Source organism: Sinohyriopsis cumingii, unplaced genomic scaffold (genome assembly GCF_028554795.1).
Source record: "Sinohyriopsis cumingii isolate HCF-2022 unplaced genomic scaffold, ASM2855479v2 utg000160l, whole genome shotgun sequence".
In the NCBI taxonomy this organism is placed as follows: Eukaryota; Metazoa; Mollusca; class Bivalvia; order Unionida; family Unionidae; genus Sinohyriopsis; species Sinohyriopsis cumingii.
In genome coordinates this window covers 4,500,302-4,788,659 of record NW_028315873.1, presented here as the reverse complement: position 1 = coordinate 4,788,659, position 288,358 = coordinate 4,500,302, and the positions used below count along the sequence as shown (strand labels likewise).

Here is a 288,358-nt window from a genome sequence, read left to right as displayed (position 1 = left end):
TTCTTGCTTGACTGCATTGCGCTTGGTACGTTACTCATTTTCTTAAAAATTGGTGAACCATGTATAAACTGAAAACACACACACACACACACACACACACACACACACACATATATATATATATATATATATATATATATATATATATATATATATATATATATATATATATATCTGTGTGTGTGTGCATGTGTGTGTGTGCTTGCTTGACAGCAAATTCCTACGCATCGGTGTCATAATCCTACACGAGGATGAGCATTTCAGTCAGACACAAAATATTTGATCCTGATTGTAATATTGTATAACGAAGTATTTTTCTCACATTTGTGATCTAAAATAGACGTTCTAAGTCAAAATGGTACATATTGAAAACTGATACGAATTTAATGGAGTATGTGTGTACTGTTTACAATCACGGTGTCTTCTACTAGTAACTGGACAACAAAATCGGTTTAATAGCTAAATCAATCAATACAAAAAGTGCTGTTTTACGTCATACATCCGCTGAAACCAGACCACAAAATCAATGCCAGCAGCAAAATCGATAATTACAAAACGACTGATTGCCTGTATTTCAAAATGGATCTCATCCTACAAATGATTTTCCTAACAAGGAGAATTTAATTATCGACGTTAAATTATATTTCAAAATCGATCTCACCCTACAAATGTTTTCATCACAATGGGATTTTTATTCACAGCGTGAAAATGTATTTCAAAATCGATCTACCATAGATTTTGTTTGGGCCATCTAGTTGACGATATTTTTATTTCTAAGCTCCACTGAATCAGATGTATACTTTTAGTAATGAGTGAAATAATGCGTACCTCGATTTCATTAATAAATTCCAAGGTTGATGAATCTAGTAAAATCACGAGGTCGAAACAGGCCATGAGTATCGCGAGTGAAGGTCAAAGGAACATCACGTCATTCAACGAGGACATTTGTAGTGATCGAAAATGTCAGACTGTACTAGTTCATATATTGTTGAAAAGGGAAAAGTTGACTTTGTTTACTTGTTAGTATTTCGAAATAATAATGATTCAATGAATGCCTGGAGTCAAATACAAGATTATATGCAACCAAAGAAATTGATGTAAATAATCATTAAAAATTGACATTGGTAGAAATAAATAAAAATCATTTTCCTTCATATGTACAGACTTTAAGTAGTTTGTGGAAATCACTTTTCATTCTTTCAGTCCCTGTGACCTTGACAGTTACTATTTTGACCATACTTATGATCTGTTTCTAGCTTGACCCAAATGCAAGTAAGTTCAAGAGTTTACAAACGGTGTTTATTGGAGAACTAAAGCTATTGTCCGGAAGTAACATATGGAACAGACAGATTGACTTTCGTCCATACAGATGGAAACATTATAAGATGATACAATAAGCCTTATAGTGCTGGTGTGGTGTGGATTAGACAGCTAAAATGCTTTTTGATTATGATTAGACGTTACTGTACAAAATTATAAGTTCATTAAGAGTTTTATTTTTATTAACTAAATAAGTTTTTAAACTTTCCATTTGCTAACCGGTTTATTCATAAAATTTCTATCCTTTAAGGCACAAACCTATTTTAATGGTTCTTCGCCCTCTTCGATACATTGGAATCTACCCCTAATCGGACCGCTCCACTGGCCAAGTGGTTAGAGCGTCTGCCTCGGATGCGGGAGGTCGTGGGTTTGATCCCCGGCCGAGTGATACAGAAGACTTACAAAAACGGTACTAACAGCTACCTCGCTTGGCACTCAGCATTAAGAGGTTAGTGTTAGGACTGGTCGGCCCGGTGTCAGGATAATGTGACTGGGTGGGACATCATGCTACATGTCTGCAGCATGATGCCCCAGTGCTAGAAATCACTATAAACTGCCTCAATGCAGACATCGTAGCGAAATGACTGAAAAATTGTTGAAGCTACGTTAAAAATCCAAATCACATCACATCACATCACCCCTAATCGAATACCCTCTAAGATTATCCTTTGTTACATGTTTGGAGCATATTATTTTGTCTTCGATTTGTCTTTTAGATGTATGAAATTATTTTTGTAGCTATCAATTTCATTAACGATATTTTTTAACATCCATTTTAACCTTTCTTTTTTTATTTGTAGCACAGAGATAGTTTTTGAATTAATACAACTTCTAACAATAGGCACTCCTCAATTGTATACAGGATGTTATCAAATATCGGCGTTACCGAATTGTATACTTGATGTAATCTAATTTAGGCATTACTCAGTTGTATACTGGATGTTATCTAATTTAGGCACTACTCAATTGTATATTGATATCATTTGATTTAGACCCTTATCAAATGTATAATGAATACAAAACGATGGATTGACTGTATTTCAAACTGGATCTCACCCTACAAGTGTTTTTCGTAACAAGGGGAGATTAAATAACGACTACAAATTAAATTTCAAAATCGATCTCAACCTACAAATGTTTTCGTCACAAAGGGATTTTTATTCAGACTGTATTTCAAAATCGATCTTACCCTAGTTTTTGTAAGGGTCATCTAGTTGATGATATTATTAATTCTAAAATCCATTGAATGAGTTGTATACTTTAAGGAATGAGTCATATAATCCGTATCTCGATTTCATTAATAAATTCCAACGTTGATAAATGTAGTAAAATAAAGGGTCCATATAGGCAATTGAGTATGTCAAATGAAGGTCAAAATAACATCAGGTCATCCAACGAGGATATTTGTACTGATCGAAAAGGTCGACTGTACTAGTTCATATTTTGTTAAAGGGGAACAGCTGATTCTGTTTACTTGTTAGTATTTTGAAATAATAATGATTCACTGAACGCCTGGAGTCAAATACAACATTATTTGCAACTGAAGAATTTTATGTAAATAATGCAAAACAAATTAATATTGGTACAAATACGGAAATATAATTTTCCTTTATATTTACAGAATTTAAGTAGTTTGTGGAAACCGTTTTTCATTCTTGCAGTCCCTGTCACCTTGACATTTGATCTTTTGACCATTCCCCTGATATTTTGCCCCCGAAGTTAATATGTTTCTAGCTTGCCCCAAATGCAAGCAATTTTCAGAGTTTAGAAACGGGTGTAGTGGAGAACTCAAGCTATATAGTACGGAAGCAACATATGGGACAGACAGATTAACTTTCGTCCATACAGACGGAAACATTATAAGATGATACAATACGCGTTATAGTGCGGGTGTGGTGTGGATTAGACAACTAAAATACTTTTCGATTATGATTAGATGTTACTGCACAAAATTATAAGTTCATTAAGATTGAATTAAATATTTTTTTTAAGTGTCCATTCGGCTAATCAGTTTATTCATAATATTCTATTCTCTAAGGCACAAACCTATTTTAATGGTTCTTCCTTCCCCCTTCTATTGACTGGATCTACCCCTAATCGAATACCCTTTAAGATTATCCTTTGTTAAATGTTTGGAGCATATTATGTTTTCTTCGAATTGTCTTCTAGATGTATGAAATTCTTTTTGTAGCTTATTAATTTCATTAACTACATTTTATTTTTTCATTTTATCATGTCCTTTGTTTCCTCTTTTGTAGCAACGGGGATAGTTGCTGTCTCTTATTTAATTAATGAAACTTCTAAAAATAGACAATTCTCAATTGTATACTGGATATCAATTGTATACTGGATATATCAATTGTACACTGGATATCAATTGTATACTGGATATCAATTTATACTGTATATCGATTGTATACTGGATATCAATTGTATACTGGATATCAATTGTACACTGGATATCAATTGTATACTGGATATCAATTGTACACTGGATATCAATTGTATACTGGATATAAATTTTATACTGTATATCAATTGTATACTGGATATTAATTGTATACTGGATATCAATTGTATACTGGATATCAATTATATGCTGGATATCAAGTGTATACTGGATGTCGCTTAATTAATCACATACTCCAGATCCTTTAGAAGAGTTCTATCAAATTTCAAGAATTCTATTCCGTGTGTCAAGTTATTATGTTGAAGTTCGATGGTAGTAATCGAGAGACCGGTCCGGTAGCCTGATTTCATTTTCATGTCATCTACTAAATCCATTAAACATTCAGCTATAAGTCGAACATCTAACCAAACTTGTCTGGATTTTTTTTTCCTGCATCGTGTGTATTTTTTTAGATGTGGAATATGTACTACATAACAGGCATAGTATGATCATCCATCCGTTTATTTAGTCTTTTTCTAGATTTAGGGTTATTAAAATTTACATACTCAAATCGAATATAGACGCTAATACTAAATGGAATTCAAAACAAAACTGACCAAATTATTTGATTATTTCTTCCACAGTGTCAAAAAGTAAGGTCATTAGGTACTTGTAAGAGTTTTCTTGATATGTAAATCGCAGTAAGTACTTCTTGTAAGGTGCAAGCTAATATTCACATAACATGAAATGCACAACTAACCAAGTGTATTGGAAATATTTATATGACAAGTGCTTGTAAAGGAAACCGACAGTATATGCCACGTCATAACGGCACGATCATAAAATAATCACTCTCTGTCGCGTATGCGCACAATAGCCAGGTGCTGAGTAACCATGTAGTCCTTGATTTGAATGGAGAAAAAAATTATGCTGGTGTAAGTCAGGTCTATTTTACTATTTACATTCATAATTTGAGTATGCATGATATGAGCAGGTGTCCACTGTAAACATGTATGTTACTAGCAGGCGTTCACTATAAGGACTTATCCATAGCATGTATTAACTCAGCCTCCTTTTCATTATAAGTATGCTAATATAGGCATGACTTGAGATAGTATGAATCCTGAAATCCGAACCAGCGAAATTAGAATTATATCAATTGAATGTAAATTAAATTCAAAACTATACCAGCAACATTGAAATATTTAAATTCAAAAATGCATCTTCTAAAACTATACGAGCAACACTGAAATATTTAGATAGAAAATCCATTTCCACAACTATAACCAAAGTATTTACCAAAAAATCACACAGACGCAGAGATAGACACACATACAGACACACACAGACGTTCACACAGACACACATACATACAGACACAGACAGACACAGACAGACACACAGACACACACAGAGACAGACAGACACACACACACTTCTATTTAAAATTTGACAATTTTCTATTTTAATGTACCACTCCGGTGGGCGAGTGGTTAGAGCGTCCGCCTCAGATGCGGGAGGTCGTGGGTTCGATCAAGAGTCATACCAAAGACTTATAGAAATGGTACCAATAGCTGCCTCGATTGGCGCTCAGCATTAAGAGGTTAGTGTTAGGACTGGTCGGTCTGCTGTCAGGATAATGTGATTGGGTGGCATGCTACATGTCTGCGGCAGGATGCCACAGTGACAGACATCACTATAAACTGCCAAACTGCAGACATCGTAGCGATATGACTGAAAAAATTGTTAATGCTTACGTTAAACATCCAAATCACACACACACACACACACACACACACACACACACACACACACTATTTTAATGTACACATGAAACGTCCCAAACTGGTTGCGGAGTTTTTTTGCTGACTGTACCGCCCGCAAAAATTTTGTTTCAGAACCTGTTTAAACTTGTGGAAAATTGATCACATAGTTTAATTATTAGTTATAATTATTGCAGTAAATAACGCAAGGAGCCATATTACGAATTTAAATTATTTTCCTTAAAATAGATGTGGTTGTGTTAAAAATCCTCCATAACACAAACGTGGGTATTTTACAAATATTAGTTGAATTGCAGAAACAAAGTGTTCGCGTCAAAACCAAATGTAGCGCTCACTCATTCCGTATCTTATACATACGTGCATTCATGCATATATTTGTTTAAATTTGTTTAATAGATAAATATAATAATTCTGGGTCTTTTTATTTTGGTCAATTTTGCATATATATATATATATATATATATATATATATATATATATATATATATATATATATATGGTTCCAGTTTGGTTTCTTCATTATGGTTTAGATCTCGTAGACAGCTTTGCTGATTTATAAAGTCAAAATTATGGTATGGATCCTTAGTTGATATTCATGATATGGCAAGAATCTTTAAAACATTATACACAATCATAGCGAAGAAGTAACAAGTATCAAGGAATGTGAGGCCGAGAAGACAAAATCTTTGATGCTTCTAAACATTTGGGGTACCTTTCTATGTATGTATGTATGTATGTATGTATTTATGTATGTGGTAATAAATAATGATGGATGAATGCTTCATTTCGCTAAAGTACACATGTCCTCAGTGCATTATAAAATTAATTTTATATTGACCTACCAAATAACAGCATTGTGTCTCTGGCATGCTGACAACGTTAAAAATATAACAATATGATGGTGAATTTATCCCTGCATACATTAGCAAATTGTTTCATACTGATGATACCAAAATATATCAATCTGGTGATGAAAGCTGTACAAATTGTTAGAGAGTTGATGTCTCTAGTGAACAAGCAAGCGAAACCCACAAAAATCTAAACAAAAGTCAAAGGAAGGTAAAACTTCTGACAAAGAATTATATTTGAGATGGTAGAATCAAGCAACAAAAACATTATCACATCATCCAGAAATCGCTTAAAAGCAGAAACTTTGCAAAGACTGATGGCTATGATATTGTAGGAGCATAAACCGTAGAATCTAATGGATGGAGGCATCAACGAATAGACTATTCAAGTATAGAAAATTATTTAATTGATTTTTCAGACAAAAAACATGTACAGTATGACATATAACGGCTATTTAATTTAATCATCGGCATCGCTGAGTTTCAGAAGGTTATCGATCAGTGATATTTCATTAAAGTTATGTCACTAGTTTGTTATATAAATTACATACTGAATATACTATGCAGATGATATCTCATTTTATCACACCGTTAATGTCATATGATGATTGGCTTATTTTTCAGATAAGGTTGCCAATGGATCCCTTTTTTATCAGACCTAATACACTAATGATATGTGTAGACGTATTGCAAGCATGACAAAAAATCTCAAACTGAGGATAAATTGTATGAATAATCTAACTGATACTGAAGCCAGATTATCATTTTACTCTACCAATCATCACTGTGATTATCAGTCTACTTATCACTGTCAATATCAGTCTACTCAGACTACCAGTCTATCACTGTCAATATCAGTTTACTCAGACTACCAATCTATCACTGTCAATATCAGTCTACTCAGACTACCAGTCGATCACTCTGATCGTCATTCTACTCAGACTACGAATCTATCACTGTCGATATCAGTCGACCAGTCCATCACTGTCAATATCAGACTACTCAGACTACCAGTCTATTACTCTGATTGTCATTCTACTCAGACTACGAATCTATCACTGTCGATATCAGTCGACCAGTCCATCACTGTCAATATCAGACTACTCAGACTACCAGTCTATCACTCGGATTATTAGTCTACTCAGACTACGAATCTATCACTGTCGATATCAATCTACTCAGACTACCAATATATCACTGTCGATATCAATCTACTCAGACTACGAATCTATCACTGTCGATATCAATCTACTCAGACTACGAATATATCACTGTCGATATCAATCTACTCAGACTACGAATCTATCACTGTTGATATCAGTCTACTCAGACTACGAATCTATCACTGTCGATATCAGTCTATTCAGACTACCAATATATCACTGTCAATATCAGACTACTCAGACTACGAATCTATCACTGTCGATATCAGTCTACTCAGACTACGAATCTATCACTGTCGATATCAGTCTACTCAGACTACCAATATATCACTGTCAATATCAGACTACTCAGACTACCAGTCTATCACTCTGATTGTTAGTCTGCTCAGACTATTAATCTATCTCTGTCGATGTCAGTCTACGCAGACTATCAGTTATAACGCTGATTATTAGTCTACTCAGACTACCAATCTATCCTGTGCCTATAAGGCTACTTAGACTTCCAAACTATCACAATGATTACTATTCCACTTAGAGTACAAATCTATCACAATAATTATCGGTCTACTCCGACTATCCATCAATCATTTTGATTATTTTCTCTACTCAGACTACAGGGGCCCCGAGTGGCCGAGTGGTCTAAAGCGCTCTCCGTTACGGATCACTGCCATCTCACCTCTGTCTGCGTGGGTTCGAGTCTCGGATTCGGCTAATGTGGGTATGTGAGAAAACTTGCCAGTAGCTTCTCGTGGGTCGGTGGTTCTTTCCGGGGTTTTCCCGGGTTCTTCCTCCACCATTAATACTGGCCGCCGTGTACAGCCTATCGCGTGCTGAAAAATGGCGTTAAACCCTACAACAACAACAACTACTCAGACTATCAATCTATTACCGTAGTTATTATTCTATTACAACGATTCACTTTGGGTTTTGAAATTTGAGCCATCATATGTGTTTTGTGGATTTTTAACTTAGCTTTAGCAATTTTAGTCATGTCGTTCCGATGTCTGCAGTATCACAGTTTATAGTTCACGATGTCCCACCCAGTCACATTATACTGACACCAGGCCGACCAGTCCAAACAATAACCTCTTAATACTGAGCTCTAAGCGAGTCAGGTGCTAGTACCCTTTTGTATTACACTCTGGTATGACTCGGCCAGCTATCACATGTAAAAATGAGTTGAAAATGTCATTCAGGAACATGTGCACTTTCTAGTGATAGTATGTATTTACGTACGTATTTGTCCACCCAACTATTCATCGAACTAACCACCCATCTTTCTCTACTTTACTTCTACCAATAACACTGTCTCTAATTATGTCTTTTAACATACATTGATAATCACACTTGCTTTACACCTGTGTACTAAGTTATATCAAGGGCAGTTATTGCTGTATTTGTCTATACCAACACCTTGCACTAAGGTTTCATTCTAAATACCTTCTTTATCTTCAGGAAATGAATGCCTAAAAAAACCACAGGGATGGTTGAAACTCCACTCTCTTCTCAGAATTATGGCCAAGCATGCAGATAAAGCTTACATTACAGAGGGTGTGTTTTCTCGTGTAGAAGAAGTTGAAGATGAGGACAATATATAATCTGAACATTTTGTCTCCAAGCTGCATTCCTAAAATGTGTAGATGTACCGTCTGAAGAACCAGGTTGCATAATGCTCATTTTGTCTGCAAGTTGCATTCCTAAAATGTGTAGATGTACCGTCTGAACAACCAGGTTGCATAATACTCATTTTGTCTCCATATCACATTTCAAGTTTTAGTAACTATAATAAGTTCAAAGATATTGAAAGATAATGGAAGTGTTTTATCCAATACTTGACATCTACAAAAGGAGTGTTATCCAAGACGTTGATATATTATCAACTGAAGGAACACTACCAACAACTCCTCTTTTACGAACATCGAAGGACAGGCGGTTGAAATAAAATCTCGGGCCTATGGATGATTATAATTCACTGCTATTATAACAAATTGTATCTTAATCATATCGTGTTTGAAGTGTTTACATCCATACATACATACATACATACATACTGTGGTGTGTCGGGTTGTTATGCCACCACTGTGGTAGGTGTTATGATTGGGGTGGGGTGCTCCCAATATTTTATTTAAATTATTATAAAAGTCCAACCCAGGCTGGATTTTGGTTGGAAGATAAATTAGTGAAAGATGGATGTAAAGCCCTCAGTCAGCAATGCCGACGGTTAAATGATTGAATATACAAAAAGTGAAATTCAATGAATAACAATTTAATAACAATTCAATAGTCAAGTGCTTCAAATTTCCCAATTACTCATTTGATTAGGAGTGTGAGAGAGCTTTCCACCTGTCTATGTATTCTACTCATCTGTGTATTCTTCTCTCCTATTCCTCCAATTTCTTCTTCTCTTTCTCCGGACTTTCTTCAAATCCCTTCTCCTCGACTTCTCTATACTCCTCCTCTCCAATTTCTCTTCCTTGACTCCTTTTTCTCCTCCTCCTCGACTCTCTCCACCGACTAGACTCGTCAACTCCGACTGCTCTGCTAGTCTCACTTCCGTCTCCCCTCTTAGAGACTCGGGACTTAACTGAACCGGAAGTTCTGTTCCCCAAAACGCTTCCTTCCTGTGAAAACACAAGGACGGTACAATATTTTCCTTAGCCCTCTCATCTCACACTACACCCAGCCTATCATCAGATAACGGCTGTTAAATTTCTTCGGTCAAGCATTCATTCATATCGAAATACTCATACGTTCTTGTATGGTAAAACAACGTCGTAATAAAAGCACGGCATCAATTACTTCTCATAGATGCAACAATAAATTGTCACATCAGTACATATTCCTAATCCCATTATACTAGACAATATCCCAACGCATTTCTTTACATTACAACTCATACAAGGTACACAAATATTCAAATATCCATGCTCTGATATATCCATACATCCATATTAACTAACCTTACACACTTCAACAATTTTCCAAATTCACAATTCAAGCATGTGTAAATTCTAACATATCACATGAATAAATGCACTAGTTTACTACGAAGTAACCTATTAGCGAATGACAAAATTAATTCCGACCACAAGCTAACAATCTACATAATTCTCTACATAATGCTCAAATACGCCTGTAAATGAACACTACAAGGTAATTCTACGTAATAAACGATCCTAGTAATTAAGTATACATACTACACATAATTACAATTACAATGCCGCAATAGTCTGAAAAAATAGAACAAATAACTTACTGACCTTTACGAAGCTTTGTCTTTCCTTAGAATCTCTTCTCTAAGTTTCACCGGCAAATTACGAGTGGCTTCCTCGGAGTAACCCTATATTGCTCATCAATCTACCTAGGCGAGACTAAATTTTTGCTTGCTAGCTAGAAGTTATAATTCGGATCGAAATTGTCACCACATCCTCTATCTCAATTCCGATTTGATGTCGCTGTGATCTGATCCAATCAAACTTGACGGACAATGTCCTCTCGCTGTCTGTCCACGTGGGGAAGGATTTAGAACACTCTCCGTTTCCCCCTCGCGGGTTCCTCTGATCTTACGACAAAGATATAACACATAGGTGGGAAGTTGCGCTATCTAACGCCTGTGCTGATTCAGGATGCCGGATCTTCTCCTGGTCACGGTAACCTTTCGTAAGAGGTTAACTCTAGCCTGCGGCAACGTTTATAAATCAAACCATAGCTTGTAATAATACCTTAGTTTATACACAACTTACGAACTGGGGCTGAGCAAACGTGACACATAAATACATACATACATGCATGCATACATACATACATGTATACATACATACACCAACTTGACCATACATTTGAAGTCTAAGCTATACATTTGATCTCCTGTGCAAATCTATGTGGCAATGGTAGTCGCAAAACAAACGAATTCATTATCAAGTCAAACTTAAAGTAAATGTTAGGGAAATGACAGATTTTGTTTAGTGCGGATTTATAAACACAAGGAATGTTTCTTAAGATCAGATTGTGTCACTGAATATGCGGAGGAATGGGGGACTGATGTCAGCAGATTAAAATTTAGTCAAATGTTTCAAATTGTTTGTTTTCCAAAATGTAATGCATTCTCCACTCACCTTGATGTCATCATTTGAAGCAACAGCTATTACATGACCAATTAATTTTGTTTTTTACCCTACCCTCTTAAACAAAAAGAAGTATATGTCTTATGTGTCAATTTCATTACTTTTGATTGTTTATAATCCCTGGTGTTAGTACCCAGTACTATGAGTTACGTGCTGCAAGACAAGTAGCAAACCTATTTGTGCAATCACAAACTGTATTGAATAAAACATGTCAAGCTAGAAATTGTGCAATTGCAGCTAGAAGTATCACTTCGACTGGTGTGTTATCCATCACATTGAAATCTACAAGGCGTGTGTTATACAGCACATTGAAATCTACAAAGGGTGTGATATCCAAAACATTGAAATCTACAAGGAGTGTGTTATCCAAGACATTGAAATCTACAAGGGGTGTGTTATCCAAAACATTGAAATCTACAAAGGGTATGTTATCCATCACATTGAAATCTACAAGGGGTGTATTATCCAGCACATTGAAATCTACAAAAGGTGTGTTATCCAAAGCATCCAAATCTGCAAGTGGTTTTCCAATATCTGGAAATCTTCAACATGTTTGTAATCCATTACCTTGAAATCTACCAGAGGTTTATTATCAAAGACATTGAAATCGAATGGAGGCGTGTTATCCAAGACCTTGAAATCTACAAGAGGCGTATTGTCCAAGATATATATATATATATATATATATATATATATATATATATATATATATATATATATATATATATATATATATATATATATATAAGATATTACGACCTACATTTTTGACAATGCCATGAAACCTACGCATTTAAATATTGAAGTCTGTGTAGATAAGGATATAATGGTATGAATATAATTAATCATGACTAAATCAGGGAAAATACAAAAGTATGTACTGTAGATATTAAGAAACTGTATAGCGAAATAAAATAATTCAATTAAAACACAGTATGTAATGTAAATATTGAAAAACTGTGTAACCAAATAAAACAATTCAATTAATGAACAGCATGCAACGTAAATATTGAGACAAGTTAAATATTTTAAAAATCACTTGTTATGAAACTTAAAGGTTTAAAATGTTATTTAGTATTTTGGATTAGAAGTGACCCAAATTAACTCTGACTTTGTTGAGTTACCTCCCTTCGACTACTGTGTGTTATCACTAGGAAATCGAGTGCGTGTTTAGCAGAGCGTAATATGACATATTCAGGCTAGAGAGGTAAGGAGGAAATTATTTTTAGCACAGTGTGTGTGTGGATGATTTGAATTTTTAACGTAGCTTTAACAATTTTTCAGTCATATCGCTACGATGTCTGCAGTGTGGCAGTTTATAGTGATGTCTAGCACTGGGGTATCATGCTGAGCGCTTAGCGAGGCAGCTGTTTGTACCATTTTTGTAAGTCTTTCGTATGACTCGGCCGGGGATTGAACCCACGATCTCCCTCATTCGAGGCGGACGCTCTAACCACTAGAACTAGATTTGGGAAGATTGAAAAAAATCATTCTAAGTGTCTCATTGGACAGTGTTTCTTTTTCTTCTTATGTGGGGTTTTGGTAAATTTTCATTTGTCAACCCAAAAATACATTCTTGAAAGTTTAAATCAACGGGTGTCGCATGATTGCCACTTTCTACCGATATGATGTTCTTTTAAGTTTCTGTGTACAAGAGTATTGTCTGTGCCTAAAAAGTCGGTGGAGGTGAGGTGTGTATCAAATTATTAACTATCCTTTAATGTATAATTAATTTCATTTATATTTGATTTAATTTAATTGTTTGTTTTAATGTTTAATTTTTTTTATATATTCCATTACATGCTATTGTAATGGAACTTTGTTTACTGGATTTAACATTGTCCAGAAATTCAGTTCAGTTCTGTTTGACCTGACTGTTTTTCGTAAACAATTAATAATCAAAACATTGTATCTAATGCTGACCTAATTCTTGACCTTGATTCAGAATCAGTAAGAGTTGAAGAAAACAACTTTTTAATTTTTTTAAAAAAATCTTTCCCAGAGTAAAACACGTTGGTTTTAGTCAAGACCATGTACGTGATGTTAGGCATGTATGTTTTTCTAGAAGGGTGATCTTCCGACCCTCATACGCGAATTTGTTATGCGTCTTAAATTAGTGTATACCTGTTTTCTATAGAGAATTTGGGCATTCGGGCTGTAAACCATTGACACTTATTTCCTGTGATTCAACAAAGACGTCATCGCCATCCATTTTGGATTTCATCATAATTCGAACTCAGTTTGATTTGAACTTTTTATTGCTAGGACTTTTTTTTTTAATTCTTGGATTATTCTTGGATTATATTTGGATATGATTCGTAATACCGAAAGTTATTTTTCTCATTTTTGCCTTGTTTTTCTAGTGAAAAAATGTATTTGTTAAATTTTACAAGGCTTGTTGTCTTCACTCTTTTCTTGAAACTGTTTGAAAGAGCCTAAACACGTAACAAAGAAATTTGGTTTGCTAAAATATTTCAGAACACTTTGTTTTTGAAATTTTAGTCCCCATAGGTTTTGAAAATTTTTAAATCCCAAGAATTATTTTTCATTTGGAAATCTTTAGTGAAATCAGCAAGCTATTTTACAATGTCATCAAAAGTGCAAATATTTCTTTCAAATTCTACCCAGGAACAGTTAGACCTTTTGAAAAAAAGATGAAATAATTTAACTTGCTAGAAAATATGATCTTTCTTAGGCAAATGCTTCCTTAACGAAGCAAGAAATAAAACATATTTTGGTCCAGAATTTGGTGGAAAAGAATGTTTTGGATGAAAGTGTTTGGGTTTCGATCAGTAAGTCTGTATCAGACTCTGATATAAAAGAAATGGAATTAAAATTAAAATACAAGATGGAATTAGAGTTAAGGAAGTTAGAACTTCAGAAAGATAAAGAAGAAAAACAAATGCAGTTGCAATTACAGAAAGAAGAAAAATAAATGCAATTAGATAAGGAAAAAAGTGAGAGATAAAGACAAATGCAGTTACAAATAGAACAAGTGCAGTTATAGAAAGAAGACAAACACATGCAGTTGCAATTGGAGAAAGAGAAGAGAGAGAAATAAAATACAGATACAATCGCAGAAAGAGGAGAGAGAGAGACATATGCAAGTGCAAAGAGAGAAGGAAGAGAGGGAATTTCAATGTAGAATAAAAGAAATGGAGCTGGCAAGTGAAAAGCACATTCCCACTTTGGATACAAATTCAAGTTTTGATGTTACTACGAATATTAGGTTAGTTCCCCCTTTCAGAGAAAAAGAAGTAGACAATTATGTCCCTTGTTTTGAAAAGATTGCGGAAAATTTGAAATAGCCAAGACAGCACAGGACTCTACTGTTACAATGTGTACTTACTGGTAAAGCTAATGATATGTACCATTCACTGTCACAAAAACAAAGTGCTGACTATGATGTGGTTAAGGAATGCATCTTAAAAGGTTATGATTTAGTCGCTGAGGCTTTGCGGCGAAAATTCTTGAAAGTATAAAAAAGAAGCTGGACAAACTCATGTCGAATTTGCAAGAGAAAAAGAGCATTTATTTGATAGTTGTAAAGACTGATGGCTATGACAAAAAGTTGATCAAGATTATGAAAGTCTCAAACAAATCGTATTACTTGAAGAATTTAAGTACTGTGTCCATAGTGACATTATTCTGATGAGCATAAGGTCCAAACCTTGGAAAATGCTGCTCGTGCCGCTGACGATTATTGTTTAGCTTATTAAGTTCCTTGTTAGGCAATTCTTTCACTAAGCAGTCTTCTGACAGAACGGTCTTTCAGGCTAATACAAGCCTTACTAAATCTCAATCTGGCACAACTTTAAAAAAAAAAACAAGCTTCTGATAAGCTTGATCAACAATCCTTGCCTCTTCCTACGTGTACCTACTGCAAGAAGAAAGGACACGTTATTTATGATTGCTACAAATTGAAAAATAAGCACCAGAATCAAGACAGGTATATTCCAATTGCTCTTATTTCTGGAAGGTTAAGGTCACGGTCATGTATTGAAAGCAACACATTTACAGGGTATAATTAACTTCAGTCTGATTTTAGTATGGACAATTACGCAACATTCATGTCGAAGGGTTTGATATCACTTTTCGGTGATTAGGCCAATCATATCCCTATTAATCTTTAAACGGACACAGGAGCTTTTCAGAGTCTTTTATTATCATGCACTTTGTCTTGTTCTGAGAAGGATTCTTATAATGAGAATTTTCTTATTCATGGAGTAGAGTGAGGTTTTGTTCATCTTCATTGTGTAACTTTGTCATCAGACTTACTATCAGAACCCGTGATGGTCGGGATAGTATCTGTTTTACCCATTGTGTGCATTCATTTAGTACTAGGCAACAACCTAGCTGGAGATAAGATTGTGGTTAGTCGACTTGTAACTGACAAGCCTTGTTAGGATCAGAAAGTCGATCGTATTGAAAAAGAATTCCCTGATTTATACCCAACTTGTGCAGTTACTACAGCAACGGCAAATAAAGCTCTTGAGAATGATGTTGATCAGGAAAGTATTCCTATCGCTGATATATGTATTGACCAGTCTTTTGAGGAGGTCACTTTCACTCCTTTTTTGATCAATCAAAAGGTATTGATCGCAGTGATCCTCTTTTAACTTCTTATTCTCTTTATTCTAATCAGGGTGAGAAACGTTAATCACTTGTCGATCGTGAAAAGATCATGAGATCTCATGTTTGTTTCAAAAGGCCATTAGTGAAACTGAAGCCACTAAAGCACCTATCTGTTATTTTCTTAAAATTGAATTTTTATGAGAAAATGGAGACCTTCCAAAGTACCTCTGATGTCGAATGGTCAATGAACTATCTTAGTCTGACCCATGAAACTCCTTTGGCTGGTCGTCTAGGGATTAATAAGACTTATCACAAGATCTTGACTCACTTCTATTGGCCAAAAATCAAAGTGATGTTTGTAAATACTGTAGATCTTGTCATTCTTGTCAAATGGTAGGAAAACCCAATCAAAAGATACATAAGGCTCAACTACAAACTATTCCTGCATTTGATGAGCCATTTAGCAGAATTATGGTAGATTGTGTTTGTCCCTTACCTAAGACCAAGTCAGATAACCAATACTTGTTACCATAATGTCTGCGAGGCAATTCCTTAAAGGAATATTCAATCTAAAAATGTGATAAACATCCGGTGTAACAGGTTGATCCATGGGGAATAGCAATATCATAGACCTAGAGTCAAATAAAAATGTCTACCTCTATTGATAGTGATCAAATATTTACCCAACATTCATAGTGAAATATTAACTATGTATTATTTATAAAAATAAAGCTGCTGGTCAGGCACATAATGAACGTAATTTTGGACAAGGTAAAATCCATAATACAATTCGACATAACATATAATCATGGCGAAAGAAATCCAAGAAACAATACAGATTAAATATACATAACAGTTGCTACTTGTATAACTTTCCCATTTCCTTCTCTTTAATATTTCAAAGTTAATGTTGGTCGTATAAAAATACAGACGTATTGACATCCATTGCACCATTAGCATCATCAACCAAATGTTTAAGGAAGATTCGTGTCATGCTAAGCTAAATACCATTTAGATCGGATGACATATTTACATGATTCCATGTATTGAGATATTTCGTTTTGTCAATACATGCTGACAGGGTATTGCTATTTTTGTCACTTTGATTCTCTGTTATGTTTCACAATCTTGTCTTATCCTGAATTTGTTTAATTTCTGTTCAAGAGGAAATATTGACACACACACACACACACACACACACACACACACACACACATGCATACATTAGTTTCCATTCATTTGATGTCCAAGTTACAAATTCGATTGCTGTACTAGTTTTCCAATGGTAATCACAACAAAAGCCAATCCATTGTCAGGTCAAAGTAAATATAAGCCATATTACAGATTTAGTTAAGTGTGAACTCATAAACAGAAGGCTTATGTTTATTAGGGTGATAGAATATGCCTTATAACTGTGAAGGAACGGAGGAGCGGCGTCACAATATGAACCATCAAAGTGAGCCCTTATGAATTTAGATACAAGTCTGCATGATGATGAAATACTAAGTTCTAAAACTTTGGGCAATCATGATTTCAACATCATTCTCAATATTTAAATATTCCCAGTGGTGTGGTTGCTTTGATTTCCAATCATACAGAAGTCATCGCTTTGGAACAACAACTGTAAGTCACTATCAAATTTCATCTTTTATTATTTCCACATAAACCAAAATTTACGTTTCTCACATGTTGGTTTGATTAGTTTTCATATTTTACAGTGGTATTGCCTGGTGTTATTAATTACATACTACAAGACAATTAGCAAATGTCTTTGAGCAGTCTCAAAATGTACTGAATCCTATCTCTCAAAGGAGAAATTGTACAACATGTGCAGGATGAGTTTAAATAGTACACATGATGCATGCACTCCATTCATTGATATTCAATCATGGACTGGATTCATTAACATAATGTAAAATGGTACATTCATCGTACCAATACCCTTGCTATCTGAAACGATGTTGTGATGTGATTTGGATTTTTAACGTAGCTTTAACAATTTTTCAGTCATATCGCTACGATGTCTGCAATGTGGCAGTTTATAGTGATGTCTAGCACTGGGGCATCATGCCGCAGACATGTAGCATGATGTCCTACCCAGTCACATTATCCTGACACCGGGCCGACCAGTCCTAACACTAACCTCTTAATGCTGAGCGCCAAGCGAGGCAGCTGTTAGTACGTTTTTGTAAGTCTTTGGTATGACTCGGCCAGGGATCGAACCCACGACCTCCCGCATCCGAGGCGGACGCTCTAACCACTAGGCCACCCGAGCTATCTTAAACACAATCTAACAATGGACACTCATCATACCGGTTACCTTACTGTCTAAAATGCAATCTCTTGGCATCCGTCCGTCTACGAGAGACGATGGCATAGCTCCAAAGTACGCTTTTGCTTATCCTTCTTTTTAGCTCTCTTTTCAGCTTGCTTTATTCTTCTCTTTTCCTCTGCATTTTGAACTCCCTGCCTGACAGCTAGACGCCAGCTGGAACGGTTGTTTGCACAGCTCTCCCAGTCGTTGACATTGATGTTTGCTGTCTTCATATCCTTCTTGCAAACATCTTTGTAGCGCAGATGTGGTCGTCCAGTTGGTCGTGCACCTTCTGCTAACTCCCCATATAACAGGTCCTTGGGAATGCGACCTAGGTCCATTCTCTTGACATGGCCGAGCCAGCGAAGGCGCCTCTCGCTGAGTATGGAGAACATGCTGTTTATGTTGGCGCGTTCTAGAACCTCTGTGTTGGGTACTTTGTCCTGCCACTGGATGTGCAGAATGCGCCGCAGACATCTCAGGTGGAAGCTGTTGCGTTTCCTCTCGTGTCTTGCATAGGTGGTCCATGTTTCGCTGCTGTAGAGAAGTGAGCTGAGCACGCACGCTTGGTAGACACGCAGTTTGGTCTTCTCTGTGAGGTTGGGGTTGTTCCAGACCCTCTGGTTAAGTCTGGCCATCACTGCTGCTGCCTTGGCAATCCTGCCGCCCACCTCAGAATCAATGGAGAGTGAGCTGGAGATGTTAGACCCGAGATATGTGAAGTTCTCGACAACTTCCAAATTGTACCCTTCGATGGAGACAGAGGGAGGGGAGTCTGTGTCCTGTGCCATGACATTTGTTTTCTTCAAACTGATGGTCAGTCCAAATTCCTTACATGCATGGGAGAGGCAGCATACCAGCTGCTGAAGTCCATCTTCCGTGTGTGATGTCAAGGCTGCATCGTCGGCAAAGAGCAATTCACGGATGAGTACCTCTGTGACTTTAGTCTTAGCACGGAGACGGGCGATGTTGAACAGCTTGCCATCAGCCCTGGTATGGACGTACACTCCCTCGCTGCAGTCCTTGAATGCGTACTGGAGAAGCATGGAGAAGAAGATGGCAAAGAGAGTCGGTGCAAGGACACAGCCTTGTTTGACTCCGCTAACGACTGGGAATGCTTCAGATGTTGCGCCATTGAAACACACTGTGCTGTGCATGTTCTCGTGGAACGACATAATGACAGCAAGAAGACGTGGGGGGCAGCCGATCTTCTGCAGGAGTCTGAAGAGTCCACTCCGACTAACCATGTCAAACGCCTTCGTCAGGTCTATGAAGGCAATGTAGAGGGGCATCCGCTGCTCGCGACACTTCTCCTGCAGCTGACGTAGTGAGAAGATCATGTCTACAGTTGACCTGCCGGCTCGAAATCCACACTGGGATTCTGGGTAGACGCGGGAAGCTAGGATCTGCAAGCGTGCCAAGGCAACACGGGCGAAGGCCTTTCCGACGATGCTGAGGACGGAGATGCCCCGATAGCTGTTGCAGTCGCTACGGTCTCCTTTGTTTTTGTACAAAGTGACGATGTTGGCATCACGCATGTCCTGTGGGATGTATCCCTGTTCCCAGCAAAGGCAGAGGAGTGTGTGTAGGGGCTGGAGCAGTGCTGGTTTTCCGCTCTTGAGGACTTCAGGCGGAATGCCGTCGCTTCCAGGAGCCTTCCCACAGGCAAGGCAATCGATGGCTTTTCCGAGCTCTTCCAGGGTGGGCTGTGTGTCTAGCTCCTCCATGACAGGCAGGTCTGGAATGGTGTCCAGGGCAGTTCCAGTGACATTGTTTTGGGTTGCATATAGCTCAAGATAGTGCTCAACCCATCGCTGCATTTGTTTCCCCTGGTCTGTGATGACTTCGCCCGTCTTGGACTTGAGGGGGGCGGTCTTGTAGCTGGGGGGCCTGTCGCTTTTTTGATACCCTCATACATTCCTCTTGTATCCCCGGTGTCAGCAGCTGTCTGTATACTGTTGCAAAGGTTCAGCCAGTAGGTGTTGGCACAGCGGCGGGCGGTCTTCTGGGCGTTATTCCTTGCAATCCTGAGGGCTTGTAGTGTTCTGGGGCTAGGTGCAGCCTTGTATGCCAGAAGGGCTTTCCTCTTTGCCTCAGTCACGGGCTCCATCTCCTCCCAGTTTGCCTCATACCAGTCGACATTCTTTCGCTCCCTCTTCCCGTAAGCTGTGATGGCTGATTTGTACACAGAGTCACGGATATGGGACCACTTGGAATCAATGGTGTCATCAGGTGTCACTTTGGTCAGGGCTTCCTTCAGTTTGCTGATGAACTGCTGTGTTTTCTCTGGGTTGCTTGCACAGTAGGTGTTGATACGTGGGTGACCCTTCTTCTTGGCGTGGTGCAGCTTCTTGGGTAATATTCGCACCTTGCTGGCCACGAGGGAATGGTCCGTGTCACAATCGGCACTGTGGTAGCTGCGGGTAAGGAGGACACTGGCCAGTTCTGCACGCCTGGTGATGACGAGGTCTAGCTGGTGCCAGTGGCGTGAACGTGGGTGTCTCCACGACACCTGGTGGATCTCCTTGCATTTGAAGAAAGTGTTTGTCACACATAGGCTGTGGGAGCAGCACATCTCCAGCAGTCGCTGACCATTCTCGTTGATCTTGCCCCTTCCGTAAAAGCCGAGACAGGTGGACCAGGCCTCATGGTCAGCTCCCACTCTAGCATTGAAGTCTCCTAGTAAGTAAAGGCTTTCATTGTTGGGGATACTGGATATTGCCTGATCCAGAGCCTCATAAAACTTGTCTTTCTCCTCGTAGGTGGAGCAGAGGGTTGGGGCGTACACACTGAAGATGTTGACCGGGCCTAAGGATGTTGACAGCCGGAGGGCAAGGATTCTCTCAGTACCTGATGATGGAGGTTCAATGAAGGCGATTAGCGTGTTCTTGACGGCAAAGCCTACACCATGCTGCCTAGGTTCATCCAAGGGCTTCCCCTGCCAAAAGAATGTGTAATTGGCTTCCCTGATGGTGCCGCTGTCAGCCAGTCGGGTCTCCTGGAGGCAGGCAATGTCGATGTTCAGTCGGGAGAGTTCTCTGTCAATGACGGCAGTCTTCCGTGCATCGTCGATCTGCTGTAGGTCAGTGGTCAATCCAGGACACATGGTCCTGATGTTCCAGGTTGCAAAACGAAGAGTTGGAGTCTTTTTATTTCTTCTTTTAGTCTTTCCTGGTGCAGAGTTTTGTGGCCCACTTGTCGAGATGGTTCTCTAAGCTCCACGCACCCAGTGAAGCAGGCAGGCCATGGCGGGCAGCACCTTACTGACTGGGGGCTGCCCAGCTTGAGGCGGGCGGTAGCTGTCCAGTGAGACCTGATGATCTCTCCCACCGTCAGAAGTAACCCCTGGCGCCAAGCTCTACGCCAATCGAGCTTTGACTTAGAACCGGTAAACTGCTACTTCTCGTGTTGTGCCGACGCCGTACGACGACGCTGGAGTGTCCTCTCCAGTGGAGCTATGAAGCCTGGGCAGGGTGGTATGGAGAATCAGCTGTTGCCCATGCAGCAGATCCCCCCTCTCCACGCAGCTGGTGTGCCCAAGGGAACGACGAATGCCGATACAACTTGGCACCAACGGCGTCGCAGGAGTTGCCGGAATGACGTTGAAGTCAATGTCATACCGCCTTAGGGACTCCATCTCCGGATTTTCTGTCGGGGTTTACTCCCTTAGCCTTTCCCATGAGTGGGTATAGCCACAAGGCAGCAGAGGTTTGGAATCGGAGTTTTCCTTCTCCTAGATGAGCTACCATCCAAGGTTTACGAGTCCCATCTACCCGAAGCAACTGGTTTTAAGGCGCCAGTGGGCCGCCTTCACCCCTTCTCCTGTTAGTAGAAAACATGGTCTGCCGGGCTTCAAATCTAAGCCACTCGTGACGGCCAGGAGCTGGATTTTAGTTGACAGAGGCAGTAAGAGACGCAGGCCGTATGGGGCATTTTGGAGGATTGGGGCGCTTGTCTCCCACTCCCACCCCGGGCAATGTCAACCTTAGACCACTAAAATGCAATCTAACAATGGACGTTCAATATACCGGGTACCTTGCTGTCTAAAATACAATATAACAATCGACAGTCATCATACCGGGTACCTTACTGTCTAAAACACAATCTAACAATGGACATTCATCATACCGGGGACCTTGATGTTTAAAACACAATGTAACAAGGGATCGCCATCGTACCGGGAACATTGCTGTCTAAAACTCATTGTAACAAAGTACGTTCATTATACCGAGTACCTTGGTGTCTTAAGCTCAAAGTTGAAGCAGTTATTTGTCTGTTAAAGCTCCTAGCAACCCACGTGACTGAAACTTGAAGATATCTATGTTGTTATTGCATCTAGGAGTACCATCACGACAGAGGTGTTTCAAAGGCATTTAATTTGACAAGAGGTGTAGTAGGCAATACCTTGAAATCTACAACAGTCTTGTTACCCAATACCTTGAAATCTACAACAGTCTTGTTACCCAATACCTTGAAATCTACAACAGTCTTGTTACCCAATACCTTGAAATCTACAGGAGATATGTTATCGAATACATTAAAATCTACAGGAGATGTGTTATCTAAGACCTTGAAATCTACAAGAGGAAATGAAAAACAAAAGAACAATGAGATCTTCAAGAAAAATGAAACTTGACAGTAGAAAATTAGTGATGTTAGCATTATTTAAAAAATATAACATTTGTTTGTGGCTTTTCAACTCCACTCGTGTGACGCATCAATCCCATTTAATATTAGCCATAAATGAATGGGACTGTGCACATTTGATTGTGGATAATAAGTCAAGTTATTATATTGTAAGTTTTATTCATTTCCTTCTGAATCAACCCGTAACCTACTGACGTTTATGGGTCTGATGCAATCTGTTCACGTGATTAATTGGACAGTTTCTCACTTGAAAGTCATGAAGTTCATGATTAAATTTTTGAAAACACAAAATTGTGTAATGTAAATAGTGAGAAACTATATAACCAAATAAAATAATTCAATTAAAACATTTATTTTAGATGGATGAGTTACCTCCCTTCTCTACCAATTGTGTGTTTAGAACAGCTAAATATGTCACTTAAGACACAGAGGTAATGAGGTGATGACGTTTGGAAGAGGAAATGAGATTTGGGAAGATGAAAACAATGACGGCTTCTTCGATTTTAGAAGTATCATTGGTACAGGCTTCATTATGAATGAAATAAATTGTATCTTCTTGGTACAGTTTAAACGGTCATTGAATTTGCTAGATCATTGGTAAGTAAAATGTGTATAAATAAGTATGAATAACTACAACTTCCTTTATGAATGACTTCCAAATGTGCTATACAAGATCAATAGATGATGAAATTGCCCTTATTTTGTCAACCTTACATATGCAAAATATTTTAAATATATGTATTTCTCTCGCATTCTATCATTTTTAAATTTCATACTTTGAAAGACGATGGATAATGTTACAAAAATGAATGATGCAACGGAGTACATGAAATATAGACGAAATTAGTTAACGCAAGTTGGGATATTGTGTGTAGAAAGAAAAGTTTAGGTTTAGTTTGCATGTACAATTTTTCTTATTGCCATAGTAAATACGTTTAGGAAATTTACATTTGCAGGTTGTCACAATATAATTCAGTTTGTTACGTAGTTGACATCTTGGAAAACCCTAATCCTATTATGTTAAATATTAGGTCAAGCTAAGAGGACGGACCCCTTTAATCTAATACTTACTCAATATGTTAAGACAGGTGATAGAATACAAGAATCTTGAGAAGTACGTACACTGTGTATTTTCATGACGTGATTCGAAGTCAGAAGCTCGTAAATTCGCTAGCTGAATTAGTGTCGGAATGGGTCGGTGTCCTCTAAACATTTCCGATGCAAACTTCTCGACTTAGGAGGAAAGTATTTCCTAATATTTAGAATATGTATCCTGCATCGAGGAGACATTAAATTGAAGATACAAAAGGAATTTTTTTGAAAACAATATTTGACAATAAAACCTAAAGAGAAGTAGAGAAAACAACCGACATTCTGCCAAATTATATCTTCTTTGTCTATTACTCGTTGCATATAAAGTGTCCAAGATGGAAAAGGAGAGATGGGGATGATTTATTCGTCAGATTAATTGACGCTTCGCTTATTTGTTATGCACTTATTGATTGATTTTATTATTATTTGTCCGCTCCTGGGAGAGAGAGAGTCTTAAAACGTTCGTTTAAACAATTTTGCTATCGACTTCTAAATTAAAATGCTGATCATGTGCAAGGTAACCATTAAGGTAGACCTGTATGTAAAGTAAGGAAGTGTACTTGGCAAAACCATAGCACTGGACAGTCAGCTGTATTGACCCCGTAATGATGAGATTCAGGATTTCCTGGTCATTGTTTATTTCATTTTTGAGGCGCCTCATTCATTGCTATAGACGATATATTCAAAAACATGAACACATCCATATGCACATTCTGTATATACCTGTTTATGCGTTGTTAAGAATTCCATCTGGGAGAGGTTTCTTAACTGCCTAAGGAATCAAGTAACAGACATTATTATGTCAATATAGTTCCCATGACGTATGTCGTAGTCCCGATTTTGTGCGAAGATAAGCTTTTGGCGACGAATGTTCAACAGAGTGAAGAGTGTCTTTGTTCAGCTCATTTATGGCAATGTGATGAAATCTAAATGTTAAAATACTGAAGTCAGTCAACAGTGTCCTTCTTAATGGCAATGTGGTGAAATCTAAATATTAAAATACTGAAGTCAGTACAGATAAGAATATAAAGGCATGAACACAAGGAATCATGATTAAAGTAGGAATGTACAAAATGCATGTCCTGTAAATATTTGTAAACTGTATAGTCAAATAAAATAATTCAATTAAAACACAGTATGTAAATTAAATATTGAGAAACTGTATAGTCAAATAAAATAATTAAATTAAAACAGTAGGCAACATTAACATTGAAAAACTGTATAGTCAAATAAAATAATTCAATCAAAAGACAGTTTGTAACTTAAATATTGAGAAACTGTATAGTCAAATAAAATAATTCAATTAAAACACCGTTTGTAACATAAATATTGAGAAACTGTATAGTCAAATAAAATAATTCAATTAAAACACAGAATGTAACATAAACATTGAGAAACTGTATAGTCAAATAAAATAATTCAATTAAAACACAGTTTGTAACATAAATATTGAGAAATTGTATAATGAAATAAAATAATTGAATTAAAACAGTTTGTAACATAAATATCTATAAACTGTATAGTCAAATAAAATAATTCAATTAAAACACAGTATGCAACTTAAATATTGATAAACTGTATAATCAAATAAAATAATTCAATTAAAACAGTTTGTAACTTAAATATTGAGAAACTGTATAATGAAATAAAATAATTGAATTAAAACAGTTTGTACCATAAATATTTATAAACTGTATAGTCAAATAAAATAATTCAATTAAAACAAAGTATGTGACCTAAATGTTGAGAAACTATATAGCAAAATAAAATAATTAAAATAAATCCCTTTGTATGAAACTTAAAAGTTTATATAAAGTGAAAAGTGACAGAACTTTCGACATTGTTTACTCACCTCCTTTTCTCTACTATGTGTTATTATTATGAAAGGTATAGGAAGTGTGTGTTATTACTATGAAAGCTATATGAACTGTGTGTTCTTATTATGAAAGCTATAGGAAGTGCGTGTCATTACTATGAAAGCTAGAGGATGTGTGTGTTATTACTATGAAAACTATAGGAAGTGTGTGTTATTACTATGAAAGCTAGAGGAAGTGTGGAAGTGTGTGATATTACTATGAAAGCTATAGGAAGTGTGTGTTATTACTATGAAAGCTATAGGAACTGTATGTTATTACTATGAAAGCTAGAGGAAGTGTGTGTTATTACTATGAAAGCTATAGGAAGTGTATTGTTGTTGTTCTGGGGTTTAACGCCATTTTTCAGCACAAGATAGGCTGTACATGGCGGCTAGTATAACTGGTGGTGCAAGAACCCTGGAAAACACAGGGAAGAACCACCGACCCACGAGAAGCTACCGGCAGGCTTCCCCACGTACCAACGTTAGGTGAGATGGCAGTGATCCGTAACGGAGAGCGCTTTAGCTCACTCGGCAACTTGGGGCCTCCATAGGAAGTGTGTGTTATTACTATGAAAGCTATAGGAAGTGTGTGTCATCACTATGAAAGCTAGAGGAAATGTGTGGTATTACTACGAAAGCTATAGGAAGTGTGTTATTAATATGAAAGCTGTAGGAAATGTGTGTTATTACTATGAAAGCTATAAAAAGTGTGTGTTATTACTATGAAAGCTATAGGAACTGTGAAAGCCATAGGGAATGTATGTTTAGAAGAGCGTAATATGTCATATTCAAGTACGGAGGTAATAAAGGAAATTAATTTTTGGAACAGTGAATGAGATTTAGGAAGATTTTTAAAAAATCTCAGAATTACTTAAGGTCTCAATGGACAGTGTTTATTATTCTTCTTGTCGGTGGTTTGATACATTCTCCTTGGTCAAACAAAAAATACTGACATCTTTAATCTATTACGTAATCAATATGAACTTTTGTCATTATTTGCAGTCATTCTGTCGGCTAAATTGTTGCCCTGGATATGCATGGATATGGAAGTCCTCATTAGAAGGTAAAGTTCAAACAGTCCGTTTGAGGGCTTAGTAAGACATACCTTACATTTGAAGTCTCAAGGTGATTCAAAATTACTGGGGTTGCATCTTCTCCCTGCCCCCTCTTTCTCTCTCTCTCCTGATGCCCAAATGCATTACAGTTGATAATTTTTAATCTTTATTACAAATCGCGTTAGAAACTAGGTAGAGATTTTGCTTTTGACACACACACTTAAAATTACTTCTAGCCGACAACAATAATGCTTATTTTAAGTCAACACAATATATTCATTTTATCGTTTTCTTTATTCACTTTTTTATTAAGTCAAGCGAGCTCAATAAACTTGTTTCTTTCTTGTACGAATGCGACATGGTGAATTCTCTCACTTTGTTTGAAGTTTTCACATACCACGCAGTCATTATAATTCTATTGTTTAATGAAACAGTATGAAAAACCCAAATTTTTCAGTGCTAATACATTAGCCGTATGTATGTTAATATAGAATGGGTCATATATTTCCAAACATATGTCATTCTAACTTAGAAACCACAACCATTACACAGTTAAGGCGTGATATTTTTCAAACAAATACTTATTCAATTCTTCCAGTAGAGTTTACAGTAATGCAGCATACACCGGGGTTTACTCTCAGCAATTATCGTCGATTCGTACTGAGATAGGATTGCGACTGGTGCCATACCTCTACATTTGTGATCAAAACCAACGAACCTTTATCCAGTTCAAACTACTTGTTTTAATTTCAAAATGTCTGGCAACGCGTGACAAAACATCCTAGGGTCAAATTCCAATGTCACCGTTTTGAACGATACACTAACAATCACGTGTACGCCATATCATATTACAGATTTATAGTGAGGGACAAAACTGTAATCATTTCTACGTCTGACAAATATCAGCAAACGCAAACTGTAAATCGAAAATATACCAAATTATGGATATTAATAGATTTTTTAAAAATAGATAGAGCGAAATAATTATAGAACAATTCTCATTAAAAAAATAGATGGCAACATGTGGGAAGTAAAACAAAAGATGGCGTGACTTTAAACCACATGATATGTAACTTGCATATCTATTTCAATTAAATAAATGTATAATTCGAATTCTTTGAATTATGCAGAATGTTTCTCGGGGGGAAGGGTCAAACAAAAAGTACAGACTCACATAAACCGATACTTAAACAAGTGATTATTTTCGTGACACATGATACAATACAAGGGTCATATACATTATGTATATTCTGTGCAGTCTAGACACCTGTACCTTACCTCTTAAATATCTGCTATACAGTAACAATTTTGTTTTGAAATATCACTATTCCCATTGCAAATTAGCCAGTTATTGCACCAATTATATACGTGTGGACATAGCACGTGACCATTGGTAACTAGTGTATCATTCACCAAAATACCCAAAATACCCACAGCTCGCCTAACCAAGTCAGAAAACACGTGCATTGGTATATGCTTACATTTGATATCACAAATATTCGCAACCAAAAGCTGGTAAATTCGCTGCCTCTGTTAATGTTTGACTGTGCTTGTTTCTTCTGCCCTTTTTTGATGACAATTTATCGAAGTACGGGAAGAATATTTCCTAACAGTTAACACAACTTTGAGTAAACACTAAAATTCATATAAAATGTTTTTATTTTGTTTCAGACAATAATTTACAAATAAATTAGAGAAAGCAACCGACGTCATGGGAAATGTAACTCTTCTTTCTATATTACCCACTGCATAGTAAGTATCCAAGATCGAAAAGGACAGATTGACATGATGCAGGCAGGAGATTGAGCAGCTTTTCTTCGATCCGTTCATCGTTCGATCCATCGATCGATCGAGAGAGAGTCTCAAAACTTTGGTTTAATGGTTAGAAATCAAGGTGCTGATCTTGTACAAGGTGGAAATTTAGGTAAAGATGTGCAAAGAGAAGATATTGTATATCTGGCGAAAACCGTAGAGCGAGTGCATGTACAAACATAAATCATTGCATATAAAACTGAGATTCACGTGTCAGTTCAGGAGGTGTACCGTTTATGGATATTGGCAGTGTATCCAGAAACGTGATCAAAGATCTATGCACATTCTGTATATATCTGTTTATATGTTGTCAAGTATGAAATCTTACCTTCTCGTGGGAAATAATTACACCCAATGTCATTCCAATATAAGTTCCCATTATGTATTCTGTGGTCCCGATCTGGTGCCAATATTCGGTTAGATATACATCACGAACACAATTATTTGATAGCGGGATGGTGTCATTGTTAGATCATTGTTAGATCATTGTTAGCTCATTGTTAGATCATTGTTAGATCATTGTTAGATCATTGTTAGCTCATTGTTAGATCATTGTTAGCTCAAATCCATATAAAGGAGATTTTAGCTGCGGGTCCGGCTCCGTTTGAAAATCTATGTTCCTTGATTACAGAAAACAACCGGAATAAAGACAGTTGGTTATATATTTGTATACACATATGCAGGAACCGCTGAAAGGTGCGTGGATTGACATTTTGAAAATTTGTTGCATTAACAGTACCATTGACTGGAAACAAGGACTAAAGCCTCAAAACACTGAAACTTTGATGTATCTCCATATTCAATTTTAAAAACAAAATTTTAAACTCTACACCGTGTTTAAATGTCAACAAATATATGTCATGACCTTAAGTCATTTTGACGGCTAAATTGTTGCCATTGATACTTTTGCATATCAAACTCCAGATTATAATGGCAAGTTGAGATAGACTGGCATCGTTATAGGTTGGATAAAAGAAATTACCTTTCAGCATCTTTTCATGGAGTCAGTCTTATCGTTTAGTTTAAGTCAGAAAAATATTACCTATTTGTTTAAACTTGAAAGCTAATTAAACTCAAACACACTCTCTCTCTCTCTCTCTCTCTCTCTCTCTCTCTCTCTCTCTCTCTCTCTCTTATAACCCAGATGCATTACATTTGAATTGATATTAAAAATCTCTTCAAGCATTCAGAGGACATGTCACTTTTACACACCCACACTCACCCCATATATATAGCTGCGGGTCCGAGTACGAGAGAGAGAGAGAGAGAGAGAGAGAGAGAGAGAAAACAAAACTGAAAGTGATATCTACAGAAGAATACTTGATCATATTATGCAGAATTCACATTTATCACAAATAATACTATAAAACATGTTACATAATTTATAAATCGTGCTCTTTTCTGCTTGCTTTGTATTTGTAATGCTCTTTAATTAATTCTATGTACCTAGACTAAATTATATGCGACCGGTGTTATCACTCTTATTTTCTTGGTTGATGCCAATATACCTGTTTCGCATACAAAATACTTGTACAAACAAATTATAAAATCACCTTTCGGAGAGGTAAATATGCAACCAGGTGTGAAAGACTTATAGTTGTACACAACTTTTGTGACCGCAGAAGAAATATCTGACATAAAAGTATGATAATCAATGTGTGAGAATAACTGCAAATATCAAGTACATTGTACTAAATTCAGGGTAAGACAACATCATGAATATATCCTATGTTTGTAATTGAGAGAGAGAGAGAGAGAGAGAGAGAGAGAGAGAGAGAGAGAGAATAACTGATTATACTGATTTATTCCATGTGATGGCTATTAACATTACACATCCTCCAAATATTTCACCCTAACAATTTGCACCTTATTGAAAGTTAAGCGAACGTTATTTCATTTCCCTGTCATTATTATGCAAACTTGAAAATCTGATTCCATAGAGTGGAGAAAGTTTATAGGTAAAGAGGTGTGAAGACATACAATGTGTATAAACATGCATTGGGTGTAGACGTACAATGTGTGTAGATACACTGTTATGTATATTTAATTTGCATTGTTTGTTAGTTAGATCTTTTTATTTTGCTAGTTTATTATATGCTGACCGCTCCGGTGGCCTAGTGGTTAGAGCGTCCGCCTCGGATGCGGGAGGTCGTGGATTCGATCCCTGGCCGAGTCATACCAAAGACTTACAAAAACGGTACTAACAGCTGCCTCGCTTGGCGCTCAGCATTAAGAGGTTAGTGTTAGGACTGGTCGGCCCGGTGTCAGGATAATGTGACTGGGTGGGACATCATGCTACATGTCTGCGGCATGGTGCCCCAGTGCTAGACATCACTATAAACTGCCACATTGCAGACATCGTAGCGATATGACTGAAAAATTGTTAAAGCTACGTTAAAAATCCAAATCACAACAACAACATCATTATATGCTATTGTAATGTAACATTGTATGCTGGGCTTGACCATGTCCAAAATCAAGTTTATTTTCTACATGACCTGAATATAAGCTTTTTTAAATTTTATTCTGTAAACACCTAATACATACCTAAAATATGTTCTATGTTTATGCGTTCAATATCAGGTTCATTATTAATAGAAACAAATCTGTTTATTTGGGTCTGGGTCTAGGTTATTAAAATTCCCCTACAACGTACCTGGTATACCTGACAATATCCAGGTTATATATTATAATTTAGTAACAGACTTTCTAATAGGAACAAAAATTTTATTTTGTAAGCATGAAGAACTTTCTAGGTTATTTTCCATTACATAATTATTTTAAATAGAAAATGTTAATTGGAACCTGACGACCCGACTGGCTGACAGCGGCACCATCAGGGAAGCCAATTACACATTCTTTTGGCAGGGTAAGCCCTTGGATGAACCTAGGCAGCATGGTGTAGGCTTTGCCGTCAAGAACACGCTAATCGCCTTCATTGAACCTCCATCATCAGGTACTGAGAGAATCCTTGCCCTCCGGCTGTCAACATCCTTAGGCCCGGTCAACATCTTCAGTGTGTACGCCCCAACCCTCTGCTCCACCTACGAGGAGAAAGACAAGTTTTATGAGGCTCTGGATCAGGCAATATCCAGTATCCCCAACAATGAAAGCCTTTACTTACTAGGAGACTTCAATGCTAGAGTGGGAGCTGACCATGAGGTCTGGTCCACCTGTCTCGGCTTTTACGGAAGGGGCAAGATCAACGAGAATGGTCAGCGACTGCTGAAGATGTGCTGCTCCCACAGCCTATGTGTGACCAACACTTTCTTCAAATGCAAGGAGATCCACCAGGTGTCGTGGAGACACCCATGTTCACGCCACTGGCACCAGGTAGACCTCGTCATCACCAGGCGTGCAGAACTGGCCAGTGTCCTCCTTACCCGCAGCTACCACAGTACCGATTGTGACACGGACCATTCCGTCGTGGCCAGCAAGGCGCGAATATTACCCAAGAAGCTGCACCACGCCAAGCAGAAGGGTCACCCACGCATCAACACCTGCTGTGCAAGCAACCCAGAGAAAACACAGCAGTTCATCAGCAAACTGAAGGAAGCCCTCACCAAAGTGACACCTGATGACACCATTGACTCCAAGTGGTCCCATATCCGTGACTCTGTGTACAATTTAGCTATCACAGCTTACGGGAAGAGGGAGCGAAAGAATGTCGACTGGTATGATGCAAACTGGGAGGAGATGGAGCCCGTGACTGAGGCAAAGAGGAAAGCCCTCCTGGCATACAAGGCTGTACCTAGCCCCAGAACACTACAAGCCCTCAGGATTGCAAGGAATAACGCCCAGAAGACCGCCCGCCGCTGTGCCAACACCTACTGGCTGAACCTTTGCAACAGTATACAGACAGCTGCTGACACCGGGGATACAAGAGGAATGTATGAGGGCATCAAAAGGTGACAGGCCCCCCCCCCCAGCTACAAGACCGCCCCCCTCAAGTCCAAGACGGGTGAAGTCATCACAGACCAGGGGAAACAACTGCAGCGATGGGTTGAGCACTATCTCGAACTATATGCAACCCAAAACAATGTCACTGGTACTGCCCTGGACGCCATTCCAGACCTGCCTGTCATGGAGGAGCTAGACACACAGCCCACCCTGGAAGAACTCGGAAAAGCCATCGATTGCCTTGCCTGTGGGAAGGCTTCTGGAAGCGACGGCATTCCGCCTGAAGTCCTCAAGAGCGGAAAACCAGCACTGCTCCAGCCCCTACACACACTCCTCTGCCTTTGCTGGGAACAGGGATACATCCCACAGGACATGCGTGACGCCAACATCGTCACTTTGTACGAAAACAAAGGAGACCGTAGCGACTGCAACAACTATCGGGGCATCTCCCTCCTCAGCATCGTCGGAAAGGCTTTCGCCCGTGTTGCCTTGGCGCGCTTGCAGATCCTAGCCTCCCGCGTCTGCCCAGAGACCCAGTGTGGATTTCGAGCCGGCAGGTCAACTGTAGACATGATCTTCTTGCTACGTCAGCTGCAGGAGAAGTGTCGCGAGCAGCAGATGCCCCTCTACATTGCCTTCATTGACCTGACGAAGGCGTTTGACATGGCTAGTCGGAGTGGACTCTTCAGACTCCTGCAGAAGATCGGCTGCCCCCCCACGTCTGCTTGCTGTCATTATGTCGTTCCACGAGAACATGCACAGCACAGTGTGCTTCAATGGCGCAACATCTGAAGCATTCCCAGTCATTAGCGGAGTCAAACAAGGCTGTGTCCTTGCACCGACACTCTTTGCCATCTTCTTCTCCATGCTTCTCCAGTACGCATTCAAGGACTGCAGCGAGGGAGTGTACATCCATACCAGGGCTGACGGCAAGCTGTTCAACATCGCCCGTCTCCGTGCTAAGACTAAAGTCACAGAGGTACTCATCCGTGAATTGCTCTTTGCCGACGATGCAGCCTTGACATCACACACGGAAGATGGACTTCAGCAGCTGTAATGCCACCTCTCCCATGCATGTAAGGAATTTGGACTGACCATCAGTTTGAAGAAAACGAATGTCATGGCACAGGACACAGACTCCCCTCCCTCTGTCTCCATCGATGGGTACAATTTGGAAGTTGTCGAGAACTTCACATACCTCGGGTCTAACATCTCCAGCTCACTCTCCATTGATTCTGAGGTGGGCGGCAGGATTGCCAAGGCAGCAGCAGTGATGGCCAGACTTAACCAGAGGGTCTGGAACAACCCCAACCTCACAGAGAAGACCAAACTGCGTGTCTACCAAGCCTGTGTGCTCAGCTCACTTCTCTACAGCAGCGAAACATGGACCACCTATGCAAGACACGAGAGGAAACTCAACAGCTTCCACCTGAGATGTCTGAGGCGCATTTTGCACATCCAGTGGCAGGACAAAGTACCCAACACAGAGGTTCTAGAACGCGCCAACATGAACAGCATGTTCTCCATACTCAGCGAGAGGCGCCTTCGCTGGCTCGGCCATGTCAAGAGAATGGACCTAGGTCGCATTCCCAAGGACCTGTTATATTGGGAGTTAGCAGAAGGTGCACGACCAACTGGACGACCACATCTGCGCTACAAAGATGTTTGCAAGAAGGATATGAAGACAGCAAACATCAATGTCAACGACTGGGAGAGCTGTGCAAACAACCGTTCCAGATGGCGTCTAGCTGTCAGGCAGGGAGTTCAAAATGCAGAGGAAAAGAGAAGAATAAAACAAGCTGAAAAGAGAGCTAAAGAGAAGGATAAGCAAAAGCGTACTTTGGAGCTACGCCATCGTCTCCCGTAGACAGACGGATGCCAAGAGCTTTAAAATCCAAGCAGAATCAAGTTATTGTTGTGTATAGTACTTCATTTGGAATTATTCCAATTATTTCTTCTCTGGAAATACAAAAGTGCTTTGATAAATCTTGGAAATAGATATTATAATTTATACTGAAAATTCAAATAAGGATTACTTCTTGAATATTCCTATGTTTCAACAAAAGACTGTTGTTACAACAACATAATACAGGTCACTACAGGCACATCATGACCTTCATCGTTGGACTTAATTTGCATTTCTTCTAAAAAAAACTTTTAAATATTAGGATTGTGTCTGTAATACTAGGATTTTGGGGGATTTTGACTCGTAATACTTTAAGCTGAATTTTACAAAGGTTGTTGCGTTACACTCTTTTCTGTTACTTATATTTTACATCGTAGACTCGTGGCAATACAACGTGTGAAGGCATAGAAAATGATTCAAGAATTTCGTAACTTTTAATGGGCCGACGTTTCGGGTGGGGACACCCCTACGTGTTTGTTTCTGTGTAGTGTGAGTGTGATGGTTATGGTGATTATGTGGAGGAGGGTGATTGTAAAGAATAAGGTGGGTGGGTGGGTAGGTTGGATACTCGGCGTAAAGTGGGTTAGTATAACAGGGTGGATGTTCTGGATAGAGTGAGAGCGTGGGGTTGGGTGAGTATTATGGGTCAGGGGAGTATGTGGTGTAGGGTGGGTGTGTGGAGAAGAGAATGTGTGAGGAGTTGGGTGGGTGTGAGGGTAAAATAACTGACAAAAGTGTGTTACTAATAATGCTCTGCTTAGTTAAACAGAGGAATAACCCTAATCCAAATTTTTTGCATAGTTGAGGATGTATATAAAGTTTAAATTGTATATACTGAGCTCTTTTCTCACTAAAGACAACTTATTACAACACTAAGACATTAAAATGTCTCCGACATACAAAGATATTGATTGACATCTAGTGGGCGGTAATTTGTAGTAGCCCAGTTATGATACCGTGAGAAGGTTTAGCGTGGAAATGGCGACAGGTTTCTTAATGAAATATTTCGATTGTGTGACCCTAAATGGAACAAGCGAAAAGTCAACGGTATGGAAAAAATGACTGCTTAATTTCCGATAATTATAAATTCTTAGTATTTACTGCATGAAACAGGTCAAGGTTATTTTTGCATATATGCCCCATAATTCGGTAATCTCCATCACGAATAAATCCATTGTCAAAGACTGAAAACGTCTATTCTCGGGTATTCAGGTGTGAACAGCAATATTAACGCTAAGCATATCATATGAGTGGGGACGAGAGTCTAATCTGTAAATACAAACATTTTCAATACAACTGATCTGATAGAGCAAATCTTACATTTAACCAGCCATAGGAAATGTTTATTTTTATGATAGAGACATGTCTTTGTCAAAGGTTAAATCGGAGGACGAGATTTTAATGGAGTAATGATGGTCATATAATATCACGCTTCGTCCATCTTTTTAGTCAAGACTAAAGCACTTATAGGCTTATATCAATGATAAAACACATATAGACTTATATCAATGATAAAACACACCTATAGGATTATATCAATGCTAAAATACAGAGACCTATATAAACATCATTTATTGAAAGTGTTGAATTAGATAAGTAGAAGTTGTACGTTCTTGTATTTCATGTATATGTAATACAAAAATTCAGACAATGCAGTTTCGTTTGGAATTTTTAGTTATTTCGGACTCTTCGGTTGTGTAATATTTAGGAGCAAGTGCGTGAAATAATGAATTGACATATTGTACACTCTTCTACCAATTATGTATCAGGGTATGTAATTGTTAAATAGAAAAATATATGAACAATACACTATGCACAGTTATACACATTTCAACATATCAGGTGTCATATCTACATACGAATACACTATGCACAGTTATACACATTTCAACATATCAGATGTCATATCTACATACGAATACACTATGCACAGTTATACACATTTCAACATATCAGATGTCATATCTACATACGAATACACTATGCACAGTTATACACATTTCAACATATCAGATGTCATATCTACATACGAATACACTATGCACAGTTATACACATTTCAACATATCAGATGTCATATCTACATACGAATACACTATGCACAGTTATACACATTTCAACATATCAGATGTCATATCTATATACGAATACACTATGCACAGTTATACACATTTCAACATATCAGGTGTCATATCTACATACTTCGAATAAAAATGTACACACTAGGAGGTATACTTCGTCATCCCAGTAAGCTAAATACTTTTATAACACCAAGCATAAATGTCAAACATATATAATTTAAATCACACTCATTTACTCGAAAAGTATATAAGGTATCAATTAGAGTAGCTGGAGTAAAAGTGAGACGAGTATCCAGAGTGATAGTGAGACGAGACTATAATAACAGTGAGACAAGTATCTAGAGTAACGGTTAGACAAGTATCAAGAGTAACTCTGAGACAAGTACATAAAGTAATAGTGAGACAAATATGTAGAGTCAAAGTGGGATAAGTATCTAGAGTATCAGGGACACCAGTATCTAAAGTAATAATGAGGCAAGGCATCTAGAGTAACAATGACACGAGTATCTAGAGTGAGAGTGAGACAAGTATCTAGAACAACAGTGAGACAAGTATTTAGAGGAACAGTGAGAAAAGTATAATACCAAAGAGACGAGCATATAAAATAACAACAAGTGACTAGAGTAACAGTGCGACAAGTATGAAGAGTAATAATGAGACTATGTATCTAGAGTAACAATGCGACGGGTTTCTAACATATCAATGACACAAGTATCTAGAACAACAGTGAGACAAGTATCTAGAGTAACAGTGAGAAAAGTATATAGAATATCAAAGAGACGAGTATCTAAAATAACAATGAGAAAAGTATATAGAGTGACAATGATACAAATATATAGAACAACAGTGAGACAAGTATATAGAGTAACAATATATACAGGTATCTAGAGTACTAACGTGCCAAGGTATCTAGAGTACCAGTGAGATGAATATCAAAATAACAGAGACAAGTCCCTAGAGGAACAATGAGACAAGTAACTAGAGTAATAATGAGGCGAGTATCCAGAGTAACAATGAGACAGTTGATTAAATTAACAAAAAGACAAGTACTTAGAGTAACAATGAGACAAGGTATCTAGATTGACGAGACAAGTATCAAAAATGAAAACGAGAAATGTGTTTAAAGTTGCAATGAGACCATGTATTTAGAATTATGAGACAAGTATCAAGAATGACAACGAGAAAAGTATTTAGAGTAACAATGAGACAATCATCTGGAGTTGTTGTTATTGTTGTTGTAGGGTTTAACGCCATTTTTCAGCACACGATAGGCTATACATGGCGGCCAGTATTAATGGTGGAGGAAAAACCCGGAAAAAACCCGGAAAGAACCACCGACCCACGAGAAGCTACTGGCAAGCTTTCTCACATACCCACATTGACCGAATCCGAGACTCGAACCCACGCAGACAGAGGTGAGATGGTAGTGATCCATAACGGAGAGCGCTTTTCATCTAGAGTAAAAAAGAGTATAATAACAATGAGACAAGTATATATAATAACAATGAGACAAGTATATATAATAACAATGAGACAAGTATATATAATAACAATGAGACAAGTATCTAGAGTAAGAATGAGACAATTAAAAAGAAACAAAGAAAATAAATTGATATCCGTTTATCTTTATTCTAAAATCTGACCTCTATAGTTTATTTTCATATATCATAAAACTGACACTATGGAGATCACTACACTAGACGTACTGTAAGCAAAGCAAATTAGCTGAATTATATACTATAGTCTTGTGACAACTGTGAAAAAATAAATGTCCACCGACTTTTGAAATGATTGAAGTCTTCCGTGCCGTAGGGGTTATCATACCCAGATTCAAAGATTAGACATACGAATCTCAAGATCTACTGTTTTGTTTAATTTTATATTACTATTTCATTCAGGTAATGACGTATTCTCAAATTACAGATCTCGTGCCATGTTGAAACAGAAGGAAATAATAACTTGCGTGATCTTCTACAATTGTTTGAAAAAAATCTATAGAACCCATACTTAATAAAGTGTGTGATCGTCTATAACTTAAAAATAATATCAATAGAACGGACGCCTTGTAATACCTGGCCAAACCTCACCTGCTGATGGAATAGATTTTTCTTTATGATCGAAGCGTTGTCATTGATTTCTGCTAAATAATGTGTTGTTTCTGATTTACAATTAGCTTGGAAATAAATTGACCAATATCATAGTGATTCACATATATCCGATCAACTCATTGTGACTGGTAACTGGAATTGCAGTTCATTTTTCCATCATACAATTAAGAAAATTCTCTTTATGGATAAAAGATGAAAATGAATTTCTGTTATCTGAAATTGATTTAAAAAAAGAAGAAAGTGTCATATAAAAAGGAAGAAGGATAACACATCAATATATACTCATGTATAGAGATATAGAGGCGAACATACATACATGCATACATACATACATACATACATACATAAGTACGTACGTACGTACGTGCGTGAGTGAGTGCGTGCTTGTGTGCATGCACGTATTCATGCATACATACATACATACATACATACATAAGTACGTACGTACGTACGTACGTACGTACGTGCGTGAGTGAGTGCGTGCTTGTGTGCATGCACGTATTCATGCATACATACATATATACATACATACATACATAAGTACGTACGTACGTACGTACGTGCGTGAGTGAGTGCGTGCTTGTGTGCATGCACGTATTCATGCATGCATACATACATACGTGCATACAGACATGCATACATAAGTAGAAACGTTGCATAAAGCATGCTTATCCGCGCGACAGCCACACTGAAGAATCTTGTTGTCACGCGAATAATATGGTTGTCCATATAATTTCACGATTAAAAAATAATAGTCAAGCGTGATTGTTAGACTGGCCTTAACCTCTAGTCAGTTTGATGCATAGCTTAGAATTTAGTTGTCCCATGCAACTGGGCAATGAATTGTGCTGTCCATGCCCACCCCCACCCCAGAGTCGTATTGAGGAAGTGACAAATAACAAGAGTTGAATAATGATCTGAGCTTTATTCAGGGTAAGTAGTCTGGATGTTAGTTACTCTGCAGCCATTATTGTTCTTATTAGACAGACTATGATAGTTATATATGACCGTTGGACCCAAGAAATTTACAGGTTTCTTTATTATTCTAAGTGTATACCACAAGGATTGGTCAATTTTCTTTAGAACCAAAGTTATTCTTCAAAATCTTCTTTCTTTGAGTCTTTAATCCTTTGAATGAAAATCGATGTCCTGTGAATGTCTACAATGGTACAATTTTATGTATGAAAATGGATATTCTATTTATGTCTACAATGGTACAATTTTATGTATGTTTTACGAAAAGAATTTCTCTTCACCAGCTTTTATGTGAAGATTTGTTTCGTAAACTCTAAGTCAATCCGTTTCATAATCCGACAGAGAGAGAGAGAGAGAGAGAAGAAGGGAAGTTCAATCCTCTTGAAAGAGGTGTCACTTGATGATGTTGTAAATACAACTACATGTTTGAAAATCTTGGCTTGCGAGGGTAGGGATTGAGCTGTAAAGACAAAAGTCTGTTTGAGCTTCTGGCCAGCAAAACTTTATTGAAATACTCAACATATAAACTTACATTTCAATATCAAACTACAACAAGCTCAATTTACGGATATCAGAAATACATATAAAACTACGATATTCTTTCACTTACCAACATCATACTTGTATAATAACTGCCGTTTAGAATGTAATACAGATAATTAAATATCGAGTAAATTCACGATAGTAAAAGAATCTAAAATTCAATATTTCAGACTAATATCGTAATTGAAATATATGTTACTGAATTAATTCTATAATGTAAACATATTAAACTATTATTTAACGAGTATTTTATTTCTAAATTAACTATTACTGAGTATGAAGTTGGTAGCGAACGTTGCTTTTACTATAATCAATAATATAGTTATAAGTAAATATAAGTTCTTCAAACAATTAAACTTTCTAATACATTATGTTAAATAATAGTAAAGAAATATTAAAATAATCTAAACATACTGATGTTAGGTTAACATCTTAACACTAAAAATTCTTATAACACTAAAAAGTCTTACACTATGAAAAATTGTACATAGATCATAATCTTACCTGTAAAGACAAAAGTCTGTTTGAGCTTCTGGCCAGCAAAACTGGTGTCGGCCCGTGGCTGGGGCTTTTATACCAGTTTCTTAAGACAACGCCAAATATGGCGCGCTCCTAGCTCTTGCGAAGGCCAGAATCTCAAAGTGAGGCTTCGTAGTCTCTTACAGATTATTGTCTAGGTCTATGTACATTATTACGTAGGTACTTCTGCAAGATCAGCACATTTGCCCTCTATAGGAATCTTTGGAATCTGTCTAGTTCACTATTTACGTAACCTAATGAATGTGCTCTTTTTGTGCTGAGTCTGAGATACAAGTAATGTTTTGGATAAGACGGTTCGTACTTGATCATAATAGCGTAATCATTGTTGAATAGTAGCATATAATTGTAACACGAATAAATGGATTCAATCTCAATATATTTTAGTAGAAAATTGCTTCCAATATGATTTATCAATTTACTTCTAATACAATTTAATCAAAACTTACTCTTAATACAATTTAGAGGAATTTTCAATCTTGTTAATTGTACTAAAGATTTCTGTCCTAATAAATGCAAATAAATATTCTGTTTACGTCTACAATGGTACACTTATCTGTTTGAATGAATATGCTGTGCATGTCTACAAACATTACCGAGTAAACCACATACAGAAAACTGACCCTTATTATCCGACCAGAGAGGAGCCATGCAGTGATATAACTAATTTTCCATGGGAAATTTAATGACTATACAATCTGAAATACGCCAGAGAGTGTTAGTGCTGTTGATCTTAATATTGTCTTCAAATTAGCTAATGTGCAGCAGCTGTCATCTTCTTATTGGACTTGCCATGACCATAATCTCTGATTATTACACTTTATAATCTACATGACTATTTATTACATTAAGTGCAAGACATTTTGTGGTCAAAGTTCTTGCCCTAAAACAAAAGTTATTGTGCAAAACCCATTTTTCTTTGAGCAATTATGACCCCAAAATAGGCCTCCTTGACACCTAACATGCAAGCCCTCCACAACTATGGTCATGGTATGTAGTCTAGAACCAAAGTTATGCAACAGCTGTTTTTCATCTTTCAATCAGAGTGACCTGGCAGATTGATCAAGAAATCAATTAACTCTTTCCTAACCCACGATATTAGTCATCCACAATCAACTGACTCCTTCCTGACCCAAAGTGTAAGTAATCCACAAATCAATTGACTCCTTCCTGAACCAATATACAAGTCATCTACAAATCAATTGACTCCTTCCTGACCCAACATATAAGCCACCCACAAATCAATTGACCTCTTCCTAACCCAAAATGTAAGTCATCCACAAATCAATTGACTCCTTCCTGACCTTAAAAAGTAAATAATACACAGATCAATTGACTCCCTCTTCACCCAAGATGTCATTTATCCACAAATCAATGGACTCCTTCCTGACCTAAGATTTAAGTCATCCACAAATCAATTGACTCCATCCTGACTCAAGTTGTAAGTCATCCACAAATCAACTTATTCCATCCTGACCCAAGATTTAAGCTATCCACAAACTCTGGCTAAGGCATGTTTGTTGATAGCTGAAATATTTGTGCAGAAATACATTTTCTTTGTTCAGTCAGTGACATTGACTTTTAACATACTAACTACAGAATCAAAAGAATTCTTCTTCCTCAGGAAAAGTGCAAGCCATCTATAATGTTTTTTTCCAGGTCTGTGACTTAGATTCCATTAATTGTGTTGAAACCATTGTATTCTTTCATTGTAACCTTGGCATTTGACCTCAAAATCAAAAGGTGTTTTTTTCCTTTGTCATGTTTATAAGTCATCCAGAAAGTTTGGTAACTATAGGTGGTGAACAAATCTGGTTACTTTGCTGAAACAAAATTAATAACAAATAGATGGACTGACAAACGAACATATAACTTAACAATGTGTCCAATGACAGGCATATAAAAACAACAATATTTCTATCATCTTGAATGACATTATGTCTTTTATTTGAAAAGGTTAGAATGAAAACAAAAATTCATGTGGACAGGAGTTTATTCTTAACTCATTGTGCTATGATGGACAAAAAGCTCATACGAAAAATATCATAAGCTATTCCATCAAAATATGTATTAAGGTTAAGAAAATATCATATTTGGCTTTAAGTTAAACATGTAATAACACTGACTTTGAGCATGCATATTATACTGAGACACTCCATCAAAACATTTCTTACAATGAAGAAAATATTTAGTCGGCTTTAAGTTAAACATGCAATAAAACTCACTTCGAGGCTGTATATTATTCCGAAAGTAATTATATCCAAATGATGAAAGATATTCATCATAATAAAGAAAATATTGTCAAGTCTATACAGTTGTAAGATATCCATGAAAAACGTTAACTTTGATAATGACCATTAAGACTGATGGAATCAAACTGTCTGTCCCAATACAGTCATGTTAATCAAGAAATATGTGTGTTCAATGAAATGCATTTAAGGAACATGGATGTTGATGCACACACAGCCTGAAATGTGTTCAAAGAACATGGATGTCCATGCACACACTGCTTGAAATGTGCTCAAAGAACACGAATGTCCAAACAAATTCAATAAAATGTATTAATGGAAAACAGACATCCACACACGTTGCTTGAAATGTGTTCTTGAAATACAATGTCCACAAACACTGACTAAAATGTGTTCATATAATATAGATGTCCGCACACACTGCCATAAATGAATGAAACACAAAATCTAACAAGGAAACTTTTGTTCATTTCCCTGTCATTATTATGTGAAAGTGAAAATGTTACCCTATAGAGTGAAGAAAGTGTGTAGACAAAAATGTGTAGATATGCAAGGTATGTGTACATGCAATGTGTATATATATACTGTTGTGTATATTTAATTTGCATTGTTTGTTAGTTAGACTTTTTGAAATTTAATTATATGCTATAGTGATGTAACATTATGTCCTGGATTTGACCTTGTACAAAATCAAGTTTATTTTCTACTTGACAGGCATTATGTTTTTTGTTGAAATTTTATTCTGTAAACAACTAATACATAGGTAAAATATTCTCTATGTGTTTAATATCAGGATCATTATTAATAGAAACAAATCTGTTTATTTGGGTCTGGGTCTAGGTTATTAAAATTCCCCTACAATGTATCTGGTAAACCTAATAATGTCCAGGTGATATATTATAATTTTAGTTACAGACTTTCTGATAATAACAAAAGAATCGTAAATATTAAGAACTTACTAGAAGGTTATCTTCCAATAGGTATTTTTTGTAGAAAATGTTAATTATAACCAGAGGTCAAGTAGGGGACTATGTAATCTAGTCACTGTAATGACAAACATCCTAGCAGTATCAAGTTATTGTTGCGTACGGTACTTGATTTGGAATTATTCAAATTATATCTTCTCAGGAAATACAATAGTGCTCTGATAATATACATGGAAATAGAGACTTTAATTTTTACTGAAAATTCAAATAATGATTTCTTTTTGAATTATATTACTCTATTTCAACAACACAATACAGGCTGCCACAGCTGCATCGCAACATTCAGCGTTGGACTTAATTTGGAGTTTTATTAAAGATTATTTAGAACTTTAACATATTAGGACTTGTGTATGGAATTCAATTATTATTTTGGGATTTAATTCGCAATACCGTAAATTCACCTATTCACATACACTTTGAATTTTAGAGAAATAAATTATTTGTTAAATTGTTTTTTAAAAGAAAGCTTGTTGCATTACACTCATTTCTGTTACGTATTCTATCAGCAAACAATTGTAACAATACAATGTGTGAAGACACAGAAAATGATTCAGGAATTTCGTCCTTTTAATGGGCCGACGTTTGTGGTGGGGGCACCCCTACGTGTTTGGTTCTGATCAGTGTGAGTGAAGTATGCTGATTATATAGAATAAGGTGGGTGGGCGGGTAGGTTGGATGTTCGGCGTAAAGTGGGTTAGTGTGGTAGGCTGTATGTTCTGGGTAGAGTGAGTTTGTGGGGTCTGGTGAGTGTGGGATTCGGGTGAATATATGTGGTAGGGTGCTTAAGCGCGTAGGGTGGATATGCCGAGAAGAGAATGTTTGCGGAGTTGGATGGCTATGAGGGTAGACATATCTGACAAAAGTGTTACTAATATTGCTCTGCTTAGTTAAGCAGATGAATAACCCTACCCCAAATTATTTGCATAGTTGAGGATTCATATAAAGTTTAAATTGTATATACTGAACGCTCTTTGCACTAAGACAAACTATTACAAAAAGTCTCTGACGCACAAAGAAAAATGATGGCAACTCTTGGACATTAAAAAGTCTCTGACATTCAAAGATAGTGATTGATGTCTAGTGGGTGGTTTTCGCAGTAGCCCAATTTTGATACCAGAAAAGAGTTTATCGTGGAAATGGCGACAGGTTCCTTGTTTTCAGTCACTACGATATGTAATACTTTGATTATGTGAACCTAGATGGAACACACAAAGAGTCAACGGTATGGAAAAATGGCTGCTTTATTTTCTAAAATTTATTAAAATTTATGTTTACTGAGCGAAAAGGTCAAGGTTACTTTAACATATATATCATCTGAATTAGGTGGTCTCCAATACAAAATTATATATTGTCAAAGACTGAAAACGTCTGTACTCAGGTATTTAAATGTGACCAATATTAACGCTAAGCATATCATATGAATGGGGACGACAGTCTAATTTGTAAATACATACGTTTTCAATACAATTGACCTGATAGCGTATGTCTTGCATTTAACCAACTATAGAGAATGCTTTTGTTCACTGTACATACATGCCTTTGTCAAAGATTAAAACGGAGGACGATATTTTAATGGAGTAATGATGAGCATCTAATATCACGCTTCGTCCATCTTTTGAGTCAAGACTAAAACACCTGCAGACTTGTGTCAATGATTAAACACCTATAGGCTTATATCAATGATAAAACACCTATAGGCTTATATCAATGATAAAACACCTATTGACTTTTATCAATGACAGAACATCTATATAATTATATAAACGACAACATACAGAGACCTGTATAAACGCTATGTATTGAAAGGTTTTAACTAATACGTACAACTTGTAAGTTCTTTTATTTCATGCATATCTAATACATAAATTCCGACAATGCACTTCCGTTTTGAACTTTTAGTTATATATGTCATTTCGGACTCGTCGCTCGTGTAATATTTAGGAGCAAGTGCGTGAAAAAATGAAGTGACATATTGTACACTCTTCTACCACATGATGATAATAGCGTGCAATTTCTGTTAGTTTTGCTGGGCAATAATACCACCACCACCACCATAATTACTACTACTACTACTACTACTGCTGGTTATTTAAAAAGGATGACAAACTTGGTTATGAAAGGCCATGTGGTCCTCAATTTTTGTAACAGATTATGTAATATTTTTCTTTCTCTAAAAAGGTAACTAATTCGCACTCAAGAATGCTCAAACACATACTCACACATTTAAAATGAATTAATGTGTAAGTATGCTGGTCAATAGATACAGATACGAACAATACACTATACACAGGTATGCACATTTCAATATACCATATATCATATCTACATACTGTGACTACAAATGCCCCTACCATATATAGGAAGTACACGTCGTTATCCCAGTAAGTTAAATACTTTTATAACACCAAGCATTATGTAAACATATATAATTTAAATCATACACTCATTTAATGAGTAATAATGAGACAAGTGTTTATAGTCACAATGATTGAAGTATCTAGAGTAACAATGCCACAAGTATCCAGAGTGATAATGGAACATGGAAAAAGAAAGAAAGAGAAAATAATTTGATGTCCGTTTTTCTTTATACTAAAATGTGAATTGTCCTATATCATAATACTGACAATGTGGAGATCACTACACTAGACGTACTATAAGCAAAGCAAATTAACTGAATTATGTAGTATAGTATTGTAAAAACCGTGAGAAAAATACAAGTCCACCCACTTTTGTAAAGATTGGAATCTTCAATGTCTATGGGGCTACCTTTCCTAGATTTAAAGACTAGGATCTCAAGATCAATTGTTTTGTTTTATTTTACATTAATATTTCATCCATTTAATGACGTGTTCTCATATTACAGATCTTGTGTCATGTTAAAAATAAAGCACACAATAAATTATTTGATCTATAGCACCAATATTTAATAAAGTGCGTGATCGTCTATAGTTTAAATTTAATATTAAATAGAAACAACGCTTTGTTTTAACACTGATCACTTGAAAAAAATGGCTAAATGCCACCTGTTGGTTGAATATTTTTGTCTTATTAAAAAAGCAGAGCTGTCATTGATTGCTTCAAAATGAAGTGTTAATTCTTATTTACAATTAGCTTGGAAATAAATTAAATTAATATCATATGAAGCAAAAATCAACTCAGTGTGAGAGGCAGCTGGAACTGCACTTCATTTTTCTTTCTTAAAATTAGGGAAATTCCCTATAATGATATAATTTGTAAAAGAATGTATGTTTATTTTAAATACACTTAAAGAAAAGAAGACAGTGGGAAATAAAATGGTAGAATGATAACACATAAATAAATAAACGTGCATAGAGAAATACAGGCAATGATCCATACATACATACATATATATATAGATACATACATACATACATACATACATACATAGTCAAATATCCCATCTGGTCTCACGATTAAAAATCTTGATAGTCATTCCAGTTAAAACCAAGATTAATAAACCAAGATTAATTAATTAAAAATTAGCATTAGATATCATTGTATGTAGAAGCCTAAAAATTATTAATGTTGTACATTGGCCTACATGATTATTTTAAACCTTTAATATATCAATGTCTTATTGTCAGATCGAGCTTGGACCTCAAGTCAGTTGGTTGTGCAGCTTGGATTTTAGTTGTCCCTGAAGAAGAAAAAAACAGAGAGAGAGAGAGAGAGAGAGAGAGAGAGAGAGAGATTTGTGTTGAGGAACTAATATGTAATAATCATGGATAAATATCTTTATTTTTAGTTTGTTCCGTTTCTAAAAAATATCAATACACGTGTTCCTGCCTTTCAAATATGTACTGTTCCTGCCTAACGTATATTTTCCACTTCACTGTGTAGCCTTTGAATATTGGTGAAGCCGACTAATTAGCTTGTTACCATATTGAGGGTCATTAAGTGCAACAGTCTAAATTTAGTTTTAGATAAGAATGTCTGGCGTTTTATTAGCCCTGTGTCAGAAATAGTTATTTTCGTTGGCTCAAGTAGCGAATAGATGTCTCCGAAGACTATTGAATAACGAGTTTTGATGATTTCCGAAGACTTTTGAATAACGAGTCATGATGATCTCCGAAGACTATTGAATAACGAGTCTTGATGATCTCCGAAGACTATTGAATAACGAATCTTGATAATCTCCGAAGACTATTGAATAACGAATCTTGATGATCTGCGCTTACTGAAGGTATTCAGTCTGAATCTAATTTAATATGCCGCCATTGTTTTCGTATAAGACTTATCAAGCCCGTTATCTTTGACCGTTCGAACTCGGGAATCGTCACGTTTATTTATTATTCTAAGTGTATGCCATCCACATGTTTGGTCAAGTTCCTCTAGAACCGAACAATGTTATTCTGCAAAACAGAATTTCTTTGAGTCTTTAAACCTTTGCTCTTTTGGCCACCAAATTAACAGTTCTCTTTCATAATTTAAGTGAAAGCCCTCCAAAAACGTTAGTCAAGGTACGTGGTCTAGAATTAAAATTACTGTCCAAAATATTTTGTCTTCAAGTCACAGTATCCTCGGCCTCGAACCGGTTGGCTCCCATGGCAATTTAATCCTTTCTTACCCAGTGATGTGCATACATCATGAACTTTAGTAAAGGTACACGGTCGAGAACTGAAATTTGTGTGCAGAAACAAGTTGTCTTCTTTCAGAGACAGTGACCTTGACCATTAATATTTTGATACTAAAACTAATAGGCTTCAACCGAAACTAAGATCAACCTCATCCATAGCATTTGCTCTAGGTTTATGACGTGGAACTAATGTAAAATTGCGATGAAGTGAGTTTTCTTTTCGGTAAATCTTTGGATCCCATAATCTATAGCCTTCTTTCGTTCAGCAATATGTACTTACTTTTTAATTCATCGAAAGAAGATGATGTAAAACTGCAGGTATCATGTGGAGAAACGTTAACGGACGAACGAAGAGATATACGTACTGGCACACAGGGTAATATTATACGTTCCACTGGGGTTGGGTTGAAGGAGCTTGAACAGCTGTGGCTGTCATAATGGCTGTAAAATGCCATGACACAGTGCTTGCGTTCAGTTTGCAAATGATCAGCTTTGTTGAATCTGCTTCGTTCGTGTGATGGAACAGAAAGAAATAAAAAGCACCAGAGACCCTCCACATACACAAAATACCCAAAAAACCCACAAACAAAGAATAACAAACAAACAACAAAAACATCCTAAATATATTATATACATTATGCTTATTTTCTTATTTATTGTCAAAGACTGAAAAGGTCTGTACTCAGGTATTTAAATATGACCAATATTAACGCTAAGCATAAGCAGCAGAGAGGGCGAACAGACCATAGAATTCCGACAAACAAATAAAACAAACAAAAAAAAAACCCACGTAGAAAGGTCTAGATTTTCACAAATAAACGTTTCCTTGAGATGATTTTATTTTTTGTTGAAACCAACCCCATCAATAAAACCCCATCGAAAAGGTAGCTGAAAAATAAAGTACTCTACATGTTTATTTATTTTTTTGTTTAATTACTGGACGACCAACATTGGTAGGTGCCCTCTCTGCTGCTATTAATTAAAAGATTGTTATATTAAAAATAATGGTACATCCAGAATCTCATACTGCAAGAACAGCACGAGAACGATTAGAAGCAATTAAAAAATTTCTTCCCGTGCGAGATTCATTTAGAAAAAAATCTACAAGCGCAACAAGAAGCACAAGCTGAGTACGAAGAAGACACTAAAAAACTGTTTAAGCCCGTCACTGCAGCTACTGAACAAGTTACAACAGTCATCAAAGAGGATCTTCTTCCGGTATCAAAACAAACAGCAGAACAAGCTGAAAAAATTGCAAGAAGAACTAAACAAACAAAGAAGATTTTACGAGATCTTCCACCTGGCATAGCCAGGGACATAGCTGCGGCTCAACATCCACCTGTTGGTGAAGAAATACTTGAAGAAATTGGAAAACTTCGTGCTGAAGTCTCCGACGTGCAAAAAGAACATACACCTGAACCAAAACCAATAAAAGAAAACGTGGAATTGATTGCAAGATTTAAGGAAGGTTTTGTCGAAGATATTAGAAATACTAAAAAAGAAAAACTACCTGTAAAAATATTAATTAGTATATTTAATAAATCTAGTATTTTAAAACCTCGTCATGAAAAAGTAAGTGATGATAATCTTATTAAATGGACATATCGTGTATACAGAAATAAAAAACAAGCTAGAGATGATGATTTGGAATATAGAAATCTTGATGAAGAAGTAAAAAGACTTTATAGAGAGCAAATAAAACAACTAGAACAAGAACAATTCTCCCAGTATCAACTTCCTCCACCTCTGCAACATATAGAACAACAACAATATTCTTCGTCGCAGCAAAGGTTGAAGCCGGAACTTAAAAGGTCTAAAGAGCTACCTGGAAAATCAGCAGAGGAAAGATCACCCTTAAGACTGTTTAAGAAATCAGACGAAGGAGCTACTGGCAGTGGTCTGGGAGATAATTTTGTTTGTCCTGATAATATCATTAATGATGTGTCACGGTTAGAGGTTCTCATAGGAGGAAAACGTGCCGGAAATAATTCACCAGAAATAACCAATGAAGCATCTGATATTTGTCGGCGATTATTTCAAGGTGGTATCATGGATATCGGCGTTTACCGAGAACTTATCGATGAACTTGCTGATGACTAGTTGTTAGATAAATGGTAAATAAAAATAAGATGATCATACATGATAATCATCGTAAACCCATGCAGGTCAGAGCGGTAAACTCACGATTACCAATCTACAGAGCTACCTACGGAGATGGACTTGGTGATGTTATTCACGGATTATTTACAAGGATAGCCCCAAAAGTAGCACCTATTGCAAAACAATTATCGATGAAAGCTATTGATATTGTTCGTGATAAAGCTCCTGGAGCAATTGTCAATGTTGCTGGTAAGGCATTCTCAGCGATCAAAGAAAGACTAGCACGATTATTGCGACGAAAACAACAACCGTTGAAACTGGCAAGTACTGAGGTGATGCCAGCAGACGTAAGTAAAATAATAAATCAGGCTGCAAATCAAAAACTAGCGGCGATATCTGAAGAAGCAGAAAGAAATTTGATAGCAGATCAAAGACTCATTGAACCAGGGAATAATATTTCAAGCATGATATCAGGAAGTGGAATTTCTAAACCCGGTTTTCGTGTTAGACGAAAATAATTATAATAAAATGTTTAAGCGTGAATCAGACACAGCATTTGACATGGAAGCACCTGTCCTTAAAGATGAATCATTACGTTATTATCAGTTTTATTCTTATGAAGCACGAATACCAAATCAACGTGGAAGAATTGAACTACAAGTTCATGATACAAGTAGATACTTTTTACCCGCTGAGGCTTTTCTTGAGGTAGAAGGTACAATTATAAAAACGGATGACACTAATTATGCAGATGCAGTAAAAATTGGTTTTGTCAACAACGGGATCATGGCACTGTTTGGTAGCGCCACTTATATGATCGATGGAAAAAATATCGAATCGATCCAGAAAGATGTCGACGTTGCTACAACAATAATAGGATTAGCAAGATATTCTGATGATTATACAAGATCAGCAGGCCCTGCAATGATGTTTGTGAAAGATAACTCCAATAACCCTGAAAGCGATCCGTATAATATAAGACGACCAAGAAATTTTGCCGATAACGCTGATGCTGATGTGTGGCCAGTGGTTCATGGTGCTAGCGAAAATTTCAACCTGGGATTTGCAGCACGTAGAAATATGTTGTCTACTGGCAATAGAAGATTCTCATGTGCAATTCCACTATCGCATATTTTGGATTTTGTAGAAATTTTAGGAAGGTTATTTTTGGAGCTAGACACACGGTTGTTCTTGTGCGAAAAGGTGATGATAACGATGCTCTGTGGAGACCTGTTGGTGATGCTGGTAAAGTAATATTGTCTAAACTTTCACTATGGATGCCGGTAATGACTCCAACGATCGCAGTAGAACAAAAATTAATTTCTTTCGTGGACACTGGTGGTAAATCCTTATTGTCATGGTTAACAACAAGCACAGACAGTATGCAAACTAACGTTAACGGTCAGTTTACATGGCATATAGCATCACAACAGGGTGTTTTTGCACCGCGACATATTTTTATTGCGTTTCAGAACCACAATCGATTAAACTCACAAACTCACTCTCATATGATATTTGACAAAATAGGTATCACAGATATTTCTTTACGGATAAATGGACAACAAGAACCAGCAGAGAATATACAGCTTAATTATGAACAAAATCACATAGCGCGTGCATATCATCGTTTAATGTCGTTCATGGGACGTGATCAAAATATAGATACTGGGTTGCAAATATCACAATTAGATTTCAGAACTTTATATCCGATTTATTATTTTTCATTGGAGCATCTTGATCTATCAAAACAATCTGTTGTTGATATACATCTTAAAGCAACACTGAATACAGGTGGTGCTGATTATAGAGCAATCGCGGTCATACTTAGCGATAAGGCCATGTTACTTGAAGGCGGTAGTGGTCGAATGAGGGTCGTTGATGCACCGGTGGAAAATCTTTAATCGTGTTATTTAGAAAAATATATTTTATATAAAAATGTCGTATGGTCATGTTAATGTTACTTTGACTCCTGGTCAGGTAAAAAAGCTTCAATCAAAAACCGCCAACAAATGCGGAACTAAAAGATCACTAAACGAGATCAAATTGGTGGTGGTCCAAACAAATTATCGTTGACAAATAATCAGATTAAACATTTCAATAAAGCCCTGGAATCAAAAACTGGAGTTCAATTCCATCTTTCCCCGAGCGCCATCAAAGACATGTTTAAGACCGGTGGTATATTTCCGCTTCTTGCGGCTATTCCAGCGTTAATAGATGCTGCTGCTCCAGCCGTAGCAAAAGCAGCCGCGTTAGGTGCTGTTGGAACAGCCGCTGGAATGGCTCTAAAGAAAGCAACTGGAAGTGGATACAAAAAAAAAGGACGCGGTATAAGATTACCGGGATCTCGTTGGGGAAGAGGTCTGAGGCTTCCACGTTAGATACTGCAGCATCAAATTTTGATTTACTTGATGCAGCTAAAAAAATAAAAATAAAAGCCTTTAGAGGTGTTTTTATGCGAGATCAATTACCAAAACAACCAAACAAACTCGAAACAGGTATTATTAATCTCGATGAACGTTCTGGACCCGGTACTCATTGGGTATCATACGCGGTTGATCCACGTGGAATCGTTTATTTTGATTCGTACGGGTTAGCTCCACCTGCTGAATTTATCAAGTATGTCGCACCACTTCACGCAAGAACCTCTGGTTCCAGAGTTTGGTATTCAACGCTACCCACACAAACAATGACAGATCCGCCAATATGCGGCCGTGAAGTAATTAATGTACTCGACGCTATATCAAAATCATCCAAACCACCACATAAAGTCGTGCATGATTATACAAGTAACATATTCGTTTCGCGTAAAGCGTTTTAAACAACATGTCTTATTATAATGGTTGATATTTACGGAAGAAGATCTTCACGCGTTAAGAACAAAACCGGCGATGTTGATCTGCCGAAGTATGCGACTAAAGATGACCTCGCTGATATTATGAACCTGGCTGGAGTTGACCCAGATGAGGTTGTTATTTTTCAAGATCGATATGGTAAACTAAAAACGAGCAATATTAAATAGAATGATATAGTTCGACGAGTACTCGGTGCAGTTACAGATAATATTCCTGTGTTCACTGACGGTGGTAGAATCAAAGATTCGAGTGTATCATTTACAACCATCAGAGATGAAATTGGAAGAAGCGTTGCTAATCGTGTGAAAAATACCGGCGACACAATGACGGGTGAACTCAGCATGAACGGAAACAAAATAGTAGTTTTAAGAGATCCAACATCCGACGAAGACGCAGCAACGAAAAAGTATGTTGACATTAGCTATGGTACAGTAGATAATAAATTATCCACGTTACGGGCTGAGTATGACGTTCACGTGGGCGCTTTTGGAAGATTTCGCAGAAACCATCAAAGAACCACATAAGAATTCTTCGGCACTCCGCTTGTCGTTGACATAAAACTCGTTGATATCAAAACCAACATTGATACGATCAAACAAACACAGCAAGATATCAAGACCAACATTGACACGATCAAACAAACACAGCAAAACATCGTAGCGGGGATTCCTGAGATCGTTAACAAAACCGGTCTGATTACAATTTCAGCTGGAATAACTCCCGGACATATCACAAACATCGTGTACACGGTATCATCGGGATTTGCAACATGGTCGCAGCAAAATAATACAATCAAATATACCGCAACAGTCACTGGTGTGTACAGGCTGTCCATGTTCAGTGCTGCGCGATTTGAGATCTTCACAACGTTTCCATGGCGTCATTCCACCGACAGGTTTTCCGGGGTTGTATCTATTATATTAAATAGCGGAGCCGAAGAAATATTTATTCTGGAAGCAGCTGATAAGAAATTAACCGCAACATCTTACTGGTGGTGTTTGGAATTTGTAGCTGAAACACCTCAATTGGTTACTGCATAAAAATATATGGACGGTGCACAATACAGATACAATCAAGCGCGTGAATGGCAGGCGGCGCTGAAAGATCAAGTCGATCAATATACAGTAAAAGTAAAAAAATATCGACGACGATTAGTTATCGTTGATGTAATTGTTTATTCAGTATCCGCTGTTGTTGCTGGAACGGGTGTTATATTATCAGCGATGACAATGATGGCACCAGTAGCTGTAACTATTTGTTTTTCAGCGGCAACAACGATTGCAGGTGTGCTCAATATCATCGCAAAAAAAATATGTACTTGTACGAACGAAAAATTATCCGATTGCATGATAAAATTACACACAGCGACGGTAGCATACTCGAAATTATCCTCGTTGTTATCAGCGAGCCTCGGTGATGGAATTATATCCGATTTCGAGTTTTCAATGATGACTAAAATATACGACGAAGGTATCGGTATTAAATATACAAATACTAATAATGACAGAATTACTCCAGCAGATCGTGACTAACACAACTCCGCCAAAGATAACGATGATCTCGGTAAGTTCATCTAATCCTGAATTTAGTATTAATTTTCCTACTGCAATTCCAGTAAAAGAAATAGCGTTAGCTCAATTACGGGTATATTACAGCCGGCCAAATATCAGATCAAAATCATTTCATGGTACATCAGCAAATAATTCGCTCGTATTTGCTAACAAGAACAAACCAGATGGTACTCCTGACTGGATAGATGTTGGAATACCCACTGGTAGTTATGAGCTTGAAGATATCAATGAGGAATTTCAACGTAGAATAAAATCAATAACCGGAAAAGAAGCAAAAATATCAATTAACTTTCATGAACCGACGCTATCTTCGACGGTTGAGATACATTCTCCCGATTACGTCGTTGATATTTATCAATCCACGATAAGATCCGTACTAGGTTGGCCGGATGTTCCCCCCGTGTATGAAGTATCACCAGAACCCCAAAAAATCTGATTTTACATCATCGAAAAGTTTTCATCATAATATTAAAATGAATTATACAAGTTTCTGGTGGAACATAGAAAAACGTGTATGGGATAAACGGGATCAATTTCGTGTCGATAAAACCGGTGAGTACTACTGGATCTTACACAACGTTGATGGCGGTAATTCGTTTTACGATTTGAATATCAATAAGGTCATTCATATCGTAAATTTAGATCATGAGGAACAACTGGTTGATTTACGTATCCTCTTTCATGAATATTTGTCTGATGTGACATCTACGCGTGAAGAAATTATTAAACGAGTAGAAATTTTAAATAATATAGTTGATACTATTGAATATTTTCATAATAGAATCATAAACCTGGTTTTTGAATCATCAGGCGATCATAGAAGATTTTTCGCAACTAAGTACAAAATATCCGAAGCTGACATTGTAACGTTTAAGTTCCCTGATTATAATCCGGATAAATTAAGAAAATCTGTCAATGATGTCATTGATGAATATTTTCCTAAAATAGATGATGCATGGAGAAAAATAGCACCACCTCCAACTGTTTTAAGACATAAAAATGATCCACATGGCGGCGGCAGACACGTTTCTCCGGGAATCGTTAATATAACCAGCACTATCGTGGTCAATCTGGTTTGTGACGTAGTCGATGGCAGCTATCAAATAGATCTTGGAAGATCAAATCAGGCTCAACAAGGATACATTTTATATACATTTACACCACAAGTTTCCCCCGGAAGTTTAATCGTGCAAGAACCAACTAATCCTGCATATCTGCGGTGTCACAATAATATGTTAACACGAATAAATTTTAAGCTCACAGACCACCTTAATCGCTTAATTGACGTACGTGGAGAAGAGCTTGTGATAAATCTGTATGTGAAATCGTAGATCTTTGATCAAGAATCTTCGATTCTAAATTAATCAAGTAAATATTATATAATGTACCAGCACGTGTGGGTTTTTATACACGACAAAGAAGTACTTGAAAACGCCATCAGACCAGCGTTTTCACCAAACATGGAACAATTTAACGTTAATTTAGTTATTGATGAATACGGAGGTGAGGATTTCTTATTAACACAAGAACAGTTAGATGAGCTCCGTCAAAAACATATTATCGAGATCATTTGTAGCAGAGATCAGATTCTAAATTATGCACATTCCTGCATTAAAGTCGATCAACTTAAAAAAATAATATTCCAGAATGAATAAAATAAGGAGCGGATTAAGAAATATTTTATTTTATTTTATTTTATTTTATCAGAAATATTTTATTTTATTTGATTTTATTTTATCAGAAATATTTTATAAGAAATATTTTATTTTATTTTTATTTTATCAGAAATATTTTATTTTATCAGAAATATTTTATTTTTTTCTGAATTTCAGTGAAAAATTAACAAATTTCGTGTTTTTGATGGGTATTTTATCCATTTTAGGTGATTTTGTCCATCAGATCGTAGGGGTAAGTTGCTTGATTCTCTAATTGATTTCAATTGAATAAAATATCAAAAACAGTAAAAACCAATAAATCAGTAAAAAATTACATATTTTTTGAAATAATTTTACTGATATTTGAGCTAATTTTACTGATATTTGAGCTACTTTTACTGATTTTTTTAAATTTTTGTTGGTTTTTGGTATTTTATTCAATTGAAATCAATTAGAGAATCAAGCAACTTACCCCCACGATCTGATGGATAATTCAGAAAATAAAATAAATAATAAATCTGAGTACCAACTAACCCATCAAAATTACGAAATTGATTGGTTTGCATGATTCAGAGTACCAACTAACCCATCAATCTCAGAATAAATATATAATATTTCAGAATAAATATAATCTCAGAATAAATATAATAAATCTGAGTACCAACTGACCCATCAAAATTGCAAATTTGATCATTTTACATAAATCCGAGTATCGACTAACCCATCAAAATTACGAAATTGATTGGTTTGCATGATCCTGAGTACCAACCAGCCCATCAATCTCAGAATAAATATAATCTCAGAATAAATATAATCTCAGAATAAATAAAATATTTCAGAATAAATATAATGTCAGAATAAATAAATAATTAATTCAGACAGGGGTGCTTTGGTCGTTTCCCGCTGATATAATTTTTCTTAAGTATCTTATGCGGGTACTGATTGTTTTATTCGTTTCGTACTCGTGTGATAACAGCGATCTGACCTTTTCTACTGCGACAGAAAGAGGAACAAATTTATTTACTTGATCATCGCTCACCATAGCCAGTGACTGAAACATAGCCGACTGAATCCGCTTTATGAACTTATATTGAGATGATAGAACGTACTTATTTTCGTCCTTAAGCTCTTCCAACGTTTCAAAATCAGATATTATTTTTTTCAGGATTTAGTTCATCAGATATATTAATTCCGTTTTCTTCTAGTTTTTTGATAGCAGAAATAATGTCTTCGATATTTTCGTGGTTCATTATATAATATATAAATCTTTAAAATAAAAAAAAATTATCCCTAGAACCCTTATCGAGTCTTTAGCGAGTTCGTCGGGATGTTTCAAGGACAGTACAGCCAAGAACTCGCAGATTGCCATCGCATTCTACCAAGTTCACCAGGCACACAGAACATTTAATGAATGAAGAGCCCCTATCGAGTCTTTAACGAGCTCAAATTATGCATGGACAGTACAGCCAAGAACTCGCAGATTGCCATCGCATTCTACCAAGTTCACCAGGCACACAGAACATTTAATGAATGAAGAACCTCTATTCGAGACTTTTAGCAGGTTCAGATTATGCATGGACGGCACAGCCAAGAACTCGCAGATTGCCATCGCATTCTACCAAGTTCACCAGGCACACAGAACATTTAATGAATGAAGAACCTCTATTCGAGTCTTTTAGCAGGTTCAGATTATGCATGGACGGCACATATATTATGAAATGAAACCTCTATTCGAGTCTTTTAGCAGGTTCATTATGCATGGACGGCACAAACATATATTATGAAATGGAACCTCTATTCGAGTCTTTTAGCAGGTTCATTATGCAATGAATGACGACAAAAACATATATTATGAAATGAAACCTATATTCGAGTCTTTTAGCAGGTTCATTAAGTATGTAATGAGATGTAATGAGATGAAATATATGTAATGAGATGTGATGAATGAATGAATGAAATGAGATGTAATGCAATGAGGCCATTTTCTCCGCGAGAACACCCACCCACAATAATCAACCCGTGGGAAATACAAAAACATGTATCTACCACGTTTGACATGATAGGATGGTGTTCTCGCGGAGGGGGGCTGGCGGTGCCCCAATTAATTATAAAAATCGCTAATATGCGTAACCACCCGACCAATTGTCAGTCATGGGATTCGATCCTGGACCGCGAGCGTCACAGTCCAATACGATACTGATTGACCTATCAAATCTTGTTAGAAACATATGTTTCGAAAGTTAATATATAACTAAAGAACTAATTTCAAATATATTTACACTGAAATAGCGGTTTCTGAATAATAATAATAATTTCTGCATTTAAATAACTACCCTGCATTAATATAACGGTTTCTGAATTATAACAGCGGTTTCTGAATATATCTGTATTATGCAGACTGCAAATACCTGAGAAATCAATAACGGATTGTGAAATGCACCTGTACACTAACAACGGTTTCTAAGCTGATTGTATATAGCTACCTGCGGATCAATAACAGCGGTTGTAAAATTGCCCTGATTTCTCGTAATGTTGTATGATGGGAAATATTTAAAAACCATAAATATGCTTCTACGAGTAATTAATTACGTCGTAATTAGTTAAACTGACCAATTACGATCATAAAAAATAAAAAATCTATGAAGAAAACTATATATTACAAAGTAATCTCCCCTTATATAATCAAAAATTCAGTAGTGTATGGAGGACATACTGTGACATAAATTAAAAAGATTAATTCAATGTGGTGATGATAGTTAATAATGTGGTGATGATAATTATTGATACTGAAAGATGATTTTCTGCTGATATTTCTTTGATAAAGCGGTTTTATATATATTTTCTGCTACTTTTTGTACTGAATGCGGGTGAATATCAAAATATTTCGCAGCAGCACACATCGAACGAAATATAATTACTTTGCCAGTTTCTGTGTTTGTGGAATTTACCGCCCTTCTAGAAACTGTCTTACATCTTCCAGTATTACCACGTGTATTATTCTCGCTGTGTGTGATAGCTTGTAAATTGGATAAGTTATTGTTTTGAGTGTTCCCGTCAATGTGATCGATCACAAGACCGTCATTGATCACTCCGAAGAAACATTCGTACGTAAATCTATGACACAGATAATGTTTCTTTTTTCCATTGTATGTGAACATTAGATAACCAGCATTAGTAATATAACCAACTGGTCTCTTCAACCTGCAATTTCTAATCATACCATTACGATCTGATTCATAGTTTGTTATTGTGGGATGTGGGACAAATATATTTTGCTCCATTATAATAATATTATTTGTTTAAATCACTGTTTGTCTGAAATCTTGATATATAATCCTCCACGGATTTTATAGCGTTTTCACCATTATTATTTTTTTTGTCATAATATCTTTTAAGCTCTCTGAACCGTTTTCCCCCGCACTTTCCACATAATTTTGTTTTGCCTCGCACTCCAACACCACACCGCAGACACGGTATTGGTCCTAGACTTCCTCGTCGTATACTTTGTAAGTGCATCCAACAAAATTCGCCTCTACATGATTTATTGCATCGATTTACTGAACCTATCATCAACCATCTGCATTGAGACATTGTATATATAATATTTTTTATTTAAATATTTGTTTTAATTATATGAACGAGTTTGAGAAATTATCCCAAGCTAGGCCTTCTAAATATAAATTCAACCTCGACAGATTATCTTCTGACTTGCCAGTACGAGATCTGGTTGATCCGAAAAATAAAAGTCTGATCTCGAAAATTCACGACGCCAAGAAAGAATTTTACACGGATGGTGCATCTCATACATGGTCAACGTTCAAGATTATAGGCAATACTGTCAAGGACGCCACAATGAATGACAAGCGAGCGGCAAGTATCATTAACTACATCACTGAATACGAGGGTAATCAAAAATATTTCTTCAAAGTAAAATTTATTGTATTAACAGAAACAGGTAGTTGGATTATCCCTGACAAATATGATCCTGTCCTTGGTAATAATAAAACTGTCATATTAAGTGAAAATTCCAGACCGGGTCTATTGACGGGTATTGACAAACCGTATTATGAGCGAGCGTATCCTGTAACAGCGGTTATTTATGGAATTTATGAGATAAATAAAAAACCCAACGTTGATAAACTAGCGCCGATGAAATTTTCAAGGTTAAATTGTGTAGCCGAACGAGTAATAGAACACTTCACAAACGCGATGCGTGGAAATGGATTAACTGATTTAAGACGTAAACAAATAAACTCGTGGGCTGATTCGGTTAAGGATACAGGTGCCGCAATAAAAGATGTTGCTGAGTTAGGAAAAATATTAAAATTTCCAATAGCAGTATCAACAATAACGGGGGAGGTACTGTACCAATCGAAATATAAATCGAAAGGAGCTTCAATAAATATTATTGATCATAACGCGCACGCATGGACCAGCGCAGTAACAATATTTCCACGAGATCGAACTGTTAGATTTTACTCCCCAGATAATTCTGGGGCAGATAGTATGTTTGATTTTATCAACGAAATAAGTAAAAACGATCCTGTATCGGTATGGTTATTTAAATGTAATGAGGAAGGTGAATTTGATCAGTTTGTTAGACCAAATGGTGAAATATATTGAACAGAATCTCTCCATGACGAGATGAAAAATCTCGCGGATAAGTTTTTAGAGTGCAAGCACGCGGAAAATACTGACAAATTACTAACTAATTGTTTTACCGTTCCATCTGTTGCGGCGCATTTCGCCAGAGAACGAAATTCATGGAAACCAACACGATTTGATTTACTCGAGGACGTACGTGCAAGTTGTGTCGAATACGGACATGGCGGATTATGGAATACCAAATATAATTACGATGATGTTATTTCGGTAGATATGGTTGCATGTTATCCAGGAAGTTTTCTAGGATACGGAGATTGTTCTGTATACTTTAAAAGATTCGGTCACCCCACAAACGAGATGACTCGAGTGGCAATTAATGGACCATTACCTGATTTTGATCTGACTGGATTTGCTTGTGTTGAATCATTCGAGTTTAACAAAAATCTTCACAAGATTTGTTATGTTTGGTTTGGCAGACATTTTTGTGAAAAACGTTGGGCACCTATAGTTGTGTTACGATATATGCTAGATTGTGCGATATTGACATCGTTGGTGGTCAGTGAGGCAATTATATCATATCACGCTCAGACCGAAGTTTGGTTGCCCATGCCAGATTATATCAATCTCGATGAAGTTATTAGCGAGTTTAAGGAAAAATGTCCTGATGTTTCCGAAGATGATATCATCAAAGAAGCTCCTAAAATTCTCGAGATTAAACTCAAAACCGCAAAAGATCTCGGTAGAAAAATTATAGGTAAATTTACTCAAGGTGGTGCATATGATCATAAAAGACATCACACACGATTAATTTTAGATGATGCCGAGTACGATTTTATAATCGCTGATACAACAGCGAGAAATATATTTGTAAATCGGGAAAGTGTTTATTTATCCGACGGAACAAAATTGGGTACGATCGTTAGTTACATAAATGACGTATGCCCACAGTATACTCATCTAAGATCTTCCATGTTGGCTTATGTTTCTATAAATTTATTATCAATGATTAATAGATTTCCCAAGACCGCAGTCAGAGTCGCAACAGATTCGTTTTATATTTCGAGTAAATATTTAGAATCTGTTATGAAATTTGCAAGTAATGATGAACGATGGGGTTCGTGGAGAATAAAAAAGGAACTATTACACAATTATACAGAATCAGCAGATGTTCCAATGAGAGATTTTTATCGTAAGGGTAATAAAATATCAGAAATGTCGAAAGCGCCATCATTGAGTGATCCAATAACCAGATATAAGACAGTATATCGCAATGGACCTGGTGGATGCGGCAAAACGACTCGAGCAATTAATATTTTTAGAAATTCAGATATGATCGTGCTGACACCCACACATAGACTTGCACGCGAGGTGAAACAACGGCAAGTACAATCTTGCACGTATCATAGTTTCTTTCGGTGGCGCGGGGATACATGGACTCCTGAACGAATGGGAGAAAAATATATACTTAAAATAATTATTTGGGATGAGATATGTACGGTGTCATTAGATACATTAAAAACATTTCTTGATTGGTTGTTGACGAAAAATACCGCTATAATAATGTGTGGCGATCATGGTCAACCGCCGCCTTTTGTTGGACCATCTCCACATGATTGGTTAAAATATTTCGTTGATTGTTACGAAGAAATAGATGATGATCATAGAGCTCTTGATGCAAATTTGAAGGAATTAAAAAAATTAATCAGATTACAATCAAACAAAATTCAGTGTGAAATATTACGTGGAGTGATCTCAGAGACCTCAATGAGCGATTTTTTAAATTTATGGAGACCCAACGATTTGATCGTAGCAAGCAGAAAAATAATCAGAGACGATTTACAACAGCAGTTATTTCAACTACTTAAAGAAAAATATTCAGAATTACCCGTACCGTTGTGTTATAGACCATCAGATACACGAAAACAAAATATTAATGTTAATATTCCAGGACCCTTGATAGAGTCAAGAAAACAGATTCTCGTATTAAATGATATTGTCGCCGTTGATATCAGTGTGGTCGAAGATGCATTATGCGCTGACAAATCTCCATGGGTGTTGGGATACGCTATGACGATCCACTCGTCTCAGGGATTAACTATTTCTGACACACGAGTCTGGATTGTAGACGATCACATCGCGTGGTCAAATTTAGTTTATTTGGCGGTATCGAGGGTCAGAAAAATATCTCAATTACGTAGAATTATAATTCCTGAAATCGTTGATAAATTTAACATCATCGATGATGATATAATAAAAAAAAAATTAATCGGATATAAACAATCTGATAAAAAAAATAAACGCGACTTTGATCTTGATGTTGAATTTATTATTGAGTTAAAACAGCAGCAGAATAATCTTTGCGCAAGTTGTAATTGTATAATGTCATAGCGGTATTCCAGTAATGATTCAAGACAATTTACCGTAGATAGAAAAGATAATAGTCGCGGTCATACACGAGAAAATATCATGCTGACCTGTTTCGAGTGTAATCGACGTCGCGGTGCAGGCACCCTTGGCGCTAGTGCTAGTTAAGTGATCGCGGTGGTAGTTGTGTATCCGCGGGGATTATTTGTAGTTGTTCACGTACAAATCCACGTTGAGGAGCAGCCGAATCTAATCTGTAGATTGCAGGTCTACCTGGTGATCTTGTCACGGTGGATATTTTGTGTGTGGTAACACTCCAAATAGGATCAGTCGCTCTCGCGCTACCACCTTCAAGTTCACCAGGCTCATATAAATATCTGACTGTGACATCACCCAATATTTTCTGTTTTTCAACATATTTTCGTTGTGTTGGTATATTTTTTTTCGTAATTGCATTAATGGGTTTCATGTTGGTTGTTCGTGTAATCTCATTATTTAATGCAGCTATCACGTTTGGTAATCTTGCCACCCATTCGCGAGATCTTTTATCCTGAATAAATTCCTTCGCGTATTGATATCCAAATAACCGCTCGGCAAGTGTTCGATTAAAACGCTCAACAATTGCCTGATCACGGTGAATTACAGTATGTCCTCGTCGTATTTTGGTATTATGTTGTTTCATCAACGATGATACTGGACCAAGAAATTCCTTGCCAGGATCAACCTGTAGTAGCTGTGGCCATTGTAGACCACCTCGTGGTCCACCACCTCGTTGATAAATTCGTTCAAATGCATCGGCTATTTCAGATGATGTTTTCGTCGATAACGGTTCTGCTTCTTTATATCTACTTGCAACATCAACTACGGTTAACGCATATTTGTATGTTTTTCTACGCACAGTATCATGCGGTAAAAAACAGAATATCAGCTTGATGAACTTCATTAGGAACACTGACATCGAAATACGCGTACTTAATTTGTTTAGGACGTGGTAGATAAATTTGCCATATTGCTTGTTTAGATAACCACGCGCTAGCAGTAGAATGTTTAACCGCTGCTGCATCAGCAAATTTACCAATTGCTGCTTTGCCTCTCCAGTATCCTCTCGGTGAATAATAAATTGATTCCATTTATATATTACCAGCCCCAAGCGCTAATTTACTTTTCATCGCGGATCTTACTAACCAATTAGCTAATTTTTCTTTGATATTTTTATTTTTTATAGAATCTAGCGCATGAATTAATTTCACATCTGCAATATGTCTATGTTGTAGATTTTTACTTTTATAAGCTACATCATGAGCGTGACAAGCTCGATCAATAGCGTTTATTGGTTCCTCGCCTGGTTTTGGTTGATCTTGATTATCGAGCCTGATATCAAGTCTGGTACCGGGACCGCAATAATTATATCCTGGTAGAAGTTTTTCTACGCTGCATTTAGCCCATGGGGCACCTGGAAACTTGGACATCAAATTAGCAATATCACCACCGCGCTTATTAGGTAAAAACGAAAATTTCTTCCTACCGCATACAGAACATTTTCCACCATACGCTATTTTTTTATTTTTTGTTGTAACCGTAGCTAAATCAACAGTTGGAGTTTTAACTCTACAGCGTAAACAATATAAATTCATGATATAATATATATGGATATAATTGATTTCTCAGCAACAAGAAAACGAGAGCCAGTTAAACATCATCCTGCGCTACCGAACTCCATCAGAATGATTATCATAGGACCATCTGGATCGGGTAAGACGCAGTTATTACTTAATCTGATAATGAGATGGTTGAAATGGGATAAATTATATTTAGTAGCACCATCTGCTGATGATCAACGATGTTATGATGTACTTAAAGATTTCAGTGAAAACGCGCGATTACTGGACGAGGGTAATGATGTTGTAGAGTTTATAACCGATATTGATGAAGCACCGTCCGCAGATGTTTTAGACGGATTTATCAATAATTTAGTTGAATACGACGATGTGATGCTAGATAAACAATCAAATCCAGCCAGAATATTTTCCCGAGGTAGACATAAAAATACAGATGTGATCTATGTTACTCAACGATATACACAAATTCCGAAAGTAATCAGGGACAACTGCAATATTTTAGTTGTGTTTAATGGTGTAGACACACACACGCTGCGAAATATTCATCAAACTTGGTGTGGTGGTGACATGGATATAATTAAATTCAAAAATTTCTTCTCACGAGCGCAAGCTACTCCGCATGGATTTATAACAATAAATTTACATGATCCAAGAACAAGATATCGTGTGGGTCTTGATAAAATCTTTTAATTAATAGCAGCAGAGAGGGCGCCTACCAATATTGGTCGTCCAGTAATTAAACAAAAAAATAAATAAACACGTAGAGTACTTTATTTTTCAGCTTCCTTTTCGATGGGGTTTTATTGATGGGGTTGGTTTCAACAAAAAATAAAATCATCTCAAGGAAACGTTTATTTGTGAAAATCTAGACCTTTCTACGTGGTTTTTTTTTTTGTTTGTTTTATTTGTTTGTCGGAATTCTATGGTCTGTTCGCCCTCTCTGCTGCTGCATATCATATGAATGGGGACGACAGTCTAATTTGTAAATACATACGTTTTCAATACAATTGACCTGATAGCGTATGTCTTGCATTTAACCAACTATAGAGAATGCTTTTGTTCACTGTACATACATGCCTTTGTCAAAGATTAAAACGGAGGACGATATTTTAATGGAGTAATGATGAGCATCTAATATCACGCTTCGTCCATCTTTTGAGTCAAGACTAAAACACCTGCAGACTTGTGTCAATGATTAAACACCTATAGGCTTATATCAATGATAAAACACCTATAGGCTTATATCAATGATAAAACACCTATTGACTTTTATCAATGACAGAACACCTATATAATTATATAAACGACAACATACAGAGACCTGTATAAACGTCATGTATTGAAAGGTTTTAACTAATACGTACAACTTGTAAGTTCTTTTATTTCATGCATATCTAATACATAAATTCCGACAATGCACTTCCGTTTTGAATTTTTAGTTATATATGTCATTTCGGACTCGTCGCTCGTGTAATATTTAGGAGCAAGTGCGTTAAAAAAATGAAGTGACATATTGTACACTCTTCTACCACATGATGATAATAGCGTGCAATTTCTGTTAGTTTTGCTGGGCAATAATACCACCACCACCACCATAATTACTACTACTACTACTACTACTACTACTGCTGGTTATTTAAAAAGGATGACAAACTTGGTTATGAAACACCATGTGGTTGTCAATTTTTGTAACAGATTATGTAATATTTTTCTTTCTCTAAAAAGGTAACTAATTCGCACTCAAGAATGCTCAAACACATACTCACACATTTAAAATGAATTAATGTGTAAGTATGCTGGTCAATAGATACAGATACGAACAATACACTATACACAGGTATGCACATTTCAATATACCATATATCATATCCACATACTGTGAATACAAATGCCCCTACCATATATAGGAAGTACACGTCGTTATCCCAGTAAGTTAATACTTTTATAACACCAAGCATTATGTAAACATATATAATTTAAATCATACACTCATTTAATAAGTAATAATGAGACAAGTGTTTATAGTCACAATGATTGAAGTATCTAGAGTAACAATGCCACAAGTATCCAGAGTGATAATGGAACATGGAAAAAGAAAGAAAGAGAAAATAATTTGATGTCCGTTTTTCTTTATACTAAAATGTGAATTGTCCTATATCATAATACTGACAATGTGGAGATCACTACACTAGACGTACTATAAGCAAAGCAAATTAACTGAATTATGTAGTATAGTATTGTAAAAACCGTGAGAAAAATACATGTCCACCCACTTTTGTAAAGATTGGAATCTTCAATGTCTATGGGGCTACCTTTCCTAGATTTAAAGACTAGGATCTCAAGATCAATTGTTTTGTTTTATTTTACATTAATATTTCATCCATTTAATGACGTGTTCTCATATTACAGATCTTGTGTCATGTTAAAAATAAAGCACACAATAAATTATTTGATCTATAGCACCAATACTTAATAAAGTGCGTGATCGTCTATAGTTTAAAATTAATATTAAATAGAAACAACGTTTTGTTTTAACACTGATCACTTGAAAAAATGGCTAAATGCCACCTGTTGGTTGAATATTTTTGTCTTATTAAAAAAGCAGAGCTGTCATTGATTGCTTCAAAATAAAGTGTTAATTCTTATTTACAATTAGCTTGGAAATAAATTAAATTAATATCATATGAAGCAAAAATCAACTCAGTGTGAGAGGCAACTGGAACTGCACTTCATTTTTCTTTCTTAAAATTAGGGAAATTCCCTATAATGATATAATTTGTAAAAGAATGTATGTTTATTTTAAATACACTTAAAGAAAAGAAGACAGTTGGAAATAAAATGGTAGAACGATAACACATAAATAAATAAACGTGCATAGAGAAATACAGGCAATGATCCATACATACATACATATATATATATAGATACATACATACATACATACATACATACATAGTCAAATATCCCATCTGGTCTCACGATTAAAAATCTTGATAGTCATTCCAGTTAAAACCAAGATTAATAAACCAAGATTAATTAATTAAAAATTAGCATTAGATATCATTGTATGTAGAAGCCTAAAAATTATTAATGTTGTACATTGGCCTGCATGATTATTTTAAACCTTTAATATATCAATGTCTTATTGTCAGATCGAGCTTGGACCTCAAGTCAGTTGGTTGTGCAGCTTGGATTTTAGTTGCCCTGAAGAAGAAAAAAACAGAGAGAGAGAGAGAGAGAGAGAGAGAGAGAGAGAGATTTGTGTTGAGGAACTAATATGTAATAATCATGGATAAATATCTTTATTTTTAGTTTGTTCCGTTTCTAAAAAATATCAATACACGTGTTCCTGCCTTTCAAATATGTACTGTTCCTGCCTAACGTATATTTTCCACTTCACTGTGTAGCCTTTGAATATTGGTGAAGCCGACTAATTAGCTTGTTACCATATTGAGGGTCATTAAGTGCAACAGTCTAAATTTAGTTTTAGATAAGAATGTCCGGCAATTTATTAGCCCTGTGTCAGAAATAGTTATTTTCGTTGGCTCAAGTAGCGAACAGATGTCTCCAAAGACTATTGAATAACGAGTTTTGATGATTTCCGAAGACTTTTGAATAACGAGTCATGATGATCTCCGAAGACTATTGAATAACGAATCTTGATGATCTGCGCTTATTGAAGGTATTCAGTTTGAATCTAATTTAATATGCCGCCATTGTTTTCGTATAAGACTTATCAAGCCCATTATCTTTGACCGTTCGAACTCGGGAATCGTCACGTTTATTTATTATTCTAAGTGTATGCCATCCACATGTTTGGTCAAGTTCCTCTAGAACCAAACAATGTTATTCTGCAAAACAGAATTTCTTTGAGTCTTTAAACCTTTGCTCTTTTGGCCACCAAATTAACAGTTCTCTTTCATAATTTAAGTGAAAGCCCTCCAAAAACGTTAGTCAAGATACGTAGTCTAGAATTAAAATTACTGTCCAAAATATGTTGTCTTCAAGTCACAGTATCCTCGGCCTCGAACCGGTTGGCTCCCATGGCAATTTAATCCTTTCTTACCCAGTGATGTGCATACATCATGAACTTTAGTAAAGGTACACGGTCGAGAACTGAGATTTGTGTGCAGAAACAAGTTGTCTTCTTTCAGAGACAGTGACCTTGACCATTAATATTTTGATACTAAAACTAATAGGCTTCAACCGAAACTAAGATCAACCTCATCCATAGCATTTGCTCTAGGTTTATGACGTGGAACTAATGTAAAATTGCGATGAAGTGAGTTTTCTTCTTTCGGTAAATCTTTGGATCCCATAATCTATAGCCTTCTTTCGTTCAGCAATATGTACTTACTTTTTAATTTATCGAAAGAAGATGATGTAAAACTGCAGGTATCATGTGGAGAAACGTTAACGGACGAACGAAGAGATATACGTACTGGCACACAGGGTAATATTATACGTTCCACTGGGGTTGGGTTGAAGGAGCTTGAACAGCTGTGGCTGTCATAATGGCTGTAAAATGCCATGACACAGTGCTTGCGTTCAGTTTGCAAATGATCAGCTTTGTTGAATCTGCTTCGTTCGTGTGATGGAACAGAAAGAAATAAAAAGCACCAGAGACCCTCCACATACACAAAATACCCAAAAAACCCACAAACAAAGAATAACAAACAAACAACAAAAACATCCTAAATATATTATATACATTATGCTTATTTTCTAAAGGGCGATATAGGCCATCGACCATAATAATTTCACCAATGTAAATGCCGTTTATGTCTAAAATAGTACAATTTTGTGCATGAAAAGGATATTCTATTGACGTCTTCACTAGTACAATTTAGTGTATCAAATAGATATTCTGTTGACGTCGTCACTAATAATTTAGTGTACCAAATGGATATTCTGTTGACGTCTTCACTAGTAAAAATTTTGTGTATGAAATGGATATTCTGTTGACGTCTTCACTAGTACAATTTGCGTATGAAATGGATATTATGTTGACGTCATCAATAGTACAAAATGTGTATAAAATGGATATTCTGTTCACGTCTTCACTAGTATAAACTGTGAATGAAATGGATATTCTATTGATATCTTCACAAGTATAATTTGTGTATGAAATGGATATTCTGTTGTCTTCACAAGTACCAACTGATGTACCAAATGCATATTACGTTTACGTCATCACTAGTACAATATGTGTACTAAATGGATATTCTGTTGACGTCTTCACTAGCAAAATTTGTGTATGAAATGGATATTCTGTTGATATCTTCACTATTACAATTTGTGTATGAAATGGATATTCTGTTGACGTATTCACTAGTACAATTTTGTGTTTGAAATGGATATGCTGTTGACGTCTTCACTAGTACAATCTGTGTATCAAATGAATATTCTGTTGACGTCTTCACTAGTACAATTTGTGTATTAAATGCATATTCTTTTGACGTCTTCACTAGTATAAACTGTGAATGAAATGGATATTCTGCTGATGTCATCACTAGTACAATTTGTATCAAATGGATATTCCGCTGATGTCTTCACTAGTACAATTTGTATCAAATGCATATTCTGTTGACGTCTTCACTAGTACAATTTGTGTATCAAATGGATATTCTGTTGACATCTTCACTAGTATAATTTGTGTATCAAATGTATATTCTGTTGACGTCTTCACTAGTACAATGTGTGTATCAAATGGATATTCTGCTGATGTCATCACTAGTACAATTTGTATCAAATGTATATTCTGCTGATGTCATCACTAGTACAATTTATGTATCAAATGGATATTCTGCTGATGTCATCACTAGTACAATTTGTATCAAATGTATATTCTGTTTACGGCATCACTAGTACAATTTTGTGTATGAAATGGATATTCTGTTGACATCTTCATTAATACAATTTTGTGTATCAAATGGATATTCTGTTAACATCTTAATTAATACAATTTTGTGTATGAAATGGATATTATGTTGACGTCTTCATTGATACAATTTTGTGTATGAAATGGATATTCTGTTGACATCTTCATTAATAAAATTTTGTGTATGAAATGGATATTCTTTTGACATCTTCATTAATACAATTTTGTGCATGAAATGGATATTATGTTGACGTCTTCATTAGCACAATTTTGTGTGTGAAATGGATTTTATGTTGACTTCATTAGTACAATTTTGTGTATGAAATGGATATTCTGTTGACATCTTCGTTAATACAATTTTGTGTATAAAATGGATATTATGTTGAAGTCTTCATTAGTACAATTTTGTGTATGACATGGATATTATGTTGACATCTTCATTAATACAATTTTGTGTATGAAATGGATATTCTTTTGACATCTTCATTAATACAATTTTATGCATGAAATGGATATTATGTTAACGTCTTCATTAGTACAATTTTGTGTATTAAATGGATATTCTGTTGACATCTTCACTAGTACAGTTTGTGTATCAAATGGATATTCTGTTAACGTCTTCACTAGTACAATTTTCTGTACCAAATGGATATTCTGTTGATGTCTTTAGTACAATTTTGTGTATCAAACGGATATTCTGTTGATGTCATCACTAGTAAAATTTATGTATGAAATGGATATTCTGTTAACGACTTCACTAGTACAATTTTTGTATGAAATGGATATTCTGTTGACGTCTTCACTGGTACAATTTTGTGTATGAAATGGATATTCTGTTGACGTCTTCACTAGTACAATTTGTGTATGAAATGGATATTCTGCTTACATCTTCACTAGTACAATTTGTGTATGAAATGGACATTCTGCTTACGTCTTCACTAGTACAGTTTGTGTATGAAATGGATATTCTATAGACGTCTTCACTGGTACAATTTTGGGTATGAAATGTATATTCTGTTGACGTCTTCACTAGTACAATTTGTGTATAAAATGGATATTCTATAGACGTCTTCACTGGTACAATTTTGTGTATGAAATGTATATTCTGTTGACGTCTTCACTAGTACAATTTGTGTATAAAATGGATATTCTGTTGACGTCTTCATTGTTCAATTTTGTGTATGAAATGCATATTCTGTTGTCGTCTTCATTATTATAATTTTGTGTATGAAATGGATATTCTGTTAACGTCTTTAGCACAATTTTATGTATCAAATGGATAATCTGTTCACGTCTTCACTAGTTCAATTTTGTGTATGAAATGGATATTCTGTTGGCGTCTTCACTAGTACAATTTGTGTATAAAATGGATATTCTGTTGACGTCTTCACTAGTTCAATTTTGTGTATGAAATGCATATTCTGTTGTCATCTTCATTATTATAATTTTGTGTATGAAATGGATATTCTGTTGACGTCTTCACTAGTACAATTTGTGTTTGAAATGGATATTATGTTCGTCTTCACTAGTACAATTTTTTATATGAAATGGATATTCTGTTGACATCTTCACTAGTACAATTTTGTTTATGAAATGGATATTCTGTGCATATTTGCAAACTTGTAAATGATTAGACATCGTGGGATGTATAATTTGCACAGGGTATATATAGATCTTGCTTTGTGATTGCCATACTGATTTTTGTCAAGTTGCAGTTTACTGTTACAGTTCTGTTGTTCACTATTATTTGGCGACACTTATTTTGCAGTTGAACCAAACAAATATTCAGAATAATTATTATCCATCAATCGGACTATAAGCATAGATTTCTAGGACAATAGTAATACTATGATTTTATGTTCGTTGTATATTGTATGCACATACAAGAGTTAACTGCATGCCATAATAGATGGCATGTTGTTATGTTCATTTTGAATTTATTGGAGTTAGATGCTCATCACAAGCACGATACCTCAATAGTATGGAGATATGTCAAGTAATTACACTAAAGGTTGATACAGACTTGGAAAAATGAAATATGGGGCTAATTTACTTTATGTTCTCCCTGATATTTGTGTCTCAGATCAATTATACGAGTTGGCGACTCCATAACAAAGCGATTACAAGCTGTGATCAGCTACCTCATGAATTTTTTTATAATTATGAAAAATTTAATTAGTTTGTTTTGGATCATAAATCAGTAAAGAATATTTTCTCAATATAGCCGGGGACTGAAGATTTTATTAAGAAATACCAAAAGCATCTACAGCCCCCAAAATGAAATGGTTGATACCCAACATTCAAGGGTTTTACTAGATGTACAAGAACCATTTTCATTTATGTTTTTCCCTGAATATTGATGTTTTCTTCCTGTGACATCAATGAAAATGAGCAGTAAATGTTAAGCTGGTAATGCAATTAGGAATTCTTTTATTGAAAACATTATGTCACTAAAATAGCTTTGGAAAAGTAGCAATAACAAAATGTTCATGATGACCATGAAATCTGATTACTGCCATTTTGATGTTACAAAAAGTGTATCATCATACATCCAAGATGAGTAACGAAATGATTTTCAAGATGGATGTCAGATCAGAACAATTTTACTTTTAGGTCATTGAGATATAATAAGTGAATTTGGGTCATGTCGTGTCACTGAGACAGAATAGGTGGACTTTGGCCTTACTGTGTCATTGAGGCACAATAGGTGGACTTCAGTCATACTGTGTTTTGCCTCAATATAAGTTGACTGTGGTCGTATGGTGTCACTGACAAAATAGGTGGATTTTGGTTATATGGTGTCATTGAATTGGTGGACTTTAGTAATACCATGTCATTGAGGCAAATAGGTGGACTTAGACCACACAGTGTCATTGAGATAACAAATGGGTGGACTTAGACCACACAGTGTCATTGAGATAACAAATGGGTGGACTTAGACCACACAGTGTCATTGAGATAACAAATGCGTGGACTTAGACCACACAGTGTCATTGAGATAACAAATGGGTGAACTTAGACCACACAGTGTCATTGAGATAACAAATTTGGTAGACTTGGGACATATTGGTTCATTGAGAAATTTGAGCATTTATTTCAATCATATAACAATACTTTATGAAGTAAGGAAACATTTTATTCACTTATTCAAGAAATATCAAAATAAATTGCATTATCAGATGTGCTTAACTAGTTTAGAACTAAAACAATGATACATAACCAACAGCAACAGAACAAATAAGCACACAATGCACATATTATTATAGATGAAAGTAAAAAGCAAATTTATAAAAACAATGAGAAGGATATTGTTGTTATGTCATTAATGATAAAAGAGAAACAACACATGATAAATGCACTATAACACCTAAGGTAACTGGAGGCTGCTGAGAAACAAAACAACATATACCAGAAATACTAAGGTACAAAGGAGAGCTGCAGAAAGAAAACAAGTACCAAAGGATCTATGGCAGCACACTTCAGACTACCTGAAAAGTATGCAATACATGCAAAGATCCTAGGCAGCTAAGGTTGATGCAGACTAAGTTGCCTTCCTAAAACACAAAAAAATCATTATTATGACAGCTAAGATTGATGCAGACTACCTGAAAAAAACGCAGGCTTCCTGGAAAGGAAACAATAGATCATAAATACAAATTGGTAGCCCAGGTAACTGCTGCTACCTGAAAATAAGCAATACATACTAAAGGTATTATGATAGCCTAAATAAATGAAGGCTGCCTGGAAACTAAACCACACATGCTAAAAATACTACTGCATTAAAGATAACTGCAGGCTACCGGAAATTAAAAAAATCATCCTAAATGAACAATAGTACATAATGTTTGCTACCTGGAAAATAAAGAATAGGTGTTAAACATAACACGTTAGGCAAACGAGCTGCAGGCTGCCTGGCAAGTAAACAATATATGGCAAAGATACTATGGAAGTCAAGATAACTATTTGGTACCTAGAATGTAAATAAAGCATATCAAAGTCACTATGATAACCAAGATGTATTCTTAAAATACTTTGGCAGTCAAGGTAAGTACAGGCTATCTGGCAACCAAACAATAAACATTAAAGACACTATGGCAGCCAAGGTAATTACTGGCTACCTAAAAAGTAAATAAAACATGCCACAGATAATATGGTAACTAAGGTAACTGCAGGCTTCCTGCAAAGTAAGCAACACATATTAAAGACACTATGGCAACCATGAAAACTGCAAGCAACAGGAAAAGAAATGAATACATACTATAAACACTATAGCAGGTAATGGTACTACATGCTACCTGTAAAGTAAACAACACATGCCAATGATACATTAGCAGCCAAGATAACTAAAGGCTGACTGTGTGGTAAATACTACTATAGAATCTAAAATAACTGTTGGCTACTTGAAAAATAATAATCAAAGACACCATCGCAGGCAAGGCAACTACAGTCAATATGGAAAGTAATCCATACATGTTTATAAACATAATGGATGCCAAGGAAGTTGCTTGTTACCTGGAAAATAAATAAATAATACACATGAAGTTCACTGCAACACAAAAATATTTGAAAGTAAAATATACATTTGAAAGATCTGTGACAGCCAATAAACACTGCTGATAGCTACAATAATAAAAGCACCTTATAAATACATACAAGTCACTAAGACAAGATTTCTCTTTCTTAGATTAATGAAAACCCATCTTACAACTATATGCTGGTCATGATGCTGTACCTATTTCACATTGAGGCAAAGTTTATACATATAAAAAATATATACAGGTAACAAGGTCAAACTTTATGGTCAAATATGCCCATTAAATGAATGTTGTGACTTTCATATATTACATTAAAAATATACATTAAATAGATGTGATGAATGTGGTATACCATTATAAAAATATACAGGTTACTAGGTACATTTTTACAGTAAAATATGTCATTAAATGTATATGGCATATTTGGTAAATGTTTACAAATGCATACATGTAAGTAGGTCATGTGTCAAAGCAAAATGTATACATTACACCAAGTTGAAAAGGGATAAAATATTGATATAAACTTTGATTGCTTATTTCGCAGGTGAAATACAAAGCACAGTATGAAGTGCAGAAAAGATATTCTTCAAACTGATTTTTCTCTGTGCTACAATGGCCCTGACCAAAGACACCTTTAGACAATTTCATTCAAGGACCTCTTCAATACCTTACATACAAGCCCTCCTGAAACTTTGGTCACAGCACATGTTCTAGAACTAATTTTGTTTAAAACATCTTTCTCTCTTTGAGCTTTGCCCCTTAAATCAATAATCTTCTTTCTTAGCCAAAGTGTATGTTATCCACATACTCTAGGGTATGTACATGGTGAAGAAATGAAATGTGGTGTGTAGAAAATGTTCATAACTTCTCAACTACAATGACCATGACCTCCAAATCCAATGGGCCTTACCTTACTGAAGTTCTATGCTATTCATAAAGTTTGGTTCATATCTGTGATGCAGCACCAATAATACTGTCCGAAAACCATTTTCTTTTTCAGTTACAGTGAGCTTGACCATTGAGCCTCCATCTTAACAAAAGAGTGAATTGTTCACAAACATTGGTACATACACATTTTTCATTTGCAGTCAGCAACCTTAGCCTTTGACTTATTGCCCCAAAAAGGTAATCTTTTCTCTTGACCCAAATTAGAAGCTTCCCACAGTTTGGTCCATGTCTGTAATGCAAAACTACTGTTCTTTTGCAAAAACTATTTATTTTTTCATCAGTGACCTTGATCTTTGACCTTTCAACCCAAATGACAATTGGCTTATTTCTTACCACGTGCAAGCTATTGACAACATTTTATCCAAGACTGTAATGTAGAGCTATGCTATTGTGCAGAAATATTTGTTCTTTATGTTCTTTATGCATGACATCCACATCATGCAGTCAGTGATGATAACTTTTGAACTTTTGACCTCAAGATCGAAAGGTTTGTTCCTTACCACAAGTGCAAACTACAATGTGTGGTCAAGGTCTGTAGTGCTGAATTAATGTCATTGTGTAGAAACATGTTTTCTTATTTTAGTCAGTGACCTTGACCAATTCGCTTTTGTCCTAAAATTGATAATAATAATAATAATAATAATAATAATGATTTTATATAGCGCCTAATCTTTAGAAGCTCTAAGCACTTTACAAAAAACATAAAAAACATAATTATGTGATTATAAAAACCAAACAAACATAAAACATGCTGAAAATATTTAAGGTAGGAAACATTATTAGGTCTTTAAGTTTGTTCTTGCAGTTGAAATACGTGAGCTTTAAGAGTACTCTTGAATGAGATCTGTGTCTCTGTCTAAAGTTCAGTGGGCAATTCATTCCAATAGGCTTCTTCCTCACTCCAAGTGAAAGCTATTGATAAAGTTAGGTCCATGTATATGATGTAAAACTAATGTTATTGTTCGGAAACCACCATTCTTCTTTTTCCTTATTCCAAATGAAGCTATTACCAAAGTATACCAAACCTTGCTGTAGAGCTCAAGTCCTAATCTGAAGCCTTAATTTTCACAAAGCAAGAAATACGTCTATTTTGGCTTACATATGTATGAGGGTTATCAAAATGTTCTATAACAATCTCTGCAAAACTTATTACTTAACCATTTACAATTAATTTAGTTCTCAAAACAAATCCCTTTGGATTCAATGCTCTTCTAAAATATCACGAACCATTTCCTTAACATGTGCAGCGTCCCATGATGTGACAGCATTCAAAGTACTCTGATGATTGCATCCATATTTCTTGTCTCCTTTCATAATGATTCTTATGTAACGACTCATTCCACTTTGAAGAAAAACAACAACACAAAACATAAGTTGCAGGGAGCTAAGGCTGAGTAGAATGGTGGGTAATTTAGCTTTCAATGCCAAGTTTTTGCAAGGTCTTCATTACGAACTATCATGTATATGGAGGCATTAAATTTACGAAAAATAAATCCACGTCTCTGTGGATCAAGACAGTTTACAAAAAGCCTCAGATAAATTATATCAGATAACTGTTGTACAGTATTATCTATTCTCTGTGGTCTAATAATAAGATGCAATTCAAATGTTTCATTGTTTATTATAGAATATAATGCACACATTTCCAACAGATTTGGAAATAAATGCTTTTATTGGCTATGGGGAACTTGTGTGGTTCCATACACTGAAATGCCTTTTTCTCTACTATTGAAAATAATGAATCCAAGTGTTATCGGATGTAATGGTTGTATTTAACAAATTGTAGCCTTCTACTTTGTACCTGTAGAATAGTATCCTGCAGACTTGTACCATTCTACTTTGTACCTGTATAATAATTCCATGCAGCATTGTACTTTGTACATGTACAATAAATCCTGGCTGACGTTTAACCTTCTATTATGTACCGGAATAATTATAATTCCCTGCAGCATTGTACTTTATACCTGTATATTAATTCCTGGCTGACCTTTACCCTTCTACTATGTACCTGAATAATAACAATTCCCTGCAGTTTTGCACTTTTAATCCATATAATTATTCTGTGCAGTCTTGTACTTTGTACCCGTACAATAATTCCCTGCAGCCTTGTAATTTGTACCTGTATAATTATTTCCTGCAGCCTTGTACTTTGTACTTGTCTAATGATTCCCTGCAGCCTTGTACTTCATACCTGTATAATAATTCCCTACAGCCTTCTACTTGTACCTGTATCATAATTCCCTGAATCATTGTAAATTTTACATGTATAATTATTCCCTGCAGCCTTGTACTTCTTACCTACCTAATAATTCCCTGAAGCCTTGTACTTTGTACCTAACCATTCCCTGCAGCCTTACAAATGATACCTGTCTAATAATTTCCTTTATCAGTGTACATTGTATCTGTATAATAATTCACTGCAGCATTGTACTTTGTACCTGAATAATTATTCGCTTGAGTACTTACTTTGTACCTGTGTAATTATTGCCTGCAGCCTTGTACTTTGTACCTGTATACTAATTCCTTGCACTCTTCTACTTTGTACATGTATAATAATTCCCTTCAGCATTGTACTTCTTACCTGTAAAATACAGTCAATCCGGTTAATTGGACCACTGGTTAATTGGGGCAGCTGCTTATTTGGGACAAATCTTAAAGAATAAATACAGATCGAAAAAATAAGCATAATTTGTTTCACTTATTTGGGACGGTAACTGTAAGATGGCATGCTTCTGTTGTGTTGCATGACAGTCATTACTGCAGTTGCGTGGTAGCCATTGCTGTATTCATTGCTTTTTCAATCAGTAAAGCACTTTTACCTGGAAAATATCAGACCCTGTCCAAGATGCCACAGAAAGATTTGACATTAGCAAACAAAACTGCCTTACTCAACCAAATTAAAAGCCAGCCACCTAATACCAGTCATCGCCGAATGAAAGAGATAACTTGAGTGCCAAAACCTACAATTGCATGCATGATATAGCAGGAAGATAAATGGAGGAATGGGCTTTACGCGCAGGACATCATGGAACAACTTAAACACGAACTGTGAAGGCAAGGATCCAGATAAAGAGGCCCTCAATCAGTGGTTTTTATATTGTAAATGGATGAGGTGTACGTGTCAGTGGTCCAATGAAGAAACGTAAGGCAGAGGAGTTAAATAAAAAGCTGGGTCAAAATGAATTCAAAGCAACAGATGGTTGGTTGTCTCGATGGAAATCTAGGCATGACATTAAATTAAACAAATGATGTAGATAGTGCTGATGACTGAACAATGGAAATTAACAAAACTGCATAACTTGCTTCAGAAATATTATGCAGATGACAACTACAAAGCTGATGAAACAGGCCTGTTTTATTGTGCCACACCAGACGGTACCCTGACCTACAAACATATAGCACTATCGGGATCAAAGAAAGCAATGGATCACATAACTGTGTGATGCTGTTCAAACATGTCATTAACTGATAAACAAAAGCTGTTGGTTATTGGGAAAAGAGCTTAGCCTCGATGATTTAAGGGGCTTAGAATAGACAGTTTATCAGTAGTGTACCTTGGTAACAAAAATACATGCATGACTCCTGAAATTTTTAAGAACTGGCTAATGAGCTGGGATGTGGAACTACAATGGAATTCAAGAAATATTTTGATATTACTTGACAACTGTGCAGCACACCCTCATTTAGATTGTTTGAGAAACATCCATCTGGAAAGTTTGCCTCCCACCACTACATCATTGGTGCAACCAACGGACATGGGAATCATAAACAATTTGAAGACTTTGTATTGTGCAAAATTGATAAAAACTACATTCTTGAATCAATTGATGAGAACCTATTAACATCATCTTCAACAGCAAAGGAAATCATGCAAGGAATAACATTCTACAAGTAGTACAGTTTGTCGCTGACAGTTGGTAAGAAATATGCATCAAGACCATTCAGAACTGCTTTTCTCACTAAGGTTTTAAGCATTGAGGCTTTAATATGATAGATACTGAAAATGACATCATTTTGGAAGTGCAACACGTCACAAACTATGAAGAATTTGCATGCATCAATAACAATCTTCAATGCTGCAATGAAATACGAAGATTGTGAGGACAAAATTGTTGAACGAATTGCAGCAAAAGAAAACCAGGAAAATGAGGATGATAATGATAACACACCAGAGCATCGATGTGTGACTAACCAGGATGCCTGTAAAATGATTGCTGAATTAAGACACTATTTCATGCAGGAAGGCAATGAAGGCAGTTCAATATCTGCACTAGATGCATGCGCTGATTTTGTTCAGCTACAGTCAATTAAGGGAATAAGGCTGGGGACACTCGATAAATTTGTCAAACACTATTTATGCTTAAGAACATTAAATTGACATTGTTTTAGCTTAAATATTTTTCAGTGACCCATACCATTTGTTTCGTTTCCAGAATTTATTTACATTACATATATTACAGTATTTTTGTTACTCAGTAAACGATAGTTTCTGTTTTGTTTTATTCATTTGTATGCTGTACATGTATAGTATATGCTTACCATTGTGTACTTACTTCGCATAATTAGCGCAGCCGCTTAATTGGGCCAAATTGTTCTTTTCCCTATGTGTCCCAATTAACAGGAATCCACTATAAGTCCCTGCAGCCTTGTACTTTGTACCTGTATAATAATTCCCTGCAGACTTGTACTTTGTACCTGAATAATTTTTCCCTTTAGAATTGTACTTCGTACTTGTATAATTATTCCCTGCATCAACGTACTTCTTACCCATTTAAAAACTCCATGCTGCCGTATATTTTGTACCTGTATAATTCCCTGCAGCATTGTAATTTGTACCTGTATAATAATTCACTGCAGCCTTGAACATTTTACCTGTCTAACAATTCCTTTTAGCATTGTACTTTGTACCTGTATGATAATTCACTGCAGCATTGTACACTGTACGTGTCTAATAATTCCCTTTAGCATTGTACTTTGTACCTGTATAATAATTACCTGCAGACTTGTATTTTGTACCTGAATAATAATTATTTCATTTAGAATTGTACTTTGCATCTGTATAATTAATTCCTGCAGCCTTGTTATTTGTACCTATATAATTATTCCCTGCAGCCTTGTGCTTCTTACCTGTATAATAATTCCCTGTAGCCTTGTTACTTCTTAAGTGCAAAAAATTTCCTGCAGACTTGTACTTTTGTACCTGTAGAATAAATCACAGCAGCTGTGTGCTTTGTACCTGTATAATAATTCCCTGCAGCCTTGTACTTTGTACCTGTATAATAATTTCCTGCACCTTGCACTTTGTACCTGTATAATAATTCCCTGCAGCCTTGTACTTTGTATATGTCTGAAAATTCCCTTTAGCATTGTACTTTGTACATTTATAATAATTCCATTCAGCATTGTACCTTGTATCTGTATAATTATTTCCTGCAGCTTTGTACCTCTTACCTGTCTAATAGATCTCTGTAGCCTTATACTTTTTACTTGTATAATAATTCCCTGCAGCGTTGTACTTTGTACCAGTATAATGATTCCCTGTAACCTTGTACTTCTTACCTGTATAATAATTCCCTGCAGCCTTGTACTTTGTACCTGTATACTAATTCCCTGCAGCTTTGTACTTTGTACTTGTCTGATAATTCCCTGTAGCCTTGTATTCTTAATTGCATAATAATTCCCTAATGCCTTGTACTCTGTACCTGTATAATAATTCCCTGGAGCCTTGTACTGTTTACCTGTATAATAATTCCCTGCAACCTTGTTCTTCTTACCTGTATAATAATTCTCTGCTGCCTTTTACTTTGTACCTGTATAATAATTCCCTGCAGCATTGTAATCTGTACCTGTATAATAATTCCCTGCAGACTTCTACTTTGTACCTGTATTATATTTCCCTGCAGCCTTTTACTTTGTACTTGTCTAATAATTCCCTGCAGCCTTCTAATATGTACCAGTCTAATAATCCCCTGCAGCCTTCAACTTTGTACATGTCTAATAATTCCCTGCAGCCTTCTACTTTGTTCCTGTCTAATAATTCCATTTAGCATTGTACTTTGTACCTGTATAATTATTCCCTGCAGCATTATACATCTTACCTGTATAATAATTCCCCGTAGCCTTGTACTTCTTACCTGTATAACAATTCCCAGCATCCTTGTACTTTGTACCTGTATAATTATTCCCTGCCACCTTGTACTTTGTACCTGTATAAGTATTCCTTGCAGCCTTGTACTTTGTACCTGTATAACAATTCCCTTCAGCCTTGTACTTTGTACCTGTATAATAATTACATACAGCCTTGAACTTTGTACCTATATAATAATTCCCTGCAGCCTTTAACTTTGTACCTTTCTAATAATTCACTGCAGCCTTGTACTTTTTAGTCATCTAATAATTCCCTTTAGCATTGTTCTTTGTACCTGTCTAATAATTCCTTGCAGCCTTCTACTTTGTACCTGTCTGATATTTCCCTTTTGCATTGTACTTTGTACCTTTATAATTATTCCCAGCAGCCTTGTACTTTGTACCTGAATAATTATTCTTTTTAGCATTGTTCTTTGTATCTGTATAATTATTCCCTGCATCCTTTTACTTTTGCAACTGTATAATAATTCCCTGCTGATATTGACCCTTCTATATCATACCTGTATAAAAATTTAATGCAGGTCTCTGCACTTAAATCATTTCTTCTTTATCAATCAATCTTGGCAACCAACAGGAACACACTGTGTACATTCTGAATTGTTTGGTCAGATGTATCCTTGGTTTTCCATTTTTATATCATTATCAATTCTATCTACTGTCACTCAACAGACGTCCCTAACCTACTTTTAAATATATTTTCTTCAACAGTCTCCCTACTAACAATAATATGTTCTATTTACTGGATCCAGATTTAGCATGTGATTTAGGTCCCTAAGCAACATTCCAGCCTGTGTAAAAGTTTGTTCTAATTGTGCATACACTTGCACAATCAGTATTTGGTCTGAAAATGTCTCTGTCATTCCACTAAGCCAAGTCAGCTTTGTTTATGCAAATGATTTTAACAATTGTGCAGAAATATATGTGGCAGTCAACTTAAAAATGACAGCATGTCATAGACTGGGATGTCTTTAGTTACATAGAGCACATTTGTATGATGCTGAAATGCTTTCTTTTAAAGACATTGCATTTGTTTTAGGACTTTTCAATCAACCCTCATAAATATGTATTAAATATACAAAAGATTGTTACTTAACAGATTCACCACTATGGGAGGTTTAATGCTGACTACTGTGTTTAGAGAAGACACTAATGTTTCCTTTATCCAATACCGTCCTTTACCGTGGGGCATTTTACAACTGTGAAATATATATTGGAAGTTTGTACCATTGAACAACTTGTAGTTAAATTTGTCTTCATCAAAATTATTTGTGAACATTCACAAGTATACAATCGACTTTAAACCAACACACTTTTGCATCAAAATGCACCCAAAATTATCATCAAAAATACAAAACCTAACATCAAAATACATACAAAATGTTCTATCATAAAATAAAACACAACAAAATAAAAAGTCTGACATTAAAATGCAAATGAAATGCTTTATCAAAATAAAACACTGATATAAAGTGCACACAAAATTCTATATAAAACATAAAACACATGACATAAAAATGTGCACAAATTTCTACAACAAAAATAAATCAAATGGCATAAATAATAATAACTGGCAATTTAAGTGGTAAACGTTTAGGGACTCAATTGTCTCGGAGTGCGATCATGAAAATAAATCCCACAAAATTTTATTATCCACCGCAATAAATGTGTCTTATTTTCTTATGACAATGTAAAACATAAAAATAAGACTAACACAAAGAAACACACACTTTTTAGTTCCATCAGAATCCTTTAGTGGTCACTGTTCTCAGAATACATGGTAAAAATAACTCAAATATGACTACAAAGTCTTTGGCATCAATGACAACCATACCATGTCCAAGTTCCTTCCTTGATAGAAGTGACATCCATTCTATGTCCATGCTCCTTGAGTTAACAGAATAAAATGCTTTCTTACCTGAAATAGAAAATTGTATATAGTTTAGAACAAACATCTAGATATTATTGGAAATGGATAACTGCATACAGTTTAAAACTATCTAGATGTGTATTTCAGAGAGAGCAGCAAACTCTAAAGGATCCTAACCTTATTTTCAATCATTAATATCTAACATCTAAAGCTTAATTAGAACTTTCTTGCATTCAACTATGTTGTTAAAATACAATAATCCCACAAAGGAAATCATACTCTATTGACCTAAAATAATTTTCCAGGAATTTAAAACGAAACATTTTCTTTCTTTATGAATGATGGTTGCAATAGTGTCCAATCTTATTGAGCAATATGAATGTCAAATTATCCACTGTGGTAGACATATCAAATGTAACAGGGGCACACTTTTTAAATAGAACAACGTATCTACCATTACAAACATTTTGGTGGCAATCCCATGTTGATAAGATCATCCATTCAGGAGATTTTAACAAGTTTGTCATGGCAGCTAGATGTGAGGTCATAACAGCTTTGTTTAATTGTGGACAAACTAGATATCATAATTAGTCTTCTGGTGAAAACGCCACATGGCTATGACTTCCTATTTTGCAGTAGCAGCAACATTTTCACGATAGCGTGGTGGTCACATTGGATATCAGCACTATTTTCATTTACTACTAACTAGACATCATAAGAAGCCTTCTGGTAAAAAGTCTATGTTTGTATGACTTTCCATTAGGAGGAGTAGGAATAACAAGATTTTCAAGATGGCTGCTGTGGTGGCCATATTGCATGTCAGATCTGCACCACGTTCATTTAGGACCAACTAGATCTCACATAAGGTATGTTAGTGAAAATCAATAGGACAAAGGAGGAGTAGCCATCGTAAGATTTTCAAGATGGCCACTGTGTCTGCCATACTGGATGTATCAGTGTAATCATTTCATGTAGGACCATCTGGACATCATAAAACGTACTCAGGTGAAACCCTCTTTTAAAATACTGTAATAAACCTAGGGTATCCATAGCTTTAATATGATGTTTAGGGAGGGTGAGTTTTCCATGTCATACATTAAATATCTTGTTAATGTCAATATACTGCTGAAAGAGTGACTTTGAACACTGTAACATGACTGGAAATACAGAAATTATGACATAACCTGATGTTTCTATGCAATTGTTCATATAACGCATCAAGTGTAATCTCTGGCCATATGGGTAAAATTGCAGTCATCAAGGTTGATCTTGCACGTCATTAAATATTCAAAGTTTTTTTTTTAGAATCTTACTTCACAAGAATTCATCACACTAAGAAACATTTTTATCAGATGTAATTTATCTTCCAAATCAGCATCTGAATAGTACTCAATTTAACAAATGCATGAGCTGAGACAGCAAAATATGCAGCAATGATGGTATTATAGATTACATGGGGGCCCCGAGTGGCCGAGTGGTCTAAAGCGCTCTCCATCACAAATCACTGCCATCTCACCTCTGTCTGCGTGGGTTCGAGTCTCGGGCTCGGCCAATGTGGATACGTGAGAAAGCTTGCCGGTAGCTTCTCGCGGGTCGGAGGTTCTTTCCGGGGTTTTCCCGGGTTCTTCTTCCACCATTAATACTGGCCGCCATGTATAGCCTATCTTGTGCTGAAAAATGGCGTTAAACCCTATAACAACAATAACAACAACAATAGATTACATGACCAGTTCCACACACTAAATTCATCCAATTGCACATTTTTTTAAATTTCACTTGATAATTGTAAAATCTGTTCCTTTATACATGGGTGAGTATATTTCGAATAGTGATATTGTATTCTTCATTGGTCTTTATCTTTCTCAATGTTGACAGAGTTTACCAAAATATGGTGTGAGATTGGTTATTACTTACATAATACAAAATGCCTTGTGCGACTGGGTAGGACTTACAAGACTTTGACGTGTGATAGACAAGAAATAATACTAAATGTTGTGTGAGACTCGGGTATGACTTCAAAAGATTTGATGTATGATAGACAAGACATAATAAAAAATGCCTTGTGAGGCTGAGTATGAGGTCAGAGAAAAAGAGCACAAAAGAATTGCCTGAGTGCTCTTAGGTAAATGACCAAGTGAAGAATGCCGCAAGGTATTCTGGGTATAGGAGGAACAGTGCTGAATGTGATAGAGCCAGAAAGCAATTGTCAGGTCCGTGTCATTATGTCAAATTTCTCTATTTGGTACTTAATGCTTGGAGTCTTCATTCTACCAGGATCCATTATAAAATGATGTAATTTGAGATAAAGTCTTATAGATGGAAATGCTGGCGCAAACGATCTCCCTCACTTTTACTCTGTCCCTTTTAGTTCCACATAACTGATTTTCAATGATTGTAAATCTGGTATGGATGGCTACCAGTCATCTGTGTTCTAGGGATGTCCTTGTGATCCCTCCTTGATTGCCCTGCTAATTCCACACTTTAGCTGAGACTGTGAAAGAGGGAAAGAAGATAACCTTGGTGGCTTTTTTTTGGATTTCGTCAGCCTGAATAAAATACGAGCTACATGATGAAGGTTACGAGTGAAGCTTGGAATTGAGAAGGTCCTTAAGAAAAGCAGAGACAGACAGCACTGTATTTTGTTCCACCAGTTGTAAGTTCATAGCTGCTGTTACAGACATGGCCATAGTATGTTGGACCTCCATGCTTTAGACATGGACCTTTCTATAAAAAAGGCTCCCACGCCTGTCAGGTGAGATTTAGTGTGGGAGAAGGTATTATGTGTTCCATCTATTGAAAAATTAAAAGAGATGCTAGATCCAACACTGAACCCATGATCTTGATGTTACATATCAACTACTGGGAATCTAAATGGAAAACTGGTGTGCTGGGGCTTGTAGAACCATCATGTACAATGTGAGGGGAGGCATCTGCAAGAAAAAGCATCTATGGATGTTGGAATTTGTAATTGATAATGCATGCAGCCTAAAATGTCAGATTATGGAATCAATTTAAAGTAGATATTTTTTCCTTAGTCAATGATCACCTGATGTCAGAGCAGTAAAAGTGTAGCTGTAGAGGAATGAGCAGGGCAGAATTCTGATGGAAGTGGGTGGAATATTTCATCACTCCAGTATGTACGTAACAAATGACTTAACAAGACATGATTCTCATCGAAACTGAGGCACCAAACTCCACATGATATACCAAAAGTGTCTTGCAGCAATATGTAGATTAGTCTGATCCACAACAGTTCCATGTAACGATTCATATATCCTATGGTCACAATGAAATATACAACTGTGAAGTGTACACTAAGACAAGACAATATGGAAAATTTACCTGTTTGTATCCAAACATAGCAGAAATTATACTGTGATACTAAATGAGTTTCTATATTATGCATTAGACCTGCTCTTATTAAAATGGTTACAGCACTGTGAGGGGATGCTATTTCAACTCATTTAGGTATGTACAAAGTGTGAAGATGGCAAAGTGCTAACACTTAAAAGTATGAAATGTTGTTGTTAATGTAGGAAGGAACAGAAAAGCTGGAAATTTATACACCGTTTATTCTTCCCTTTTAAAACTACGGTACTCCAACTTGTTCTGAGGTATAAAACTTCTGAACTGCTTTAATGGATTTTGTAAATGCATAGGATTTGGCACCAATTCTGGCATCAAGGGGTGATCACTCTAACTACCATCTAGGTGGGTTCATAACTTTTAGCCTTTAGCTATCTGGGAGGGAGGAATTTGAGAGGCAGTATTATTTCTCCAAAAGTATTATGATTGGTAGCATATTTGAAGAACAAGGTACATATATTAGAACTCTAACTGATATACAAAATAAAAGACAATGTACAACATCATTAAAATGTTTGAAGTTCCAATGTTTGTCGGTTTAACAGCACTTGTATGTCATTACTGGCTACACTGATTCCAAATGAAATGGTATTTAAGTGCAATTAAAAAGGCAGCTGACATAGACTGGTATTGAAACAATCTACCATGGATTCCTATAAGATTAAGGATAATAATGAGTTGTCAAAACAAATATGGAGTCTCACTAAAAATTAGCTTATTCACAGGCTATGACATACACTATACTTACATTCCAGTTACAGACAAATGATAGTACAGTATTTTCAAACTAAAGCAATTAGTAAATAACATTAAAATATAATATACTCTGTACTTGCTGTCCTGTAAAAGAAAAAGAAATTGTATTGCAGTATCCCCCTGTTAAAATATTGAATTAATGATGGAGTTGCATATAATCTACACTGTATTTACTGTATGCTTACAGACAGATATACAATATAAAATATATGTCTTCTAATATACTGGGTTAATGATGAATACCATATGATATGCAGTCTACTTACAATCCGGACAACTGGATTCCATTTCAACAGGCCGAAAATTCCTTTTTACTGTACTTGTTCACCAGATCATTTCTCTTTATACTTTTAAGTGCCTGGATTATATTGTTCTTATTTATGTTACCTGACTGGTTCATACGATGGAGAAGCTGATATATCTGTTCCTGCACATTCCCAGGGTAGTCGATTTGTACCCGGTCCAGTTCTATCTCTTGAACTGAAAGTAAACTGAATGAATGAATTCGTATCTTCAACAACAAATTTATTTTTTATTTCACAGTTCTAAATTCTGCATATAACTGCACCAACAACATTTACTGTGCTAAGTCTGATGTGACAGTAATCTTTCTGTATGTTTGCGGTGTAAGTACTTCTAATGTGATCATTTCCCTATGGTCACAACATTTAATTTGTAAAAAATGTCATTTACATGCCGTTTAATTTACCAGATTTCTGCAATAAAATACAGTAATACGACTTCCTCGATGATATGCACCTGGATAACTCATAAACCCGCATATAATGCATTTTGTTTTCAAAAAAATAAAATTAAAAAGTGGCCAATATTTCCCGAACACGAAGAATATCAGGATCAAAATCAATAAATGGCACCCTGATATATTGCAGTTTACTTTTGAAAATGGTGTTTAGTACCTAAAAACTTGAATCAACATCATGAAATTGTCACCTTTTAATGAGAACTCATATTTTTACAGACAACATTCTCAGTACATTGTATATAACAATACTCAAGAAAAATGTTATCAATGAAAATGTTACTAATGTCTACTTGTGGGAAGACTTTTATAAAAAGATCTTTGTAGTACCTTATCAATCTAAGTTCTGCATATGGATTTCATTCCACCCAACACCATTTATTATGCTATATCTAACACAACAGAAATATCTCTGCTTGTGTAGAAACATTGAATTTTGTCAAGTTATTTGTCTACAATGTTATATGAAATAAAAGCATTCAAGCATGGTAATCAGTATTTTATAAGAAATAATGATAATGAACTCTATTAAGGTAACATTAGATTAAACAAGTCCAAGTATCATGTATGTGCATAATAGCAATACACAAGTACATGCATCATGTCTGTGGGAAACAACATTAAACAAGTCCAAGTATCATGTATATCGGTAACATCATTAAACAAGTCAATGCAATAAACCTGAGGGTAACATCACTAAACAAGTCAGTGTACCACGTCTAGGTGATATTAAAATTAAACAAGCCAACCTACCATGACTGAGTGATATTAAAAATAGACAAGTCAATGTACCATGTCTCATGGGCATTAACATTAAACATGTCAATGTACCGTGTCTGAGGATGTTAGTATAAACAACTCAGTGTTTCATGTCTCAAAGGCATTAAATTTAAACACGTCAATGTAATAAAACTGAGGATATTAGTATTAAACAAGCCAATGTCTGAGAAATAGTATAACTGAACAAGTCAATGTACCATGTTTGATAGGATTAGATTTACACAAGTCATTATAACACAACCAAGGGACATTTACATTATGCAAATCAATGTACCATGAATGAGGGCATTAACATTACACAAGTAAATGTACCACAACCAAGGGGCATTAACACGACATAGATCAATGTACCATGTCTGAGGAAGAGTAGCATAGTTCAACATATTAGATTAGAGAAAAACAGAGCCCAATTGTCTATTGTAAGCAATTAGCATGCTATCCAGTGCATTAGAAATGTGAAAGATAAACAGACCTGATAATTGTCGGAAGAAGAACTTCCAGTTGGGAGAGATGAGATCTTCAGACAGTTTTCTCAATACTGAATCATAGATGCCTGAAATGGAAACAATTGAGCTATTAGTGACATGGCTAATTTATTTATCAAGAAACAAGAAAAGTTATGCCATCAGAAATCAAAAGTAATGTAACTTACAATGTTTGCTATTGCATGCTAGCATATGAATAGTAGATTTAATACATATTCAGAGTATTCACTGATGTGAAATTGCTGTCCAAACATTTACATATTTGTTGAAATCATGTCTCCTTATATCCAGTCATGTTTAAGTCCAGTAAAATATGAAAACTATTGCTTGAAGCACACTTACTAACGAAACACTAGCAAGATACATGGCTGGTCACATGCCATGCTTGGTTCACATAATGAATGATGACATTATCTAAACTGGTGAGGATTGAAGCTGAATGTTACAATTCTGAAAATACTTTATCAATGCCACTGCTGTCAGATGATGCAACTTTAGGGAAATTGTAACAAGGATGAGATCATATGCATTAACTTTAATAAGCTTAGTGTTTTGGGCTGAGATGCCTCCCTTTCATGTTGAGTGTAAGCGAATGATATTGACAGGTGCTTGATTTGCTCTCAGTGAGGTAGTAGTATTGATTCAGCCATTTAATTAGTATTTCAGTGAAAACTCCATCTAGATATGAGGTGGCCACCACACTGGCTTTGATATAGATTAGCCTTTATTTGCAACAGACTACAATTAATCAATGATTACATAGATCACTTCAACTTTTACTAGTCTCTAATGGCCACGGTGAATATTATCATGCTGAAAATGAAATCAGACCTAAGTGACTGTATCCCCTTTTCTAACTTTTAATAAAGAAACCCATATATTTCCATGTACCTTTAAATCTGCTTACACTTTAAAACAAACTTAAATTGGCACTATTTATCCAATAGGTGATGGCATATGGTAAAGCCACTTACCTACGTATCAATCCACCGATCCATCTAATTACCATCTAATTACCATAATCACAAATGACCTACATCTGAAATCAGGTGGTATTAATATAATCTATGTTGGGTGTTCACCAAAACAAGGAAATCCCAGTCAAGCGGTTATCTTATTTGTCTCTCCTCGAGGCTTGCTGAGGGGGAGATATATAATGTAACCCTGCTACTGGGATTTTCTTATCTCGTTGCAAACCCCAACGTATATTCTTTTTCTCACCTAATAATTTCCTTTAAAGGAAAAATAATTTCTTGTGTAATATAGTTCATGCGCCAATGTTTACATGTGGTGCATTAATATAAATATCTTAATGAGGACTGTGGCGTGAGTGTGTCATCCGAAGTACAGTTTTTTATGCGTGACCCAAAAAAATTACATAAAACATTGCACAGTACTGAGGCATTACCACATTTAATATATAGATGTTATATGAAATTAAGAGTAAATAATTAATATTTATCACAAGAAAATGTTTCATTTTAGTCAGTTCCAATTTAAAAAATTATACTGTAAAGAATGAAACAATACAGGGACCACACCTCTATTGTAGTGTACAGGCTATTATTGTAAGAAAAGTTACATTTTGCATGAGTGTCCGTGGTTGGGTTATTCATGGGTAATTAGAGATCTGTGTCACTATCGTATATAACTCTCCTTCTCTTTGGAGATAGTGAAACTGTCTGTAACATACTTGTGTCGTAATTAATATTGATTGTAAAATTACCACCCTGTATGAAAGACCCTCCAAATACAGACCCTAGCTGATAACCATGTGACGAAGTTTCAGGTTCATGATTTTTGGAAAATTTATGTTTTCTGTCTTAAAAATATGACATGTATTGCTATTACTAGTGGAAGGATCTGCTACAGGAAAATTTGTGGAATAACGTGTGGACAGATAAATGATTCCCTCTGGCTGGTAAGTGCATTATTTGTCATCAAATATTGCATGCACATCTTTGATTCAACTGGGGTTACAATGGGGATGTTTAACAAAATTAGAAGAAAGGATGCTTGACAAAACACATTTCTGGCTATTACTAAGTTTTCTGTAGTTGTTGGGAGAGTTGGGATTTTTGTGGCCAGCAATGTGTATTGCCTGTGTGTCTGAAACATTGTTTTTGTATTAGTTTCTGACATATATATTTTCTCACGCTAGAATTTGTAATGTGTTTTGAAGCCAAATCGGCTAAGTTTACTTTCATAGTCTTATCTTTATCGTTTTCTTTCTAAATCTTCTTTTGGTAAGTTATTTTTCTCTCCTCCAAAAATTTATTTTGTTAAATGTCCCAAAGTTTTAGCATTTGTTTGATCAGAAATTAGGTCCATCAGGCCAAGCATAAGACAACAATGGTTGAGTCCCTTGATAATGTAGTCCGTAGCGTGTGGACACCTTGACTGAGACAACTGGTTTAAGGTGATTAGACTAGATAAAAAAGTAATGTTAGCAAAACAGCTAGATTTCTCCGTCACATGGGTGAGAATACTCAGACTCAAGTTTCACAATTCCGGATGGGTTTGAATGTACATAGCATACCAGAAATCAATGTATTAATTTAAAAGTTCACACATACACATTTTTGGTTGTAAATTTGTGGCTTTTTAACAGATGCACACAATCATCAAATATGCTCTTTCTGACATATACAATGATTAAGACTTAGCCCAAGTTGGTGAAGCATGAAATATGGGCCAGAGTGACCTGCATCTGCAATAAGGGTGTCCTGGTAGTGCTTATGCAGATGAATCTTAAGACACTTTAGGAAACCTTGGTACAACATTTATAGCATGTACTTAAACCTATTTCATTATTACTTAAATGTAGTATAAAATCATAAAGAGTGATGAGTCTGACATGATATGTTTGAAACTGTCATGTAAGTATAAACTATGAGTAACAGTGACCTACCTTTGTGAAGTGGATGTAGTTATCAAGATGCATCCCCCATTTTCCTCACCATGTTTTATGAATTGTGACTTAACAGTACCAATACAGGATGCTAAAAGCATATTGGTTATGGTCTCAATGTGAAAGCTTAACTGAAGCCTCTATAATGCTCTTAGGTAGATCACAATGTCTTGTATTTTATTCTAAGGGTGGGGTAGTAATAGACAAACAAATAATCATTAAGTTAATTGGATGATTTAGCATGAACAGAGCTTGAAAACATAAGAATTAAAATAATATTAAAAATTTTTTCAAGTGATGCATGATAATGTGTCACTGTGAATAACGCTTACAAAGATGTAATATTCATCATGAAGCATCCTCTTACCAACTTTCATCAATCTAGGTGTCACATTATATCTTCTAGGTATAACATCATATCTAGGCATTACTGTATATCCAGGCATAACATGATATCTAGGTATAACAGTATATCTAGGCAGTACTGCATATCTAGGTATAACAGGCTTCTGAATATAGCATTATATCTAGGCATAACAGGCATCTAAGTATAACATATCTAGGTATAACAGCATATCTAGGCATAACATGATATCTAGGCATTACTGCATATCTAGGTATAACAGGCATCTCAGTATATCATTATATCTAGGCATAACAGGCATCTAAGTATAATATTATATCTCAGTATAACAGGCATCTAAGTACAACATTATATCTTTGTATAACAGCATACCTAGAGAGCACATAAAGCCTTGTAGGTTTATGAGCTAAAACACAGGACCTTGCATCCCAATTCCTTAAACTGTAAAATACCAGTTTCCTTTCCTTTTGATGAAAGCAATAACAGATGGATATGATCATCTGGCTTGATGATTCAGACAGACACAGTTTAACCAAACTGAATGAAGCTCAAAAATAAAGGCCAACATATTTTCTAATGAGTTAGAAGTACTCATCAAGATGCATCCTCTCCCCAAGTTTCACAGTTTCAGATAACACACACACACACACAATGACATGCAGAGCCAGCAACCCTTGTGTGTCTTGATACCCACACATACCAGCCATGCAGAGTCAGCTGCCTTAGTGTATCTTTTGGGAAAAGCACATTGTTTCCATTCCCCTGCTATAATATTAATGTGTTAAAGTGAATTAAAATCAGCCCATCTATCATCATATGTAAACATGTAAATACAAAGCACAGTACTTATTAGATGCTCCTTCAACAGAGTATTATATTACCTTTCCCTGTCTGACTGGGAACCTGTGTTGGCAATTCAAATGGATTTGTGGGATGGGATGTTGCAGCTGTGTGAAGAAAAATGATATCAGAATCAATTATACATGGCCACTTTTTTAGTCTCAGGAGAAAGGCATGCATGTGTTGTTTAACAGTATGTACTAAAACACATATATATGATGTCAGGGTAGCTGCCTGCCATGCAAATTGTCTAATTAGAATCTACGTTTTATTATAATAATAATTTATTATTTAAAGAGGGAAACACAATTAGCTAAAAAACTAATCTACCTTGAGGCCCTCATACAAAGGAATTTATTTATTTTAGTTGCATCTCTGAAGCCACTGGATATATTGGGTTTGGAAGCAGTAAATAGAGTGGTCATTTCTAATCTCAACTGGAATACTATTCCAGAGCAGAGTTCCAGAGTATTGGAAACTTTCTTTAAAATAACTCCTTATTTGGTTTGGGAAATTTTTATACTGTTTGGTAGACATGGATTGCAGGTGGGGAGTATTACCAGGTAGCCTATACTGGAAGAAAGCAACATTTTGAACTGAACATTGTTATAAAATACATGTAGCTAGCACATTTCTGTAGATTTACAACAATTAATGTAATGCTTCCAACAATCAGAACAAGTCAGTCCTTACATGATACACTTCTTATCCCTAACAAATATGGCATTATGTATACATTCTACAAAACTCTATCATACATCCAAATTTTGTTTACAAATAAAAAATTATAAAAAATAATTGTATACATTTTAGTATGAGAATAGTAAAATCTGAGTCTGAAGAGAGAAAGAGAGATATAACATTGCTTCAATCTATCACTTTCAAAAACCCCAGTTAACATTTAGTATAATTTATGATTAAATAATACACTACTCATTCAGGAGTTAGCTTCACATGGCATGGATAAATTGAACATTCATTTTCTTCAAGAGTCTAGTATGCTTACCCCACCAAAAGAATCACGTTAAGGAAATTAATTGCAGTAGGTTCACACTACTATGACTTGCCTTCTAAATGATTTGGATATCCATGGTGATGAAAATAAAAAACCTCAAAACAGCAAATGCATTTATATCCATTATTGAAAGTGCTGATATCTTCTGACTGACAGTACAAGGATGTTTTTATAATTTTAGGTACCCAACTTTTCATTTTTGAATTGGGGGATCTTGTTTCAAATCAGGAATTGTTCTGAATTTTATCCATTGATATTTTAGTTTTTATTAAACTAATCTTAGTGGATATTGTTTGTCTTTCTAGAAATCAGAACAAAAATATTGTCAAAGACAAATTTTGTTTATCAAAGAAAATCTTGCCCTACCCACTTCTCCAAACAAGATGATCAGTAACTTATACACAGAAATTGCAGTTTACAGTAAACAAAATACAACTTTTAAACAGAAGAGTAAATGGTAGTGTTCAGTATGAAACAGAAAAACCTTTCAAGCCTTTGAAGTGGAAGGGATTTGGCAAATAAACTTAAAATATAGTGATCACTTCTATTTTTCAAAGTTTTGTCCTTGTCTGTGTCATGGAAAACAAAACATGTCTTATGAATAGATTGACATTCCACTGGCTGAGAGGAATTCCCAGGAATGAAATATAACATGATTTTTCTTTTAAGCTGATAAGTGGTGATGAAACCAGCTCCAATATTCTTGAATAATAATGCTATTTTCATATTGACCTCTATGGCAACCATATTAAATGTAATCAGCTTCATTTGAATTTAGAACCAACTAAACAATCAGGTAAATACGTCCGTCAATAAGACCATCCAGTCAGGAGGAATAGCAATATACAATTTTCAAGATGATAGTCATGGTGGCTATACTAGATATATGACTGAAATTATTTTAATTTGTAATCAAGTAGATTTTATTACAAGGTTTTTTTTTAGATACTCCATGTCAATATAACAATCCATTCAGAAATAATAGCAAAAGCAAGATTTTCAAGATGGTCACCACTGTGGCCATATTGGATGTAAGAGCAGCATTGTTGTGACTCTGGACCAACGATACCCCACGATATGTCTTTGAACGAAAACTCTATGTCATCATTTTTATTTATGAGAAGCAGTCATAATAAAATTTTTTAATATATATGATTTTGCAGTCAAACTTGGTGTCAGTATATCATCATCGTCATTTAGGATGAACTAGATATTATACAAAATCTTTCAGTGCAAACTCCATGTTGACATAACCAGCCATTCAACCATCCATTCAAAACAAGTAAGCAATTAAAGATTTTCAAGATAGCCACTATATTGAATTTCCAAGTGACACCTTTTGAGAAATAAATACATCTTGGATGATTATATGTGTAAAGTTTCATCGAAATCCTACAAACAGTTTAGGAAGAGTATTGTTGTTGTTGTTGTTGTTGTGGGGTTTAACGCCATTTTTCAGCACGATAGGCTATACATGGCGGCCAGTATTAATGGTGGAGGAAGAACCCGGAAAACCCCGGAAAGAACCACCGACCCACGAGAAGCTACTGGCAAGCTTTCTCACATGCCCACATTGGCTGAATCTTAGACTCGAACCGCCGCAGACAGAGGTGAGATGGCAGTGATCCGTAACGAAGAGCGCTTTAGACCACTCGGCCACTCGGGGCCCCTTTAGGAAGAGTAAGAAACCAACAGACAATGAACCATCACATAAGCTCTTCTTCTCTATTACCAGTAAAGCCCAAGACTGACAAAAGTAATCATGAAATATGGAAAGAAATGCATGCAGACTCGTGCTTGGAAAGGTCTAATAAAGTTCATTTTCCATTTGCTTACCTGTCTTTGTTTCACTTTTCCCTCGGCTCTCCTGAAACAGAGGAGGAGTATTACTAAAGTGTAAATATTTCTAGACAGTTTGGATCTCTAACACAAATGGCCTCCGTGGACTGTATATTAACATGTAATGCTTGTTTGGGTGCATTGCAAATTTTGGTAGAATTTGAAATTATACTGATCTATACCCGAAATTTGGTGTGATTGTTATGTATTATTGCAAGCAATGGAGATATGAAGATTTGATCATGCCAACATTTAATTCAAGGGTATATCTGTGATTGATAATCTTGAAGTAATCTGAAGAATGGAAAAGAAACAAAATAAGCTCATCTAGAACAATATAGATACAAAAATCATTTTTTAGGGTAATAGTGCAATGTAATTTTAAATTGTTCTTTGTATGTCATGTGCATGTCTTGGAAGACTAAGAATGAGTGACATATAAAACTGTACATAACTGACATTTTGTTTGCATGATACACTATAAATATTTTATGGTTGTAATAATGTCATAATTCATGATACACTATAAATATTTTATGGTTGTAATACTGTTAAAATTTATGTTTGCTTTTATGTGAAATTTACAACTATGCTTCATTTATATTATTTCCATTTCTGGTCTAATTTGTGGGTCATGGCATGACATGTGTTATCATTAATTCTCTTGCTAACAAATGAACTGATATCAACAATACACCTTCCATTTAGTTCTAGAACCATCTGAATAAATAATCAGCTTAACTGTTTCCAAAAGAATAATTTAATGTCATAGGGCAACCTGCCCTTCACTGTCTCTTGTCCCTTTCACCTCAAGGAAGGTCATTTGTACCCACCCACCGTGGCATAGCCAACATTTTGTTTTACATAGGTGTAATTCAGTTTGTAGTGTCCAGTGACAGTTGATACACTGGGTCAATTCATCAAAACACTTGCGACTTCTCCAAGATATTCAAACAAACTGGGAATTCCCTTTTGGAAAGCTATTAACAAAGATATTCTGCTTTTACTCACCTGACCTTCAAACCAAAACTTCAAAAACTTGTTTGACTCGATTATGTTGTCATGGAAGTCACAGCGTACTTCTGCATTCTCTTTCAGCAGGGACACCTGGATAAGGCTGTTGACACTTTCACCATTGTATTCAGGGCACTGAATAAACTCCTCGAACTGCAGGCTATGACCCAGGTATCCAATAATCTTGTTGAGTACCTTGGCAATAAACTCTCTCACCTCAATACACAGCTTGGAAGATGGAGTCTTGTCTTTGATTCCCTGTCTTGTGACTCTCATGGATATGATGTAGTCCCAAAATTGCAGGGTCAGTTTGTGGTACTGGTCAAGTTGAAAAACACCACAGCCACAGAATATCTGATTCTCAAGTGTTGTCTCCGTCTTCTTTGTTGCTAGTGGCCAGTGAGCAACACAGGCAGCGAGAAGTCGGTGGAAAATTGGTGCTGGAAGAAATTTTCCAGTGAAGACATAGCACAAGACTGACGAGCTCTCCATCTGAGGATGAGGTTCGGGGAAGACAACTTCTCTTGGTGTTTCCGCATGAAGCATGCATGGAGCAAGAAAATAATTCACATCCTGACAAATGAATGGATTAATTAATAATGGCGATAGTTGGCAGTGATACAACTGTTTCATGTGTCAAAGCATAGGCTGGTATAAGAAAATACACATGTACAATCAAACAATGATCCCTTGAACAAATGATGCTCAATCTAACAAGGCTTACCATTAGACATTTTCTAGAACATTTGAAGACTCTGCTATAATAATAATAATAATAATAGTAATAATAATAATTTTTATTCTGTGAACATATCTGATGATGATGAATCTATGGGGACATGAAGAATCAGCCAAGCATAACAACAGCTTACATAGTAGAATATCATATGAAACTAGATCAAATGCTTTCCTATAATCTAGAAATAGTTTTAATTTGGTTAACATTATTCATTTTTTCCAGCCATTAATCTGTTCATTTTGTGAGAGTTGTTTGACACGAATGTTATTTGCAGAAGCATGATTGCTCCTTGTAGTAAAGGGAAAAGGTATTCAAGTAGTTATAAACCTGTTGTTCAAAAATCTTTGATAAAGCTGAAGTATAGAAATCAGTCCATAAATTCCAGAATCCCTTATATATCCTTGTTTAAATGTGGGAACAATTTTAGCACACTTTAATTTATTTAGGAAGACACCTAAAGTAATGATGAGGTTAATCAAATAGTTAACAGTGCTGATAACTGTAGGACATTAGATTCCACCTCATTTGTACCACACAACATTTTTATGTTGATTTTGCTAAGGGCGTAGAGAATATTCAGTTTGGCTCACACTATCAAAGGCAAATTGTACATCATCAGGAACTCTAGCCTTTACAATGGTTATGATAGGTTTAAGTCTGGTTTACAACCATTGTGTTCACTGTCAAAATATACACTCTCTATATTGATAAAGAAAAGCTTAAACATGTCAGCTATATCCTGCATTGAAAAAGCATAGCTGTCATTATAACTCGACTGAGTTGGAATGGTGCGTTTTTTTGTTGGACTAAGCTCATTCGGATGCTGCAACAAGAAGCTAGAATGTTTAATTTCTATAATATAAGCTGCATAGTAAATTATATTATATTCACTTACAACCATTTTGTTCACTGTCAAAATATACACTCTCTATATTAATAAAGAACATCTTTAACATGTCAGCTATATCCTGCACTGAAGAAACAATGAAGTCATTAAAATTCAACTGAGTTGGAATGGTGCACTTTTTTGTTGGACTGAGCTACTTCGGATACTGCAACAATATTTTCTATAATACGAGCTGCATCGTAAATTTTATCAGATTCATTTATTAAGAAGGTTTCTTTATTTCGCCATTTTCTGTAGCTTTTCCAGTCTTTAATGTTTATGAAATGTGTCCATTTTATATCCAGAATCCTTTAGTTCACAAGTTATCCATTTCTGTTGATAATGAAGTTTGACATGTTTTACTGTTGGTGCATGTTTGTTTAAAACATTAAAAGGTCCATAGCACATGTCAAGATAAGTGTTAATGTCAAAACTATTTTCAATCTCATTCAAAGGCATTTGAGCCAGATTGTGAAGGAATTCCTTTTATCAAAATGTTTCATTTCTTTATACTTTTACTTCTGTGTGAAAGAAAGATGTGGCGAGTGGTCATAAACGCTGGGTAGTAGTCACTTATGACATTTTCACTAACATTTTCTTGTCTGTTATACTGTGTAATTATATGGTCAATAAGTGTAGCACTGCTTTCAGTTATCCTTGTTGGTTTATCAGTCATTTGGGACCAATTATGTCAGGAAGAAATTTGATCATTCTCGATGATCTTTTCAACAGATCAATTTTAAGGTCACCTATAATTAATGTCTCATATTCTTCATTTAGAAAGGCCTTTTCAGTTTCAGTTTGTATTCATCACCCCATTCAGAGGTGGAACTTGGGAGGTCTATATGCAGAACACAGAAGTAATGGTTTGGACTGTGTAAGTGATATTTCAATCCAAATTGTTTTATATTGCCTATTTCTACATCCCCACAGTACAGACACTATCTTACTCATGTCTAACATATTTTAATAAAAGTTTGTGTTCTGATCCATATTTTTAAAGAGTAAATACCATACTGCTATTGGACAAGTGGATTCAATCTTTCTGATATAACTGTAAGTTCACTGTACCATTGTTGTCTTTGGTGAAAAGTCCTGTATTGCGATCAGAGTAAATGAACATTTTCACACAAACTTCATCCCTCCTTGGCGGTATACCTGAGACAATTATTCTACACTCTGTATTTTTGGACCCGATGGTATACAAGAAGTTTCACAGTCACTCTATATGCCCTTTAGAGATTTGTCATTACTATAGTTATTGAGAGAATTACAATATAATATAGACGTACCCATTTCCAATATTTTCTCCATAACAGTATCAACTGTTGCACCATGGCGAGAATTTAAATGACTTTTATATAATCCTCTTGTGCAAAGTCCTTTGATAATTGAGGTATTGACACAAATATGCCACTTCTCAGGGCCCTTGTAAATATTTGCTATACTGACACAAATACACTACATATCTGTAACCATCTAATATTTACTGTATTGACATGGATATACTTCTTAGTATGGACCATTTAATATTTACTGATTGACACAAATATACTGGATATCATATCTGGGATGTTTCGCATCCATCACTACCCTTGTTCTTTTGCAATGTTTCTGTGGGGTAATTGGATATCTCGAACCATAATGGAGTTGGCCCATCACAAGGTTGGCCCATTACAGATCTGGTCCATAACAATTTATACAAGAAATCTACCCACCACATACTCAGCCATTATGATTACATACTAAAAACATAAATACATACCAATAAGAAACCTTTGCTTTTTCTCTGTGCTTATCTTTTTTAACAAATTAATATCTATTTAACTCAAACTTTGATAGCAGTCTTGCGAGGACAGAGACAATTTAAACTTAATATACTGGAAAATATTTAGGGTTGATACAAAATTAACTGTATATGGATGGAAGTGTGATGTTAATCAGATCAAACATGTGAATGTTAAACATGTTTACAATCACAAGTGAGTAGAGCAGACACATACTATCTTCAGCTCAATTAACAATTAACAGCAGCAGGACACTGACAGTTTCAAAATATTGATTGTGCAGTACGTTATTTAATTACTCTGGGTTTATGATTTTTTCCCACTATATTTCTTTTGCAAAAGTAAATGGCCACTGAAAGAAATGTACAAAGAATAAAATGGCTGTTGAACATTACATTCACATTACTAGTATATTACTGGAATAAATCATGGACTGAAAGAATGGGTATAAAATGGGTCGAGTATGTGATGTGGACCGATCCTGTTATGGACAAATTTGGGTAGGCAGGGTTTGTTTTGAGTCAAAAACGTTCATGGGATGACTCAGTTATGAGCTGAGTAGTCCCCGATTGTGTCTGTGGGTGAATCAATAAGAAAATTCATGCATTAATAGTTTCTTTTATTGTACCCTGAACTTATTATTGTGGACTAATTGGCTGAATAGTAATAATTAAGAATCAAATGACCTTGTGTGGATGACTATTCATCATTTAGAATGACCTTGAGTGGACTCATTAATTAGATAAATCTTCATCATTTACATCTGCTCCGGTGGCCCAGGTGATTGGAGTGTCTGCCTTGGATGAGGGATGTTGCAGGTTTTAACCCTGGCCGAGTCATATCAAAGACTTACAAAAATGGTACTAGCAGCTGTTTCGCTTGGTACTCAGCATTAAGAGATTAATTTTAGGACTGTTTGGCCTAGTGTCAGGATAATGTAACTTGGTGGAACATGATGCTACATGCCTGCTAGGCACCACTATAAACTGTCACACTGCAGACTCTGTAGTGATATGAATGATTTAAAAAAAAACTATGTTAAAAGTCCAAATCACATACACACATATCGCTTAGAATCAATTGACCTTCACTTGACTAATTAATGGGGTGAATATGCATCACTGATAATCAAAGGACCTTGAATGGACTCATTAACTGGATGAATATTCATCATTTAGAATGAACTGATCTCGTGTGGATTATTTGGATGAATATTCATCGTTGAAAATCAACTGACCTGGAGTGGACTTTTTGATTGGATTAATATTCATCGTTTAAAATAAAATGACTGAGTAGACTCATTAACTGGATGAATATTCATCATTTAGAATCAACTGACCTTGACTTCCGATACAGCCTCGATGTACAACTGTGGCTTGGCAATGATGTTTAGCTCCTCCATGAGTCGCAAAATGTGCTCCTTGTTGTCATGGAGATCTGCATTCTTATCTTTTGTCCAGAGGGCATCTTGTAATGAGAAAAAAAATAACCATTATGCAATGAATATAATTAGTTTTATCAAAAATATGTGCAATAACTGTAAATTATAATAAAGTCTTTAAATAACATTGGAAATGTATTTTTATCAGATCTTTCATTATAAAAACACTATTAAATGATGTCGGAAGAAATGTATTCTTTCTGATCTGACATGTAATTACAAACACACCATGCGCTTGTTATTTCATGTGTCAGTCATATACCTCTCTATTACTCACAGACAGCAACTGCCATTTTCTCTTACATTAAAACACTCATACAGTTCTATCATGTTTACATCAGACATTAAAAAGGTAATTTTTCTAGAGCTTTTCAGCATACAAATGTTCTAGAAGGAGGAGTTCATTGTTATATTAATACTGTTAAAAAGTTTTCGCATATATGAAACATTTAAATTCATGAAATCAATAGATACATGGATCTATTTGGAAATCCTGGAAATATAGAATTTGCAACATGCCATATTGAGAGTGGTTGACAAGAGATAATTTACAGACATGCCATGTTAAGAGTGGTTGACAGGAGATATAATTTACAAACAGCCCATACTGAGAGTGGTTGACAAGAAATAGAATTGACAAACATCCCATACTGAGAGAGGTTGACAAGAGGCAGAATTTACAAACATCCCATACTGAGAGTAGTTGACAAGAAATAGAATTTACAAACATACCATACTGAGAGTAGTTGACAAGAAATAGAATTTACAAACAGACCATACTGAGAGTAGTTGACAAGAAATATAATTTATAAACATCCCATACTGAGAGTATTTGACAAGAAATATAATTTATAAACATCCCATACTGAGAGTAGTTGACAAGAAATATAATTTATAAACATCCCATACTGAGAGTAGTTGACAAGAAATAGAATTTACAAACATCTCATACTGAGAGTAGTTGACAAGAAATAGAATTTATAAACATCTCATACTGAGAGTAGTTGACAAGGAATAGAATTTATAAACATCTCATACTGAGAGTAGTTGACAAGAAATAGAATTTATAAACATCCATATTGAGAGCAGTAGCACACATGTCAACTCTCATGCGGGGAGAAAGAATCATGTCTTTGGGGTCATTCCATGAATACCCCACGATCACATATCTCCTGATTTTGCAGAACTCCCAATTACGACATTTTGTCTCTCAATTATAATTTCCACTTATCATTATTCCTACATCAAACATCCCATCTTGAGAGTGGTTGACAAGATATAGACTTTACAAACATCCCATTTTGAGAGTGGTTCACCATGAGGTGAATTACATGTAGTTCAAATGTACCTTTCAATTTCTATTTTTTAATTATTAAAATTACAACTGCTCGGTTTTGAAAGAGTTACTGATTCATATTTTTATAAAATTAATTTGGAATGAAATCAGTGATTTTTCCATAATTTTCATTATACACTATATATTGTGACAAAATCATAAAAATGTAATTTTCATGCATTGTCTGGGTGACAGTATTAAAGAGGTGACAGTAAGATGACAGACTAATATGGTGTTGACAATAAGACTGCAGACTAATTTACAGGTGACAGTAAGATGATGGACTAATACGGAGTTGACAAAAAGATTGCAGAATAATCTACAGCTGACAGTAAAATGGCAGAGTATTCTACAGGTGACAGTAAGCTGACAGACTAATATGGTGTTGACAGTACGATTGCAGACTCATCTACATGTGACATTAAGGTGGCAGAGTAATCTAGAGGTGACAGTAAGATGGCAGAGTAATCTACAGGTGGCAGTAAAATAGCAAAGTAATCTACAGGTGAGAGTAACATGAAAATATGATATAGGTTATACAGTAAAATTAGAGTGTAATATACAGGTGATGGCAAGCTGTATAGGGAAGAAAGAGTAAGATGACAGTGATATACAGGTAATGTTAAAATGACCTTAATGTACAGGTGACAGTAAGATGACATAAATATACAAGTGACAGTAAGATGACATAAATATGCAAGTGACAGTAAGATGACATAAATATACAAGTGACAGTAAGATGACATAAATATACAGGTGACAGTAAGATGACATAAATATACAAGTGAGAGTAAGATGACAGTGATATACATGTGACAGTAAGATGACAGTGATATACATGTGACAGTAAAATTAAATAGAAGTAAAATGACAGTGATATACATGTGACAGTAAAATTAAATAGAATACACAGGTGACAGAGTAAGATGACAGTGATATACCGGTGACAGTAAGATGACAGTGATATACATGTGACAGTAAAATTAAATAGAATACACTGGTGACAGAGTAAGATAACAGTGATATACAGGTGACAGTAAAATTAAATAGAATACACTGGTGACAGAGTAAGATGACAGTGATATACAGGTGACAGTAATATACAGGTGACAGTAAAATTAAATAGAATACACTGGTGACAGAGTAAGATGACAGTGACATACAGGTGAGAGTAAGATGACAGTGATATACAGGTGACAGTAAAATTAAATAGAATACACAGGTGACGGAGTAAGATGACAGTGACGTACAGTGACAGCAAGATGACAGTGATATACATGTGACAGTAAAATTAGATAGAATACACTGGTGACAGAGTAAGATGACAGTGATATACAGGTGACAGTAAGATGACAGTGATATACAGGTGACAGTAAATTTAAATAGAATACACTGGTGACAGAGTAAGATGACAGTGACATACAGGTGACAGTAAGATGACAGTGATATACAGGTGACAGTAAAATTAAATAGAATACACTGGTGACAGAGTAAGATGACAGTGACATACAGGTGACAGTAAGATGACACTGATATACAGGTGACAGTAAAATTAAATAGAATACACTGGTGACAGAGTAAGATGATAGTGACATACAGGTGACAGTAAGATGACAGTGATATACAGGTGACAGTAAAATTAAATAGAGTATACTGGTGACAGAGTAAGATGACAGTGACATACAGGTGACAGTAAGATGACAGTGATATACAGGTGACAGTAAAATTAAATAGAATACACAGGTGACAGAGTAAGATGACAGTGACATACATGTGACAGTAAGATGACAGTGATATAAAGGTGACAGTAAAATTAAATAGAATACACTGGTGACAGTTAGGTGAGAGTAATATATAGCTGAGAGTAATATACAAGTGCAAGAGAAACATTTTTTCAAAAAGTTCTAGGTATAATTTACTTTTTTAATGAAAGCCTCACCATATTCAATAAAACTTTTTTTTACTCATTTGTGAAAAAATCAGTCACAGTCATTCAGGAAATGTAGCTTACAGTATTTTCAGAATACAGGTCAGGTGATAACGATATCATGGTACAGCTCAAATCAGCTGATATACATCATGTAAGCTGCTTACTATTTTAGGGAGGCACATACTGAGCTTATAGTTTACAAATGATTGAATTATTATGGCAGAGCTCACATCAGAAAGTACAAAGCAAGATCACTGTTCTTCTATTTGGGAGGTGCTATCAGTTTTATCCCTTCACTGAGCACCAGCCTTGAGAGAGTGCAGCTCCTGCTCCATAATAATGGGAGGGGTAGGTGTGCTACATAACTCTTCAGGTGTCCCCTTGAGAGGGACCTAGCAGGGAACCATGTCTGGAACTAACCACATTGGAATCATCTGTGATCCTTCAGTCTTATTACATGTCCAGCATGACTTAAATAATATATGCCTGGTACTGAAGTGGAAATCATAAACATTGATCTAGTTCACATTCAGTGGAAGTTATACTTAACTGAAAAGTTGACAATTTCATACTTAAGTCAAAATTATTATAAAATTAGAAGAAAAGTGAAATAGAACCCCATATGCAAAAGGGTAGCTAATCACCAGAAAGGAAAATGGGTTTAAAATGAATGGCACACCATGCATGCACAGTGCAACAAACTCCTTGTTTCTATTAATAGAGTTTAAACTCCAAAAATGTAAGGACTCGGCTGATTATCACTCAATCAGTATGCAAAATAACATTATATTGTCAAAATATGTCCTTAGAACATATTACAAGGAATATTTTCCATTTGTGAATATGCACACATCTACCAAACACAGCATCCAAGGAAAACAGAGGCGGCATATTCAATATGAAGGCCATGTATTGATCCCTTTTGTTTAAAACTTGTTCATACTAACGGGAGGAAGGAATTATGAGCTTGGGTGAGGTGACATGCAAGTGCAAGCAATGCATCAGTGACAGGTATTGTAATACCCATATTAACAAATCTTCACACAGCATGCTCTAGATAGAGGTGAGATGGCAGTGGTTCTTAACGGTGTGTGCTTTAGACCACTCGGCCACTCAGGGACCCTCATTAATGGTCAGCAAAATGTTACAGTGTCAACAATCTCTTGTTGAATCACAGAAAATATTATTCCAGTGTTTGAATTCTGTATAAATCTCGATAAATGTCCTTGTCCAAGAATTAATTTAAAGAACACTTTAGTATTTCCAGGGAAATTATTCACCTGAAATCCAATAGTTTGAAGAAAATAAAATCTCAGCCCAAACTGGTCACAACAACACAACTTAACGTGTCAAAAGTTGAAAGCCCACTGACTACTTCTATATGGAGCCCCATGTGGCAGAGTGGTCTAAAGTGCCCTCTGTTATGGATCACTGCCATCTCACCTCTGTCTGCGTGGGTTCCAGTCTCGGATTCGGCTAATGTGGGTGCGTGAGAAAGGTTGCTAGTAGCTTCTCGTGGGTCGGTGGTTCTTTCCGGGGTTTTCCTGGGTTCTTCCTCCACCATTAATATTGGCCGCCATGTATAGCTATCGTGTGCTGAAAAATGGTGTGAAACCCTACAACAATAACAACTACTTCTATACAAAACTTTAGATATAAGGCTAACTTAAGACATAAAACAGATTCCCGGATGGGGGTCAAGAGTTCCACCTTCCAGAGGAAATGGATGTTTATTACATGAAAATTATCATGTAGTCCAGGTATAACCTTGGCTCAGCTTAATAATTCTTCCTCTGAGAAAGAATATTAAAAAGGTTGTTTACCAAAGTTGACATTGATTTTGAAACAAGGTCAGGAACTAGGTCAGCATTAGATACAATGTCTCTATTATTAGTTGTTTGTGTCAAAAATATACAAACATCAATCAGGACTGAACTCTATTCTAGACAATATCAAAACCAGTAAACAAAGTTACATTACAATACCAAATAACAGAATTTTAAAAAATTAAAAATTAAAAAACAAAATAATTCAATTAAATATACATAAAAAATTACATATGCAAACAAGCTCACACACATATACAGCTGACATTAGATAACTACATCAGGTAAAGCAATACATTCACAAACGAGGTCAGACACAGACACAGACATTAGATAACTACATCAGGTAAAGCAATACATTCACAAATGAGGTCAGACACAGACATGAAATAACTACATCAGGTAAAGCAATACATTCACAAATGAGGTCAGACACAGACATGAAATAACTACATCAGGTAAAGCAATACATTCACAAATGAGGTCAGACACAGACACAGACATTAGATAACTACATCAGATAAAGCAATACATTCACAAACGAGGTCAGACACAGACATGAAATAACTACATCAGATAAAGCAATACAGTCACAAATGAGGTCAGACACAGACACAGACATTAGATAACTACATCAGATAAAGCAGTACATTCACAAACGAGGTCAGACACAGACATGAAATAACTACATCAGGTAAAGCAATACATTCACGAGGTTAGACACAGACATGAAATAATTACATCAGGTAAAGAAATACATTCACGAGGTCAGACACAGATATGAAATAACTACATCAGGTAAAGCAATACATTCACGAGGTCAGACACAGACATGAAATAATTGCATCAGGTAAAGCAATACATTCACGAGGTCAGACAGAGACATGAAATAACTACATCAGGTAAAGCAATACATTCACGAGGTCAGACACAGACATGAAATAATTACATCAGGTAAAGCAATACATTCACGAGGTCAGACAGAGACATGAAATAACTACATCAGGTAAAGCAATACAGTCACAAAGGAGGTAAGACACAGACACAGACATGAAATAACTACTTCAGATAAAGCAATACATTCACAAACGAGGTCAGACACAGACATGAAATAACTACCTCAGATAATTAAAAGTATTACATTCACAAACGAGGTCAGACACAGACACAGACATGAAATAACAACATCCGATAAAGCAATTACAGATACAGCCAAAATGGCAGAAACAAAATTTATATTTTTCTCACTGATGTGATTAGCACAAAAGCTTAGCGAGGAAAAGTAAATTTATGAAATTATGTCTGAATCTGAACAAATTTGAAGGGACATAATTATATAATGTAGAGGAAGTCATGTTCTGAAAATGGTATACAATGTCAAAAATGTATTGTACATACCAATGAGCTCTGGGAACAGTTTTCCATTCTGGAACTCGAACCACTTGTCTGAGACAGATGGAGTATTTCTGAGGACAAACATCTCTGCCGTGATGAGTGACTTGAGGGCATTAATCATCCATTGTGGGTCTAACACAATCTTCTCTTTCAATAATTCTGTACTGTAAACAGCATAAAGTGTATTAACAACACTGATTTCCAAAACAATAGTATTTATGCTGCAAACTTGAGTACACTGTACACATAACGAAATGGATTTTAAAACACTGCTTTTGCTGTAGACTTGTATAAACCATACTCATAACAACTAGACTTGGATAAACTGTAAAATATAACAATACTGATCTCCAAACTTTACTATTTTTGTTGCAGACTTGTATAAAACTATCATCATAAACATGATTTCCAAACTATCCTGTTTTTGCAACATAGCTGTATATACTGTACTATAACTGTCCAAACTATGGTTTTTACTAGACTTGGATAAGCTGTACTAATTACAATACTGATCTCCAAACTTTGCTGTTTTTGCTGCAGACTTGTATAAAACTGTTCTGACAAAAATGATTTCCTAACTGTACTGACTTTGCTACAGACATGTATAAACTGTATTCATCGCAATGTTGATTTCCAAACTGTACTGTCATTGCTGCATATTTGTATAAACTGTACTCATGACAACAAAAATTTAAAAACTACTGTTTTTGCTGCAGACTTGTATAAACTGTACACAAAACAGTGATTTCCAATCTTTAATGTTATTACTGTTGACTTATATAAACTGTACATATAACAGTGATTTCCAAACTTTAATGTTATTGCTGTTGTCAGACTTATATAAACTGTAAACATAACAGTGATTTCCAAACTATAATGTTATTGCTGTTGACTTATATAAACTGCACTCATACAAGACATATTTCTAAACTATTCTTTTTGCTGCAGACTTGTATAAACTGTATTCACTGATTTTCAAACTGTTCTGTTTGATCGACTTGTATAAACTGTACTCATGACACTGATTTCCGAACTGTACTGTTTTGTTGTAAATGTGTATAAACTGTACTTATAACACTGATTTCCAAACAATGCTATTTTGATACACTTTTATAAACTGTACTCATAACCTGATTTAAGATATTATCTACTTGTTTCATGGAAGATGAAAGCTTCTATGATGTATTTATTCAATCTAACAGGAAAGGATATCTCCGAAAATAGATACCACTTTGCAATCATCTGAACCATATAAATCATATTACATAAAGGATCACTGACATATTATAGCCTTCACCATGAATGGGTGTCCAATCTAAAGCACAGTACATAAAGGATTGCTGACAGATTATAGCCTCCACCATGAATGGGTGTCCAATAATTAGAAACATCACTGATGACAGTATTATAATGACATTTGCTTGGTCCAAAATATTTGTTCTCTATGAAACAAGTTTAATTTAATTTTTAATTTATATGCAATTAAAATGACACTAACATTAAACTGATTATCCAGAATGATAACATTATTAGTACTTAGTCCTCTTAGATCATGTCATTTGTCTGGAACTTTACAAGCAACAGTAATCAACTTTTATAATTATGTCTCTTGTCCCTAATCAAACCTCTAATTCGGGTACTTACCACATTAGCCTTGGTTAAAAATATATGTTCTGACAAAAGTATAGTTCTAACAACAAAATGATATATAATGTATATTTAATGTAATGTGGGTCAATAACTTTCACCACAGGCAGCTATTAAAATTGTTATTGTAATGAGCAAATAGGATACACAGAGCCAATACCAATCTCACCTGAAGTAGAGGATTGTACCAACTTCATGTTGGAATCTAAGAAACAAATCCAGTTCATCTGTGGATATCTGAACACCTCCTGCCTGGTTTATCTTTACCAACAGTCTTCGAGGAATCACCTGTAGACATAAAAAATATATTTAGTCTGATGGGATTTTATTATTTCAATACTTTCTTTTTCTTTGTAGGAAGCTCATTTTACTGTTGTGATCTTAGATGATATATACAGTATACTCTTTTTATGAGCAACAGACCAACTTCAACCACTATACTTTACAGACTCCGAGGATTCAACTGTAGACATAAAAAATATATTTAGTGCAATAGGATTTTTTTGGGCTATTTCAATACTTCCTTTTTCTTTGTAGGAAGCTCATTTTACTGTTGTGACCTTCATCCACTTACATCATATATACAGTATACTCTTTTTATGTGCAATAGACCAACTTCAACCACTACACATTACGTTATAAAAATGACTACATAAAAGAATTAAAATCACGTGTACAGGTGATACATGGAAAGCAGGTAATATAGGCCATAGAAAAGGACATAACTGGTACATGATCACTATATTATAGTACTGGACAATGAAACAAGCTGATTCATGCTGAATGGATCACAGCTGCTCACACAAAAATATGTGAAGGTAAGACATAATCATCATTACCTTGAGAAAGCTTGACCCGATTAATTAAACATTTTTGGATTATATAACCGACAAATGTTTGTTTGTACCAACAGACTTAAATGACATGATGCTCATTCAGCTTCTTTTTCTTTCTTCTTTTCAATCATCAGTGAAGTGTGAGCTTTCATACTCTGCTGTAATTAGTGTCTATATATAGTCTTTCAATAAAAATAATGCTTCAAGCAATAGTATTTTGCAGGTCAACTCTTCTTTTTTATTAAAAATGAAGGGATAAAATATACATAATGTGAAAGATCAATAATCTTTATTGAAAATAAAGCAATAATTCTAGGGCTTAAATACCAAATGTAAGTTTCAAAACTGTACCAAAAGCAGTGAACCTATCTGAAACCAGTATTCTGACATCCCCTATCAGTGTCAACAGAGATGAACCAAGTGGGAAATCATACCTCATATATCTGGTATCACTCATCATATGACATTAAAATGGTGTTTTGATGAGTAATAATCCTGCTTGCATTTATGATGCCATCATATACATAATGTCTGCTATTTTTCTATTTGGTATAATATTATAAGTTATGTGATATATTATGCTTACAAACATTTCTGTCTTTACACTGAATCCTTCGGTGCAAACAAATGTTAAATGGTTTGAGAGAAACTAGAAAAGCACAGAAAAATGATAATGAAACGGACTCAACATTCAGAACCAAATATGATACACTTTTATATGTTATTGTACAATGTTTCCTTAATTATAAAAAGGGTGTAATATCTCCTTACATCTATTTAATATTCAATTTCTGAAAGAGCTTGCTGCCAAGTTAAATTTTGGGAAACAATTTACAGAAAGATCCATTAGAAGTATTTTGCCTCTGATACATATCACAAAGAATTATTTTTAATTCATTGCTAATCAGCAATGTGAGTTAAAAATATTTTTGTTATTATAAAATCATGAAATTCATCTGCTCTCTACTTTGATTTACATCTTGCCTTTGGATTCTGGGGTTATGTTTTAGTTTATGTTTATGGCACAGGTTGATGTATACCAATTACAAAATTTGAATCCTGTGGGTACCGGTATATTTTATTTTACATTAAAAGCACAGGTTCATATATATGAATTATGACATTTGGATCCTGGAAGGATGTATTATTTTATGTTTTTAACATAGGTTGATATATCTAATTTATGACAACTGGATCCTGGAGGTATGTATTATTTATGTATATAACATGGGTTCATGCATAACAATTATGAAATTTGGATCCTGGGGGTATGTTTTATTTTATGTTTATACCACAGACTGATATATGCCAATTATGTCATTTGTATTCTTGGGGTATATTTTATTTTATGTTTATACCACATGTACATACATATGAATTATGATATTTTGAAGATATGTAACTTTCAAACACTTTAACATATACTGTAACATTGACAATTCTAACAAAGCTGCTGGCATAGATGTAACTATACTTTATTATTCACTGACAAGACAAGAAAAGCTGTAAATATTTCAGTTGTGCTTGTAAATGTACCTTAAGCCCTTCAGTTCTGAAGTTCATCAATGCTTGCTCCAGGGGGAGCCACCGTGCAGGTATCTCCTCCCCCCAATATGGCTGTCGAGTTGCAACTTCTACAATTTTCTTCTTTAAATCCTTCAGTTTCCTGTCAACGACAGTGTTGTCAATGGCAAAGTCCTCTTCAACCAAATGAAACCTGGAAGGCTTGTCCTTAAGATGAGAACGGAATTCTCTGAAGTAGTTTTCACAGATTTCATGACGATAATCCTAGAAATGGATGAACACTTTATGATAAGTGAGGAAAAATCAGTCTTTTTTAAATAGACTGATATACTTCAAAATTTGCACAAATAACAATTGCCTTTTAAACTTTTAATACATTACATAATACATGCTATTAAGTAACATTTTCTTATCTCTTTAAAATATGATTCGTGTGCTTCATAAAGTACCTAAAACAACAGAAAAATTGCCTCTCAGAAGACTGCATTTCACTTTAAACTTCAAGCTACACTGCTACGGATGTGGCAACAGAAGGGGAAATATAGGTAACATAGGGGTAATAGTAACCTTGTTACAGTAATGATTTTAAGGTATGTAATTTCAAACATAATTTTAAATGCATCCTAGTTGTAATGTTTTTCAAACCATCATATGTAAGACACACTGATCTATTGTTGTTAGTAGCATATATATTTTACTAAGTTGTACTATTGTACAAAAAGAAAACTGTAGTGAATGACAATGTACAATCAATCCATGACAAATAGGTCACTTTGAATTGATTCACGGTCCTACCAAGGCTCCAAAATCGATCCAGTTGGCTAATGTGAGTTGGAGTTTTTCTTGTCTTGCATCAGTTTTACTCACACTACAATGCTTAAAAGTATTTTCATCTAATCAGACACATCTTGAAAAAGCTGTTTTCCGTTCCTCAACCAACACTCAAAAATACAAGTGGATGCACGATATATTTTAAGTTATTGCTCAGATGAACCCAAGCATAAAGTTTGAAGGCAAAAGGATTCTTGTATTAAATATAAGAGGTGATAAGTTATTGAGTTATTTATCAACCAGGTGTACACTTAAAACAATTGGTGCTGAAACATAAATGAGATATGTCATGAGATGAGTGCTTACAAAGTGCCCACCCAACCCACTCTGAAAGTAATGTTACAAAGCTATATAAACCTAAAATAGATCTGTCATGAGTTAATTTCTTACAGTGTCCACCCAACCCATGCTAGAAGTAATGTTACAAGGCTATATAAACCTAAAATAGATCTGTCATGAGATGGGTGCTTAGAGTATCCACACAACTCAACCTGAAAGTAATGTTACAAAGCTATATAAACCTAAAATAGATCTGTCATGAGTTTAGTGCTTACAGAATATCCACCCAGGGGCCCCGAGTGGCCGAGTGGTCTAAAGTGCTCACCATTCCGGATCACTGCCATCTCACCTCTGTCTGTGTGGGTTCGAGTCCAAGGCTCGGCTAACGTGGGTAAGTGGGAAAGCCTGCCAGTAGCTTCTCGTGGGTCGGTGGTTCTTCCCTGGGTTTTCCAGGGTTCTTCCTCCACCAGTTATACTGGCAGCCATGTATGGCCAATCTTGTGCTGAAAAATGGCGTTAAACCCTAGAACAACAATATCCACCCAACCCACCCTGAAAGTAATGTTACAAGGCTATATAAGCCTAAAATAGATCTGTCATGAGTTTAGTGCTTACTGTCTCCACCGAACCCACCCTGAAAGTAATGTTACAATGATATATAAACCTAAAATAGATCTTTCAGGAGATGAGTGCTTACAGTGTCCACCCAACCCACCCTGGAAGTAATGTTACAAGGCTATATAAACCTAAAATAGATCTGTCTTGAGATGAGTGTTTAGAGTATCCACCCAATCGACCCTGAAAGCAATGTTACAAAGCTATATAAACCTAAAATAGATCTGTCATGAGTTTAGTGCTTACAGAATATCCACCCAACCCACCCTGAAAGTAATGTTACAAGGCTACATAAGCCTAAAATAGATCTGTCATGAGATGAGTGCTGTGTCCATCCAACCCACTCTGAAAATAAGGTTACAAAGCTATATAAACCTAAAACAGATCTCTCATGAGTTGAGTGCTTACAGTGTCCACCAAACCCACCCTGAAAGTAATGTTACAAAGCTACATAAACCTAAAATAGATCTGTCAGCAGATGAGTGCTTACAGTGTCCACCCAATCCACCCTGAAAGTAATGTTACAAAGCTATATAAACCTAAAATAGATCTGTCATGAGCTTAGTGCTTACAGAATATCCACCCAACCCACCCTGAAAGTAATGTTACAAGGCTATATAAACCTAAAATCGATCTGTCATGAGATGAGTGCTTACAGTGTCCACCCAACCCACTCTGAAAGTAATGTTACAGGCTATATAAACCTAAAATAGATCTGTCATGAGATGAGTGCTTACACAGTGTCAACCCAATCCACTCTGAAAGTAATGTTACAAAGCTATATAAACCTAAAATAGATCTGTCAGGAGATGAGTGCTTACAGTGTCCACCCAACCCACTCTGAAAGTAATGTTACAAAGCTATATAAACCTAAAATAGATCTGTCATGAGATGAGTGCTTACAGAGTGTCCACCCAACCCACTCTGAAAGTAATGTTACAAGGCTATATAAACCTAAAATAGATCTGTCATGAGATGAGTGCATACAGTGTCCACCAAACCCACCCTCTGTCCTCAAAGTCAATATACTTGGTCCTTACTCAAAGTGAAGAAATTACTTTTATTTGCTTAATCAGTGAACTTCAACTGTGACTCATAATCAATAGGATTATTTCTTAGACCAAATGCAAGCTATCCACAAAGTTTGTAACTATAGCTGGTGCAAAATTCAAGTTCTTTTATGTATATGGATTGTATTCTTTGAGACACAGTAGTATTGAACAGTGACCTTTTAACTCCTACATTGAGAGGATTCTATCTCACTGCAGGTGCAAACCAATCCCATATTAACTTGTAATAGTAGAAAACCTGAGGTATTGTGCAGAAACCTTTTCTCCTCTTTCAGTCAGTGATCTTGATATGTGACCTTTCAGAAATGAAATCAATACCAATTTGTCTTACTCATCCACATATACAAATACATGCACCTATTGGATAACTTGATTTATTGTGTACAGACAAAACTCTAACAAACTGAGGGACAGACATAACAGCAAAATCAAAGATGGAACCCATCTCAAAGAAAAACTGGAACATTTTCCAAGCAATATTCTATGCATCCTCCAATTTCTGAAATATATTCTAGAAAAAAAAAACCTCATTTTTGTTATCTTTTTGTTCAAACTAGTTCTATTTGAAACGATAAGTTTACTTATTGGTCAAATTCAATGATGTCCATAAATTTTCCTCTTTCAATGAATTTAAATTCCAGAAAAACCATGAAATTATTTCAAAAGATCTTGACTCTGAAAGACATTAGTAGAAGCAGCAACAAAATGCACAAAGCGATGAAACCATGAAAAATTCCCACATGCATGGTCAACTTCTGGTATACGGTACGTTGTTTTGATACTTTCTTTCTGACTCAAATTATATCCAGGAAACAAAATTCTGCTTTTAAAATAAATGGAAAATGTCTGCCAGAAAATTTAACAAAAAGATGAACATTGGGCTGCATTAAGAAACCAGATCTCCGACTAAAACTGGAAAAGGTCCATCTCTGCATAGTACATTCAGCCTTATAATGGGTATACATCAAAAGTCCATCAAAGGGACAAATGATCTACTCGGCAAAACGAATGCTACAGATAGCCAAAAGAGCAATTGCCGATTTACATGTATTAATAGCAACTATATCAATGTCGTCCATTACTCAAATAAACAACGGCCAATATATTTGTATTTACAGGAACTACATGATATTCAAGCAGCATTGCATCACACTGTGTTGACATTGCTGTGTACATACCAGCATGTTATACACTGTGTTGACATCATTACTCATTGTGTTGACATTGCTGTGTACATATCAGCATTGTTATACATTGTGTTGACATCATTACTCAGTGTGTCGACATTGCTGTGTACACTTTAGCATTGTTACACATTGTGCTAACATTGTTGTGTACATTTTAACATTGTCACACATTGCACTGACATTGCTGTAAAAATTCCAGCATTGTTATACATTGTGTTGACATCATTACACATTGTGTTGACATTGCTGTGTACATTTAAGCATAGTTACAAATTGTGTTGAAATTGCTGTGTACATGTATTAATAGCAACTATATCAATGTCGTCCATTACTCAAATAAACAACGGCCAATATATTTGTATTTACAGGAACTACATGATATTCAAGCAGCATTGCATCACACTGTGTTGACATTGCTGTGTACATACCAGCATGTTATACACTGTGTTGACATCATTACTCATTGTGTTGACATTGCTGTGTACATATCAGCATTGTTATACATTGTGTTGACATCATTACTCAGTGTGTCGACATTGCTGTGTACACTTTAGCATTGTTACACATTGTGCTAACATTGTTGTGTACATTTTAACATTGTCACACATTGCACTGACATTGCTGTAAAAATTCCAGCATTGTTATACATTGTGTTGACATCATTACACATTGTGTTGACATTGCTGTGTACATTTAAGCATAGTTACAAATTGTGTTGAAATTGCTGTGTACATGTATTAATAGCAACTATATCAATGTCGTCCATTACTCAAATAAACAACGGCCAATATAGTTGTATTTACAGGAACTACATGATATTCAAGCAGCATTGCATCACACTGTGTTGACATTGCTGTGTACAAACCAACATGTTATACACTGTGTTGACATCATTACTCATTGTGTTGACATTGCTGTGTACATATCAGCATTGTTATACATTGTGTTGACATCATTACTCATTGTGTTGACATTGCTGTGTACATATCAGCATTGTTATACATTGTGTTGACATCATTACTCATTGTGTCGACATTGCTGTGTACACTTTAGCATTGTTACACATTGTGCTAACATTGTTGTGTACATTTTAACATTGTCACACATTGCATAACATTGTTGTGAACATTCCAGCATTGTTATACATTGTGCTGACATTGTTACACATTGTGTTGACATTGCTGTGTACATATCAGCATTGTTATACATTGTGTTGACATCGTTACTCATTGTGTTGACATTGCTGTGTATATTTCAGCATTGTTGCACATTGTGCTAACATTGTTGTGTACATTTTAGCATTGTTACACATTGCACTGACATTGCTGTAAAAATTCCAGCATTGTTATACATTGTGTTGACATCATTACACATTGTGTTGACATTGCTGTGTACATTTAAGCATAGTTACAAATTGTGTTGAAATTGCTGTGTACATTTTAGCATTGTTACACAATGCATTGACATTGCTGTGAACATTTTGGTATTGTAAGACACTGTGCAGACATTTCCATGTACACTTCAGCATTGTTACATATTTTACTGGCATTGTTGTGTCCATTTCAGCACTAGTACACATTGTTTTAGCATTGCTGCATACATTTCAGCAGTTTTACACAATGTGTAGACACTGATGTGTACATTGCAGCATTGTTACACATTGTTTTGACATTGCTGTATACATTTTAGCATCTTATGTGTGTTGACATTGCTGTGTACATTTCAACATTTTCACACAGTATGTTGACATTTTGCTGTGGCCATTTCAGCATTGTTACACATTGTTTTGACATTGCATTGTACATTTCAGCATCACATGCCAGTAACAGGAAGACATCATTTGGATGAAGGAAAACTATTAAAGAAGCTGCAGATTTAAAGCTTGCTGAACCAAGTCAGGTATACCACTAATTCTGTGCAGTGAAGGTACACTGGTAATTCTGTAAATTATACAAAAAAGTTATGTACATCACTAATTATGTGCAGTGTACAACCAAATAACATACATGAACATAGCTAATTATCTACAGTGTACAACCAAGAAAGGTACTTTGCTAATTCTGTACAGTGTACAACAAAATAAAGTACATCACTAATAATGTACAGTGCACAACCAAGTAAGGTGCATCACTAATTCTGTGCAGTGCACTTCCAAATCAGGTACATCCCTAAATCGGAGCAGTGTACAACCATGTACAGTGCATCGATAATTTTGGCAAAGTGAGGAATGCCAACAATAGTACTGGATATAGTTGCATTTCCCTTTTGCATAATTACCAGGTGTTCAGTAAAGCATGCAACTTGATTATATATGGTGTTGAATCTAGTAGAGATTAAAAGCAGATATATGTATGTATATCCAAATACTTTGACTGCACTAAATATCCATATCTGGCCATAAAATGGCAAGAACCTGATAAAGGAAACAAAGCTGATAAGTATTTTATGGAATTATTTTGGTCAAGCAAGACAGATTTGCTCTCAAATAAATCTGTAAAAAGTCAAACCTGTCCCACAATTCGGACTGGTTTTGAAAGCCATTTAACAGATGCAATAAATATGCATTTGTTTCTAGAATTATACCTCAGTTTGAGGTTCATTCAATCTTGTCTTTGCAACAACTTGCGTCTGACCTTTCACTGTGCTGGCTTTCGCACCTGGAAAATAAAGAAATAATAGTATTATCTCTCTAACCTGTTGATTAATATTAAACTAGTATGTCTTGAACTAAATAAATAAAAATCTCCATATTATCACCACAGATATTAAATGAAATTAACAATGACATAATCTTTGTAAGCAGCACTCCTCTCTATTATATGACACTAAATGCAGCCCAAGCTGTGTTCAAGTAGTTTAATGGATTTGGAGACTTGGTGAATGCAGTTCAAGCTATGTTCATGTAGGTTAATGGATTTGGAGACTTGGTAAATGCAGTCCAAGATGTGTTCATGTAGGTTAATGGATTTGGAGACTTGGTAAATGCAGTCCAAGCTGTGTTCGTGTAGGTTAATGGATTTGGAGACTTGGTGAATGCAGTCCAAGATGTGTTCATGTAGGTTAATGGATTTGGAGACTTGGTGAATGCAGTCCAAACTGTGTTCATGTAGGGTAATGGATTTGGAGACTGGGGTATCCTTATTTTAGATAAACCTAAGGTGTTCTTTTGGGGGGTAAAACACTTGATGTATCAATGTACCAATACTCTTTTTGTACAAATACCCAATACCCATATTGACACAGGTGAAAAATTGATGCAATCGATACAAAATTATCCTTATCCTATACAAGTTTTTTAATCTTCAGCAATCATTAATAGTTAATGGTTGTGCACCTTTTCATTCTTTAATCGTAGATTTCGCCTTTGACAGCTGTCACAGGTATATGCACTAGTTTCTGTCAGATTAAAAAAATTTAAAAATATTGACGACACACTTGTCTTCGCAAAATGAACACAAGGTAACTAAAGGATTGGGTATCAAATATGCACCCCCACCAATTTCATGATAATTACATCAGCATCAGCCACTGATAACATGCATCAACATAACAGATACATTCCAGTCACTTTTCCCTTTTCTTAGCCTTACTTTGCTAGTAAGTAATTCAGTCTGTTTGGTTTTTGTTAGTTTACTTTGCCAGGAATGATGATGCAAGCAAACATTTAATAAGGGATTGAGTTTCAATACACATCTTGATTTTCAATTTAATCAAATGCAATAAAGTAATAACATAAATTGCAACTACAGCATGAATATGGATAAATCTATAATCTTTGCCACTACATGTAATATGATTTATTTACTCACCTTGTACATGTAACTTAACTGAGAGGTCAGCTTAGGACAGGATCAGGAGATTTGCAGAAATTGGTTAGAAGTTTTGACTTAAAAAAGGTGGATATTGTCAATATTTTTAGTATGCAAATGGACAGAAATGACAGCTATTGAACAAATTCAGTTTTTCTGTATTAAAATATGCACAGCATCTCCTCACATCGGTCCTTTTCACAGTAACTTGTTACTTTTCTTACTGTCCTTATACTGTGTCAGTGGCGTACTAAGACTAAAGGGCACCTGGGACCAATTATGATGGCCCAATGGGCCAGAAATTGAGGCCCAAAGGGCTGGGTGAGTATGGGGGGACAGTGATCACTCCCGCCAGCTAATTTTGGAAGATCTTCTTGCAACTGACTTTAAAGAATGACAGAATGGATAATCATGTCCTCTGAGAGTGACTCCAACAGGTGAAACAAGAGAAATTTCTGTTTCCATTACTGAATTTGTGTGTGATATATTGTTTATAGAGTTTAATGCTTTAGCATTAATTATTATAACTTGTCCCACAGCAGATCTGTGTTAATTTGTTTTACCCAATTGGCACTGTCAGTTACTGATCACATATATCATTTTGAAAAGAGCTGTTCCAAATTTGTTCCCCCTGTGCATTTGAAATTCTTTATAGATCATTTGATAACCATTTTTATATTGCTTTGTTTTTATTTTGGATCTGATTTTGATACCATGTTTTCATTTTTCACAGTGAATAAGCTAGAGTTATTAGATCATTGTTTACCATAGACTTGAAGAAACAATAACTACAAACAAGAATTAAATTTAACATAGTTCACTGCATGACACACCATGAGTGCAGCCTTCATATTCAAACCAAGTAGACAAAGATGCAAAGCAATCAGAGTATTTCAATCATATTTGAGGAACAAGTCTGGGTTACACATTTGCAATGCAAACAGAGTGGGTCACACACTGGCAAAGTAAGGCTAATAAAAGGCCAAAAAAGACTTGATAATACACTAGAGAAAATAATTATCTTTATCAAATGTAAAGATGGCTGGCATCACATTCCCAGATTTCTTAAACTTCTGGACAGGATCAATCAGATCTGAATGCTTTTAATGTCTTGCTTTATTTAAAGTCTATATCATATATGGACACAACTCATGCAATGGAAAGGATGGACTATATGGTCTACATGGACCTGACTTCTGGCAATGAAAGGGGTAAACTATATGGAAATGACTTCTTGCAATCTAAGGGATAGACTTATATGGACCTGACTTCTTGCAATGGAAGGGATAGACTATATGGACCTGACTTCTTGCAATGGAAGGGATAGACTATATGGACCTGACTTCTGGCAATGAAAGGGGTAAACTATAAGGAAATGACTTCTTGCAATCTAAGGGATAGACTTATATGGACCTGACTTCTTGCAATGGAAGGGAGAGACTCTATGGACCTGACTTCTTGCAATGGAAGGGATAGACTATATGGACCTGACTTCTTGCAATGGAAGGGAGAGACTATATGGACATGACGTCTTGAATTGGAAGGGATAGACTATATAGACCTGACTTCTTGCAATGGAAAGGATGGATTATATGGTCTACATGGACCTGACTTCTTGCAATGAAAGGGGTAAACTATAAGGAAATGACTTCTTGCAATCTAAGGGATAGACTTATATGGACCTGACTTCTTGCAATGGAAGGGAGAGACTCTATGGACCTGACTTCTTGCAATGGAAGGGATAGACTATATGGACCTGACTTCTTGCAATGGAAGGGAGAGACTATATGGACATGACGTCTTGAATTGGAAGGGATAGACTATATAGACCTGACTTCTTGCAATGGAAAGGATGGATTATATGGTCTACATGGACCTGACTTCTAGCAGCAGGGGGGGCGAATCGGACATTTTGTCCAATCGTTATTTGGCTTAATTGTTACTTTCTGCACTCAGCGGATCCGGTGTCGTCGGCGCCCAGTAAAAAAAAAGATGACGTCGTCGTCGGGGGTCGTCCAATCGTCATTTGGTTTAATTAATACCTTCTGCGCGCCGATCCCAGCGTCGTCAGCGTCCGGTAAGCACATCGACGACCGCATCGATGTCATCGCCCCCCCCCCCTGCTGCTATGATCTTACAAACAGAGTGATCACTAACTCCTCCTCTTGCAGATCAATTAGGTTATTTGACTGATCGGTAATTCTAAAATTAATTCTCGTTAAAAACCGATCATGGCATCGCATATAGACCGGATTAATCGGACTCTCAACGATTAAAAATCCCGGAGGGGCTGTTGGTGAAAACGAATAAAGGATATACCCCTGTTGAGCTTGATTTGATTGCTTGGTATCCACCTGGTAACTCCCTTCGATAACATCACACACTAGATTAATCGCTATCACCGATGCAATATTTACGTTGTATGGAGCAATATGCCTACCATCATCTCCGTTATCGTGTTTGAGGATATGAGTTGATGGACCGAGAAAATCATTAAGAGACTTTCTTAGTTCTGGCGCGTTGTATCCTGGAAACTTGAAATTGGGTAAATCGGCTTCTGCGATATTATGCTCGGTTAGGAATTTTTGTTTATTATCATCGCTGCTATCGGATATTGTTTTAACGATTCGTTCATTGATATATTCCATGTCTGATATAAGTTGATTTAACACCTCAACGTGTTTTCGTTCTTTTGTTTCCCGTAGCTGTTCTAGTTGTAATTGGTAATAATGATTAATCTCGGCAAACATATCAGTGATATCATTTAAACTAACTCTGGCCGCGGCGGACAATTTAGGAGTTTGCTTATACGGAAAATGCCATTGCATGTTATTCCTGTCTTGAAATACAAACCTGCTGGGTAATAACGCGCCTTTTATGATAGACAAATCAATTCGATAAGTGGGATTAATCTCATGATACGATTGCTCGTCCGCGGCGATTTCATGAGGTGGATTCTTAGGCCATCCTAGTATGGTTCTTATTGAACTGTTGTAAATATCAACCATATACCCCGGTGTGCTTATTTCAATCGTCGACGATAACGTCGGTTCATGAACCGTAATAGCTATTTTTGATTCTTTTCCTGTGATCGATTTTATCCTGCGTTGAAATTCTTTATTGATTTGTTATTGTAACCTCATTCCAGTCTGGGGTCCCATCGGGCTTATTTGTCCATGCAAAAACCAGCGAGTTATTAGGTTGTTGTCCGTTAAATGCGTCCGCTCGGATATTAGGCCAACTGTGATATACTCGCAATTTTGCCAGCGCTATTTCCTTCACTGGAACCGGTGATGGAAAGTTCACACTGAATTCGGGTTTCGTTGACGTTATCGATATCATATTTGTTTGTACCGGAGTGGTATTCTCCGCGATCCGCTGAAGTAATTGAAACCCTTCGGGGTTCAGCGACATTATTATTATTCGTTGTTTTTAGTGTCAAATTTCGACAACCAGGTGGTTCCGGCTTCCAGTTGAAAATCCTCGATTTTTGACATCGCGGAGCTATACAACTGGACCATCGTGGAGAATTCAACATCGGATATGAACAAATTATCAATCGATAACGAGATCAACCCGGATAATTTCGAGTACGCGTCGGATACTATTTGATGTTTTACTGTGTACTCGTCGAGTTTTTTTCTGAAAACACGATGATATCTATTTAGTGATTGCGTTGGCGACTCCAGCAATTGTTGTCATTGCGGAGACAGCGATTGGAACAGCGATCGGGGCTATTGTGGTCACCGTGGATAAAATAACACCGGTACCGGCTACTATACCCGACACCGAGTACACGACCGAGTCGATGGTGGTTATTTTTCTGCGGTATTTTTTTATTTTTATGCGGTATTGTTCGGAAAGCGTTTTCAAATTCGCGGAGAATTCTTTTGCGGTATCGAATCGATATTGATGTGACGTCGGTGATACCTCTGATTCAATTACCCTGGTGGTCATTTTTATTTTAAAAGAGCTAGTGTTTTTAATTAATTAGATTCGCTACAAATTCCACATACCATGTGATGTTTGCCCCGGCTAAATTTCCATCAACGGCATAAATTGTAAACTGTTCAGTTGCGTTCCTGTCTATAATTGTTGATATTGTATTGTTAAACCCGGATGAACTCGACGATAATATATTAAACTGCATCATTGAAACCAGTGTCAATCGATAAATGCCCTTAACAGTTGCGGTGATATTTACTGTATTCTGTGTAGGAGTCCAATCGAATGATCCATGCCGAATTGTGTATACTGTGTTGATGGTGTTCTCATGAGGGATTTTTATTTTTTCGAATTGCTCTGCTACTCTCGGTAGTCCGTCTTTAATCGCTTCAACATCAGTTCCGATTATTTCTATTCTCCGCCAATTCGCGTCTATATTATTCTTGTTTGCTGCAACATTAGTTTTGATTGTTTCTATTTCCCGTGTATTCTCGGTTATACTTTTTTTGTTCGCTGCAACATCAAGTTTGATTGTTCCTATTTCATATGTATGCACGTCTATACCTTTTTTGTTCGCTGCAACATCAGTTTTGATTATTCCTATTCCCCGCCAATACGCGTCTATATTCCCTTTGTTCGCTTCAACATCAGTTTTGATTGTTCCTATTTCCTGTGTATGCGCGTCTACACCCCTTTTGTTCGCTTCAATATCAGCTCTGATTGTCATTATGTCCTGTGTATGCGCGTCTACATTATTTATGATCGTTGTAACATCAGTTTTAATTGTTTCTATTTTCCGTCCATGCGAGTCTACATTATTTATGATCGTTGCAACATTAGCGCCGATTATTTCTATTTCCCGTTCATGCACGTCTACACCGTTTCTGTTCGTTGCAACATCAAGTTTGATTGTTTTTATTTCCTGTCCATACGAAGTGATATCATTTATAGTTATTGTAATCTCATCCGGTTTGACATTTTTTTTTACCAAGGAATTTATCAACGGCGCTATCAACCCTGTTAAAATTTTTTCGTAACGTGTAAAATTGGCCCGACAGCGTTGTAAACTCCGAAATAGTATTTTTTATTGTTGCAAGATTCGGTTCGGTTACCGTCGGGGTCCCGAAAAAACTAGCGGTAGTGAGTTGTATATCGGCGACAGATTTTTTCACCTCGGTGGTAGATTTATTCACCCGCGCGTCGAGTTCGGTCACCGATTTATCCAACCTTATAAAACCGTCTTTGACTAATGTTACCGCCGATATATGTTCACCCGGTTTGAGTCGTCCGTCGCCGGTATACAACGCGATAGCGTCCTCGGCGGCGTCACGCTGTCGTATTAAAACGTCATTCAGCGACACATTACCGGATTTCAATTTACCCTGGCGGTCTTGAAATACAACTATTTCGCCTGGGTCAACACTGGTTAAATTCAACGTATCGGCGATTTCATCCTCGATTAGTTTTTTTATGTCATCGGTGGCGAGCGTTTCCGTGGATTCTTTCAGCGCCGAAACCGGTCGTCCCCAAATATCAATCATCGTTATTGTAAAAAAAAACGGCGTTTCTAATTAACCCGCCGGGCCTCTACGACCCCACTAGTGTATTCGTTTACAACCACATGAGGTGGTTTCCGCGATGATGAAATAGCCGCGAGTACGTTCAATACCTCACGGCCGCATATCGGTGGGTCACTTAACTGCTGTGTTGGCAGCGTGGAATAAAAAACCCGGGCTGAACACGCCCGGATATACCGCATGAACTCGTTTGGCGGGGCTAACCCGTATGAATCAAAATAGACGATCGCACGCGGATCAATTGCGTATGCAACCCAATGAGTCCCCGCTCCGGAGGACCCATCGAGGTTAATTATGCCGGTTTCAATATTCCTTGGTGCCGCCGGTAATTGATCCCTCATAAAAACACCTCTGAAGTTTTTTTATCGCTAGCGCGTTTGCGGCGTCTATTAAATCAAAATTAGACATGGGAGTCATTGACTCCTGAGTCAATAAACGGTTCCCGGTAGTCTTAGACCCTTTCCCGAGTACCATGAATACGGGGTCCCCGGTAGTCTTAGACCCTTTCCGGCTACGGGTCGTTTTTTTTTATAGCCTTTCCCGGTTGCCTTCTTCAGTGCCATACCCGCCGCGGTACCAACGGCCCCCAACGCCGCCGCCTTAGCCACTGCTGGTGCGGCCGCGGCAATCAACGCTGGAATCGCAGCTAACAGCGGAAATATCTCACCGGTCTTTTCCATGTTTTTGATTGCTGCGGCTGAAAAATCTATTTGAACACCCTTTTTATTCTTCATCGCATTATTGAAATGTTTTATTTGACGCGCCGTCAACGATATCTTATGATTACCACCTGCCATCTGTGACGGCTTCAGCGTTATTGTGGTTCCGCATTGTTTAGCCGACTTTGATCGTAATTTCTTGACTTGACCATCAGTCAACTCTACACTGACGACACTATACGACATTTTATTGTAAACGTGTTTGTGCTTTCAATTACATGTTTTCCACTGGCGCATCAATGATTCTCATTCGTCCGCCAACACCTTCTAGCAGCATTGATTTATCGCTGAGGATGACAGCAATAGCTCTATAATTAACACCACCCGGGGCTATACGAGCTCTAAAGTGTATATCAACGACGGATTGTCTCGTTAAATCAAGATGCTCCAACGAAAAATAATAAATCGGATACAGGTTTTTAAAATCAAGTTGCGATATTTGCAAACCAGTGTCGACGTTTTGATCACGACCCATATATGAAAGCAATCGATGGTACACACGTGCGACATGGTTGTCGCCGTAATTAAGCTGTATATCCTCGGATGGTTCCTGTTGTCCGTTTATTCTCAGCGAAACATCCCTGACTCCTAATTGATCAAATATCATATGGCTGCGTTCTTGATTACCCAATCGTTCCCTATTCTGTAGCGCTATAAATATATGACGCGGGGCTGAAACACCCTGTTTTGACGCCAAGTGCCATGTAAACGTATCGGCGACGTTATCCTCTTTAGCATCAGTTGTTACCGCTAGACAACTCAACAACCATTTCCCCCCCTGTTCCATAAATGATAACAATCGTGCTTCCGTGGTAACTGATGGAGTCAACACCGGCATCCACAATGCCATTTTAGTTAAAACGACTTTACCGGCAGCGACGCCAGCAGTACGCCATATTGCATTGTTATCATCGCCCCTTCGCGTCAGCGCGATTGTGTGCTTAGCCCCATAGATGACTTTTCTAACATTTCTGCAGAATCCAAATATGTGATGGAGTGGAATCGCGCATGAAAACTGCCGGCGTGGTCTTTTTAACATCACTATTCGTGCTGCGAATCCCATATTGTAATTATCGTTGATACTTTTTATAACAGTGAACTCAGCGCCTGGTCTTGCTCTGCGATCTGGATTGGCTGCTTCAGCTTGATTAGCAATTGCGGTATCTCTTTCCACCAGCACGTTAACGTACTGAAAATGGTCAGCGTTATCGGTTGGAGTCCTTCGCAAACATCATAGATGGGCCCGCCGATCTTGTATAATCATCCGAATATCTCGCTAACCCAATTATCGTTGTTGCAACATCAACCTCGCGTTCTATTGATTCAATTTCTCGCCCGTCAATAAGATATCTGGCGCTCTCAAATAACGCCATGATACCGTTGTTGACGAAACCAACTCGAACATGATTGTCATCTGCGTACGGTGCATTATCGGCGGCATTTGTCACGAGTTCTCCCTCAATTTCGATAAACGCTTCACACGGCAGAAAGTACCTACTGGTATCTTGGACTTGAAGTTCAATTCGCGATCGTAGGTCGGGTTGCGCTGCATAATAAGAATAATATTGATAATCACGGACAGAATCATCCCTGCGCACTGGGGCATCCATATCAAACGCGGGATCAGCGGTTCGCGCAAACATCTTATTATTTATCATGTTGATGTTTTCAATTGCGATTTTTTCGTCGTAAATTTTCTGAATTCTGTTTAAGACCACTCCCCCGCTATTGTGTTCATGGGCGCGTTGGTGGATGACTGAGCCGCCAACGACTCTAATTTTTCTTCCACGGCGTTATTTATTACTTTACTGACATTTGCAGGCGTCACCTTCGTTGATGGCATCACCGGTGGTTTCTGTTTTTTTTCTTCTCACCAACGACATTACTTTGTCCCGCGCGGCTGAAAGCGCCTTTCCGGCAACGTCTCCAATAGTGCCGATTCCCTTATCACGAATAACATCAATAGCCTTCATTCCTAATTGTTTGGCTAACGGCGCTACTTTTGGAGCCATTCTTGTGAATAACCCCGCAATGGTGCTACCGAGACCATCTCCAAAGTACGCGCGGTAAACAGGTAATCGCGAGTTTACCACGTAGACGAGTACTGGTTTATCGTGGTTGTAGTGTATGATCATCTTTATTATAAAAACACCAGTTTTCCAATTAGTGATTGTGATCACCGCCCCCTCGCCCCCCCCCCCCCGCCGTGTGGAAAACCGGAATAAATTTTATCAAAATTTCCTTGGGTTTTTGCCCTCGATAAAAATCCGGTTTTTTCTTGATTTTTGGTCATTTTTTGTTGCCTATAGTCGTTTTTTTCGATTTTTCAGCAAAAACATCGATTTTCCTGGGGTTTTTGCCCTCAAAAAACGGTCAAAAAATGGCTAAAAACGACCAAAATCGGTCAAAATTGACGCGGATTTACAATATTATATAATTTTGCAAACGGTTGACATGTGTGGCGGGTTAGTTTTGTAAAACATTTTTTACTCTGACCAGTTTCCATCGATGGGGGAACTGTCATAGTTCTTATAAATAATTATTCTGACATTTCCTCCTGTGGAAAACCGGAATAAATTTTATCAAAATTTCCTTGGGTTTTTGCCCTCGATAAAAATCCGGTTTTTTTCCGGTTTTTTCTTGATTTTTAGTCATTTTTGGTCATTTTTTGTTGCCTATAGTCGTTTTTTTTCGATTTTTCAGCAAAAACATCGATTTTCTCTAAATGATTTCCTGGGGTTTTTGCCCTCAAAAAATTGCCAAAAACCAACCAAAAACAGTCAAAAAATGGCAAAAAACGGTCAAAAACGGTCAAAAAATGGCAAAAAACGGTCAAAAAATGGCAAAAAACGGTCAGAATTAACAAAAACGATTTTTTAAATCATCCACGAGTTCGTCTATGAGCGTTCGATACGCACCAATGTCCATGATACCGCCCGTGAATAACCGCTTGCAAATATCAGCGGCCTCATTGATTTTTTCCGGAGAGTTATTTCCGGCTCGTTTTCCTCCGATTAGTACCTCTAGCCGTGATATATCACTGAGAACACTGTTAGGACAGGTAACGCCGTAGGATTCTTTGCCAACAGAGTATCCTTTTCCTTTTTTTAGTTTTACCCTTTTTTCAACTTCCTTGTGGAATGCGTCGTAATCGGGATCACCATGATGTGGTAATGCATTCTCGTGTTTACTCGCTAAATACACTATTCTTGTCCAATCCTTTAACGTCTTTATATTTTTCTCGTAATCGCTATTGATATGCTCCTTATCTCGTATGCTCTTAGCAAAATTAGAGGCAGTAAAATCAATTAATTCTTCCCCGCTGATGAAGCCTCTAATTTGATCTATTGTGCTCTTCTTAAGTACATTACGGGGTATATTCCCCCTTTTCTCTTTTTCTTCCGGTATTTCTTCCGGTATTTCTTCTTCTGGTTCTCTTGCGGTAGCACCTAGTTCTTCCTCGTCGGCCATTGTAACATAAGGTTCTTGTGGTTCGGTTATAGCGAGTGGTGGTGGCCTCCGTGTTGTAGCAGCCGCTATTTTTGCAGGGAGTGTTTCTAAAGACCTTTTTGTTTGTTCGGTCTGAGCCGCTATCTTTTCAAGCGCATCGAGGACGGGTACAGTTGCCGCCGTAACATCTTTGGTCGCTTTAGTTACCGGGGCAAAGAGTTGTTCGCTTCCAACAGTAAAATCGGTTTGTAGTTGCTGCCGCGTTTGAAGTTGCTCTCGGACCCTGTCTCGTAACGGTATAAACCTTTTAAGCGCCGCTAGCCGCTCTCTGGCTAGCCGAGTAGTAAGTGATTCGCCTACCATTATTGCAATTGCGAAGCAATTTCTAATTTCCCGCCGGAGTTTTCGTCTATAATCCTTCTAATGTTTTTGATCTTACTAGAAATCTCCCGGCGTCGTTCATAAACACGTCCGAGTTTTTTTCGTATTATTTCAACGGCAGTAAATAGTCCAATGAATGCATTTGCGTCATTGTGGTACAAGTTTTCATTAATCGTATGTTGTAATCGTTTTATGAAAAAGTACTCGCGGGCCAGGGTAAAACGCCCCCGTTTCGATTGCTCGTTAATAATCTCGTAATCGGATAATATTTTTTCACTGTCGAGACCATCAGATAATTCAGTTCCTTGATTTTTTAATTTTGAAATCTCGGCTAATATATTATTGATGTCTTCGATATTCATTATTCCTATAAAACATCTTGTTTTTAAATAAAAAAAAATGAAACCCCGCGTATCAATCCCGGGGTGTTTAACAATTCGTTTTCTTTGAAACAGACGTGACCTTGTCACGGTGACTTCGTATCTATATACGAAAATCGAATTCTGTGTCCGGTCTTTTTTGAGATCGCTGTTTGATATACTCGTTCTGCAACAAATCGTACTGCGGGCATACAAATATCAAAATATTTTCCTGCCGCATTCATGGAGTGAAAAGTTTTTTCCTCGTGAGTTATTGTATTAAATGACCTTACGGGTTTTGCTTTCTTTGGGTATTTACCAGTCTGGCCTTTTTTACTGTTTTCACTCTGAGAGATAGCTTGCAAATTACACAGTCTGTTATTTTGAGGGTATCCATCAATGTGATCAATAACGAGACTATATTTGATTAATCCGTGAAAACATTCATAGATGATTCTGTGACAGAGATATTTTTTTTTCCAGCAGTAAACATCAGATACCCCTGATTATTTACGGTACCAACCGGCTTCTTCAGTTTGCGGTTTCTATCAATGCCGTCGCGAGATGCCTCGTAATTGACGAGCAAGGGGTGAGGTCTGAACTCTTGGTCCATTTGTATAATAATACTACTTGTCTAATTTATTATTTGGTTTAATTATAAATCTTTCAACGAAGTCTTGGAGGGTTTTGATGACGAAGTCAGCGGTGGGGTCAATGACGGCGTTTTTTATTCGTTTGTCATAATAGCGTTTTAGTTCCCTGTATCGCTTTCCGCCACAATTGATACACAACTGCGATTTTCCTCTTACACCGACGTGGCAAACCAAGCACGGGAGGGGGCCAAGAGAACCATTACGAACGCTTTGTAAATGATACCCGCAGAATTCACCTCTACATGATTTATTGCACGGGGTTGTCGACCCAATCATTAACCATTTGCAGTGATTCATTATACTATATTCTTTCATTTAAATACTTGTTTTAATTATATGGATGAGTTCGAGAGATTAGCAGCAATTAAGCCCTGGAAAAATATTAGGTTCAATCTCGATAGAGTCCTCAAGGACGCACCAAAAGCGTTAATAAACGATAGAACCCTGTTGAATAAAATACGCGATTGTATCAATGAATTCAAGCGTGATGGTGCATCTCATAGTTGGTCAACATTTCGAATTGATGGTGTTGTTGATGCTACCATGAACGACAACCGCGCAGCAACGATAATATCACAACCTGACGGTAAAAAGTATTTCTTCAGAGTAAAATTCATTGTCCGGGTGGAATCAGGTAATTGGATCATACGTGATAAATTTGAACCAGTTCTCAGCGACAAGAAAACAGTCATTGTTAGCCGCGACTCCAAGCCGGGGCTGTTAACCGGAATTGACAGACCATACTATGAACGAGCGTATCCTGAAACAGCAGTTGTTTATGGAATATACCCGTTAAATAAGAAACCTGATATCGGAAAACTAGCGCCGATGAAACAGTCAACGGGGATAAATTGTGTAGCAGAACGAATAATAGAGCATTTTACAAATGCGTGTCGAGGAAACAAATTGACTGATTTACGACGTAGCAAAATCAACCAGTGGGAGGAGACAGTGCGCGAGCGAGGAGCAACCATCAGCGACATAGCGAGATTAGAAACATCGCTGAGATTTCCAATAACCGTTACAACGATAACCGGTGAAGTATTACACGAATCAAAGTACAAATCGAAGGGAGCCCCAATCAAAATTATTGATCATAACGAACACGCATGGACGCCCGCGATCACAGTGTTTCCACGGGATAGAACAGTAAAGTATATCCCGGGGGAATTTATACAAGATGGTTTTCTCGCGGAGAGGAAACTATTTGATGCTATCGCTTGTTTGTGTAAAAACGACCCTGTATCAATGTGGTTACTTCGCAGCGCTGATACCTTTGATCAGTTTGTAAGACCAAACGGTGAATTATATCGCACTGAAGCATTTCACAACAGGATGAAAAAAACCGCCATGGAATTTGAAGAGCATGATGAACAACTGCTAACAAATTGTTTTACGATTCCATCGGTTGCGGCTCATGTTGCAGCGAGGAAAAATGCGTGGGGTCCAACACGCAAGGAATTTCTACCGGATGTACAATCCAGTTGTTTGGAATACTATCACGGTGGACTATGGAACACTGAATACAACCGCGACGCTATGATTTCCGTTGATATGGTTGCCTGTTATCCAGCGAGTTTTCTCGGGTATGGATCCGCCGCTGAGTATTTCAAACGATTTGGACACCCCAGACATGAAATGACTCGTGTTGCTATTAATGGACCACTGCCTAATTTTGATTTAACCGGATTCGCTCGCATAGTATCATTTGAATTCGCGGCAGGACTTCATCGCTGTTGCTATATTTGGATCGGTAGACACATGGCTGAAAAGAAGTGGCTGCCAGTAGCGCTGCTACGGTATATGATTGATTGTAAAATGCTAGTTTCGTTGATTGTCAGTGACGCGATTATATCATACCGGGCGCAGACTGAAGTCTGGTTACCAGAACCGGAGCGTCTAGATAGCATAATTGACGAGTCCAGAAAACACATTGATGCCGACGAGGAATATATCATCGAATGGTCCAGGAGGATATTCAACCAACGAAACAGAGAAGCAAAAGATCTCGGTAGAAGAATAATTGGTAAGTTCACACAAGGTGGAAAAAACTGCGATTACAAACGATATTGCTCACGGCTGATTATAGATGACGCAGAATATGATTTCGTAATCAAGGACGCAGTGGCGAAAAATAGATACGTGAACTGCAAAACAGCTTTCTTGTCCAATGGAACAAAGTTGGGTACAGTTGTTACCTACAGCGATGGAGACAGCCCGGCATACCCGCATTTGAGGGCGTCTATGCTGGGTTATGCCGCTATCAATTTATTCTCGATGATAAATAGATTCCCCGACACCGCGGTTAGAGTAGCCGTTGATTCGTTTTATGTTGACGTAGCGTATAAGGAAAACGTAGCCGAGTTTACTAGTCCGGACGAGAGTTGGGGTACATGGAGAATTAAAAATGAAATACGACGCGATTATTCCCCGTCAGCAGATGTCACCGTTGAAAACAATTACCTACGCGGTGATAAATTATCGGAATGGTCTGATGCACCACCGTGTTCTGATCCAATTTGTAGACACAAAACAGTTTATTTAAGCGGCTGTGGCGGGTCAGGAAAGACGACTCGGGCAATTGAATTATTTCGAACGCGGGCAAGTATAATCGTGCTTACACCGACCCATAGACTAGCGCGAGAAATAAAACAACGAAATGTTGACGCCGTTACTTATCACAGCTTTGTTCGATACAGCGGCGGTGAGTGGACTCCTGATCGAATGGGGGAAAAATTTATTCCTGAGGTTATCATCTGGGATGAGATATGTACTGTTTCGTTAGATGTTTTACAAATGTTTCTTGATTGGTTGCTGCTCGCGAATACAGCGGTGATCATGTGTGGCGACCATGGCCAACCACCACCATTTGTCGGCGAGGGTCCACATGATTGGTTAAAGGGCTTTGTGGACTATTATGAAGAAACCGATACTGATTACCGAGCACTTGATGAACAACTGCGCGAGGTTAAACAATTAATCAGATTACAGCCGGATAGAATTCAATGTGAAATAATTCGCGAGGTGATTCCGGAAACGCCGTTAAATGAATTTTGGGAAACATGGAGACCAAACGATTTGATTGTAGCGAGTAGAAAGATAGTCAGAGACACACTTCAGCGGAAGTTGTTTACGTTGCATAAGGAAAAGTTTCCAACGCGTCCAGTGCCGTTATGCTATAGACCCGAGGATACACGGCGGCAGAACATTGAAGTTGAAATTCCAGGCCGGACAGAAAAACAAATTCTCGTGCTGAATGATATTGTGCTCGTTGATATCAGCGTCGTCGAGGACGCGCTACGTGCTAATAAATCCCCGTGGACGCTAGGATACGCAACAACAATACATTCCTCGCAGGGACTAACCATCACGGACACAATTGTTTGGATGGTTGATAATCGCATCGAATGGTCAAATCTAGTCTATCTTGCAGTGTCCCGAGTACGAAGGATAAATCAGCTTCGAAGAATTGTTATTGACGGAGTCAGTGACGGAGTCACCAACGACAACGACATCATCGATGCAAGCGTCATTGATAGAAAACTCTCGGGTTACCGCCAACAGGATAAAAAAAAAACAGCGGCAATTTGATATTGATGCCGAATTAATAATTGCGTTACGACAACAACAGAATAATCACTGCGCGAGTTGCAATTGTATAATGAGTTGGCGCTATTCGGATAAAGACGCTCGCCAATTTACCGTGGACAGAATCGATAACAGTCTCGGTCATGTCAAAACCAATGTGAGGTTGACCTGTCTTGAGTGCAATAGACGCAACGGCGCTAGTTAAGACCACGCGGGGGTAATTGAGTATCGTCAGGTATCACTTGTAGATGCTCGCGTGTAAACACCCGCTGTGGGGCAGTTGAATCCAGTCTATAGATCGGGGGCCTATCAGTTGATCGTGTTATCGTTGATATGTTATGTGTGGTAACACTCCAAATAGGATCAGTAGCTCTTTTTTTACCGCCTTCAAGCTCTCCTGGTTCATATAGATATCTAACAGTGACATCGCCGAGAATCGGCTTGGAAACGCTATCTATTTTTGATCTTCCGGGTATATACTTTTTTTTAATCGCGTCGCTGGGCTTCATGTTGATTGCTCGGGTAATCTCGTTATTTAACGCGGCAATTACGCCTGGCAACCTTTTGACCCATTCACGAGATCGTTTTTCTTGGATGAATTCCTTCGCGTACTGATATCCAAATAACCGTTCAGCAAGAGTCCGATTGAATCGTTCAACGATTGCCTGATCACGATGTAGCGCAGTATGACCTCGTCGTACCGCGACGCTATGATGTTTCAGCGTTGATAGAACAGCGCCGCGAAATTCACTACCAGGATCAACTTGTAATAGATTTGGCCAGCGCAGAGGACCCCTTCGATAAATTCGCTCAAACGCATCGGCCACTTCAGTTGCTGACTTTGTTTTTAACGGCTCCGCTTGTTTGTATCGACTCGCAACATCAACTACGGTTAGTGCGTATTTGTAACCGTTGTCATGCGGCAGAAATAGTATATCAGCCTGATGAACTTCATTAGGTACACTGACATCAAAGCGCGAGAAGTTGATTTGTTTAGGCGGTGGTAGATAGATTTGCCATATAGCCTGTTTGGATAACCAATTAGCCGCAGTGGCCCTCGTTACTTTTGCAGCGCTTGCAAGCTTACCAATTGCGGCCTTCCCCTTCCAGTATCCTCTCGGAGAATAATAGATGGATTCCATGTTGTTATTATAAACGCTAGCGTTTTCAATTACCAGCGCGAGAAGCTCCGCTTCCAATCATTAATTTACCTTTCATAGCCGATTTTACCAACCATGAGGCCAATTTTTCCTTGAAGGATTTATCAGGAATAGCATTTAACGCGTGAATTAATTTTACGTCCGCGATATGACGCTGTTGCAGATCGCTACTTTTGTAAGCAACATCATGAGCATGACACGCCTTATCGATAGCGTTTATTGGGTACTCACCGGGTTTGGGCTGATTTTGATCATCGAGTCTAATATCTAATCGTGTTCCGGGGCCACAGTAGCTATATCCTGGAAGGTGCTTTTCTCCTGGATACTTTGCCCATGGGGTTCCGGGGAGTTTTGATAACTTGGCTGCAATATCACCTCCTCGCTTTTTTTTAAAACATCTCCGGGTCTGATAGAAATAAATCTAAATTTCTTTATACCGCATTGTACACACTTGCCAGTAAGCGCCGATCTGTTATTTCTTGTTGTAACGGTTGTCATATCATTTGTGCCAGTACGCACTCTACACTTTACACAATATAGATCCATAATTTATGTATAGAGACATGAATATAATTGACTTTTCAGCGACTAAAACAAGAGAACCAGTTAAGCATGTTGCAGCGTTACCAAACTCGATCCGGATGATTATCATCGGACCATCTGGATCCGGCAAGACGCAATTGTTACTTAATTTAATAATGAGATGGATGAAGTGGGATAAGTTGTATTTAATCGCCCCTAGCGTAGATGATCAACGATGCTACGAGGTGTTGAAAGATTTCAACGAGAATGCATCAGCGATCGCTAAAAAAAATGTCATCGAGTTTATTACAGATATCAATGATGCACCAGGTATCGATGATATTGATGGCGACGTTAACAATCTAGTCGTGTACGATGATGTTATGTTAGACAATCAAAAAAACCCAGCTAGGATATTTTCCAGAGGCAGGCATAAAAACACTGACGTGATATATGTCACTCAACGATACACTCAGATTCCAAAAGTAATCAGAGACAACTGTAATATTCTTGCTGTATTCAACGGCGTTGATACACACACGCTACGAAATATTTGGCAGATATGGTGCGGCGGTGACATGGACTTTAATGTTTTTCGAAACTTTTTTAGTCATGCTCAGTCGACCCCACATGGATTTGTAATGATAAATTTACATGATCCTCGGACACGATATCGTATCGGACTCGACCAAATATTCGGTTAAATTGTAAATAGCCACTTAGCAGCAGGGGGGGCGATGACATCGACGCGGTCGTCGCGCTTTTTTACCGAACGCTGACAACGCTGGGATCGCTGAGTGCAGAAGGTATCAATTAAACTAAATGACGATTGGACGACCCCCCGACGACGATGTCGTCTTTTTTTTTACCGGGCGCTGACGACACCGGATCCGCTGAGTGCAGAAAGTATTAATTAAGCCAAATGACGATTCAGACAAATGTCCGATTCGCCCCCCCTGCTGCTCTTCTTGCAATGGAGGTGATGGACTACATGGACCTGACTTCTTGCAATGGAAGGATGGTCTACATGGGCCTGACTTCTTGCAATAGAAGAATAGACTACATGGGCTTGACTTCTTGCAATGGAAGGGATAGACTATATGGACCCAACTTCTTGCAATGGAAGGGATGGACTATATGGACCCAATTTCTTGCAACGAAAGGGATGGACTATATGGACCCGACTCCTTGCAATGGAAGGGATGGACTATATGGACCCGACTTCTTGCAATGGAAGGGATAGACTATATGGACCCAACTTCTTACAATGTAAAGGATGGATTATGTGGACCCGACTTCTTGCAATGGAAGGGATGGACTATGTGATCTATACTGACCTGACTTCTTGCAACGGAAGGGATGGTTGTTGTTGTAATGGGGTTTAATGTCATTTTTCAGCACAATAGGCTATAGATGGTGGCCAGTATTAATGATGGAAGAAAAACCTGGGAAAACCCTGGAAAGAACCAACAACCCACAAGAATCTACCAGCAAGCTTTCTCACATACCCATATTAGCCGTGCCCAAGACTTGAACCCATGCAGACAGAGGTGAGATGGCAGTGATCCGTAACGGTGAGTGCTTTAGACCACTCGGCTGCTCGGGTCCCCCTGGAAGGGATGGACTATATGATCTCTCTTCCATTGCAAGGCTTACATCATATATCACAAAGTTACTCTTTCCAAAAACTTCATAGGCACATTTAGTCCAAAAGTCTATAGACAACAATAAAAAAGAATTATGTCCAGAGTTCAGACAAACAAGAGCCCAAAGAAAAAGAAGATATTTTCTATGCTGGATATGAGTAAGGAATCATACTGGGATAATGTTCTTTCCATTTCTTGTCCTCCAATTACTAACCAATTTTTAAGATGGTTACCTTGACCATTGTGCTCAAGGTTTGATTGGTAAAAATGTAATTTTGGATTAACTTGAAAATGTAAATCTTTTAGTTAAACACCTATACCACTATAACTATCCATTTAGAAAAAGCAGGCAAAGATTTTCCTCCTTGAAACCTGTTGATCTCTTATCAAAGTACATGACTTTCTCCAAACATCAATTTGATACCATGGTACATGACTTTCTCCATGCACCAATTTGAGACAATGGTACATAATTTTCTCCATGCACCAATTTGAGACAATGGTACATGACTTTCTCCATGCACCATTTCGACACCATGGTACATGACTTTCTCCAAACACCAATTTGATACCATGGTACATGACTTTCTCCATGCACCAATTTGAGACAATGGTACATAGCTTTCTCCATGCACCAATTTGAGACAATGGTACATGACTTTCTCCATGCACCATTTCGACACCATGGTACATGACTTTCTCCAAACACCAATTTGATACCATGGTACATGACTTTCTCCATGCACCAATTTGAGACAATGGTACATAACTTTCTCCATGCACAATGGTACATGACTTTCTCCAAACACCAGTCGGAGACTATGGTACATGTCTTTCTCAATGCACCAATTTGACACCATGGTACACAACTTTCTCCAAACAAAAATATGATACCATGGTACACGACTGATACCATCGAACATAACTTTCTCCAAACACCTATTTGACACCATGGTATATGATTTTCTCCAAACGCCAATCAGTGGTCCTGAGTGGCAGCGTGGTCTAAAGTGCTCACCATTCCGGATCACTGCCATCTTACCTCTGTCTGTGTGGGTTCGAGTCCAAGGCTCAGCTAGCAATGTATAGCCTATATTGTGCTGAAAAATGGCATTAAACCCTAAAACAACAACAACAACCAAACACCAGTCTGATATTATGGTACAGGATTTACCAGTCTGATACCATTTTACATGAATTTCTCCAAACACCAATTTAACACAATGATACATGACTTTCTCCAGATATGAATCTGATAGCATGGTACGCGACTTTCTCAATGCACCAATATGACACCATGGTAAGTGACTTTCTCCAAAACAACAATCTGATACCATGGTACATGACTTACCAATCTCATGCCATCATACATGGCTTTCTCCAAACATAAATCTGATACCATGGTACATGACTTATCAATCTCATACCATCATACATGGCTTTCTCCAAACATAAATCTGATACCATGGTACATGACTTATCAATCTGATAACATTTTACATGACTTTCTTCAAACACCAATTTGACACAATGGTACATGACTTTCTCCAAACACCAATTTGACACCATGGAGCATGAATTTCTCCAAACACCAAAAGTATTTTCTGTGGGATATAAGTGTGTATGTCTGGGTGTGTGTGTGTGTGTTGGATTTCTAACATAGCTTAAACAATTTGAGTCATATCACTAGGATTTCTGCAGTGTGGATGTTTATAGCATTGTCTAGCACTGTGGCATCATGCCTCAAACATGTAGCAAGGTATCGCCACAGCCATATTACACTGACACCAGGCCAACCATTCATAACACTGACATCTTAATGCTGAGCGCCTAGCAAAACAGTTACTAGTACCATTAAAAGTCACTGGCCACCTATATTGTACAAATGTGTGATATTATTAGTCATAAAAAAATGCATTTATTACATGTGCACACCATATAAAGATATTTAATTAGACTTAAAATCTGCTTTTGTAAATGAAAAAATTATTTGGCAATCTCCGTAAACAATCGGTAGTTTCTGCGACCAAAAGCGGATATGACGTACATTTATCTCTTCTATTCAGCCTAGCCATTCAAGTGCTTGATTTCCCCATGTTAAAGTCTATGTGATATATCCTACGATCATGCTTTTGTACAGCAAATATGGTGCACTGCGTTGCATACGGATGTAATCAAAATAGTGATGATGAACAAAAGGGTTCTTTCTTTTTCCAAAAGACCCCGTTTACCACAAAAAATGTGGATTGAAGCTGTGGGATTGAATAGGGTAAGGGAATGTAAAGTCCTAATCCCGCAGAAAGCTCTACAGTGCTTATGAGAAGAGGGTTAGAAAGAGCGTAAGTAAAATATATCAAATAAAAGATTACAGTACAGTAATGTTACTGCAGCTGTAAAGTATTGTTTAAAATAATCATAACACTTTTTGAACATGCTGAGCGTAGACTTTCATCAAACTCTTTATTTAGCATTATTATAACCAATATGAAATCAACAGGATTTAAAAAAAGAAATATGAGATATTAATCTGGGAAGTTTATCATTCATAGGTGTACTAGTCTTAGAATTAGTCATTTATATACACACACACCTTATTTACTACATATATTGGGCAAATATAAAATAATAATTTGTTTTCCTGTCCTAGAACTTATAGTGAAAATTTTTCATCAAAGTATATGTCCCAAGACTTGAGAAACGGAATAACTTTTTGTTGAATTTGTGCCCCTCACCCCAACCACTGCACGGTACAATAAAATAGATAAACAAAACACTTATTTGAAAATAAAATGAAAGAAATAAACCTTGCATTGTAATTATTTATTCCTATTTTTTCATCATGCGAAATTTATTAAAGAAAAAAATATATCCACGAACTCCGTATATGTAGCAGATGCCGGCTTGTGTATGCATCCTTAATGTAGTGTGTATCTCTTATGTCTGATACCAAAATCGCAAATGAGACAGGAATATCACCTGCCATTCAAGCAATATATGTTATAAGGTGCAAAATGACCAAGATTGTGTTGTATCCAGGTTAACTATGCGATGGTATCTCGCAAATTAAAATCATTATTTGAAAAATACATTCACTTTGAGTACAAATGATAATCTTTTCGCTAGCATGGGTTACAAAAGCATTATTAAAGCAAATTATTGCTGTGTATAATTTTGGCCCTGTAAATATCAATGCCAATTTGTATCAATTATATTATATATAGCAAACAAATAGAAGCCCGGGTGTTGAATAATCATAACTGGCAGCAAGCAATAAACTCACTGCTTAAACTTACCAACAGGATATCAAATACAAAATATATTTTATTACAAAGCAAGCCAACCCCAGAAACTGACTTTGGATTCTTTTAAGTGTGGTGATTTTTTTTAATCAAGTCGGCTGACATAAGGAAGCCAATTTTGGTTACCTTAGATTCTTTTAAGTGTACTGATTTCTTTTGTTTTACCAAGTTGACCGACACAGAAGAGCCAGTATTGATTCCTTTCTACCAGAATTAAGGGGAATTTTGAAAATAAATTGAAACAATGGAACAGTTTTGAAAGTGACACAATCTAGTGTGTCATGCATGCACATCGATATAAGGCTGAACAGTAAATTAGTTCTCAATAGTTTCATCTAAATGTTCCCTATCCATAGTTTATAGTGTTTTGTACTTCATCTTGTATATACTTTTATTTTGAGTAATTCAATTATTTCTTATTTACACTTGATAAATTTTGTATTCTTTATGTGCGAGTAAAGCTACTTGTAGTCATGTAATGCAAATCTAATGTAAAAAGAAAAATGCTATAGTATGGATGGTGACCTTTAAATAACTCTTTTGAATAAACCTTTTAAATGATTCGAACCCGCGACCTCATATATCCAAGGTGGACACTCTAATTACTTTGGTAACTGGAGTGGTCTCTGTGAGATATACCATCTTCCATCCTGTGTAGACAAAAACCACATTGTTCCATGTTTGCTGAATTTCCATAAAGTGTTTTAACAAGCGATGGATTGCCAATTAATCATCCCCGTGGAATATGCTGAAGACAGACACTGGTTTTATCTGTATACATGTTGTATGCCAAGGAATGCATTCAAAACACACATATAATAGTGTTATAAATAGTGTACCTGTCTTATACCAATCAATTTACCTTTGGAACCATCCATACCAGAGGTCATGGAAATGCTTACTCGCATGTATTTGGATGTAATGTTTTTATCTGGGATGCAGAAAATCACTTACGCAGGTTTCCTCTGTATGCTCGCAATAGTTGAGCATCAAATCCAATGCCTTGTCAATCCTGCTTCATGCTGAGTGAGAAAATGTGTTGATAATTTATGCTCTGCTAATATTTGCAATGACAGAATTTAGTATCTGAAAGACCCCCAAATGTACATGTTGTCAATGTAAGAGTACATCAAAAGAACATAACACAATAGCTGGCCAGCAAGTTCAAAGACTTTGACTAGTCGATGAGTGGTGGGAAAATGTGCTGATAATTACAATGACTGAATTTAGAGGCAGAACGACCCAAGGATCTATATGTGGTCATTATAAGAGTACATCAAATTAACAACTTTAGCTTTCATTATTGTGATCGTTTCCAAGTGTAGCCAAATAAGTAGTGCATGTGACCTTGATATCAAGATGCTCTGACAAAATGCCATTTGCTGACTTGAGTAACTATTTGAGGGTAAATGGCAAATTGACAAAGATTGTAATGAGATTCAGAAGAGTACTAAAGTTTCTAGAACTGATAGTAAGTTCAGATGCAATAGAAACCAAGTTTAAGAAAGTGTGTGATGCCTGGCTTAGTGTTTGGAATAAGGCCTTTCCTTGTATTGACTAAATTCAGTCTCGCTCTGAAGGATAAAAATGAGCTATATGTCAGTGGTGTTACAAATTTGGAAAATGAAACTCAATGGCAGCCACTGGTTCTTCTCAGCTGGACATTTAGCCATTTTAGGCTTAGCTGGTGGGACTCCTATTTTTACCAATATAGGAGTCCCAGAGTCCTAGTTTTAAAATCCTAGCTAGATCTCTGCATACAATGGTATTATCGATAGTATACCTGTCTTATAACAATTACTTCACATATGGTATGTGCAAACAATGTTGGTATCTACAGTGCACCTGTCTAATACCAATTAGTTTACCTATGGAACCATCCATACAATGGTGTTATCAACAGTGTGTACACTTATCTTATGCCAATTAGTTTACCTATGGCATCTGCTGACAGTGCTGTCATCACCTGTCTAATGACAAATGTAAAAGTATATATCTTCTTGACATACCTTTTTTAGTGATAGAAGTGGCCATCGGTTTCACAGGTTTTGGTTTTCTTTGTTGAGAAGGCTTCTCTAATGATCCTTTTTTGGTGGGGACTTTAGGCTGCATTTTAGAAAGGGCAGGTTTCGATGCCAGAGTTGAGACCTTTTTTGTCTCTTCCTGCTTCCCTGTCTATAAATACATTTAGAAAAAATATGCAAACATTCAGCTTAAACATGATGATGGAACAATACAACAAGATAGAAACATTTTATTTAATGTGACTATGAAATCATCATCTGACCCAATTCAACATGTTTTCTTCAAATTTCAAGAAAATATCCATTTCTGAGATGTAGGGCACACGATGCAAGAAGCCGACAGCTTTCAAGTGCACTAATACTCAAAGCGTTTCCTGCAAATGTAAAATGTGAAGCTAGTAGTCATACAAGTTACATGCAATTTCTAAAGTAAATAAGGCTATGATAGTAAATGCACCAGCTGTGCCTCAATATGTAGATGCGTGGCCATAAAACCAGGCACACTACAGTTACAAAACCATTAATATAGGATGTTGCTTGGTACATTCATTTCATTGAGATATCTATGGTCCAAACTGGATTACGACGTTATTCAAGCTTGCCAGTTAGCTAATGCAGTAATTTTCTACCAACCTTGGTATTCGTACTGGCATATTACGTCGGTTAAGTTTAACAATTGGCTAATGGAGTAAAGTTCTACCAACCTTGGTATCCACATAATAAAAATCATGACTAAGCATAATACATTCTAATTAAGGTTACTAGGAATCACATTGATTTACCCCAATTAAAACAACCTTTACCTTTGACACCCATGCAGTAAAAATGTGTGTGTGTGTGTGGTTTGGATTTATAACGTAGGTTTAAATTAGTTTCAGTCGTGTCACTACTATGTGAAGTGTGACCACTTATAGTGATGTCTAGCACTGGGGCATCCTGCCGCAGACATGTAGCATGATTTCCCACCAGTCTCATTATCCTGACTTTATGTGCATTTAACTGAATCCCCTTATCTTTAGTGTCAAATTAATATACTGAAGACCGATGTGTAGATAAATACACAAAAAGTTTTACAATCTCATGTGAATCGAAATGGTCACCTTTAAAATGGATAGAAAGGGTCTCCAGCTCAAAATAATTTTTATTAATTTTGTCTTCCAATTTTGACTTTGAGGTAAAACCATGATGTCTGCCTAATCATACTTTCTCCCCTATTTAACTCCATTTAAAGTGTCCTACTACAAAAGCATCAAAATGATTTTCACACTTGCCCCAAATTTCATTAAAAGTGCTGACGACAATCTTGCAATAAATGACTGTCAGCTTATTTCAGATTTATACTTAAAAAAAGCGTGCACTGTTTCTTCACATGATTGCTTTCCTATGTTTTTGCATTTCTGAACATTTAAAGCAAATTAATGAGAAACGGCATTCTAAACACTGTATATAACAGCTGAGACATTGCCGTAGATTTCCAAATGGTACATATAACAGCTAAGACATTACCATAAATTTTCAAATGCTGCATTTATAGCTGAGACATTACCATTGATTTCAAAATACTGCATTTAACAGCTCAGACATTATCATCAGATCATAGATTTCTAAATACTGCATGTCAAAGCAGAGACATTACCATAGATTTCCAGATACTGCATGCAACAGCTGAGACATTACCATAGATTTTCAAATAATACATGCTACATCCGAGGCATTACTAAAGAATTCCAAACACTATTTGTTCATCATTGCACAAATTCAGCAAGATCAATTGGTAAAATAATTTTAATAACTAGATAACAGACATCACTGCTCATTTGCAAACAGCAGCTTTGTAAGTACTTGATTATTGAAGATTATCAGGAAGTCAAGCACTTACATGATCAGACTGAGCTTTGTTCATAGCAATAAATGTTAAGGGATTTGACATTGCCAGCTTCTCCAGTAGTCAATGATTTATAAGGAGATTCAATAAATTTAACAGGGATGTGCACAATCATACATACTGGATGATTTTAATATAATTAACATTAAAAATCAAATCAAAAATATATGCAGAGTCTCAATCATGGTGATGCCCATTGTCAAACAGATACACAAAGTTTTATGCTGGTACAAGGACAAAAAAAAAAGAACCGTTAAATATCTGATTTACACAAATTTCTTATGATTAGTTTAGCCATTTTGCTTCAGACCCATCCACCTTCCAATATTTACACTCAACAATTTCAACCCACTTAACAGACAAATACCTGATGAAATCATTGCAGTAATAAACGTTTATCAAGCGAGACCAAGTATGTAATAGAATCAACAGAATAGTACCATTAACTTACTAATAGAATCAATAGAAAGTCTACCATGATTTGAGTTACTAATAGAATCAATAGAAAGTCTATCATTAATAGATTTACTAATAGCATCAATCGAACAGTGTAACATGAATTAACTTAATAATAGAGTTAAAAGAAATACGTACAATGACTTGACTTACTAGTAGAATAAATAGAAATGAACGTGCACAATGACTTGTCTTACTAATAGAATAAATAGAAAGTCTATCATTAATAGATTTACTAATAGCATCAATCGAACAGTGTAACATGAATTAACTTAATAACAGAGTTAAAAGAAATGCGTACAATGACTTGACTTACTAATAGAATGAATAGAAATGAACGTGCACAATGACTTGACTTACTAATATAATAAATAGAAATGAATGTGTACAATGACTTGACTTACTAATAGAATAAATAGAAATGAACGTGCACAATGACTTGTCTTACTAATAGAACAAATAGAAATGAACGTGCACAATGACTTGTCTTACTAATAGAATAAATAGAAATGAACGTGCACAATGACTTGTGTTACTAATAGAATAAATATAAATGAACGTGCACAATGACTTGTCTTACTAATAGAATAAATAGAAAAGCATACCATGTCTTGACTAACTTATGCGAGACCCAAAATATGTAATAGAATCAACAGTAAAGTGTACTATGAATTGGATTATCAACTTAATTTAGCAATTATCAAACGGGCCTTTTTGTATTGAAGAGCTACCCACAACAACTGTGAAAAAAAATAACTTACAATATCTACCATAGTAAAATGTACTTAATGACACCTTTCTAGTAATGATGGAAATCCTGGAATTTAATTATTCCATACCGCTACCATTAAAGAGTAACGTGTGGTGACTCAGGATGATGACATGTCTCAACTTCCTGCTTGCCTTCTAAATGAGGAAAAGCCTAGCATAACCCTCCCCCCCCCCTCCAGACTGCAGTCTGTGCACAATCTCCACTGCCCATTTGGCGATGAGTGACCCTATCTGGTGTTGCAAAAAGGCATCTTTCACCAGGTCTGACAGTAATTGCATAGAAGGGGTGAAGAAGAAAGGACAGGAGGTTGGATAAACAAAAGCTGAAGCCCTTCCAAACAACATGGATCAACCAATTACCCAATCATCCTGAGGGAAGAGATTATACAGTGATAGTAAAAATGTTTGAGACATCCACCCACCAGTAGGCTGTCCAAAGGTGGTGGGATTAACATATAACTGTGTTTCATTAGGACACTTTAAAGTGTAGAAATATGGTTTCTGGCCACATTATAATTCTGTCCTTGAGAGTGAAAAACCCTTGTCTCTATTGCACCCGTCTTCCCTCTTTTGTGGCTGTGACAGATTCTCACAAAATGCTGCAGCAGGTTTGGCAGCAAGTTGGATGGGTACTTCCTGGCCTGGCTGCCTCTCAAGTTCTTCCATCTTCCCTTCAAACAGTAATGGCGACCAAAATGGGGTAGTCCTTAAATCTAGACTGCGTGTGGGTAAAGGGACATGTAATGTAGGTATGTGTCACGTCTGACCAGACTGGTGAAAGCTGTTAACACATTCTCCAATAAAATGATGTGCTGCTCTCTTGATTACCAAAGCAATTCTGGCTGTCCCATCCCACACATGGTCACTGCCTGATTTGTCTGCCAGTCAGAAAATGACTAATAATGCTATGTTAAGTATAACTCATTAACATTGTCTGGTTCATGGGTTCTGCCTTGAGTAAGTGCATTTAACATTGGGATGGCTGGGTCGGTCAGTTGCATTCTTTTCTTTGTCGTTTCCTGTACCAGGTGATACATCTATTCAAAGGTAAATGTGTATAACCCTTCCAATACATTTTACTCCATATCTGCTGATATCACCATAGCTTATTGATGCCATAATTTAGGTGGGTGGCCCCTGGTAGCCTCCAACACAAGGCTCACAAGAAATACGGATTTCAGATGGAGACTTAAAACATTCCTGGGATTTGTTTATTGTATTCTTCTCTTTAGTTGCTTATGTAACAAAATTGATTGAACGTACTTAAACATAGTCTTACACAGGGCGCATGTTAGAGACATGCACCTTGTGCAACTTAGCCACACGTCATAATTGTTTTCTCTGGCCTAGACTTTTTTTTGCATTTATTAGATTCGGTCGATATTATGAAACTGAAATGTCATAAAATTAAAGAAACTTAACACAAGACTAGCATAAAAAGCAACTAAGCATGTACATAATATTCAACCACATACCAGTTACAATCTGGTTATAGGAAAAACTGCATTGGCGTTCTAAGTCAATATAGCATGTACGATGATAGCATGGTTGCCATATTGGTATAGCGAGTCTAAATGACGAAGTCCATAACAGGCAAATTCATCCACGATTCTGGAGAAAATTCAAAAGACTGTACAATACCTGTGTGTCGATGTCAAAATTTTAGAAAAAGTCACCCAGATACCCATGCCTGAACTATTTTGTAAGTTCATACATGCCAATAGCCCACGAGGTATAAGCATAATTATTACTAATATGAGTGGCAAGAAAGCGCAATCTGATTAAAAAAATGGTAATCTATATATTAGATGTCATAGTTACAGAAAACAATATTGAAATGTACATTTATATTTGCTACTTACCTGGATCTACAGTTAGCTAAAATTCTTGTCACAAATCGGCTAAATCCATATGGATTTATACGAGAATGTAGACACAAAGCAAAATAATAAATTTTGCATACATAACATTCACTTTAACTAGTCTACATCACATGTTTGACTTTTGCTGGAGGGTCGTACAGTCCACAATAGTCCTACAATGTAAGACATAGCACATGTTATTTTTGTTTTAGTGATATGTTTTAGTACCCAAGGAATAGGCTTGTATGGCACGTTCTGATGTCGGTTGACATCAGAACGAGTAATCAAAGTTTCAGGAATATCTCACACACTTGGTAGCCCATGTCAACACTCTTCCATATATTTATACGCAATTAATATAGTTACTGTGCTGTTTTTATCCTGGTAGAATCAAAATCTGACACTAGCAAATGGACGCATTTTCGTGTTCTGTTGACATACATTTGAATTTGTTGAAATGTGATGGTAGTCGAGGTATGCAGAAGTATCAGAAGTATGTTCAACTAGGTTTATGTGGGGGATATATTTCCTGAACAAAACAAAATGTAGCTTACAGTTCCAATAGGCCTAATATATTTTTATTGTTTTGTTGAATAATATTTCAACTTAACCTGATTTCAGCATTCCCGGCTTTCATTGCTTTCCATCCAAGTGAAATGTAGGCCAAAAAAATTGAAAACAGGTCCATTTATTTTGTGAAAAACTTGAATTTATTAGAGAAAAGCTATTAGAGTAAGTAAAGTCTGATTAAAACATTACGTTACTTTTTAGAAAAGCATCGCTATTGTAGTTGCCAGTTGTGCGAGATACTCCTGAAAATCTGACTTTTGTTACGATGTTAGTGTATATATAAAATGTTACACAGCAGCATTAGTTAGGCATTAAGACCCCGACAGACAAAACATAAATATCAGCATCGAGGTTTTACATGTAGGACTAAGTCCACAAATTCAGAATCGTGTATTACATCACTGTAGAATACATCTATAAAATTTGTAAAGCGCTATTCATTTTTGTCCAGTTCCTTATGCAACATGTTCTTCATTTTAACAGAATCCCACTTCTCTACCATTTCTAGTCATATAAAATCCACGAGTCACGTCAATAAAACCCGTTTCACCTAATATTTGGTGCCATGTTTTATTTGGGCTCTACAGACTGGTCTGCTACTTAAGTGTGCATCAAACTATAATGAACCTGTGGCACATGATTTCAAATTCAAGAAACTAGTCTGTTTTTTTGGAATGTCATGTACCGTTACTATCCGTTTTTTTTTTGTCTTTTTTTTTTTACACGGACTAAACGGGCTCCCTATAGTTAATTGTATTACCAAGGTAATTACAAACAGGGGAGTACCCGAGTATCTGCTGACACCTTTACACCTGTGTAGTAATGACTAAGGAAAACAGTATTTCCAAATGTGGCAGTAGCTGCTGATATGACACCTGGCCACGGCAAGGGAAGAAATGGGGAAGAGTTATTACACTCTGTCTACATAAAATAGACAGGAAAGACCATTTTAGCATTGTTCAAGGTCTACCATTGTCACATACATTTTGGAGCCGTCTTAAATTTAAATCGTTTTCTATGGTAACCACTAAAATTCAAGCATTTTCCATGACTGTGCATTGATTTAAATATGCTATGCTACATATATTTATTCTTCAAGATACATGAAGGCTTTAAAGAGTTATTACAATCAGAAGTTAAGGCAACGAAATAATTGTCTAATTCTTACCTGATAAAATTACAACATCATGCAGTCAACGAAATAATTGTCTTATTCTTACTTGATAAAATTACAACATCACGCAGTCAACGAAATAATTGTCTTATTCTTACCTGATAAAATTACAATTTCAAGCACTCCAGAAAAATCTTACTGTCCACACAATAAGGTACCAGTTCACACGCTGATAACATAATCAACATTCAGGAGTACTGAAAAAAATATATACCTTTTTTATAACATCAACATGTGTTCCCACTAAAATCACTGGGGGAGGGATGACACAATCAGATTGCCTATCAGAAGTCATGTTTTCCTTGTTGGGTGGTGCACAGGAATGTATGGAGTTCAACCAAACCTCAGCAAGTTCTGAAAAGGTCAGGAAACAAGTTGTATCAATGATAATTTGAGTATAGACAGAACAACTTACTTTATGACAATTAAGATATTTTGTAAAACAATATTGATTTTATGAATAATCCAGTTCAGGACAGTTTCAAATAAATGTATGACAGAATGAAATGTTTTAAGAGGCAAAGTGTTCAAAAAAGCTATATTACAGCCAAAATTAAAATGGTAAAATAATCAATGCTTGAAAGGGCTGCAGGAAGTAAGTAATGAACTATATGCCATTTCTACAAGTGGTATGGATTCTGACTCAGCCCTACATGTGACCTACCTTTGCAGAGGCCTAAAACGCGTTGTCCTACAGGACCTATTCGTACCCACTGTTTTGTTTAGGGTGCTATAAATAGTCATGTTTTGTTTAGGGTGCTATAAATAGTCAACTCTTGCTCCACCTCAAATGCACCAAAATGACCTATGCTTCCTTGAAGGACTTGTATTAATTCAGTTCCTATAGTAAACCAAAGCAAACACCACAATATTAAAAATTCAATAACTTAACATTTCTGAGGGCTCATGATCAAATCTATATTTATCAGTATAGATGAAACCTGGATGTCAGCTTCTGTGCAGAGAAAAGGATATGAGCCTTAGTATTGTATTGACCAGCATGTGTTTGAAACATGTGCTTTCAATACTGCACAAAAGAGTCAGGTGCTAATTTTAGTAATGAGCGTTCCAAACTCAAGACTGTTAAAGGACTGAAATTTCATCAATAAAGCAATGTCTCTAAAAAAAAATTCCATTTACAACTAGATAAGCTCTCAAAAGACTCTTTTTCTTAAAAGGTTAACTCACACTTATTAACCAATCCTGGCCAGCCAAACCCATATAAATACTATTTTATGTTCACCCATTTCCAGGCTGGTTCCCATTTTTCCATATAATTAGTACCGTTGTATCCTGAAGAGCCCAACTAGAAGTACTTGTAAGCAAATAAATACTGCCTGAAATATTTTGGAACACTTGTTCAAAGTAGCCTTTAGTAAAAATGACATTGTCTCCGATTTGCTGGAAAACTGTGCTCAAAAGATCATAAACCACGCATGCACACACATATACAAGTATTTATGATCATGTCAAAATAGATTCCACAAATTCCACTATAACACAGAAGATCATACTGTGTCTTGACTAAATCTCTCTCTCTCTCTCTCTCTCTCTGTGCCACAAATGCAATTTGTAGTAGGAACTTGAAAGTGAAACCCTCGTAAAGACCCATCATATCTGTATGTGGGAGTTCTTGTAATATTGCATTACTGGAAGCTATTCCTGCCTAAAGTGCTTTCCAAACGTGAGCTGAAGACACAAATTCTGCAAAGTGGTTTGAACGGAACTAATACAACTGGAAATGCCTTAGAATAAACAAAAGTGACTATGGCACACACACCTTGGTGGGTGGGTGGGGGGAATAGACTGAGGGGATAGACTGAATTTGTGTACTGCTGAACTGAAACTTTCTGGAACATTCTTAGACGGTTCATCCATAGGAAGTTCTATAATATGGACAGTTATAACTCTGTCCCAGAATCAGTAAACTGTGCCAAGGCAAACAGGTAACATGTTAATAAAGTTGATGATGTTAATGAATTAACTTCATGTAAAATATTGATTTCTTTAAAATAACATGCACTAATTCTAAAACAGGTTGTAGTAGTTATGAATTGAGACCAGTCTCTCACCCCCACCCTCCGTGAGTCTATTATTAGTAACAAAGAGTGAGAGTAAAAGTGTTTGTATGAAACTAATAAAAATAAATGGAAAACATACTTCTGGTAGAAAGTCTCTATTTTTAATTAACAAACCTGTAGTACAAAGTAAGGACTTTTAATTACCAAACATAGATAGAAAATAAGGACTTTTCGTACTTTACAAACTTCTGGTGAAAGTATGAACTCTATATTCAAATGTCTGATAGAAAGCATAGAATACTTTAATTAACAAACTTCTGGTAGAAAGTAAGGTAATATGGAAATTTTAATTTACAATTATCAAGTGGAGAGTACTGACTTATAATTAACGAAGTTGGCAATATTCTTAATATAATACACTTCACACCAGATAGCCCTAATCAGCACTTGCCCTGAATCAGTACTTTTGACCATAAGAACCCAGGGTTCCTGCCACAAATTTAGAAAAGGACTTCAGACCTTTACCAGACCAAAAAATACAAAAATCCAGACCTACTACATGTAATGTGATCCGTTTTTTGACCTGCATGTCCAGACATTCTCTAAATATCAGGCCCACACAGGCACACAAAAAGATCGGTCCAAGAATATAAAATCAAATAAAATTGAAATGAATACTCACTAGCACAACATAAAATTTAATAAATGAAATAATCCATGAAACAACGTTAATACAGATCAGGAAAGCTGAAATTCAATGACTTTTCAATGACCAATATTCAGTTTTCAGTGATTACTCATGGTATCAAATGTTCCGCTTCAGTTATTAATTTAAATACCAAAATAAAAATACAAAACCAATACAGAAATAAATGTAATATGAAAGGGAAATTATGTTTAAAAAGAAAGTCATCATAAACCAGATGTTAACTGTTGCCCTTTAGCTTCTATACTTTCTTCTCCAGCTGCCAAGTTCAGTGCTTTCACTTCAGAGATTCTTATCTAATGGGGATGGGGGGGATGGGGGGTGTGTAACCTACCTGTTACAAAAATAAGGGAGGCAATAGAATAGAAAGGAGGGAGAGGAGGAAATGACCATTTTATATAAATAACACTACAATATCCATCGATCTTTCTTCCAGCTATGCTCTGTTAGAGTCCTAAAGAAATCAAACTCTTTCAAAGATGCTACCTCTAGTTGTATACACATTAATCTCTTGATTTTTCTGAGTGAATCTGTTCCTCACCAGTGTATGAATATTGTTCTATGCTGAGACACCCTTGCTAATGGGTCAAATAAATTACTAGCTTAGCCGGCTGGAACTAGTTTGGAAACTTCCTTATGTTTATTATGCACATTTTTTCACTACTCATTGGTAATGTCTTTTCGACAGTTTAGCTCCAAATTAAAAATGTTCACTAACATAAGCACTGTCTAATTTCACTTTCTTAAATCACTTTTTCTGATAGTGGTATTTTGACCAAACAAATCTATTTGCTTCATAACTGTATTTTTACATTATTTATTAAATTGATCTGAACCCTTCAAAGGCTATATGTAGCTATGCTCAAGGTATCTTGAAAGATGCATTTTTAAGGAGAACTGTTAACATTCTGGATTTACCCTAATTATTACACATTTATGTTTTTGTTTCCTTTTTCACCCATAAATCTTAAGATATTAAAAACTGAAATTACAATTTTCCGGACTTTAGGAATTTGCCAATATGTTAAAAATATAAACAATTTGTATAGTACCCTAAATTAAATAAATGTGTGATATCCCTAAATTTCTTCAAGCGAATTAAGAAGCAGTGAAAACATATATCTCCATGTTATTCCCAAGATAATTGGGCAGTCTCCAATTGTACATTACACTTCAGCTTGTATTGATTTACCCCATAAAAGAAACATAATACATGTGAACCAAAGAATATAAATCCATGTTACTATTTATTGTTTGAATTGAACTCGCTCTTCTATCTGAAACTGAGTAGTAAATAAAAAAACTAAGTTGTACATTTAAACACTTCTCAAGAATAAGATGAGTTAATCCGTGTTTATAAGTCAAGAGATTTTTGCTAACAAAGACAAATGAATAGTCCAGAAGTTCATACTTCAGCAAAACAACTGATAGCCCTGAATCAGCATTTGCACAGCTGGGAAAGAAACCAGAAACTTTACTAGGCCATTAGAATTTCTGACTTGCCATTTCGAAGTGGGAAAGTGAATTGATTTTCAATCCCTTAACAGACATTTTAATGCTGTAAGAATTGCTTTATATCTAAGTAAAATTAAATTCTAGTAAAGAATGAAGTAATTTATCATAACACCGATGAAGCAGCCTAGAACTCACCATGCACTTTGCACTTCATTATCCCCTTCCTGTCAAAGTAACACTCGTCTTCTACCATATCGTCTACGTGTCCACTGATATCTGAAACCAAGAGGTAAATAGCACGTCTTGATAGGAACATTTGGTGCGTTGTATAGAAGGCATACTGCCCTGCAAAGTCCCACACTGTCAAGGGTGCATATTTGCCTAGATCATGTTTTATTTTATCTGCATTCTTTTGCAACAATTGTAAAATTTCCCTGTTGGGATCCTTCATGCGACTTTCACTGAGAACATTTTCTCCAGGTTCTGATCTACCTGTGGTGTGTGCATCAGACTTTGGAAGATTTCTCTGAACTACAGAAGAAGGGAATCCTAGTTGCTGACTAGTAGGAGATGGCAAAGGTTTGACCAAGTCATGTTGAGGAGAATCATGGTCAGGTTCTTCAACAACATGGCCTCTTGCACTGATGTGAGTTCTCTCCCCTTCATGAGGGATTTCAACCTGTTGCTCATTAGCAGCCTCATTTCTCACTGACTGTTTCTCATTCAGGACCTTGCTAAGTCGTTGCAGTCGATAATCCTGTTCTGAATCTGAAAATAAAAAGAGCAGTTAATTCAACTAAATTCTGCATTGCATCAGACAACCAAACTGAAAACAAAATTGAAGAGTAAATTGTCAGTTAGGTACTTATTTTACCATCTCACCTAGATGCCGACTCTATACCACTACTTCAAGAACAGGTATTGCATACATTTAATATGAATTAAGCCATCCAGTATGATTTGTTGAAATGTATCTTTTATAAACTTGTAATAATACAAGAATCATTAAAAAAGTAAAGAAAAAAAAATGAAAACAATAGCAAGAAGGTACATTTACACATAAATTTGGAACTACTTAGGAAGAACAAATGTTTATTTTTTATATATATTTATAATCATAACTCTAGCAGCAACGGTATTTGGGGAAACATCCTTGACAAGTATTAGTAAATTATTTCTCCTGCAAAACTCATCATAGATAAGCCACATACTTCCAATGACTGACTACTGTTCAACAATAAGGAGAAATTGTACTCGTTGCTGACTAAACTGAATTCACAAGCTATAAAAATGAGCAGCTCGGTCAATTCTTTATGTTCACATTATTGGATGATGATCGGACAAGGTAACATTACTAAAATGGTTAAGATATTCAAGATTTTCTGAAAGCTGTTCTGGTTTTCTAAATGTATCAAAGATGTTCCAGAGAATATGACTAAATTATTCTACAAAACATCTTCATCATCTAAGATCAAAGTTTAGCAGCAATCTTCCAACTTGCACTCTTTTGAACCTTTGTAATTTTCCTACGCAACATCATCAAATATCACATGCTCCTGCTTGGTGCTCAAGCTAATTGCAATCAGTAAAACAGTTCTACTTAGACAATGAAATTGACTCTTATGCTATTTTGGAAAAAGATTAAATCTAATCAATAAGCCAGCTTGTGGTACACTAGTCTACAATAAAAACAAAACAATCTAATCAATAAGCCAACATGGAGTGCACCAGTCTACAATGAAACAGAACAATCTTTTTTCTTTAGGCTGCGGGCTCATGGAAACAACGTTTCTGCACCAAAACTGAAAACATCAATCATGAAAGAATGAATCACAAAGGGCTAGTTTAATCCAACTATTTATAAAATGAAATAACACAAAGTTATATGAAAGTATAGTAAAATATATGGTCAACTGTACTAAAAGTTAATCAAGTAAATAATGGAAAGATCTATTTAAGTGAGTAAATAGATGGGCAAGTGGATTAGCTTTCTATACATGAAAAATAAGTTCTTGTTAAATCTTGGTGCAAAGATGCGGACAGAACAAAAGTTATAGACATGCTTCAAGTTACCACATTTTGTGATTGTATCATGAACGGTGCCAAAAAATCAACCAAAATACAAAAAGGTTTACCCAGATCAGTGACAAGTGTAACAAAGATCACAGTGACACACTTTTCTATTTCTATACAGATCAAATCGTTTACCTGACCTAGTTCTGTGATTCTGAGTAGCAAACGATATAAATTGAGTATGATTCCATAAACCTTTTTCAAGCATGAGACAAATGCAAAAATGGAAGCAATAGTGGATTTATCTATACTTACTCAGCTAGCTAGTTTGACCCCTCACCTCCACATTTAATGTAACATGGACATAAAGCATAACTCATGCATGTTTCACTTTTCCATGCATCACAGTGTGGGAGTTAATCCCATCCACACTCACACCATAACCAGTGGAGGGCTGTATAGTCACAAATCACCATACACACCAGACAAGGCCATATAGTGCATCATCAGTGCAGAGTGTACTGGTTGACATTACTTACCTTTAAATGACCAATAATGATGACCACACATGGAAGGATAGATGTCACAGTGATATACAATCAGAAACCATTTGAAGAATAAGTGTTTTAAATGTCAATTATATATTTAGCAAAACAAAATTGTTTCAAAAGATTTTTGTATATTTAATGCATGCTACATAAAGGACAGCGATCCTACGGAGGTCAGAAGAAACGCTTCAAAGACATTCTAAAAGCTGCGTTGAAAGCATTCAAAATAAACCCTGATTCCTGGGAGCAAACAGCAAGTGAATGAGTCTCATGACGTTCCTCAGTGAACAAAAGCTCCAGGTTGTGAGAATCTACCAGGACAGCAGCTGCAGAGCTGAAGAGGCAAGCCAGTAAAGTATGTGCCATCAACCCTCACGGAGATGTCCCACTCATCCCTTGTCCCTTACGCAAATGAACTTTCCATGCAAGGACTGGCCTCATCAGCAACCTGCACACACACAGACCAGAACCTGCCCCTCCAACCCTCAGATAACTAGAGTGGTCCTTGTCTACTCGACGGACAAACAACAATATTAATGAAGCCATCCAACTTGAAGCGTCATATTTGACAGCCCAAATTATAAGTCAGAAACAAACAATATAAGTTTATAAATTGTCACCAATTAAACTGAAATATATGTATTTTTGAAATGAACAATTGTGTATTGATAAAATAGCATCATTCAATAATTAATCCCTCGCTCCTGTTCTGTTATGTGCAGTTGGGGATGGTAAACTAATCTAATTTTAATTATGTAATACTTACGGGTCACTAATGTGTAACTTAACCTATCCTGATAAAGGAAAACCCTCATGGATGTCAGATGTACTGCTCTCCTGGGGCCCCGACCGGCCGATTGGTCTAAAGCGCTCATGGGGCGCTCACCAGTTATTATGTACTTTTGAGAGAGTGATGTATGTAATGTGAAGCTGTTTGCATTTAAAACATGCACAATAGAGAGAATGGTGGCGTACCTCTCTGCTACATTAATGTAAGGTGGATATTTCTTTGGATATTGTACTTTTGGAAATGGTACATGATTTAAACACACTGCTAACTAAAATGAATGCTCCCTTGTGCAAAAAAAAGTCAGCCTGAATTTGTCTAAAGTACACTATCCATAGCAGTATTAAGATAGGGAAAATGAATTTTGCCAGACTAGACAATACCAGCTTCTGAAAGGGCAATGAATTACCAAATATATAAAATGTAAAAAAAAAAGTTATTGGCTCTTTTTTTATACAATTTACCTCTGAAGTTCAGGAAGTGAAAATGACCATATAGAGCTAGCACTTTTTTGAAAGGTGCACATATAGAGTAAGGCCAAGATGTATACTCTAGAACCCATATTACACCCATCAATCATACATCAAAATAAAGGGAATTAAAGGTTCTTTGAATTGTACCTAAAATATACAAGGTCTTCTTTAAATAGCCAGTATAACCAGTGAGGAAAGCCAGGGAAATTCTTTTTCTTTAAAATCCTAACCCTATGCAAAATACAAAACTGTAGAGCGCCACCTCGCCGTTCGGATCACTGCCATCTCACCTCTGTCTGCATGGGTTTGAGTCCAAGACTCAGCTAGCGTGGGTACATGGGAAAGACTGCCAGTAGCTTCTCGTGCGTCGGTGGTTCTTCCCTGGGTTTTCCAGGGTTCTTCCTCCAGCAGTTATACTGTCTGCCATGTATAGCCTATCTTGTGCTGAAAAATGGTGTTAAACCCTACAACAACAAGAACAACTGCTCTCCTATTCTAGAAATCACTTAGAACAGATCCAGTATGATTCCATGTGATAACCCCATGCACATCTGCACTTCCTCAATCTTCTCTTGGACTTTGCTTAATGAAGGATATCAGAGCTAGGTGGGAGGAGAGTATCTAACAATAGGAACAGGTAAGTAAAACTGAAACTACTTTACCCCCACCCCACCCCACCTGAAAAAGAAACCACATTTTAATACTAATAACACAGCCGCCTGTGGCTACTGTGTAGCTGATTTTGTCTGGCGGAAAGTTGGTGACCTCAACTAACAAAATTACCTTATAGTACAGTCAATCTATAGATGTTGTGTAGCAGCAGTCTGGGTCATAATTTGTGCTGCAACTAACAGACACACCCCAAAAGAAAAATAAAGAATTCACTTTCTGGTATAAGAAACAAAGGTGTGTGTGATTTAGATTTTTAACGTAGCTTTAACAATTTTCCAGTCATATCGCTATGATGTCTGCGATGTAGCAGTTTAAAGTGATGTCTAGCACTGGGGCATTATGCCACAGACATGTAGCATGATGTCCCACCCAGTCACATTATCCTGACACCAGGCCGACCAGTCCTAACACTAACCTTTTAATGCTGAGCGCCAAGCGAGGCAGCTGTTAGTACCATTTTTAGAAGACTTTGGTACGACCTGGGGGGTGTTTTGAACCCATGACCTCCAACATCCGGGGTGGACACTCTAACCACTAGGCCACTGGAGCGGTCAAGAAACAAAGGTAGAAAGAAAATGCCATGTGATCACCAAAACAGAACCTTCATAACGTCCTTTAACAATGAATGATTGAGATATGCCCAAGAAGTATTGATGGCCCTTCCTCAATGGACTGTTACCGTCATGAATGACAGGCAGGGATGATAATAAGCTCTCTAGAGAGTGAGTGATATCCCTCTGGAGATGAATGTTGAAATATCAGCTGGGTCCTAGAAGGGAAGGAAAAGCCTGTGAAGATGCCAAATATAACGTAATTGCCCTAACTGGAGAACAGAGTCCATCCTGGTTGTCTCCAGGCCATGAATGGAACTGGGGATCTTAATCATGGATGACAGCACTTAGAGAAGCTGGCCATGGCCTTTATGTGAAGTACTGCTTTTACACATTTATGTCTGTATATGCTAACATATAGGGTACAACTTCTCTCTTTACTTGAAAGTAGTGAACAGAATGTATAAGGAATCAAGATACTTAATTTGACATAGAGAGAAATGTTTGTATGATGAAAGGAGAAATACAATAATGTGAAATAAAAACATACCTTTCTTCCTCAATGTCCATTCACGGCTGGATAATGAAACATCACAGCAATGCAAATGGACATCAATGCCCTCTGTGCTGCATCTTTCAGAAATGTTGACATCCTTTCCAAGAAGCCGTCTGATAAGGGTTGTCTTCCCAACACCCAAATGTCCAACAACCATAACTCGTATACTGTATATTTTCTCCTTTCCATCTTTTAGTGCATTTTCAAATAGTTGGATAGATCTGTCATCCATATTCATAATTTCTATAGGAATTCCTGTGCCTGCAATTGATGATTAGTTACATGTTACTGAAATAAAACCCGGGCAAACTAAAATTATGTTAGATATCCACCTCGACAATTGAGTGAATTGGGTAGGACCATGATAATAAGAACCCACAAAATATATTCATGTTTTCCAGTTTCTCAGCTTAATCAACTTTTAATGAAGACCCAGACATATTTTTTTCACTATTCAAAAAGAAAAATGAAAACAAATTATTTTGGAATATTGCAACCAGTCGACATCTGAATTCTTTTATTGAGAACAGTATAAGAGAGTATGTCCATCAATCAAGATGCTTACTATTTATCACAATATGTTTAAGCGCCTACTTGATATAGACCAGAAACATTATTTAATAATGACCACCTTTACATCTTCTTTGTTAATTGTCACCATCTTCAAACCAAACCAAACGTACAGTACTGCTATATGTGTTGCTTTCGTTCTCACTTTAACTATGCAATTATTGTAAAATAAATGAAAGTATTATTTGTTTGGGGAATTTTATACTGTTTGGTGAGCATGGGTCTCTGCTGGGGAGCATTCTAAGGTAGGTTATATTGTTTTAATGACTGTAAATAGACAGCAGCACTGTTATTAGCACTCTTGTAGACAAAAATGAGCTTTTCTTGAATGGCTTCAGTCTCTAATAGGTAATATTTTTAACTAATCACCAAAGTTTTCCCTGGGGCCCTGAATGGCCGAGTGGTATAACATACCTCAATCAGCTACATGCACAAATCAATTTCAGGAATCTTGTTTTTATTCTTGGGGGAAAAAAGTGTTAGGGTTGGTGATGAAAAATGAAGACAGTTAGCTGACTGGAAACTCATACTTTTTGTTTGTTTTTTAATCAATCTATTTAATGGGTCAATTAATAGTTATTATTTTAACAAAATTAAGACAGCTATTAATAACACAGAGAATGTTAAGTTCATGGTGTTGAATATGCTAGATACAGTCGGTTTTCCTATTTCGACAGACATCGCATACTTCATGTTGATATGATGTTTGCAGTATGTGCAAATAATTAAATGCTCCTCCTTGCTGCTGAGCTTGACAAAGTCAATGTCTATGGCCCTGAAGTTTTTAAATTTAGCTTTGCTGACAGCATATTGCTTCTACAACCACACTCTTTAAAAATGAATCACACCTGAACACTATTCCGACAAGTTAATTAACCATGTTTTGCATTGTATTTCATGGTGTACAAATTTGACTTCAAACAAACATTGCCGCTGATCACAAACTTTAATATTAAAGGTCGCTTCCGCATTTTCATTCAATGCCATGATGTGTAATAATATCTGTTCTTCAACATATCTCTCTGATGTACTTAATTTCAGATGAATTGGGCTGTTCTTTATTTACTGTATGTATGCAAATTAGCTAAATGGACTTATGATACGTCGCCCTAGGTATTGTAAGCAAATTGTAAGCAAATATATTATCTTTGAAAGGTTGTTGTTTATCTCAACTAGCTTAAATTCTAATTTCCTTACACCAGCTGTTTGCCCCAAGTATAGGATTAGCTAAGTTTAAGAAGGACTGTTTGTTGCTCATACACATACTACAAATTACATGCATGTATCGCAGTGGTAAAAAAGAGGGTTTTCTATGTTGCTGGAAAATCCTTGTAGCAAAGATTCCTGAAAATAGTGTTTCTTAAAATAGCACATATTTTATTTAAGGACATGTATTTTTTTTACTATCAGAGTGGTTGTGATTATGTGAGTGTTCTGCACATGTATACTGGGTTTATATTTGACAATGCTAACACTGCTATTTCTTTCTTTGTATAAGCATTGAATGCTTGGGGAAACAAAACAGACAAGTTAATTTTTTTCATTCAGGCTCAGATTTCAATAATTTGTTGTAGGCTTATATGAAAAGATAGCTTATTATCAAATTGGATTACATGGCTTTTTTTGGTCACATGCACTGATCCCCACTGAACCCCCCCCCCCAACCACCACCACTGTCTGGGAATGTTATGTATGGTGTAAAGCTCTTGCCTTCACCGATTACTGTCATTTCTCATATGTCCATGTGGGTTAGAGTCTCAGGCTCAGTCTATGTGCGATGTGAGAAAGCTTGTCAGTAGCTTCCTGTGGGTTGGTGAGTCTTCCAAGGGTTTTCACAGGTTTATCCTCCACCAATTATACTGGCCACCACATATAGCTTATCAAGTGCTGAAAAATAGTGTTAAGCCCACAACAATGGCAAAAACAATAAAAATGAAGTTTTCCTCATTTTCTCTTTGACCTGATATTAGCCTGAATGCTCTTTCATGATGATGTGCTTGGTTTGCTATATTCATTTATCATCTGAATTACCCAATATGATACTTATAAGTTACTGCATTTGTATGGGGAAAATATGAATGAGTTTTTTGGATGGAATACTGCACGACCTTGCGAGTGCAGTATATCCATCCGACAAAATGAGTTCATATTTTCCCATACAGATACAGTAACCTTTTTATTATATGCTCATTTTCTTATTCTACCTAAGGCTTAATTATATAAACAAAATACACTACAAGATACAACGTAAATGAATATATGCCATATTCCAAACTAAATACACAAGTGCAGATTTATGATTACACAACAACATTACTAATGCGCACATAACTCCGCCCAGATAAATGTCAACTTAGTTGCACGCTCGACATAACTTTCAAAAGAAAATGGCATGTCTAGATAAATTGAAATTTGCAGTCAAACTGTGAATGAATGCGTACTGCAACAACTTTTCCATTTGATCTGGAATGAATAGATTTTGGTATTTTGTTTCGATTCGACGAAAGTTTATGATTTTGGACTGGATTCATCTGTGCAAATTGTACATGAAATACATCAGATTGAAGCAGTGTGGGAGAAGCGTGTTTACATCTGCAAGTGTGTTTGTTCTGTCATTGACTATTTGAAATCATAATGTGGGACAAATATGATATGTTTCAATTGCAATTATCAAAAAGACGCTACATACTGAATTTAATGTTTATTTCATTTTGAGTACAGTAAGGAAGATGTAATTGCACTTGGACTATAGTCAAAAATACAGTACAATTTTCAAATGTGTAATCAAGCTTGAGAACTCAAGACATGGCTCATGCAATTCGGATTTACAAAACTAAGAAAGTACATTTTGAGGAAATTCAGGATGTAAAACTGTAAGTATCTTTTTTGCCATTCTTATTACCAGATAAAGGAGACAGTTTATGCCTTTATAGCTTGCATGTTATTTGTAGGTACCAAGCAATTTTATGAAATCTGGTGTCTATCGCAAAATTGAAACAATGTATCAAAAAGTTAACATGGAATGTAGCAAAACAGTTGGTATGTTGCAGTCCACAAAACATCTGCTTTAGTTCATTCCGAAACAAATTTAATCAACCAAAATGTAGTGCGCCTACTATGCGAATGTACCTGATTTGTTTACAAAGTAGTTCCTAATAAACTATTGGGCACACGTGTCCTGCGCATGGGTGCAATATGATGGTGTGCAATATCGTAAAATATTGAACGATTCTGATAATGTAAAGATAACGGAGAAAAAAATGAGAATATAATAATGTTAGGAATTGCAGATGAATACAAAAAATATACTAGCTTCATGTCCACATGGGCAATTCGAGACTATGTTAAGTAAGATGTTTTGCCAAATAATGTTCTGTATCATTATTATTATGCACAACGTTAAATGTATTTCACGATGTCCACCATCTTTATTTTGGAGGCAATTTATGTATAGGAGGTACCTCAGATTACCACTATGCGGGGTATGCAATCATTATTGAACACCAATAAACCGTTGATATAACTAGCTTTTATGTTGAATAAGTTATGCTCAACAAGAAAATAATGCACTTACCTTCTCCTGCATGGATAATGCATTAGGATGGTGCATGTTCTAATTTTCCCACACTACCAACTTGTTTGGAGGCCAATGTTTACTGTTTAAACGTATGCCACAAGAATTTTACTGTTTGATCATACGTTTGTGATTAAGATTGTATTAATATAATTAGTATTTAATTTTTGTTTTAAATCTCAATAATTTGACGATATTTAAGATTTATTGAGTCTTAAATACTTGTTAGCAATATGTACTATTTTGACAGAGTGTTACACTCTGTGTAGTGCAACCAAAGGTTATAAATACAGGTGTCGTGCACACCATTCAGTTTCCCTTCAACCGCCATCTGATTCATTTGCAAATGCAATACATAATGTATAATCGGCTTCCAAAAGTTATAGGGAATGTTATCATTCTCTAAGTAGAAATTGACTGGAAATAATCATATTAGAAAAATATACATTTATTTCTGCAATATAAAAATTTAGTAAATTTCTGTACCAAGAAAAATCAAAGACAAAGATAAAGCGTTGAGTACTCTTACGTAGGGATATAGGTATTACAGTACATTTGTATGACTTCATATTTTTATCGTGAAAGAAATGGTCGCCTGTTTCACCTATTAATTCTATTCATTTGAATCCATTTGTATTGGGATTTCAATGTTACCTCTATGAATATTCTAAAATTATTATAGTAAATTCAATTTGATCAATATTATTATTTAATACAAATTGTTGAGACTGTTGGTTATATTTATATGTACATTCTGTTATATTAATTTATTGACTAGGAAGAGAATAAGTAAATTCTATTATATTGATTTGTTTATTGATATTTTAAGACTAAAATAAATCCTCTATTTTTCTCATTCAGATTTTTATGTTGTTTATATAATTAAATAAATAATTTCCTCACATATAAGTAGCTAGTATAAGAAGCCATTATTTCTACAGAGATTTCGTCTGTTGTCAGACTACTTTATATGTACTACCAGTGCATTATACTACTGCAACCAATTCAAGGTCTCAGTTTAAGGATTGCCGGAGTTTGGAAACAGGAAGAAATTCTCTAAATGTAAGTGAGCTTGCACTGGGAAGTTAAACCGGGGCGAGCACGTTACAGTACTATAGTAATCGCTTTGAATTACTGCGTTTAATACTATAGTTCTAAAGTACCCCCCTTAGAACAATAATAATAGCTTTGAATTACCCAATATAATACTAAAGTAAAAGCTTCGCATTACCCTATATAGTACTACAGTAATAACTTTGAATTACCCCATACAGTACTATAGCAGTAGCTTTGAATTACCCAATATAATGCTAAGTAAAAGCTTTAAATTTTCCAATATAGTACTATAGTAACAGCTTTAAATTACCACATATTGTACCATAGTAATAGGTTTGAATTACCCATTATTGTACTACATTAATAGAATATGAATCATCCCATATAGTACTATAATTTTTGAATGACCTCACGATAGTACTATAGGATTTAGTTTTCCGATGTTTTATTCTCATTTGATGAATTATCCCATATACAGCAGTTATAATAGTAGCAACAAGGGATGATTTTTTCATAATTAAAGAATATATAAAAATGGAAAGTTTCCTACATAATTTGAGTATGCAGATTTCCAAAATGAAACCATCTTTATATCTTTTCAAATAAATTCACAGGAAGCATTCAAGCACATGTACCGTCCACCATTTTTAATTCAGAAGCCTCCCTGTACCTTTTTATCACCCTCCTCCCAAACTTTTTTGCATGAATTACTGTATTTTTTAGTCATACACAAGTTGAAATTATATGTTGCTTTTAAAATGGAATATTTTCTGCTTAATTAGAGTGTGCAGATTTTAAAAATGAGACATCTTTATGATATCTTTTCAAATAAATTCACAAGAAGCATTCAAACACATGTACCGTCCACCATTTTTAATATTGGTCTTTGGCAATTTTTGAAAATTCTTGACCTCATGTTTTTTCAAGCTGAAATTTGCATATTTCTTGCATATAATTTATATAAAAATGTTTTGTGAACATTCAGCTTTAAGAATAAATTGACTTTTTATATCTTCCAGGTAATTCAGCATCCCCCCTGTGCCTTTTTTCACCCCCCCAGCACATTTTTGCACGAAATACTATATTTTTGAGTCATACACAAGTTGAAATTATATGTTGCTTTTAAAATGGAATATTTTCTGCTTAATTAGAGTGTGCAGATTTCAAAAATGAGACATCTTTATATCTTTTCAAATAAATTCACAGGAAGATTTCAAACACATGAACCATTCACCATTTTTAATATTGGTCTTTGGTCACTTTTTGAAAATTCTTGACCTCATGTTACTTCATGCTGAAAGTTGCATATTTTTTACATATAGTTATATAAAAATGTTGTGAACATTCAGCTTCAAGAATACGTATTTTTTGTATGTTCCAGGTACTTCTGAAGACTTTCTGTGCCTTTTTATCACACGCCCCCAACATGTTTGCATGCAATAGCATAATCATGAGTCATACCAAGTTGAAATTGTATGTTACTCTTAAAACCAATAGTGCATATTCATTACAGTGTTCTTGTACATATATACATTTATCTGAAATCACAATTTAGTAAATAACAATTGCTATTTTAGAATTTAGTTATCATAAGATATATTTGGTCAGTTTTCCTATCTATAAAATAAAATCAATAACAAAAGGTTTTCCAATAGTGTCAACTTAGGATGGGGCAACATTACGTTTTGGATGTCCTAAATTTGCGATATTTTCATAATAATTCTGACCATTGTTTTGAGCAATATTACATAGTTCATGAAGTAAAGACAATTGTGGTATCATATATAGAGAAGAAACTGGCACTGAATTGATTCTCAAGAAATGTTTATGATTATGTATTTGTATAAATGGAGAAATACTACAGATCGTTTCTCTATTCCTTGGCTTATGATGACAATATTCATACTGATATTCACAAAAAATGACATGACAACTTTTACCTCTTTTCTGTCCCTACAAAACATGAACATTTTAATTTTAATACCAGTGTCTCTAGATAAGAACCGTATGTAGAACAGATGACCTGACAATGATAATATCTCAGTGATCACAATCACATACATATTATCAATACGTCTAGTATCACTGAGTCTCTAACCTCGAAAATATATTACACAACAAAAAGGTACAAATATTTTGTAATAAGTTTGGTATAATGAATGACAGTGTGTCTGTATAATCCGATTCCTTCATATAAACGTCTGCCTTTTCATACAATCAAGTTTTCGTTTGTTTTTTAACACTAATTATGTAGTATTGTTGTCATTGTTTACATTATGTACGTACCCATGTGTCGGGAAAAGTTAACGTTCTTGCTGGCATGGATGACCTTTGAAAAAGCCGTAATTCATGGGTTTTACGCATATATTCGCACACATTTTACCATTATTCTTGTAAAGAGAACTCTAAAGTATTTAAAAAGTAGGCATAGGTGAGCGTATATGTTCGTTTATTTAGTTTTTCAGCGTTTTGAAAAATTCAGTTTTCGTTTTTTTCCACTGAATAAGTTGTAGAAATGGCCCAGTGTCATATACGCTAAATATAGACATTTGACCTTTCAACCATGAATACATTCAGACGTAATATTATTGGCATTTTACATATTAAAGTGGAGAAAGTACCGGGTGTAATGAGGTTGACATTTTGAGAAAACGTTAATCTTGATCGCCAGTGCCCTCTAGCGGCGTCCCCTGTTGCTATTATTAATAGCTTTGGTTTTATATCGGTTGAATTATCAATTATAGTAACAGCATTTGCTGATTTTTGTCTGTCCAATTACCCCATTTAATACTGTAGCAGTTAGCTTTTTTCATTTCTATTTGATGAATTATCCCATACAGAACTATAGTACCAGCTTTGGTATATTTTTTATCATTTTAATTACCTATTTAGTACTGCTGTAATCTAAATATGGTTGTTTGTATCAATTACAAAATAATCTTCTGTGCCATTTTGGGAGTAAAAGTATTATCCTGAGAAAATGTGTTATCCTAGTGATAAAGCAAAAAAACTTAATTACCTTTTTTATTGCTACATTATATATATATATATCCTATACTAGTTTATTATGCACAAAACTACAACTATGCCATCATGACAGACCATTTGCAAGGACAGGAGAAGGTATGCTGTATACCTGTCATACATTCATATCATTCCATATCAGATATAATCTATCACCATCAAGATTTGTTACCTGTTGCAGTGTTGAGATACATAAAAATTATGTATTAACTACCATGCCATTGCTTATGCACAAGTCATCCAGTTGTACAGGTCAGCCTGTAAAGACATTTCCAATTCCAATTTTTAAGTTATGCTTTATATTATGTATCTTTTTTGGAATTCATGTGGTGGCGACAGTCATCCCGCCAACCGTGGGAACCACCGTTTTGCAACCACTGTTTGCTTTTTACGAGGCTGGTGGTCCTCTCTACCTTTGACGCATTTTTGTTTGGAAGACATTTTTTTTTATATAAAAAAAACTCATAAACCACACTTCATGCACCCACCCCACCCTACCCCTGCATTATCATGCTCAGAAAAATGGGGAAAGATGTCTTTTGGTCCACCACCATACATACTATACATGTCCATAGCATGTAGTCTTTATAGAAAATAAACAAAAAGAACAAAATCCAGCAAATCTTGTAAAATTCGGCAAATAATTTATTTCCCTTGAATACAAAGTGAAAATTATAAAACAAAATCACATGTAGCACACTTATAAATTTCCAATTTAATTCCAGAGATTTTCAATAAAATCTAATACTGAATGTGCTGATGTACCTTTAATTGTCTCTGGTGTGCCAATGGTACGGAATGTGGCAATTTATGTCTTTTCACATTTTTAAAAAATATGATCCAAAATATCATTGACTAAATTCATTCTCACCGCTCCGGTGGCCTAAGTTGTTAGAGCGTCTGCCTGGGATGCAGGTGGTCGCAGGTTCTAAGCACAACTGAGTCATACTAAATACTTATAGCATTATGATGTTAGTGTTAGAACTGGTCTGCCTGGTATCATAATAATATGACTGAGCGGGACATCATGCTACATGTCTGCAGCATTATGCCCCAGTGCTAGATATCACTATAAACTGCCATACTGCAGTCATCACAGCAATATGACTGAAAAATTGTTAAAGCTACATTAAAAATCCAAATCACACACTTGACTAAATTCACTATAATTATAATTTAATGGTTTGATCGCAGAAGTATCACTGATCATTTTGTAATTCTAGAGAATAATCTAAATAAAAAAATCCACCAAAACTAAAAACTGAACACAGCAACAGGATTTATTCCACTACTGATGTTAAAGTATGAATGAGTCATTTTTCAGGTAAAAACGTTTGTATAACCCTCCACTTGGACCTAGGTCGCAATTACCATTTTCTAGAAATACTCTGTCATCTTAATGGAAGATATCGTTTCTGGAACCTTAAATCGAATGTCATGATTGATTTCATTTTCTTTATATAGCCATAATGGTGAACTTATTTTGTAGTTATGTCTCCACTTCCATCACTAAACAGGGTTCATACAGATCAGAGAGCTGAAATTCAATGACTTTTCAATGACCAGTTTTCAATTTTCAATGACTACTTATGGTATCAAGTCTTCTGCTTCAGTTGCTAATTTAAATACAAGAAACAAATACAAAAACAATACAGAAATAAATAAATGTAATACAAAAGGGAAATGATATTTAAAAAGAACATCCTATTGTATGAAGGACATAACGCTGAATGCATAACATAATTGATTAAATTGTTATGTCCTGCATATTGGGATCATATTCTTCTCTTTGACATTTCTGCTCAGATCTCCATTTATCCCATCTATACATTTGATATTTTATTTAATTATTTACTCGATCCAGGCAATAACACCATTGTCGATCATTCTCTAAATGATGATAACCTTATGTTCCGTGTTTAGGCTCAAATAAACAACAGTAACAAAAGAGAGTGAAAACAACAAGCTTTGAAAAATTTAACAATTTATTTCCCTCAAAAAATCCCTGTAAAAATGGAAAAATACGACCATACGGTTTTAAGAATCAAATCCAAAAAAAGCACCTAAGAATAATCCACAAATAAAATTTTAAAAGTCATAATAATGAAATGTTCTAATGTTCGAATCCCAACGAAGAATCCAATATGGAAGGCAATGACGTATGCTGTATCCTATCATTCTAAGAATAAATATAAGAAAAAAGTTGTTTACTTCAGTAAAACTATTTTATGTCTAGGATCACGTATCCAATACAGACTTGATCTCACCTTTATTATTCCCACAACAAAAATTAAAAAAAGAACTTGTTCCAAACCTGCCAACCCTGAGGAGTCCATCTCAGTAAGACAGTTGATTTTTTTCTGTAAGTTTGACCAATTTTCAGTAAAGTGTAACAAAATATCAAAAATTGCTATTGTAAAGCTGGAAAACGTAATTAAAAGTTAGGTATTCGGAAGGTGCAGCGACGATAAACATTATGTTCAACTTAAAAGTTTGTAAAGTACACGTAGATTTTATTTACCACTAGTACAGTTGCACACATTTTTGTTCCAAACCACATGCTGCTCAATGGCTTGTTGCTGTCTCTCAACTTGATGTAATTCTTGGAAATTATTTTCTCCATTTCACATGATGATGGCAATCGTACTTCCCGCAACGAGTCATACTCAAATTGGCATGTGATGTCCAATAAACATAATTGTGTCACTTCCAGCTTTTATTAAGAAGAATCTGAACATTCCTTTTTATTTTTCTGTGTTGCTTATTATCACTTTTCAAGAGGCTTAATTTCCCTTTCGTCTTAAATAGTCATCGCTTGCAGGATGCAATTTTAGAAAAAATTCTATGATCAACAGTTTGATCATGCAGACACTTCGCATAAACAAATAGGTGCAGTTTAAAGTGTCTGACGTGCTGCTGTGAAGTTAGTCTGGTTCACTGACCAATTTCACTACTTCTAATATGAAACCCGGATCTAAACCAAACACGGACGAACACATGTTCCAGATTTTTCGGCAATGACCATTTTCCCGTAGTTTTTGCTTTTCCGTAAAGTACGTATTTTATGGGTAATTTTCATAAGACACTGTAAAATTATAAGAGTTGGCAAGTATGTTGTTCATGTGGCTGTTACTAATTTTGAATCAAGGCCAGGAGCTAGGTTAGCCGTAGGTGTTTACAACTGAAGAGTCAAGGTCAAACTATTTTCTGAAAAAATTTCCAGATCACGTAAACATGATTATATTATAACAGTATATAATAGAAAGAAAAAAATTAAAGCTGACAAACAATCAATAAAATTAAAAAAATAAAAATTAAATCAGATATATGTAACAATAAGCAAACTACCTCATAACATCTTCAGTATTCGATTTGGGTGGAATTATTTATTCAAATTATTATTCACTGGAAACACAAAGTGCTCATCATTTTAGGATTATTGAGATTTAATCCACAATACTACAAGCTGAATTATAAATTTTCACTTTGTATTCTAGGGAGATAAATTTGTTGTTTTTTGCTCCTAAATGACAAAACTGCTCAGCAGACATCCAGTATGGCTACCATGATGAAAATATTGAAAACCTGATTATCAGTCATTCTGTTAAATGGATGGTCATATTGAAGTCGGGGTTTTCGTCAAAAGCCTTCAAGTGGTGTCTGATTTGCCCCAAAAGAAAATAAACATCCTGTATAGTCATCAAAGCGGCTAATATTAAAACATCCTTAGGTGTAACAATATATCCCCATTTGAGATCAATTTCAGCTTTCCATTCCATAAGAATCCCTTAGGTATAACAGCAAGTCCGGATCTGAGATAAATTTCAGCTTTCCATTCCATAACAAAATAAATACCTCCTGAAGAAAAGTTTTCAATATTCTGGGCACTAATTTGAAACAAAATCCCAATGGAAATAAGAAAAGGTGCAAATATAAATACATTTAATTATAATCTAATGCAGTGGATGAAAAGATGAACCTGTCTGATTTTACAAAATACATTTCAACTTAAAAGTACAAATCCAGAAACTGTTGTCTCACTAATCTTGTACTCTATCAAGAGATTGTACTTATTTTGTTCCAGCATTCTTATAAATTGACCATTTATTATATCATTCATAAATTTAGATGTTTAACACAGCTTTAAAAAGTTTCAGCCATATCACTAAGATTTCTAGTGTAGTAGTTGATAGTCATGTCTAGCACTGTGGCATCGTGCCTCAAATATGCAGCATTATGTCCCACCCAGTCACATAACCCTGACACCAGGACAACCAGTCCTAACACTAACCTCATAATGCTGAGTGCCTAGTGAGACAGCGATTAGTACCATTTTAATGTCCTTGGTATGACTCGGCCTGGGTTCAAGCCTGCAATCTACCACATTCAACTCAGGGTTCAAACCCATGATCTCCTGTATCGGAGGTGGATACTCTAACCACTTAGGCAAATGGAGCAGTCTATTGTGTTTGCAGCTATGTATGTAAATACTCAGATTTGTTCCACATGCATAATTGCGTCACTCACTATAAAGTTGTGACTGATATTATTATTAACTGACCGAGCCAAAGATACGTTGTGTATTTGTGTAAGTATGCAATTAAAATAATTGAAACCCTAATTAAAATCAAAATCAAGCATAACAAAATCCAAATAAAATCCCATTTAGGCCTTAATGAAATAGCATGACTCAATTGTTTTCCATTCTCATATTTTTGTCTTCCTCCATTTTATATATTAAAACGACAGATCAGTTCTAGTTTCTGCACTTTACACCATGCATTACTATATAGACCTGATATTATCCCTTTACCTCATAGAGCATAGTTACAAAGTGCAGCACGCTATAAATATAACACCTGTTACCTATTCGACTCCATATGCATAGGCCTGCCTGTTAACTGTTAAGCAATCAAGTGTATAACCATTTTACATTTTTGGTACACATATATTATGTGTGGAAAAATTTAAGAGTAAAGTCCAATTGTTATAGCTGTGTAATTATTTTTAAAGGAAGAATTTGTATGTGCTTCAAAATCTCGAGAGAACTCATTTACCATCAAGTCAGTGAGACCGCTTGACTAACCGTAGCTGCCATTTCTCATACTAGAAATTTACAAGTTTTCTAAACGCGTCTACATCACTGTCATCTGAATTTGATAATTTATAAAACTAATTGCTGCCTACATCAATATCAGAGCCTTTACCTAAGTTACTGAAGCTTTCATAGTTGTGATTCTAATTGTGAAAACTTCGTAAGTACTGAATGAAAACCGTGACCTCCATTCTGGAGATTGGAGATTATGAACCAGTTACTTTAAATAGCAGATATCGACCAGATCATAAACAGTGACCACTTGATCTGACATAATTGTCATTTGCAGAAATGAATGTAGTATTTAATAGGGGGTTTTTCCGAAGACGGCGCTACGAATACCAGCTTAAAATGGCTGATGTTTACAGCAGATGTCAAAATGCGCTTCCCTGCGAATGGAGTAGAGATGTCCAAAGGCACTTGCATGAGGTAAAGGGTTATTTCATAAACCAGTGAAACTTTATGTCACCACCATATGAGGCTTTGTACTTTCAAGTGTTGAAGTGCCACTGACAATTTGACACACAAAATGGACACAAGGACACAAAAAGGAGAGAACTGTAGCACAAAAAAAGCAATATCTAGGGTTATTTTGGGACATTTTCAACCGTCAGATTCCACAATTATTGTATCAGGTAGGTTAGACAATTTCATTGAGGCATGCGTGAACCCGGCATGTGCAATTGTTGCTGATATTTTGTGTTTTATCTTCAGTTTTAATGATAATGAAAGAGAAAAACACAACAGCTCACAACCTGAAGATTAACTGAACATGTAAGTGCAATTTTTGTGTTTTTAATCAATTAAACACAATTTTGACATGTACATTTATTTCTTTGCTCAAATGAATTTTAAAATATCCAATTGACAAAAATATACACAAGGAACAAAGCAAATCAACTGTTTATCTGGGGCTCTGAATAGGTATTCACTGGCTAAAGAAAAATCATGTCGCATGGTTGCTGTTTAGCTTGAAAGTATTTGTAGTCAGTTGATTATCACCTAACTGCAGTGACACATGTAATATACAGTAAATAGGACAGCACATACCTCTGTATTGTTATCAACGCCCATGCATGTATAAGAGTTTAGTTAGAACTTTATATTCGTTCTCCTAACCTGAACTCCCAGGTCCTTTCTGTACGAAGGTTTTCTGGCTAATGGCTTATATGGTTAAGAACAGATACCACTCACCATGTAGCTATGTTACAAAGCAGGTTAGCATGCTGCAGAGGATGATTAAAAGCCAAAGAGTGCATAAAGAAGGGGGGTTAGAAAATTGCTGTAAATTACATGTTGTTAGTACGAGTGAAATTATTGATCGATACACAGATGTATATTTTTTACATATCTATACAAGTGGTAAAGAATGAATACAAAACAATATCTAGCTTATACATTTCTGGGACCCGGGGTGGCCACGTGGTCTAAGGCACACACCTTTACCAGCCATTTTCATCTCAATTCTGACTGTGGGTTCAAGTCTCAGGTATGACTTACAGCTGCCAGTAGCTTCCCATAGGTTAGTGGCTCAGCCTCTTACAGGGGTTTACAAGTGTTCTTCTGCCACCAGTTATACTGGCTGCCATATGCAGTGTAAAATAACTTGTGCTGAGAAAAAGCGTAAAACCTAAAACGACACCAGCATACAATTTTCCATAAACTTCAGCAGTTGTGAATAATTGTCATTTGCCTTTCCACCTTTTCAATCTGCTTTATTCATCATTGATGTATCTCTATCTTCACGCATTCGAGTCTTGGACTCGGCCAACATATTTGAGAAAGCCCACCTGTAGCTACCTGTGGGTTGGTGTTTCTTCCCAGGATTTACTTGGTTCTTCCTGTACCAAGTATACTGACTGCCACGTATAGCCAGCCAATATTGTGCTGAAATATGGTGTTAAACCTATAACTGCAACATGAAAACAAACCTGAATTGTCTTGTTTTATGCTAATAGATGTGATCAGCCAATGAACATGATAATGGGTTTAAAATAGTCACCTTGAAAATTTGTAAAGTCAGGGCTGAGCAAATCCCATAGCCCGACGTCCCGGACTAGTCATTTTTGAAGTCGGACAAGTAAAATTTTCCAAGTCGCTAGTCTGAGACAAGTGGGTTTTAAAAAAGTTGGGCTAGTTCTTATTTTCGTGCTTTAATGACTATATCTGCCTTTATTTGGCCAATCATGCCCTCTGGGCGTACTGAATACTTGATTCTACCCCTCTTCCTGTATACATTTACATCCTTTTACCGCCTGACTGCATATTGGGCTAAGCGACCAAATTATCGGCAAATCAAAACACGTAAAAAAAAAAAGTCAGTATGATCAATTAGCAGTCTTGTAAGCGGTTTTGTTGCAATGAGTTTACTCACTCTAGATCATAACGAGTGGCTCGCTATGATTTGAATCCAGCAAGTCAGTGTAATTAAATTAATGAAATGTACTTTACTGACATCACTGTTGGTTTCCTTTATGAACTGATTAAATGACAGTAATGATTCTTTAATTAAAATTGATTATACAGATGATTAACTTCCACGTGCGATATTGTTTTTGAAGTGAAACAATTACGCTAATTAATGAATTGTTTCAGTTCGTATTTAAAAGAGAAAATTGATGTTATGACCATTTTACAAGCAATCTGATAGTTACTCTGTGGATAAAATGAGTTTGCTAAATTATTTTCGCAAGTAAGATAATAACGGCGATTCGGCGAAGGTAAATTTGTTTGAAAATGAAGGGATAAAACTAAGACGGATACTGAGTTTCCGGTAGCTATTTCTGAGTGTGAACGAGGATTTAGTTCAATGAACTTAATCAAGACTTCTTAAAGGAATTCCTTAAACCAAAAGAGTTTACAAATGCTAATGAACATTTCTGGAAATGGACCAGAGCTCGAGGACTTTAACCCAGACACAGCTATCAACTGCTAGCTTAGTGCTGGTGCATGTGGCAGACATATGCATGGACATATTTTCAAATCCATCACATAAAACATATACATGAACCTGAAGAAGCCAAATGTATAACAACCAATGTTTTTGAAAAATTAAATTCTTTTAAGTAATAATTATGTTGTCTATCGTTTGTTTTTTTCTTTTTTTTTTTCTATGGATTAAGCACATACATCTCATCAAATCTCGGCAAGTGATTACCATTTTGGGACCAGTGAAAAATAAGGTGGGACTAATGACGAGCAATCAAAGCAACTGATAGTCAGCACCTTGGTAGTTTTGACGGAAACCGACATTACGAATAGCGCATGCGTAAGAGTTTAACGTTGTTTTTTCCGAGTTCATCGTGGCATAAACTGTCAGTTGACGACTCACACAGCAAATAACGCCCGAAGGGCATTATGTAAGCTGTGTGAGTCGGCAACTGACAGTGTATACCATGATGAACTCAGAAAAAAACGTTAAACTCTTATAATTGAAATTTTAATTATTTGTTATGTTATATTGTTTGCATCATTAAAAAACAGAAATCTTAATTGAGCGTAGTAATACATGTTTGTGGTTTTTCTGTTACGTAGCTATTTATAGCACTTGGGATGTCCAGCTTGATCGCAATAAGGTCATGATAATACCAGTCTTTCAACCAATGGAAGCCAAATTTTGTCAATTATTTTTGTATGTTTGTTAGAATGTTCTATTTCTTTAATGCTTACTTCATGTCTGTCTTAACATTACAGTAATTATTTGCTTTTTCATTTAAGAATTACATCTTCAGTATCAGTTACTGGAAAGCTTAAAACAGCTTTATATATATATATATATATATATATATATATATATATATATATATATATATATATAGAGAGAGAGAGAGAGAGAGAGAGAGAGAGAGAGAGAGATAGGGTTGTACACATTTGTTTGTTGCATATACCTATAAATTCTATATTCCAATGGCTCCCTCTCTTTCCTCCAGTAGTTTACAAACAAGTTTACCAAAAATAACAAATGAACATTAAAATGAACATTTAAATTGTCAATTAAAACATGTATTAAATGTGCATTTCCTTAATTTAATTTGATTTTGTAGTGCAATAGGTACAAATAAAGTAGGTTTCATCAGCATCTTCCTCATCTGTTAAACCAACACAGGCCAGGTATACCATTTCTCACATAAGTCACAGCAAATCCAATGTACATTTGACTCATCATCAATAGTAGGTGGTTCGGCCTCGTTACATATCTCATCTTTTTTTTTTTCATGCTTGATGATCTTCTACCCTTGCATAGTATTTTCATTTATATTCTTTCTCTGCTTCTCTCTGTTTCTTTCTTTCCTCTCTTTGTATTTTCCTGCATTCATTCTTTTCTTCTTCTTTCTTCTTCTTCAGTTTTGTTAAAAAGCTGCAGATAAAATCTATCACTAGTTATCACTCTTGCCGCAGTGATGCATCTGTCTTCTTTTTGCTGTTTGGGGCTTGCAGGCACTGGTGGGGAAAAGATCAGACAAAGCTTCGGCGAATATTCCTTCCTTCACTAATGGACTACCACGTAAGTAAGATCCACACTTCATCACGAGAATAATTGGATGCAGATGATGAAGTTGTAATCAAAGATGTTGAAGGTTTTGCTTCTATACATGTGGAAGTATTCAGATCTGGAGATTTTAACGCTACAATTTGGGATGATGTCAATGGGAGCTGGCTAGAGTTGACTTTGTAGATGAACTGTGATGGCATAACTTGCGTTTTGTCAATTGCATCTGGATTCACAAAGGCCAGACTTCTTAAAACTATCCTTAATTTTGGCTGGAGAGCACACATTATCAATTGCATACGACAAAATTACTGGAAACTTAGCTTTGTTGATAGTTTGATGCTGATTGATGAATCCAAGATTCAGAGCGATGGAAATGAATTTCATCTTTAGAGGCCCCATGATTCCAACATCTAAAGGTTGCAAAATGTGTGTAATGTTGTGTACTGTGTGCAGGAAGTCCAATCAGCTCAATATAGTTTTCTCTGGCCAGCTGAACTACATCCAGGTTGCTATGGCTGTCATGGTTTTCCGTAACCAGTAACACTGGGCGATCTTTCCCAAAATTTGGAATGAACAGGTCTTTAAACCATGTCAGAAAAAGATAGCTGTCCATGTATCCAGACTCCAAACAGCCAGTTACCTGGAACACCATCTTCATAAGCATTATGGGGGAAAGATTTTTCAAAAATTAGAAACATGGGAAGGACTCGACCATCTGCAGCAATACAAATGCGGGCATTGATATGTCCAGATGATAACAGAGCTTGCTGGTATGTGTAATGGCCCTTCACACCATTGACTTTTTGTCATGGCTTCTCTCTTCTGCTCCCACCAGTCTCATCGCAATTAAGTATTCTGCCTGGGTCTTTTTCTAAGCCAATCTTCTTTGTGGTGTCCATCAAAAGGGCAAAATAACTGTTCATGACATTTTCATAAGACATGCGTGACCTCCCCCTATCAACTCGTTCTGGCTCTCTCTCTCTTTGAGTTCTGGATGTCGGCTAAAAATTTTCTAAACCATTTATTTGAGTGACTTTTCTCGGAGCTGAATAGAGTTGTTCTGTCATTTTTCTTCATAATGGATATGATATACCATCTAGCAATAGCCCTTGTCATTGGGAACCCTTGCTGTAGCATATACTTCATGTATGATACTAACACATCTTCTTTTGTTGCATCTAGCATTCTGTTTGGTCCAGGGACATGTTTCAAATATTGACCTTTCAGAGCATCTTCGATTGTCTTCCTTGGAATATTGTATTCCCTGGAGGCCTGACTAAAGGTGAGCTGTAACTTCTTCACAGACGAGAGGGCAGACAATAGATCTTGGAGATACTTTAAAAGCTTTGCCATTTTTCTACAATAAATTATTAATTCATTCAATGTATTGTATCATTTGTAAATAACATTATATATATATATATATATATATATATATATATATATATATATATATATATATATATATATATGGGGGGTGCTATCAATCACTATTCTATTTCATTCAAACGTAAGATCTTTTTGTGATGACAAGACCATGCTGCATTTTATTCATTTACTTTCATTAAATAAGTATTAAACAATATCAACAGTTGAGAGAGAGAGAGAAAGAAAGGGAAAAATATAGTGTGTGTGTGTGATAATTAATGGGTAGCAAAAATGAATAATAAGCTTGCGTTTTGTTACGGTTACATCCCTTTTCAAACTAGTTTTGAGATGACCCCTATACTAGGAATTATTCATGACCCCGAGTTACTTTCATATAGGAACGCTGTACTACATCATTTGTTGGTGCTGTCATAGTAATGTAAGTTCGAGAGATCCTTTGGTGTGTATATTATAAACAATTACTTTCAAGTGGATATTTTATTCTTGGAGGATACATTTATTAATGAATAAAAGTTTTTACAACATTTCAATATTAATGTCATCTGCATGGATCTGAGGCCCCATATCCAATTGTTTTGTCATAGAGCTTACGTACATACTGAAGTAACATTTATGGAAAAAATTTACCCCCCCCCCCCCCCATGTTTACATAATCGGATTTAGGTCACTTGAGCTCACCAGTAACATTGTTCTTACCTTTAAAGCTGGAAATTATTTTTCTTCACTGGAATGAAGGTAAATGGCCTTTCAAAATTATCTTCATACTGGAACGTATGAAAAAGGCACGTGAGTACGAGAAATATGACTTTGGCGGTAAGTGGTCCCCATGCAGTACAACAGATTCGTGTAACCTTTCTTGTTCCTAATGGATACATGCATTTTTTATAATAAAATTCCCACATACCTTTAAATGGCGAATATTCATTTTATTTTCTTGTCAATAAATATTCCTTGCATAATCATTATCAAAGTTCCTCAAGAGATAAACGCTTCCACACCAGCATTCATGTACACTGTATTCCGCCATTTTTAGGCAACGCTAAGCCCATTTCTGTCAACCAGTCCAAACCGGTTTTTACGTCGCGTGCTAAAACTCTCAATGCAAGCGACACCTGGCGGCAAATATTTTTTACTACGATTAAGAAGTGTGACTTGGTGGGCGAACGGCCATTGATGTTCGTTTTTACATTTTTTTTTAAAATCATAACCAAGATAATACAATTATAATAAATAAATAATTAACATACCTATTAAAAAGTAGCTTAGTATTAAATTCTATAACAATAAAGGAAATTGTGTTTGTAATTTACTTAATTAAACAGGCCTACACACATGACTGTTTTATGCATACTTCAATCATAACGATGTTATTTCAGATTTAAGTTAAATTTAATTTTATTTAAATATTTTAAAATGTTAGTGTTGACAATAAAGTTATAAATGATTTGTTGATGTGAATGAAGTAAAAATAAAATATGTTACTTGCCTTGATGAGGTGTTTGGTACTTGGAGATGACATTACTGGCCTCAGCTGTCGCGTACAGAATCCCACTGTCCCAGAAAATGGCCGAGGGACGACGTGGTATCCCCTCCGTATGAATGGCCACTAACTGACATGTCTCTGTCAGATGATGAATGGAGTGTGAATTACACACAAATAAATGTCCATCATCATCTACAGTTATTCCAAATGGCCCTGACCGTCCCTCATGTTTGTATCTGTATGACGGTTGACTTGGATTCTGTAAATTAAATCCATACACACCAATGTCAGGGGAGTAGTTAGAAGCAAGACACGAAATATACACCATGTTTCCTTTTGTCGTCAACCAACTAAACACCCCTCTACAGACTTTGTGTAAATTGTCATATCGTCCATCTTGTAAATACACAACGGTCCAACATATCGTGTCGTCTTTTCTACCACAGACAACAACTTTGTCCATGAATCCAGCTACACCATGACAGAATTCAAATGATGTACGTAAATGAAATGTTTTACCCCTAGAAATGAGACCGGAGTCCTGTACCGACATGAGTGTTATACCGTTAGTCATAACCACACACAAGTCAGTGTCATTTACACGACACACGCCCCAAAGAGCTGACTCCAGTCTGTCAGATGAAGACAGCAACATGCCGTCATGGCGTCTGTACACACGGACTTTATTAGACTTCAAGTCTGTGATGACCAGCTTGTCTCTGACCACAACGATACCACTAGGGTGAAGTTCGTCTGTAAATAAAAATGATATAAACATCAATAATGACATGAATAATTATATTAAAATAAAATATAACTTATAGACATAAACATAGATTGAATTTATGACTTTCAATAATAGTCTACTGTCACGATTAATCACCACCACCACAACCATCGTCGTGTTGTTTTTGTTGTTGTTATTATTATTATCAGAGAGATCTAGATTAGACATAAAAATGTCACATATAAGTAAACGAATTTACCAGGAAAATAAAAAATCAATACTGTATGATACTCGTAGTTGCGTGATTGTATTATTATTATTATTATATTAAGCGGGATTAAACAGCAGACATCACATGGAACCAGTGAGCACACTAAAAAAAGTTCTGTACAGTATTTTTGTACATTATGTTTACGTTCATAGTAGTAATAATTAAAACAATACTGTACAGAGTCATGACTCATTATAGTGTGATAACTAGTTCCATGTGGAAACTGTTGTTTTTCCTGTCATTTTCAACTGATAAACAAAACTAAAACTTCGGTCATCAATATTCCAATAGATAGGTGTAGATTGTGCTACCTGTATCATTATTCATTTATTATTATTATTATTATTATTATTATTATTATTATCATTATTCATTTATTATTATTATTATTATCATTATTCATTTATTATTATTATTATTATTATTTCAAGATGGATCTTGGACCAGACGTCACATGGAACCAGTAACCACACTATCCTACTTCTGTACAGTATTTTAGTAACTTTAAAATGTCAGATCTACCGTACATTTATTTGGATATATGTAATGTATTCATTTAAAAAATACTGTACAGAGTCACGAGTCAGTATCGTGTGATAACTGGTTCTATGTGGAAACGGTTGTTGTCCCCCTATCATTTCTAACTAGTACACTAAAACAACTATACAAATAAACCTTGGGTCATTGATATTCCTAGGGATAAGTGTAGATTGCTAACAAAATTAAAGCTATTACCGTAATATTGGGGTGTGGTTTGAGAGCAGGGGTGATTTTTAAAGAAATTTCAAAATGAGTCAAGTTCTATATCGATATAAACATTCCCTACGTGCGAAATACATTTATATATGACTGAAACTGACCCCGGGGTTTATCCGTATACTCCCCACCCCATTTGGATTTCAGGTCAGGATTGCTTTGGGTTGTTTTATCTTCTATCAAACTGGGCAAAAAAATAAAAAAAATATTTGAGAGTTAAAAAAATTTGCCCACCCACTAGCCTCAAAAATATAAAAGAATGGTAGTTTCTTAAATAGAAAAAAGGCTTTATTATCAATCAAATCAAATTATAATTGAGTACTTTACAAAACTGTTATTACCATACTTTAGAGGAAGATGAAATTTTTATTCAGCACAATTTATTGCATTAAAAAATAAGACAAACGTAAATTTATTTAATTTTTGAAAAAGATTGGTTTAGAAATATTAGCGCTGACCATAAAAACTAAACAAGAATAATATATACAAAAATGAAATATACCTTACTGTAAAGATAAAAGATACAGTACTTGATTATTCATCTAATACATCCCTGTCATATCCAACATTTCAACGCACCCTAAATATACTATTACCCTAAATATTTCAGTGAAAATCCCAGTTGGTAGATTCTGTGAATTTCTTCCCTCTCCACTATGTCGTCTGCTGCTCTCTGTGTCTTACCTCCCTTGCGTTATGACGTTGACACTGGCAGAACGCTGGTGATCAAATTCAACCAGACAAAATTATACAATCTGATAACGACATCACACTAAGTATGACGTCACACAGCGCGTTTGAGTCTGGTGATTAATATTTCTACACGATTGATTTTCATGTATCATGAGCGGGATTACATCAACTTGTCTGTATGCAAATACGTGGAGCTGATGTACTGAGGTTTAGATGACACAGGAATAAATACAACCTTAGGGTAGCGACATAATATAAAATGAATTTAAAGCGTGAGGAAATTGCATGATTTCTTGTATCAAACAAACTCAGCCTACTACAGCAGTATAAAAAATATATTTGTAAAGCGAAGACATTAAACATTACAGGAAAATGAGTATGTGTATTCTAAAGTTCTTATTTAATGCACATCAGGTTTGTTTACAGTATGGAAAAACATCGTCAGCTTCGAATTAAAGACGAAATGAGGATATATTTCATAATTATTATCGAACCTTTATTGTCTTCTAATCACCACAGGATGTGAAAAGATGCGCATTTTTTAATTCAAATGTTAATCACTTTCACTGAAATCAATTCTGCTGCCCATCCAGCCTCCCAAGCCATAACGCTAAATCATACATGAAAATACGTGGAGTGAGAGAAAACATACTGACCTGGATTACGTCCTTGAATCTAAACATACACCAAGTAACCTACAAGAACTTCGGTCCTTATAACCGTATGTGTGGAATTTTTCTACTGTGATAAACGGTAACAAAGATACAATGTTTTCAATAACCTACTGAGACCAGATGGCTGTACCGTAAATTCCTTGGCTGTGCGACACATGTAAAATGATGTATACTGTAATTTAGTTGATAATTTTTTAATTGTGCCTCTTAAACTTCATATGGTTCTATTGCAAATCATTTTATGTCAAAATTTCCGAAGTCCTCTCCGTCTACTGTATCGCTCCCTGCTTGTTTGATCAGCCTTACGGCATTTTTACCCACCCACCCGCTAATTCGACCCTCTCTCTCTCTCTCTCTCTCTCTCTCGCGGTATATATATGGTGGTGAAGCTAAGAGACTAATCGACCAACAGAGACATTGAGAATAAAGCCAATCGTATCATCAGTAGCTCCCCAACCCCCTCCCATTGTCCAGAGCCCAATTTAGGGGCAAGCGACACGGGCGAATCCTGTGGCGTCACAATTTTCAATGATAAAAAAGGGATTTAAATAACTAAAGTCGTGAATACGGACCACAGCTGATTTTCTATCTGCAGCTGTTTGCCTGTGACAGATGTTGATGTATCTGGAACTATGACGTTACAGCTGACTCTCTCTCACTCTCTCTCTACACGCACATAAACACACACTGGACAAAAATGTCTTATCATGGTAGCGACGGTAAAATGAGCAAGCCTCGTTTCCTTTAGGTGATAAACGTATGCAAATCATGTAGATACTGCAGGGATAAATTCTAATTCGGTTTTTTTTGGGGGGGGGGGCGGAGGGTTAAAATATTTCAGTAGGAGTGTACCTGTTATATACGTACAACCCAAGCAGATTTTTGAAACAACAACAACAGCAGCAATAAAGGAAAACTAAAATAAACTGAAAGGAAAAAAAAAAAGAGAACTGAATTCGGTATAGTTTTCCATGGATCGCTTTGCCAACAAAGTAAATCCAAACCGATAAATTCTGAACGTGTACGGTAAATTTTGAGTTTGAAATCACTTACAAGGATAATGTTTTGCACATTCATAGCAAAATAGTGTTACTTCCCAACTTCATTACATTGATATTTTAACATTTCCTCTAAGATGCAATCTTTTGACGAAAAAGTGTATTTAAAAAAATTGGTTCAATGCATCCTAATAAAATTTACATTTTTTCACGAATAACCTACGCAAGTGTATGCAAGTTTGTCACATAAATAATCTGAAAAAAGACGTTATTATTTTTAAAAAAAATTACTAAAATATTTTGGGGTGGTATTCCTCGTTTTAAGATTAGATTCAATTTTTTTACAAATCATTCGCAATATTCCCTGATTTCTAATTTAATTGAAAATGTTAACTAATCACGCTGAAATCGAGTCTGCTGGCCCTCCTACACTTACACCATAAAGCTAAATCATACGTGAAAAGATGTGGATAGAGAGAAAGAAAGAGAGAGAGAAAATGCTGATCTGAATTACAACCTTGAATTTGAACTTATACCAAGTAACCTACAAGAACCTCTGTCGACATAACGTACGGGATTTTACTACTGTGTTCAACAATAACAAAGATACAACGTTGTAATAACCTACCGAGACCAAATGGGTGTAATGTTTTTTGCTTCTTTAACGTGATAAAGTACTAATGCAGATCACTGTGTACATTAAAATGTCCGTAGGTCTGTCCGTCTCTTGGTATCGCTAACTTCTCTTTTGTCTATCAGTCTGTACGCCGGTTTTACCCCAGCTAATGTCTGCCCCCCCCCCCCCGATCGATCGATCGATCGATCGATCTATGCATGGTTGTTAAACTAAGAGGCTGAAAAAAAGCAACAGAGAGGTAGACAATACAACCAGTCTTATCATTAGCTGACAGATCCTCCTCCCATGTTTCTGTTCTGGGCCCAATTTCAGTGCAAACCACCCAGACGAATCCTGTGGCGTCCAAATTGCTAATAAGAAATAAGGTATTTAAATAACTAAACCCGGAGCACAGCTGATTCTTTGCCAGTGGCACGTGACGATGTATCTGGACTTATGATGGGAAAACTGACCGATCAATAATCACACACACACACACACACACACACACACACAGCGCACGGATAAAACTGACTGAAATCCAGCATCTTCCTAAATTCGGTTTACTTTTAGCGGTCAAAAGATTTTAGTAGGAGTGCACTTGTTATACACGTACAACACAAGTAGATGTTGGGGGTGGGGGACAAGAAACAACAATAAAAACAACAACAACAACAAAAATCCATTGAAAGAAAAAAAAAAGAGAGGAAAAAAAAAAGAGAGAACTGATTTCGACATAACTTGTGTCATGGATCGCTATGCCAACAAAGTAAATCCAAAACGATAAATTATGAGCGTATATGGTAAATTTTGAGTTTGAAATCACTTACTGTAATAAATTGCGTTTGGTACATTCTTCGCAAAACATTGTTACTTCTCAGCTTCATCGCTCCGGTGGCCTAGTGGTTAGAGCGTCCGCCTCGGATGCGGGAGGTCGTGGGTTCGATCCCCGGCCGAGTCATACCAAAGACTTACAAAAATGGTACTAACAGCTGCCTCGCTTGGCGTTCTGCATTAAGAGGTTAGTGTTAGGACTGGTCGGCCCGGTGTCAGGATAATGTGACTGGGTGGGACATCATGCTACATGTCTGCGGCATGATGCCCCAGTGCTAGACATCACTATAAACTGCCACATTGCAGACATCGTAGCGATATGACTGAAAAATTGTTAAAGTTAAGTTAAAAATCCAAATCACAACACTTCTCAGCTTCTTTATATAATCTACACTGATATTAACATTTCCTCCCAAGATTAAATCTTTTGACGAAAAAGTGTATTTTTCACAAACAAAAAATGGTTCAATTTATCCTAATAAAATTAACAGTTTTTCACCAAGTAAGTACCTACGCACGTGTATGCAAATTTATCAATATTTAGCTTTCTGAAAACAAATAGTAGAAATTTTCATTGTCATAAAATTCAGAATATTCAAGGACAAAGTCAGCTACCTTCATGAAAACAAATTTCCATGAAAAATCTATTACTATTTTAAATGTGCGACCAGGATCTTCACGTGAAAAGAATGATCCCATTTTATCAATATTTCCATAGTATTTTCTAGGTAAATCTTCATGAATACAACGTTTTGACGAAAACTTGACTTTTTGTGAAAACAAAATACTTTTGTGATATGCATTTTGGTGCAATTTTTTCATGAAAAATCACTTCTTCAGTGACATAAACGGCCATTAATAACAGTTATTTACCAAGGGCATATAAAATAAAGAGAATAATCTGATTTTGAACCAAAATTTCCTACATATTAAGTTTCAAGAAAGACACATTATGTGCGAAATGCAAATTTTGCGTTTCAGGATTTTTTTGTGAAATTAAATATGGACCCTAAAAGAATATGATTTTTGTCGAAGTGAGAGTCCATTGGCTTGATGTCAACGTGGTTATGAAAATTGGACTGCGACTCAAGATTATGCGTTGACCCGCCTGAAATGACAGATGCAAACCCTGGTTGACCTTGAGGTGGGGTGGGGTTGAACGATTATTATTTCTCTTGCTTCTACCAGTTGCAAAATAATATCATGTTCATAATATGTACAAATAAAGCTAACGGTAAAATAATGAAGGTATCAAACTACGTCATCCCTCGTTATATAATGCACCATTTACCATGTGCATAATACGCGTATATAAAGCTAAACCAGGCATTATAAATTCGATTAATAGAATAATTATATATCACAATATAAGTACGATACCATAAGTGAAGGGAAAAGGTAAAAATATAACAGTTGCTGGGTTTTATGGCTAACTACCGCACTAACATATCATATTCTTTTGATAAAATGCAGTGACACCATACAAATTAGATTGGAGCCTTTCTCAAATGAAAAGCATCGACTCGTCGTGTCTCTTATTAATTTGGTATTTTTACAGGGATATGTAGATTACAGCAAACACTTCTAAAGGCTGCTCCATAAATGGGGGTGGGAGATTCAAGTGCAGAATTTTAGAAAATTGCGATGCCCTTCCTGGTCTGAATTATTACATCAAATAGTCATGTGCCAACCCCTGTTTAGGTAAAATTGCTACCTGAGATTGTCAGTAATTTTTGCAGGAGCTGTTTTTGAAGAAGAAAATTATTCCTTGAAATATGATAAATAACCCAGGCTGTATTAATTGTTTAGAACTTAATAAGAGTTACAGGGTCCACATAATTATTAATGGCTAATCTCTCTCTCTCTCTCTCTCACACACACACACACACATATATGCATACATACATACATATGCACAGACACACACACACACACAACACAACACGCACGCACACGCACAAAACGTCCGTGGACAACACTCTGACAGTCCTCATTCGAAACACACACACACACGCACGCACGCACACACAATGTCCGTGGACAGCAATCGGTCAGTCCTCACTTGAAACACACACACACACACACACCGTCCGTGGACAACACTCTGACAGTCCTCACTTCAAACACACACACACCAGCACAGACACACACATACACACACTGCCCGTGGACAACACTCTGACAGTCCTCACTTCAAACACACACACACACACACCAGCACACACACACACCAGCACACACACACACACACACACACACACTGCCCGTGGACAACACTCTGACAGTCCTCTCTTCAGACAGACACACACACACACACACACATCTTGAGGAGAGGAGGAGTGAAATGGGGATGGGAGGGAGAGCTTTGGATGGCTACCCACTAGGGGTGTGATACTGTCAATGCGCAGGCCAGAGTCTCCAACTCATCCCCCGACCCAGACATGAGTCCCACCAAACCTTAGGATCCAATTCCAAATTTTAAAATTTCAACTGGTTCTAAATCCTAAATTTAATATAAATTAAACAGGAACCCCAATCCAATATAAATTACATAACATTTAAATTGTAAAATTTGTAATAATCGGGAAAAATTTGAAACTTTCAAAACTTAGGTATAGCAGCAGAGGGGCTGTACAGACCGAAACTTTTTGCACAATAAACCCCTCCAGGAAACTATTCCTCGATAGAGGGCTTATTTCGACGAAATAAACCCTTCTATTCAGAATACAGGACAAAAAAAAAATGTCCCCCGAAAACTCGAAGAGTTTCCAGGGACAAACTCGTTGAGTTTGCACTGACAACTTGGGTTACTTCAATAAATCTGAAACAGTTTCCGTGGCGGGGTCGTTATTGAAAAATCCATGGGTCGGGTCCATCCCCTCTGCTGCTCTGGGAAATGAGTTTCCAAGGAAAAACATTTTTATGTTAGCGGAATTAAATCATTGACAAATAAATAATGGCAAATATTGGAGAAGCACATACGACTAGATTAGCTCGAGAACGTCTCGAAGCAATTCAGAAATTTCTTCCTGTCCGTGATAGTGTCAGACAAAAATTACAACTAAGACAGCAAGCACGGGAAGGCTTTGCAGAGACTACGGAGGAATTATTTAAACCCGTGACCAAAGCTACTGAAAAATCCGCAGCTGTTACCAAAGAGGCTTTAATAGAGCAAAGGAAAATTTTACAGGATATTTCAGCTGGACTTAAACCCCCGCCTCCACCCGATGAAGTTGTTGTGTCAGTACCTGCTGGTAAGCGAGTAACAGGGAGAATTACTGACCCCGCCAAAAGATTTACGCCGGATTATATTGAACTTCTTAAAAATGTACCAGAAGAGAAATTACCTGAGACAATACTGTTAGGATTGATTAGAAGAGATGTGTCTTTAAACCCAGAACACGGTTCTATGACAGATGATAATTTTATCAAATATTCGTATCGTATACGTGAAAATAAAAAACAAATCAGCAGGGACGATACAAAATACGATAGACTTGTAGATGCTATACGTAAACTTGAAATTCCACCATCGCAACCTCAAGAAGAAAAATCACCGTTGCAACACACAGAACGACAACAATATCCTTCACGGCGAAGAGCAATAGATCCTGACCTAACTCCGTTAAGTGAATACGAGGCTGCATCTGAAGGAAGTCCGCGGGGCCAAAAATTCAAACAAACTAGGTCGCCGATAATTAGCTTAACAACATCTTCTGAAAGTTTGCCTCAAGACATTTTATCCCCAAGAATTGTACCATCAACAGGGGAGGGTTTAGGATCCGGTTTTATTGCCTGCCCTAATAATATCATCGATGATGTATCACGGTTGGAAGTTCTCATCGGAGGAAGACGTGCCGGAAACAATTCTCCGGAAATTATAAATGAAGCCGCAGATATCTGTCAGAGACTATTTCAGCGTGGCATCATGGATATCAGCATCTACCGGGGGCTCATTGATGAACTCGCAGACGGTTACCACAGCGACTAATAATTAAATTTGCTAGCAAATTCAGTTAGATAAACAATAATTAAATAAAATGATACTACACGATTCTTTTCGCAGACCAAGAAGTGTCAGAGTAGTAAACTCACGATTACCAGTATACGAGGTTGTTTACGGAGATGGAGTCGGTGATGTTGTTAGGGATTTAGTCACAAGAATCGCTCCGAAAGCTGGACCGTTAGCAAAACAATTCGCGATGAAAGCCGCTGATGTTGTCAAGGATAAAGCCATTGGCACTGTTGGTAGTCTTGCCGGGAAAGCATTTCAATCAATCAAGGATCGACTAGCACAGCTGATACGAAAAAAAAACCCAGTCGAGAGGTTGGTGCCAGTAAAACTACCATCCACTGAAGCTATGCCGGCAAATGTTAGTAGCGTAGTAAATAAGGCCGTAAATCAGAAATTAGCTGAGATCGCAACAGCAGGAATTACCTCCAAAGCGTTGCAAGATAGTGTAACTGCTAATTTGATAGCTGGTAGTGGTTTCCGGTGACGATAACATTTTAATTAGATCATCACAAATAATAATAATGTTTGCACGAAAATCCAATGACGCGTTTGATATGTCCAAACCAGTACTTAAAGATGATTCTGTACGTGATTTTCAATATTATTCTTATGAAGCACGTGATCCTAACCAACGCGGAAGAATTGAACTACAGGTCCAGGATACAAGTAGATACTTCTTGCCCGCTGAGGCCTTCATCGAAGTTGAAGGTAGGCTTTTAAAGAATGATAACACTAACTACGGAATCGGCGACCGAGTTGGATTTGTTAACAACGGCATCATGGCGTTATTTAAATCCGCTATTTACATGATAGATGGAAAAGAAATTGAAACAATTCATGATAACGTCGACGTTGCCACAACAATTCTCGGGTTGGCGAGATACTCGGATGATTACACCAGATCAGCCGGACCATCAATGATGTTTGCAAAGGATATAACCGACAGCCCCGAGAACAGGAATGTAACAATGAATAATGCCGGTGACGCAGTTGCATCGATGAACGAAAATTTTAATTTGGGTTTTGCAACACGTAGATCGATGTTAAGTGGAGATGAAGAGTTCTCAGGTGTGATTCCATTGTCTCACATCTTTGGATTCTGCAGAGATGTCCACAAGGTCATATTCGGTGCCAAACACACAGTTGTACTTGTGCGAAAACCTGATGATAATGACGCTATCTGGCGAGATGCTGCTGTTGCCCCTGGTCAGGTAATACTAACTAAACTGTGGTTGTGGATGCCAGTGTTGTCTCCGTCAATCACCGAAGAACAACGACTGTTGTCTTTCATGGACACGGGCGGTAAATCACTGCTATCCTGGAAAACAACAACCACAGACGTTATTCAGGGTGATAATGGTGGGTTGTTTACATGGCATATATCATCGCAACAAGGAGTATCAGCACCACGACATATTTTCATTGCATTTCAATACCGTGCTAGAACAGATAGCCAGGAAAGAAATCCAATGGTATTTGATACACTTGGAGTTTCTGAAGTTTCGTTGAGAATAAATGGGCATCAGGAGCCATCTGAGGATATATTAATAGATTTCGAACATCATCGTGTCGCACGCGCGTATCATCGTCTGATGTCATTTATGGGGCGCGACCTTAATGTAGACACTGGCCTGCAAATATCACAGCGAGACTTTATGAGTTTATATCCGATTTATTACTTTTCGCTGGAACATCTTGATCTGGTTAAACAATCTGTTGTCGACCTACATTTCCGAGCTCGTGTAGGTGTTCCTGCTGGTGGTTACAGAGCGATTGCTGTCATACTCTCCGATAAAGCAATGCTGCTTGAAGGTGTTGGCGGACGAATGAGGGTCATCGACGCTCCAATCGAGAATATGTAACGCAATTAAAATCAAACTTAGGATATAATGTCATACAGTCATGTTAATGTCACCTTGACTTCCGGTCAAACGAAGAAATTGCAATCAAAGAACGCAAGCACGTGCGGGACATCAATAACACTAAAACGAGATCAGATTACTGGTGGTCCAAACAAATTGTCGTTGACTAATACTCAGCTTAAACATTTTAATAAGGCACTAACAGCAAAAACCGGTGTCCGACTTGATTTCTCTGCTGCAGCTATCAAGGACATGACTAAAACCGGTGGAATATTTCCTCTTCTCGCAGCAATACCGGCGTTGATTGCCGCGGCAGCACCAGCCGTAGCAAAAGCCGCAGCACTCGGTACAGTTGGAACTGCAGCTGGAATGGCACTAAAAAAGGCAACGGGAAAAGGATACAAGAAAAAAAAGGGACGCGGTCTAAGACTACCAGGAACTCCACCATCATGGTATCCAAAAAAATTCTAACGCCGTTGAGCAATTTTGATTTACTCGATGCTGTTAAAAAATTGCGTGTAAAACATTTCAGAGGCGTATTTATGCGAGATCAATTACCGCAACGACCGAATAATCCAGAAACTGGCATTATCAATCTCGACAACAAAGATGGTCCGGGAACTCACTGGGTTGCTTACGCGATCGATCCACGTGGAATTATCTATTTTGATTCGTACGGTTTAGCACCGCCAGTTGAGTTTCTCAAGTATGTCAGCAGATTTTCTAATGTTCCAGTGTGGCAGTCGACGTTACCAACACAAACATTAATTGATCCGCCCATTTGTGGGAGGGAGGTTTTAAATGTTCTTGATGCAATCTCAAGAAATCCAGCAACTCCTCCTCATAAAGTAGTGTATGAATATACCGCATCGAGAAATGCTAGCATTTGAAAAACAGCAATAAGAATAATGGTGGATATTTACGGAAGACCTTTCACACGAGGAGGTAAACCAAGCACAGATGCTGATCTCTCAAAATATGCGACCAAAGATGAAGTCGATAATCTTTTGAATATAGCTGGAGTTGACCCAGATGAAGTTGCTATTTTCCAAGACAGGCAAGGAAAACTAAGAACGAGCAACATTAAGTGGAATGATATAATTCGCAGAGTTCTTGGAGCTACCAAGGATAACTTCGTTGCATTTAGTGATGGCGGCCGGATCAAGGACTCGAATATATCAATCGCAAGCATCAAAGACAGTATTGATAAAGGTGTTGATAAATGTGTGAAAAAAGCCGGTGACACGATGACAGGCGAACTCAGCATGAGCGGCAACAAAATAACCGCGTTAGCGAATCCCGAATCCGACCAGGATGCGTCAAACAAACAATACGTGGACATCGTCAACGGTAAACTAAATACGCTGCGTGCAGAGCATGATGTTCACGTGGGCGCGTTTACAAGATTTCGAAGAAACTTCGTAAAAACTGATGAGGTCGTGGATAAGTTCTTTGGGACTCCTCCAGTCGTCGATGTAAAACTCGCTGATGTAAAGACCGACATTAACACGATCAAACAAACACAGCAGGATATCGTATCGGGTATTCCTGATATCGTTAACAAAACCAGTTTGATTAAAGTTCCCACTGGAGTTACTCCGGGGCATATCACCAACATCGTATTCACGGTATCATCGGGATTCGCAACATGGTCACGACAAAATAACACTATCAAATATACAGCAACAGCCACCGGTGTTTACAGGTTGTCTGTGTTTTCAGCCGCTAAATTTGAAATCTTCACAACATATCCTTGGAGACATTCCACCGATAAGTATTCCGGGGTTTGCACTGTAATACTAAACAGCGGAACCGAGGAAACATTTATGCTTGAAGCCGAGGACGATAGTTTAACAGCAACATCTTACTGGTTTTGTTTGGAATTCGTCGCTGCAACGCCTCAATTGGTTACCGCGTAATTGAATAATGTCAACGACGCCAGATGCTCAACAATATCGATACAATCAAGTCCGTGAGTGGCAATCTGAGTTAAAAACTGTCATCGAAGTAATTAGTCAAAAAGTAAAAAAATACAAGCGCCGCATAACAGTGCTGGATATTATGGTTTATTCAGTATCTGCCGTTGTTGCATCTGCCGGAGCAATACTATCAGCGGTCACTCCGGTAACTGCAGCAGTCGCCGCCACGATCTGTGTTTCCGCGGCCACAACAACAGCTGGAGTTTTCGGCATCATAGCAAAAAAAATATCATCATGTGCTAACACAAAATTACACGATTACACGACAAAATTAAATACAGCCACGACCGCATATCAGAAATTATCATCGCTGATATCATCATCGTTAGACGTGCAAAGTAGCGACGCTACGATATCAGATTCTGAATTCAAACTAATGTCAGATGCGTACAATGACTATTTGAAAACTAAACAAATAAATAATGTCAATAGAACTGCTTCAACAAATAGTCACAAACACAACACCGGTAAGGACCACAATGATCTCAGTGTCCTCGACGACACCAGAATTCGGTATTAATTTTCGAACTCCAATTCCAGTGAGTGAAATCGCGTTAGCAAAGCTCAGTGTGTATCACAGCTGGCCCAATGTTAGGTCGGCATCATTTGGTGGTCTGCAGCCAAATAATTCATTCGTGTTCGGGAAAAGCAAAGCCGACTCCGGCGAACAGGGTGAACTTGACTGGAATACAATTACACTTCCCACTGGGAGTTATCAGATCGAAGAAATCAATAATGAGATACAACGCCAAATAAAACGAATCACCGGCAAGGAAGCCAAAATATCTATAACAGCTCATGAACCAACGCTGTCTGCGGTCATTGAAATCTCAACGCCAGGATACGCCGTGGATATTTATAACAGCTCAATCCGAACATTATTAGGATGGCCAAAGGCCCCCGAGGTTAAACCTCGTCCACCAAAACCTGAAAAATCGGATTTTATGACCTATAAAGAAGCACTACACGACCTCGAGTACAATTATTATTTACTCCTTGCAGATCAATTACTAGCAAGAAAAAGTACTTTAATGCCCGATACTTGGAGTATAGAAGCTCCACGTGTTAAGGGGGGGGCAGGAGCTCCGTGTTTACCGTCTAGATGATATAGAATCTGAATTATTTATTCCGATCAATCTAGTACATAAACAACAGCTACAACTCCTGCGAGTATATTTCCAAGATTATATTTCTGATTTAACAAGTCCGCGTGATAATATTATCACAACCATAGAAAAACTAAACAAACTCGCATCGGCCATGGAAACTATAAATCTAAGAATAATTCAGGCTTTACTGGATCTTAAAGACTATATCGATGATAATTATAGACAGATAGCCAGAGCAGATTTTGCAATTAAATATGGTATTCAAGTGAATGATATTTCAGATTTTAAATTTCCTGGATATAACGTGCCCGAGCTGAGAAAATCAGTCTCTGATCTCATCGATCAATCTTTCGAAGATATTCTTGCCGCGTACGAACGAATAAAACCACAACCTGTTATTCTCAAGCACGACAACAGTACAGCATCCGATGGCAGACACATCTCACCCGGGATCGTAAATATCACAGATGTTATTGCGGTCAATCTTGTATGTGACGTCATCGATGGCAGTTACAGCGCATCAGATACTACGACGGCACAACAGGGGTTTATCCTGTATACGTTCACACCAAGAGACCCCCCTGGTTTTCTGATTGTGCAAGAACCAATCAATCCGGTCTATCTACGGTGTCATAACCCGTGGTTGTCAACGATAAATTTCAAACTCACCGACCAGAGGGGGAATTTGTTGGACCTGCGTGACGAGACTGTTAGTATAAACTTACTGGTGAAGTCCTAAGTCAAGGGATCCATAATATTTATAATAGTTTTTTTTTCTGCACTGATCCATTTTCGTCATTTTATCGTGCAAATACCCTATCAAAACCAGCATAAGTTATCGTTGAAAGTGCTAGCACGCATTTAAAAAAAAACGGTTGTGTATAATGTATCAACCCGAGTACATTCATGCACGAGTTCATATTCATGATAAGCAAATTCTTTACGAGGCAATAAAAACCGCATTTCAAATACAGACATTCCCAGAACAGTATTTCCCCGTTAAAATAGTTATTGACGTGTATGGTGACGAAGACTTCTTGTTAACTCCGTCACAATTAACAGAGCTACAGCAAAATCATATGATCATAGTTTGGTGTCAACGAGAACAGATTATGAACTATTCTCATTCCTGTATTGATGTTGAAACGCTTAAGCAAATCCTGAAAATCTGAAAGCGCCCTTCACTTGAGAAACTCTTTGAGTTTCCAAGGGCAAAAAAAATAATACACTTTTTTTTTACCCGTGGAAATGTGCTTTACACTCCAAGCGGGGGGGGGGGGGCGCTAGCGTTCTCAGGTTCTACTTTCACTTTGTGCTGTGAGTCACACGCTATGCGGTTTATACTTCCTTGTCGGCCTCGTAGTCAGAAACACTAGTATTTTTGTCAGAAATGCAAGGCATTTCCGTGTCTAGATTCTTTATATAACCTTTTAACCGTCTCACCCTGGTGCTAATTAATTTTCGAGTCTCATACTCTTGTGACAATCCAAGACGAATCTTCTCAACTGCACGGCACAGTGGAATAAATTCAGATACCTGATTTTCAGTTATCCCGGCAAGTGATCTGTAAACACGATCTTGCAAACCCTTAATGAACCTATAACGAGCAGGGAGATTGTTCTTCCCCAAGCGTGATAGCTCATTCAAGGATTCAAAATCTGACATAATTGTTTCAGTGTCTAGTAAAATATTAAAACCTCGCTGTTGTAATTCTTTAATTTCAACAAGTATGGTATTTATATTTTCGTGATTCATATTATTATATATTTTTATATTTTTAATAGAAACACTTTGCATGAGAAACGCTAGCTTTCCAAAACAAAACGAGACAGTCGGAAACATTTATCCCCTGCAAGGGCCTAGATCGTCAAATAACGTTCTAGAACCCCACGAGGACTGCTTCCGACATGACAATACAACATGTAACACGAAACACTTTATCCCCTGCAAGAGCCTCTAGATCGTCAAATAACGTTCTATAGGCTCAAGAGGACGTGTTTAGTGAATTGACAAGGACAAACATATAACACGTAACTTATCCTAAGGACGGACCCCTCTGACTGCCAAGTGACTCAGAGGCACATTTATTTACAAGACGAGACAGCCCTGGCTTCTAGGATCGAGTTCTCTAGCAGGCCCGGCAAACATTTATTTGACAACACAAACAACCTTTACCTCTGATTCGAGTATCACAGCAAGCAAAGGTACAATGAACATGTAATCTTATCCTAAGAGACGGTACAGAACAGACAACCTTTACCTCTGATTCGAGTATCACAGCAAGCAAAGGTACAATGAACATGTAATCTTATCCTAAGAGACGGTACAGAACAGACAACCTTTAACCTCTGATTCGAGTATGACAGCAAGTAAAGGCACAATGAACATGTAATCTTATCCTAACTTATCCTAAGACCTTATCCTATGACGACACAAACATACACAGGTGGGTCATTTTCTACGGTCAGCAGCAGAGCAAAACCATCCATTGAATCGACCATTGGATGGTGCACAAAAGACACCCGCCATTGGCGGATTAAATTTATGGTTTTGCTTGCGCGTGCTGACTTTCGATCGACCCAAAGGTCTTAGGGAGCGATTTCGTATATAACCCAACTGTTACTTGCGAGTTGGAAATTCGCTCTAGCAGTGGGCGGGACTTGTTTAAAATATTTTAATTGTATGTTTTCTTAAGCGCGGTCATATAACAAGCACAGAAGAGCAAAACAGTCGGATATATTCAGTAAAACGAGGATATTGTTTGTAAAAAAATATATATTCTACGGTAAATAAATGATTACATGTTATGAACTCGATAAAATATTTTATCAAGGTGGCTTTCTTAGGGGGAGCAAATCCTCTGACCAGCAACGACAACTCTGCAAAGCGTTACACACTCTCGGAGGAGTTATCGTCGTTTGTGTCAACGATAAGAGTTATATAACAGAATGAAATCTTCTGTTTGAGCTTCTTTGAAAATGCTGTTTTGTAGATCCCATCTGCGACATGCTGTACAGAAGGTGGACAAATACCGAAATACCTACCGGCTGCGCTCATTGATTGAAATATTATTTCTTCACGAGTCTCAACATTCACAGATTTCACTGCTCTTCTTATAGCTGTTTTACATTTAACTCTTCCTCGTATGGTATTCTTGCTCTGAGTGATCGCTTGAAGGTTTTCAATACTGTTATCAAGTCTGTTCCCGTTAATATGATCAATGACAAGGCCTTTAGGGATCTCTCCGTTAAAAACCTCATAGACGAAACGATGACATAAATACCTCCCTTTCCTAACAGTAAATCTTAAATAACCAGCATTATCAACTGTACCAACTTGTTTCCTCAGCCTGTAGTTTCTCACTATGCCATCTCGGTTTGCCTCATAATTTGGAATAGTTGGATGTCGGACGAATTCTTGATTCATTATACTATAAGCAAATCATTGTCTAATTCATAATTTGTCTGAAAACTTATTTATGTAATCACGCTCGCATTTGAGAGCGTTATCACAGTCTGGATTTTTTTTATCATAATACCGTTTTAGTTCTCGATAGCGTTTTCCACCACACGCTGAACATAATTGCGTTTTTCCTCGTACTCCAATGCCGCATCTGATACACGGTATCGGTCCTAGACTCCCACCGCGGACCTGTTGAGCATGTTGTCCACAGTATTCGCCTCTGCAGGGTTTGCTACACGGCGCTGATGAATTTAGTTTGATCCACTTGCATTGGTTCATCATATAATATATTTGTCTATTTAAATATTTGTCTTAATTATAATAATGGGTTTTGAAAGACTATCCAGAATAAAACCCATATCAGGTTCTAGATTCGATCTTGACCGGTTAACCGCTGATCCACGACGAAGAGAGTTAGCAGAGGTAATTGGTGTTATCAAGAATGCCAAAGAAGAGTTTCGTCGTGATGGTGCCGCACACACGTGGTCTTCGTATAAAATTATCCTCGGAAACGCGAGCGTTTCTCGGGAAATGCAAAGCATTTCTCGTGACCGTATCATTGATGCTACCATGAACGATACAATCGCGCGTAACATAATTGGGTATCTCGACGATAGAAGATATTTCGTACAGATAAAATTTATTGTTGGAGTCGGCGAGGGAACGTGGATTATCAGAGACAAACTAGACCCTGTTCTTGATGCCAGAGGCGTTCGTGGAAAAACCGTTCTGTTAAGTAAAGACTCAAAACCGGGAGTACTTGTTGGGATTGATATACCATATTATGCCAGAGCGTATCCTGTGACCGCATTTGTTTATGGAATTTATCCGATGAAGAAACCACGCGTTGATAAACTCAAACCGATGAAGGTGTCGGTGTTGAATTGTGTAGCTGAGCGAGTAATGGAACATTTTAAAAATGCAATGCGAGGAAACGGCCTAACACCGCTAAGACAAACTAAAATAACAGCGTGGGCGACACGAGTAGCGGATAAAGGAGCGTCAATAAATGATGTTGCTGAGCTAGAGCGATTACTAAAATTTCCTATAACGGTTTCATCGTTAACCGGTGAGGTATTGTATGAGTGTAAATACAATTCCCGTGGAACACCAATAACTATTATCGATCATAACAGTCACGCCTGGACTGACTCGGTTAGGATATTTCCGCAAGACCGTGTTGTGAAGTATTATCCGGAATTGCAAAGCAATTCTGGGAGCATGTTTGATTTTATTTATCAGATAAGTAAAACCGATCCAGTGTCTGTGTGGTTATTCAGAAGTAGCGAAGATGGAGAATATGATCAGTTTGTGAGACCCAACGGGGAAATATACAGAACAATGGCGTTACAGCAGGAAATGAAAAAACTCGCAGAAAAATATCATGCTGGCAACACTGATACGTTACTGACACACTGTTTTACTGTCCCGGGTGTTGTCGCGCATGTAGCCCGGGAACGAAATTCATGGAGACCAACTCCGAAAAGTTTTCTTGCTGATATCCAGCAGAGCTGTGTCGAATACGGACACGGCGGTTTGTGGAATACTCAGTATGATCACCGCGGTATGATATCCGTGGACATGACGGCGTGTTATCCAGGAAGTTTCCTTGGGCGTGGAGAATGCAGCGAATATTTTAAACGGTTTGGCCACGCTGGCAATACCATGACAAGAGTAGCTGTCAACGGTGTTTTACCCGATTTTGACTTGACCGGATTTGCTTGTGTGTCGTCGTTTAAATTCGCTAAGGATTTACATCCTGTGTGTTATGTTTGGTTTGGCAGACATTTCGTTGAGAAGCGATGGGCACCGATAGTGTTATTGCGATACATGCTTGACAGTCGAATACTGTTGTCGCTGACGGTCAGCGAAGCGATTATATGTTATTGTCGTCAAACCGAAGTTTGGTTGCCAACTCCAACGCCGGTTACGTTAGAAGAAGTCATCGAAGATTGGTCACGAGAATATCCAGAAACTTCTATCGACGCTATCATCAAGAAAGCTCCTGAAGTACTTAAAAGCAAACTCAGAAATGATGAAAGCACAGCAAAAGATCTAGGACGAAGAATAATAGGGAAATTCACTCAAGGTGGAGCGTATGATCATAAACAACATCACAGTCGATTAATCATGGACAAGACTGAATTGGATCTTATTGTCGCTGATGCAGCCACGAACAACATGTTCTGTAACCGCAAAGATGTGTTTCTGTCAAACGGGGAAAAACTAGGGACTGTTTTTAGTTATATTGACGGAGAATCATCTCAGTACATACATTTGAGATCTTCGATGCTGGCTTATGTATCCATAAATTTGTTGTCGATGATCAATAGATTCCCTGTTGCCGCAGTGAGAGTTGCAACGGATTCATTTTATATTGATAAAAAACACTCAGCGCTGTTGGATAATGTTATATCGGATGATCCATCGTGGGGCTCGTGGAGAATAAAGAATGAAATGTTACACGGATATTGTAAATCGGCTGATGTTGAAATCGAGGATGAGTATCGCAGCGCAGAAATATCTTCGATGGTTTCGTCGGGGGCAACTTCGTTGTTGCCGCCGGTGCACGATCCTGTTACAAGACACAAAACAGTTTATCTGAACGGTCCTGGTGGTTCTGGTAAAACAACTCGAGCGATTGAATTATTTAGAAACTCTGACATGATTGTGCTAACACCCACACACAGACTTGCCAGGGAGATGAGACAACGGGATGTTAACGCGTGCACGTATCACAGTTTTTTCAAATACAGCGGCGGCACGTGGACACCTGAACGAATGGGAACGAAATATATTCCCGAGAAAATCATCTGGGATGAGATAGACACTGTGCCGTTGGATACATTAAAACAGTTTCTGGATTGGCTGCTAAAGAAAAATACCGCAGTGGTGATGTGCGGCGATCATGGTCAACCACCCCCATTTACAGGTGAATCTCCACACGAGTGGCTGAAAACTTTTGTAGATTATTATGAGGAAATAACTAACGATGTTAGAGCACTCGATGAAACGCTGAAAGAGTTTAAGGCACTGATCAGGCTACAAACCAATAAAGTCCAGTGTGAGATAATGCGTGAAATAATTCCAGAGACTTCGCTGAGCGACTTTTGGGAAACGTGGAAACCAGGTGATTTAATTGTGGCAAGTAGAAAGATAGTCAGGGACACACTTCAGCAGCGGTTATTTCAGTTACATCAGAAGAAATTTCCCATGTTGCCAGTGCCGTTGTGTTATAGACCAGCTGATACGCGATTGCAGAATATTGATGTTGATATTCCAGGGCGCCTGACTGCGTCGGGTCCGGAGAAACAGAATTTAGTATTAAATGATATTGTCACAGTTGATGTTGATGCTGTTGAACAGGCACTGAAAATGAGCAAATCCCCGTGGACGCTAGGATACGCTATGACCATCCACAGTTCGCAGGGACTAACTATTTCAGATACAACAGTTTGGATTGTTGATGATCGCATCGAGTGGTCAAATTTAGTTTATTTAGCCGTGTCAAGAGTAAGAAGGATAGGTCAGTTACGAAGAATTGTATTAGATGATGTTGTCAACGACAGCTCAATCGCTGATGACACAATAAGAAAGAAATTAGCCGGTTACAAACAGAGCGACAAAAAAAATGGTAGAGAGTTTGATCCCAAACAAAGTTTGGATGTTGAATTTGTAATACAATTACAACAACAGCAGAATAATCACTGTGCGAGTTGTAATTGTTTATTGCTGTGGCAGTATTCGAAAAACGACCCAAGGCAATTCACCGTAGATAGAATAGATAGCAGTCGCGGTCATACACGTGAAAATGTGATGTTGACCTGTCTTGAGTGTAACCGACGCAGAGGTGTTGCTGCAGTTATTTAAATGATTGAATCACTTCAGTGCGGATCACTTTAGTGATCGGGGTGGTAATTGTGTATCCTCGGGAATCACCTGAAGTTGCTCGCGTTTAAATCCGCGTTGAGGAGCAGTCGAATCTAATCTGTAGATTGCGTTTCTCCCAGTTGATCTGGTTATGCTGGATATCTTATGTGTAGTAACACTCCATGTGGGATCGGTTGCTCTTTTTTTTCCTCCTTCTAGTTCGCCTGGTTCGTATAAATACCTAACGGTGACATTACCCAGCAGTGGGGACGCTAGCGTCCCTGGCTGCGTTGAAACATTTTGTTGCTGTTGTCCGCGTTCACTGACGCGGGGTATATATTTTTTTGTGATTGCATTTACAGGTCTCATGTTTGTTGTTCTGGTAATTTCATTATTCAGTGCGGCTATCACGTTTGGCAGTCTTGCAACCCATTCACGAGATCTCGTATCGTAAATGAATTCCCTCGCGTACTGGTATCCGAATAATCTCTCAGCGAGTGTTCTATTAAATCGCTCAACAATTGCCTGATCCCGATGAATTTCAGTATGTCCTCGTCGTATGGTAACGTTATGCTGCTTTGTCAGTGATGACACCGCGCCCTGAAATTCCTTGCCAGGATCAACTTGTAATAATCGTGGCCAGTTTAGAGGTCCTCGTTGATAAATTCGTTTAAACGCAGAGGCGACTTCGGACGCTGTTTTAGTCGCTAACGGTTCTGCTTCTTTGTATCTACTGGCAACATCAACTACTGTTAGCGCGTATTTGTATATTTTTCTACGGACAGTATCATGAGGCAGGAATAGTATGTCAGCCTGATGAACTTCATTGGGCACACTAACATCAAAATGTGCAAAGTTGATTTGTCGAGGTGGTGGTAAGTAGATTTGCCATATTGCTTGTTTTGATAGCCAATTTTTGGCAACCTCGCGTGTTACTGATGCCGCGTTGGCGAGTTTATTAATTGCTGAGTTACCTCTCCAGTATCCGATTGGGGAATAATAAATCGCTTGCATTTTTATTTAATTATCCAGCGCCTAATACTAATTTAGATTTCATCGCTGATCTTACTAACCAATTAGCGAGTGACTCCTTAAATGATTTATTTTTTATGGCGCTTAGTGCATGAATTAATTTCACATCCGCGATATGCCTGTCTTGTAGATCTTTACTTCGATAAGCAACATCATGTATGTGACACGCTGCGTCGATAGCGTTTATCGGATACTCTCCCGGTTTTGGTTTAGATTGTTCATCAAGTCTGATATCTAGTCGGGTCCCTGGACCGCAGTAATTGTATCCTGGGAGATGTTTTTCTCCGGGATACTTTGCCCAGGGAGTTCCGGGGAGCTTTCCAAGTTTGGCTGCAATGTCACCTCCGCTAAATTCTCGCTTTTTTTTTGAAATCTAAATTTTTTTGTGCCACATCGCGTACACTTACCAGAAAGTGCTTGTCTGTTATTTTTTGTTGTAATGGTTGTTAGATCATTCGTAGGGGTTCGTGCCTTACACTTCACACAATATAGATCCATAATTATTATTCTTTATATACAAATGGAAATTACAGATTTTTCTGCGACAAAAAAGAAAGAGCCAGTTAAGCATAATTCAGTGCTACCAAACTCTATCCGCGCGATTATAATTGGGCCATCCGGTTCAGGTAAAACACAGCTGTTGCTGAACTTGATAATGAAGTGGATGAAATGGGATAAACTGTATTTGATAGCTCCATCTGTAGATGATCAACGATGCTATAACGTTATAAAAGATTTTAATGAGAGTGCAAGCGCGCTGAGTAAAGACGGTGAGGATGTTGTTGAATTTATCACTGATATCGAAGAAGCCCCCAGCGTCGAGGATCTTGATGAATCAATTAACAACCTAGTAGTGTATGATGATGTTATGTTGGACAAGCAAAAAAATCCCGCAAGAATATTTTCCCGGGGACGTCACAAAAACACTGATGTGATTTATGTTACTCAGCGTTATACACAAATTCCTAAAGTAATCAGGGATAATTGTAATCTTCTTGCGATATTCAATGGAGTTGATACACATACACTGATAAATATTCATCAAACCTGGTGTGGTGGCGATATGGATTTAAATAAATTTAAAAATTTCTTCAGTCATGCTCAAAGAAAACCTCACGGATTTGTGACAATAAATTTACACGATCCCAGAACAAGATACCGTATTGGACTTGATACACTATTTGCAACATAAAAATTGTTTTTCCTTGGAAACTCATTTCCCAGAGCAGCAGAGGGGATGGACCCGACCCATGGATTTTTCAATAACGACCCCGCCACGGAAACTGTTTCAGATTTATTGAAGTAACCCAAGTTGTCAGTGCAAACTCAACGAGTTTGTCCCTGGAAACTCTTCGAGTTTTCGGGGGACATTTTTTTTTGTCCTGTATTCTGAATAGAAGGGTTTATTTCGTCGAAATAAGCCCTCTATCGAGGAATAGTTTCCTGGAGGGGTTTATTGTGCAAAAAGTTTCGGTCTGTACAGCCCCTCTGCTGCTGGTATGAAGTTTAACAGATTTACAGTTTCTGAAACTTTAAATTTTGTTTATTAATTTTATTTTTTTCTCCAAAATTAAACCTAAATAGATAGTTTTAAAAATTTATTAAATTATAACAAAGTTTATATAGGAATCCTGGCTTATTGTAACTTTTAAATACTATTTAAACTTTCTAAAGAATCATATGACGCTACAGATCGGAAAATTCCAAAATATTATCACCTGAAATACGAAACTACATGAAATCCACAGGGAATCTACATGGGAAAAAGGTTAAGGCGATGACATCATGGGGCTATGTCACAGGGCGCTATGCAAAGTGGACAGGCCTATGAAATAGTCTTGGAAAACACCCCATATAGAACATAAACAGACCAAACACAAATACAACAGTACAACCCCACTGACTCTTCTCTCTTTCTCCAACCATACAGCTCCCGCACTGTATGGTTGACCAACCTACAGTATTGTAGTGATTAAACAACTTTTGGAATTTTCTAAACAAATAGTTTAAATAATTAAAGGAGAAAACTAGATTCGGGAGAAATACAAGGAATAAAGACGTGTGGACCTTGAATCGAGCACAGCCTACCTATTTCCTTCTTTAGCACATATTAAGATGAACGACACATATTACCACTCGAATAAAACAATATATTTCTTTTTCATGACCTAATATATCACACCGTTCCGATCGCCAAAATTTTAAATTGAAAATAAATTAACGGAAAATAACATAAAATATATTGTAATGGATTTTAAATCCAAATAATTGAAATAAGACAACTGGGAAAGAAAAGAAGAAAAAAACTTGCACTGAGACTTAGGCGACCTCCAGCGAAGGTCACACAAATTACAAGGGAAGGGACTCGAGCAAGTTGAACAAAATCAGGCTCGGACGAACAACCCTTTAGATAACACTAGGGAAAAATAAATACCCCATCAAAAACTCAAATTAAAATTGTTGATACAAAATTCTTTATCAAGAGAACATACAACATATCTGAGGGGGAAACACTCAAACATAAAATACTTTTTATATTTTTTTTAATAGGGGTGGGTGGGCATCTTACTGGTGCCCCTCTCCAAAAAAATAATAATAAGTACAAAGCAATTGATGAATGTAATGGAATGGAATAGCAGTGAGGAATCCCCCCACCACACTATGATTTCATACATGGATACGTGTAGTCAGGGAAAAGACTAACAACTCAACATTGGAGTATATATAACGGTAAACAGTACTTTAAAACAAGGCATTGAAAATACAAAACAACAAAGAAATCTTACAAGGTGAATTCAGCACGGGAAAAAATGGCGGCAGCTAGGAGAGAACTGAAGAGCCTTGGAAATTTTTTTCCAAATCAAGAGAATTGAAACTAATGAGGGAAGTTTTATTGAATGCGCTTACAAAGATGGAACACAAGAACTTGATATGTCTCATATACCCAGATAGAATACCGGGAACAGCAGCAGTGATGGCTGCATTGAAAGTACAGAACCCAGATTACTTAAAAAATCTTGTACTCAATTAATCCCAAAAGAAATATAATCAGACCCAGATGGAAACAAATTATTCTACCGTATGGAGAGATGAGCATAGGGAAGAGGAAAATTATAGTAATAAAAAACCACCCATATTAAAGAAAGTCAAGAAACAAACTGGAGAACTATACGTGTCAGACATTCCACTAGAAATCCCACTGGAGGATGTAGCAGTACAATTTGAAGAAAGAAATTCAACATCCAAGTGATTTCATCCAGACTGGCAACTACCCCCCTAACAACAATTTACAAAGGGATGCAAATACTAGAAATCAAGAAAAACAAATTGAACGAAATAAAGAGAGCATTCTTTATATTTGGATTTTTAGCTAAATCATGGTACAGAGGGTGTATCTACGACAGAAAATGTAACAGGTGTGGAAACACAGGACATACACCCTTCAAATGTCCAACAAATCAGGCAATACAAGCAGACACTGGAGACCCCCAAATCATGAAGCGAAAACAGCAACAGCAGCAACAACAACAACAACAAAGTCAGAACAAACAGCAACCATAAGTTAATCAAAGCACTAACCAACAACCAAAAGAGGTGAGACAACAACAACAACAACAACAAAAACAACAACAACAAACAAGACCAAATCAACCTCAACAGCTCCAAGAAATGCAGAAGCAGGAAGTAAAATTAACAACTTCGAAAAGTTCCACAACAGTACAATCAATTATGACGGGAGAAGACGAGAAAAAAACGCTGATCCACAAAAAAATGACGTGAGACACCAACAACAACAGGGAAAGAAGCAAGAAATGCAAGAACAGGAAGAACAATTCCCAAAACCACAACCAATAGTACACAAACAGCAACAAAAAAGAGAAGCAAGGGACAACAAAAAAAACAAAAAAAAAAAACAGGAACGAAAACAAGAGAAGGCAAAATTAATAAAATTGAAAACCCCGACAACAGCACAATCACCAATGACGGATAAAGATAAAAATAGATAGAAGTAAAAGAAAGGAAAAAAGAAAAAACTAAGAGGGGAAGAAGAATCCCGAATGGCAGACGACTCCTTAATTATGCAAGATGATGAATGCCAAGGAGAGAAAAGTTATTCGAATTAAAAAAAATCAAAATCCCAAAAATCAACAACAAAAAAAGTTCAACAAAAAACTTTATATAATTTTTCTTTTACACAAAATAAAGTTATAACCAAATGTTAAAATAAAAGCAATATTTAAAATAAATATTAAATTACAAAAAAAGGAAGACAAATTTTTCCAAATTTTCCAAATAAAATACAAAGCTATTTTCAAAACTATAGCACAAACAAACCATTTATAATATTAAGGCAGGAGGGTTTCTCCAAATGGTCTGGAAAGATCAAACGGAGAGTTCCCCTCCAAAAAAATAAAATAACAAACGGCTCATTATATAAAATTAAAATGTCTGAAAGTCTCGTCATCTCCCATTATCACGCACACGTTGTTTGTTCATCAACCAGTATGCCAGTTGTATCCCAGTTAATTCTCTCTCTCTCTCTCTCTCTCTCGCGCGCGCGCGCGCGCGCGCGCGGAGAGAATGATCGACTTATAGAGACATGTTATGATCAATAGTCCGCCATCCAACCCCCCTTTTTTTGTTTATGGCCCAATTTAGGGGCAAGCGACTTAAGAGACTGCTGAGGCGTTGAACTTGCAACAACTAATGAGCGCAGCTAACTGTTTTTCAGTGTCATGTGACGATGCATCTGGACCAATGATGGTTAAACTGACCGATAAATCACACGCACTTAAACACACACACACACACACACACACACACACACACACAAACTGTTCATATTTTAAGTGTTTGGCAAAGATGCGCAATATTTACGCAAAAAATGATCATATTTTATTAAGATTTTGACAATATTGGCTCCAAACATATTCATGAGAAAAGAGAACCTGTTCACAAAAAGTGACTTTTCGTGAAGAATATACTTTTTCGTGAAAATATCTACATTTTCATGCAAGTCTCTTGTTGACGAAAATTCACAGTTTCATTGACATGAACGGCTATTAATAACATTACACTCCTTCATAAGTCACATCGTACATACAAATTCATAGAATGAAAAATGAGGCTAATAAAAATTTATTTTGTCCTTTTACTTTCAGTCTTAAATAGTCGTGGTACTTAAACATCGGAAGTCAACAAAATTCCACGATGGTAATGTGTCTTCCAAAATATGCAATAGTCTTCAGCTGTGTTCAAACCAAACTCTCCAAACAAAATGTTTTAAAAAAGACACATCACGTTTTAAATATAAATTTTGCATTTCAGTATTTTTTTGCAAATAAAATCTGGACACTTAAAAGAAAAGATGATTTTGCCGAAATGAGATCGCACTGGCTTGTGGTAGAGGCATCTATGAAACTGGGACTGCGCGACTCAAGATTATGCGTGGCCGGTCCGAAGTGGTAGATGCAAACCCTGGTTGACGTTGAGGTGGGGTGGGACGATAATAGTTCTCTTACTTCTACCCATGTCAGAATAATATCATGTTCATAATATGTATAAAACGTTAAAGGTAAAATAATGAAGTTATCAAACTACGTCAGCCCTCGTTATATAAAGCACCATTTGCCATGTACATAATATGTACAAATAAAGCTAAAGGTAAAATACTGAAGTTATCCAACTATGTAAGCCCTCCTTATATGTAGCACCATTTGCCATGTACATAATAAGTACAAATACATCTAAAGGTAAAATACTGAAGTTATCCAACTACGTAAGCCCTCGTTATATGAAGCACCATTTGCCATGTACATAATATGTACAAATAAAGCTAAAGGTAAAATACTGAAGTTATCCAACTATGTAAGCCCTCCTTATATGAAGCACCATTTGCCATGTACATAATAAGTACAAATACATCTAAAGATAAAATACTGAAGTTATCCAACTACGTAAGCCCTCGTTACATGAAGCACCATTTGCCATGTACATAATATGTACAAATAAAGCTAAAGGTAAAATACTGAAGTTATCAAACTACGTCAGCCCTCGTTATATAAAGCACCATTTACCATATACATAATGTCCGCATGTAAAGCCAAACCAGACATTATAAATTCGATTAATAAAATAATTGTATAACACAATACAAGTACAATACCATAAATGAAAGGAATGAGTAAAATGGCGCTTCATATAACGAGGTGATATTGACAAAATAATTATTATTATCACTTACCGGTTCCTAGCTTCAGAGTCCCTATGTTAAGCAGATTGGAGCCAATTTCTTTCTTCCCTCCGGTGGCCATGTTGTCACTTTAAGAGCCTGTAGTACAACGTTATTGACTTCAGATGAAGCGAGTTGTCAACCTGACACAATGCTGACGTCACGACGTCAGGACTGGGCTGTAAGACAAGGATGAAATCTTTAATTTGGTCCACGTTGCTTAGGGGGCGCTCACCAGTTATTATGAACTTTTGAGAGAGTGATGTATGTAAGGTGAAGTTGTTTGCATTTAAAACATGCACAGTGGAGAGAATGTTGGCATACCTTTATTCTAACTTTGTGTAATGTGGCTGACATTTCTTTGGATATTGTACTTTTGGAAATTGTACATGACCTAAGGACACTGCTAACTAGACTGAATGCTTCCTTGTGCTAAAAAAGTCAGCCTGAATTAGTCTAAAGTACACTATCCTTGGCAGCTATTAAAATAGGGAAAATGAATTTTGCCAGACTAGACAATTCCAACTTCTGAAAGAGCAATGAATGAGTTACCAAATATATAAAATTTAAAAAAAATTATCGGCTCTTTTTGTAAGCAATATAAATCTGAAATTCAAGTGAAAATGACCAAGTTGAACTATCACTTTTTTTAAAGGTGCACATCTGGAGTAATGCCAAGCTGTATAATCTATAACCCATAGTACACCCATCAATCATACACTAAAATAAAGGGAATTAAGCTTCTTTGAACTGAATCTAATATATACGAGGTCTTTTTTAAATAGAAAGTATAAACAGTGAGGAAAGCCGGGGAAATCCATTAAAAAAAATTCTAACCTCTATGCAAAATACGAAACTGTAATAACTGTATTACTCCTGTATATAATTATTGTAATAATTATATTACTGCCTTATATAATTAGTGCATTGATGTTAAAAACGTTAAAATTAAAATAAAAAACGTAAAAAAACGTTCCAGTAGTTTTTAGGCAACACAAAATCAATATTTTGCTTATTTACACGCTACATTCCAGTTTTAAAGTTTCAGTGATACAAATATGAAAAGATGTCAAAAGTTTTAAACCGTAGTCCAGATAGCATTGAAATTTTTTCATTCAACGTCGTTATCACCATCTGACTGATCTGACCACTCTATGGTTTCCTCCATATAGTTTATATTGTCCAGCTTTTCCTTTAGGAAAGATTTGCATGCACAAACACTTCATCTCACGCTCTCTTGCACTGCATACGGTTTCGCTTTTTCGGGTGAACGAAGTCAAATGTTGACCAATTTCTCTCGCAGGCGGAGGCGGACGTCACCTGTGCTAAGACCCTAACCGCAACTTGTTTGGAAGTACCAAATATAAAAAACGCAAAATAATAAAAAACGTAAAAGAAGCGTTTTTCGAGGTAAAAAACAAACGGAAAAAAGTTGTTATCATCCATGAATTAGTGTAATAATGATATTACTTTCTTATATAATTAGTGTAATAATGATATTACTGTCTTATATAATTAGTGTAATAATTTTATTACTTTCTTATATAATTAGTGTAATAATGATATTACTTTCTTATATAATTAGTGTAATAATTATATTACTTTCTTATATAATTAGTGTAATAATGATATTACTGTCTTATATAATTAGTGTAATAATTTTATTACTTTCTTATATAATTAGTGTAATAATGATATTACTTTCTTATATAATTAGTGTAATAATGATATTACTGTCTTATATAATTAGTGTAATAATGATATTACTTTCTTATATAATTAGTGTAATAATGATATTACTGTCTTATATAATTAGTGTAATAATTTTATTACTTTCTTATATAATTAGTGTAATAATGATATTACTTTCTTATATAATTAGTGTAATAATTATATTACTTTCTTATATAATTAGTGTAATAATGATATTACTGTCTTATATAATTAGTGTAATAATTTTATTACTTTCTTATATAATTAGTGTAATAATGATATTACTGTCTTATATAATTAGTGTAATAATTATATTACTTTCTTATATAATTAGTGTAATAATTATATTACTTTCTTATATAATTAGTGTAATAATGATATTACTGTCTTATATAATTAGTGTAATAATTTTATTACTTTCTTATATAATTAGTGTAATAATGATATTACTGTCTTATATAATTAGTGTAATAATTATATTACTTTCTTATATAATTAGTGTAATAATTATATTACTTTCTTATATAATTAGTGTAATAATTATATTACTTTCTTATATAATTAGTGTAATAATGATATTACTGTCTTATATAATTAGTGTAATAATTATATTACTTTCTTATATAATTAGTGTAATAATTATATTACTTTCTTATATAATTAGTGTAATACTAGTAATACTGTCTTATATAATTAGTGTAATAATTATATTACATTCTTATATAATCAATCCAGCACAGCAACAACTCTTGAAATACAAAATAAAGACTGAAATTGACGTTCACACAGACGTGTTACGTGTAGACATCACGTGCATCCTTTTGTAATTTCTCTGAGGGGGAGGGGTACAAGACGAAGAAGAAGGTCATGTTAATCACCTGTATAATTAAATCAGTGCAACAACTAATGAGAAGAAGGTTAGTGGCTGTTGTATATACTCTACATAGGTAGGGGTGTGGTGGATATAAATGGTGTCGATGGGCAGGTTAGAAATTGGTGTAAATACTGGATAGAAGAGGTTAGTGGTGGGTGTAAAACTGTAGATGGAGAGTAATTGGAGGGCGTAAATACTGTACATGAGGAGTTCGTGGTGGGTGTAACTACTGTATATAGGTAGGTTATTGGTGGGTGTGAATGCCTTACATGACGAGTTGCTGATGGGTGTAAATAATGTACATGACGAGTTGGTGATGGGTGTAAATAATGTACATGACGAGCTGGTGATGGGTGTAAATAACGTACATGACGAGCTGGTGCTGTTTATAAATAATGTAGATGGGAAGGTTAGTGGTGGATGTAAGCACTGTGTACAAAACGTTCGAGTTGCCTGTAGATATTGTGTATGGGATGGTGGTGGGTGTAAATACTGTTATTGGGCAATTCGTAATTTCCAACAGCATTTAAAGTTTAGACTCCACATTGGTTATTTACAATCAATAATAGCATTTCATTTACTGATTCATTAGGAGTTATTTCCAATACCAGTTAACGTGTTCACTCAATACACCTGTGTGTGTGTGTGTGTGTGTGATTTGAATTTTAAACGTAGCTTTAAAAAGAATTTCACTCATATCGTTACTATGTTTGTGTGACAGTTTATAGTGATATCTAGCACAGGGGCATCATGCCGCAGAGATGTAGCATTCTGTCCCGCCCAGTCACGTTATCCGGACACAAGGCCGACCACTTAATGCTGAGCGCCAAAACAGGCATCTGCTATTACCACTTTTATAAGTCTTTGATATGACTCGGTCGGGGTTTTGAACCCGCGACCTCCCCCATCCGAGGCGGATGTTCTAATCCAATGCCAGATTAAACCCTGTGGAGGCCCTTAGGCAATCTTGCCCCCCCCCCCATCTCGCATATTATATCCTAATACGTTTTATCAATATTATTTTGATCCGTTGTCGCGGGGCCACTAGGCCGGTGCCTACTCTGCCTATTTGGTAATCCGGCACTGTTTTAACCACTAGGCCATAGGTTTTGCATGTACTGATTCAACAAAAGTTATTTCCAATAGCATTTCATGTAATGACTCAATAAGAGTTAGCTCAATAGCATTTCATTAAATGACTCAATAGGAGTTATTTCCAATAGCATTTCATGTGCTGATTCAATAAAAGTTATTTCCAATAGCATTTCATGAAATGACTCAACAAGAGTTAGTTCCAATAGCATTTCATGTAATGACTCAATAAGAGTTATTTCAAATAGAATTTCATATAACGACTCAATAAGAGTTGTTTCCAATAGCATTTAATGTAAAGCCTCAATAGGAGTTAATACAATTGTAACCACAGTATGTGCTATATCAAACACAGGTAGTTTTAGAATCGTACATAGTACATTTATACTTACAGAATGGGTATAAATCCCTTGAATGAGTATACAGCCCTTGAATTGAATATAAATCCTTTGAATGACTATAAATGCATTTAATTGACTTTAAATCACTCGAATGACTATAAATTCAGTGAATGACTTTAATTCCCTTGAATGACTAAAATCCATTAAATGACTATAAATGACTATAAATCCCTTGAATGACTATAAATGACTATAAATCAATTGTCAGTCTCCAAAGCTAAGCAGTCTATTCTCTCGTAATACCAGATACTTGCGTCTTATGTCTCAACAAAGTCTTGTTGGTATAAACAAAACCATCCAATCATTACAGCGAATTTCTGACCTACTTAGCAACAAGGTAATGAATAAGTATATGGCCTTATATACGTGACGCTACCAACTGTATAACCCTGGGTGGGCGGAGCTTAATGTGTAGGGAAACGTTCTATTCAGAAAGAAGCAACATAGCTATATGTGATTGGTGAATTATGTAAGAGTCGTAGTTTTGGTCAGGCTTAAAAATATGTCGAGTCTCTTGACAACATATGATTTTATGTTAATTCATATCTAGATCATATTTTGTAATTTTTATGATTTATTTTAAATGTGATACACATCTTTGAAAATGCATATTGTGTGACTGGATAACTCTGACCCTACGCTTCGTTCCAACAGTGTTATCTCTCTTAAATGTAACTGGTATAACCATGTCAAACTGATAAATAGGAAAAGGAGATGTCGTGCTGGGGTCCACAAACGTCAACTGAGCCTCTCCGAAATACCACAGATGTACTAAGGTTCAAATTCTGCCCATTTTTAACTCATTTGGGCGATTACTTACAAACCAATAGTATGTTAGCCTCATTGTTAATAAAGACAAAACTACAAGATGCAGATATCATTAATTACTAACATTCAACTTTGAATTTTGTGCAAGTAGTGTACATTAATTTCACAAAGCATATAACTCAATCCGCGAGTAAAAGTAACTCGTTTTAATTTAGTATCACACACTAAAGTTCTTCAGTGTATGGTTGTATTTTAGAGCGTGGTTCGAAAACGGCCGAAATTGTGATTTGAAAGAGCACTATCAAAGGGGGGGGGGAGTCAAAAAAGTCGAAATCAAAGCACGTAACAGTCGGGCAAATTTGATCAGTCAGCCACTGAAAAAGTCCGAATCAGTATCATCTTCGGACAAGTCCTCGGGCAGACTGATCCAATTTCAGTTATCCTGTGTGCTTTAATCCCTGGAAATCAATATCATCTTCGGACAAGTCCTCGGGCAGACTGATCCAATTTCAGATATCCTGTGTGCTTCAATCCCTGGAAATCAGTATCATTTTCGGACACATCCTCGGGCAGACTAATCCAATTTCAGTTATCCTGTGTGCTTTAATCCCTGGAAATCAGTATCATCTTCGGACAAGTCCTCTGGCAGACTGATCCAATTTCAGTTATCCTGTGTGCTTCAGTGCCTGGAAATCAGTATCATCTTCGGACACGTCCTCGAACAGACTGATCCAATTTCAGTTATCATGTGTGCTTTAATCTCTGGAAATCAGTATCATCTTCGGACAAGTCCTTGGACAGACTGATCCAGTTTCAGTTATCCTGTGTGCTTTAATCCCTGGAAAATTTTGTTCATCTTTACATCGGTATTCTCTCCAGGCCTGCTGCACGCCATTGGTCTGTTATTCGCAAATCCAGGAATCTTCTTTTGACCTTTTCTATTCTTCTTTTCTGGCTTGCTACACTTTTAGATTGGCGCCCTCTGCGTCGGGGTAGTTCCTGGTGGTTACCCCAGTGTACGCTTATACTGTCGTTGGTATTACTCGACAACTTGGTGTAGTTTGACCATCTTTTATGACGAACTGCCACATATTTGCAGCTACACCCCTGATTTCCTTGTGTCCAAATCATAGGCTGGTCATTAGCTGCACGATCTTGATGGCTGGACAGCTGGGACCCATTTCACGAAGCAAATTAAGGTTTACGCATAGTCATCGTACGTTTTAAACGTAAGACAATCTTATGCTATTTCGTAAGTATGCTTCACACAGATATCCGTAGGAACATTACGCATGATACAATCTTACTCCTTTTATGCGAGGTGGATACTAAAATCGGTAAACTATAATACGCCACTTGCAAATGACGGCGACGAAGGCAATGACAAGAGCAACAATAACAATACAATCCCCCCAACACACACACACACACATAGGTATATATATATATATATATATATATATATATATATATATATATATATATATATATATATATATATATATCGAGCCAATTGTGTCTGGACCATTGGTAATTTTGAATGAAATATATGTATTATTTCTTATTAAAGAAAAGAAAACGTGCATGTGTGTGTATGCACGTCTCTGTGTTAGAGCGATGGATATATGATTTTGTCGCCCTTACGTGCTCTGTTAGAGTTGCTAGATTCAGAGAAGCTGCTCCCCTTCCCCGTGTGCCCAAAATAAAGCCTTAAAAGCACCTCCCCTTTCCCGTGTGCCCAAAATAAAGCCTTAAAAGCACCTCCCCTTCCCCGTGTGCCCAAAATAAAGCCTTAAAAGCAGACCCTCTAAAGGCCTTTACGGCTTTAAATAAAATCGAAATTTGTAACTATGGGTATTTGTACAAAATAAATACATTTTGTAAACACATCCAGGTTTTCATAATTAAAGATCACCCCACACCCAATATTTCTCTGCCTACTAGGAAAACCGCCTGCGTGTGTGTGTGCTTGTGTGTGTGTGTGTGTGTGTGTGTGTGAGAGAGAGAGAGAGAGAGACAGAGAGAGAGTAGAAGTCGATAAACAGTAAAGAATTTAATCTTCCTGTTGAAAAAAAACAACAGCTAAGCCATATTTCTTTGGTTATCAGTAGTGAATAGGGCTACTATAGCCTCAATGGGAATTAGCATTACAGGACCCCCCTGGGTCACTATAGCCTCAAGGGAAATTTAACATGGAGAAAAATCGTGGGTCACTTTAGCCTCAAGGGAATTGAACATGGGAAAATAGTCTTGGGTTACTCTAGCCTCAAGGGGAATTGAACATGGGAAAAAGTCTTGGGCCACTCTAGCCTGAAGGGGAATTGAACATGGGGGAATAAAGTGTGGGTCTATCTAGGGACAAGGGGAATTGAACATATGGAAATTGAACATGGTGGGTCTGTATAGCGTCAAGGGGAATTGAACATGGTGGGATTGTCTAGGGACAATGATGGTAGAGGGTCAAACACAACAGAGACAGAGACATACATACAGTAGTACAAGCGTGAGATTTATATATAAAGCATTACCAAGACCTGAAATCTTGATGGGGTGTTCAAAAATTTGCATAATTGTAATGATGCTATAAATAGCTATAATCAAGGAAATGCTCAACGACAAAATGGATGTGACTAAAAGTAACGCTAAAATGACGAAATTGTCCCAGAATTTAAAGGAAAATAAACATATCCCCGAAGATTAAGTTACAACGGTTTAGAATAAAATGGATAAAATTAGTAACTACTTACAAAATCAACTTGTGTGACGATCGTCGATAAACACCCATGTATCTATTTATAGCTATAATCAGCTAAAATTCCTATGAAATTCCACTATCTATTTATAGCTCCAACTTGTGGGTTATTCCTTTGGAAAATCCCATTATCTTTTTATAGCTTCAGCTTGAGTGACGTTCCTGTTTATGAACTCAAGTACATATGTATAGCTACAGCCTGTGGAAATCCCCAAGTCCATATTTATAGTCTCGAAATTTCCAGCGTCAGTGACGTCACTGTACTGAACACTAGGGGATAAGTGTCAACAGTGTTGCAAGTGGCTGACCTGAATACGCGCTACTGTAGGTAGGTAGGTAGAATGTATTTGATAGGGATAAAGGGAGTTTTATACGGACAAACATAGACCAATAGACACACACACACACACACACACAACGTACGCGCGCAGACATACGCACACACACACACACACACACACATACACACACAGAGAGAAGAGGAAAAAACAAACCCCAAATATACTATCAACACAGAAGGGAGATAATACAAACCCCAAATAAACTATCCACACAAACGTACGCGAATGCATACAAACCCCAAATATACTATCAACACAGAGTGAAGAAGAAAAAGTTTTTTGAAAGCACCTAAGCCCTCACCTGCAATGACCAACTCTGCAAAACACCTACACCCCACCCCCCACTCCCAACACTACAAAACCCAGTTAACCCGTTATTTTATGGCATCAGTGTGTGATTTAGGAAACATCAAGACCACAAAATGATGGATGAATAGACTGACTATTGTTTACGGACTTGCATGCCTAAAGAGCGTGCGTGAAGGAAAACATCCTTCCATTTCAATTCTAACTAAAACGTGATCCAGAGGGATAGAGAGAGGTGAAAGAGCTAAATTTCATAAAGTGTGAGTAAAAACAAAACACACCATCCTTATTATACAATGTCAAGACCAAGAGACACTTACGTTTTCTTTCTGGTCTATTCTCTTTTAGAAGGTAGTATGAAATTTCACATCAGGCCAACGCATCGGCTCACATTGTCAATTTTTCCATTTCCATGTCTTTACTGGCACAAGTTCTTCATCATCTTCAATGTCTTCTTCTTCTGAATCCCTCTTCTCTGTTTCGTCTTGTTTCTGTTTCTTCTCTTTTCTCGTAGGGCACTCTGAATTCCAGTGTCCTTTCTCCTGACAACGATACTAGGTATCTTGACTTTTGTCTCTCTTTCTTAGACGAAGCAGGTATTCTGGAGACAAATACCCATTTACCTTTGCAGATATAGCAAACTTCATTAGCACACACTTTCGTATGACTCTCATCAAATCAACGACCAAAAGAGTAAGTTTTGTTGCCACTTTCGCCTGTGAATTATGCTTTCGTATGACTTTTAGCAAATATTTGACCAGCAGGTCGATCTGTGCTTCTTGATCGTTTGAGAGTGGAATGAATACTCTGACGCTAAGACACTCTCCTTATATACAGGGACCTGCTGCGTATGAAACCTAGTCAAATGTAATTCTGCAACAAGATGAAACGATTTCATTGAGGAAGTAAAAGGCAATGATGTACCGTATCGCCTCATACAAAACCTGAAGTGTTAGCTCAGATCCGTGTCAGCGATTTCGAAGACGACATAACTGAGCTTTCATCAATGCTCTCCATTTATACCACAAAACCACGAGTCCTGATTCACGCCAAAAGAAATTTCGTTCGGTCCATAAAAAATAGTATCACATCTGAGAAACGCAAAATCGAACTTCCAGAAAACCGAGAACGACGGCTTACACCTACAACGTGAAATGTATGAGTTCAAGTAGTGCGTAAAACTTAGTCAAATTAAATTTTTATAGTCAAGACGAAACGATCTCTTTTCGAAGAAGAAAGCAGACACCAAGCGACAATGGCGATCCGTGTCACACAACACTTTTCAAAATGTATATGATCAGAGGTTTGTTCTAGCGATCTGCACGGTTAAATTAAATGTTGATGTATTTTGCAATAAGACGGACACAATTTCCATGGGATCGCCCATGGAACCATTGTTCGTGCATTAGTTTAATATTTTTAAATATTTTTTTATATAAATCGCCTATAGGATAGACCCAGTAAAGCATGGCCATTCTTGTCACTGTGTGAATAGCTACTCAAGTCAATTCGAAGTGAACGCGGTAAGAAAATAAGTATAGCCAATGAAATGGCTTACAACGGGTGATGCATTGTTTTGTTCTAGGACTGTGTGGCATAATAATCTCTATGTTCTTGCGTTGTTACCATTACAGTGCAGACAGACTGAAATGTGAACTTACAAGCCCTCTTTGTGTGTGTTGTACCATTTCTTCTTACCACATCAAAATCAAGCTGACCGTTCTTTTTTATATCTCACTTAAACATTTTAACATAAACACTCACACTCACATCGGTAGAGTCAGAGCAGACGTGTTACAGTACTGAGGGGCATGTTATCTTTTTTTTTTCTTTCAAACTAATAAATTTGGGGTTTGTATGAAGTAAAGAACCGAAAGTACAGTGAAACTCAAGGATGATGACCCAATCTGTCTGTCTATTGATGCGTGTATTTACTTAAGAAGAAATATGACCTCTAAAACACAAAGAGATACGGCAAGCATGATTAGAATGAACATAACGATGTTTTCCTTCACGCCCGTGTAATTTAGAGTTTCAATCCTCTTTGAAAACAAACTTGGTCTCCTTTTGTAGGGCTTGAAATAATAAAAAACCTGAAAAAATCTTAAGCACTTTGCTATAGATAATTTCATCAACAGACTAAACAACATAAATACCGTTACAACACTAGAAAGCCTTAAATCTTCTATCAAAAAGAAATGCATCAAAAAATTAAAGATTAACGATAACTAACCAATGAAACCGAATTTAACAAAGGCAGTGACATGTGAAGAAATGCCTCTCACTTTGGAAAGGTAGGCGAATGTACTCTGTCATGCATCATCAACTTGAATAAAAATTATAAACAGAGAGAAACCTGAATTCAAAATTCAGTTGTTTTTTTCTTCAAAATTGTTTCGTTTCTTTTTTCTTTTTTTGGAACAAATCTAAGCACTAATATAGAGCGGAAAAGGGAAAATGCACATACAACACAATGCTCAATACAATGGTCCACAAGTGTTTGTCTCCTTGTTGCAAACTCAAATTGGCAATGGCTGCACCAATGACACAATACAACATCGTTATGTTCATTCTAATCATGCTTGCCGTATCTCTTTGTGTTTTAGAGGTCATATTTCTTCTTAAGTAAATACACGCATCAATAGACAGACAGATTGGGTCATCATCCTTGAGTTTCACTGTACTTTCGGTTCTTTACTTCATACAAACCCCAAATTTATTAGTTTGAAAAAAAAAGAAAAGATAACATGCCCCTCAGTACTGTAACACGTCTGTTCTGACTCTACCGATGTGAGTGTGAGTGTTTATGTTAAAATGTTTAAGTGAGATATAAAACAAAATGGTCTGCTTGAAAACGCGAACCAATACTGTGACGCTCAGTATTTTGATGTGGTAAGAAGAAATGGTACAACACACACAAAGAGGGCTTGTAAGTTCACATTTCAGTCTGTCTGCACTGTAATGGTAACAACGCAAGAACATAGGGATTATTATGCCACACAGTCCTAGAACAAAACAATGCATCACCCGTTGTAAGCCATTTCATTGGCTATACTTATTTTCTTACCGCGTTCACTTCGAATTGACTTGAGTAGCTATTCACACAGTGACGAGAATGGCCATGCTTTACTGAGTCTATCCTATAGGCGATTTATAAAAAAAAATATTTAAAAAAATTAAACTAATGCACGAACAATGGTTCCATGGGCGATCCCATGGAAATTGTGTCCGTCTTATTGCAAAATACATCAACATTTAATTTAACCGTGCAGATCGCTAGAACAAACCTCTGATCATATACATTTTGAAAAGTGTTGTGTGACACGGATCGCCATTGTCGCTTGGTGTCTGCTTTCTTCTTCGAAAAGAGATCGTTTCGTCTTGACTATAAAAATTAATTTGACTAAGTTTTACGCACTACTTGAACTCATACATTTCACGTTGTAGGTGTAAGCCGTCGTTCTCAGTTTTCTGGAAGTTCGTTTTTGCGTTTCTCAGATGTGATACTATTTTTTATGGACCGAACGAAATTTCTTTTGGCGTGAATCAGGACTCGTGGTTTTGTAGTATAAATGGAGAGCATTGAAGAAAGCTCAGTTATGTCGTCTTAGAAATCGCTGACACGGATCTGAGCTAACACTTCAGGTTTTGTGTGAGGCGATACGGTACATCATTGCCTTTTACTTCCTCAATGAAATCGTTTCATCTTGTTGCAAAATTACATTTGACTAGGTTTCATACGCAGCAGGTCCCTGTATATAAGGAGAGTGTCTTAACGTCAGAGTATTCATTCCACTCTCAAACGATCAAGAAGATGGAAGAGTCAGCACAGATCGACCTGCTGGTCAAATATTTGCTAAAGGTCATACGAAAGCATGATTCACAGGCGAAAGTGGCAACAAAACTTACTCTTTTGGTCGTTGATTTGATGAGAGTCATACGAAAGTGTGTGCTAATGAAGTTTGCTATATCTGCAAAGGTAAATGGGTATTTGTCTCCAGAATACCTGCTTTGTCTAAGAAAGAGAGACAAAAGTCAAGATACCTAGTATCGTTGTCAGGAGAAAGGACACTGGAATTCAGAGTGCCCTACGAGAAAAGAGAAGAAACAGAAACAAGACGAAACAGAGAAGAGGGATTCAGAAGAAGAAGACATTGAAGATGATGAAGAACTTGTGCCAATAAAGACATGGAAATGGAAAAATTGACAATGTGAGCCGATGCGTTGGCCCTGATGTGAAATTTCATACTACCTTCTAAAAGAGAATAGACCAGAAAGAAAACGTAAGTGTCTCTTGGTCTTGACATTGTATAATAAGGATGGCGTGTTTTGTTTTTACTCACACTTTATGAAATTGTGCTCTTTCACCTCTCTCTATCCCTCTGGATCACGTTTTAGTTAGAATTGAAATGGAAGGATGTTTTCCTTCACGCACGCTCTTTAGGCATGCAAGTCCGTAAACAATAGTCAGTCTATTCATCCATCATTTTGTGGTCTTGATGTTTCCTAAATCACACACTGATGCCATAAAATAACGGGTTAACTGGGTTTTGTAGTGTTGGGAGTGGGGGGTGGGGTGTAGGTGTTTTGCAGAGTTGGTCATTGCAGGTGAGGGCTTAGGTGCTTTCAAAAAACTTTTTCTTCTTCACTCTGTGTTGATAGTATATTTGGGGTTTGTATGCGTTCGCGTACGTTTGTGTGGATAGTTTATTTGGGGTTTGTATCATCTCCCTTCTGTGTTGATAGTATATTTGGGGTTTGTATGCGTTCGCGTACATTTGTGTGGATAGTTTATTTGGGGTTTGTATTATCTCCCTTCTGTGTTGATAGTATATTTGGGGTTTGTTTTTTCCTCTTCCCTCTGTGTGTGTATGTGTGTATGTGTGTGTGTGTGTGTGTGTGTGCGTATGTCTGCGTGCGTACGTTGTGTGTGTGTGTGTGTGTCTATTGGTCTCTGTTTGTCCGTATAAAACTCCCTTTATCCCTATCAAATACATTCTACCTACCTACCTACAGTAGAGCGTATTCAGGTCAGCCACATGCAACACTGTTGACACTTATCCCCTAGTGTTCAGTACAGTGACGTCACTGACGCTGGAAATTTCGAGACTATAAATATGGACTTGGGGATTTCCACAGGTTGTAGCTATACATATGTACTAGAGTTCATAAACAGGAACGTCACTCAAGCTGAAGCTATAAAAAGATAATGGGATTTTCCAAAGGAATAACCCACAAGTTGGAGCTATAAATAGATAGTGGAATTTCATAGGAATTTTAGTTGATTATAGCTATAAATAGATACATGGGTGTTTATCGACGATCGTCACACAAGTTGATTTTGTAAGTAGTTACTAATTTTATCCATTTTATTCTAAACCGTTGTAACTTAATCTTCGGGGATATGTTTATTTTCCTTTAAATTCTGGGACAATTTCGTCATTTTAGCGTTACTTTTAGTCACATCCATTTTGTCGTTGAGCATTTCCTTGATTATAGCTATTTATAGCATCATTACAATTATGCAAATTTTTGAACACCCCATCAAGATTTCAGGTCTTGGTAATGCTTTATATATAAATCTCACGCTTGTACTACTGTATGTATGTCTCTGTCTCTGTTGTGTTTGACCCTCTACCATCATTGTCCCTAGACAATCCCACCATGTTCAATTCCCCTTGACGCTATACAGACCCACCATGTTCAATTTCCATATGTTCAATTCCCCTTGTCCCTAGATAGACCCACACTTTATTCCCCCATGTTCAATTCCCCTTCAGGCTAGAGTGGCCCAAGACTTTTTCCCATGTTCAATTCCCCTTGAGGCTAGAGTAACCCAAGACTATTTTCCCATGTTCAATTCCCTTGAGGCTAAAGTGACCCACGATTTTTCTCCATGTTAAATTTCCCTTGAGGCTATAGTGACCCAGGGGGGTCCTGTAATGCTAATTCCCATTGAGGCTATAGTAGCCCTATTCACTACTGATAACCAAAGAAATATGGCTTAGCTGTTGTTTTTTTTCAACAGGAAGATTAAATTCTTTACTGTTTATCGACTTCTACTCTCTCTCTGTCTCTCTCTCTCTCTCTCTCTCTCTCTCACACACACACACACACACACACAAGCACACACACACGCAGGCGGTTTTCCTAGTAGGCAGAGAAATATTGGGTGTGGGGTGATCTTTAATTATGAAAACCTGGATGTGTTTACAAAATGTATTTATTTTGTACAAATACGCCATAGTTACAAATTTCGATTTTATTTAAAGCCGTAAAGGCCTTTAGAGGGTCTGCTTTTAAGGCTTTATTTTGAACACACGGGGAAGGGAAGGTGCTTTTAAGGCTTTATTTTGGGCACACGGGGAAGGGGAGGTGCTTCTCTGAATCTAGCAACTCTAACAGAGCACGTAAGGGCGACAAAATCATATATCCATCGCTCTAACACAGAAACGTGCATACACACACATGCACGTTTTCTTTTCTTTAATAAGAAATAATACATATATTTCATTCAAAATTACCAATGGTCCAGACACAATTGGCTCGATATATATATATTGCTTATTTAGATACTTTTTAATTATGTCTAAAGGTCCCAATCATCAATAAGAGCAACAAATTTTGAAATGATTTGTATTCTATTTTATGAATCTAAATCTTCTCAGAATATCCAGCTTTTTTGAAATTTTACCTGATTTAAACAGAGACAATACAAAATACGAGGAAATATATAAATGAGTTAAAGTAGTGACCATGAATCTCGAGGCATATAACGCCATATAATCATCATTAATCACGAGACATAACGCCATATACTCATCATGAATTTCGAGGCATATAACACCATACACTCATCATGAATCTTGAGGCATATAACACCATATACTCATTATGAATCTCGAGGCATATAACACCATACACTCATCATGAATCTTGAGGCATATAACACCATACACTCATCATCAATCTTGAGGCATATAACACCATATACTCATTATGAATCTCGAGGCATATAACACCATATACTCATCGAGGCATATAGCACCATATGCTCATCGAGGCATATAACACCATATACTCATTATGAATCTTGAGGCATAAAACACCATATACTCATCGAGGCATATAACATCATATACTCATCATGAATCTCGAGGCATATAACACCATATACTCATCATCAATCTCGAGGCATATAACACCATACACTCATCATGAATCTCGAGGCATATAACACCATATACTCATCGAGGCATATAACATCATATACTCATCATGAATCTCGTGGCATATCACACAATATACTCATCATGAATCTCGAGGCATATAACATCATATACTCATCATGAATCTTGAGGCATATAACACCATACACTCATTATGAATCTCGAGGCATATAACACCATATACTCATCATCAATCTCGAGGCATATAACACCAGACACTCATCATGAATCTCGAGGCATATAACACCATATACATCATGAATCTCGAGGCATATAACACCATACACTCATCATGAATCTCGAGGCATATAACACCATACACTCATCATGAATCTCGAGGCATATAACACCATGCACTCATCATGAATCTCGAGGCATATAACATCATACACTCATCAGCAATCTCGAGGCATATAACACAATACACTCATCATGAATCTCCAGGCATATAACATCACATGCACTCATCATGAATCTCGAAGCATATATCAGCCATTGAAAAGATGATCTTTTAAATTTTCTACTTTGAGCAGCATTTAAACACCCAAAGGTATGAACATTCTTTCTTTTCAAGAAGAATGGATGTTCAAATGATATGCCATTGTAGAGATCTATTAAATAAAGACCGAGCCAAGACATACAGTTCTGAGATGTCCGAAAGTAGTGAAAATAAGACCCATTCAATTTAATTATAAATAGACCCATTCAATTTAATTATATATAGATTCATTCAATTTAATTATAAATAAACCCATTCAATTTAATTATAAAGACTCATTCAATTTAAATATAAATAGACCCATTCAATTTAATTATAAATAGACCCATTCAATTTAATTATAAATAGACCCATTCAATTTAATTATACACAGACCCATTCAATTTAATTATAAATAGACCCATTCAATGTAATTATACATAGATTCATTCAATTTAATTATAAAGAGACCCATTCAATTTAATTTTAAATAGACCCATTCAATTTAATTATAAATAGACCCATTGAATTTAATTATAAAAGACCCATTCAATGTAATTATAAATTGATCCATTCAATTTAATTATAAAAGATTACATTAAATAGACATATAATAACATATTCAAATATGTTCAGGAAATAAGGCATGCACGTGAATATATTTAAGAAAAGGCAAGAGCAAAATTCTTCTGCAAAAAGCTACAAACTCGAATCCTGGAGAAAACGGGATTAAATTTTCAATGGAATTAGAATTTCCTCTTTTCTTGCATCTATTTTTTTTCTGCTGCAATTTTCCGCAGCTGTTTGACAATCAATATTACCTGAATTCTGTGTACTGGACCGAGCAACCGTCTGGTATGGATTATTTCAGTTTAATTTTCATATCAAGTACTGTGCACTCTATTGTAAAATTTTACATGACGTATAAAGATACAGCTTGTACCTTTGCTATAATAATAGTTTGTTCATGTTTACATAGATACGTCAATGTTTCTTAATCAAAATGATTTGAGAAATCATTGTAAAAATAAACAATTCAATGGAAATATGAATAAAAAACGGGAATGTTTTATTAATCTCACTTTGGAATCGGAATATACCAGTGGGAATAGTATATTTGTCTATATGTAGAATCGTTGTATCGCAATGAAATGCTGTGTAAAATCCAAGCGGAATTAAATACTGTACAAATGTTATATATATATATATATATATATATATATATATATATATATATATATATATATATATATATATATATATATATATATATATATATATATATATAATACCAAGCTTGATTGTTTAGAAAACTTTCTATTTTAAATAGTCTTTAATAATGCAGACGTCCCTTTATAAATGCTGGTTTCTTGTTTTACCTGAGACGATTTTGTTATCTCTGGATCACAAAGTCTTCATGAAAGAATTCTTCTTATTAGCCGTTATTAAAGCATTTATAAAGTTCAGTTTCTTGAGGTTACGACTTTCTTTTATAGTGATAAAGGCTACAACTTTTCTATTAAAGTGATACAGGATACTACTTTTCTATTATAGTAATAAAGGATACGACTTTTCTATTATAGTGATAAAGGATACGACTTTTGCGACTTTTCCATTATTGTGATAAAGGCTACAACTTTTCTATTATAGTGATACAGGATACTACTTTTCTAGTATATTGATAAAGGATACGAGTTTTCTATTAAAGTGATAATTAAGATGTTGATGATTATGATGACCATCATTTACAGTAATGACTGGTTGATTGCTTTCTCGATTGAATTATTAAAAGACGTGGGACCCAGATGGCGGTCTAAAGAACTAGACTTTACCGATCACTGCCATCTCACCTCTGTCCCCTTGGGTTCGCGTCTCGTTTTTGGTCAATTTGGATGTGTGATAAAGCTTTCTCGTAGCATCCCGTGGGTCCGTGTTTTGCAGTGGGTCCGTGTTTTCCTGTGGGTCTATTTTTGGGGGTTCTTCCTCGACTAGTTATTGTGACTGCCATATTAACCTATTATGTGCTGCAAAACGGACTTCAACCAAGAACTACAACAAAATGAAAAGATGATTGCTAGATATCGTCACGTGTAAACACATAATTTGTTTAAGATACGTAATAGAAATAAGGTCTGGTAAAGAACACAGTCTACTGGTATAGATTTTTCTGCATCTTGATTTACTTATTTACTAACATCAATATATTCTGTATGACATTGGATACAAAAGCTCTGTGAATATCAACAATTCCTGACTCCGACATACCATATAAAAAGGGTAATTTTTTCCAGGAATTTCATTAAAAAAATTGATGAGTTCATGTAGCTTTTGTTTTTATGTTTTTCTGGTTGATCAGTTCAGTAAAATGTCGTAGTATTAAATCGTTTATATGTTTCATTCTGAATATATACATATACCTCTGGGTGTATATTTGTATTTTGCTGACTAAATCATGGCATAGCAATTTTTGTGTGTTTGTTGTTTCTCATCCAGACAATTTAATATAGCAATCTCCAGGATGTAAATACACAAATCTTTATTCAGCTATAGGACATAATGTAAGTAGTCAAATGGACTAAATACACACAGACATTATGTAAGTAGTCAAATGGATTAAATACACACAGACATTATGTATTTAGTCAAATGGACTAAATACACACAGACGTTATGTAAGTAGTCAAATGGACTAAATACACACAAATTATGTAAGTAGTCAAATGGACTAAATACACACAGACATTATGTAAGTAGTCAAATGGACTAAATACACACAGACATTATGCTAGTAATCTAATGGACTGTCTCAGTTCACAGACATTATTAAAATAATCAAGTAGACTAAATAAACACAGACATTATGCAAGTAATCAAATGGACTAAATACACACAGACACTATGCAAGTAATCTAATGGATTCAGTTCACAGACATTATGCACGTAATCAAGTAGACTAAACACACACAGACATAAAGCAAGTAATCGAATGGACTAGATCACAGACATTATTAAAGTAATCAAATAGACTAAATACACAAAGACACTATGCAAGTAATCTAATGGACTCCGTTCAAAGACATTATTAACGTAATCAAGTAGACTAAATACACACAGACATTATATAAGTAGTCAAATGGACTAAATACACACAGACATTATGAAAGTAGTCAAATGGACTAAATACACACCGACATTATGTAAGTAGTCAAATGGACTAAATACACACAGACATTATGTAAGTAGTCAAATGGACTAAATACACACAGACATTATGTAAGTAGTCAAATGGACTAAATACACACAGACATTATGTAAGTAGTCAAATGGACTAAATACACACAGACATTATGAAAGTAGTCAAATGGACTAAATACACAAATACATTATATAAGTAGTCAAATGGACTAAATGCACAAATACATTATATAAGTAATCAAATGGACTAAATACATACAAACATTATGCTAGCAATCTACTGGACTCATTTCTTAGACATTATTAAAGTAATCAAATAGACTAAATACACACAGACGCTATGCAAGTAATCTAATGGACTAAATACACACATACATTATGCAAGTGATCAAATGGACTAAATACACTCATACACTATGCAAGTAATTACATGGACTAAATACACACAGATAATATGCAAATAATTATATGGACTAAATACACACAGACACTATCCAAGTAGTCAAATAGACTAAATAGACCCAGACATTATGCAAATAATTACATGGACTCAAGATACACAGACATTATGCAAGTACTCAAATGGACTAAATACACACAGACACTATTCAAGTAATCAAATGGATTAAATACATACATACACTATGCAAGTCATTACATGGACTAAATACACACAGACATTATGCAAGTAACCAAATGGACTAAATACACACATACATTATGCTAGTAATCTAATGGACTGTCTCAGTTCACAGACATTATTAAAATAATCAAGTAGACTAAATAAACACAGACATTATGCAAGTAATCAAATGGACTAAATACACACAGACACTATGCAAGTAATCTAATGGACTCAGTTCACAGACATTATGCAAGTAATCAAGTAGACTAAACACACACAGACATAAAGCAAGTAATCGAATGGACTAGTTCACAGACATTATTAAAGTAATCAAATAGACTAAATACACAAAGACACTATGCAAGTAATCTAATGGACTCCGTTCAAAGACATTATTAACGTAATCAAGTAGACTAAATACACACAGACATTATGTAAGTAGTCAAATGGATTAAATACACACATACACTATGCAAGTCATTACATATACTAAATACACACAGACACTATGCAAGTAATCAAATAGACTAAATACACACAGACATTATGCTAGTAATCTAATGGATTAAATACACACATACACTATGCAAGTCATTACGTAGACTAAATACACACAGACATTATGCTAGTAATCTAATGGACTCAGTTCAAAGACATTATTAACGTAATCAAGTAGACTAAATACACACAGACATTATGTAAGTAGTCAAATGGATTAAATACACACATACACTATGCAAGTCATTACATATACTAAATACACACATACACTATGCAAGTCATTACATAGACTAAATACACACAGACATTATGCTAGTAATCTAATGGATTAAATACACACATACACTATGCAAGTCATTACATAGACTAAATACACACAGACATTATGCTAGTAATCTAATGGACTCAGTTCAAAGACATCATTAATGTAATCAAATAGACTAAATATACACAGACAGTATGCAAGTAATTACATGGACTCAGTTCACAGACATTATTAAAATAATCAAGTAGACTAAATATACACAGACATTATGCAAGTAATCAAATGGACTAAATACACACAGACATCATGTTAGTAATCTAATGGGCTCAGTTCAAAGGCATTATTAAAATAATCAAGTAGATTAAATATACACAGACATTATGCAAGTAATTACATGGACTAAATACACACAGACAATATGCAAATAATTAAATGGACTAAATACGCACAGACATTATGCAAGTAATCAAATGGACTCATTACACACATACATTTGGATTACCGCCTATTAGGTGGTATTATCACATATACAAACAAGTCTGTCACATTAAGGCTGGATTGTGACATGTCCAAACACAGAAGATATCACAAGCTGAATAAATAGAAATGTTATATCCTAGGCCTGCTGAGGCGTTTGATCCGTGTCAGGCGGGCCATTATGAGTGTCGGGATTGAATAATCATTGAGAATTTATGAGACATATCTTTAAAGAGAATGGTACTCTTTTCCATCCTCATGTCAAGTGGGGGTATGGCGTAGCTATTCACGCTTTTCAGTTATAACCATCGTGTTCCTAATTTTGAGATTCGACGGTAAATTTCTGGCTCATTCTTGGGTAGAAAATTAACGGATGTGTGAACAGTTACAGCTCTAACTCTTAATCTAAGTAAAATAACGAAACAAATTAAACAAAGAAATTAAATAAAATCCGAAAGCAATTGATTTCTCTAATTTACACAGTGAAAATTTAAGAGACATTTACAGTACTGTGAATTAGAACCCCGTATAATCCTAAGTGTCTCTCATAAGTCCAAAGGAACATACTTTTCTGAATGAATTTCAATGGTCTTGAATATCTTGAGGTTTCACAAGGATTCAAGCCATAATGTCTCTGAATGAATTCACAATACTTCCAAGATAGTGTATTAATCCAAAGTCAATGAGCAATTTCATAATTCTAATGAACAATTTGAATAAATTTATTCCTCTCAAACTAAATCTAAACACATATACTGATTCAGTGGACCAATGGATTCATGAGAGTGATATAAGGTTTGAATGAATTATTGTTTAATCATTCCATACCTACACACGTTTTCACTTGACCTAATGTGAGCCATTCTAATGATAAATTCCAATCGAATTGTAAGCAAATTTGTTTCTACAGCATTCAAAGTTCATAAACAATCCTTTTATAAAATACAATCATGGACAAAAATTAATCATTTAAATGTCCTGTTTATAAATTACCATTATCTTACTGTACCATCTACAATCATGGCCAAATGTTACGCATACAACATATACATAGCGGTAAGAAACAAACATATCCTAATCCAGTATAATTTGCTTTGGATCGGGGAGGTAATGTAAAGTAGCTAGAAATTAATGTCATACCAATATAACAAATCAGACACGACTAAAACATCCAAAAGAGAGAATGACGTGCTTTCTGCTAGTAATTATTACAAGTAAGAGACCAGATAATTGATGAAAATTCATTACTAAAAGACCCGAAATAAACTTAGTAACTCGAAAGCAACAAATCCAACATAATGCTGGTCAATAATAAACTACTTGACTAAAGGAAATGATTATATACACATCAAAAACAACACCCTGTATTATATTTTAGGAATCGACACACATCCCACCAGATTAACCTAAGAAATGGATTAGGAATATGCACCCAACCTATGAGAATAATTAGGAGATACGTTAGAAATATACACCCGTCCCATAAGACAATGAGTTAATTGATTAGGAATATACACCCATCGCATTAAAGCAACGAGGAGATGGATTGGGAATTTACGCACTTTCCATGAAAATCTCGAGAAGAATGATTACAAATATACACCCATCCCATGAGAATAACAAGGTGATATATTAGGAGTATACACCCATCCCATGAAAATAACAAGGTGATATATTAGGAGTATACACCCATCCCATGAGAATAACAAGGTGATATATCAGGAGTATACACCCATCCCATGAGAATAACAAGGTGATATATTAGGAGTATACACCCATCCCATGAGAATAACAAGGTGATATATTAGGAGTATACGCCCATCCCATGAGAATAACAAGGTGATATATTAGGAGTATACACCCATCCCATGAGAATAACAAGGTGATATATTAGGAGTATACACCCATCCCATGAGAATAACAAGGTTACATATTAGGAGTATACACCCATCCCATGAGTATAATGACGAAACAGATAAAAACAAGGAATCATTAACTATCGAAAGTTACAAAGTACTAAGTGAACCAATATATTCAGAGCAAATATTTACATTACTATGAAATGTTAAGGCTATTAAATCGTCTGGTGTAGATTTTATCTTGAACAAATATATTGAATACTCGGAAGTTTTTCTTCCACTATAAGCATTTTTGACTTGATTTTAAATTAAGATATTATTCAAAAAGTATTGAATACAAGGCGGGTAAACTTGATTTTATATTCCGATATTGTTCAAAAAGTCTTGAATACAAGGGAGGTAACCTGATTTTAAATTCTGATAGTGTTCTACAAGTCTTGAATACAAGGGAGGTAAACTTGATTTTAAATTCAGATATTGTTCTTAAAGTCTTTAATACAAGAGAGGTAAATTGGATCCTACCAATTGCAGGCCTGTTGATCTACTGAACTGTCTTAGTAAGTGTTTTTTCTGTTCTTCCTAAAACAGAATTTCATTTTTTTTTCTATAAGAGGAACAGATAGGCTTTAGTACAGGATTCATTGCAAGTGACAATATTCCTTAATTGAACTTTCAAATAGAAGTAATAAAGTACTGTATAACCCTCTCGTTGATTTTTCTCACGCTTCCGATTTCTCATGGAGAATTAGCTTTTGAGCAAATTTGATTAACACTACAATAAATTGTAGAATAATCAAGGTGAAAAAACGTATGTAAATGGATGCAAAGTTTATTATCTTCCATTACTAAACATGGGGCCCCCGAGTGGCCGAGTGGATTTAAACGCTCTCCGTTACGGATGACTGCCATCTCACCTCTGTCTGCGTGGGTTCGAGTCTAGGATTTGGCCAATGTGGATATGTAAGAAAGCTTGAAAGTAGCTAATCGTGGGTCGGTGATTCTTCCCGGGGTTTTCCCAGGTTATTCCTCCACCATTAACACTGGCCGCCATGCATAGCCTATCGTGTGCTGAAAAATGGCGTTAAACCCCTCAACAACACCAACTACTAAACATGGTATGCAAAGTCTTGCATTTTCAACTAATAAGCATGTCGTGTCTTGTATCTTCCATTCTAAAACATGTATATGCATGTAAGGTTTTGTATCTTACACTAATTAACATGTTTATCAATGCTGTCTTACATCTTCCATTCATAAATATGTATACGGATATAAGGTCTTAAATCTTCCACGAAGTAAAGATCAAATCTATTTATATTCAATCAAGGAGTCCGACAAGGCGAAAATCTTCCTCCTGTATTATTTGCCCTGTATCGCAATAACATAAAAAATCATATTTTGGGCTTGTAGCTTAATGCCATTACAAGTGATGTACTGGATGGATATATGCATTTATGGCTGGTCATCTTTGGTTTGTTCCATGCAAAGATATCGTTATATTTTCAGATAATTCAAGAGATATGCCAATTAAATCTGGACATATGAATGCATGAATTGTATTTAAAACAAATTAATGGGAGTAGTGGTAGCGAATTTGGTGGAATATCAGACTTGTATCCAAGGTCGCTGGTTTGATACCCGCCCCGGTTGGACCGGATGGACCGTACCTTTGTGTCTTTGGTAAATCTGAAAAGAGAGCAGTGTATGAAAAAACGTTTTAAATCTGAGAATAGATCAGTCTATGAAAAATTTATTTAAATCTAAAAAAGGCAGTGTAAAGGAAAAAAAAGCTATTTAAATCCGAAATAGTGAGCAGATCAGAGTCATTTCATTTCTTCAATTTTGATTATAGCCAATGACGTAAAGCTGCACATTCAGACGGCTGAAGAACTTCAAAAAAGGACTTTACAGCGACTGAAGGACTTCAGAAGAGAACAAATTAAAATCAGCAAGTGGAACACTCTGGAATAACTTGAGACAACTCTGACATAAACCATACCGTGATGCGGGTTCACAACAATATTTGTTCTTCTCAAATAACACCAACTTAAAGATTCAAAAGTAAAATAGAAATGAAAATTAATACAGGATCATATATAAATGCTTGAAGAAAATGGTAATGTTTATAGTTATCTTCTGAAAAGGTTCATGTAGGACCATCCCAAATACTGTTAAGTGGTACAAAATTAATACTGAATCACCCACTGCAATTCATAACAATGATACATGTATAGTCAAACATTAATTTTCTAAGTTCGTCAGAGGGCATGGATTTCAAACAAATAAATGATGATCGTCCAGATGATCGAAGGTTAGTCATTTTATGTTCCCTGTTATCTTCCAGATTCATGATGAGGAACAGAATTTTAGCCTTATTTGTTTCATTTGAAACAGACACCATGTGCATTTTTGCAAGTTTCAAAGACTTTTAGACATTATCAGATCTCTTTCACCATCATCAGGTCTCTTGATGGTCTCGATTTTATCAGTAAAAGATACGAGATTACGTTTGCCCTGAAATCAGAGAAAAACATGGTGTCACTCATATCGATGTAGACACGTCTACATTCTTTGGGGAATGGTAATGCGAGAAAGGCACAGGGTCGTTGTAATGAGACAAGCCCTCTATGACTTCTGACAAAAATGGACTAATTTTATTGAAATACTCAACATACAAAATTACATTCCAATATCATTGGACATAGACTTACATTTCGAATATACGACATTCATATAAAACTACGATACTCCGTCACTTACCAACATCATTCATTTGTATAATTTCTGCCTTTTAGAATATAAAACAGATAATTAAATATCGAATAAATTCATGATAGCTAAAGAATCTAAAATTCAATATTTCAGACTAATACAGCTATCATTTAGTATAAATATATTTTACTGAATTTAATCTAAAATACCAAAATTTTAAACTGTATTATTTAAAGAGCATTTAATTTCTGAATTAATCTTAACCAAGTATGAAGTTGGTAGCGAACGTTGCCTTTTAATAATATAATTACAAATAAATATAAATTATTTAAACAATTAAACTTTCCAATGCAATATATTAAAGAATAGTAAAGAAATATTAAAATAATCCGATGTGGCAAATGTACAGATCTAAGACTGAACTCTTTTACATCTTAACATTCAAAATCCTTATACTATAAAGAAAAGTGTAGGCAGAGAGTAGCTTACCTATAATCAGACAAGCTATCCATAAGTTCTAACGAAAAGGACTAATTTTGCCAAACAAATCTTCTCGCTTCTTATAAATATTTTCTTAGGACACGGCCAAATGTGGTAATGCGTCTTAGTTCTTGGGTTGCGCCAGAATCTCAAAGAGAGGCTTCATCTTTTCTTACTGACTACCGTCTGGGTCTCTTGTACGTCATCAGACAGTTTTTCCACGAACACTTGAAACCTTAGTGATATACTCTACAGAAAGGAATTTTGCTAACACCCATGTTGCTGAGTTCTAAAATATGCAAACTTATATATTATACAATGTGTTGGATTGTTTTGATTTCACATAGAAAAGCACAATGTTTTATTGAAATAGTAGACATTTATATTACAAGAATACAAAATTGTTTTTAATACAATTTACTGAAAAAATTCCATCCTAACACTGATACGCTATCATTTCAGCTGGTTATGCTGTTGAACATGCCCATATGGTGTTCCCCACTGCAAAGTGCTACTTATACGTTTCAAAACATATTCGGGTAGATAAATATTATGCCTCATTATCTCAAGTGATATCACGTAAGTGACAGTTTCCTTATCACTTCTTAATACTTCTTGAGTACGTAATTCAGATTGGTATCCTATCACTTAAGTAACACTTTCCTTATCACTTCTTGAGTACGTAATTCAGATAGGTATCCTATCACTTAAGCAACACTTTCCTTATCACTTCTTGAGTACGTAATTCAGATAGGTATCATATCACTTAAGCAACACTTTCCTTATCACTTCTTGAGTACGTAATTCAGATAGGTCTCCTATCACTTAAGTAACACTTTCCTTATCACTTCTTGAGTACGTAATTCAGATAGGTATCATATCACTTAAGTAACACTTTCCTTATCACTTCTTGAGTAAGTAATTCAGATAATTACGCTCTCGCTTAACTGTTATCTTATTTACAATATTTCATCCAACTGCCAGAAATCCAATGGTGGTATATTGTTACCAAAGTAAACACTGAAGTATACGGGTCATATAAACCATACTGTCTCCAATGTCAACAGTGATGTAGAGTGGTAATATAAACCATAGTGTTACTGATGTAAACACTGATGTAGAGTGGTCATAAGGATCATAGAGCTCGTAAGTTCACCAAAGTAAATATAAATGTACAGGGGTCATAGAAACCACATTGTCACCATCGTAACCACTGATGTACACGTCCCTTAGTAACCATACTCTCACAAAAGTAAACAATGATGTACACAGGTCATAACACTCATATATCGATACATTGTACCGAATAAGGACAAAGATCTCGACCCTATCAGGGTGGACAAAAGCATTTTTAAAATAAAGATAAACAAGGCTGTAGGTTCTTCACTGAGGTCTTTGCGACAATCTCTCCATTTTTATCTGTTCTCCACTGTTCTTACGGACACTGCGAAGTCAATGCCTGTTACCTCTTTGATGTTAGCGTCCCATCTCTTCTGTCTGCGTCATGTTTTTTTTCTACCACTGTGCCCTACATGATTGTCTTTGACAAGCCAGATGAGCGTACGGCGTAACCATATCATCTTAGTTGGCGTTTCTTGATGGTGGTGAACAGATCTTCATATGGTCCAATTTCACCTTTTATTCTAATCTCTATTTCTGCTGTCAGGGACCATTTCTCATATGCATAAAGCAACGTAGACATGACGAGGGATCTCATAAGCGTAATCTTGTACCCAAGCTTCAGCCTTAGCCATACCGCTTGGTCTTTTCAGCGCTGATCTCCATCCCATACCTTAGTAATGCTTTATGGAGACGGTTCCAGTTCTTGTTCATCTTCTGATAAGCCATCGTTATCATCATCGAAGCTCAGATTGGAGATTGTTCAGATTCCAACACTGACACTGCGCTTATGGTTTTCCGCGGAATCGGACAAGGTTAAAATGTTTAAAGTTAATAGAAGCTATAATTTGGTCCTGCAATAAATTCTCATTTAAAGAATAAATTTTCATGAAATAATCATAAACGATTCAAATAACTGTTGTCAAAAATCTTTAAATCTATTTAAACGATTCCAATAGCTGTAGTATTTGTGCGATCTTAAAAGTATGAAAACATCTAATTATCTTATGTGAGAAAGAAACTGTTCTCATTCTGTGAATACATCTTATAAACATGTTACATGTGAAATATTACAAACCATAACCTCGTCTTCTATGACGCAATCTTAAAACCTAAATAGACCATTTGGACCTGAAAAAGGAATATATCAATTTCTAAGTCAACCCTTTGTGAATCCATTCTGTGCGAGCATCTGCACATTAAGGTCTGCTTTTATAAGATAAATATTGCGCCAATAATTTAACATACAATAGGGCTAGTTGGCTTTGATCATAAAAGTAATGTTTTTACTGTAACTCTCATAACGTTTGCTTGACAGTGAAACGCTTGAACATAATGAATGTAGACGCTTGGTGTATTTTTCACAGCCTATCGTCAGTTACCATGGAGGTGTCACTCCATCAGATAGGCAGTACATCTTACTTTAGGGGAGTGGATGAGGTAGCCATGATTGAACTACATTTGTATAATATAGGATAAGATTAATTTTAATACATGTTTTCAGTTTACTGCCATAAAACTTGATTTGGTCTCACTTTTCATAAACAGATTTATGAAGCTGCTAAGAAGAATGATACAAATATATTTCAGGCAGCAAAATCAGCCTACTACTACACTAAGGTGACTGAAAGTTTCGTCTGCAAAGAGCTCTTCAAGCTTACGAACACACTAGTGTCAAGGAATAAAGTCAACCACTTCCAAATATATTCCGTGACAAACTTCAATTGCTTAGAGATCAACTTGACTGCACTATTTCATTTACTTCATCATTACAATACAGTTGTGATATAGAATATACACTACAATCTTTAAGAGCATTTAAACCTGTCACTATTTATTGGTGCATACAATTGTGACAAAGAGCTCACGAAAGTCATGTGAAATCGATCCGATTCCGACATTACTGCTACATTCGTGCTTTCATTCAATATTGCCTTCACGAACCGATGTTATTACCTCTATCTCATCAGGGGAATTCCCATCATTTTTCAAAACTGAATGTAAGGCTTCTGTTGAAGAAACCGGCATTTGACCCCAACGATTTAAAGAACCACCAACCCGTTCTTAACATCTTATTCGTTTCAACACTCTTTGACAATGTTTTGCTATCCAAACGTATATCTCATCTGCATTTAAATAGTCTTTTAAATAATGTACAGTCTGCAGATACCCTCGCAATTGTACTGAAACTGCTCTTTTGAGAATAGTTAACGACCTTCTTTCTGATTTGGATAGTGGAAAGCTTACAGTCATCGCCCTTCTTTACTTATCTGAGGCATTTGACACAACAGACCATGCTATATTACGCCATGTGCTGTAACACCAATTAAGTATTCACGATACAGAATTACATTGGTTCACATCATACTTTGCCAACAGAACACAAATTGTGTACATAAATGGAAAACATTCCAGCTCATTTGATCTTTGTTATGTGTTTCACAAGGTTCTGTTCTCGGCCCTGTTCTCTTCATTCTATAGACTCAGCTGATCTCAATTGTCATAGAATGACGTCCAGTGTCTCACCAGTTCTAAGTTGATGGCACTCAACTATACAAATCTAGCTATCTAGCTGAATTCGATGCTACAATCGAAGCTGTTGGGTAAATTTCCGATACGAAGTCATGGATGACATGTAACAAGATGAATGATAATAAAACGGAAGCCACTCTGATCACCAGGCAAATACTTTTTCGGTTACATCTTTTACCGCAAACAATACGTTATAGTCCTTTTGGATACCATGGCCTAGCTAAGTGGAAGGATTGCCATAGTATTGTATCTGTCATGACAATTAGGAATACTGCGATGTAGAGTGTCATGACAATATGCACACTGTGATGTGTAGTCACGACAAATAGGAACACTGTGATGTGTAATGTCATGACAATATGAACAATGTGATGTCTAAAGTCATGACAATAGGAACACCGTGATGTTTAATGTCAAGACAATAGGAACACTGTGATGTGTTATATTATATGTACGTTGTAATTATTTCTAAAATTAATCCCTTTAGTGGGATGCAAACTGAACGCCTGTTCTGTTTGTTATTTTTTCAATATTGTTTTTTGTTACTTTTTTACTCTGCGATACTACATTTCACATTACCAAGGCCGCTCAGGCTGTATCATGGTCGACTGCCTTGGAAAAAGATGCATGGCTGGTTGACCAGTAGGTAGGTAAATGTGTGGATAGATGGGTACGTTGGGTAGTTCATATTTAATATTATTGAGAAAATTTTAGCAAATAAATAGTATTCATGGTAAAACTCTCGTCAGCGCCTTTATTGCTATCAATAACAACTCTGGTAATAACACTATCAATATCAGTTTAGGTAATTACAGTGATTGGTATCAATAACAACTCTGGTAATAACACTATCAATATCAGTTTAGGTAATTACAGTGATTGGTATCAATAACAACTTTGGTAATTACACTTATTACTATCAATAACAAATCAACCTGTTATTAATCTAGATGTACGTAATACGTTGTGTCCACCTTAGAATATTATAAATTAAACAAGTACGTTGTGTTTAATATAAACGTGTGCAATGGGTCACCCGATTATATTGTCAATGAAGCGGGTAAGTTTTCTTTTATAGACATCTAGAATGGGTCATCTGTAAAACTCAAAAGGACTCATCCTTTCAAAGAGGAGCTACAATGTCTCTCTAAAATCGTAAATTTGGAAACTTTTATAAATGATCTAATTTATATTCGATACTACAATGTTTCAACTAATCAATAAGTTGACCGAAAACGCATATTTCCGTGCACCCTGTCCTACAAAACGTAAACAAAAAGACACACAATGTTATTTTCCATGCACCCATAATTGCAAAATTCAGTAAATAAACACGCAATTATATTTTCCATGCAACCAATTTTCAAAAAAAAGTCAGTAAACGGAAGCAAAATGCTATTTTCCATGAACCCAGACTTAAACGGTGTTTACACATTTAGATTGACCTTTGACGGTGCTTACACATTTGAATTTAACTTTACAGTGTTTGCACATTTCGATTTACCTTTCACAATATATATATATGGTATTCTTAGAAACGAGTTAGTAAGGACGTTTAGATATATAGGAAGAACGTATCTTGGAAACATTTGGTAAAATATTATGCTGGCTTCGAAAATGAAAACTCTCTGGTTTAATAAGAACATAAACGTTGGAGTCACATATGTTTTCACAGAACTTTGAACCATTGCTATATAAAAGACTGAAGTAGGAAATTTCTTACAGCATCCCCCCGCCACAATATCAGCTGTTTACCGTCCATTTTATGCTGTGTTCATTCGCACATAGACTATAAATGTCAACATAATTATCCCATCAATTCAAGGTTAAATTGCACATACAAAAGAAGAAAGAAAGAAGCAGTATCTGCAGTTTGTTGGGTTTGATGATAGGTCATATTGTTATCAATATATATTGATCATAGGTTATATTGATATCAATATGTCTCGATCATAGGTCATATTTTTATCAATATTTATCAATCATAGTCCATACTGATATCAATATTTATAGACGGGCAGTGAAAACATAATGTTATCAATGTCTATTGACGGGCAGTGAAAAATTATAATGTTTTGGTAATGAGAAAAAACCATGGACAATAATGTTCGCTCCGTTAAAGTTTATATTTGATTTTTAAATGTTAGCGAGCTTTGTAGCCACGTAGAGCGTCTGAGTTTTTGGGTCACGTCATTCCACCTGGGTAGATTACGTGCCAACTGTGGCCGCTATGGTTGTGTGTTATGAAGCAGTATTGTGTGAAGACACCCCCTTGCAATTTAAACCGTATAACCACCCGCCAGAGCAAGCACATTTTGTCTTATTTCGTCGGACAGAAAAGAGCCAGCCCAGGGAATGGGAAATGTGTAATGACAAATTCTTTCGTCGACAAACATCGGAGGCTACAAATCCCGATCAAGGAACGCAGAGATATTGCAATAATACACATTTTTACTAACGGTCTTTCTTCTCTCATCATTTCTCACTGTTCGTCTCTCTCTGTCGATCTTGAGCGAGTAACTCCGCGCGACCAGAACTCACTCGACGACACAGTCGGTTAGCAGAGGAAGACCCAGTCGGTCACTATGCTGCCAAGTCTGCGACACAGTCGGCGACTCTGCGACCAAATCAGGGACCCAGTTGACGACTCAGTGATCCAGTCGACCATCCAGACGACGAACAAGCGACTCTGTCGACGACACTGACTGCGACAAGATGCCAATAATAAGACGGTCCACCGTTGGGGTAGAAATGTGTCGTACTCTGGAGAGCCAGTCCTCAGACAAATCCAGCGGGATGTCACTCCAAATACAAAGACACATCCTAAAGAACCCGATATAGCGAGACTCACGATAATGTAGCCGAGGGAGTTTCCGCTACATCGTCAATGTCTATTGACGGGCAGTGGAAACGTATAATGTTATCAATGTCTATTGACAGGGAGTGAAAAATTATGTTATCAATGTCTATTGACAGGCAGTGAAAAATTATGTTATCAATGTTTATTGACAGGTAGTGAAAAATTATAATGTTATCAATATCTATTGACAGGCAGTGAAAAATTATAATGTTATCAATGTCTATTGACAGGCAGTGAAAAAGTATAATGTTATCAATGTCTATTGACAGGCAGTGAAAAATTACAATGTTATCAATGTCTATTGACAGGCAGTGAAAAAGTATAATGTTATCAATGTCTATTGACTGGCAGTGAAAAATTTAAATGTTATCAATGTCTATTGACAGGTAGTGAAAAATTATAATGTTATCAATGTCTATTGACTGGCAGTGAAAAATTATAATGTTGTCAATATCTATTGGCAAGCAGTGAAAACTTATAATGTTATCAATGTCTATTGACTGGCAGTGAAAATTTAAATGTTATCAATGTCTATTGACAGGCAGTGAAAAATTATAATGTTATCAATGTCTATTGACAAGCAGTGAAAAATCCTTTATCGTTTTTCACTCCATTAAATAATCAAAATTATTTCTCTCCCAAAATCCAGCAATACATAGAATGAAACACAAGTCAATAATGAAAAGAAATAGAGAGGAATGGCTTCTATACATGTCACTTATGTCATTCCCATTATGATTGTAAATTTTACACGTGTGAATCGTTCGTGCTGACCTCTAAGCATTTAGGATTGTCTTTCTTTATGTTTCTTATGGTTAAGTTCAGAGGTTATATATTCTAAACAATTGACATCTTTTCATGTATACGTGTTACATGATGTGCTAGAGATATCTATTCAAGTATATATCTTAAATCCCGTACTAGAGACATCTATTCAACTATTTGTGTTAAATACCGTATTGATACATCTATTCAAGTATACGTGTTAAATGCCTTACTTGTGACATCTATTCAAGCATACGTGTTAAATGTCGTACTAGAGACATCTATTCAAGTATACGGGTTAAATACCGTATTGAGACATCTATTCAAGTATACGTGTTAAATGCCGTACTAAAGACATCTTTTCAAGTATAAGTATTACATGCCGTACTAGAGACATCTATTCAAGTATACGTGTTACATGCCGTACTAGAGACATCTATGCAAGTATACGTGTTAAATGTCGTACTAGAGACATCTATTCAAGTATATGTGTTAAATGCCGTACTAGAGACATCTTTTCAAGTATAAGTGTTACATGCCGTACTAGAGACATCTATGCAAGTATACGTGTTAAATGTCGTACTAGAGACATCTATTCAAGTATACGGGTTAAATACCGTATTGAGACATCTATTCAAGTATACGTGTTAAATGCCGTACTAGAGACATCTATTCAAGTATACGTGTTAAATGCCTTACTGGAGACATCTATTCAAGTGTACGTGTTAAATGCCGTACTAGAGACATCTTTTCAAGTATAGGTGTTAAATGCCGTACTAGAGACATCTATGCAAGTATACGTGTTAAATGCCGTACTAGAGACATCTATTCAAGTATACGGGTTAAATACCGTATTGAGACATCTATTCAAGCATACGTGTTAAATGTCGTACTAAGACATCTATTCAAGTATATGTCTTAAGTCCCGTACTAGAGACATCTATTCAACTATTTGTGTTAAATACCGTATTGAGACATCTATTCAAGTATACGTGTTAAATGCCGTACTAGAGACATCTATTCAAGTATATGTCTTAAATGCCATACTAGAGACATCTATTCAAGTATATGTGTTACATTCCTTACTAGAGACATCTATTCAAGCATACGGTTTAAATGCCATACTAGAGACATCTATTCAAGTATATGTGTTACATTCCTTACTAGAGACATCTATTCAAACATACGTGTTAAATGCCGTACTAGAGACATCTATTCAAGTATACGTGTTAAATGCCGTACTAGAGACATCTATTCAAGTATATGTGTTACATGCCGTACTAGAGACATCTATTCAAGCATACGGTTTAAATGCCGTACTAGAGACATCTATTCAAGCATAGGTGTTAAATGCCGTACTATAGACATCTATTCAAGTATACGTCTTAAATGCCTTACTAGAGACATCTATTCAAGTACACGTGTTAAATGGCATACTAGAGACATCTATTCAAGTATATGTCTTAAGTCCCGTACTAGAGACATCTATTCAACTATTTGTGTTAAATACCGTATTGAGACATCTATTCAAGTATACGTGTTAAATGCCGTACTAGAGACATCTATTCAAGTATATGTGTTACATGCCGTACTAGAGACATCTATTCAAGCATACGGTTTAAATGCCGTACTAGAGACATCTATTCAAGCATAGGTGTTAAATGCCGTACTATAGACATCTATTCAAGTATACGTCTTAAATGCCTTACTAGAGACATCTATTCAACTATTTGTGTTAAATACCGTATTGAGACATCTATTCAAGTATACGTGTCAAATGCCGTACTAGAGACATCTATTCAAGTATATGTCTTAAATGCCATACTAGAGACATCTATTCAAGTATATGTGTTACATTCCTTACTAGAGACATCTATTCAAGCATACGGTTTAAATGCCATACTAGAGACATCTATTCAAGTATATGTGTTACATTCCTTACTAGAGACATCTATTCAAACATACGTGTTAAATGCCGTACTAGAGACATCTATTCAAGTATACGTGTAAAATGCCGTACTAGAGACATCTATTCAAGTATATGTGTTACATGCCGTACTAGAGACATCTATTCAAGCATACGGTTTAAATGCCGTACTAGAGACATCTATTCATGCATAGGTGTTAAATGCCGTACTATAGCAGCAGAGGGGGCGAATCCGACAACTTTTTCGACAAATTTCGATTAAGGCCTCAAAACGACAAATAGAGCCTTCCTTCGAAATCTCACTTTTCGAACAAAAAAAAAATAAAGTCTCCGTTTGGCAAATGGAGCCTTAGCGTTTTTTACTCGAAAACGCTATATTTCGCCACAACATCTCGTTGGTGTTTTCCCGTGGTAATCATCGGGCGTCCCGCGTCGATGTCATCGCCCCCTCTGCTGCTATGATCTTACAAACAGAGTGATCACTAACTCCTCCTCTTGTAGGTCAATTAGGTTATTTGACTGATCGGTAATTCTAAAATTAATTCTCGTTAAAAACCGATCATGGCATCGCATATAGACCGGATTAATCGGACTCTCAACGATTAAAAATCCCGGAGGGGCTGTTGGTGAAAATGAATAAAGGATATATCCCTGTTGAGCCTGATTTGATTGCTTGGTATCCACCTGGTAACTCCCTTCGATAACATCACATACTAGATTGATTGCTATCACCGATGCAATATTTACGTTGTATGGAGCAATATGCCTACCACCATCTCCGTTATCGTATCTGAGGATAGTTGATGGGGGGGCGTCCGCGGGTGGATTCTTAGGCCATCCTAGTATGGTTCTTATTGAACTGTTATAAATATCAACCATATACCCCGGTGTGCTTATTTCAATCGTCGACGATAACGTCGGTTCACGAACCGTAATAGCGATTTTTGATTCTTTTCCAGTGATCGATTTTATCCTGCGTTGAAATTCCTTATTGATTTGTTCTATTTGGTATGACCCAGTTGGTATTGTAACCTCCTCCCAGTTTGGGGTCCCATCGGGTTTATTTGTCCGTGCAAAAACCAGCGAGTTATTAGGTTGTTGTCCGTTAAATGCGTCCGCTCGGATATTAGGCCAACTGTGATATATTCGCAATTTTGCCAGCGCTATTTCCTTCACTGGAACCGGTGATGGAAAGTTCACACTGAATTCTGGCTTCGTTGACGTTATCGATATCATATTTGTTTGTACCGGAGTGGTATTCTCCGCGATCCGTTGAAGCAACTGAAACCCTTCGGGGTTCAGCGACATTATTATTATTCGTTGTCTTTAGTGTCTAATTTCAGCAACCAGGTGGTTCCGGCTTCCAGTTAAAAATCCTCGATTTTTGACATCGCGGAGCTATACAACTGGACCATCGTGGAGAATTCAACATCGGATATGAACAAATTATCAATCGATAATGAGATCAACCCGGATAATTTCGAGTACGCGTCGGATACTATTTGATGTTTTACTGTATACTCGTTGAGTTTTTTCTGAAAACACGATGATATCTTTCTAGCGATTGCGTTGGCGACTCCAGCAACTGTTGTCATCGCGGAGACAGCGATTGGAACAGCGATCGGGGCTATCGTGGTCACCGTGGATAAAATAACACCGGCGCCAGCTACTATACCCGACACCGAGTACACGACCGCGTCGATGGCGGTTATTTTACGACGGTATTTTTTTATTTTTGCACGGTATTGTTCGGAAAGCGTTTTTAAGTTCGCGGAGAATTCTTTTGCGGTATCGAATCGATATTGATGTGACGTCGGTGATACCTCTGATTCAATTACCCTGGTGGTCATTTTATTCTAAAAGAGCTAGTGTTTTTAATTACTTAGATTCGCTACAAATTCCACATACCATGTGATGTTTGCTTGGGCTAAATTTCCATCAACGGCATAAATTGTAAACTGTTCAGTTGCGTTCTTGTCTATAATTGTTGATATTGTATTGTTAAACCCAGATGAACTCGACGATAATATATTAAACTGCATCATTGAAACCAGTGTCAATCGATAAATGCCCTTAACAGTTGCGGTAGTATTTACTGTATTCTGTGTAGGAGTCCAATCGAATGATCCATGCCGAATTGTGTATACTGTGTTGATGATGTTCTCATGAGGGATTTTTATTTTTTCGAATTGCTCTGCTACTCTCGGTAGTCCGTCTTTAATCGCTTCAACATCAGTTCCGATTATTTCTATTCTCCGCAAATTCGCGTCTATATTATTCTTGTTCGCTGCAACCCTAGTAATGAGTATATCTATTTCCTGTATATGCGCGTCCACATTTTTTTTGTTCGCTGCAACCTTAGTAATGAGTGTATCTATTTCCCGTGTATGCGCGTCCACATCTTTTTTGTTCGCTGCAACCTTAGTAATGAGTGTATCTATTTCCCGTGTATGCGCGTCCACATCTTTTTTGTTCGCTGCAACCTTAGTAATGAGTGTATCTATTTCCCGTGTATGCGCGTCCACATCTTTTTTGTTCGCTGCAACATCAGTTTTGACTGTTTCTATTCTCCATTCATGCGCGTCTATATTATTCTTGTTCGCCACAATATCAGTTTGGATCGTTCCTATTCTCTGTTCATGCACGTCTATACTTTTTTTATTCGCTACAATATCAGTTTTGATCGTTTCTATTTCCCCTGTATGCGCGTCTATATTTCTTTTGTTCGCTGCAACATCAAGTTCGATTGTTTCTATTTCCCCTGTATGCGCGTCTATATTCCTTTTGTTCGATGCAACATCAGTTTTGATTGTTTTTATTTCCTGTCCATACACGTCTATATTTCTTTTGCTCGTTGCAACATCAGTTTTGATTGTTCCTATTTCCTGTGTATGCGCGTCTATATTCCTTTTGTTCGCTACAATATCAGTTTTGATTGTTTCTATTTTCCGTCCATGCGAGTCTACATTATTTATGATCGTTGCAACATTAGCGCTGATTATTTCTATTTCCCGTTCATGCACGTCTACACTCCCTTTGTTCGCTGCAACATCAGTTTTGATTGTTTTTATTTCCCGTCCATACGCAGTGATATCATTTATAGTTGTTGTAATCTCATCCAGCTTGGTATTTTTTTTACCAAAGAATTTATCAAAGTTGTCATTGATCCTGTTAACATTTTTTCGTAACGTGTAAATTTGGCCCGACAGCGTTGTAAACTCCGAAATAGTATTTTTTATTGTTGCAAGATTCGGTTCGGTTACCGTCGGGGTCCCGAAAAAACTAGCGGTAGTGAGCTGTATATCGGTGATAGATTTTTTCACCTGCGCGTCGAGTTCGGTCACCGATCTATCCAACCTTATAAAACCGTCTTTGACTAATGTTACCGCCGATATATGTTCACCCGGTTTGAGTCGTCCGTCGCCGGTATACAACGCGATAGTGTCCTCGGCGGCATCACGCTGTCGTGTTAAAACATCATCCAGGGACACATTACTGGATTTCAATTTACCCTGGCGGTCTTGAAATACGACTATTTCACCTGGGTCAACACTGGTTAAATTCAACGTATCGGCGATTTCATCCTCGATTAGTTTTTTTATGTCATCGGTGGCGAGCGTTTCCGTGGATTCCTTCAGCGCCGAAACCGGTCGTCCCCAAATATCAATCATCGTTATTGTAAAAAAAAACGGCGTTTCTAATTAACCCGCCGGGCCTCTACGACCCCACTAGTGTATTCGTTTACAACTACATGAGGTGGTTTTCGCGATGATGAAATCGCCGCAAGTACGTTTAATACCTCACGGCCACATATCGGTGGGTCACTTAATCGCTGTGTTGGCAACGTGGAATAAAACGCCCGGGCTGAACACGTCCGGATATACCGCATAAACTCGTTCGGCGGGGCTAACCCGTATGAATCAAAATAGACGATCGCACGCGGATCAATCGCGTACGCAACCCAATGAGTTCCCGCTCCGGAGGACCCATCGAGGTTAATTATGCCGGTTTCAATATTCCTTGGGGCCGCCGGTAATTGATCCCTCATAAAAACACCTCTGAGGTTTTTTATCCCTAGCGCGTTTGCGGCGTCTATTAAATCAAAATTAGACATAGGAGTCATAGACTCAGGAGTCAATGACTCCCGAGTCAATAAACGGTTCCCGGTAGTCTTAGACCCTTTCCCGAATACCATGAATACGGGGTTCCCGGTAGTCTTAGACCCTTTCCGGCCACGGATCGTTTTTTTTTATAGCCTTTCCCGGTTGCCTTCTTCAATGCCATTCCCGCCGCGGTACCAACGGCTCCTAACGCCGCCGCCTTCGCCACTGCTGGTGCGGCCGCGGCAATCAATGCCGGAATCGCGGCTAACAGCGGAAATATCCCACCGGTCTTTTCCATGTTTTTGATCGCTGCGGCCGAGAAATCTACCTGAACACCCTTTTTATTCTCCATCGCATTATTGAAATGTTTTATTTGACGCGCCGTCAACGATATCTTATGATTACCACCTGCCATCTGTGACGGCTTCAGCGTTATTGTGGTCCCGCATTGTTTAGCCGACTTTGATCGTAATTTCTTGACTTGACCATCAGTCAACTCTACACTGACGACACTATACGACATTTTATTGTAAACGCGTTTGTGCTTTCAATTACATGTTTTCCACTGGTGCATCAATGATTCTCATTCGTCCACCAACACCTTCCAACAGCATTGATTTATCGCTGAGAATGACAGCAACCGCTCTATATTCAGCAATACCACCAGGACGTTGCACACGAGCTCGGAAGTGTATATCAACGACGGATTGTCTCGTTAAATCGAGATGTTCCAACGAAAAATAATAAATCGGATACAGGTTTTTAAAATCAAGTTGTGATATTTGCAAACCAGTGTCGACGTTTTGATCACGACCCATATATGACAGCAATCGATGATACACACGTGCGATATGGTTGTCACCGTAATTGAGTTGTATATCCTCGGATGGTTCCTGCTGTCCGTTTATTCTCAACGAGACCTCATTGACACCGATTTGATCAAATATCATATGGCTGCGTTCTTGGGAGCCTAATCGCGCCTTATTCTGTAGCGCTACAAATATATGACGCGGGGCTGAAACACCCTGTTTGGATGCCAGGTGCCATGTAAATATACCATCCATATTATCCTCTTTAGCATCAGTGGTTACTGTGAGCCAACTCAACAGTGATTTACCACCTGTCTCCATGAATGAGAGTAATCGCTGTTCTGCGGTGATTGATGGGGTCATTACTGGCATCCACAATACTATATTCTTTATATTGACCTTACCGTCGGCAACACCAGCATCATGCCAGATTGCATCATTATCATTGCCCTTTCGCACGAGTACTACTGTATGCTTAGCCCCATAGATGACTTTTCTGACGTTTCTGCAGAATCCGAATATATGATGCAGTGGAATCGCGCATGAAAACTGTCGGCGTTGTCCTTGCAACATCCCTACTCGTGTTGCAAACCCTAGATTGTAATTAGTAATAACATTTATGACATCGAAGCTCCCAGCTGGTCTTACATACCCGGCCGGTGCTGGATCAACCGCGGTGGCATGTGTTGCCTTTACCCTAGAAAACTGATTGTGTTCAGCGTTATCGGTAGTATCCTTCGCAAACATCATAGACGGACCAGCCGACCTTGTATAATCATCTGAGTATCTCGCTAGCCCGATTATCGTCGTTGCAACATCAACATCGCGTTCTATTGATTCAATTTCTCGCCCGTCAATGAGATATTTTGCGCTCTCAAATAACGCCATTACGCCGTTGTTGACAAAACCAACTCGGATAGCCGGGTTGTTGTCGTATGGTGCATTATCGGCAGCATTTGTCACGAGTTCCCCCTCAATTTCGATAAACGCTTCACACGGTAGAAAGTATTTACTGGTATCTTGGACTTGAAGTTCAATTCGCGATCGTAGATTCGGTTGCGTTGCATAATAAGAATAATATTGATAATCACGGACAGAATCATCCCTGCGCACTGGGGCATCCATATCAAACGCGGGATCAGCGGTTCGCGCAAACATTTCTATTATTTATCATGTTGATATTTTCAATTGCGATTTTTTCGTCGTAGACCACTTCCCGCTATTGCGTTCATGAGCGCGTTAGTGGATGACTCAGCCGCCAACGACTCTAGTTTTTCTTCCACGGCGTTATTTATTACTTTACTGATATTCGCAGGCATCACTGTCGTTGATGGCATCACCGGTGGTTTCTGTTTTCTTTTTCTCACCAACGACATTAGTTTGTCCTTTGCTGCAGAAAACGCCTTTCCGGCAACATCTCCAATAGCACTAATTCCCTTATCACGAATAACATCAATAGCCTTCATTCCTAATTGTTTGGCTAACGGCGCTACTTTTGGAGCCATTCTTGTAAATAACCCCGCAATGGTGCTACCGAGACCATCTCCATAGTACGCGCGGTAAACAGGCAATCGCGAGTTTACCACGTAGACGAGTACTGGTTTATCGTGGTTGTAGTGTATGATCATCTTTATTATAAAAACACCGGTTTTTCAATTAGTGATTGTGATCACCAGTGATTGTGATCACCCCTCCCCCACCGCCGTGTGGAAAACCGGAATAAATTTTATCAAAATTTCCTGGGGTTTTTGCCCTCGATAAAAATCCGGTTTTTTCTTGATTTCTAGTCATTTTTGGTCGTTTTTTGTTGCCTATAGTCGTTTTTTTCTCGATTTTTCAGAAAAACATCGATTTTCTCTAAATGATTTCCTTGGGTTTTTGCCCTCAAAAAATGGCCAAAAACGGCCAAAAACGGTCAAAAATTAACAAAAACGATAATTTTATAATTTTTTTAATCATCCACTAACTCGTCTATGAGCGTTCGATATGCATTAATGTCCATGATACCGCCTGCAAATAACCGCTTGCAAATATCAGCGGCCTCATTGATTATTTCCGGAGAGTTATTTCCGGCTCGTTTTCCTCCGATTAGTACCTCTAGCCGTGATATATCGCTGAGAACACTACCAGGACAGGTAACGCCGTAGGATTCTTTACCAACAGAGTATCCTTTTCCTTTTTTTGGTGTTCTACTCTTAACTTTCTCGAGGAATTCATCGTAATCGGGATCACCACGATGTGGTAATGCGTCTCTATGTTTACTCGCTAAATACACTATTCTTGCCCAGTTCTCCGTCGAGGTTATTTTTTTCTTGTAACCTTCATTGATATACTCATCTCGAATGCTCTTAGTTGATGTTGTAACAACAAAATTAACTAATTCTTCATCGTCGTCGATGTCTCTAATTTGATCTATTGCGGACTTTTTAAAAACATTACGGGGTATATTCCCCTCTTTCTTTTTTTCTTCCGGTGTTTCTTCCGGTATTTCTTCCGGTATTTCTTCTTCTGGTTCTTTCGCAGTAGCACCTAATTCTTCCTCGTCGGCCATTGTAACATAAGGTTCTTGTGGTTCGGTTATAGCGAGTGGTGGTGGCCTCCGTGTTGTAGCAGCCGCTATTTTTGCAGGGAGTGTTTCTAAAGACCTTTTTGTTTGTTTTGTCTCTGCCGCTATCTTTTCAAGCGCATCGAGGACGGGTACAGTTGCCGCCGTAACATCCTTAGTCGCTTTAGTTACCGGGGCAAAGAGTTGTTCGCTTCCAACAGTAAAATCGGTTTGCATTTGTTGTCGCGTTTGAAGTTGTTCTCGGACCCTGTCTCGTAACGGTATGAACTTTTTAAGCGCCGCTAGCCGCTCTCTGGCTAGCCGAGTAGTGAGTGATTCGCCTACCATTATTGCAATTGCGAAGCAATTTCTAATTTCTCGCCGGAGGCTCCGTCTATAATCCTTCTAATGTTTTTGATCTTACTAGAAATCTCCCGGCGTCGTTCATAAACACGTCCGAGTTTTTTTCGTATTATTTCAACGGCAGTAAATAGTCCAATGAATGCATTTGCGTCATTGTGGTACAAGTTTTCATTAATCGTATGTTGTAATCGTTTTACAAAAAAGTACTCGCGGGCCAGGGTAAAACGCCCCCGTTTCGACTGTTCGTTAATAATCTCATAATCGGATAATATTTTTTCACTGTCGAGACCATCAGATAATTCAATTCCTTGATTTTTTAATTTTGAAATCTCGGCTAATATATTATTGATGTCTTCGATATTCATTATTCCTATAAAACATCTTGTTTTTAAATAAAAAAAAATGAAAAACCCGCGTATCAATTCCGAAGGTGTTTAATAATTCGTTTTCTTCCGGAATGGACAATTTATTGTCAGCGCCATGGGCGCCGGTGACTTCGTCAGCGCCATAGGCGCCGGTGACTTCGTCAGCGCCATAGGCGCCGCTACATATGAAAATCGAATTATATGCCCGGTCTTTTTTGAGATTGCTGTTTGATATACTCGTTCTGCTACTTTTCGTATTGAGGCGATACAAATGTCAAAGTATCTACTGGCTTCATTCATCGACTGAAATATTTTTTCCTCGTGAGTTGTTGTATCAAATGACTTTACGGATTTTGCTTTCTTTGGGTATTTACCGGTTTGGCCTTTTTTGGTATTTTGACTCTGAGAGATGGCTTGCAAGTTTATAAGAGAATTATCAGTCTTATTATTATTAATATGATCAATCACAAGTCCATTTTCGATTAATCCGTTGAATACCTCAAATACCACCCTGTGAACATGGTACTTCTTCTTTCCGGCACCAAACATCAGATACCCCTGATTACTTACGGTACCAACCGGCTTCTTCAGTTTGCGGTTTCTAACAATGCCGTCGCGAGATGCCTCGTAATTGACGAGCACAGGATGCGGCTGAAATTCTTGGTCCATTTGTATAATAATACTACTTGTCTAATTTATTATTTGGTTTAATTATGAATCTTTCAACGTAGTCTTGGGGGGTTTTGATGACGAAGTCTGCGGTGGGGTCAATGACGGCGTTTTTAATTCGCTTGTCATAATAGCGTTTTAGTTCCCTGTATCGCTTTCCGCCACAATTGATACACAACTGCGATTTTCCTCTTACACCGACGTGACAAACCAAGCACGGGAGGGGGCCAAGAGAACCATTACGAACGCTTTGTAAATGATACCCGCAGAATTCACCTCTACATGATTTATTGCACGGGGTTGTCGACCCAATCATCAACCATTTGCAGTGATTCATTATACTATATTCTTTCATTTAAATACTTGTTTTAATTATATGGATGAGTTCGAGAGATTAGCAGCAATTAAGCCCTGGAAAAATATTAAGTTCAATCTTGATAGAGTCCTCAAGGACGCACCAAAAGCGTTAATAAACGATAGAACCCTGTTGAGTAAAATACGCGATTGTATCGATGAATTCAAGCGTGATGGCGCATCTCATAGTTGGTCAACATTTCGAATTGATGGTGTTGTTGATGCTACCATGAACGACAACCGCGCAGCAACGATAATATCACAACTTGACGGTAAAAAGTATTTCTTCAGAGTAAAATTTATTGTCCGGGTGGAATCAGGCGATTGGATCATACGTGATAAATTTGAACCAGTTTTCAGCGACAAGAAAACAGTCACTGTCAGCCGCGACTCCAAGCCGGGGTTGTTAACCGGAATTGACAGACCATACTATGAACGAGCGTATCCTGAAACAGCAGTTGTTTATGGAATATACCCGTTAAATAAGAAACCTGATATCGGAAAACTGAAACCAATGAAACAGTCAACGGGGATAAATTGTGTAGCAGAACGAGTAATAGAGCATTTTACAAATGCGTGTCAAGGAAACAAATTGACTGATTTACGACGTAGCAAAATCAACCAGTGGGAACTAACCGTAAAAGAGCGTGGAGCAACCATCAGCGACATAGCGAGATTAGAAACGTCGTTGAGATTTCCAATAACCGTTACAACAATAACCGGTGAAGTATTATACGAATCAAAGTACAAATCAAATGGGGCCCCAATCAAAATTATTGATCATAACGAACACGCATGGACGCCCGCGATCACAATATTTCCACGGGATAGAACAGTAAGGTATATACCCGAAGAATTCCTGGGAGAAGAATTCTCCCGGGATGGTTTTCTCGCGGAGAGGAAACTATTTGATGCTATTGCCTACTTGTGTAAAAACGACCCTGTATCAGTGTGGTTACTTCGCAGCGCTGAAAACGATGCGGATACCTTTGATCAGTTTGTAAGACCAAACGGTGAATTATATCGCACTGAAGCGTTTCACAACAAGATGAAACAAACCGCCATGGAATTTGAGGAGCATGATGAACAACTGCTAACAAATTGTTTTACGATTCCATCGGTTGTAGCTCATGTTGCAGCAAGGAAAAATGCGTGGAGACCAACGCGCAAGGAATTTCTGCCGGATGTACAATCCAGTTGTTTGGAATACTATCACGGTGGACTATGGAACACTGAATACAACCGCGACGCTATGATCTCGGTTGATATGGTTGCCTGTTATCCAGCGAGTTTTCTCGGGTATGGATCCGCCGCTAAGTACTTTAGACGATTTGGACACCCCAGACATGAAATGACTCGTGTTGCTATTAATGGACCACTACCTGATTTTGATTTAACCGGATTCGCTCGCATAGTATCATTTGAATTCGCGGCAGGACTCCATCGCTGTTGTTATATTTGGATCGGTAGACACATGGCTGAAAAGAAGTGGCTGCCAATAGCGCTGCTACGGTATATGATTGATTGTAGCATGCTTGTATCGTTGATTGTCAGTGACGCGATTATATCATACCGGGCGCAGACTGAAGTCTGGTTACCAGAACCGGAGCGTCTAGATAGCATAATTGACGAGTCCAGAAAACACATTGATGCCGACGAGGAATATATCATCGAATGGTCCAGGAGGATATTCAACCAACGAAACCGCGAGGCAAAAGATCTCGGTAGAAGAATAATTGGTAAGTTCACACAAGGTGGAAAAAACCACGACTACAAACGATATTGCTCACGGCTGATTATAGATGACGCAGAATATGATTTCGTAATCAAGGACGCAGTGGCCAAAAATAGATACGTGAACTGCAAAACAGCTTTCTTGTCCAATGGAACAAAGTTGGGCACAGTTGTTACTTACAGCGATGGAGACAGCCCGGCATATCCACATTTGAGGGCGTCTATGCTGGGTTACGCCGCTATCAATTTATTCTCGATGATAAATAGATTCCCCGATACCGCGGTTAGAGTAGCCGTTGATTCGTTTTATATAGACGTAGCGTATAAGGGAAACGTAGCCGAGTTTACTAGTCCGGACGAGAGTTGGGGTATATGGAGAATTAAAAATGAAATACGACGCGATTATTCCCCGTCAGCAAATGTCACCGTTGAAAATAATTACTTACGCGGTGATAATTTATCAGAATGGTCTAATGCACCACCGTGTTCTGATCCAATTTGTAGATATAAAACAGTTTATTTAAGCGGCTGTGGCGGGTCAGGAAAGACGACTCGGGCAATTGAATTATTTCGAACGCGGGCAAGTATAATCGTGCTTACACCGATCCATAGACTAGCGCGAGAGATAAAACAACGAAATGTTGACGCCGTTACTTATCACAGCTTTTTTCGATACAGCGGCGGTGAGTGGACTCCTGATCGAATGGGTGAAAAATTTATTCCTGGGGTTATCATTTGGGATGAGATATGTACTGTTTCGTTAGATACTTTACAAATGTTTCTTGATTGGTTGCTGCGCGCGAATACAGCGGTGATCATGTGTGGCGACCATGGTCAACCACCACCATTTGTCGGCGAGGGTCCACATGATTGGTTAAAGGGTTTTGTGGACTATTATGAAGAAACCGATACTGATTACCGAGCACTTGATGAACAACTGCGCGGGGTTAAAAAATTAATCAGATTACAGCCGGATAGAATTCAGTGTGAAATAATCCGCGAGGTGATTCCGGAAACACCGTTAAATGAATTCTGGGAAACATGGAGACCAAACGATTTGATTGTAGCGAGTAGAAAGATAGTCAGGGACACACTTCAGCGGAAGTTGTTTACGTTGCATAAGGAAAAGTTTCCAACGCGTCCAGTGCCGTTATGTTATAGACCCGCGGACACACGGCGGCAGAACATTGAAGTTGAAATTCCAGGCCTGACAGCGTCAGGGACAGAAAAACAAATTCTCGTGCTGAATGATATCGTGCTCGTTGATATCAGCGTCGTCGAGGACGCGCTACGTGCTAATAAATCCCCGTGGACGCTAGGATACGCAACAACAATACATTCCTCGCAGGGACTAACCATCACGGACACAATTGTTTGGATGGTTGATAATCGCATCGAATGGTCGAATCTAGTCTATCTTGCAGTGTCCAGAGTACGAAGGATAAATCAGCTTCGAAGAATTGTTATTGACGGAGTCACTGACGGAGTCGCTGACAAGGTCAGTGACGACAAAGTCACCATCGATGCAAGCGTCATTGATAGAAAACTCTCGGGTTACCGCCAACAGGATAAAAAAAAACAGCGGCGTTTTGATATTGATGCCGAATTAATAATCTCGCTACGACAACAACAGAATAATCACTGCGCGAGTTGCAATTGTATAATGAGTTGGCGTTATTCGGATAAAGACGCTCGCCAATTTACCGTGGACAGGATCGATAACAGTCTCGGTCATGTCAAAAACAATGTGAGGTTGACCTGTCTTGAGTGCAATAGACGCAACGGCGCTAGTTAAGACCACGCGGGGGTAATTGAGTATCGTCAGGTATCACTTGTAGTTGCTCGCGTGTAAATCCGCGCTGAGGAGCAGTTGAATCCAGTCTGTAGATCGGTGGTCTACCAGTTGATCGTGTTATCGTTGATATGTTATGTGTGGTAACACTCCAAATAGGATCAGTAGCCCTTTTTTTACCGCCTTCAAGCTCTCCTGGTTCATACAGATATCTCACGGTAACATCGCCGAAAATCGGCTTGGAAACGCTATCTATTTTTGATCTTCCGGGTATATACTCGTATTTAATCGCGTCGCTGGGCTTCATGTTGATTGCTCGGGTAATCTCGTTATTTAACGCGGCAATTACGCCTGGCAACCTTTTGACCCATTCACGAGATCGTTTTTCTTGGATGAATTCCTTCGCGTATTGATATCCAAATAACCGTTCAGCAAGAGTCCGATTGAATCGTTCAACAATTGCCTGATCACGATGTAGCGCAGTATGACCTCGTCGTATCGCGACGCTATGATGTTTCAGCGTTGATAAAACAGCGCCGCGAAATTCACTACCGGGATCAACTTGTAATAGATTTGGCCAGCGCAGAGGACTTCTTCGATAAATCCGCTCAAACGCAGCGGCTACTTCAGTTGCTGACTTTGTTTTTAACGGCTCCGCTTGTTTGTATCGACTCGCAACATCAACTACGGTTAGCGCGTATTTGTAACCGTTGTCATGCGGCAGAAATAGTATATCAGCCTGATGAACTTCATTAGGTACGCTGACATCAAAGCGCGAGAAGTTGATTTGTTTAGGCGGTGGTAGATAGATTTGCCATATAGCCTGTTTGGATAACCAATTAGCCGCAGTGGTCTTTGTTACCTTTGCAGCGCTTGCAAGCTTACCAATTGCGGCCTTCCCCTTCCAGTATCCTCTCGGAGAATAATAGATGGAATCCATGTTGTTATTATAAACGCTATCGTTTTCAATTACCAGCGCGAGAAGCTCCGCTTCCAATCATTAATTTACCTTTCATAGCCGATTTTACCAACCATGAAGCCAATTTTTCTTTGACGGATTTATCAGGAATAGCATTTAGCGCGTGAATTAATTTTACATCCGCGATATGACGCTGTTGCAGATCGCTACTTTTGTAGTAAGCAACATCATGAGCATGACACGCCTTATCGATAGCGTTTATTGGATACTCACCGGGTTTGGGCTGATTTTGATCATCGAGTCTAATATCTAATCGTGTTCCGGGGCCACAGTAGTTATATCCTGGGAGGTGCTTTTCTCCTGGATACTTTGCCCACGGTGTTCCGGGGAGTTTTGCCAATTTGGCTGCGATGTCACCTCCTCGCTTTTTTTTAAAACATCTCCGGGTCTAATAGAAATAAATCTAAATTTCTTTGTACCGCATTGTACACACTTGCCAGTAAGGGCCAATCTGTTATTTCTTGTTGTAGCGGTTGTCATATCATTTGTGCCAGTACGTACTCTACACTTCACACAATATAGATCCATAATTTATGTATAGAGATATGAATATAATTGATTTTTCGGCGACTAAAACAAGAGAACCAGTTAAGCATGTTGCAGCGTTACCAAACTCGATCCGGATGATTATCATCGGACCATCTGGATCCGGCAAGACGCAATTGTTACTCAATTTAATAATGAGATGGATGAAGTGGGATAAGTTGTATTTGGTTGCTCCTAGCGTGGATGATCAACGATGCTACGAGGTGTTGAAAGATTTCAACGAGAATGCATCAGCGATCGCTAAAAAAAATGTTATTGAGTTTATTACAGATATCAATGATGCACCAGGTATCGATGATATTGATGGCGACGTTAACAATCTAGTCGTGTACGATGATGTTATGTTAGACAATCAAAAAAACCCAGCTAGGATATTTTCCAGAGGCAGGCATAAAAACACTGACGTGATATATGTCACTCAACGATACACTCAGATTCCAAAAGTAATTAGAGACAACTGTAATATTCTTGCTGTGTTCAACGGCGTTGATACACACACGCTACGAAATATTTGGCAGACATGGTGTGGCGGTGACATGGACTTTAATGGTTTTCGAAACTTTTTTAGTCATGCTCAGTCGACCCCACATGGATTTGTAACGATAAATTTACATGATCCTCGCACACGATATCGTATCGGACTTGACCAAATATTCGGTTAAATTGTAAATAACCACTTAGCAGCAGAGGGGGCGATGACATCGACGCGGGACGCCCGATGATTACCACGGGAAAACACCAACGAGATGTTGTGGCGAAATATAGCGTTTTCGAGTAAAAAACGCTAAGGCTCCATTTGCCAAACGGAGACTTTATTTTTTTTTTGTTCGAAAAGTGAGATTTCGAAGGAAGGCTCTATTTGTCGTTTTGAGGCCTTAATCGAAATTTGTCGAAAAAGTTGTCGGACTCGCCCCCCCTGCTGCTACTATAGACATCTATTCAAGTATACGTCTTAAATGCCTTACTAGAGACATCTATTCAAGTACACGTGTTAAATGGCATACTAGAGACATCTATTCAAGTATACGTGTTAAATGGCATACTAGAGACATCTATTCAAGTATACGTGTTAAATTCCGTACTAGAGACGTCTATTCAAGTATACGTGCTAAATGCCATACTAGGGACACCTATTCAAGTATATGTGGCAGCCGTCATCGAGAAGAATAGGGACCTTTAAGTAATAGAAATATACCAAGTATTAAAATTTCTGTATTCTTTATCACAATCTCACTAGTTTTCTCGCTCTATTACAACTGCAAAATTGAATAATTCTATCAATAATGCTTGTGCTTTATGTATTGTAATTTACGCCAGTGAGCTCAAGACTTCTCAGTCCTGTTATTGCTCAGTTTTGATTAATACAATAAATAATGTTTTATTATTTTTAAATAAATGAATAAAAGAAGGAAGAAAGAACGTCAGAAAGATAAATAAAATCGGATGATTGAGGTCAAGGCGCTCTACTCTTTTAAAATGAAAACAGAAGTGTTGTTGACGATTCTCATAATATTCCTTTTCGCGCTGGAGCGGAAGAAAGTAGGGAAAGTATAAATGAATTGATTTTAGACAAGAGAGATACTTTTGAATATATATCGTGAATGAAATAAACTGAAAAAAAAAATAACGAAAGAAGATCACGTGTGAGCAAACAAAATGAAGTGTAGAAATAAGAGTCTACAATTTTGCTGGAATCGAATACATCGCGTCAGATTTCAAACAATTTTGCTTGTAATTTTGCTTCAAGCAATTAAATTAAACATTGGAAACTTAAGTGAGGGGAGTATTTTAATGATTAATTTTAATTTTACTGTTTTTAGTATCACAAAAAGGTTTGGTCAAGTTTGAGTTTTACTTTTTCCTGTCAAATATTTGAGAGTTGAGGTTACCCTTCAACCATGAAGTATGCAGATGAATTATCAGCAATTAGTTAACGCTCGATAACTTTTTATAAGTACATCACGGATTGAAAAGATACTCGCACTTGGCTTATAATCGACGTCATTTTATTGATACATGACCCTCTTTGACCCAGACGATTTTATTGTATGAAATGAAATATAAACTACCCAACAATCCATTCATCAGTGCATCCAATGAACCACCTATACGACAATCTGCCATTAATTAATTCCTTACCAAGATATTTACCGTAACAAATTTGGTACTATAAATAAAATATATAAAATAGATAAAGGACAATAAAGAAACACAAGCTCAAACTTGCCTCCCGCTCTTCTGAATATCTTTGGTAGATAATTGCATTTGTAAAAGAACTAATGAGTGATATGTTGTAATAAGAAAAAGACTGAATGACACTTGTAGTAATAGGATAATGTACATAAATTTGAGACCCATGATAGTGAAAGCCTTTGACAAAATCAGCATATAATTTCCATACATAATATATTTCATGTCAAGCAGTGACTCAGATACTAACGATGTGTTTTCAGGAGATTTATTTCAATAAAATTCGCAATAGAAAACTATGTGGGTTTGAACTTTATTGATCGAAAATTATGGCGAAATTCAAGCAAAGGATAAGAGCATTAAATGCGAAGAAAAGAGTAAAGAAAATATACATGTGGATTTATACAAACATACAGCCCCTGTGTATCTCAATAGATAGATAGATAGATAGATAGATAGATAGATAGATAGATAGATAGGTAGATAGATAGATAGTATAGGATGAAACGGAGAGAGAGAGAGAGAGAGAGAGAGAGAGAGGAGAAACTAAATAGAAACACGAATGTTTATTTCTTTATCTTTGTTTCCTATTCTTTACAGAAATAGAATTTTGTCTCCAAACGGTTGCAAGTTCTAACAGAGTAGTCCTATGACAAAGGTTACAAGTTCTAACAGAGTAGTCCTATAACAAAGGTTACAAGGTCTAACAGAGTAGTCATATCACAACGGTTATTCAGTCCACTAAAACTGAGCAAAGCTGGTCAAAGGTCTGTTATCATCACCTTGTCATATAGCTTACACAGGTCTGTTATCATCACCTTGTCAAATATATTACACGGTTCTGTTATCATCACCTTGTCAAATAGATTACACGGTTCTGTTATCATCACCTTGTCAAGTAGATTAGACAGTTCTGTTATCATCACCTTGTCAAATAGGTTACACATTTCTGTTATCATCACCTTGTCAAATAGATTACACAGTTCTGTTATCAACACCGTGTCAAACAGATTAAAAAGTTATGTCTTCATCACCTTGTCAAGAAGCTCACACTGTTCTTTAATCATTACCTTTTCAAATAGATTATACAGTTATGTTATAATCATTTTGTCAAATAAGTGACACAGTTCTGTTATCATCATCTTTTCAAATAGATTACACAGTTACCTTATCATTATTTTGTGGAATAGACGACAGTTCTGTTATCGTCACCTTTTCAAAGAGATTACACAGTTCTGTAATCATCACCGTATTAAATAGTTCGGTTATTATCACCTTATGAACTAGATAACTTGGTTAATTGTCAACTGTTTTACACGGTTTTGTTATCATCACCATGTCAAATAGATTACACATTTGTGTTATCATTTTGTCAAATAGATTACACGGTCCTTTTCAACTAAGAATGTTTCTTCCTTCACATTGCAATCAGATACCCACATACATTAGGAAAGAAATCCTCTACAAATAAATGTCACCCATTAGAATTCAAAAACTGGTGGGGAATATAAAATGACAATGGTCTCATCGACCACATAATAACGGTTATTGGTCAATTTAATTATTCTACTGATCATAGACCCAGTGAGAAGCCTACCTACATTACTAATTAGTTAAAGTATTTATAAACTTCAAATTATTTGCTAGGTATAGATTTTGAGGGAGTATAAGAACCGAGGAAGATGATTGTAATATCTTATCTTAGAAAAAAGCTAGAGATACTGGGACAAATAAGGTTGTGTCACTTACAAAAGGAATAATCGAAACTATGACGTTAAATCAAACACGTTGGGAAACATAACCTGATATATATGTTATGCTTATATATGATTGTTATTTATATAAAACCATTACATGGTTGTGTTCTAACTTTGATAATAACTCTCTGGTTTTCCATGTTCACAATTAACCCAGCATACACATTTAATTGAAAGAGAAAGGAATACAAGCTTCCATTGTATTAAAACCGTCAGGACATTCATGAGTCATAAATGCCTATATATATTTGCCCAGAGAACAGAGGCATATACATCTTTAAATATTTCATTAATACAAATACACACGCAAGCACGCACACACACATGCACACGCACGCACCCATTTAATTATAAGACTGCGTGAACAGAGACTGAGTTAATAGAGGCCAAGGTACACATAGCATTATTTACAGGGACTATACTTTCCACGAGGACAATTTTCTTTACAGATAACAATCAGTCTTTAGATACGATCTACGAGGACGGCAGGGTCTGTGTAGACTGTACTTGCCTTAATAGTGTCGATCTACGGGGAGGCCAGGTTCTATTCAGTCTGTATTTGCCTTCATAAATAATCGATCATTAGTTTCGATCTACGAGGAGGCCAGATTCTATTCAGATCGTATTTGCCTTTGCGTGTAAAATAATTCAAATTTATGAGAGAGGTAACCAAACAGGTTTAGTTAATTTATCCATATATTATCCTTACAAAAAGCATTGAAAGATCTTTCAACTTATTTTGTCAAGAGAACAGGTAAGTTGCATTGATAATTTAAACATGTACTATGGACTTCATTACTCAAACCAGAGTACAAAGACAGACTGTATGCAAATATTGTAGTACGTGTGATTCTCCTGTTTATATGTTGATAAAAAAGCTCCGTTGGTTTATCACGAATTCTTTCAAATAGCAAACTGAAAAATTATACAGGTATGGGTCATTAACAAGTTTGAATTCGATCTTCTTTCATCAATTATTATCAAGCTTCTTGTGAATTTAACATTTACATTGCATCGAGTATATATCTTTTCTAAAATATAACATTCATTTGGTAAAGACTTTTCAGTTATATTAAAGTGAATTTCCTTAACCTAATATTAACCATCCATATTTATGTTACTTCGCAACTCGCTAAATATATATATATATATATACTTGTAGTATAGTGTGACAATATGGCGACATAGATGGGAATTTGACATTATAAGTTTTAATCAATTAGCAGAACCATTTCAATTCTTGCTACCAAATACGGTTTACGAAATAATCTTTAGGCGATATTATCATTTCCAGCATGTTATTCAATCCTGACTACCTTATGTTTGTGAAGTCATCATGGGATATCACCAAGATTACATGTATATTTGTATGGAAGTTATCATGGGATATCACCAAGATTACATATACTTTTGTATGGAAGTTATCATGGGATATCACCAAGATTACATATACTTTTGTATGGAAGTTATCATGGGATATCACCAAGATTACATATACTTATGTATGGAAGTTGTCATGGGATATCACCAAGATTACATATACTTTTGTATGGAAGTTATCATGGGATATCACCAAGATTACATATACTTTTGTATGGAAGTTATCATGGGCTATCACCAAGATTACATATACTTTTGTATGGAAGTTATCATGGGCTATCACCAAGATTACATATACTTATGTATGGAAGTTATCATGGGATATCACCAAGATTACATATACTTTTGTATGGAAGTTATCATGGGCTATCACCAAGATTACATATAATTTTGTATGGAAGTTGTCATGGGCTATCACCAAGATTACATATACTTTTGTATGGAAGAGAAGACTGTAGTCTGATGGAAAATGATATCTCAAGAGAGAATTGGTATCACCCATGTTAATAATCTTTCGACTTTAGCCCCATCCTCATCAAAAACAGAATATATGCTACATATTGCCAATCGTTATGAGTTTTAATGTGTTTTCCAAATACGTGTTTTATATATGTATTTTTTTCTTCCACAACTAAAACATTTATACTCCTCGTCACTCCTAGGTCTTGTGGGTGATAGTATATTATGTTTATGTGCATGTGAGGAACACAATTCATGTTTTCTTTCAGAGATGTCCAAACTGTGCCACCTTACAGTTTCAATTAGAAACCCCACGATTCCTTGTTAAATTTCTTATTCTTTTATGCCAGAATTGTTACCAATAGTAGCAAATTACAAGATTTTAAAGACAAATGCGATACGTTCTACTTTTAGAGGAATTAAAACTACGAGAGATCCTCGTTTCTAAACATTTATCATTTATCTAGAGATGTGGGAGGTATAATGGAAAAGAAAATATTATCAAATAAGTTTCCGTTCTAAATCAAAGATATAGACAAATCTAGTGATACTAACATGCAGGATCAATGTCGACTTTTTCAGCTTGGTCTTTGATTCTCCTTTTCGCTGAATAAAATGAGGCAACTGCCGAGATACAATGGATGTTTACAATATTTAAAATTAATCTTATTAATAAAGGTGTAGAAAAGTTTGGGTTCATTTCCCACTAAATGATTTGAGTCAGGTGGGTTATGTTGCGACGTGAACTATTGTGAAATATGTCACATGGAAGGTATTGAGACATGCATCGAGTAGACAATAATGCTTTGTAGAGCAATAGTGTGTATATAAGCAGAGGAAGCTGGTAATTACTTCTTTCCTTTCTTAGTATATTTTTGTTTTAATATAATTCTGCAGATGTATTTAATGTTGTATTTCGATATAATTTGAGAGGAACCATTTGTTTGGATTATATGTCGCAATCATAAAGTGCTCATATTACTGGACAAAAGGAACACGCCAGCGTACGTGTTATTACACTGAAGCTCTACTATACATGAATCATGTCAGCGTAAGAGTCATCACACTGAAGCAGTAAAATCCATGAATCATGCCAACGCAAGGGCCATCATACAGAAGCACTACCATCAATAAATCATCCCAGCGTTTGTGTCATCGCACTGAAGCACTGCCATACATGAATCATGCCAGCGTATGTGTCATCCCACTGAAACACTACCATTCATGAATCATGCCAAAGTATGTGTGATACACTTAAGCACTACCATTCATGAATCATGCCAGCGTATGTGGCATCTTACGTAAGCACTACCATATATGAACCATGCCACCGTAAGTGTCATCACACGGAAGCACTGTTAGAGTTGCCACTGACTGAGAGGCAACACCCTTTCCCCGCGTGCTCAAATAATACCTTAAAATCAGATCCCTTAATCACCCTTACACTTTAACGAAAATTAAAGTTTTTAACTAAGGCGTCTTTTTACAAAATAAATATATTCCTTAAACACATCCAGGCTTTCTTCTTAAAGCTCACTCACACCATTAATATTTCCACCGTGGGCAGCGGCATTATCTTCCTACTGGGAAAACCGTACATCTGTGTCCTAATGTGTGTGTTACAGAGAGAGAGAGAGAGAGAGAGAGAGAGAGGCCGACGGACAAACAGGCAGACATACAGAGTGATGGAGGGAGCAGTAGTCGATCAATAAAAATTTAATTTATTTGTTAAAAAAATGTTATAATGGCTTCGCATAACTCTCAACGCAGAAAATATTAATTTTAATAGTCATTTTTCTCTTACTTTGTAGATGAGTTGATTAATTTTGTGAAACTTCCATGAATTTGTTAATTTTATTGTATTCATGTCTTTTTTGAATTTTTCAAGGACCCATGGTGATTGAGTGGTCTCATGCGCTCACTTTTACTGACCATTTCCACTTCAGCGCTGTCTGCTTGGGTTCCAGTCTCGGGCTCGACCAATGTGGATATGTGAGAAAGCTGCCAGTAGCTTCTCACAATGGTATAATCCAAATTGTCTTTGAATGAATTCAACATATTCCCTAAATGTGATTTAGTTCGAAAATCAAAATAGTGATTTAGTCCTCTCTAACTAAAAACTGAACACAGTAATAGGATTCATTCCATTTACTGTAATGATACTCTTTATTCTGTACCATTAATTATAATAAACAGTGCTACTACAACTACCACAACCACAACCATTTTACCGATGGTGTTGCTACGAGACTATGCACTTAAAATAAGTAGCAAAAACGAGTGAAGACAACAAGGTTTGTAAACATTTAATAAAAAGATGTATTTCACTAGAGTACAAAGTGAAAAATGAGAAATAAAGAACTTACTGTATTGCGAATTAAATACAAAAATAATCCAAGAATTAAAGAAAATTCCTAGTAATAAAGTCCTGAATGAAACTGAGTTCAAGTCCCGACTAGATCCACAATTAAAGGCGGTAACGTGTCTGTTATGGCCTGCCAAGTACTGATGTGTCAACAGTCTCTTGTTGAACCACATACATATTATTCCAAGTTTGAATTCATTATACATTCCAACAAATGTCTTCATCCAAGAATTTTATCACAGCCCGTTTGTATTTCCTGAGAAAATAATCACTTAAATTCAATAATTTGAAGAAAATAAAACTCAGGCCAAACTGGTCACAACATAATACATCTTAAAGTGCTAGATGTTAAAGCACGACTCGTAAAATCCTCACAGTCTCAAAATAATTCAGTTCTCTGCTTGACCCCATGTCCCAAATTAGCATGTTCTAAAAACAACCATTACATAATGAAAAATAACCTTCTAGAATGATCTAATGAGCCTTGTTTATTACAACACAATAGCCTATACAATTCACTTTGGAATCTCCAAAATCCTGACCCAAATCAACATGTTTACCTGAATAATAATTCGGTTAATAAACTCATTCACATAGAGAATAATGAAGCTATTATTAGTTGTTTACATAAATGAAATAATTAAAACAAATTAAAAAAGTAAATCAGGTCAGAAGACACGAACTCAGTTTTGGACAAGGTGAAGTCCAGCAATGAATTTTACATTACAATAACATGTAATGAAATTAAAAGGTAAAACTAGCATACTAACAATTAAATGAAATATACATAACAGTATGATCAATGCAGTTGCTGGTTGTAACAAAATAACCGGGTTGGATTTCGGATTTATAACATAAATCTTTTGATGGTGATACAAATACAATGTTTATTGATGAATGACTCAAATAAAAAAAAGAATTATGATTAATACGTGCGTGTATAAGATCAAAATATTTGACAAATTAAGAAAATGCATCCGAACCTAATAATATAACAGATGTGAAGCCAGACAAATGTCCTTACACAGTACAAGGGCAGAGGTTAATGATTGAATGTAATTTCACACGACAAAAAGAATGATATGTTTAACTCAAAGAGTACAAATGCTTCACGGTAATTCACACGACGAAAAGAATGTGTTTTACTCAAATAGTAAACATGATGTTCTTTACTCATATAGTAAAATGATGAAACGATGGGATATATATCATACAAAATAGCTTTATTGTGATGCGAGGAGAGGCCAACTGGCGGCAGAGAAACGTGACAGAAAGAAGAGTGCAGCAGCAACTCCAGCAACGCAGACTTCTCAGTATGTCTGCACCAACTGCAATAGGGACTTTCACTCGCGCATAGGCCTGCACAGCCACATCAGACGATGTCGAAACTCCAAAGGCAGACGACATATCAAAGGCACTATTCGCATTGTCTCTCTTTATTGAGCCACCAGTGATGATGTTCTTTAAAGTCCCAATAAACTGGGTATAACAAACCCCAAAATAAGCCCACGGCTAAAAGATTACATGAATGGAGTTACATAAAACTCTCCGTCACTATCATACTTGGCAACCAGTCACACTGGTCAATCAAACAGTCAGCATTACAGGTAGTCATCGGCCAACATTAAAGTCTTTGGTCAATCAAGCAATCAGCGCCCACCAGCGCTTTACAGCTGCTATGGTCAACTTCTGTTGTCGGCTCTACATCTAGTACCTCGTCGACTCTGATCAGCTGAAATTAAATCCATCACCGTGTACTAAGAATGACACGGGCATACACGATAACACGTATGATGTTATACGGTAAGCTATACGAATTACATTATCGGCACAACATTACAAAGCAATAAACAGGTTCAGATTCGAACCTACCTGTGTCCGATAAGAATTCAATGGTACTAAACGTTTCTTAGTAAAATGCAGCTTTATTGCTAATATGGATCTCCTGTTAAGTCACATACAAGATACAAAATATTTTCATTACACTACATAGAAAATATATAAACATAAATATGGTAGTACAATAGTCATAACTTATACATACAAAATTAATAAATAACTCACATATCTCTACAGCTGAAGATGTGCAAGTACTTAATTTATTGGCAGACTCCATCATAGAGAGGACCCCCTAGTGCCGAAATTTGAATGATTTTTTTTTCTTTTGTTGTTCCCATAGTATATGTAGTACCTGTATATTCAAATAAAATCTTGACAGATTTATTAATTGGATTAGGGTTTTATACACCGCCCTACTCTGCTGTTTTTTATTTATAGCTCCTTAACCCTGGCTGGTTTCGGAGCTTTACTTACCTTAGTGATCCTTTCCAGGGATCTATTCTGTCTTGCATATACCATATGCGTATGCTATAAGTACTGTATGCTACCCGTTTTTTATGGACTGGCTCTATAATCACATATATGTTTAGAGTTGTCTTTAGCTATGAGGATTCCTATGTAAGAAAAAAATTAATTCCAGTTAGGGACATCCGGTATTTGCATGTGGAGGTGGCATGTGACTCAAATATTTTGTTCACACGCTTCCGAGACGAATACCTTCATTCCCATGTTTTGAGTCCTTATCTAATGTGAAAGTGATGTGTGTGGAATAGAAGGCGTATCTCTGTCCCAAGTTTGAGAATAAAATAATCAAGAGGAGAAGAAAAAAGAAAATATTTGTATTGCTGAGTGCGTGTATGTTGTGCATTTTATACCTCGTAGTTTTAGTAGATTGTATATGTACCTCCGTGTTTGTGTTTTCTTAATGTTCTATAATTTGACCTTACCTTTGGGGAGATCCGATACGATCCGTGCTAGCTCGCATGAGCCACCTAACTTACGCATCGTACCATTATACGCGTTTTAGTCATTTAGGCCAATCCCTGTCCTACTGTTTTTGTCATTTTTGTACCTATCAATTTTATTGTTTGTATTAGTTTGTACGAGGTATTCGTTGTTTTTATTTGCATATTATTTTATTAGCAATAAATTCAGTATTTATGTTGATAGAGAATATCCAAATTACAGTTGCACAAACGATACAGAGAAGCTCGTTTAGGATAAACCTCTCGCATTGTGTCTGTTTCTGATTATATATCGTATAAAATTAATTGTTTTCTTTTTTTTCGGTATATGTTTGAAAAGCATATGAATAGTTATAGTTGTTTATATAATCTATCGATACAAGAATAAAGTTCCAAAATTGCAAGTCCTTAAGTAGACTGGTCACTGACAAGACGTTCCGTAATTAAAAATGTCGTCCTACGGTGAAGCATTTATACATAGCCAATGTAGCCCTACATCGACTGCGCGCTCAATGAATCGTTTTTTTCCCATCGAAATCACTTCGCACGTGCGGCATAGCATGAACCGAATTCACTGTTTCGAAATATTGTAGAATTTACATAAACAACCCTCGGGTATCGTTGTACACTAAAAACGAAACCATAGTATATGTATCTAAGAAATAAAGGGATTTATATAATTCCATGACACTGGTGCTTGTAAGGATGCAATTTTATGTCGATCTATAAAACGCGTATTAACTTAGGGCCAGGGAACAATTAGATTTATAGGGACATGCGCTTGTTAAATCGCTATACTGCAATGATTTATAATATCTGTGTCGGTAGAGGAAGTCATTCTTAATTGAGCCTTCGTTTACATAGCCGTTAGACAACTAAAAAAGGGACGGTTAACTTTGATTTCATATCGGAACTGTCAGAATTGAAATTCTCTAGAATAGTTATTCAGGAAAGTATAAGTCAAGCTAATACCAATTTGGCGTCTAGTTCTAAAATGCGGTAAATATATTTCATCCTGAATGGTTACGCTAAATAAAGAGCGTGTTTCCTACACGTAATTCCTTGGGCTTTAAATATTGCACCCCATCGAAAAATCTAATTAGTCTGCGTTTTTCCTGCACGAGTGAAACAATAAGAGTCGCCGAGAGTAACTTTGGAAGAAATTATCTCGTAAAACATTTATCAAAGGTGCCGGATATCTTGAAAGTCACCGGACACAATTCTAAGCGAACAAAGCTTAAAGCACGAGATGTTTGCATCAATTTCATGTAATTTGTTGATACCAATAGTATGACTTGCATGAATTTATTGATTATATTTGCATGGATTTATTTGTTTAAATTCGTGGATCAATTTTCTTGATATGAGTATAACTGTGTTTGAGTTCATCTGAATTCGTACAATAATCTTCTTTACATAAGTTTGACAAATTGGTTGAAATTGTCGTCTTGTTTGTATAGGAATTGGGTATTCTAAGATCTCATGCATTACTTTGGTTGATATGAGTTACTAGAATCCGTTTGTATTCACCAATCTTAGATGATTTCACGTATGATAAAAACTTGAATGTTTGTATTCGTTGAAAAGAGCGTAGTTAAGGCATGTAATGAATTTCATTCATTAATTTGTGTAATTGAGACGAGAATGGAACTGTTATATCTCGTGTGCTGTTAATGTGAGTCAGGATCGAATAGCCATCAGGAAGTATGTTAATCTTATGAAACTAGGTTTGTTCATAGTCTACCATGTTTAGCTGACCATATAGCAATGGTATTTGTCTGAATTCCGATAGAACGATATCTGACCATACCGAGAGGGGAGTAATGATCGATTCCCAGTAGAATAACCGACAGAAAATTTAGGTTGCTTCTCTGTTTATTTTAATAGGGGAAATATCTCCACTGCCGTATACAGTGACGTATCCACGTACCTACTGATACATGTATCTACGTATCTACATGCTTACGTATCCACCTATCCACACAAAGTTTGAAAGAGGCGAGACAGTAGGGAGGTTAGAGAAGAAAAACAAAAGAGCAGAAGGGCCGAGAGGAACAACTACCGTGTAGCTGGATTGAACCGGAATACACAGGTTATGAAGTTGTACAAGGCAATGACTTCGATTGTTCACTCGATGCTATGATGAACCAACTCGATCATTTAAACAGATCGGCTATTTATATAAATATATTTGTGTTTGAAATTCGGTGAAAGATTTATTTAAAAAAGAAGTGTATCTTCCTAATGTAATGTGTTATCACAATTCTTTATGTAATTGATTAAATTGTTGTTTTCATTTACGGGGCTCATGTTATTCTATTCTATACATGTGCTCATATTTCTATTTATTCCACCTATACGTTCCACACTTTAGGACTACTTGGGGATATGTTAAGAATAACTGCAACTGAAGATCAAGTAAATACCTCATTGTAGTTTGCTAGGATTTTGAAGGTAGTTAAATGCCGTAAAGTTTCGTTTCCTAGCAACAAAACACGGTGATAAATATGAATTATATGTAACATGAATGACAATAATGGCTTTGATCCGCAACAAGGCATGATTTCACTAATATGTCAGTATGGACTCTGGTCTGCATAATTTGCAAATAATTTAATTTTGAATTAGATTCCAATATAGCTATAGTACAGAATTTATGAAATAAAGAGTTTTCTATAGACAATCACTAGACGATACAAATACATTAAACTGTAATAAATTTGCAAACAATCTCCTTTTGCCTTATATATAATTCATACTATCACCAATATAGACACTGAAGTACACGGGTCATAAAAACCATACTGTCACTAATCTAAACACTGATGTACACGGGTCATAAAAACCATACTATCACCAATTTAAACACTGATGTTCAGGGTCGTTGAAACCATACTATCACCAACGTAAACACTGATGTACAGGGTCATAAAAACCATAATGTCCCCATTGTAAACACTGATGTACACGGGTCATAGAAACTATACTGTCACTAATCTAAACACTAATGTACACGGGTCATACAGACCATACTGTCACCATTGTAAACACTGATGTACACGGGTCATAGAAACAATATTGTCACCAATATAAACACTGATTTACAGGGGTGATATAAACCATACTGTCACCAATGTAAACACTGATGTATACTGGTCACATAAACCATACTGTCACCAATGTAAACACTAGGGTACAGGGGTGAAAGAAACCACACAGTCACTATGGTAACTACTGATATACATGTACCATAAAGGCCATAGTCACCAATGGAAACACTAATGTATACGGGTCATAGAAACCATACAGTCATCAAAGTAAACACTAATGTACACGGATCATAACAATCATATATTGATACTTAGTTTTGAACACGACAAGGATCTCGATCTTATCAGGGCGGACATAAATATTTTAAAAATAAAGATAAATAGTACCTTCACTGATGACTTCGTGACAATCTCTCGCCATTCTGACATGTTCTCCACTATTCTTTTGGACATTGCAAAGCTCATGTCTGTCCACTCTTTTATGTTAGCTTCCCATATCTTCTGTCTGCCTCGTGTATGTCCTCTCACTGGGCCGAATAAGGTTGTCTCTGACAGGCCATATTAGTATGAAACGTGACCCTATCATCTTTGTTGGCGTTTCGTTATGGTGGTGAGCAGATTTTCATATGGTCCAATCGCACCTTGGATTCTGATAGGCACCTCCTTCGATAATATCTCATCTCTATATCATGGGTTCATTTCACTGGTTCTGCTGTCCGAGTCCATATCTCACATACTTACAATAATATGAATGTGATGAGGGAGCGCATACTCATTATCTTGGACCCAAGCGTGATGTTGTTGTCTTTCCAAATAAGCTTCAGCCTATCCAGTAAAGTTGTTTTTATCTTAGCAATCCTGGAAAGACAGGATTTGAACCTTCATCAAACGTTATAGCATCTAGATACTTGAAGGTTTTTCACTGTGCCCAGCTTTTCACTATTCACTTATAGTTCTTTCCTATACCACTCGGGTTGTTTGTCATTAGCTTGGTCTTTTTCAGCACTGATCTCCATCCCATATCTGAGTGATGCGTGCTTGAGACGGTTAACTAAAGTTGACAGTTCTTGTTCATCTCCTGCTAAGCCATCGGTATCATCAGCGAAGAACAGGTTGGTGATCGTTCTGCCTCAAATATTGACACTGCCATTATGGTCTGCCTAGGTATCGGACAAAGTTAAAACGTTTAAAATTGCTAGACGCTATGATTTGGTCCTGCAGTAAAACTTAAAATTTAAACTTTCATGAAAAATCATAATATCAAAGACTAATGACGGGCAGTGAAAATATTATAATGTTATCAGTGTCGATTGGCGGACAGTGAAAAATCATACAGGTATCTGTGTCTATTAACCGAGAGTGAAAAATCATAAAGGTTTCTGTGTCTATTGACCGACAGTAAAATGTCATAATGGTATCAGTGTCTATTGACCGATAGTGGAAAGTCATAATGTTGTCAGTGTCTATTGACCGACAGTAAATAATTATAATGGTATCAGTGTATATTGACGGGCAGTGAAAAATCATAAAGATGTTAGTGTATATTGATCGGCAGTGAAACATCATAATGGTATCAGTATCTATTGACGGGCAGTGAAACAATATTTATCGTTTTTCACTGCATTGAATTATCAGGGTTATTTCTCTCACAAAATCCAATAATGTATAACAGGAAACAAAGTCAATAATGCATAAGAGATGGATAGAAATAGAGAGGAATGGCTTCTACATGTGACACTTATGTCATTCCAGTCGGTGAAATGTAAACGTGTGAATCGTTAGGGATGACCTGTATATGTTTCTTATGGTTAGGTTCAGAGGTTATGTATTCTAAACAATTGACATCAGGTATGTGTGTTAAATGCCGTAATAGAGAAGAATAGGGACTTTTAGGTAAAAGAAATATAGAAATATACAATTTCTTTGTTTTTCTTCTCTATATCACGCTCGCACTCATTGTCTCTCTCTCTCTCTCCCCCCTCTCTCTCTCTCTCTCTCTCTCTCTCTCTCTCTCTCAACTGCCAAATTGTTTAAATAGGTTAATTCTGCTTGTACTTTATTTATTGTAAGACAGTGAGCTCAACGCTTCTTAGTCCTGTTACTGTCTTATTTTGACTCAGCCTGTTACTGTCCTATTTTGACTGATCCTGTTACTGTCCTATTTTAACTCATCCCTGCTACTTAATATCTTAACTCAGCCCTGTTACTGTCCTATTTTGACAAAGGCTCTGAATATTGTTTTTGAAACAAAGAAAAAAGTTAGAAGGAGCCAAGAAAGGAAAGAAAACAGTCTGGTGATTAAGGCCAAGGCGTTGTACTATTTTTCAAAAGAAACAGAAGTGTTAATGGTGATTCTCATAATGTTCCTTTCCGCGCTGGAGCTGCTGAAAAGGGAAAGGTAGTCATGAACTGATTTTAGATAGAAAAGATGCCTACGATTATATATTATCGTTATAATAAACTACAAATAAATATGGAGAAAGACAATTACGTATAAAACATGGTCCAACAAGATCTCGTGTAAAGAGATGGTCCAACACGGTCTCGTGTAAAGAGATGGTCCAACACGATCTCGTGTGAAGAGATGGTCCCACACGATCTCGTGTAAAGAGATGGTCCAATACGATCTCGTGTAAAGAGATGGTCCAACAAGATATCGTGTAAATAGATTGTCGAACAAAACAAGTATAAAATCAAGAGTCCATAGATCTACTGGAATCGAATACGTCGCATCAGATTCGAAGCAAAATCTTGCTTGTAATTTACTATAAGGAATTCTATGTGATTGATTGGAAACTTAAACAGGGGGTAGTTTATGAACTTGTTTCATTGTATTGCATTTATTATCAGAAATCACGTTGATCAAGTTTGAGCTTTACATTTTTCTGTCAAAATATTTAAGAGTTAAGTTTACCCTTCAAATACGAAGATGCAGATGAATCATCAAAAATTTAGTTAACGCTCGATAACATTTTTTAAAAAAGTACATCATGGATTGAAAAGATACTCGCTCTGGACCTGCAATCGACGTCATGTTATTGATACATGGCAATATTTGACCCAGACGATTTTATTGTATGAAATGGAATATAAACTACCTAACAATCCATTCATCAATGCATCCAATGAACCACCTATACGACAATCTACCATAAATTAAACCCTTACCAAGATCTATACCGTGACAAATTGGGTACTATAAATAAAATATATAAATACAGGACATTGAAGAAACACAAGCTCGAACTTGCATCCCGCTCTTCTCACTACCTTTAATAGATAATTGCAAAATGTTCAAGAACTAATGAAAACAACAGATCAGTTAAACCTGAATTAAAATAACTGCTTTTGGTAAATAATGCATGACCTGATATGTTGTATTTAAGAAAACGACTGAATGACGCTCGCAGTAATAGGATAATGTACATAAATTTGAGACCCATGGTCTTGAAAGCCTTTGACAAAATCAACCTATAATTTCCATACATAATATATTTCATGTGAAGCAGTGATTCAGAGACTAACAATGTGTTTTCAGCAGATTTATTTCAATAAAATTCGCAATAGAAAACTACCTGAGTTTGAAACCTTTTGATAAAAAATTATGGCGAAATTCAAGCAAAGGAAGAGAGTATTAAAGGAAAAGAAAAGAGTAAAGAAAATATATATATGAGGATTTATACAAACATACAGTCCCTGTGCCTCAAAATAAATAGATAGATAGATAGATAGATAGCTAGATAGACATATAGCTAGATAGATAGATACATTGGAGAAAACGGAAAGTAATAGAGAGAGAGAGGAGGGACTAAATATAAACATAAATGTTTATTTCTTTCTCTATGTTTCCTATTCTTTACAGAAATATAATTTTGACTCAAAACGGTTACATGTTCCAACAGAGTAGTCCTATGATAAATGTTATTCAGTCCAATCAAACTGAGCAAAAGTGGACATACGTCAGTTATCATCACCATGTCAAACATATTGCACAGTTCTTTTATCATCACCTTTTCAAATAGATTAAACAGTTCTGCTATCATTACCATGTCAAATAGATTACACAGTTCTGTTACTATCACCTTACCAACTAGGTAACTCGGTTCATTGTCATCTATATTACACGGTTTTGTTATCATCACCATATCTAATAAATTACATATTTGTGTTATTATCTTGTCAAATAGATTACACTGTTCTTTTAAACTAAGAATGTTTCTTCCTTAACATTGTAACCAGATACTCACATACATTAGGAAAGGAATTCTCTACAAACAAATTTCACCCTTAAAATGCAAAAAGAGATGGGGAATAACTAATGACCATGGTATCATCAACAGCATGATAACGATTATTGGTTAATTGAATTATTCTACTAATCATTGGCCAAGAGAGAAGCCTACATACATTACTAACTAGTAAAAGTATGTATAAACTTCAAATTATTTGCTAAGTATAGATTTTGAGGGAGTGTAAAACTGATGAAGATGATTTTATTATCTAAGAGAAAAATCCAGAGGTACTGAGACAAATAAGGATGTGTCAATTACAAAACTAATAATCGCAACGATGACGTTAAATCAAACACGTTGGGAAACATAACCTGATCTGTATGTTAGGCTTATATATGATTGTTATTTATATAAAACCATTGCATGGTTGTTATGACTTTGATAATAACTATCTGGTTTTCCGTGTTCACAATTAACTCAGCATACACATTTAATTGAACGATAAAGGAATACAAACTTTGATTGAACTAAAGACCGTCACGACATTCATGAGTCATAATGCCTATAGATATTTGCCCAGAGAACAAAAGCATATACATCTTTAAAGTTTCCATTAATACAAATCACACACACACACACACATGCTCACGCACGCACACCGTAAAATTATAAGACTGCGTGAATAGAGACTGCGTGAATGCAGATCAAGGCATACCTAGCCTTATTTACAGGGACTATACTTTCCACGAGGACATTTTTCTTCACGGATAATAATCAATCTTTAGTTTCGATCTATGGCGAGGCCAGGTTCTATTCAGTCTATATTTGCCTTCATATATCTATTCATATATCTATTCATAGATAATCCATCATTAGTTTCGATCTACAAGGAGGTCATATTCTATTCAAAACATATTTGCCTTTGCGTGTAAAAATAATTCAGATGTATGAGAGAGGTAACCACACAGGTTTAGTTAATTTATCCATATATTATACTTCCAAAAAAGCATTGAAATATCTTACTACTTATTTTATCAAGAGAAAAGGTAAGTTGACTGATAATTTAAACACGTACTATGGACTTCATTACTCAAACGAGAGTACAAATAGAGACTGTATACCAATATCATAGTACTTGTGATTCTCATGTATACAATATCTGCTGAAAAAAGCTCCGTTGGTCTATCAAGAATTCTTTCAAGTACCAAACTGGAAAATTATACAGCTATGGGTCATTAACAAGTTTAAATTCGATCTTCTTTCATCGATTATTATCACGCTTCTTTTGAATTTAACATTTACATTGCATCGAGTATATATCTTTTCTAAAATATAACATTCATTTGGTAAAGACTTTTCAGTTATATTAAAGTGAATTTCCTTAACCTAATATTAACCATCCATATTTATGTTACTTCATAACTCGCTAAATTTATATATACTTGTAGTATAGTGTGACAATACGGCGACATATATAGGAATTTGACATTATAAGTTTTAATCAATTAGCAGAACCATTTCATTTGTCGCTACCAAATACGGTTTACGAAATAACCTTTAGGCGATATTATCATTTCCAGCATGTTATTCAATCCTGACTACCTTACGTGTGTGAAGTCATCATGGGCTATCACCAAGATTACATATACTTTTGTATGGAAGTTATCATGGGATATCACCAAGATTACATATAGCTTTGTATGGAAGTTATCATGGGATATCACCAAGATTACATATACTTTTGTATGGAAGTTATCATGGGATATCACCAAGATTACATATACTTTTGTATGGAAGTTGTCATGGGATATCACCAAGATTACATATACTTTTGTATGGAAGGGAAGACTGTAGTCTGAAGGAAAATGATATCTCAAGAGAGAACTGGTATCACCCATGTTGATAATCTTTCGACTTTAGCCCCACCCTCATCAAAAACAGAATATACGCTACATAATTTGCCAATCGTTATGCGTTTTAATGTGTTTTCCAAATACGTGTTTTATATATGTATTTTTTTCTTCCACAACTAAAACATTTATACTCCTCGTCACTCCTAGGTCTTGTGGGTGATAGTATATTATGTTTATGTGCATGTGAGGAACACAATTCATGTTTTCTTTCAGAGATGTCCAAACTGTGCTACCTTCCAGTTTCAATTAGACTCCCACGATTCCTTGTTAAATTTCTTATTCTTTTATGAAAAAATTGTTACCAATAGTAGCAAATTACACGATTTTAAAGACAAGTCCGATACAGTCTACTTTTAGAGGAATTAAAACTAGAGAGATCCTCGTTTCTAAACATTTATCATTTATCTAGAGATGTGGGGGGTATAATGGAAAAGAAAATATTATCAAATAAGTTTCCGTTCTAAATCAAAGATATAGACAAATCTAGTGATACTTACATGTAGGATCAATGACGACTTTTTCAGCTTGGTCTTTGATTCTCCTTTTCGCTGAATAAAATTAGTCAATTGCCGAGATACAATGGATGTTTACAATATTTAAAATTAATCTTATTAATAAAGGTGTAGAAAAGTTTGGGTTCATTTCCCACTAAATGATTTGAGTCAGGTGGGTTATGTTGCGACGTGAAGTATTGTGAAATACGTCACATGGAAGGTATTGAGACATGCGTCGAGTAGACAATAATGCTTTGTAGAGCAATAGTGTGGATATAAGCAGAGGAAGTTGGTAATTACTTATTTCCTTTCTTAGTATATTTTTGTTTTAATACAATTCTGCAGATGCATTTAATGTTGTATTTCGATATAATTTGAGAGGAACCATTTGTTTGGATTATATGTCGCAATCATAAAGTGCTCATATTACTGGACTAAAGGAGTACGCCAGCGTCCGTGTTATTACTCTGAAGCTCTACTATACATGAATCATGCCAGCGTAAGTGTCATCACACTGAAGCACTACCATAAATAAATCATCCCAGCGTTTGTGTCATCGCACTGAAACACTATCATACACGAATCATGCCAGTGTACGTGTCATCCCACTGAAGCACTACCATACATGAATCATGCCAGCGTATGTGTCATCCCACTGAAACACTATCATGCATGAAACATGCCAGCGTATGTGTCATCCCACTGAAGCACTACCTTTCATGAATCATGCCAAAGTATGTGTGATCACACTTAAGCACTACCATTCATGAATCATGCCAACGTATGTCGCATTTACGTAAGCACTACAATATATGAACCATGCCACCGTAAGTGTCATCACATGGATGCACTGTTAGAGTTGCCACTGACAGAGAGGCAACACCCTTTCCCCGCCTGCTCAAATAAAACCTTAAAATCAGAGCCCTTAATCACCCTTAACACTTTAAAGAAAATAAAAGTTTTGAACTAAGGCGTCTTCATACAAAATATATTCTTTAAACACATCCAGGCTTTCATGCTTAAAGCTCACTCACACCATTAATATTTCCACCGTGGGCAGCGGCATTATCTTCCTACTGGGAAAACCGTAAATCTGTATCCTAATGTGTGTTAGAGAGAGAGAGAGAGAGAGAGAGAGAGAGAGGCCGACGGACAAATAGGCAGACATGCAGAGTGATGGAGAGAGCAGTAGTCGATAAATAAAAGTTTAATTTATTTGTTAAAAAAATGTTATAATGGCTTAGCATAACCTCTCAACGCAGAAAATATTAATTTTAATAGTCATTTTTCTATTACTTTGCAGATGAGTTGATTAATGTTGTGAAACTTCCATGAATTTGTTAATTTTATTTTATTCATCTTTTTTGAATTTTTCAAGGACCCATGGTGGGAGAGTGGTCTCATGCGCTCACTTTTACTGACCATTTCCACTTCAGCTCTGTCTGCTTGGGTTCCAGTCTCGGGCTCGACCAATGTGGATATGTGAGAAAGCTGCCAGTAGCTTCTCACAATGGTATAATCCAAATTGTCTTTGAATGAATTCAACATATTCCCTAAATGTGATTTAGTTCGAAAATCAAAATAGTGATTTAGTCCTCTCTAACTAAAAACTGAACACAATAATAGGATTCATTCCATTTACTGTAATGATACTCTTTATTCTGTACCATTAATTATAATGAACAGTGCTACTACAACAACTACCACAACCACAACCATTTTACCGAAGGTGTTGTTACGAGACTATGCACTTAAAATAAGTAACATAAACGAGTGAAGACAACAAGGTTTGTAAACATTTAATAAAAAAATGTATTTCACTAGGGTACAAAGTGAAAAATGAGAAATAAAGAACTTACTGTACTGCGAATTAAATACAAAAATAATCCAAGAATTAAAGAAAATTCCTAGTAATAAAGTCCTGAATGAAACTGAGTTCAAGTCCCGACTAGATCCACAATTAAAAGCGGTAACGTGCCTGTTATGGCCTGCCAAGTACTGATGTGTCAACAGTCTCTTGTTGAACCACATACATATTATTCCAGGTTTGAATTCATTATACATTCCAACAAATGTCTTCATCCAAGAATTTTATCACAGCCCGTTTGTATTTCCTGAGAAAATAATCACTTAAATTCAATAATTTGAAAAAAATAAAACTCAGGCCAAACTGGTCACAACATAATACCACTTAAAGTGCTAGATGTTAAAGCACTACTCGTTAAATCCTCACAGTCTCAAAATAATTCAGTTCTCTGCTTGACCCCATGTCACAAATTAGCATGTTCTAAAAACAACCATTACATAATGAAAAATAACCTTCTAGAATGATCTAATGAGCCTTGTTTATTGCAACACAATAGTCTATACAATTCACTTTGGAATCTCCAAAACCCTGACCCAAATCAACATGTTTACCTGAATAATACTTCGGTTAATTCGGAATGAAGCTATGATTCGTTGTTTACATAAAGGAAATAACAAATTAAAATTAAAGACAATCAGGTCAAGCAGATATGAACTAAATTCTGGTCACGGTCCAATCCAGAAAACAATGCTATATTACTATCACACGTAATGAAATAAAAAGTTAAAACTAGTATACTAACAATTAAAAGAAATATATATAACCGTGTGATCAATGCAGTTGCTGGTTGTAACAAGATAACCGGGTTGGATTTCGGATTTATAAATTTTTTTGATGGTGATACAAATACAATGTTTATTGATGAATGACTCAAATGAAAAAAGAATTATGATTAATACGTGCGTGCATAACATCCAAATATCTGACAAATTGAGAAAATGCATCCGAACCTAATAATATAACAGAAGTGAAACCAGGCAAATGTCCTAACACAGTACAGGGCAGAGGTTAATGACTGAAAGTAATTTCACACGACGAAAAGAAGGATGTGTTCTACTCAAAGAGTTCAAGTGCTTCACGGTAATTCACACGACGAAAAGAATGTGTTTTACTCAAATAGTAAACATGATGTTCTTTACTCATGTAGTAAATTGATGAAACGATGATGCGAGGAGAGGCAAACTGGCGGCAGAGAAACGTGACAGAAAGAAGAGTGCAATAGTAACCCCAGCAACGCAGACTTCCCAGTATGTCTGCACCAACTGCAATAGGGACTTTCACTCGCGCATAGGCCTGCACAGCCACATCAGACGATGTCGAAACTCGAGGCAGACGACACACCAAAGGCGCTATTCGCGTTGTCTTTCTTTATTGAGCCACCAGTGATGATGTTCTTTAAAGTCCCAATAAACTGGTTATAACAAACCCCGAAATAAGCCCACGGCTAAAAGATTACATGAATGGAGTTACATAAAAGACTCCGTCACTATTATACTTGGCAACCAGTCACACTGATCAATCAAACAGTCAGAATTACAGATAGTCATCGGCCACCATTACATTCTTTGGTCAATCAAGCAATCAGCGCCCACCAGCGCTTTACAGCTGTTATGGTCAACTTATGTTGTCAGCTCTACAGCTGGTACCTCGTCGACTCTGGTCAGCTGAAATTAAATCCATCACCGTGTACTAAGAATGACACGGGCATATATGATAACACGTATGATGTTATACGGTAAGCTATACGAATTACATTATCGGCACAACATTATAAAGCAATAAACCGGTTCAGATTCGAACCTACCTGTGTCCGATAAGAATCCAATGGTACTAAACGTTTCTTAATAAAATGCAAGCTTATTGCATATATTGATCTTCTGTTAAGTCACATACAAGAATAGAAAATGGTTTCATTACACTAAGCATGCCGGAGTTACATAAAAAATATATAAAAAATAAACATGGTAGTACAATAGTCATAACTTATACATACGAAATTAATAAATAACTCACATATCTCTACAGCTGAAGATGTGCAAGGGCTTAATTTATTGGCAGACTCCATCATAGAGAGGACCCCCTATTGCCGAAATTTGAATGATTTTATGTGTTTTGTTGCCCCCATAGCATAAGTAGTACGTTTTTGTTCAAATAAAATCTTGACAGATTTATTCATTTGGATTAGAGTTTTGTACACCTTCCTACTCTGCTGTTTTTTATTTATAGCTCTTTAACCCTGGCTGGTTTCGGAGCTTTACTTACCTTAGTGATCCTTTCCAGGGATCTATTATTTCCAGCGTATGCTATATGCGTTTTATGGACTGGCTCTATAATCACATATATGTTTCGAGTTGTCTTTAGTTATGAAGATTCCTATGTAAGAAAAAAATTAATTCCAGTTAGGGACGTCCGGTATTTGCATGTGGAGGTGGCATGGGACTCAAATCTTTAGTTCACACGCTTCCGTAACAGAGACCAATACCTTCATCCCCATGCTTTGAGTCCTTATCTAATGTGAAAGTGATGTGTGTGGAATACAACAGGAAAGTATAAGCCTGAGGATAAAATAATCAAGAGTAGAAGAAAAAAGAAAATATTTGTATTGCTGAGTTAGTGTATGTTGTGCATTTTATACCTCGTAGTTTTAGTAAATTGGATATGTACCCCGGTTTTTGTGTTTTCTTAATGTTCTATAATTTGACCTTACCTTTGGGGAGATCCGATACGATCCGTGCTACCTCGCGTGAGCCACCTAGCTTAGGCATCGTACCATTATACGCGTTTTAATCATTTAGGCCAATCCCTGTCCCACTGTTTTTGTTATTTTTGTACCTATCGATGTTATTGCTTGTATTATTTTCTACGAGGTATTCAGTGCTTTTATTAGTATATTATTTTATTAGTATAAAATTCAGTATTTATGTTGAAAGAGAATATCCAAATTACAGTTGCACAATCGATACAGAGAAGGTCGTTTAGGATAAACCTCTCGCATCGTGTCTGTTTCTGTTTATATATCGTATAAAATGAATTTATTGTTTTCTTTTTTTCGGGATATGTTTTAAAAGCATATGAATAGTTATAGTTGTTTATATAATCTATTGATAAAAGAATAAAGTTCCAAAATTGCAAGTCCTTAAGTAGACTGGTCACTGACAAGACGTTCCGTAATGTAAAAATTTCGTCCTACGGTGAGGCATTTATACATAGCCAGTGTAGCCGTACATCGTCTGCGCGCTCAATGAATCGTTTTTTCCCATCGAAATCATGTCGCACGTGCGGCATAGCATGAACCGAACTCACTGTTTCGAAATATTGTACAATATACATAAACAACTATCGGGTATCGTTGTGCACAAGAAACGAAACCCTAGTACATGTATCTAAGAAATAAAGGGATTTATATAATTCCGTGACAGTGGCGTTTGTAAGGATGCAAATTTATGTCGATCTATAAAACGCGCATTAACTTAGATCCAAGGAAACTATTAAATAGATTTATAGGGACATGCGCTTGTTAAATCGCTATACTGCAATGATTTATAATATCTGTGTCGGGACAGGAAGTGATTCTTAATTAAGGCTTCGTTTACATAGTCGTTAGACGACTAAAAAAGGGACGGTTAACTTCGATTTCATATCGGAACTGTCAGAATTGAAATTCTCTAGAATAGTTATTTAGGAAAGTATAGGTCAGGCTTTTACCAATTTTGGCGTCTAGTTCTAAAAGCGGTAAATATATTTCATCCTGATTGGTTACGCTAAATATAGAGCATGTTTCCTACACGAAATTCCTTGGGCTTTAAATATTGCACCCCATCGAAAAATCTAATTAGTCTGCATTTTTCCTGCACGAGTGAAACTATAAGAGTCGCCGAGAGTAACTTTGGAAGAAATTCTCTCGTAAAACATTTATCAAAGGGGCCGGATATTTTGAAAGTCACCGGACACAATTCTAAGCGAACAAAGCTTGAAGCACGAGATATTTGCATCAACTTCATGTAATTTGTCGATACCGATATTATCTCTTGCATGAATTTATTGACTATATTTGCAAGGCTTTATTTGTTTAAATTCGTATATCAATTTTCTTGTATGAGTATAACTGTGTTTGAGTTCATCTGAATTCGTACAATAATCTTCTTTATATAAGCTTGACGAATTGGTTGAAATTGACGTCTTGTTTGTACAGGAATTGGGTCTTCTAAGATTTGATGCATTACTTTAGTTGATATGAGTTACAAGAATCCGTTTGTATTCGCCCATCTTTGATGATTTCACGTATGATAAAAACTTGAATGTTTGTATTCGCTGAAAAGAGCGTAATTAAGGCATGTAATGAATTTCATTAATTAATTTGTGTAATTGAGACGAGAATGGAACTGTTATGTCTCGTGTGCTGTTAAT

General features: G+C 36.4%; 2 protein-coding genes and 1 long non-coding RNA gene across 5 annotated transcripts in view; 2 read left to right on the top strand and 1 right to left on the bottom strand.

The window, feature by feature from the left end:
* The window catches only part of LOC149774662 (uncharacterized), a 12,499-nt gene extending 2,802 nt beyond the window's left edge, over positions 1-9,697 (top strand). Inside the window, exon 2 of the mRNA XM_089944816.1 lies at positions 8,960-9,697. The gene's annotated coding sequence lies outside the window, so the exon portion shown is untranslated. The remainder of the gene's footprint in view (positions 1-8,959) is intronic.
* Positions 9,698-74,623: 64,926 nt separating this feature from the next.
* Positions 74,624-216,304, bottom strand: LOC149774661 (uncharacterized). Of its 3 annotated transcripts, XR_016416736.1 has the most exons (19): positions 215,982-216,304; positions 211,923-212,089; positions 182,784-183,533; positions 162,092-162,358; positions 156,693-157,265; positions 152,530-152,669; positions 145,583-145,748; positions 121,049-121,122; positions 114,496-114,747; positions 112,293-112,411; positions 110,480-110,640; positions 103,888-104,015; positions 99,134-99,709; positions 98,120-98,150; positions 95,310-95,375; positions 91,141-91,221; positions 89,395-89,608; positions 82,731-85,054; positions 74,624-82,694 (listed from the first exon to the last, which is right to left on the bottom strand). XR_016416736.1 is itself a non-coding variant. In XM_089944847.1 (18 exons), exons 2-17 carry the CDS (start codon positions 211,990-211,992, stop codon positions 89,418-89,420), a joined length of 3,645 nt encoding a protein of 1,214 aa, XP_089800973.1. In that variant the 5' UTR covers positions 211,993-212,089; positions 215,982-216,304; the 3' UTR covers positions 74,624-85,054; positions 89,395-89,417. The 3 variants fall into 3 exon arrangements, 2 of the variants coding, with proteins under 2 accessions (XP_089800973.1, XP_089800974.1); XM_089944847.1 differs by having other exon boundaries at positions 74,624-85,054; XM_089944848.1 differs by lacking the exons at positions 182,784-183,533; positions 211,923-212,089; positions 215,982-216,304 and adding an exon at positions 182,202-182,745 and having other exon boundaries at positions 74,624-85,054.
* Positions 216,305-265,912: 49,608 nt separating this feature from the next.
* LOC149774660 (uncharacterized) lies at positions 265,913-274,693 on the top strand. Its single transcript, XR_016416715.1, has 3 exons — positions 265,913-266,141; positions 269,115-269,249; positions 274,283-274,693. It is a non-coding gene; the product is annotated as an uncharacterized LOC149774660 (long non-coding RNA).
* The last annotated feature ends 13,665 nt before the right edge of the window (positions 274,694-288,358 follow it).

Bases quoted from the DNA above. Each gene is read 5' to 3' on its own strand.
- LOC149774661 (XM_089944847.1), bottom strand. From the start codon at position 211,992: ATGGCCACCGGAGGGAAGAAAGAAATTGGCTCCAATCTGCTTAACATA. The intron at 183,534-211,922 runs GTAAGTGATAAT...TTTTATTTACAG, and splicing joins GACTCTGAAGCTAGGAACCG to ACGAACTTCACCCTAGTGGT. The intron at 152,670-156,692 runs GTGAGTTCTAGG...TGACCTTTTCAG, and splicing joins AATGAAGTGCAAAGTGCATG to AACTTGCTGAGGTTTGGTTG.